This window comes from Pseudorasbora parva, chromosome 6 (genome assembly GCF_024679245.1).
Source record: "Pseudorasbora parva isolate DD20220531a chromosome 6, ASM2467924v1, whole genome shotgun sequence".
NCBI classification, from domain to species: domain Eukaryota; kingdom Metazoa; phylum Chordata; class Actinopteri; order Cypriniformes; family Gobionidae; genus Pseudorasbora; species Pseudorasbora parva.
Genome location: NC_090177.1, coordinates 37,901,620 through 38,189,977, shown reverse-complemented (window position 1 = coordinate 38,189,977; position 288,358 = coordinate 37,901,620). Strand labels below are relative to the sequence as shown.

The window sequence follows — 288,358 nt, the reverse complement described above, 5'->3', positions numbered from 1 at the left end:
GTCCATGAGACTGTAGGGTGTCCCATGTCATTTTAGGTCTCAGAAGTTACCCTTTGTGGTCAATATGCACCCTCAATGCACACTTTTGCTGAGCCCGCACTGGTGCAAGGTTGCAAGCTCTGCAGCAGACTTCTTCCCAACAGTCTAAGCGGCATTACATCATGAAAGTGTGGACTCATGGGAAGACGGCGAGTGTTTAGAGTGCCATTTGGGACAGGGCCATAGACTCTAGTCAGGGGTTGCAGCACCATATTTAATTTTTGACAGCTGGAATGAAGACAATGCTGTGAGGGATAGAAGCACGTTGAAAAATCAGTGCGGTTTAAAATAGATAGAATAACTGAGACATCTGAGCTTTAAAAAAGATAAATTGCAGTCGCTCTGTGATTAGATTAGGGGACAGCCCGGCTCATATGGTAATGAAGGTAAATTAACCAAGATACTTTGCAGACCCCTGGCTGCTTTGATCAAAAATAGCACGGACATGTGTATCGGAAGGGTCACATGCACACACTAATCTAATGAGAGATATAATCAAATTAATTCTGATGTATTCTCCATTCATCTGTAACTGAAACAGTAAACACAATTTTACCCACCTTCTCTGTCAAGGCAGAAAATAAAGATTCTGATATTAATTTAGTTGATTATAAGTGAGCCTGGTCCTGGTACCCTTTCGTTTATAAGCGGGATTCACAATAAGTTACTGGATCAAGGTTGTTGATGACTAATGCATTTATTTACCATTTCAAAGCATTTTTTTTTTTTTTTGCAGTTAAAAATAACTAAAACCAAAGCAATGCTGATAACAACAAACAGGTAGATTTCCAAAACACCTGTTGATGATAAATCATGAATTAATATCATGCTGTTTTGCATTTATTTTTAAGCAGGCCATGACCTCAGCCTTAAGTGTGCACACTTTCTAAGAACACTTACAATGTGTAGCGTTTTTAAAGGCGTCATGAACTGGCTTTTTTTTTTTTTTAATTATACTGTTGTCTGATCTTATGTCGTTCACATTGTTTTTACATTCAAAAACATCATTATGAATGAGTAATAGGCTTTTTCAACCCTGGTTTTGGTCTTGGCTTTCTCAAGAAACGCTTGTGTGCCGCACTGAAGACTTGGAAGTAAATGCCCACTGCTACGATTGGATAAGATTTGCATATTTAATGAGCTTCCGCTCCCCTGTCAGTACATGAGGGAATTGTTTTGAAAGCGTGTGGCAAGGATACCGGAATGATTTTATCACAGGGCTCGCAAAATGCCTTTATCAAACAAATGCAATGATTAATTTCTCATCCAACCCGCGATTGATTGGAATGTTTTTTTTATTACTTGACCCCCCCAATTGTTGAATATAACCGCAAACCGCATGCGCGCCCTTCAAATATCAAGTCAAGAGACTGAACAACGCACATAAAGAAAGAATTTCTATTTCACTATTTAAGATTACCTGTCAGCAGTTCGGTGATACGTTTTGATAGCCGTCTGAAAAACACACATCCCCGGGACGTTAGGCTTTGCGAGCCCTGGCCCATACATGTCAGAGGCTGATCACTGATCACGAATCGTAGCACAACACCACAAATGAAGGATTCTTCAGCCTGTGATAGCATGCTAAGGTATACGATCTGTAACAATGCAATACTATCACATATAAAAACATATTTTACTCACATAAGTATGCTCCACCCTTCCTGTCCGATTCAATATAGAAGCCACAGCATTGTGTTTTAATCTCAATATTTCTGCAAATCCAAGCTTCTCTTTTTTGGAAGAATGTGTTGTTTTGGTGGTGCTTTAGGCTCTGCATGGCTGTGCGTATGAATATGGTTTTCAGACTGCTCATAAAACATTCACTACTTGGCTTAAGAGATGAAAACCATATCATATAAATAATGAAAATTATAATTTCACACTTCACAATAGATCATTCTTTATAATGAACTACATAAGGCAATGTATCTGTTCAATAATATACTTGACTTACCTGTTGAGCAATAAAAACACAGTACAAAGTGTTTACAAAGCACAAACAAAGACATGGTCTGTGGTCGAGTTGTGCTTCTCTTCCTGTTTGAAAAACTCTTTTCAGATTCAAGCTTTAATGGCATGGTAAAAAGGTTTCTCATTGCCAAAGCATTTACAGTGCTCAAATTCATTTCATTATCAAATTTGCAGGCAACACTGGGCAGTGATTGACAACACTCTGATCATAGTCAGATTAAAAGTAGGCCATGTCCTAAATAGCACACTTCAAGTGCTTCTCAAATGGAAGACTGTATTCTAGTGAGGCTGTGCCCTTCCTAGTCCAGTCCTTTCAGATGATTGTAGGCTAGATTCCTCTTTAGCATTAAATGCTTTGAATGAGATGGTCTAAGTGCACATGGCTACAGAACACGCCCCTGCAGTCAGGGTATGAAAATACTATTAAAACTAAATTTTGGAAAAAATATTTTGTACTGACTTTCAATGAATGGGATAGAATGAAAAAAAAAAAAAACCTAATCACTCTGTGGCTTATATTATTTTAATTGATTAATTTACACCAAAACAAAAGATAACATGTTTGGCTTCATCTCAGAAAACATGATTTTTCTTACATTTCAAATTGAACTCAGACAAGCTCAATGCTGACTTTTTCTGTCAGATCTTTTTTGTGAATTGAAACGTATACAAAGGATTGTGGGTGATTAAAGGAAATGAAAGATAAACTTGATGCATCCTTCAAAACGAGCCGAATGAAGGATGCAAAATGAACACTGCCTTCCAAGGATCCTTCAAAATTGAGACAGCATCTAATTATTATTGGATATAATCAGGTACAGGGGAGTAACAATATATCATCACAATATATTGCGACACAAAAACGCACCAATAAGTAAAAATTATGTATTGTATCATGTTTTTAATCCAGACATATTTGGCGTTTTAGGAGCCTGAAACCAGTATTTTTTAAAACTAGGTCCCAGAGCGGATAGATCTGAAACCGACACCCTCGCGTTTTTTGTGTGTACATGTAACAGAGGCCAGCTAGTAGCAGTTGCTGTGTGAGCCTTTAGCCTCCTTATTAGAGTGTCCGACTCTCATGCTGGCGGACCGCGGTTCGAGTCCCTGTCCGAACAGAAGGGGTTGCATTGGTGCCGTGACCCGGATGGGAGTGAGGTTTAAGGGGGTGAGTGTAACAGAGGCCAGCTAGTAGTAGTTACTGTGTGAGTAAACCTCACTCCTCTAACCTCAAGAGACGCTTTAGCGACTGATGCTAGGGGTTGCAGCCCTTAGCCTCCTTGTTAGAGTGTCCGACTTTCATGCCAGCAGAACCAGGTTCGAGTCCCGGTCCGAATAGAAGGGGTTACATACAGTAGATCCATATATTTTTTTATGATGTCATCACACTACACCTCGCGTAGAAAAGACTATAAGGGTAGCAACTACAGCCACTGGACATGCACACATAAATAATATAATTACTGTATTTGCATTATTGTAAGGGTAGGTTTTTGGTTTGGGTAGGTGTTAATAAAACACAATCTGGTAAGTAGCAAATGTATTTATTGTTATTATATCGGAAGACTTTGCTTCACTTCCGACCATCGCTGTACTCCTAGGGCCACTCAAATCTTGCCCTGTAGGGCCAATGTGCTGCAGAGTTTAGCTCCAACCCTAATCAAACACACCTGAACATGCTAATCAATGTCTTCTGGATCATTAGAAAATCACGGATGGGTGTGTTTGATCAGGGTTGGAGTTAAACTCTGCAGCGCATTGGCCACAACTCTTCTTCTCTGTTTTTAGTGTATTTCTGTGGCAGAATTAAAGCGCCACACACTGGTCTGGCATGTATACTACATAGTTTTGAGTCAGTTTGGTAAGTAGCTATTTCTTGAGACGAGGAGGGAAAAATATTGGATAGAGAAAGCTCTGGCTTTGCGTTGAAGTGGCCTAAAACACAAAAGCTTGAATAGGCAAACTGAAACCAGTAAATGATCAACAGGTGGGTGAAATTAAACCATAAAGAGTCACAGGATTCTGGGGAATGTAGTTTATAATGGGAGAACAACAAAGTAGGAAGGAGTGCCCTCTAGAGGAGCTCATAGCTGGTGATCGTGACAGTAACAATCTGTATAGTTCACCCAAAATAAAAATTACTGAATGGGAAAAAATGAAAGTTTATGAGAAAAATGTTTTTGTTTACAAAGATTTAGTTTCAATAGGCTACTACATTAAACGATTTTATAATATTGAATCTAAAGTATAATAATGCAATGGGGGAATATATGCGAGTCGTGATAATCCCAAATGTCTTGTGTTACCAGTAATAAGTAGCCTACATTATTTTAAATATCTAGTCAGTGATAGTGCAAGCATATTCATCTGAGATAATTATGTGTTTTCAGCATGCAGAATCATGATTAATGTTATTCTATTGGGTTATACAGCACCAAGTCCAAGACTATTCATTTCCACCCCAAATGTAATACCAAATTTAGCATTTTAATCAACTCATTTTTTGTTAACCTTTTACCATATGTCTTGGAGTATCACAATAATATCGTATCGTGAGTTCAGTATCGTGATATGTATCGAATCTTGACTTAAGTGTATTGTTAGTATGTAATTATTAATTGACCTGATAAAATTTATATATATTTTTGACGTATCCTGTTTCTTAAAAATGTTTAACGGCTGGAATATTAGGTTTGTCATTTTATTAAACATTTTGGTCATTATTTATTTGAACATGTAGTACATGCTAGTAGATAACATTATGTTGTAGGTCAAATCCGGCCTTAGTTGTTTAAGGAAATTGTTGTTAAAAACTTAACTGATTTTGAATGTTAAAATAGGGGTCTTCTGGGAAAAAAACACTGCTCTATCCCATTGGTTTTGGTGTTATTAGGGGAGCCAATCACAACCCGTGCCTTTCCTCTAGATATGGCACTGAACCAGCCACTATGAGATCAACTAATATAGCAAACCCGAACCATCCAATCAATTCCCAATGGGCAAAATCAAATTCCGCCCCCTACATTTTTTTTCTTGTTCAAATATGCGTTTTCTCAAAATGTCCAAATAGGGAAGAAAAATATCTCATTTCCGTTTCATGCTGACTTTAATTAACATTTCAAACTGACAGCCATACCAATTACACTTTTAAAGCTGCAAATAGCCTACCAAATAATATTGTAATATCTTTTCTGATTTGGCACTCTAGTAATATGTAGCCTAAGTTAGTTAAATAAATATAATATTACTCTTTAACTTAAAGAAATATAGCAGGGTCAATATATTTGTTAATGGTAAATTCGTTTTAATTTTGAGATTATTTTAAGAGTGAAAACTAAATGTTTATTCACATGTGCTCTGTAGTTGTCCATTAAAAAAAGCATTTAAAAGTTTGTCTAGGACCGCATAGTCCTATGAAAGAAGCCACTGTGCAGTGCGTGGGTAGAAAAATCGGCCGTCCCAAACCCCCTTCGAGTCACCCCGACACATTATTCAGAGGGGCGGGACAGAGACGCTGAAGGAATCACCCGCTGCTACTCGTACAGATGTTGACAGGGCTCGTGCAGTGCAACAGCATCTTCGCATTTCACTGTTTTTGATAAAAGAGGCACTCACTTTGTATCTTTACCATGGGAAAAGTTGAAGGCGGGATGAAATGTGTGAAATATCTCCTCTTCGTGTTCAACTTTATATTCTGGGTAAGTAAGACAGCAGTGTTGTATTTACATGCTATCATGTGTGGGGTTTTAGTAGGCTATATTGCTGTCTGGATTCAGTTTTCTGTGTTATAGTGTCCACACACCTTATGTGGGGATTTAAAGCTTGATTCGGGGAGGCTGAGAGTCACTGCTCGTAAGACTCAAATCAGATTTTCCACTGAGGAAAATCCGCCCCTTTTTCCTTCGGCGTGTGTTTGTTTGGAGGGCAGTAGCCGGACACTGGCGCACTGAAGTAGTACTGGGGGTTTGATTCACCCCACTGACTTCAAATCTGTTCATTTGTTCAGATTCTTTCACAGATTAGTTTCAGGTTATATCTTTACGCCAATATTATTGAACCATGGAATCAAAATCAACAGTTCTTATTTTTCTTTTTTGTCAAATTATTAATTACATATTATTTATCCGTGCACATTTTTTTAACCCTACCCTCGGTCTTTAGTGAACTGTCCTGGGACATCATACTCTTCTTCTCATTCATTTTGTAAAGTTAGACATCAGCCTTCTTATTCCTCAATCAATTCATTATAAACAATACTAGCTATATAAAAAATGCAATTTTAAAAGAATGTGATGATGAGGAGGACAGTGATGATGATGGGATAAAACATCTGCTCAAACTGAACCCTCACAAGCTACAAAAGGTCACAAAATATGCTTTATTTTATTCTTTTATAATTTACTATTATACCAGGACAGTTTTATATTATTGTGACAGGTAGAGATCAATCTGTGTTAGATAAGAATCCGGGTTGTTAAAGACCCCAAAATGTAAGAATGATCCGCGAAACAGTCATGCATTTAAGGTTCATTTGTCTCTCCTTGTATCTTTGATCTTCAAAGAAAAGAAGAGAAAAGAAAAGAAAAGAAAAGACTTGCATTTCATGTCAGCTTTAATGCCCGGTCAGTTCTTCGATCCTAGTTTATGAATGAGAATCGATTAAAGGTGCAGTGTGTGAATTTTAGCAGCATCCAGCAGTAAGGTTGTGAATTGCAGCTGTCCACCACACACCCCTGCCTTTTGGTGCGCATAGAGAAGCTACGGTGGCCGACACAGGACAAATATGTCGTCGTCTGAGACAGCAGAGAGTGACTAGTGCTCTGTAGAGAAGTTTGTCCGTTTAGGGCTAAATATTTCGCTGCAAAATGGCGACTTCACTGTAAGGAGACCCGCGGTGGATAGAGATAGAAATGGCTCATTCTAAGGTAATAAAAACATAACGGTTCATTATGTAAGGTCTTTATACTCCACTGAAAACAAAGTGATGTGTATTAGTATTTCTGTCAATAGATCCTCCTAAATATTACACACTGCACCTTTAATTGGTTCATGCAGACTCAGACATTTATTTCGAGAAAGATGCCTAATTCATTAATTCATTCAGTAATTATTAATTTTATTTATTTATTTAATTAACATTTAAATTCGACTTTAAAGCTCACTGACAAGTCCCAGTTCATTCGTTCAGATGAAGTGACTCAGACAGTGAACAGTCAGTATATTTGTTCATTTTGCACAAACATTTTCCTTCACAGACTACACTTGAAATGCTTTTTCATGCAAATATTCTTCTGTATAAAAGGACTTTGGGACTTTGATGGATTGCTAAAAGACTTTAGTGAACTGAGTAAATGCATGGTTTCTACATTTAAAAGATTTGTTTAAACAGAATGGATAATTTATGAATAAAACACTGCTGGTTCTGCTTATATGGGCATTAACTATGGCACGGCACACACAGTTTAATGAAGGCTACTTTTCATTGAGTTGACACAATTATCTGCTTTATAAACGTTTCATACAACAGAAGCAGACTCTGATAGTTCATGTAAAATTTCTCTGGAGTTTTCTGGAGTGAATATGCAACCCTTTCATTTATACGTGAATGTTTCCTTACATTAAAATAAATTCCCAATTTGAGTGAATAGTATAATAAATACTCTTTGAATAAAATATTAGACAATCTTGGATGTAAATATATATATATATATATATATATATATATATATATATATATATATATATATATATATATATATATATATATATATATATATATATTTCCATAGTACTTTTTTATTAGTAATTTTGTTTAAGCTCCATGCAAATTAAAAAAAAAAAACATAGTAATCTCTTATAATCATGAACAACTGGCAATGTAAGGAAAGTTCATTGTTCAAGCTTTGAGAGCTCTGTTTTGGGGTGTATCATACTGTTTGGTTGAATTTTTGGACCTGTTGTTAACATTAAATGACATGAATGTGGTTAATGCACATCTAATAATTGCAGAGAAACGCCTAGATTCCCATTAAACAGGTCTGAACTCTAGGAACTTTTTCTGTTTCCACAATAAAAGAACTCTCGTAAAGCTTTAATAGTATTTTGTACAATTTCAGCCATTTTAGTGTCAGGTTTTGTCAATTAGATTTTCAAACAACTGACATTTTCCCTTCAGCAGCTGCTCTTTGCACTTCGGACCTTCAGTTTGACACACACACACACACACACACACACACACACACACACACACACACACACACACACACACACACACACACACACACACACACACACACACACACACACACACACACACACGGCAATAAAAAATCTAAATGTCTTCAAACTGAGGTTTTGTCTCTCATGTTCATTCTAATAACAAATATTGATAGATGATCTATTAGTACTACATTAGCCAAAATGTTAAAGGGGGGGTGAAATGCTGTTTCATGCATACTGAGATTTTTACACTGTTAAAGACTTGGATTCCCATCCTAAACATAGACAAAGTTTCAAAAACTAATGTTGGACGTTTGATGGAGTATTTCTGTGTCAAAAATACTCCTTCCGGTTTCTCACAAGTTTCGGAGAGTTTTTTTCGAGTATGGCTCGGCTTGACGTCGATAGATCGGAAGGTCCTTGTATGGGCCGTACGGGCTCTTCTCCCGGTAGGGTGCGCGCGCGCGTGACTAGAGCGAGAGAGGAAATGCACGCCCATAAACACTCTCAGCTGCAGATCCACTCGTCCGTGAACACTTATGACGCGCCGCGCTCCACTTTATTCCTATGGGTGACGTCGAGCGACTTCAACGCTTCAGCACAGCATTCCGGGAAGGCAGCGCTGCATTTGAACCGATTTGAACGCAGAAATGACGGGAAGCTTCACAACATCGCTTCAGTCGCGTCGCAAAGTGGATTTCCACGGTCTCTGCTGTCACAGGACTTCACCAAATCATACCAAAGAAGTGTGTTTTTGACGGAGCGGTCCCAGCGATAAAGGTTCGGTCCTGCTTTGGAAGCAGCCGGTGAGTAAAACTGCTTCAAATGTCTCTGCTGTTGGCTACCGTCGCATGAGTAAACATCAGTAAATGACACGATCACATGCTTCATCATTCAAATGCGCTTACGGACTCTATTGTTGTTCTATGTAAGTTATAACGTTACACTAGTCTGACGTGCAAAACCGTTTTGCTTGCTACTGCTAAGGTTTAGTCGCATACAATAGTCCATAAACCGAATCATGTCCTCATAAACTGAGAGTAAAGACACACAAATGTTGTCAGGCCACTAAATACAGTCCATACCACAGAGACGGACGTCCTGCTGTTGCTGTTTCTCCTGTTCAATTTATTTCAGCCTCCGAATGATTCTGGATCATTATCTGTATTAGCTGAGATAGCCATGAGTTTCTCCACGCTTGAGGACGTCACCGCTTAGTGCGCTCGTCATTCTTTAGCTCCGCCCACACGATACGCCTTCAGGCGCTCGTTTTTTTCCGGAAAGACTCGGTACAGCCCATATTTCTTTTATAAATATAATAAAACTAAAGACTTTTTGGAGATATGAAGGATGCAATTCTACCCTATAGGTACTCAAGATTGACATGAGATTGACTGAAACTGAGTGTTTCACCCCCCCCCCCTTTAAGTACACTGCAAAAACAGCAATTATTAGGAAAAGCAAAATTATATATAATATATATATATATATATATATTGAACTAATATTCTAGCTTGGGCTTAGTGAATATGAAGACATAATGATTATTTATGGAGCATATTTATTTATGGGCCATACAAAAACATTTTGTATACAAAACTGCATATAATAAATACAAAATAACTGCATGCAACTCGCTAAACTGAGCATGATGACATGAAAATAATGTAGAACAGTACAGTTTGAAAAGTTTGTTATTGCATAACACTGCAAAGTTTCGTAAAAATAGCAAGCAGCATACACTCTAAAAAATAAATTATTCGAAGTTTTAAATAAAACAAAGATTATTGGAGAATGTTTTTCAAGAAAAATGTAAAACAGATTAAAACATTTCTTTAAAAAATTTTTGGTATAATAAATATACATTTTTATTTGTAAAACCTAAAATATTGCTACCGTAAAGTTCTGGCAACCACAGTTGCCATTAATACCATCAATTTCAGTTTTTCCCCCAAATTTTTTACATTGTATTTTAATATTTCTACTTCAAATGTTCATGTTTAATTTAGTTACTTAGTATATTTAAACAAATAATAAAAAGTACATTTCATGAATAATAGCAAAGAAACGACAAGTAACACATTAAATAAAAATGTTAAAATATAATGTAAAAAAAATTAAATTTACAGTATCATTTATGATTTAAAAACATAGTGTATTTAAGCAATTCTATTTTTAGAAATTGCTTAAATTTTCTGTGGGAAATTGACAGCATGTCACAGATGTTGCCAATATATGTGATTGTGTATTTGTATAGGCTATTTGTATCCTGGATGCTTAAATACACACACACAAAAAAAACATTAAAATTGAATGTGTTTATTGTCATTTAATGTAATTATTTGTGAAATACAAGCAGTTTCTGAGAAAATCTTATGCAGATTTTTTTTTTTCAGCTCAGTAAGCAGAGCTCAAGTATTTCATTCTGAACATTCATTTATCTGAGCTTATCCGAGCAGTTATCCCAGAAATCCATTTAGTCAAAGGAAGCTCCTGTAGTACTCAGTGTGACTTTTTTCCCTGCTGCAACACCTGCAAAGTTCATCAATGTTGGGAGTGTTTTGAAAGAGGCCTTGTGATACAAATGGTCAAAGCACAACTTCCAATGTCTGCTGCTCCTGTAAGGCTTAGCACTGCAAGCCCGAGGCTTTCCTAGGCCATCCAAATGAGCACTTCTGGGCTTTCAGCCTTCATTCCGTATACTTTTGGGTAAATTGCCCAACCTGGGGCTATTGTGTGAATAGAAACATTGGTGAAAGGACCAGGCCTGTGGATCTTACACTCTTAAAAATGAAGGTTCTTGATTGGCATCATGGATGGTTTCTACTAGCATGTTACAGTATTTGTTTGGCAACAGTTTTTCTTATCGTAATTGATGGATTGTGTAGGTTTTCATTTCTTAAACAACCATGTTGGAAGACACATCATGAACATATTCCAGGATGTCAGTTTCAAAGTTTCATCAGCTTAAACTGTGAAAGAATGAAGAATCATTTTCACACATGAGTCCAGACCTTACATCAATTGAGAGTCTTTGGGATGTGCTGGAGGAGACTTTACAGAGTGCTGGACTCTTGCATCCTGATCTTGACCAAACATTGATGCACCATTGAGGTTTATACATTTTTGGGAGTTATTCTCTATATTTATTGTGCCAGGAGTGGTTATGGTAAGGGTGTGACATTTCCCAAACACACTCGTAGCGGTTGATCAGTCACAACACACTGATCCAGCCGATCAATCAGAGCACATTATGCTTTTCAGAAGAAGGAGCTTCAGACAGAAATTGCATACTCTCTTAATTATTTTGAATAAGTAATTCCTTCATGATCGCTAAAAAAGTATGTTCTATCTATGTGTATTAATGTTGTCCAGATGTTGTCATTATCATGTGACCTACCAGTATCAGTTGCGTCGCTTCACTGCCATTCATCAATTCCAAGTATATATCTCTGCAGGTTAGTAATAGGCGTTACCACATCAGTGGGCGTGGCCATAAACAGAGGGACGTTTTCAGCTGTGTTACCTGACAGTGTGGGTAGGGTTTAGGGGTTGGGATGGGTAAAGGGGATCATTTTCATTGCGTGATTTATAAATACCCATCAGTTTGAAAAAACCCCACATATTTAGAAACGCCCACTCTTGTTCCGCAGAGACCTCATATTCATAAATTCTCATGGGCCGTGACATTCCTGAGTACTGTGAATTCTGAGATTTTTTTTTGTCACAATGGGCCCTATTCTAACGATCTAAGCACTTGAACGCCTCTCTAGAGATTTTTAATATTTGTGTGCTACTGCTCGTCCCTGTGTGTGTAATAAGCAGAGTGTGAGCACGTTATGCACCAGTCTATAGACGCAAATTACTAACGCCCTTTAAATAACACAACAAATAGTCACAGTCATTTTCAGTTCTTCGAAATAGCAACACGCCAACAATGCGCCTGAACACACCTGGTTTTCAGACCAGCACACCCATGTGCGAACAGATGGACTCGAGTGCATTTGCTATTTAAACAACGTGGTGCTGGATGAGAAAATTATAACTGCGTCTGGCTGAAACTAGCAAAAAAAATTATTGCGTCGCGCCTGTCGTCACATTGCGCCGAGTGTATGACAGGGCCCAACCTGTTTTTCACCTATTATATAGTAGGGAAGTATGCGATGCCCAGAACAACTAAACAACGCGTTACTGACAGACTGGGAAGAGCGGTGCTGCAACAATGTCAAATATGTGAAAAAATGTTGTAGGGCCCTAAAATTTCCATGATCACGGAATCGCGGACGGAAACGTGGAATTGGCCTATTAAGACGGAATCTGCATATTAACACAGAATCTGCATATTAACACAGATTCTGCATATTAATGCGGAATCTGCATATTAACACAGAATCTGCTTATTAATGCGGAATCTGCATATTAACGCAGAATCTGCATATTAACACAGAATCTGCATATTAACACGAAATCTGCATATTAATGCGGAATCTGCATATTAAAACAGAATCTGCATATTAATGCGGAATCTGCATATTAACACGAAATCTGCATATTAATGCGGAATCTGCATATTAATGCGGTATTTGCATATTAACACAGAATCTGCATATTAACGCGGAATCTGCATATTAATGCAGAATCTGCATATTAACACAAAATCTGCATATTAACACAAAATCTGCATATTAAACACGGAATCTGCATATTAATGCAGAATCTGCATATTAACACGGAATCTGCATATTAATGCAGAATCTGCATATTATTGCGGAATCTGCATATTAAACACGGAATCTGCATATTAACACAGAATCTGCATATCAATGCGGAATCTGCATATTAACACGGAATCTGCATATTAATGCAGAATCTGCATATTAATGCAGAATCTGCATATTAAACACGGAATCTGCATATTAACACGGAATCTGCATATTAACGCAGAATCTGCATATTAACGCAGAATCTAGTGTCAATGCAGAATCTGCATATTAACGCAGAATCTGCATATGAACGCGGAATCTAGTGTTAACACGGAATCTGCATATTAACGCGGAATCTGCATATTAAAGGGGAATCTAGTGTTAACGCGGAATCTGCATATTAAAGGGGAATCTAGTGTTAACGCGGAATCTGCATATTAAAGGGGAATCTAGTGTTAATGCAGAATCTGCATATTAACGCGGAATCTAGTGTTAATGCGGAATCTAGTGTTAACGCGGAATCTGCATATAAACGCGGAATCTAGTGTTAACGCGGAATCTAGTGTTAACGCGGAATCTGCATATTAAAGGGGAATCTAGTGTTAACGTGGAATCTGCATATTAAAGGGGAATCTAGTGTTAACGCGGAATCTGCATATTAAAGGGGAATCTAGTGTTAATGCGGAATCTGCATATTAACGCGGAATCTAGTGTTAATGCGGAATCTAGTGTTAACGCGGAATCTGCATATAAACGCGGAATCTAGTGTTAACGCGGAATCTGCATATAAACGCGGAATCTAGTGTTAACGTGGAATCTGCATATTAACATGGAGTCTAGTGTTAACGCGGAATCTGCATATTAACATGGAATCTAGTGTTAACGCGGAATCTGCATATTAACGCGGAATCTAATGTTAACGCGGAATCTGCATATAAACGCGGAATCTAGTGTTAACGTGGAATCTGCATATTAACACGGAGTCTAGTGTTAACGCGGAATCTGCATATTAACACGGAATCTAGTGTTAACGCGGAATCTGCATATTAACGCGGAATCTAGTGTTAACGCGGAATCTGCATATTAACACGGAATCTAGTGTTAACGCGGAATCTGCATATTAACGCGGAATCTAGTGTTAACGCGGAATCTGCATATAAACGCGGAATCTAGTGTTAATGTGGAATCTGCATATTAACACGGAGTCTAGTGTTAACGCGGAATCTGCATATTAACACGGAATCTAGTGTTAACGCGGAATCTGCATATTAACGCAGAATCTAGTGTTAACGCGGAATCTGCATATTAACGCAGAATCTAGTGTTAACGCGGAATCTGCATATTAACGCGGAGTCTAGTGTTAACGCAGAATCTGCATATTAACGTGAAATCTAGTGTTAACGCGGAATCTAGTGTTACCGCAGAATCTGCATATTAACGCAGAGTCTAGTGTTAATGCGGAATCTGCATATTAACGCGGAGTCTAGTGTTAATGCGGAATCTGCATATTAACGCGGAGTCTAGTGTTAACGCAGAATCTGCATATTAACGTGAAATCTAGTGTTAACGCGGAATCTAGTGTTACCGCAGAATCTGCATATTAACGCGGAGTCTAGTGTTAATGCGGAATCTGCATATTAACACGGAGTCTAGTGTTAATGCGGAATCTGCATATTAATGCGGAATCTGCATATTAACACAGAATCTAGTGTTAACGCAGAGTCTGCATATTACCACAACCCCTCCCGTCATTTCAGCTCGCCCTTCAAAACAATAAAAGTATGGCGAAGTTGGTCTCCACGGCTCTGCTTTCGACAGCGAAAAAGTTAAGAAACTCAACGCTAATGGCGGTTTCATGTAGCACAGAAGCATTGCGCATGGAGAGCGTGAGCCGCTCGCCCGTTGTGCTTTTACACAGGCAGCATTGGTCGTGCACAGCTGAACCGCGGCTTTATTGCAATTACAGACAAATATTGTCCATTCTGTCAGATTTCCCGGTGGTCTGCTTGACCCCTGTCATTCTTGTGCTGTTTTATGATTGGCACATTAGGCAGCATATCTCTTGCAAATGCGACCGTGTTCCCCTCTGTTCCAAACACATATGCATATAACATGCTGTATATGGGTAGTTTACATGATAAAAGTAACCTTAAAGTTAAGATAAGCCTCTAGTTTTAATCATTTAAAGGGGCCTTTGAAGTTGGGGAAAAAAATTCTGGCAGTGTTGTGTTTTGAAGTATTTTATTTTTATTTTTCACAGCTCTGGATATCATAATGGTGATTAGTAAACACACAGAACAATTCACTACATGATTTCATAGCGAAATGGGATATTTTTTCATGTTAATTTTCAGCTTTAAATGTTTTACTTAATAGTACTGCACTGTAAAAAATTATTTAGAAAAAAAGTTACCTGGTCGCATTAAAATTTTGAGTTCATTGTAATTAAAATTTTGAGTTAATACAATGAACATTTTTTGAGATTCGACAACCTTTATTAAAATATTATTAAAAGATTTTGTAAGCATATTGGGTAATTGTGTGTGTTTTATTTCTGATGACGCAGTGAAACATGCCAAATTGTGCTATTTTCATGATTTATAAATTTTTTTATGTGGTTCAGATACAATAATATTTTGAGTTTCTATTTATTAAACAAATTTCCTTCATTGTATCAACTCAATTTTTTAATTTCAATAAACTCAAAATTTTAAAACAACCAGGTTACTTACTTTTTTTAAGTTAAACCAACAAAAAACAACCAAATTTTTTTACAGTGTGTATGTAAAAGATGATTCTTATGAATTTTATTTTAGTTCTTTTTTAATTTTTTTACTTGAAAGAAAAAGCTAGTGGAGCACTTTCGTTTTAGCTTATATAAACTAATATAATGTATTTTACCGGAAAGTTTAAAGCTCATAACCATTAATATTTGAAGTACTTAAAGTGCAGTGTTATGTTGCATCATGCAGTATTTGTCCTAAAAAGTAAATGAAATTGTTTGTTACCTCAATAAATTTAAGGTCATTCCTATTTTTTGTTTTATGTTCTATTATATTAACATTAAAGGCACACTGTTTTTGATTAAACAACAGTAAAGGGTAAAAAAAATGAATTCCCAAAAATTTAAAAAAAAAGAATCTGCAAAAATTAAAACGGAAAAAAATGGAATTTGGGAAAAATTAAAACAGATTTTATAGGGCCATAATGTTGTTGTTTATTTTTTTTTACATTCAAGCATGAAAACCTATTTGAGCCCAAATGCAAAACCTTCTTCAAGGACTGTTTAGTGAAAAGTTCTTTGGAAACCAAAATGTTTTTTATTTCTATGGCATCACTGCGAAAACCTCCTTTTTGAACCTTTATTTTAAAGAGGGTAGTTTAATTTAGTAAAATGTGGTTAAACAGAATTAAAGAATAGAAGATTGAGAATATCAAGCCTGATTAAGCGGCCGACGGGGGAAATAGGATAGAAAAGGGTTAGAGATTGTAGCGTGTGTGCGAGAACGAGCTAACGAGAAACAGTTGGTATGATCATGACCTAGTTAACCAGTGAACGCAAGAGTATTGTTGGTAAAATTGTGCAAACTCACAACTTCTTGTACAATAACTTCTTCTTTTTAGAGATGCAACAGATCAACATGCCTATTTTATCAGTCTGAAGTGCTGAAAAAATGTTCATGGCCAGCTTTAATCCCCTTCGTTCTGTTTTGAGAAGATCTTGGTTTAACAATCCTGGATTAACAATCTCTGCTTCCCTTCCAAATGTAGCTGGAATGTTCTTGCGATTAAATGAAAGGATGAATTCGACAAAACGGGAGATCTGCTTTGTTCAGTTTGACACAAATTATCCCCCCACCCCCCAGCTAAAACCTCTCGCTCACGACCTGGCAGCTCAGCCATGGAAAATGGGCACAGTTGGACTACACGGAATAGGACAAAGAGAGGAAATTATAGAGGATAATGATCTCTGGCCTGTTTAGAGCCACATTAATCTCTCAGATATTATCATTCATCTTTGTTTGTCTGACTGAACGCATTTCGCTTGCATTGGCTGTAGGTTTACACTTGTTCTCTGCTAATAAACTCATAAATTATCCAGTGATTATCATCCTCATTTAGGAGAGATCCGGATGTAATAAAAATTAAGATGCATTGACAATATCTGTGACATGCCTTTCAGTTTCCTGACAGAAAATCGTGTAGACTTGTCAATCATCTTATGCTGTCGTTAATCTACGTCCCATCATGGATGGTCTGTAGAGAGTGAATCATATTCCCCTGATGTGTGTTGATTCTGAGAGCCTCATTGGTTATTAATAACGCTGTCAGATTTTACAGCTGTACTATCGGGGCACAGCAAACGGGAAGACATAAATGAGTGAGGTCAGAGTTGCAAAAAGTCTCTCTAAAGACAAATGAAGTAACACAGTGGACAGCAAACTACTCTGTAAAAAAATATTATATTTCAAAAATAAGTTACCTGGTTGCCTTAAAATTTTGAGTTCATTGAAATTAAAAAATTTGAGTTAATACAATGAACATTTTTGAGAATCGACAACCTTTATTCAAATATTATTAAAAGATTTTGTAAGCATATTGGGTAATTGTGTGTGTTTTATTTGTGATGACGCAGTGAAACATGCCAAACTGTGCTATTTTCATGATTTATCACATTTTTATGTGGTTCAGATACAATAATATTTTGAGTTTCTTTTTATTAAACCAATTTCCTTCATTGTATCAACTCATTAAAGGGGGGGTGAAATGCTGTTTCATGCATACTGAGCTTTTTACACAGTTAAAGACTTGGATTCCCATCCTAAACATAGACAAAGTTTCAAAAACTAATGTTGACGTTTGATGGAGTATTTCTGTGTCAAAAATACTCCTTCCGGTTTCTCACAAGTTTCGGAGAGTTTTTTTCGAGTATGGGTCGGCTTGACGTCGACAGAGCGGAAGTTCCTTGTATGGGCCGTCGATCCAGGCGCCGCGCTCCACTTTATTCCTATGGGTGACGTCGAGCGACTTCAACGCTTCAGCACAGCATTCCGGGAAGGCAGCGCTGCATTTGACCCGATTTGAACGCAGAAATGACGGGAAGCTTCACAACATCGCTTCAGTCGGGTCTCAAAGTGGATTTACACGCCACTGCTGTCACAGGACTTCACCAAATCATACCAAAGAAGTGTGTTTTTGACGGAGCGGTCCCAGCGATAAAGGTTCGGTCCTGCTTTGGAAGCAGCCGGTGAGTAAAACTGCTTCAAATGTCTGTGCTGTTGGCTCGTCCCGTGAGTAAACATCAGTAAACGACACGATCGCATGCTTCGTTGTTGTTCTATATATAACGTTATTCTAGTCTGACGTGCAAAACTGTTTTGCTTGCTACTGCTAAGGTTTAGTCGCATACAATAGTCCATAAACCGAATCATGTCCTCATACACTGCGAGTAAACACACACAAATGTTGACAGGCCACTAAATACAGTACATACCACAGAGACGGACGTCCTGCTGTTGCTGTTTCTCCTGTTCAATTTATTTCAGCCTCCGAATGATTCTGGATCATAAATCTATTAGCTGAGATCGATAGCCATGGTTTATTTAGGGTAACGTTTTCATCGTCATCGCTTTGCGCGATCGTCATTCTTTAGCTCCGCCCACACGATACGCCTCCAGGCGGTCGGTTTTTTCCGGAAAGACTATATTATATATTATATATATATATATAAGACTATATATACAGCCTATATTTCTTTTATAAATATAATAAAACTAAAGACTTTTTCGGAGATATGAAGGATGCAATACTACCCTATAGGTACTCAAGATTGACATGAGATTGACTGAAACTGAGTGTTTCACCCCCCCCCCCCCCCCCCCTTTAAATGAACTTAAAATTTTAAGGCAACCAGGTTACTTATTTTTTTACAGTGTATGATTCCCCCATTACGTGACAGCAATAATGTGGTTATTGAGCCTACACATGTTGTATTTTTGGCTCTAATGCTTCCATGCCATTTTTGGTAACCAGCTAGATGCCTTATAATCATTCACACAAACACTACTGGAAAACACACACACACACACACACACACACACACACACACACACAAATACAAGTGTTGCTATACAGCATATGGTCAGCCTCTGCAGTTTTCATGTTTTATGAATAAAACCTGACTTGACTGGACATAGGTGCGTTTATCATTTCTTAATGGCCAGTTGTTCTGTTGACCATACGGACTTGATCTGAACAAGAACAGCACATTAGGAGAGGAAGAGGCGCGTACTGATAATGCGCCTGTAATTGATGCTAACAGGACAGGAGTGGCTTTGTGGTAAACACCATTAGGCGTTTGAAAGACTTCATGTCTGTAGGGATATTTGTGGCTGTGTGTGTAATGTGCACTTAGTATGTTGTATATGAGTGTTTCTATAAGTGCGGGCACTTTTATGTGCTCTTCTTTGTCTTTGATGAAGGCCCCATTACAACTGTCTTGGTGGCTTTTTAACGTCCATCTTTTTAAATGCTCTTCACGTAGGGTTATTTTATTGTTTCACCTTTTGACAGAGACCCACTTTGAAAAAGTTTCAGGCTTCGAAAAACTGTTCTTGCAGATAGCATAATATTAACAAAAGCTCACCTGAGTGTATTAAGAGTACACTTTCATGATTATGTTTCTTAACACACTTAAATACACATTTACATATTTCACTTACGGTAGTAGGTTAATTTTTAAAGTACGGTAGTTAAAATTTTTACTTTAAAGGGCATCTTAAATCCTTATGTTTTAATATTTTGTCATGCGTTCATCAAGTACACTTTTTTTAAAGTGCTGATCGGCACATGTAAAGTTCTTGATTATAATTTAAACTGTAGTGTGTTATTTGACATTACATTAATAAGTTATACAATTAATAAATGAAAATGTTTTGAAATGTATTCTATTATAAATTCGTAATATATTTAAATACATTGCATATTGCAAATTTTTTAAGTTTGAAAATAAATTACTTAAGGTTTTTTCCACCCAAAAATGAAAATTGTCCTATAATTTACTCGCCCTCAAGCCATCCATTAAAAAATATCTTGACTGTGTAAATGTTCGGATAATTTTTGGGTGGACTAACCCTTTAAGTTGGTCAGATGGTCCAGTCTGTTGTGATTGGTCTACTCTGCTCTGATTGGTCAGATGGTCCAGTCTGTTGTGATTGGTCTACTCTGCCCTTAATTTGCTACTCGCATCTGAATTTCAGCGCCTACATTACGAGGAAATGCCGATGTAATTCAAAATGCTAAATAAACATACAAAATATATTTTTTTAAATTAAAAATGTAAAAGTGCAGAAATGTTTCTGTGATGTGTAGGTTTAGGGGTAGGGGAAAGTGATAAACAGGGCTTTGAGATGTTTTGCTGAATCAGACTTCAGCTTGTGGAAATGTAAGGCCACTATTACACAAAGCAGCAGCAGCAGCAGGTGGTCGGGTACAGCGTTGCGCTGTGTGTGTGTGTGTGTGTGTGTGTGTGTGTGTGTATGTGTGTGTGTGTGTGTGTGTGTGTGTGTGTGTGTGTGTGTGTGTGTGTGTGTGTGTGTGTGTGTGTGTGTGGAGAGCATCCCCTGATGTCCTCGGACCACACCCCTCAGTGATACAATAGAGCACTCTCCCTTTCCGAGCTCAATAATACAACCCTTGTGTCATTATAGCCTATTTTGCCATAACTTTGAAAGAACCTAATTTCCCAAATTGGAAAATGTGCAGATATTTACTACCTGAAAAGACCTTTAAAACGCACTTTAGTTGGTATAACACATACTAGTCAGATTGATTATGGGTTCACACTTGTAGTTCAGTTTTCTTGGTTCATTTGGTCTGAACCAAAAAAGAAAATAATACATTTAGTCCTCTTTTCACTGTCAGAATCACTGTCATTTTTAACACCAAACCTAAAGATATAAAAAGAAATGGCTTTATAGCAACGTATGTTTTACGACAGAACTTACCGAACATCCGAAAAAACTTGTGTGATGATCTAAATGCACTCGTATGTGTGTACTGTATGATGGTGTTTTTACCAGCTGAGTGCTCGTGAAGACCGTATGAAATACTTATGAAGTATCTAAAGCAGTCAAACCAGCGGCAGGAATTCCTCTTTAGCACATAAACAAATTTTTGCTGCGAGGAGACGGTCTGTACTGAAGTGTAATTTTAGGTTCTATGTTCTTTTTAATGAATGTAATCCAGACGTATTACATTTGACATGTTGTCATTATCATGTGACCATTAGTAAAGTGACCATCAAATGCACACTTCAGAAGCTCATCCGGGTACGTTTTCCCTACTCTTTTATGAGTTCCGAGTATTCGGACATACTTCTTTTGTCACATATTGTATTTCGCCTACTCTTTAGTAGGGACGTATGTTGTTCTTGTGAAGCATCTTGTGACATCACGTCCTGTTTTTGGTTCGGTTAGATGTCTTCGGTCCGTGTTGCGTTCATATTTCAGTCAAACCCCAACAGAGTTCTCTTGGACGCAGACAGAGACCCATCTTTTCATGGGTTTCATTGCGTTCACACTTAGCTATTCAAATTAACTGCACTAAAGCCCCTTTCACACTGCGATTCCGGCAAATACACGGATAATGCGACCCGGCATTTGTTCCCGGGCCACTAGATTTGGTCCATTCACACTGCCAGCGAAATACCGTAATATGTGCGCTTTCACACACAACCCGTAACGGTCCCGGGTCGAGTTGACACGTGATATCCGGATGTGACGTATAACGGCGAGCGATCTCAGCTTCAGCGTGGATAGTAAGGAGATCCGTGGTCTCGACTTGTGTCCAGTTTGCGCACGTTTCTGCCTGTTTAATTTTAGTTTCTTTTGTATACGAAAACTCTGCGTTTAAAACACTGACTAGCTCTTCTGGCACTGCAGGGTTGTATTATTGAAAAAACAAGCTCTAGGAGTCGCACGATAACTACATAGGCCTACACGTTGCGGCATTAGTTTTGGCTTTTGTTCACACAGCACTCGTCCCGGGTCGAATCCCACGATGTTACTAGGTCCCCGACCTGGGTTCAGTTCGGTAATCAATCCCGGGACGTGGTTGCTTTCACACAGAAGGCGACCCGGCAATGTTCCGGGAATATTGCGGGTCCGACGTGCAGTGTGAAAGGGGCTTAACAGTCACACCAAAGTCTGTTTAATTCTAACCAAACCTGCCAAGTGTGAATACACCCCGTCATATTTAAGATTTTGGACTTGTTTTACCAAAATAAAGCACGTTGTTGGTTACCTGGCAACATTTTTACTGTGCACATTGTATAAAGTACATGGTTGGGTACTAAATAATTCTCATCTTCATTAATAGCTCAGAATATATCATAGTTTAGTGCCCTACATGAGCCCTGTTGAGATGGAAACTCCTCTGAGCTGACTGGATTCTGATCTAATCAGCTTTTCCTGGGTTTGGTTTGACCAATTCTTTCATTCTTTTTTCACGTCTTTCTGTTTTTCTTGTTTCATAGTGCTTTAGTTTGAAATGTTCCACTTTCTTTTTACAACATATAATTGGTGTTTTTGTGTTAACGTTCTACATTAGAGAATATAGAGACGTGATCTCAAGTTTACATTATGTTCATTGGAACATGAAACATCAAAGAAATGTCTGGTAGTTTAATCATGACCTGTTTTTCTTTGCTTGACATGAAAGCTCTATTTGTTGCAGAAATGAGGGAAATTACATAAAAATGTGCTTAGAAATTGTCTGTTTAAAGACACAATAAAACTCCCAATAAATTTGAAAAAGCCTAATCTTTTTTCCATACATGTAAAATAACCAATAGCAAAAAAAGTGACCCAATAAACAATTTTAAGAGTGGAAACTGCATGGCCTAAAGCTGACTCAGTATTCTGGCATAAAACACATTCACTTATGTAAAATGTTATTCTTGAATTACTATAGCATTTAGGCTACATTTAAAGCAAAGTCATAGAGTATTACTTGTAATTATTGTTTGTTGTTTTTTATTATATTATTTGTATAACACTATTATTTACTCTACTCCAAAAGTTTGGGTCTTTAAAAATATATATATATTTTTTTATTAAGCATTAGAGATGGATCAAAAGTGACAGTCAAGACCTTTATGATGTTACTAAATATTTAAATAAATGCTGTTCTTTTAAAATTTATATTCATCAAAATATCCTGGGGACAAAATGTATCACAAAACTATTAAGCAGCAAAAATTTTACTTTAATAACATGTTTAATATGATGTTATGTTTCTTGAGTATCAAATCAAGCTTTTTGCCATCAGAAAAAATTACATTATACAATCTAATTTAAAATTTTCATAATAGGTCACAATATTAACATTTTTACTGTTTTTTTTATCAAATCTTCTTTGAAAAATAATAATGAAAAGTCTTTAAAGTACCAACGGCAAACTTTTAAACAGTCGACTATATATACACTATATTGCCAAAAGTATTGGGACAACCCTCCTAGTCATTGAGTTCAGGTGTTCCAATCACTTCCATGGCCACAGGTGTATAAAATCAAGCACTTGGCATGCAGACGCTTCTACAAACACGTTAAAGAACGGGTCGCTCTCAGGAGCTCAGTGAACTCAAGCGTGGTACCGTGATAGGTTGCTACCTGTGCAATACGTCCATTTGTGAAATTTCCTCACTAAATATCCCACGTATGACTGTTAGTGGCATTATAACAAAGTGGAATCAATTGGGAAAAACAGCAACTCAGCCATGAAGCGGTAGGCCACGTAAAATCACAGAGCGGGGTCAGCGCATGCTGAGGTGCAAGGTGCGCAGAAGTCGCCAACTTTCTGCAGAGTCAATAGCTACAGACCTCAAAACTTCCTGTGGCCTTCTGATGAGCTCAAGATCAGTGTGTAGAGAGCTTCATGGAATGGGTTTCCATGGATGAGCAGCTCATCCAAGCCTTACATCACCAAGAACAATGTAAAGCTTGGGATGCAGTGGAGTAAAGCACACCACCACTGGACTCGAGAGCAGAGACGTGTTCTCTGGAGTGACCAATCACGCTTCTCTGTCTGGCAATCTGATGGCCTTGTCTAGATTGGCGGTTACCAGGAGAACGGTACTTGCCTGACTGCACTGTGCCAAATTTAATGTTTGGTGGAGGGGGGATTACGGTGTGAGGTTGTTTATCAGGGGTTGGCCTTGGCCTCTTAGTTTCAGTGAAAGGAACTCTTAATTCTTCAGCATACCAAGACATTTTGGAAAAGTTCATGCACCTATTTTTCGGGAACAGTTTGTGGATGGCTACTTCCTGTTCGAACATGAATGCGCACCAGAGCACAGAGCGTCGGTCCATAAAGACATGGATGAGGAGTTTGGTGTGGAGGAACTTGACTAGCCTGCACAGAGTCCTGACCTCAACCCGATTGATCACCTTTGGGATGAATTCGAGCGGAGACTGAGAGCCAGACCTTCTCGTCCAACACCAGTGCCTGACCTCACAATTTATATAGATATCACATACACACACACATATATATATGTATGTATAAACACATTAGTAAGTCATACATTTAGTGAGGTTTAGACTTGAAACAAGTGAAAGAATCTATCCGTCATTAGAACGAGAAAGATAACAAATAAAACATTTTTTTTCCATATTAGACATTTGTCTTTATTGTCCAGATTTCACAGTCACAAATTAATCAAATGCAAACGCTTCTATACATATAATCCAGTTGCAATATGTATTATTTTGTATTATAGATATGTTCAAATTTGTGTGTGTGTATGTGTGAATATATGTAAATATACACATTTTTGTCTGTGTTATGAATAGATTTTAGGGATTATTATTGAAGTGGACACGTGCAGACACACTCGCTCATTGTCTTGTATAGCGGAGTGTGTAACAGACAGACAGTTGGTCTTTTGTCCTCCAGATAAACCCTGATGCCCTGAGGAGATCTCTGTAGGGGGGAGGGGGACTCGGTGTGGGGTGGGGCACTGATGTCAGCCGGATGATGTTACACTGCAGTGGGGTTACTGAGTGTTTGAGGGCTTGCGTCTCCCGAAGGGGGCTGTGCCATATGACAGCTGTAGGACACAGGACAGGCTGAGGAAAGTGCTGCTCCTCTTGCATCATTCTCATGGATGTCTTTTTAAATAGATACGTAGTATGATTTTCACAGCCAGCCTTTGCCTTTAACACCCGAGACAACTCAGAGGTGTTGATTTTACATAAAAGCCCATTTTAACGCTTTACCCATTTATGAAGCCCAACAAATGGAGAAATTGCCTCCAGTGGTGGCAGGAGACCAAGAGCGTAAAACTGGGAGGGACGTTGTAAATGTAATCAAAATCTCCTCAAATGGATGGCCTTTTTAATGTGCTTTGACAGATGAGTGTCTGTTTTCTTTATCAGCAGTAATAAGAGTTCATTTAAGAGTGATAGCGGGTGAATTCTACGGTCTGCTTTTCCTTTCATGGCTTCATTCGTCATTTCTTGCTAGATTTAAGACCTTAAGGATCCTGTGCCAGAGTGGAAAAATATCTGTGCCACCTTTCCATAGCTAAGAAAAAACATAAGACAGAGAGTACAGACTTTTCAGGCCTTAGATAACGGTCTGACAATGTTTTATTTTAGTTTTTTTTTTGTCAAATTTATTAATTCATTCTTTAACTTTAGTTGGGCCGAAGTCATAAGACATGTTGACGTATAATTTGTTGCTCAGTAATTTTACTCTCTAAAGATCATTTGGTCTTGTTTTTGCAGCTGATGGGCTCGCTGGTTCTGGCTGTGGGACTCTGGCTGAGACTAGATCCAAACACTGTGTCACTTTTAGGAGAAGACGGGCCTGAAACCTTCTTTATCGGTAAGCAGTCAGTTGATCATATTTTATGACCACCTCTCTATTGCCATACAAATATCCAGAGTTTTTTTTTTTTGCAGTGTTACAAAAGGCAATGTCCAGTTCTCCAAACATATACCTGTGAAAATACTGATTTAGTTCTGTATGTGATTAATTCATTAATGACGACCTAATGTCGTTCCACACCCGTAAGACCTCCGTTCATCTTCAGAACAGTTTAAGATATTTCATATTTAGTCTGAGAGCTTTCTGTCTCTCCATTGAAAGTATGCACACTATACTGTCCCTTTCCAGAAGGACCAGAAAGGGAATAAAACATCATCAAAGTAGTCCATATAAGACATCAGTTAGTTCATTAGAATCTCTTGAAGCATCGAAAATACATTTTGGTCCCAAAATAACAAAAACTACGACTTTATTCAGCATCAGTCTTCTCTTCCAGGTTTTTTTTTTTTTTTGTCACGATGGCAAACAACGTCTAATTGGAAAATTCGACTGCAGTAGCCACGGTTCAACCTTAAGAGGGCAGCACTCAGACGTTTTTATACCGTATATTATAGAATTAAAACACTTTATACTCAAATGGCAAAACATTTACTCTACTCAATGAAGAGCACCAATCAAGCCCCAGTCTTGCAGATCATTAACTAATAGTGTTATACATATGACATTATCATTGACATAATCAACTTTACAGTTTTGCTTACCAACATTCTTCATAATATCTTAGGTTCCGCAAAAGAAAGAAAGTCATACAGGTTTGAAATGACAAGAGGATGAGAAAATGTAAATAAACAGATTTTTCATTTCTGTGCAAATTATCCCCAAAATGTACTGGTTACTACAATTACAATATAAACGGGCTGCTGTTTCTCCAACAAGACCACAAAATAAGCATGTTTCACCAACATCAAGATATTTACATATCTTAAAGATGTCATGAACTGGCTTTTTATTTTATTTTATTTTTTATACTGTTGTCTGAGGTCAACTAATGACATTCATCTGGTTTTTACATTCAATGCTGGGTTTAGATGGGCGTGACGCACTGGAGACTTGGAAGTAAACGCCCACGGCTAGTATTGGATAATATTTGCATATTTAATGAGCTCAGCTCTGATGTCATATCTATGCCTCAATCAGTTCAGTTCACATGAGGGAAGATTATTATTATTAAAGTGTCAACTGCAAAGATTCTCTCGTCCACAGGTCTCTTAAACGTCTTTATCAAACAAACCCAATGATTTATTTCTCATCCACCCGCAATTGATTGGAATATTATATCAGTATTACATGGCCCGCAGGATCAGTTGATATAAGCGCAAACACACACACACACACACACGTGCGTTTTTGTAGCCCATCTAGAAAACACACAGCCCCCGGACTACTATTTCTACATATAAAAAAGATGTTTTACTCACATAGGTTTGTTGCACTATTCCTGTCGGATCCAATATAGAAGGCACAACATTGTTTTTATCTCAATATGTCTGCAAATCCAGCACTTGAGGCTTGTTTACAAACGATTCAGCGGTGAAATAAAGCGAACACACGTACAGTCTTCCCCACAAGAGCTGGAACTTCATTAAAAATAAATGAAGTGTCACACATTCCTCATATTACGATCCGAAGGAAGCTTATGCAGCGGCTGTTCTTCCACAATATCTTTCTATCTTCTTCCACATGTTTATTGCTGCTGGCTAGCGATCCGATCAGCTCCATGAGTCGGTGGGCAGGGCTACTGAATTACACGCTCTGTAGAGGTGTGTGATTCGTCGCACGATGACATAAGGATGAATTACACCATCGTTTTCTGGGCCTGGTGTCTATAAAAGCTTATCTTTGACTAAAAAGAAAGTTTTCAGCTCTGAAACTTACATGATAATATTTTATTACCATGAACTTTTATATATCAAAAGCTCAAGGGAAAGTTGATTTCTCAATTCATCACCCCTTTAAACCTGTCCCTTATATCTTTTAAAAGAAGTGTATGTAAGATTGTGGCCAAAACTGGTACTTCGATAACTTTCAAATGACTGTAGAGCAGTGTATCCCCTGACTTGAGGTTGCCAGATAGGCTGCAGGATCAGCAGGAACATTTGTACATCTGCAGCTGTGGTAACTAGAGCAGATCTGGCAACCAGGATGCCGAAACACTACTGACTTCATGATTGGTCGATAGGTGGAGGGTGGAGCTTCAAGCCAAAACACAACATGACAACATCAACATCAGTTGAGCTGCAACAACAACTTTTAAATGACAATATCCTGGCTTTTACTGACAACTACTGTTGTCAGTGATATAAGTATTTGAAATTAACACGATTTCTTAAAGGGTCATGAAACCCCAAAACACTTTTTTTGAGATGTAAACAGATATGTATAGGCTGCACATCATTGAAAACACTAAGGGTACTCATTAATGGTATGCATATGTGAAAATAGTTATTTTTGCATTTTTCAGAGCGATTTCTGTCTTCCGGTTTGAAAAGCTTAGTCGGAGCAACGTCACAAATGCTGACGTCGGCACGGCCTTTTCGGCCCAAGTATGGGCTGCTGGGCACATGCTGACGTCGACCGCTCTGAGCAATTCTCGATATATATTCATGACATAAAGCTCATTCAGTCCAATCCCTGCGCTGTAGTATGCATACAAGATAATTTAGTTAATATGCATGAGACAGTCACTTCTGTCAGGCTCGTCTTACATCATTATTGTAGAGATATGGTGGGGAAGTTTTGGAAGCAGCGTGCGGAAAAGTCACGGAGGAAAGCTAGGCGTTGTGCTGATACGAAATAACGTAAAGGGCGCCGAGCGAGCTGTAACCGGCGCCGTCTGTGGAAGCCTTTGCTACAAAGGCTCGGTAAAGTAAAATTCACCCGAGGAATCGCACGCCGAACCTGCAAGCGTTGACTATCTATGTCAGGAGTGCAAAATAACCAATCTGTAATCTGTAGGCCAATGAACAAAATCCACGTCCTCTCCGTTTTATTTGTCGTCACAGCCATGCACTAAACCGCATGTGTTCGGGCTCTTAGTGAAACAGTGTGCTGCATATTTGGACAAATATAGATTTAGCTGCCGAGTGATAGACAGCGCGGATCGTCACGGCAATGCGCGGTCGAGACTAGCCTCAAACCTCTTCGCTTTTACCCCGATCTAGAATTACACATCTCTTATCACATCGCATGTTGGGTGGTTCACGTTCTCTTATCACGTCGGCGCGTTGTTCATCTTGCCAAACAGCGTGCATATTTGGACAAATATAGTTTTATCACGTTTGCAAAATATTTCGTCATGCAGAATAACATTTATTTTCTTTTCTCACTGAATTATGCTGGTTTGAACTTTGAAGAGCTGAATGATTTGCGATCTCTGCTGCACGCCACTCATAGCTCTCTCATTCGCTGTACTCATCCCTCATTTAATCTCTCTGTGGTAAACAATGCCAACGTGAACCAAGAACATGTCTCAGAACCGCTCAGCACCTACTGACAGACACTCCCCTATTTATGCAAACATTCACTCTTTCCACACAATACCATCCCACCTTTTCACAGTCGACCACTCCCCTTTTAACAAGCTTTTTCAAATCGAAGGTGTGAAAAAACACCGCTGCAGCAGGGGGGTTTAATGACCCTTTAATGTCAGGGCCATTTTATGATTATTTGAAATACATTTCTTACATACAGTTCCTTTAAGTGACATCGTAGGTCACATAATAAGGTCAACATGGTGCTATCAGGCTATATAGTACCTACTCTTTTAGCACTCGATAAGTAAGTGCTTACTGAAATTAAGTAGCTACTCAGTAAGTGTGCGGTTTCAGATGCAGCCGATGGCTGTCTTTATGAATGGGCCATTGACTCATTGGTTCACCCGATTGATTCACTCAAAAGATTCATTCAGAAACTAAACACTGGGTGTGATCGACTTGAAGCAGCTTGAATTATATATAATTAAAAATGAATAAGAAACAAATAGGAAAACAGGATGCTGTTTTATTTAAAAACAACATGTTATTTAGTGGTTTGAGAGTTTTGGACCCTAGAAATACTGTATTACTAGATTCTACTGTTCATCTATATTATCTATTATGATTTTTATTATACTTATTATCTATATCTGGTCAACTTCTAAATTATTTGTAATAGAAATATTTAAATAATTAATTAATATAAAACATTACAATTATAGTGTATGTCTACAGCTCTGCAAAATATGTATTCAATTAAATAACTAAATAAAAGTATGTTATTTAGGGGTTTGAGAGTTTTGGACCCTACTGTAGCTCATATTGTAAAACAGAAATAAATGTATGACCGACAGAGTTTATTGGGACTGGATGGAAACATCTGAGGCCATTAATGGTGGCAAAGTTTCCACAGCCTTCTTCCCAGCCCTCGTGAGACACAGTAAGTTCTTGCTAATTTCAGAGGTTGGGTGTTTCTGAAAACAGGAAGTGAAATTTCAAATTGTGCATGCATGGAGGAAACCACAAGACTTCAGGTTTGCTGTAGCAACAGTTCAACCTTCAAGGACAGCGAGAAAGAGAGAGGTCATGCAATGCTATATCTAGATGCGGAGGAGAGCACTACTTCCATGATGTCAGGAAATATACTTATCCTCCAACCACCTCCCCCAGCTTGGTTTAGTTAGTGACATCACCCTCATTTGTGGCTTTTAGTACTTAAAGCTGTGAAGAGAAGCCAGTGTGAAAGAGAGGACTCAAATTCTCAGTTATATCCCAGTGACTAAGTTGCCTTTTTTTTCTTTCTTTTTTTTATAGGGTAAAGCCATATTCGGACGGTAATTGTTTCTCACATGGAAGTCCGCAAAAAAAATGTGCATGCCACCTCAGTGATAATTCTTGCATTTGGATGGCGATTTATTCACGGTAGAGGAGCGAGTTTTGTGATCCTGCGCACCTGGGATGCTCACGTGGTCAATAACATGATTTTATTCTGTAAATATAAAATATATGCTTGGTATAATAAGAACAAATGCATATTTAATGTAATAATAGGACAATAATATCCTAATAGGAAGATATATAGATGCACATTACAGTTCAAATGGTTTCCTTTTTTGTATTTCATCTCAAAATAACGGATGTCATTTTATTCCAAATGGAAATGAGCGGAAATAAGTGAATACAGCCTCTCTTATTTACATGAGGTAAACATAACGCTGCTTGGTTATTTTAACATTTATAATTGCTGCCGTAATTATGGCCCATTTCAAATGTTTACTTGCTCTTTTTTTTAGCGGTGATGAGATCTATTGCTCTTGTAAATACTTGCAAATACCTGCATTTCATTAATAAAAGTCTAGATCTTTAAAATGCATCCAAATTAAACGTGCAGTATGCAACTTTTGGCCACTAGGGGTCACTCATTCAAAATAATAACAACTGACGTACTTTGGTGACGTCGGGAAAGTGCGTGGGCTCATGGGAGTTGTTGTCATTATTGCCACTGTCAACCAGCGAATCTGGCATCTCCAGCAGAAAACATGTTCACTGACAAGGTAATTGATTGTTATATTACATCTCTATTATTGTTAAGTTTAGTTACGGCTTTTCACTTTATGTAATGTCAATCTAATGAAATAGCAGCAAGCTACCGTTACTTAACAAACTTATCAGTAACGTTAGATAATGTGTGAGACAGAATGTTGAGCGGGCGGTCGCTGTGCCAACATACCTATAAGTTGGTAGGCTATGTTGACATATTAACCGCGCATCATAATTTGAGTTACTCAAATTATAGATATATTGACATGGCATCCGCGATTGTCGAACATTCTGTATATCAACTGTTCAATACGGAAATACATTTCAATTTAGTTTATCATTACCAACATAAAACAGTAAATGAGAGAACCAGCACCTGCAATACGTTGTTCATTGGAACACGCGCTGTGTCGCTCCCCACGTTCATCAATCATTCTAATAAACATTTATTTTGGAACTCGGAGATATATGAATAAGTAGATCATTATTAAATCAATATTATATGCAGCTAGTATTAACATATGATAAAAGTGACGGTCACCTTATATTAATTGACAAAGATAGTGGCATATTACCTTATGAAGCTAACGTTACTTTCTCCAGCTACATATAAAACCAATAATAGCTCGTCCATCTGCGTTTTACACATGACATCATCGTGTCACCAAATATACGGATAGAAATACTTTTGAATCAGTTTTTAAAAAAATAGCTCTTTCAGTCTCCAAAAACAGAGAATCCGCCTGTTTGAAAAGCCGATACAAAATGTATAACATTACGTATTCAGCTAAACGCGTCTCAATGTGGTCAAGATCGCTATGCAATATGCAAACATACAGCATGTTATGATTATATGATTATTATGTTAGCTGAATGGTTACTTAAATGACCTGTTTATTAAAACACAAGCGAGATCAGCATCTCTCTGCAGTCCGAGCTTGTCACGAAGATTTCGCCATCTTTCAAAGGCTTCTCCAAGGTTTACACGTCTCTTGCTTCTTCTACTGTCCCAAAATCTTCTCGGGTCATTTTTTTCACCCTTACGTTTGCGCTTTGTTGAGCTGACAAAACGTACAGGCAAAGAGTAGTCATGATCCATTATCATACAGACTTTTTTATACGGGGGTTCCCCTTATACTGTCTGTCAGTGTTCCTCTTTGAGTTTGGCGGTTCCGCCCATAGATATCTATGGTTCCGCCGAGTTCCGCAGGAAGCAAGACGCAAACGTGGATATGACGTGAAAGACTGGCGACATAACGGAAATAAAGACACGGTCCGTGTCTTCGAATTAAAATATTAATTTCTCTGGATTTAGAAGTTAATTAGAACTGTCGGGATAATGTAAACACACAACTTTAAAAAATATATAACATAGATATAGTGATCTTTTATATTTTTAATGCTGAAACATTACATATTGTGCCTTTAAAGCAAAGCACAACCGTACGTTGCTCTGCATTGGTCAAAAAGGATTATAAACAGTTCATTTTGAAGTGATATATTCCTGAAAACGTCTCGAGTTATGTTTATAACCCTTGTTCCCTGAGAGGGAACGAGACACTGCGTTGTCGAGTGACGACATTCTGGGGAACGCCCTCGGTGTGACGTCTCTGAAGCACAAATGAAATCTGCCACCAATCTGATTGGTGCTACATCATGACAGTACAGACAGCCTTTGCGATGAAGTGGGCGCTCTACGTGAAGGTGTGGCGACGAGATGCAGTGTCTCGTTCCCTCTCAGGGAACAAGGGTTATATACATAACCCGAGACGTTCCCTTTATCGAGGGAACTCGCACTGCGTCGTCGCGTGGCGACACTCTGGGGAACGAATACCCACTATGCCACACCGTATCACGCCCTTCCTAGTGTGAAGCTGGCACCCCCCAGGCACACTTAGGACGCGAGCACCCTAGCCCCCGGCGTAGCTGGGAGATCCAGCTTATAAAACCTAATGAAGGTGTGAGGGTTGCCCCAACCCGCTGCTTCGCAAATCTCAATAAGCAAAGCTCCCGAAAGGAGGGCCACCGAGGAGGCCAAGCCCCTCGTAGAGTGAGCCCTCACGGCCATGGGTGAAGGCAAATTGCGCACCCCATAAGCTGTGGCTATAGCCTGGACGATCCAGTTACTGGTCGTCTACTTTGCCGCAGGCAACCCTTTCTTGGGAGGGCCAAAACACACCAACAGCTGGTCCGATCTCCTCCACTGTGCTGACCTCTCAACATAGATTTTCAGAGCCCTGACCGGCACCGGCCAGAGCAGGTGCAGCCTAGCTTCCTCTGCCGTCGCGTGAGGCGGAGGATGAAAAGCCTGAAGAAACACTGACTTCATCCCCACAGATGGTACCTTGGGCACGTAGCCCGGCCTGGGGTGTAAGATAGCTTTCTAAGCAAGTTGGCATCACCGCCAAGGCCTGGAGGTCCCCCACTCTCCTCAGAGAAGTGATGGTGAGGAGAAAAGCCACCTTAAGGGTCAGGTTTCTCGCCCCGGCTGACTCCAGTGGCTCAAAGGGGGCCTCAGCCAACCCTTCGAGAACCACTGCCAGATCCCAGGCTGGGACTCTGGGATGAGCCGCAGGCTTCAACCTCCGAGCCCCATGGAGGAACCGTACAACCAAGTGATGTCTCCCCAATGGACCCGCATCTACAGGCGAGTGGAAAGCCCCTATGGCAGCCACATACACCTTCAGAGTGGATGGGGTCAGACCGGCGGAGAAACGGTCCTGGAGGAACTCCAGCACTTAGGCCACAGCGCAGTTGACTGGGCCCACCCTCGGTTCTCGACACCAGTTGGAAAAGACATTCCACTTAAGGCTATACAGTCTCCTCGTAGAGGGGGCTCTAGAGCTGAGAATGGTCTCCATAACATCGGCTAGCAGGCCATCCCCTAGGTACTGCGCCCCCTCAAGGGCTAGACCCGGAGGTCCCACAGCTCAGGCCTGGGGTGAAATATCATGCCCCCTGCCTGAGACAGCAGATCCCTCCTCAGAGGCACCTGCCAAGGAAGGCCGTCTAGGAGTGCCACGATGTCGAAGAAACCAAACCCGGATCGGCCACCGGGGTGCTACTAAGAGAAGGCTGATGCCCTCCCGGCGGACCCGCTCTAGAACTCCCGGGAGCAGAACGATCGGGGAAATGCATACAGACGTAGCCTCGGCCACATCTGTGTCATGGCATCCAGCCCCAGGGGGCCGTATGCCTGAGGGAGAACCACAGTGGACAGTGGGTCGTCTCTCGAGACGTAAACAGGTCCACTTCCACTGGGCCAAACCTCTCGCACATGTCCTCCACCACCTCAGGGTGGAACCGCCACTCCCCGGGCCTCAGCCCCTGCCTCGACAGGACGTCTGCTCCCTGGTTCTGGTCCCCCGGGACATACATCGCTCTGAGAGACGACAGTTTCCTCTGGGACCACAGAAGGATCTGGTACGCCAACCTGCATAGTGGGCGTGACCTCAGACCCCTCCCGATGATCAGGACATGGTGGCCTGTGGAGGTCCGGGAGAAAACTCCTCAGAGCTTTGTAAGCCGCCAACCTTTCCAGGCAATTGATGTGCCAGGAAGAGTGCTGGGGCCCTCACCGACCTCTCGCAAACCGGCCTTCCATGACCGCGCCCCAGCCCGTGAGGGAGGCGTCTGTTGAAAGGATCTTCCTGCAACATGACGCTCCTAACACTGGCCCTTGGGACAGGAACCCAGGATTTTTCCATATGACGAGGGAACGAAGGCATTTCCGAGTTATCCTGATCATACGGAAAGGTTTTCCTCTCGGGGAAAACCCCCTGGTCCCCAGCCACCACTGGAGGGGCCTCATGTATAACAGGCCGAACGGAATCATGTTGGACACTGCTGCCATGAGGCCCAGCAGTCTCTGGAACTGCTTCACAGTGCGGCTGTGGCCTAGCTTCATAGCTGAGACTTCCACCTGTATGGTCTCGACACGTCTCGTAGTCGAGTCCCATACGACTCCCAGTACCGCGAACAATGAAGTACCGGCTGTAAAACCCTGACTCCCTGTCTGGCGGAGGGATCTGTTCTATAGCCTCCTTGACCAGTAGGGAGCGTACTTCCTGTTCCATAACCTGCCTCTGGGCCGGGGGGACCACGGTCCAGACCACACCGTTGAATTTCGGTGGTGGAACCCTGAACTGCAGTCTGTACCCCCTTCCCACTGTATGGAAGGCCCAAGCAGAAATATTCGGGAGGCATGACCATGCGCCGATATATTCTACTAGGGGAACCCACCTCTCGGGGCTGGTATCTGGTACCCACCGAACCTCCTGCCCGGCCCCCTGAAGCGGCCGTCCAGCAGAGCTTGATCGGGGAGGATTTTCGGTGTGTGCACGCGTTCGCTGCCCCGCCGCAGGTCGATTTCGAGGCGGCTGGAGCGGCGTAAATACGCGGGAAACTGATGATGCCCGAAACATTGTCAACGGTGGGAGCACAGCATCGATTTCCCCAGAGCTGTGGGTTCGGAACCCTCGTCCGCTCGGTCGTCCGCCCCTGGGAGGGCCAGCTCTGAGCTGTCCCGCCACAGCTAGGACCGTTTGCCAGAAGTCTTCTTAGCCTGAAGGACGTCTCTCAAGTCGCCCTTCGGCTTAGAAGCCTTCTGGCAAGAACGCTGTCTCCTTCGCTAGGCTTCCTCGGGAGGGGCGCGGGAGGCGACACTCTCTTTTTGCGCCTGCCGGTAGGCGGTGCTGTTAGACGGTCGTGACTCGAGGCCTCCTTGCTGGTATCTGAAGGCCCCGAGCGGCAAAGGAAGGTATTGCCGAAAGGCCGCCGACTGCTTTCTCACCTCCTGGAATCTCTCGACGACGCTATTGACCGCTCCTCCGAAGAGACCCGCAGGGGCTATCGGGAAATTCAAGAGAAAGGATTTCACCTTGTCTTGAGCGGGGAAGATGCCACACCGCGGGCTTCCTCGCGAGGTGGAAGAGTGTCTGAATCATCGGACAAGGATTGGGAAGATGCCTCAGCATGCCCGCCTCCCGTCACAAGATCCAGTTGTGAGCCCCATGATCGCCGCCGCCGCGCTGCCTCAACAGACGCGGGACCCGATTCCTGGGGCTCGTGTGCCTCCTCACACTCGCTGCAGGCGGCACCCTTGAGAGCCGCCTGAGCGTGGTGCGCCCCGAGACACTGCACACACAGCTGGTGTGTGTCCGTGCCCGTAATGAAGCACGGGCACGGGTGCACACACCTTCTAAATTGCTCGCTTGCCATGCTTGTATTCGATATATAGTGGACAGACAACAGTAAATAGACAAACAATATGCAATAAGTGGCGGGGGAGGTATTGCTGAAAGTCATCACTCGACGACACAGTGCGAGTTCCCTCGATAAAGGGAACTCAAAGATATGGATTCGCAGAGCAATTAAATCACCACATGACCTTGGTGTTTGTCAAAAAACAGTAGGTACTTCGGCCGGGGATTTTTACTCGGGTGGTGGATGTCAGAAAAACACTGACATTCTGGATTCGGATGGCAATAAAATCACTGACTAGCCCATCAATTATAAAAATACCTTATGACCCCACGAGAAACAATTACCGTCCAAATAGGGCTTTAGATTAAGAGTTGCAACCTACAGTCATAAAACCGCATGGACATTTGGTTCTGAAAACAACTATGGCCATAAATACACAGGTAAACCAGGAACTAAACAAGACACAGGTGATGATGATGAGTAACCAAGGAACAGTGATGCCAGTAACACATTAGTTATTAACACATTGCTTTAATTTTAGAATAAAAATAGTAAAACGCGTTACTATTTACAAACTAGTAATCAGATTAAAGTAACTTATCCAAGTCACTGTGCATTACTATTGTTTTCATTTTCCTTAGTAAAAATATATATTTTTGCTTTCTTCTTGCGTCTCGGGGAGTGAAGTCACATATGCGACAAATCATGTTTTCAGGGACTGTTCAAAGGACTGTTCACGGGAAATACACACGCAGCAACACTGCAGACATAAACGTATTTTAAACAAAAATAGAGGGAGGAGTGAGAGGCTGTGCCAGCTAAAGATGACAAAATTATGGTTCATTGTACACTCTGTGCTGGCGCCGACAAAGTGGTTTCAAGCTACAAAAACACTACGTCAAATTTGAAGAAACACTTGGAGCCGCAGCACTGATCTGCGAAGCAGAAAGCAGGAGGTCCCCCACCACTCAAACAACAAAAGCTGGACTTTGATGCAAAACCAGTTAGTGGGGGAGAGTTGAAGAAGTTGGCCGGGCAGTAGAGGACATGCTGCCCTTAAACACCATTGACTCGCCCTCATTTCGTTGTGTTATACACTTGTTTTGCTTTGTAAAACCACTCCTTGCTGCTCTAATGCTGTGAACAACAGGTTCAATATTCCTAAAACATGTTAAAAAGATTTTAATAGTTACATTTATAAACAATGTAGATTATAAATGTTAAGTTTGGACATGTCAGATCAAGAGAGAATGTATATATTTATTTATATATTTATTTATTTATTTATTTATTTATTTATTTAATAAAAAACAAGTATTTATGTTAAGGGAAGTCAAAAAAAGACTGAATATATATTTAAAAAATATATATATTAAAGCATGTTTTTTTCAGGAAATAGTGTTTAAGTCAACTTATAATCAGTATATCAGGAGATACATTGTTGACGTTACTGTTAAAAATGCACTTCCAATAAAGCGAGTGTTGGCAAAAACAATTTTTTGTAATTGTAATTTTTATGTTGAGGCGATGGGGGTGTTGTCGGCAGCTGAATGTAACCTATAAAGTAACTTGGAATCCAAATGAGCTGCTTTTAAAATCAAGTAATCTATAAAGTAACTAAGTTATTTTTTAAAGGAGTAATCAGTAATCTGATTACTTTTTCAAAGTAACTGTGGCAACACTGGCAAGGAATCAGACTAGCAATGGGAACAAAGGAAACAGGAACCAAATAACAGAAAACAAAAATCAAGGAACTGAAACGAAACCCAAATGTGACAATTAGTGAATGATGACTTAATTCGCCCAAAAATTAAAATTACCCCATGATTTACTCACCCTCAAGCCATCCTAGGTGCATATGACATTCTTCTTTCAGACGAATACAATCAGAGTTATCCAAACTATCCAAGCTTTATAATGGCGGTGAAACATATTTGAAAAAATGTCAAAATTTGAAGCCCAATTAGTGTATCCATCCATTATAAATGTCATTGGCATGGTTAATAAAAGGAATTCATAAAAGGTTTTTCATAAAATTTTAAATTGTATTAAATTAAAGTGAATATTTGTATTCTACTGTTGCAGGATACATGTTGCTCTAATTATATTTTGTCAGAATAGTTTAGAATAGACTGTAATTACAATCATTTGTAATGGCCATAAATAAATAAAGATGCTCTTTGCTTTCATGGGGAATGGGGAAGAATGGGGAAGTAGCAGTATCTAACAGCAAGGGTTAACTGGACCACGCTAACCTGGCAAAACTTAATCGCTTGGAATAAACCATCTGACAGTGCTGACAGTGACCAGTTCGGCTTCATGGTCCTCTCTGTCTATACACACACACACACACACACACACACACACACACACACACACACACACACACACACACACACACACACACACACACTTACATGACTTAAGATTATAGCCTTTGCAATAACAAAGGATTGTCTTCTCTACTGCTACTGTGGCAACGATGTAAATATTACAATTTTCTTTTCACACTTTCTGTCATACTTTTAGTTTCATCTATAATTTTCTCACCTTTTTTTTCCTTGAGATACTGGTGTGAGATTTTTAAGCTTGAGTAAGTAACACATGGAAGAAGTATGTTCTGGGAAAATGTTTCTGTATGTGTGTGTGTGGCTCAATATTTAGTGGTGTTTGCAAAGACAAGTATCACCATTTATCATCGTATTCGTTGAGCCCTATTATACACTGGCGCAATGCGACACCAGGCATGACGCAAGTGTTTTTTGCTAGTTTCAGCCCGACATAGTTTTCACTTCCAAAGCCACATTGTTTGAATATCAAATGGACTCGTGCCCGTCAGTTCGCCCATGGGTGTGCTGGTCTGTAAACCAGGTATTTTTAGGCGCATTGCTATTTTGAGGAACTGAAAACGACAATTGACCAACAAAAACCTGTTCTAAAGTCAATAGTGCAGAATGTTTTTGGTCATTTAAAGGGCTTGTTAGTAATATGTGCCTATAGCTTGGTACACAACGCACGTACACTCTGCTTATTATGAGCAGCAGCACACACACATTTTTAAATATCCAAATCAAAAGTATTCCTCTTTGGAGAAGCGTTCAGTCTTTAAATAGCGAATCCACCATGGCACGAGCACAAATGGTTTTTAAAGGGAATGGGAGATGAGACAGAATGGTTTATTGCAGGTTACGGCCAAAACACACCCATGACTCATTAAGGGTGCGTTCACACTTGTAGTTCGGTTAGTTTGGTTCGTTTGGTCCGGACCAAAGAACAAAAACAAAACATAATAGTCCTGTCCGCTTAGCGTTCACACGGGCATTTTTAACAGCGAACCTAAAGTTACCGAACCAAAGGCACAGGGAGACGGTCACAACCTGATTGGTCGGCTTATATGACGTAGGAGCTCGCTTACCGAACATTCAAAACAATGCTGTGTGCGGATTACACGCGCGGGCATTTTATGCGTGTACATGACATTATTTTTTACCAGAGAACTCATGAAGAGCTCGTGAAATGTTCAAAACATTCAAAACAGCAGCAGGATTTCCTCCGTTGTGCAGAAAAGAGACGGCCGTTCTGTCGTCTGTACCTGCTAATAATGGGCAACACAGGAACTTTGATGGGAAGAGCCAGGTACTGTATGCTTTTTGTGTGTTTTTTCTAGCATTTTCGAAACATGCTCGTCTGACCAAATATTGATTAGGCACTTCCTCGTTGCTCCACGTTTGCCCTCTAACGTTAAAGTTACTCATTTTGGATACACCGATCTTTCCGCGTCGTCAAATCAGCTGCATTATGCGTCGCATCTTGTGACATTACGTCCGGTTTTTGGTCCGTTTACCTGTCTTTGGTCCGTGTTGCGTTCATATATCAATCGAACCGCACCAGAGTTCGTTTGGAAGCGGACCGAGACCCATCTTTTTAGCGGTCTCGGTCCGCTTGTTTGGTGCGCACCAGGGTTCGGATGGCAGCGTTCACATATGTTCAAATGAACCGCACTAACCGAGCAACCGCACCAGGGTTCGTTTTAATCGAACCAAACATGGCAAGTGTGAACGCACCCTAACACTAAGTACAACCCTTTTGGACCATGCGGTTAGAACTAGGTTAAACTAGGAAAAGTGGATTCAGGCTAAGTCCACCTCAGCCATGTGCTTCAGACCATGTGTTCAGATTGTTAAAACAGAGCCCTTTGTGTTAAAGAAACCTTAAATCATCATGCCGCTTGTTGAGGAGAAGGTCTTCTAACGTATGGTTGAAGAACTGACACTTTTCTCTGTTTGTATCACTCAGGGAACTGTTCTTTAAAATCAATATCACGCTTTTATATCAGCAAGGCTTTGCTGCACATACCTGCGTCCTACTTGCTTGCAGTTCTAGTTGACCCATAAACAAACAAAAGCTGATAGCACACATATGGCTTGAGTTATATACAAACCAAAGTGTATGCTATTGTTAGTTAGTATGCTACCTTTCACAGTTTTGGGGTCACAATATTACTGTTTCGCTTTATGTTTGATTTAAGTAAAGGCAGCCTTGGTGAGCATAAGAGACTTCTCTAAAACACTTTTTGAAACGTTTAACACCCTGACCATAATGTTTGAGGAATAGGCTATCATACACACTGCAACATGACTTTGAAAGCACTGCAATAATTACTCAACGTCTTCTGTATTTTTATCCTACATTATAATGCTAGATAAAGCAATATCCTCCTCTCCCTCAAGAGAGTTTAGTTCTCATTTCCAGTCTTCCCACCTGTCCCAGGTCTCTGGAGGCATAATTACAACAGCTCAGGTAGAACTCTTCATGAACTAAAGCTCTTATATGTCTCTAGATTACATTTTGAGGCTAAAGTCTGATGATGCTGATCTTAGATCAGTGAGTACCATCAACAGGAAGCCGACTCTCTTGGCCCTGATGTTGACTGAACCTGTCGGCTTTTATCTGTTGTTGATGCAGATGGGAATTCGTGCACCCTTCGCCCTCGTTCTGTTTTACTCTAATGAGGATAATAAGATGATCTCATTAACTTTCACTCCAGCCTCTTCTGGAGTGAACGTTAATGAGATCATCTTTAAGTGTTGTGTGCGCTCTCGCTGTTCTCAAAAGCATGCCGTCATCTCACAAAAAAACTTGCTTGATGCTTCTGCTTCCCTCTGCTGGTGATCAGGTTATATTACATCCTGCTATAATGTCAGGACAAAGAGTTTTAACCTGGAGAAATTCATTTTTTAGCGTTCACATTCACATCAGTGGCAGTTGCTCAGCTGGAGCAGGACTGTTTAGAAGTTCAAGATTGGGAATCTGCATTATTGCTAACGTTTCAATTGTGACAATATTGAAAGCCAACATTTTTATTGTTAGCTAATATTTAAAGGCTACTGTATATTATATAAAACTATCACTACTATAATATAAAACTGCGTGGTAAAATAAGAAAATAATATTTCATAATATGTACAATATTAATAATTTTACATTACACTACAGTAGTAAAATTACAAAACTTCAGTCAGGACCACTTAAGACAAAAACTCCATAGACAAACTTGTAGTCAACTCTTTATTGGCATATTTTGCTAACATTTCTGATCTGAATTCCCCATCCTTTTCATGAGCTCCGTGTAGGGTTGCCACCTTCAATACAGAAAAATAAGGGACGCCTGCCGCAGCGGTGGCCACACCCCTCGGGGCCACGATGACCACAGTCCCGATGGTGTGCCAGTGCAGTGGTCGTATATCATAACTTAAAACATGTTTTCATAATCTCTATATATATTAAGATTGATACCAATGGACATTATAATAGGATATCTGCTATTGAAATCAGTGTGAACAGATGCACTCAGCTATGACAATAAAAAACAAACTCAGCTGCTGTAACCTAGAGGGGAGTAGGATAAGAAATTGCTAATTAACTCGAGTAATTTTATAGTGTTGTGAACAAAGATTTTGACTAAAATATGTGTCATTGTTTGCAGTAACACCATCCAAACAGTGAAACCACACCTAAATAACTGTAAATTATATAATATCTACAATCATTTCTTATTTTAATAAAACACTTAACATTTTTATTTTTACTAAGTTAAGTAAATATATTTATGTATTATTCCGTTTTTATATAGTCTATTGTTAATTCTATAGTATTGGATGATGCAATTATTTAAATTTGTTAAGCATAACAAATAGTTGTTTATTTTATTCCTAAAAGGTCCTATTTTGATTAATATATATATATATATATATATATATATATATATATATATATATATATATATATATATATATATATATATATATATATATATATATATATATGTGCAGTGGTGATATATATATATAAATATATATCTTATCTCTTATTAAAGTAATGCTTGTGTCTGACAGTACAACTTAACCTTAATAAACAAATCATACCATAACATCATTAATGTAGGGGGTATTTGGACCTGCCTCCGCCATCATTTCAAATGGATTCTGCCCATATAGAAAAGAACCGGCGAGGCGGGGTCCCCTTCTCTTCTGACTCTGATTGGCCGTAATTCACGGCCTGTGTACCTGAAACAAACCAATCAAACAAACCAACGACAGCAGCGACCCAATTAGGGGAAAAAGGACGTGTCTTCACACAATGCAGGTGGACCTATGTAAAATACGGGACAAATCTACAGTCGAATGCCGCGTCCCGTATCAAAGCAATACAGGACGTGTCATTTTTCCTGAAAATACGGGACAATTCCGTATTTCACGGGACGGGTGGCCACCCTAGCTCCATGTAAAGCCAAGGCAGGGAACAGCAGCAGCTTCTGGGGACAGCCTCCCATTTTTAAACTGGGAGAGCAGCTTAATTAAATACCCCCAATGAGAACAGAGCATGCATCAATAACAACAGAAAGACACTGATTAAACACAAGTTTAAGGAGGAGCTGACCGGAAAAGCGAAAATGGCGCCGGCAGCTGTGTCCCATCATTATAAAAGTCCCGCTGCTCGCGAGCCGTGTGTTTGCGTAACAATCGCTCCAGCGGCCTTGCTCAGCTCCTCAACACTCGGTCCAGCTCTGCTTCACACTACAGTAACGCTAATAATCACATCCATCAACATGATTTTTTTGCCGGAGTCCTATCCTGATACTTTTCCTCCGGCTGTGAGATGAAGACCACATGTCCAAAGCTTTTGAGCTTAAACTTGGCGTCATCAAACTACGCCTTACATAGTGCAGTTTTAACACCAGGTGATGAAGCATAAAATGGCTTGGTGTGTCACATCACATGTGGGTCTGGTCATTGTATTAACTGTCATGTGATATGCTGACTGTTGCTTTATTCTTGTATTCTGCGCAGGGGTTTATATCCTCATTGCGGCCGGGGGTCTGGTGATGTTGGTGGGCTTCTTTGGCTGCTGTGGTGCTGTAAGAGAGTCTCAGTGTCTGCTGGGATTGGTGAGTGGTATAGTGCTTATTCTTCTGTTTTTTCTTTTAACTAAACAATATTGCTCAAAGCAAATGCCTGGTGAGAAACTGACAGTAAGCTTACATGAGGATCTCAACTTAAAATTAATTTTGACATTTTTAACCATTTGTAAAATCTTCATAACATCATAGTGTACTAAATTTGTATTTTTTTAACAAGTTGGAATGTTTTAGATTGAGACAAATCAACTTATACCACAAAACATTGCATAATTCATCAAATACATTATCTTACTAATGTGTCTGCTGTTTTAAACATTTACATTTGAGAAAAGAATAAAAAGAAGCAACCAGAATCTTTTTTTTTTTTTTTAATTGGAATTTAAAGTATAAGTAACCCAGGTTCTGTGTCTCTCTTGCGTGGCAGTTTTTTGCCTGTCTTCTGGTCATCTTTGGAGCAGAAGTTGCAGCTGGAGTGTTTGGGTTCCTCAACAAAGATAAGGTACTGCTAAATTGGAAGTTATGAAGAGTCATGTTGATTCAGAGTGAAATGATTTTAGTCTGACCTTTGCGACACATTGTTATTAATTTGTCCTTTAGATCATTGAGGAAATAAAACATTTCTATGAAGAATCAGCAGGAAACCACAACGATAATACAACCATCCAGTCCTACCACATAATTGTGAGTTTACACTTTTATAAAAAAAATGAATCAGGAAGAAATCAGTTGATTTAATCAGGAACAATAAATATGTTGTAAATTTAAGTGTAAATTGCCAGAGATAACATCTTGGGGTCACATATCTTACCCAGTTCCCTGAGAAGGGAACGAGACGTTGCATCAGTTTAATGGCAGGCGCTATGGGAATGTCTTTAGTGTTTGCACATGTAATAACACACCAATCATTTTCCCAGGCAGTCATATGATGTCACTGCAATAGACATCATCTTCTTCGATTTGTCGAAAGGAAGACATGAAGGCATGCCTCAAATATGTCAGTGACGCAGCGTCTCATAACCTTCTTAGGGATCCAGGTTGCATACCTAACCCCAAGACGTTTCCTTTCTAGGGAACTCGATGCTGTGTCAGTTGCTGTCACTATGGGAACTTTAATACCCACTGCGCCATACTGTAAAATGCCTGTGCTCAAGCTGTGATAGAAACCACAAGCAAGCAAGCATACGGCAACCCAGGGATCTAAGTCCAAGATTGAGTTTCCCAGTTGCCAAAGCACTTACTGAGTGACCATCCGTAAGAGCTTTAGTGTAGCTTGGTGTCAGGTGTATGTTATTTTCATTGTGTTTTAGTTGTGTTTTGTTTCTATTGTCCTGTTTCATCATTGTTAGTTTTATGGATGTTAATTGATGTTCACACCTGTTGTAAATAACTTCCTTTGTGTATTTAAGCCTTGAGTTTTCCTTATGTACTTGTCTTGCGTTACCGTTATGTTTAAGCCCATAGTGCTTTGTTTTCCCTGGCGATTATTAAAAGTTAGATTGATCATCTTCTGGATTATCTTCACTCTTGAATTATCTACTGCAGCTCACTGGAACAGAAGACTAGCCACAAGATTTGTAAGACAAAATAATATGGATTTCCATCCAGTACACCTGCTCTTGTTGGAACAAGAAGATTGCTCTCTCGAGGACCACACAAGGGACTTTTTTAGATCTGCCTCACCCACTCCGGACCCACTGCCTGCCCATGAACGGCCTTCTGGGGAATTTTGGCACTTTTGTAAAGTAGGTGTTGGCTAATAACGAATCCCTATTCACCACTGGCCTCACAGACAAAGTCAACGCCAGCCCCACTCCATATCCAGAGCCCACAGGAAACAAACAGCAAGAGCCCGCTCTGATGCCAGCGCCAGAGCCGATGCCTGAGCCAATCATTGCCCGAGAGCCCAAGCTGAACAGGTCCATGAGCCTGCAACATAATCTTTTTTCAGTCCACGTAGAGCACAAGGGGATGGGTTAGAGCCCCGCCTATACTCCAGCCACTTACAGTGAGCTGTGTCTGGCCTCTGTACTATGCAAGAAAGTGTAGAGGTTATTCCCAAATGCCTCCCACCTGTGACGAAGACGACTCTTACTTTAGTCTCATTTTTTTGTTTTGTTTTTCCTACTGGAGGAGTTTTCCTTACTCTTAAATTAGCAGTAAAAGGACAAGTGCATTGCTCACTTCTACCTTAGATTACGTAAACAGAAAGGAGCCACAGAGAGAGTGGGTCACATAAAATTGCTTCTTGCCGCTGATCTGTGAAATATCCCTGAGCTCTTATCCTTGGAAATGCTAGCTTGATCCCTTACAAGAGTGTCAAGAAGATGCTGGAGGGGAAACAGATGTAAAGTATGATACAATAGCGATTCAGTCCACTATGAGCTCTGTCTCCTACTTAGCAGACCTTTTTAGGGAAGTGTATTGGTGTACCTAAACCTCAAACAACAATGTACTGGAGGGGGTGACATATGAGAGAGTAGAATGCCAATTTTGATACACTCTATATTCTGCTCTACCAATACTTCCCACATTGCTTCTCTGCATCAGGGAAGAATGTTCCCAAAAAAGGATACCCAATGCATGATATCAGACCTGTGAGCCTAAATGTGCACTGCACAATCCCAACAGCAATCCCAACTCCTCAGCATGAATGGTAGTACCGAAGAGACTGACATCAGGTACCAAGGAGAAAAGTTTTCTCCTTCTCCTTTAGTTTAGCCACAGATTACACAATGTTAACAGCCATAGATTTGGTCGATTTGCCTGCTTTGTTGCAGAGAGGGCAAGGTCTGTGGCCCTGCGGAGTTCCAGGACTGCCTCAGTTTTCAGTTCCTCATCTTGTTGCAGATCCTTGAGAAAGAAGGTCTGGTACGCATGACCAACCTTCACATAGGCCTTTCCCACCAGCTCCGATACAGCTTGCATGGGAAGATAGGAACCTTCAGTAAAGACACCGCACTAGGAGAGAGGTATCTTCCAAGTGCCCTTCTACCTGGGGCATCCTAACATATCCCTGTTTGCATAGCCATTGCACTTGAATAATTTGAAGGTGAACTAGTGATTACATGAGATGAATACTGTTTCTCTCATGGAAGGTTTACATGGGGGAGAATGTTGATGACCTGGCAAGAATTGTTCATTTATCCTTTCCTAAACGACCTCCTGTTAGACAGATTCTAGCCGTAGCATGTGTCATAACTTCCAACAATCAATTATCTCAACCGGATCGTAAGAGACTAGAGTGCAGGCTTCTGGATCCAAATTGAGAACCTCAGAGCTAGCGGAGGAAATCAGAGAAAGTGAAGTACGTGTCTCAAATACATCCACAACCTCTTTACACTACCTTCGCAGACGTGGGACCTGAACCGCGAGGCACAGTCGTCTGGCTCCCATTCCTTGTAAAAAAAGCCCAAACATACTTCTAAACAAAACACACATAGATTGTGTGCATCATCACCCATAATAAAGTGAGGGCATTGTGATGCACACTTCCTTAATGAATGTTTGCTTGCTTCTATCTTATAGTTTGTAGAAACTTTGGAAAGACTTCCCATAACATCAGCATCGAGTTACCTCAAAAGAGAACACAAATTTACTGAATACAATGCTTCATTTTAAAATGTCATATGCTTGTTTAGATATAAATGAGATATAAATCACGACTATTTTGTATTATTTATACTGCATTTGTTAATATTTTTAATGTATATTTAATCTAATATTTATTTTTATGTAATTTTCTTTCAGCTTTATTTCAGTTCTCAGTTTTAAATAGTTTTAGTTTACACTAACAACACTGATATAATAAATATATTTTAATGGTTGTATTTTTGTATAACCTTGTCATGAACGTGTGAATTTGTAACACTTCACATCTGCAGTTGAACTGCTGTGGCTCACCTTCAATGAAGCCCATTTTGTGTCAAGACATCGTATCAAACCAGGTGAGGATTTCTGGTCCTAAATGAATTATTTATGCAATAAGTAGAAGTGTTTGCTTGCTAAATGCCAGTATGTTAAGAATTTAAAATTATAAACACTTCAGTTAGTGTACAAAGGGGTTGCACCGACTAGTCGACTAATCGACTAGTCGACCTTAATGCTCTGTCATGACGCTGTAAGCTTGACGTCGACTAGTCGCTGGCCTATAGAGGGCGCAACAGGATAAAAAATTTCCTGTTTTGAACAGTTAAAAATGACAAATAAATGCATACTTCAAGAGCTGTATATACTTCAATTAAAAATGACAAATAAATGCATACTTCAAGAGCTGTATATACTTCAATTAAAAATGACAAATAAATGCATACTACAAGACATGTTTGATTACCATCTAAATGCTCAAAATTGTTTGAGAGAATGCATTCTTATTGTACAGGTGAGTTAATCATCGCGCTAAACTGCGTGCTTCATTGCAACACACACACATAGCCTAATCACACGGAGATCGCGCGCGCTTCACACAAGTTCAGATTCAAAAACCATTCAGAAATGGTTTGAAATGTATTGTCGCAGAATATGTATTGTCAACACTGTTCTGTGATTTATCAATAAAATAGCTTAGAAACTGAAAAGTTCTAGCATATATTTCTTGATAACTAAAACTCACAGCTTCACTGTTAGTAGAGAGGTAGAATTAATTCACACACAATCACTTACTAATGCATTCATATACATGTATTCTTTATTGTGCTACTTTATCTGTATCTTATTCCGAACAAGCAGAAATCTATGAGAAATATATAACGACCATAAGACAAAAGAACTGATACAAAAGGTGTTATGTAGGACCAATAACCTTATGGGCAGCGCTGTGTCATATGCCATAGCTGTCCTGGGCACAAGAAAACCCATGTTCGCATCTCAGCTCAAGGTTCAGGCTTATTTGTTCATTAATGACGTCATCAACGACTAGTCGACGTCGACTTTCATCACAAAAATGTCGACTTTAAAAAAATGGAAGTCATTCAACCCCTAGTGTGACGCCTGTTGAACATACATTGAAACTGAATTATGTAGAGCAGTGGTTCCCAAACTAGGGGGCACAGAGTTATAAAAATGGGGGTGCAGCAAGGCTAAGTGTCAGGGAGGGGTTGACGCCCAGGACACTAGACCAAAGGGGCGGCCAAGACAAGCTCTCGAGTGGCGGGGGGGTGCTGATGAGGTTGGGGCGCCCCCTGTTGACAATGCCTCCCCACCGCCCCCACTAACACAAAATATTTATTTGGCATTTTGTTATTTCAAGAAGTTTTGCAGTACCCTCTTGAGCAATGTGTTATCAGTTGTATTGATGCCTGATGCCCTTTTCTATTTCTTATGTACTCTACCGCTTTTATACTTTTAAAATATTTTTCCTACAGAAAAGGGAACCACTGGTGTAGAAGGTTGTGGTATTCGGATACATATTATCAATCTGTTTCACTGTTTGCAGACATGTGATGTGGCCATTGAAGAGTTTTTCAACAGTAGGCTTTTCATCGTGGGTTATGTGGGAATTGGAATCGCAGGAGTCATGGTAAATTACAACATGTCAATAAATGTAGTCAATTTAGTCCATTTTTATTTTTCATATTTGTCTTCAGCCTATATATATATATAGTGTATATATATGTATAATATATTAGGGGTGTCAATTATATATTTTGGGGGGAATTTTAATTTCTTTCTTTTGTGGAACATAATTACAAATTATAGACCCACTTTATATTAGGAGCCCTTAACTGCTATGTACTGGCATTTAAATTAATCATTTGATAGAATGCACTTATTGTGTGCATACATTTTTTACATTGTACTTATGTTTTTAAAATTACCTGCATGTAATTACATCTGTATTTAATGTAGTTACATTTATAATGACACTGTTGACACATACCTTACACCAAAACCTACATTTAAACTGACCCACACCACCACACCTGTCCCTAACTTTACCCTTAAACTGACCCACACCACCACACCTGTCCCTAACTTTACCCTTAAACTGACCCATACCACCACACCTGTCCCTAACTTTACCCTTAAACTTACCCACACCACCACACCTGTCCCTAACTTTACCCTTAAACTGACCCACACCATCACACCTGTCCCTAACTTTACCCTTAAACTGACCCACACTGACCCACACCTGTCCCTAACTTTACCCTTAAACTGACCCACACCATCACACCTGTCCCTAACTTTACCCTTAAACTTACCCACACCACCACACCTGTCCCTAACTTTACCCTTAAACTGACCCACACCACCACACCTGTCCCTAACTTTACCCTTAAACTGACCCACACCACCACACCTGTCCCTAACTTTACCCTTAAACTTACCCACACCACCACACCTGTCCCTAGCTTTACCCTTAAACTGACCCACACCACCACACCTGTCCCTAACTTTACCCTTAAACTTACCCACACCACCACACCTGACCCTAACTTTACCCTTAAACTTACCCACACCACCACACCTGTCCCTAACTTTACCCTTAAACTGACCCACACCACCACACCTGTCCCTAACTTTACCCTTAAACTGACCCACACCACCACACCTGTCCCTAACTTTACCCTTAAACTTACCCACACCACCACACCTGACCCTAACTTTACCCTTAAACTGACCCACACCACCACACCTGTCCCTAACTTTACCCTTAAACTTACCCACACCACCACACCTGTCCCTAACTTTACCCTTAAACTTACCCACACCACCACACCTGACCCTAACTTTACCCTTAAACTTACCCACACCACCACACCTGTCTCTAACTTTACCCTTAAACTGACCCACACCACCACACCTGTCCCTAACTTTACCCTTAAACTGACCCACACACCACACCTGTCCCTAACTTTACCCTTAAACTGACCCACACCACCACACCTGTCCCTAACTTTACCCTTAAACTTACCCACACCACCACACCTGTCCCTAACTTTACCCTTAAACTGACCCACACCACCACACCTGTCCCTAACTTTACCCTTAAACTTACCCACACCACCACACCTGACCCTAACTTTACCCTTAAACTTACCCACACCACCACACCTGTCCCTAACTTTACCCTTAAACTGACCCACACCACCACACCTGTCCCTAACTTTACCCTTAAACTGACCCATACCACCACACCTGTCCCTAACTTTACCCTTAAACTTACCCACACCACCACACCTGTCCCTAACTTTACCCTTAAACTGACCCACACCATCACACCTGTCCCTAACTTTACCCTTAAACTGACCCACACTGACCCACACCTGTCCCTAACTTTACCCTTAAACTGACCCACACCATCACACCTGTCCCTAACTTTACCCTTAAACTTACCCACACCACCACACCTGTCCCTAACTTTACCCTTAAACTGACCCACACCACCACACCTGTCCCTAACTTTACCCTTAAACTGACCCACACCACCACACCTGTCCCTAACTTTACCCTTAAACTTACCCACACCACCACACCTGTCCCTAGCTTTACCCTTAAACTGACCCACACCACCACACCTGTCCCTAACTTTACCCTTAAACTTACCCACACCACCACACCTGACCCTAACTTTACCCTTAAACTTACCCACACCACCACACCTGTCCCTAACTTTACCCTTAAACTGACCCACACCACCACACCTGTCCCTAACTTTACCCTTAAACTGACCCACACCACCACACCTGTCCCTAACTTTACCCTTAAACTTACCCACACCACCACACCTGACCCTAACTTTACCCTTAAACTGACCCACACCACCACACCTGTCCCTAACTTTACCCTTAAACTTACCCACACCACCACACCTGTCCCTAACTTTACCCTTAAACTTACCCACACCACCACACCTGACCCTAACTTTACCCTTAAACTTACCCACACCACCACACCTGTCTCTAACTTTACCCTTAAACTGACCCACACCACCACACCTGTCCCTAACTTTACCCTTAAACTGACCCACACACCACACCTGTCCCTAACTTTACCCTTAAACTGACCCACACCACCACACCTGTCCCTAACTTTACCCTTAAACTTACCCACACCACCACACCTGTCCCTAACTTTACCCTTAAACTGACCCACACCACCACACCTGTCCCTAACTTTACCCTTAAACTTACCCACACCACCACACCTGACCCTAACTTTACCCTTAAACTTACCCACACCACCACACCTGTCCCTAACTTTACCCTTAAACTGACCCACACCACCACACCTGTCCCTAACTTTACCCTTAAACTGACCCACACCACCACACCTGTCCCTAACTTTACCCTTAAACTTACCCACACCACCACACCTGACCCTAACTTTACCCTTAAACTGACCCACACCACCACACCTGTCCCTAACTTTACCCTTAAACTGACCCACACCACCACACCTGTCCCTAACTTTACCCTTAAACTTACCCACACCACCACACCTGTCCCTAACTTTACCCTTAAACTGACCCACACCACCACACCTGTCCCTAACTTTACCCTTAAACTGACCCACACCACCACACCTGTCCCTAACTTTACCCTTAAACTTACCCACACCACCACACCTGACCCTAACTTTACCCTTAAACTTACCCACACCATCACACCTGTCCCTAACTTTACCCTTAAACTTACCCACACCACCACACCTGTCCCTAACTTTACCCTTAAACTGACCCACACCACCACACCTGTCCCTAACTTTACCCTTAAACTGACCCACACCACCACACCTGTCCCTAACTTTACCCTTAAACTTACCCACACCACCACACCTGAACCTAACTTTACCCTTAAACTGACCCACACCACCACACCTGTCCCTAACTTTACCCTTAAACTTACCCACACCACCACACCTGTCCCTAACTTTACCCTTAAACTTACCCACACCACCACACCTGACCCTAACTTTACCCTTAAACTTACCCACACCACCACACCTGTCTCTAACTTTACCCTTAAACTGACCCACACCACCACACCTGTCCCTAACTTTACCCTTAAACTGACCCACACCACCACACCTGTCCCTAACTTTACCCTTAAACTGACCCACACCACCACACCTGTCCCTAACTTTACCCTTAAACTTACCCACACCACCACACCTGTCCCTAACTTTACCCTTAAACTGACCCACACCACCACACCTGTCCCTAACTTTACCCTTAAACTTACCCACACCACCACACCTGACCCTAACTTTACCCTTAAACTTACCCACACCACCACACCTGTCCCTAACTTTACCCTTAAACTGACCCACACCACCACACCTGTCCCTAACTTTACCCTTAAACTGACCCACACCACCACACCTGTCCCTAACTTTACCCTTAAACTTACCCACACCACCACACCTGACCCTAACTTTACCCTTAAACTGACCCACACCACCACACCTGTCCCTAACTGTACCCTTAAACTGACCCACACCACCACACCTGTCCCTAACTTTACCCTTAAACTTACCCACACCACCACACCTGACCCTAACTTTACCCTTAAACTAACTCACACCACCACACCTGTCCCTAACTTTACCCTTAAACTGACCCACACCACCACACCTGTCCCTAACTTTACCCTTAAACTTACCCACACCACCACACCTGACCCTAACTTTACCCTTAAACTTACCCACACCACCACACCTGTCCCTAACTTTACCCTTAAACTTACCCACACAACCACACCTGTTCCTAACTTTACCCTTAAAGGAACACATACATCATTGAATCATATCAGTCCATTAGCATCACTCTCAAAAATGACCAAAGACTTTATTTTTTCAAAGATAATATTTTTCCTGTTGACTATCGTGTACTAAGACCAACGGACCATTAAAAGTTCACCTGCCACTAATTTTACCCGTATCTCACCTCAATAAGCAAGTGTTTTGTAATACAATATGAACACAATAAGTACACTGTACTTATTTTTTAAAGTAAGTGCATAGTAGATAGGGCACCTAATATAAAGTGGGACCGATACTATGAAAAATGTTGACACTCTTTTGGTCTCTAAATACCAATTCAGATGCAGCTTCTGAACAAAACAATCGTGGCCCTTCCCACATAAACCTTTATGTTTAGTAAATTCTATGTTAATGACTATCTTTTGTGGGTATTTTCTCTGCCAAATATGTTGTGCAAGTATTTTAGAATAATGTGCATCTACTGTATACAGTATGATTAGGGATAATTATTAAGAAAGCAAACAGTGTTGATTTAAATGTCATGTCATCTTTGTGTATGTGTAACATCTTCTCTTTTTACAGATTATCGGCATGATCTTCAGTATGGTCCTATGCTGTGCAATCAGGAACAGCAGAGAGGTGATCTAACAGTCTTCCTCGCCCCGGCATGACCTTTCACCTTTTAGGCCTAACCTTCACTGGACTTGCATATACAACAATAACATTCCAACCAAGTTCAAGGTGTTCTACTTCCTCTCTACAAACTCAGGAGCTGAAAGCAAACTCCATGTTCATAATCCTGTACACCTTCCGAAGATTATTCCAGCCTAGTCGTTTTAACCCTTTCATATTGCTGGGTTGTCATTATGCCTGCTGGTGAGGTGCCGAGCTGGATTTTCCAAATGCGACAAAAACAAGATTTGTATTATTTTTTATTATTTCTTAAAATTGCTCATTTAGATTTCAACTTCAGTTTTAGTGCACACTGATTTGTGTTTTCATGCTATTCTTGGCTGTTGCTGTGTGGCTTCACATGTCAGATAAAAATATTGTGTAATGTGATGCCAGGGGGTTCTGTGGCAATCCCACGGCCGGTAGGAACGGTGACCAGACCCACAGATGCCTTTCACTTTATGTTTGTACACAAAGAAAGTAGTCTTCTTTGTCATTGAGAGATTGCAAACGCAATTAAACATTTATGGAGGATCAAAACGACATCCACACAAAACTCTAAAGTCACATGCTGAGATCTTTAGAGGAGTCCTTGTGTCATTGAAGACCATTTTGTTCAGTAAGCCCCGAAACTTGTGTTGGAATTTCTCCATGTCCTTTCCACTTCGGGAAATGCACACCAACTCATATTTCCAGCTCCACTTTCTTGCGTTTGAACTCAGGCGATTGGGTTTCTGTTATGTAACAGCTGCAGCCCCCACTGATAACGGCACAGCCTGGTGTTCAGTGGAGCCAAATCTACTCGTTCTCACAGTGGATCTATGGTGTGGAGTTGCCTGGTTATTTTATGCATGTAGCTATAAGTAAATACTCAAGGCTGACACAATCTTGTGCCTTTTACCGTCTGTCTGTGGTTGCGTCCAACCGTCTGAAAATGAATCTGAATCACTTGTTTGATTCGGTCACCATTCGAGGACAGTGTCCTTAAGTGTGACATGCCACATCTACAACTTTATATAAAATGCATGAAATAATTGCATATGCATTTGGTGACCTCTTTTTAGAAAGGAATCCACATGGTCAATCTCAATATCATGCATTCATTTCTATATTTTAGTCTTTTCTTTCTGTCTTTTTTTTTTTTAGATATGTTTTTTGTGATTTTGCCAGTTATTTGATAGGACCGATGAGTTAAGAGAGGAAGTAATGAGAGAGGGAAATAGGATCGGGAAAGGACCCCGAGCCAGGGCACGAACTCAGGTCGCTCACGGTACATCTGCACCATATGTCGTATTTTGAGGTTTTAATTAGATTTTGTTTCTCTGATTTTCTTTTGAACCCTAACATTTTTAATCTAAATTATATATATATAGTTGCAAGAAAACGTTTGTGAATTCTTGCAGAATCTGTGAAAAGTGGATAATTTTAACAAAATTAGAACAAAATAAGTTTTACATATAGTCTACAAGACAAAGAACAGCTGAATTTATTAAAATGACCCCATTCAAAAGTTTATGAACCATTGATTCTCAATACTGTGTGTACTCAATACTTCCCTGATGATCCACAGTAGTGTGTGTGTGTGTGTATGTGTGTGTGTGTGTGTATGTGTGTGTGTGTGTGGTGTTGTTCTTGAGTCTCTTGTTTGGTCCTGCAAACTCTTCCGTTTTCCAGCATCTTTTCCACATTTTAACCCTCTCCAGCGGTGACCGTATGATTTTGAGATCCAGCTTTTTACTCTGAGGACTCAAACAACACAACTATTAAAAAAGGTTCAAAACCTTCACTAAAGCTCCAGAAGGAAACACGATGCATTAAGAGCCGGGGATGAAAACGTTTTGAATTTGAAGATAGAGGTAAACTGTACTTAATTTGTTTTTTGGGAAACATGTTAGTATCTTCTGTTGCTTCTGAAGGGCAGTACTAAATAAATAAAAAAATCCTAAAAACTTCCTGTTCAAAAGTGTTCACCCCCAGCCCTTAATGAGTTTCAGTGAATGTTTGCAGCTTTTTTAATAGTTGTGTTTGAGTCCCTCAATCGTCCTCAGAGTGAAAAGAGGGATCTCAAAATCTTACAGTCACCGCTGGAGAGGGTTCAAATGTGTAAAAGATGCTGGAAAACTGAAGAGTTTGCAGGACCTGGAGGATTTCTCTGAAGAACTCGAGTCAAGAGACTCAAGAACAACCATCACTAAACACACACACGCACACACAGCCGTGGATCATCAGTGAACAACACAGCATTGAGAATTAAGGGTATGTACACTTTTGAAAGGGTCATTTTGATAAATTCAACTATTTTTTGTCTTGTGGACTACATGCAAACATCTTTTACGTAAAATATCTTATTCAAGATTTTATAATTATTCACATTTTCAGAGTCTACATTTTCACATACCTTTTCTTGCAACGGTTTATCATACATTTTTTTTGGTCACATTTTTGGAATGAACACTGAATTATCTCCAAATTGTAATGTACCAAATTTTCCACATAACGGAACTTTACTTTTTTTTAAAAAACAGACTTCCTTTTCAGTGTGCATATCTGTGTGAGAGTTTCTGAAGTCCTGACTGTAGTATTGTAGTGATCATGCAGGTCTGTGTTGTGTATAGAGGCAGCTTTGGCCAGTGTACAGTAACTTTTGTTTCATGATTTTTAGGGGCCAAGCACCGAAGGTGCGGAGGCACCTATTGAAACCGTTAGCGTTCCTATTATTATTATTATTCTTCTTCCGCTCACAAGTCTATGGCAGCCCATAGAACCGCTTGCGGGAACATGATGAAATCTGGCACACATTTAAAGGACAGGCACAACTGTCAATATAGCAAATTTTGAGTCTCTAACTCAATCCCTCTAGCGCCACCAACAGTCCAAAGTTGCACTCATGTTTATGCTAATAACTCCTGAACTAAAAGGGCTAGAAACAAAATCCAAATTTTCTCTGACTCCTTGGCTCAAGCCGATTCGATTGCACCCTATGACGTCGTTTTGCGTCATAAAAATTACCCGTCATTTTTAATTTTCCAAAAAAAACTACTTTTTCGAACTCGTCCTAGACGGTTCATCTGATTTGCACGAACATTGAACCAGATCATCTTCAGACCATGGTGACAAAAAGTTATGGAATTCATGTTGATTCTTCAAATCGTTTACGATAAATGTGCGAACAAATTTTACGTAGAGGTTGCAAAAACAACTAAAGGCCATATCTCTGCAACGCTTTATCGTATTCAAACCAAACTTGGCACATGTCATCACAAGCATGACCTGAGGCAACATGCAGTGTTTCGGCGCAGTGCACCCTACTGGTCCGGAGATTAAAAAAAGGGCTATTTTGGCTTATAACTTCTAAACAGTTTATCCAAAAATCATAAAATGTATCTCCTTAGATATGGGGAGTCATGTCGAGTCAACTGATATCCAAGTTTACTAGGTCTGCCTTTTTGGCTGTCGGCCATTTTGAATTATGTGCTAAAATGCTGTATTTTATGAACGCATGAACGGATTGTTACGAAACTTGGTATGGGTCATCAACACCATGCCCTGAAGTAGCCTGAGAAGTTTCGAAACAGCGCCACCTAGTGGAGAATTTTTTTCCCCAAAAGCTTATATCTTTGGGTGTGGTTGACATATTTGGATGGGAGTAACTTTTTTTGTCTCCTGAATCCTTGCCGAGTCCAATGATACCAGACTTGCCAGGTTTCGGCGTATGGTTTGCGCAGCATTGTAATTTAGTGCTTAAAAAACATTAGCTTATATCTTCAAAACCGCTAGTCCGATCGAGACGAAACCAGCCTCAGAAGTTCGGAAACATAGGTCGATAGCTATACGCTAATGCCCAAATGTCAAAATATTCATAGTAAGGGGTAGTAAAATCCAATCAAAGTCAGGTGTCAGTCATTTTTTACGTGTTTTTTCATGTAAATGTTTATAACTCCAAAACAAAATGAGATATTTTCACCAAACTCGACACGTATATGTATGGGCTCATACTGAGGAAAAATTAAAAAAATGGTGGGATTGTGCCTCTTGGTGGCGCTATAATAGAACAAAACATGAAATACCCATTGACTTCAATGCAGTATTAGGGAATAAAATGCTAATGTTACACTTGACGAATGCATTTGTGTATCATTACAAATCTCAGTATGTGTCTTCTGCTCCATGCCCTGAAGGTACTCAAAAGATTTTCAGGCAGCGCCACCTTGTGGTCAAAAGTTGTAATAAGGTGTGCAAAATGCTAATAACTTTTGATTTAATTAGCCTATTGTAATGAGACTGGTGACATTCATTGGCTCCTGCCAAGAACATAGACGCCAATTTTGTCCATATTTGACAAACCTCTCTACCCTTTATCTTGTTATTGGTTAAAAACCTACTTTTTCAAACTCATCCTACACTGTTGTCCAATTTTCACCAAAATTGAATCGTATCGTCTTCAGACCATGAGAACAAATAGTTATGGATTTCGTGTTGATAGACAAACCATTTGTCATACACCACAGCAACGCAGTTGAGCTATGATGCAAAAAATTACTCTTGAGGCTGTATCTCTGCAATGCTTTGACATATTGACACCAAACTTTGCATGTGTCATTGCCACCTCATTCTGACTACACCACATCAGTTTCATAACAGTGCCACCTATTGGTCGAAAAAGATTAACCATTAAATCATTATTATTTACTGTATTAAAAATTGTACTGCTTTTTTGCCTAAAACCAACTTAATAGGTCTTCAATGGTTCATTGTTGCATTTGGTCTTATACTCCTAGCTAGCTATGCTGGCATGTCTTAGGGTCTTCATTTCGCTTGGCCCCGACAATTGCTGCTTGCAGCTATATTTTTATATATATTTTGTTTGCATTTGCATATTAAGGTGTCTTTTTTAATTTATCCAAAAAGACAACATAATATTTGGAGGAAATTTTTTTTCATGAAAAGATTGGAAAAGGGACAAAATCTCTCTTATTATTATTATTATTTATAATAGGACAGCCATTGTTTGGTCAGATATATTTCTGCTGGTGCATCACTGCTGAAGTTCCTCAAGTTGAAGAGGCATTAGTGTAGCGATTAGGATACGTCATAGTCGATGCTAATAGAGAGTAAAACATGAAACAAGTGGTCCATTCACATTCAATGTTGATGTAGATCTGTCCTCCCGCCCAAAAGCAACCCATTTGTGGTTGTTCAGACTGTAAAATAACTAGTATGGAGCATGTCGTTTTCGAGTAGAGGCTCTGTTGTAAACTATTTTTAGCGAGTCATTCTTACAAATTGTGTAAACGATGCAGAGATTTTTTTTGTACTGTAAACATAACACTGCCGGGGTGTTTTTTTTTTTTTTTGGTGCAGGGGTGTTAGTGTTCATAATTTGTGTGTTTAATTTATTTTCTGGAGAACAAGTTCAAAATAGCGTTGGAGTTTCTCAGGAATGCTGCAGCATGAGAACAAATAAACTTGTTTGAACTTTCTGAGTTTGTTGTTTTTTTTTAGATTTTCATATCCCATGTGACCGTCCCTCAAATTTAGATTTTTATGGAAATGCTTTTTGGATATACAGGATACACAGGACCTCAGTGGGCACCCTCATCACATGGTATCATTACATGATTGTCACTGATTGCAATGAAAGGCACTGGTTGTGTAATATTACTAGCACAATCTTGAATTCATGTTGTATCGTGACATGAGCTTGGGTCTTACATGTGTGTGCAGGTTTGAAAATACAGGGAGTGCAGAATTATTAGGCAAGTTGTATTTTTGAGGATTAATTTTATTATTGAACAACAACCATGTTCTCAATGAACACAAAAAACTCATTAATATCAAAGCTGAATATTTTTGGAAGTTTTAGTTTTAGCTATTTTAGGGGGATATCTGTGTGTGCAGGTGACTATTACTGTGCATAGTTATTAGGCAACTTAACAAAAAACAAATGTATACCCATTTCAATTATTTATTTTTACCAGTGAAACCAATATAACATCTCAACATTCACAAATATACATTTCTGACATTCAAAAACCAAACAAAAACAAATCAGTGACCAATATAGTCACCTTTCTTTGCAAGGACACTCAAAAGCCTGCCATCCATGGATTCTGTCAGTGTTTTGACCTGTTCACCATCAACATTGCGTGCAGCAGCAACCACAGCCTCCCAGACACTGTTCAGAGAGGTGTACTGTTTTCCCTCCTTGTAAATCGCACATTTGATGATGGACCACAGGTTCTCAATGGGGTTCAGATCAGGTGAACAAGGAGGCCATATCATTAGATTTTCTTCTTTTATACCCTTTCTTGCCAGCCACGCTGTGGAGTACTTGGACGCATGTGATGGAGTATTGTCCTGCATGAAAATCATGTTTTTCTTGAAGGATGCAGACTTCTTCCTGTACCACTGCTTGAAGAAGGTGTCTTCCAGAAACTGGCAGTAGGACTGGGAGTTGAGCTTGACTCCATCCTCAACCCTATATCTCACTATTTTTGACTTTTCTGAGCCTGTCAAGTCCTTCTTTTGACCCATTTTGCCAAAGGAAAGGAAGTTGCCTAATGATTATGCGTCTGAGTCGGACTGGAGCTCTCTGCCCTTTACCAATCCAGCCACGGGCCCATCCATCTGGCCCATCAAGACTCACTCTCATTTCATCAGTCCATAAAACCTTAGAAAAATCAGTCTTGAGATATTTCTTGGCCCAGTCTTGACGTTTCAGCTTGTGTGTCTTGTTCAGTGGTGGTCGACTTTCTGCCTTTCTTACCTTGGCCATGTCTCTGAGTATTGCACACCTTGTGCTTTTGGGCACTCCAGTGATGTTGCAGCTCTGAAATATGGCCAAACTGGTGGCAAGTGGCATCTTGGCAGCTGCACGCTTGACTTTTCTCAGTTCACGGGCAGTTATTTTGCCCCTTGGTTTTTCCACACGCTTCTTGCGACCCTGTTGACTATTTTGAATGAAACGCTTGATTGTTCGATGATCACGCTTCAGAAGCTTGGCTATTTTAAGACTGCTGCATCCCTCTGCAATATATCTCACTATTTTTGACTTTTCTGAGCCTGTCAAGTCCTTCTTTTGACCCATTTTGCCAAAGGAAAGGAAGTTGCCTAATAATTATGCACACCTGATATAGGGTGTTGATGTCATTAGACCACACCCCTTCTCATTACAGAGATGCACATCACCTAATATGCTTAACTGCTATACAGCTTGGAGTAAGACAACATGCATAACGAGGATGATGTGTTCAAAATACTCATCTGCCTAATAATTCCTGCACTCCCTGTACAAATACATTAAAGGGTTACTTCAGCGATTAGCATATGGCTTTGTATCAGTAGAAACCCTGGAGTATATTAGAATGATGATTCCACCCACGCACGGGGGAGTGGGAGATCGCTATGAAGGTATAATAATGCCTTAAAGAATCGCAAGCGCAGGGTAAGATTTGTGAAAGTGTACATAAGATTGCAAGCGTAAATTAAATTTGCCTGCGCAAGATACGTTTTGTTAAGGTGTAAATTGCCTTTCAAGTGTAAGAAAAAAATATTTGCAGTATTTTACTGTTATTCATGAGTATTAAAGGGGGGGGGTGAAATGCTGTTTCATGCATACTGAGCTTTTTACACTGTTAAAGACTTGGATTCCCATCCTAAACATAGACAAAGTTTCAAAAACTAATGTTGGACGGTTGATGGAGTATTTCTGTGTCAAAAATACTCCTTCCGGTTTCTCACAAGTTTCAGAGAGTTTTTTTCGAGTATGGCTCGACTTGACGTTAATAGAGCGGAAGGTCCTTGTATGGGCCGTACGGGCTCTTCTCCCGGTAGGGTGCGCGCGCGCGTGACTAGAGCGAGAGAGGAAATGCACGCCCATAAACACTCGCTCAGCTACAGATCCACTCGTCCGTGAACACTTATGTCGTTATGGTCTGCGCCTCGCTCCACTTTATTCCTTTGGGTGACGTCGAGCGACTTCAACGCTTCAGCACAGCATTCCGGGAAGGCAGCGCTGCATTTGAACCGATTTGAACGCAGAAATGATGAGAAGCTTCACAACATTGCTTCAGTCGCGTCGCAAAGTGGATCTCCACACTCCAAGAAGTGTGTTTTTGACGGAGCGGTCCCAGCGATAAAGGTTCGGTCCTGCTTTGGAAGCAGCCGGTGAGTAAAACTGCTTCAAATGTCTGTGCTGTTGCTTATCGTCGCGTGAGTAAACATCAGTAAACGACACGATCGCGTGCTTCGTCATTCAAATGCGCTAACGGACTCATACAAATGCGCTAACGGACTAACGGACTAGCAAGCAAAACAAAAACCGTTTTGCTTGCAACTGCTAAGGTTTAGTCGCATACAATAGTCCATAAACCGAATCATGTCCTCATAAACTGCGAGTAAAGACACACAAATGTTGACAGGCCACTAAATACAGTACATACCACAGAGACGGACGTCCTGCTGTTGCTGTTTCTCCTGTTCAATTTATTTCAGCCTCCGAATGATTCTGGATCATTATCTGTATTAACTGAGATAGCCATGGGTTTCTCCACGCTTGAGGACGTCACCGCTTAGTGCGCTCGTCATTCTTTAGCTCCGCCCACTCGATACGCCTCCAGCCGCTCGTTTTTTTCCCGGAAAGACTCGCTACAGCCCATATTTATTTTATAAATATAATAAAACTAAAGACTTTTCGGAGATATGAAGGATGCAATACTACTCTATAGGTACTCAAGATAGTGTCCCCCCCCCCAATCATGTATTGTGAAACTGCAGCTTCATGTTAATGCAAAACAAATTTGATCTGTATTCTTCTGACTTCCGTTTTTCTGCGCTTATACCCTTTTGACAGGTGTAAAACCAACCTTTGTATAAAAAAAATAAACTGTTGCAAATGTCTAAATGACTTGTTGTGTGCGTAGGGCAAAAAAGGATCCCGAAATAAACCGATTTGTACAATTCTGTCTTTCTTTTAGCTCCACTTACAGTTTTGGCTAGCCTGACAAGCCAGACCCACATCAAGATGTTTGGTCTGGAAACTCCCCATAGACAGCTCAATCCGAGGGGCGGATAAACGGTTGTCTTTCAAACTCGCTCTGCACGCGATAGGATAGCGCTACAACCAATCAGAGCAACGAAGGTGAAGCAGAGCTCGTTGATAGATTAAACTTTCGCCGTATCCGGTCGGCAAAACTCCGAACACATCTTCCCTCTTTAAGAATGACTTCAGTGCCGTTCTTTGTTCTTTTCTCAGAGAATTTCTTCTTTAATCAGAAGTCAAATATGTGACCACTGATTGTCAGCTTTGTTGATATTGTATTTATATTGTGTTGAATATTGAACATATATTTATATTGTATTATTTTGTTTAATTTTACTGTGTATTGTTTAATTTTGTAAAGGCTCACTAGGGACGGACATTGAGAATTAGCTTCGGCTAAAATGTTGTAGTATGTAACATGTGTTTATGTGACATACTTGTCCCTACTCAAATAAACAAATCAAAAAAAAAAAAAAAAAGAGAAAAGCTTAACTCCAAGTCTTCCAGAGTCGTGGTCAAAGCTGATTCGAAAGACCGCCATTTGCCAGTTTCTGTGTTTACTAGAAGCACGCGCAACTCGGCCGTCGTCATTATGGCCCCGCCCGCCGACTCCATACACGATGTGATTGGCCCGACAAAAGTTAGGGGAATACAGCTCAGAAGGGTATTGAGAGTTCCTAGACGACACTCGTGGGCAGATTAAATTTACTGCCGCTAGGGTGCGTCTAGATTTCAAGGCTAAGTTTTGGCACAATTCTGTCACTGAGTTTATCAAGCCGAGGAGGAAGGCGGGTTTACCTTCTTCTGGAGCCAATCAAATGAGCTGCTTGATTTACTCTGATCTGATTGGTTCATGAAAAACCTCAGATGCCAGAACACAAGTCAAAAGAATTCAGATCATAATTATTTTGCGTTAACATGAAGCTGCAGTTTCACAATACATGAATTACACTTATGAATAACAGTAAAATGCTGCAAATATTTTTTTCTCACACTTGAAAGGCAATTTACACCTCTACAAAACGTATCTTGCGCCTGCAAATTTAATTTTTGCTTGCAATCTTATTTACACTTTCACAAATCTTACCCTGCGCTTGCGATTCTTTAAGGCATTAATTTACCTTCTCGCATTTACAGCTCAGCTCGCAGCTGCAGGAATTCATGTAAACGGGGCGGCCAGCGGAGCAAAGTGAGTGTTTCAACTTCTCAAATTGATTTCTATGAACGTTAAGCTTCCAAAGGCATGAACTGAAAACACACCAGACTGAACACGCGCTGTGAATGTATGCCGTGGACGCGTTTACCTCAGCTCTCATCACGAGCTCATCCATGACAATGGATGTCAATGCAATCTGACTCCTGCAGTGTTTGTGCTGTGAGACTCCCTCAGCCGCTAGGGGAGTTATTATATTGAACAGACACGTTCAGTTTTTAATTGTAGTGTCTGTTCTGTGTTCTCTAACTGAACTGTTTTTATGAAAATGAACGCGGTCGCGGTGGGAAAGTGAAAGTGATTCAGTAATCTAGTAGCCGTGGCTTTGCGAGTGGCCTCATAGGGCAGCGAAGCATTTTGGGAATTGTTGTCTTTCATCCCCATGAGACAAAAACACATTTTCTGTCTTTTCTCCAAATTCAAACCAAATTCAAAAATAATTTCACATTACTACTACATTAATGACCCAGTTTAAATACAGATTCATCTTCCCAGCACTGAAGTGCCCCTTTAAGAGAGTGTGAAAACTGTTTGCAATGTTCTTATTTTGTTTAAAGATATTTTTTCCCCTGAAGACAAAATGAGTACAATTTACCCTGTTTGGGACATGATGGCATATTTAGGTGTGTTTCTGGGAGTGAATTATAGTGTAAAGCATGCCATTCCCTGTTGCCAGCAGGTGGCGCTATATCTTCAGGCCAGGACTCTTATCAAACATGAAGTTTGGGGCAGATCGGACATTTATGCCTGACTTACAACAGCTTCCTGTGTCATGGCGAAACATCTGACTTTGTCAGGCCGCCACAGTTCAGCGAAAACTCAAGATCTTCACAGTTTAACATCACCAAGGCCTTAAGATTAGACTGACCAAATATGATGTTGTTCTGTTAAAATCTCCAGGAGGAGTTTGTTGAAATACAATGCCTTCAAATGTCAAAAACTGCAACAATTTAACAGAGAAAAAATTACAAATATCTAATTTCCTGTTGGGTTTTTATATTATGCACCCATTTTTTTAGGTATTGGGCTGTTACATGGGTCTATTGAATTTCATACATGAAACGAAACTCGAATGGCACTTAATTGAAATTTTCATCACTTCTGCGATAGTAATAATAAGCTCAGCAATTACAATAGAGTCCTCACATTCATCAGTCATCAGTGCTCGGGCCCTAAGTATCTTATAATAATATTTATTATAAGTATTTTTTAAAGTATGCATTTTGTTATCTGTAGTGATATTTTAAAAGTAACATTTCCCAACCGTGTGTGTGTGTGTGTGTGTGTGTGTGTGTGTGTGTGTGTGTGTGTGTGTGTGTGTGTGTGTGTGTGTGTGTGTGTGTGTGTGTGTGTGTGTGTGTGTGTGTGTGAGAGAGAGAGAGAGAGAGAGAGAGAGAGAGAGAGAGAGAGAGAGAGAGAGAGAGAATGCGAATACCCCTGCAGTGTGAATTTGGCACAAGCTTGCGGTCATAAGGTGAAAAGTAATGCTTCTACTACCCCGTTCATTCTAACTATACTGTATATCATACAGATTTCCCCAAAAAATTATTTAGGCCCAACAAGTAGTTTGCAAATGTCTTATTAACTCTTAATTTCTGGCAAAATGATGACATTAAAAAATGTACATGCTTTTGAAATTAAAGTGTATGTATAAACATATACATAAAAAATGATATAGACAAATATATTTTACATTTTAAAATCATTAAAAAAAAGCTTAAACCTTCTAGGAAAGCTCAGAAATGTGTTCATTTTTTATTTTTTATTACTATATATATTTTTTGCCATATGAGCACCAAACAGAAATGTATCTTAAAGAGTTATTTTAAGTTAAAAAAAGTCAGAAGTTAGAAAGTGAAACCAATTTATAGTAAATTACACTGTTAACTACAGTTGATCACGTACATCACATACATAGTCGAGACTTTGTCTTGTCTTTCTGACATGAATTGCGTGTCAGCTGGAAGTGAATGCTACGCAGGAATCTCTTGGGCAGATACACACCACAGGCTAAAGTTTCAGCTACAGTGCTCAGTGTGCACTTTTCATCAACACAGATGTGTTCTTAGTTAACACTCACCAAGCACTTTAGACGTTTGTATACTTGTGTGTTTTCTTTGCACTGACACGTTATTTAAATCTTTAATTTGTCATTTTCACTAAACCACACAAACTTGTGTGCTGAAAATAAAAGCAAGTGTTATTATATTTTAATACTGCTAAAACTTAAGCAAAGAGTTTGTTTACAGGCGTAAGTACAAACTACTGCTACAAATAATTAATGAACTGCATTTGTATTTTATTTTTTTACAAATGATCACCTGTTCTGAGTTTTGTTAGTTTGATTTAGTTTTTTACTGACTTTCACATCTTTTAACTATGAAAGATTTTTTCCGCCACAGAATAAAACATTTTAAAAGATGATTGCGACTTTTTATCTCACAATTGTTAGTTATAAAGTCAAAATTATTAATCAGAATTGGGAGATAGAAAGTCCAAATTGTGAGTTATAATATCTGAATTGTGAGATATAAAGTCAGAATTGTGAGTAAATTATAAAGACAGGATTAATTTTAAAATCAGAAACTTTTCTCACAATTGCAAGTTTATATCTTATAATTATAAGTTATTTTCTCTGAATTGTGAGATATAAATATAATCTAGCAATTGCGTGTCAGAATTGCAAGATAAAAAGTCGCTATTACCTTTATTTTTTTATTCTGTGACGGAGCCAGGCTTCCATATTTAATACCATCTTGCTTATAAAGCAGATCATTCGCTCTGAATTTTTTTTTTTTTTTACTATTTCGAAATTTAGAAGTACCACATACTTCATATCACTACTGTTGATAGCAAATAGATTAGCCAAACAAACTTCACAATATTGTGACATTCCACATTTAAAAACAGCTGAAAGCATTCAAGAAACATTTTTTGAAATGTATTTGCACGCTAACCACAAAATTAGTAACATTGTAGAATTAACAAGAATAAAACACACCTTGATTTTAGTTTTCATGGTCTACTGTTTGGTACATTTCAACGTGCGAATCCCGCACAAATCCCAATTTCTGAAAAATTGTTTGGAATGGTTTAAGATGTGTACAGACCTGTTAAAAGCTATAAGTATGACAATTTAACCAGGTTAGGTTGAACAGAATGTCTTTTAATTCTGTTAATGTAAACCCCATTATCTCACTCTAGCAGGAATCAAACATCCCGTCTCTTTTTTTAGAGTCAAATATATTGTATAACAATGTCCTCATAGATATGTCTCCATGCTAATGTCCGCATTAATCAGCTGCGCCTCCGTAATATTGTGCACATTCAAAACATCACAAGAAATGTAGGACAGAACTGTTAATAGAGGACATTCAGTATAGAAAAAAGATATTACAAGATTTTCTGGCTCATGATCATGGCTGTACGCTTTCAAATCAACCCTCACTGAGGATAAATCTGACTGTCTCTGAGCAAACATTTCCAAAATAAAAAGAAACATAATCATGTCTAATGATATAGCTTCCCGAATAAGCCAGTTGAATATGCTAAATTTAGCATGTAAAGATATTAACTTAAACTCTAGGCCATTATGAGTATTCTCCAAAAACACACACTCATGGAAATGCATAATCATTTGAGCAAGTCCTATAACGTGGATCATATAGAAACATAACCTTCCAGATTACTAAAGTAGGTTTGAGTTGTATGTTTTGACCCAGTATTGAATGATTTTCTCATATGAATTACAGATTGTCATTCGACCAGGTTGGTTTGTTCTCAAATATTTAGTCGCATCATAGCCGCGTTGGTCTTTAAAGTTTAATTCAGGTGGTTTCATAGTATGTAGATGTTTATACAGAGTAAAGGTTGAATGGGGTTTGTCCTAAGAGGAACTCTCCAACACCTACGAAGTAAACCACTTGAGCAATTCCAAACAGGGGAGCAATGACTAGCGCCCTGCAGCCGGCTCCCTTCAGAAAAGCAGTTGGCCCTTCTTTACGCATTATCTTTCTGTGGGAAGAAAGAGCGGCATCACCGTTAATACAACAGAAGGGGAACCCTACACATTCTCTAACCCAGAATGTCCATTGTCCAGGTTACTGGATACTGTACCTGATGCAGTCTAACACGCCGTTGTAGGTGTCTTCGTTGGCACTTCTATTGAGTGACTGCAGCCGGGTTTTCACCACTGGATAGACATGGATCAACCTTAGTATTTGCACACTAACATCTACTCAAAGACATTTTGTTCAGCCAATCTTGAACACTCACCATCACAAGGACTGACTGCCACAGCCGCTGTACATCCAGCCACACAGCCCGAAATAAAGGACCAGTAAAAAGGCACATCGTCATCCTCAGATGTCTTGCCCAGCTGGTTGATGTGGGCAAACAGTGGAAAGTAAATCACAGAGAAGGGGATATCCCTGTAAGAAGACCCAAGGTCTGTTTTAGAAAGATAACTTGTTGGACGTTCCTCGATCAGTGTCCTTTGTCCAACATATCTACTAACCAATTACAGCCCTAACCCTAACCAACCCTTAAAATGGAGGAGAGGAAAGATAGTTAAACTTTTGGATCTGCCCTGAGACACTCTGGATCTGCCATAACCAATCACTAACGTTTGGTCGTGACGTATGTCATGCGCCCTTCGCCTGTTCCACACATGGAAATCCGACAACATAAATGTGCACTTGTGCAGGCCACCTCAGTCATATAATCATAGGATAAAACCTAAAACTTGTGCACTTGGATTGTGTTTTATTCACGCCACGTGGAGGGGAGAGTTTTGCAATCAGGAACACACTGCTCACGTGGTCCGTAACATGATTGTATGTTGTAAATAAAATGACATATGCTTGGTATTATAATAAATGCTGCCGTAAATAACAGACCAATTCAAATGTTTAAGTGCTTTTATTTTTATTTGTTTGAGCGGTGATGAAATATATTTCTCTTGTAAATACTTGCCAGCATTTTAAAGAAATAAAAGTCTAGAAATGCATCCTAATAACAGCAAAGCAACCGTACAGTGCTCTGCAGTGGTCAAAAATTATTATAAGCAGTGAATTTTGAAGTGATATATTCTTTAAAACTCAGAGATGTGGATTCAGACAGCTATTACATCACCACACGACCTTACGTTTGTCAAAAGCAGTCGGTAACTCGGCTGGGGATTTTTACATGAGTGGTCAGAGACGGACAGCAATAAAATTCCTGACTAGCCCCTCTAACTTAAATGATGGCAATACCTTCCGACCCCACGAGAAACAGTTACCGTCCGAATACAGGTCCTTCTAAAAAAATAGCATATTGTGATAAAGTTCATTATTTTCCATAATGTAATGATAAAAAATAAACTTTCATATATTTTAGATTCATTGCACACCAACTGAAATATTTCAGGTCTCGAAAAATTTGCATATTTCATCCGACCAAAAAAAGAAAAGTATTTCTAATACAAAAAAAGTCAACCTTCAAATAATTATGGTCAGTTATGCACTCAATACTTGGTCGGGAATCCTTTTGCAGAAATGACTGCTTCAGTGCGGCGTGGCATGGAGGCGATCAGCCTGTGGCACTGCTGAGGTGTTATGGAGGCCCAGGATGCTTCGATAGCAGCCTTAAGCTCATCCAGAGTGTTGGGTCTTGCGTCTCTCAACTTTCTCTTCACAATATCCCACAGATTCTCTATGGGGTTCAGGTCAGGAGAGTTGGCAGGCCAATTGAGCACAGTAATACCATGGTCAGTAAACCATTTACCAGTGGTTTTGGCACTGTGAGCAGGTACCAGGTCGTGCTGAAAAACCAAATCTTCATCTCCATAAAGCTTTTCAGCAGATGGAAGCATGAAGTGCTCCAAAATCTCCTGATAGCTAGCTGCATTGACCCTGCCCTTGATAAAACACAGTGGACCAATACCAGCAGCTGACATGGCACCCCAGACCATCACTGACTGTGGGTACTTGACACTGGACTTCAGGCATTTTGGCATTTCTTTCTCCCCGGTCTTCCTCCAGACTCTGGCACCTTGATTTCCGAATGACATGCCAAATTTGCTTTCATCTGAAAAAAGTACTTTGGACCACTGAGCAACAGTCCAGTGCTGCTTCTCTGTAGCCCAAAAGTGTCTTGACCTGGGGAATGCGGCACCTGTAGCCCATTTCCTGCACACGCCTCTGCACGGCGGCTCTGGATGTTTCTACTCCAGACTCAGTCCCCACTGCTTCCACAGGTCCCCCAAGGTCTGGAATTGGTCCTTCTCCACAATCTTCCTCAGGGTCCGGTCACCTCTTCTCGTTGTGCAGTGTTTTCCGCCACACTTTTTCCTTCCCACAGACTTCCCACTGAGGTGCTTTGATACAGCACTCTGGGAACAGCCTATTCGTTCAGAGATTTCTTTCTGTGTCTTACCCTCTCGCTTGAGGGTGTCAATGATGGCCTTCTGGACAGCAGTCAGGTCGGCAGTCTTACCCATGATTGCGGTTTTGAGTAATGAACCAGGCTGGGAGTTTTTAAAAGCCTCAGGAATCTTTTGCAGGTGTTTAGAGTTAATTAGTTGATTCAGATGATTAGGTTAAGAGCTCGTTTAGAGAACCTTTTCATGATATGCTAATTTTTTTGAGATTTTGGGTTTTCATGAGCTGCATGCAAAAATCATCAGTATTAAAACAATAAAAGACCTGAAATATTTCAGTTGGTGTGCAATGAATCTAAAATATATGAAAGAATAAAAATATTTTAAAAATATATTTTTTTATCATTACTTTATCACAATATGCTAATTTTTTTAGAAGGACCTGTAGCTTCAGCAACTCCTTCACCACTAACAGAGCGAGCTGGAAAATCAAACTTTTCCTGAATTCCCCCTGTTGGGGAGGAGGGCCACAACATCATGGCCACCAACAAACCCCAGCAAACATTGTTATTGCTCCAGCTTTAACTTCTGGATATTCGGCAGCGGTGCCACAACGGAATGAATAGTTTCGTTTGCATTTTTCTCCGCTGCCATTACTGAACTACATCTCAAACTAGCGCATGACATCAACGTCATCATTCTCAGACACTCCCTCTGTTCGCTGATCAGACCGGTAAAAAATTTGTTCGGATGAAAACCTACGAAAACACAGCAGTCCCAGACGTAGTACTGAAGTAAAGTTAGACATCAACCTTCTTAGTATTCCTCAATTAATTTATTATTAAAAAAATTTTTTTTAAATATTATTTAGGGTCACTAATGACCTGAGGTGTGTAACAGTGTAAGTGTATTTTTCCTGCACAACAATAATTGATTCTCTAACGACTTAATAAGTGCAGTTCACCTTTATACCTCAAGGTGGCGATCTCTGACACACAATGATGAAGTGACGTTTCCTCTCATAGTTACCGCAGGCAGAAAACAAAAGAATAGGAAGAATCATCAGCAAAAGTTGAAATGGCTCAGAGATTTACTGCAGAGCGAGAACTGAACGCAGTCAAATATTACTGTCACTGTCACTGCTGAAGAAGCTGTCAAGACTTTTAAAAACCCATCTGGATATGCAAAAAAGATTTTTCTGGCAGTCTGAACATTGCCTCCCTCTGCCATAACGTGAATTTATAATACAATTGTTTGATGACAATGTTGTTCCAGGACAAACAAGTATGTTGATCCAGGGGCAAGTCCAACTTGACTAGGGGTGTCCAGCTGCTTTTGGAGAGCCAGTTTAGCTCCAGCCCTGATTAAACACACTTGAACCAGCTAACCAAGGCCTTCAGGACCACTAGAAACTGTAAAAACGTGTTAAGCTCAAAGTATAATTTGGCCTTCAGTTTTCTGCGGCGGTCCATGTGGCATCATTTTCGTCATTGAGGAGTCTGTGGACGTCCACACACCCAATCCTTATGTAACCCCAATTTTCAGTTTGCATACAACAGCGCATGTACGAGTGATTCAAGAGCTTGAAAACAAAGTCCACTTATATAGCAACCGTGCGCTAGACGAAGTGGAACGGTAGTTGCCCTCTAGGAGCAGGATTGAATACCTCTGTGCTTCACCAATATTTTCATTTGGTTTTTAAACTAGTGGTCCTGTGGAACCTCTTATTTAGGCCTGTGGTACTTAAATTTATTAATATTCTTGCCCCAGCCACACTTTAGGGAAGTGGAATGGATTACATTAACATTTACATTACAGGAAGGAGTCTTACCTCATGAGGGTTGCACCTAGTCCTTTGTAAAGTCCCTGGATGCCCTTTGTGCGAAGCAGTTCCTGGGTAATTTGTATGGCCGACACTTTCCTGGTTGAAGCCATAGGACCCACACTGTACGAGCAGTTCAGGACTGGACTGGCCGTTCCCAGTTTCACAGTGTGGAGCATGGGTAACTTTCTCTGCTGAGCCACTGAATATGAATATTGGCACAGCCTGTCAAATATCTTTCTTCCAAAATAAAACCTTACAAGTCTTCTAAATCATACAAAGTTTGTTGGGGAAAGTGTGACATATTCTCTAATTTTCTATAAATACTATAAATCTAAAATTGTAGATTCATCATGATAGAAGGTGAACCTGGGTCAGTATTTTTGCCTCACCAAGTCGTCCTGCATCTTGAAGCTGGATCTTGAGCATTTCCATTGGGGTTGTTACAATAACCTGACACATCCCTGCCCCGCAACCAGCCAGCATTTCCTGAAACACGCTCAGCTTGAGTCTGAAACACAGGTGTGTATCATTCACTCTTTTTATGTAACTATTCTTGAGTATTGTACAATTTCTTGAAAGACGTGGAGGGAACATACTCTCCCCTACTGAGTCGCTGACGGAAGAAATCATTGGCGGCCAGTTTGATGGCCTTTTCAGGGGTCACCAGTGTTAGGTTGACTGCTGCACCTGTAAGAAGAAAACGTATCAGTCGGTCTGTGAAGAATATTTACCACTACAAATATGAAGGGGGGGGTGGCTGCTTTAGACAAATACTGAGTATGGGTTACCATCATACCATTGGGCTTGACTGGGCTGGCGCTCATGTGCCCCACCCAGTAGGACTGTAAAGCTTGCCTCCGAGCAACACAGCAGTATTTTGTTTCTCAAAAAATCAGTGTATTTGAACGTACCAGGTGAGTAAATAATTGAATTACGCTACCCATTCATAAATGCAGTTGATTGAATAAAAGAATTAATTGAGTAAAAGATTAAACTCACTCATTAGACACTTGCTGATTGATACCTACTGGCGGTTTTAGTGTCATAGTTAAAAAGTAGAATATCTTTCATTTATTTCAATCATTTAATATTGGATTCAATGTAAAATATGGATAATAGTAATAATAGCCACACAGTGTTGTTGTAACTTGTATTTTTATTGATTAAATATAAGAATCTAATCTATATCAAGGACACATACATGATCAGGCATAGCATTATGACCACCTTCCACCTACCCACTAGACCCCTGAAGGTGTGCCGTGGTGTAAGCAGTAAATATTAGCAGCGTCTTGTAAGTTGCAAGGTCAGGTCTGCAAGGATTGGACTTGTTTGTCCCATAGATGCTCGATTAGATATGCAACAATTGGATATCTGACACCTTTCTATCAGAACCAGCATTAACTTCTTGAGCAGTTTGAGCTCCAGTAGCTCGTCTGTTTGATCGGACCACACGGGCCAGCCTTCGCTCCCCACGTGCATCAATGAGCCTTGGCCGCCCATGACCCTGTGGCCGGTTCAGCACTGTTCCTTCCTTGGAGCACTTTTGATAGAGACTGACCACTGCAGACCGGGAACAGCCCACAAGAGCTGCAGTTTTGGAGATGCTCTGACCCAGTCGTCTAGCCATCACAATTTGGCCCTTGTCAAACTCGCTCAAATCCTTACGCTCTCCCATTTTTCCTGCTTCTAACACATCAACTTTGCAGACAAAATGTTCACTTGCTGCCTATTATATCCAACCCACTAACAGGTGGGATAATAAGTGTTATTCACTTTACCTGTCATAATGTTATGCCTGATCAGTGTATATGACAATATATTTAGAAAATACTCTTCATCTCTGGCTTTATTGCTCAGTGTTATTTTAGTGTTTTAATCTCACATCCTGCATTTTATTCTAATATTATAATGAATATATAGGACTGTATAACTGCTAAACTCTGACATGGCTAGGCATGGCATTTTAAAGCATTGCTAGCATATTAATTGTTCTAGGAACCTCAAAGCATATTTTTGTGTATTTTGTGCTACTCCAAAATGATTTTAGCCGAGGTCACATTTGCAAGTTTATAAATGCATTCTCAGACCAACACCCATCTCAGTCAAATCATTTGGAGCCAGTGCCTCAAGCAAGTTTACGTAAATGGTTAAAAGTGCTGACAAGCAAAATATGTTGCTTTATGATTAGAGCTCATGGGCTTCAGATTTTGGGGGGGGGGAAAGGTCAAGTGATTTGATCAATTATAAACCACTTACCTCTGTACATTCCAAAGTATCCCTCAGACCGAACAGTCTTTATCAGACAGTCCATCCTAATCACAATAATAAGAATATGTTATTGTTGTTCACTCAGCTTTATCGGCATTCTGAATCTATACAGTAAAGCCTGAATAAGCTGCACCCCTTTGACTTATTGTCTTCTGAGAAAGAAAAACGAGTTTTCAGACTTCCCTAACAGGTAATTACTTTCTCCTGGAAAATCTCTTTCAAGAAAACTACTTTCTTGTTTAAGGTTGAGTGAACTTGCAATGAGTGTTTTGTGTGGTTTTAAGTGGATTGGAAAAGACAAAGCAAATTCCTAAATTAAAATAAACTAAATGTTAACTAAATGTGTAATACAAACATACATATTTTTGTAGACCCGTTGGCTTCCTCTTTGGTTCTGGAGTCTTGTCTTGGCGAGATCTATGGGAAACACACAGGTAACACCCACCAGTCCTGCAACTCCACCATTGATGAGCTTGGCGGGGAGGCTTGCGTGCAACAGATAAGAGCAAATCATTTCATGTAATTTCAATCATTTCACCCCAAGAAATCATACTCATTATATTCCTAATGCTGACGGTGCTGACCCATTCTTCCATTTTACATACAAAAATCAAGGCACTGCTTTTAGGGTAAAGAAGAAATGACAAAAAAAGCAAGGCAATGTCAGGCTGACACTTTTGCCACTCTTCCCTGTTAAAATACTACAGCCCTCGTGTGTGAAAGAGTTCAAATCAGCAGGTTCAGACTAATTACAATAATAGTGCAGCACCAAAAGGGTGTATACAGTATACACAAACTATAGTTGTTCTATTTCCATACCTGATTGGTTGTTGAGCCATGGTGAGAGGTTTGTGGTTTGGTCTGAGGACTGAGGTAGACAGAGGAGCAGTCGGTATGCAAAGCAGCAGAGAGGGGTTATATACAGCAACCCCTCCCTGCTGCCTCAGGCAACACTGTGTGTCTCTACAGGACCGACTGCACGGCCAATCAGAGGAGCGGGATCTTCTTACAGTATAAGCATGCAAACAGATACTTGCACACACTCGCGCATGCACATTTAAGGATTTTAGGTGAGTGCATTAGTACATTTTAGAGGAAATCTTTGAACAAAGAGGAGTGTTGGAATTCTTCTAAAATGTGCTCTTACATGTCCAGAATTTGATACCTAAATGACTATAATATTCCCTTTCATAGTACTTTTATTGAAAACTTTGTGATAAGTGTAAGTTACATAAAGACAAATCGTGTTGATACAGTATATATTTTTCAATTCATTTTATATACAATTGATTTACATTAAATTAATCATATTATTTGGATTACAGATATGTACTATTCAAAATAAAGATTATTACTGTATGTTTTACTATAAAATAGGCTACTACTTCAGATTTTTTACTTCAAAATTTCACATTTGATTCAATGCGTCACCTGCCATTTATTTGTATTGTAAACTGCCTAATCGTCCCAATGGGGGCTTACGGTTGGTGGGTGAAGGTCGCTGCGCGTTCAGTATTTTCAACTGGGATTTAATTCTAATTTAGTTTTATCTGGCTGGTTATTTATATTTAATAGTTTACCACACCTTTAATTATTCTATTTAACTCTTTGTTTAAATTATACCCATTCATAATCTACTAGCGATAGTTAAAGAGTAAATCACAATAAATCAAAATGTAACAATTTATTAGCAGTCGGGTAAATGTATAACGCCAATTACATAATCAATTTAAAGATAATCCATACATAACATTAAATACTCTAGAGTACAAAATAAAATATGGATACCTGACTTCTGAAGATTACATAATGCTGAGTGGCTGGAGACACTCAACGTTATGACCCATATAAAGATTCGAGCCCTGATCCTTATGAAACATCTCCTTAAATACCCAGATAATTCAATAGACTCCCTAAATGGTGGTTACTGTAATTATAATTAGATTTTGGCCCCTTATTCAGGGGGTCACAAATGGGCACTCCGTGTCTGAATGGGTTCTCAACATCTGTGAAGAGGGCACTTATTTACACACAGGAGGCATCCTGAATTATAGATCTGTGGGAGGTCACCTTTTTAATGTCATACAATATTTTCTCAACTTATAGAACTTCTTGGAGATTTGTATTATGGTTGGGAGAATGAGACCATTTTACCGGACGCACCGAGACATTTCAGATGATACTAAACATGTATGGTTCTCATCGTACACACTTAATGTTATATAGGTTTTGTATGGATTTTCATTGAGAGACAAGAAAAGTACCGAGGGTGATGGGCAGAGGGTGAGGTGTGAGTGTATCAGTATGGTGTCTCGGAAGGTGCTGCAGGAATGTGTTCAAATGTTAATCCTTAAGAAAGTTATTTGTTTCTCAGGCCAGACTTCCTGGCATCTTGGCAATCTGTGAAAATTACTTGCAATTTCTGAGTGAAAATTGTTTCTGCACAAAGTATTTTTCATTATTGCCTCATCATTAAGCACTGAAGTGTGCAAAACAAGTGTGCTTTATTGTACTTTTAGTGTACTTTAAATCTAAAGTATATTTTTTTAAAGAGTATTTGCAGATAGTATAATATAATTCAAATGAAAGGCCACCATCTCTTAAAGGGTTACTTCAGCAATTAGCATATGGCCTTGTATCAGTAGAAACCCTGGAGTATATTCAAATGATTGTGCTTTCCCCCCTCATATCCCCCTGAGACAAGAGATTTATGCATTGTATTTCTGGAAAAATTCCTCCTATGATGCAAATTGACGATATTTGCATCATAGGAGGAATGTTTGGAATAAGGCTAAAGACTACAGCCAGCAGAGGGAGCCATTTCCGCATGTTTTGAACCCGCGCACGGGGGATGGGAGATAACACTCACAGCTCAGCTCGCGGCTACAGGCACTCGTTTAAACCGAGCTATTGTCACATGCCTGTCCTGTCTAGTGTGCACATGTGGGTTTTGTTTTGTATTTGTTTTATTTATTCTAAAATAAAACATAAATACAAAACAAAACCCACAAGGGGGCAAAAATACGTAATCAAAACATAAACTCAAAAACATACCAGAACAGAATCACGGGGAGGACGGGAGACGCAGACATTACAACGATACCACAAAGACTGACAAACACCAGGAGCTTATAACAGGGAACAAATGAGGCAGGGAACGAGGAAACACAGGTGAAAGAAATAAAACACTAATTAGATAACAAGGGGGGAGGGATCAGACAATGACAGAAGCACAAAGGCCATACTGACAAAACCCACATGTGCACACAAGACAGGACAGGCATGTGACATTACCCCCTCCTTAAGGAGCGGCTACCAGACGCTCCACTAGGGACGGGCGGGACAGACCAGGGAGGGACGGGCGGGACAGATCAGGGCGGGACGGGCGGGACAGACCAGGGCGGGATGGGAGGGACAGACCAGGGCGGGACGGGAGGGACAGACCAGGGCGGGACGGGAGGGACAGACCAGGGAAGGGTCAACAAGGAGGGAATGGGGAAAACAAAATTTTCAGGAGGCCATGGTGGCCTACAAAGTTCAGGCGCCCAGGGAGGCACGGTCAGAGCTGGACGCCTGGGAGGCGCGGTGAGAGCTGGACGCCTGGGAGGCGCGGTGAGAGCTGAACGCCTGGGAGGCGCGGTCAGAGCAGGGCGCCGGGGCGGCGCGGTCAGAGCAGGGCGCCGGGGCGGCGCGGTCAGAGCAGGGCGCCGGGGCGGCGCGGTCAGAGCAGGGCGCCGGGTCGGCGCGGGCAGAACAGGGTCCACTGAGACACGATCCACCGGTACAGGGACCACCGGCAAAGGGACCACCGGAACACGATCCACCGGCACAAGGACCACCGGAACACGATCCACCGGCACAGGGACCACCGGAACACGATCCACCGGCACTGGGATCACCGGAACACGATCCACCGGCACTGGGACCACCGGAACACGATCCACCGGCACTGGGATCACCGGAACAATCACCGAAGGAGCCCTCCTTCTCTTCCTCCTCCCTCTCCCCGAAGGGGTCATCGAAGGACTGGGGACCTGGCAGTCTGTGAGGATAAGTGGAGGAGGACCAAGCGGAGGAAGGCCACCCTTCCATAACTCTCCTCCACCACCACGATTGTACATAAATCCCACAAACTGCCAAAATGATAAAATCCCCAGCATTCCCATCTCCCAAGCGCTAACAGACTCATTTAGTCCGTTGTTGAAGATGTCCTTGAGCTCTGTCGCGCTGATGTTGAGCCCCTCTGCTGCAAATACGAACCGGTGCGCAAACTCCTTCACGCTGGTTCCCTCCTGCCGGAGGGAGAGGAGCTTGCGCCGTCGTCCTGCCATCGGTGAAGCAGAGGGGCAGGGAGATGGGAAAAGGAAGCCTTCCATCTTGCTGAGTCCTCTAATTGGTGGTATCGTTCTGTCACGTCACAAACACAAAGGAAAATGGTGCGAGGACTCATGTGCAAAGAAGTGGTAATTTATTCTAAAATAAAACATAAATACAAAACAAAACCCACAAGGGGGCAAAAATACATAATCAAAACATAAACTCAAAAACATACCAGAACAGAATCACGGGGAGGACGGGAGACGCAGACATTACAACGATACCACAAAGACTGACAAACACCAGGAGCTTATAACAGGGAACAAATGAGGCAGGGAACGAGGAAACACAGGTGAAAGAAATAAAACACTAATTAGATAACAAGGGGGGAGGGATCAGACAATGACAGAAGCACAAAGGCCATACTGACAAAACCCACATGTGCACACAAGACAGGACAGGCATGTGACAGCTATGGTGAGCAATGTAAGTCTTCTAACTTCTGAAATTAATTTCTATGAAAGTTAAGCTTGCAAAGGCATGAACTGAAACGCGCCAGACTGAACTCGCGTTGCGAATGTATGCCGCGAGTGTAGTCGCGATTACCTCAGCTCTCATCATGAGCATACCTGTCAACACTCTCGTTTTTGCCGGGAGTCTCCCGTATTTCACACCCATCTCCCGACCCCGTTTTGAAATTTCTCCCGGAAATCTCCCGTAATTTGTATGGCCCAAACCTCATTCTTTGAATAATCACAAATGTGTTATTCCAAGGTTGTTCAGTTGCTAGATCTTGTATGAAACGGCGACTCATACAATCGACACATTGCACAAATTTCAAACCCTTTGTGGCCTCGACCTGGCAACCTAGTTGCGCTGTTGATATCTGCGCAGGGCGCGGGAAGTTGAATCAAGCATCATTAGTAGAAACCATGGTAGAAACGAGAGAAGACTCCACTGGTACGCATCATGTGCGACAGCGGAAGATCTTTTAAAGTGACAGTAACCACTTATAATGACAATGTAAAGAAAAAAAGTAATTGCTCACTAAATATGCTCTGCTCTTGAGTAAATAACTTTAGTACCTTTAATAAGGATTAATCTATATATAATTCATAATGTATGTAGTGCAAACTGATAACATGTATTTTTCCTACTTGTTAACTTCGTGAGCACTGGTACAAATGAAATGTGAGGATTTTTTTTATTTATTCACTTAAATTAAAAGTAAATTTTTTTGAAGCTTAATAAATGTTAGTGTGTTATTTCATTTAAGTGTGAATTAAATATTATTTCATAGAGACATCAGAAGCTGTATTACTATCAGTGATACTGGGCTAAAAAGATAAAAAGGTTCCAATAAACAAATTTTTGTTGTTTCTACATTAATTTGGAGCTAATATACATATTATATATGTTTTAATGGCAATTAATTAAGATGAATCACAGAAACAAAATATCAATATAGTTAATATTGATTAACTATACCCTATACCCTATTAACTGTACCCTATTAACTATAGTGCTCAGTGCTGTGATACTCGCGCGGTGACTCACTCATTATATTGAACAGCCATGTTCAATTTTTAATTGTAGTGTCTTCTCTAACTCAGTCACAGTAATCCAGTAGTTGGTGGCTTTGGGAATGGCCTCAAAGGGCAGCGAAGCATTCTGGGAATTGTAGTCTATGAAATTAGACTGCATAGCATTAGCCTATAATAAAAGATAATGAATTTCAAACCTGAACCAAAATTTTTTATTAAAACATCAACCGTCTGTTAGTCTTTAGTCTGCCACAAAAAACACTACATTAAAATCATGAACTCAAATGTTACTGTGAAAAAAAAAAACCACAATGACAGTGCGTGAATCAGACCTTTCTGTATAGCCTAACGATAATAAGCTTAAACAAAAATAAAGAAATAATTGTGTAGTGAAGTATTGTTTTTTTTACACAGTGCCGCGAACAATCAATCACTCCTTTACACGTGCATCACATCACTGTCCTCCTCGCGGCTGCAGTGCTCTCTTCATCTAGGATTAAAACAAAATGGGGACAAAAAGGTTGTATTGTCTTTGTGCATATAGATTAATAAGATGTATAGAATCAATAAAACTTTAAATTCACACAGCTATAGCCTATAGGTTGTGGAGGCCCGACAACAGCACATTTCGTCTACAGTAGCTATTTTTTTAAGAACTTAGAAAAAAGATGCTGCAGCCAATGAGCAGCCGGCGGGGGGTGGTTGCAGGACGCCATAAACCTCCGCAGACAGTTTTTTTTAATGTTTATCAGACATTAATTACTCAAGATTTTGCTTTAGTAGAATTTGCGGGACAGATTCGGGATTCGGGACAACAGTGTAGATTTCGGAACGTCTGGTCACCCTAGGCACGGTTGCCTTCTACGGTGCCCGAGTGCAATTTTTGAAGCCGCTCCAGAGGCCGCTCCAGCTCATAAGTCTGCTATAGTGTCCGCTTCAGCCCATAAGTCTGATCCAGGGTCCACTCTAGAGTCAACTCCAGACTCCACTCTAGCCCATGAGCCTGCTCCAGTGTCCGCTCTAGCCCATAAGTCTGCTCCAGAGTCTGCTTCAGCCCATGAGGCCACTTCAGAGTCTGCTCCAGCCCATAAGTCTGCTCCAGAGTCTGCTGCAGGCCATAAGTCTGCTCTAGCGTCCGCTTCAGCCCATGAGGCCACTTCAGAGTCTGCTCCAGCCCATGCGTCTGCTCCAGCCCATAAGTCTGCTCTAGCGTCCGCTCCAGCCCATGCGTCTGCTCCAGAGACCGCTCCAGCCCATGAGGTCACTTCAGAGTCTGCTTCAGCCCATGCGTCTGCTCCAGAGTCCGCTCCAGCCCATGAGGCCACTTCAGAGTCTGCTCCAGCCCATAAGTCTGCTCTAGAGTCCGCTCCAGCCCATGAGGCCATTTCAGAGTCTGCTCCAGCCCATAAGTCTGCTCTAGAGTCCGCACTAGCCCATGAGGCCATTTCAGAGTCTGCTCCAGCCCATAAGTCTGCTCTAGAGTCCACTCCAGCCCATGAGGCCATTTCAGAGTCTGCTCCAGCCCATAAGTCTGCTCTAGAGTCCGCTCCAGCCCATGAGGCCACTTCAGAGTCTGCTCCAGCCCATAAGTCTGCTCTAGAGTCCACTCCAACCCCTGAGCCAGCTCCAGAGTTAACTCCAGCCCATAAGTGTGCTCCAGAGTCTGCTCCAGAGTCTTCTCCAGTGTCCGCTCCAGAGTCCTCTCCAGCCCATGAGCCAGCTCCAGAGTCCACTCTAGCCCATGAGCCTGCTCCAGAGTCAGCTCTAGCCCATAAGTCTGCTCCAGAGTCTGCTTCAGCCCATGAGGCCACTTCAGAGTCCGCTCCAGCCCATAAGTCTGCTCCAGAGTCCGCTCCAGACTCCACTCTAGCCCATGAGCCTGCTCCAGAGTCCGCTTTAGCCCATAAGTCTGCTCTAGCGTCCGCTTCAGCCCATGAGGCCACTTCAGAGTCTGCTCCAGCCCATAAGTCTGCTCTAGAGTCCGCTCCAGCCCATGAGGTCACTTCAGAGTCTGGTTCAGCCCATAAGTCTGCTCTAGAGTCCGCTCCAGCCCATGAGGCCACTTCAGAGTCTGCTCCAGCCCATGCGTCTGCTCCAGAGTCCGCTCCAGCCCATAAGTCTGCTCTAGAGTCCGCTCCAGCCCATGAGGCCACTTCAGAGTCTGCTCCAGCCCATAAATCTGCTCTAGAGTCCGCACTAGCCCATGAGGCCATTTCAGAGTCTGCTCCAGCCCATAAGTCTGCTCTAGAGTCCGCACTAGCCCATGAGGCCATTTCAGAGTCTGCTCCAGCCCATAAGTCTGCTCTAGAGTCCACTCCAGCCCATGAGGCCATTTCAGAGTCTGCTCCAGCCCATAAGTCTGCTCTAGAGTCCGCTCCAGCCCATGAGGCCACTTCAGAGTCAGCTCCAGCCCATAAGTCTGCTCTAGAGTCCACTCCAACCCCTGAGCCAGCTCCAGAGTTAGCTCCAGCCCATAAGTGTGCTCCAGAGTCTGCTCCAGAGTCTTCTCCAGTGTCCGCTCCATAGTCCACTCCAGCCCATGAGCCAGCTCCAGAGTCCACTCCAGCCCATAAGTGTGCTCCAGAGTCTGCTCCAGAATCCACTCCAGAGTCCGCTCCAGCCCATAAGTCTGCTCCAGAGTCCGCTCCAGAGTCCGCTCAAGCCCATAAGTCTGCTCCAGAGTCCGCTCCAGCGTCCACTCCAGCCCATGAGGCCACTCCAGCCCCAAGAACCCATTCCAGAGGCCGCTCCAGCCCATGAGCCAGCTCCAGAGTCTGCTCCAGAGTCCACTCCAGAGTCCGCTCCAGCCCATAAGTCTGCTCCAGAGTCCGCTCCAGCCCATAAGTCTGCTCCAGAGTCCACTCCAGCCCATGAGCCAGCTCCAGAGTCCACTCCAGCCCATAAGTGTGCTCCAGAGTCTGCTCCAGAGTCCACTCCAGCCCATGAGGCCACTCCAGCCCCAAGAACCCATTCCAGAGGCCGCTCCAGCCCATAAGTCTGCTTCAGAGTCCAGTCCAGCCCATGAAACTGCTCCAGAATTCTTCCTGGCTCCCTGACCTACTGGTTTCTCCTGCTCTCTTGTACTACAGGTGCCATCCTGGAGGCTTTCTAGCAGTCCTCATCATCCTGGTCACCTGCCTATCACCTGCCACGACTCCAGGATGTTGAATGTTGACTCGATGCTCAGCAACTGACAACCAATGAGCGTGTCTCATATTCACGTGCTTTGGTCAGTCATGAAAATACAGCGTGCTGTATAAACAGTAGCTTCAGTGTGCAAGGAGAAAAATGTCAAACAATGACAGAAAATGTGACAAATGGAGTGAAGTATGTCAGTCTTACCTTTATAGCTTGAAAGGTACATTCGGCAAATTCGCCACTATATAATACGATGATGCACAATGCTAGAACCCTTATGTAAGCATATCACATGCATCCAAATTTGAAACACTGTCACCACAAATATACAAAATAAGAATGTTAACCCAGGGTTTAGGAATGTACAGTGAAACAGCAGCACACGAATACCCATGATTAGTTGTTAACTGTTGCCTTTTTTTAAATTTACAATTAAATGACATTTTGATTATCTCCTTCATTGTGCACTTTAAATATCAGCCACCTACCGTGACACATAGATATATCAATAAATAGAATATATGAAAATTATTTATCTCAATAGAAGGCTACTAATATTGGCTGGCCATTTAAAGATTGTAGAATGAAATCTGTACAGGGCTTTCTAATAAATCATCGTGCCCCCATGAACCTCACTTAATTATAGGTGCACTTTTAATAAATATTCCATAAGTCGCTGAAGATTAAAACTGTCACAAACTAACAGGATGTTGAACATAAGTAGCTTTGAGCAGTTTTATTTACAGATTGTGGATAACAGTGCAAACAAGCAATCAGGTAAGTTGGTATGTTGAGCTCAGGTTGCAAACAGTCACACTTAACTAATGATGTTTTTCTCTTGCAGGAGTTGAAGAAGCTCGTAGACTGGTGGAGGGGACTTTGGTCCAAATGAGTGTGGCTCACTAGGCAGGTAAGTCAGAAGAGTGCGCTCTCTTGCTGAGACCGGACAACAGGTGAGTGTGGATGGTGAGTATATGTAGAGGAGGTAATTAGGCAGTGACAGGTGCAACTGGTTAGAACAGATGGGTGGAGCTGAAGAACCTGGTGCTGAGGACGTTTTGCCAAAATCCGTAACAAAAGTGTCAACACAATAATGAATGTAAAATATATTGTTGCCCTCTATGGTACAATGTATTTTAAGTCGAAGATTTGCATTTCTTTTTATTTTACCCAAAATGCTTGTGCTATGTTGTGAAAACATACAAACAATAAAATTTAGGCTAGCAAATTTAACTTTGGATTTTACTATATAAATGTTGACAGAAGTAACATATATTTATTTAACTTTAACCAAACTATAATATTATTTTAATTTTATTATATATTTTGGATTAAGTAAATTTATAAATCACAATGATTGAAATAAACGTTGGATAAATGAAGTACAATCAACTAAAATGATTTTGCACAAAATGACAAAATGTTGTTTGTTAGACCACGATTCATAAAATGGTTTTGGTCATCAGTTGTCTTTTCTGAGGATTTTTCTATGAATTTCAAACAAAAACTCTTTAATGTGGCACAAAAAAGAATAAAAAACAGAAAGAGGATGTTTAATAATTCTAGATAAAAATAAAATAAAGGTGTACAGAAGTGACAAAATATGGTCAGTATAATGTGTTCATAATTGTTTTTACTGCAAAAAAACACAACAAAATAACCTTCATTTGATACTATATTATGACCATACATTTAATTAGATTTTTAAAATGTTATTATTATTATTATTATTATTATATGTTCTGTTACAAATATAGCCAACTGAATGAAAGTCTGTCAGAAGTGATGGGGATAGTTACATTGATTCTAAAACCAAACATCACACAAATACTACATTTGCAATTTTCATAATATGATAATATCAGACAAAATGTTATCATTTGATTCTTTTTCGTTTTTTACAACATTATTTATATACTTTTCTGATTTCATAATAACCTGTAAAATGAATATGTACTATGCAAACCCCTCTCATATACATAACAGATCAAGGATATTGTGGAGATGTATTATTTTTGTTAAATATATATTTTGGTGCTCTGGAAAAAAAGGAAGCCTTTGCTTGTATAAAAAGAAAATGAAAAAGAAGTAGTGAATGATATTAGCCGCCAGTTTCACAGAAAAGGCTTAATGTAGTTCCAGACTAAATTGCATGTTTGAGCTGTGTTAACACATTTTAAAATACATCAGTGCCATTGTTTCCTCTCAAGATGCACACCAGTAATGTTTTTTTTTCTATGGCATGTTTATAAAAGCTACTTAAATGTCCTAATTGAACTGAGGCTAATCCTGGCTTAATCTAAGCCCTATCTGTGAAACCAGGCCTAGGAGTCACAGTAAATGAAACTTGAGTGATTAATGCAGAAATTTATAGTGAAAAAGATGCAGAACCAGAACAAAGACCTTCTGCTGCCTGCAACATTCACCAAGACATCATAGATGACATTTATATATTTATAGTTTATCCCTGAATTCAAAAACACTCTAATAAAACAAGGTTATCAGAAGAAAATCATATGGTGAGGAGGGAAGATCCTAATGCTTTATCCTCAGACTGCACGCAGGTGCTCGGGGCATTTGCTGGGAGTGTGACTTGGCTTGTAGACGCACTCGTTCTTGGCGGTGTTGCATTTGGTGCAGCGGCACCGGTGTGCCACCGGGTAAAAGAAGACTGGGTCGATGTGAACGGGACAGCCGGTCATCCTGGCAGAACGATAGACCACAGAACGATGCATACATCCTTTCTGAATCAGGAAACGCTTGCCCACAAATCCTCTCACGTTCGTGTCCTGTCACATACAGAATACGTGTGACATTATTATCTTGCTTCACGTGTTATTTGTGAGCCTGCAGAGAGTTTGATTCAGGCAGCGCACTGACACATTTGAGTCACAAGCAACATGTACAAATATAACAGGCTAATGAAAGACAATTGTTCCTCTTATTAAAATTTCACGTAATGAAGGCTGTGTGTGTTATGATGCCGAAACAAGTCACTTATGAATATTATTTAGTAACACTTTACTTTAGGGTCCCAATCTAACCGTGAAAAATAAACGTTGCAGCCTTAACTTTTTAAGTACAATCAACTTGGATGTTCAAGTCATTTCAACTTAAATTACATTAAACTGACTTAGAAAAATGAGTTGATACAAATGACAAAAAGTTGAAAACTGCTTAACTTATTTTGATGAGTTAAAGCAAAGTAAAAACATATGTTGTCATAACGTATAAAGTACTTATGAGTCAATTTAAGTTAAATTACATTAAACTGACTTTTAAAAATTAGTTGTGTAACGTAACTTATTTTGATGAGTTAAAGCAAAGTAAAAACATATGTTGACGTAACTTATTGATCATATAATTTTTTGCAGTTAGCATGCATATCACTAGGACATTGGCTGTTAATAAAGCACATATTAATGCCTTATTCTGCATGACCATATTTTACCTCCATAATCCTACCAATACCCAAACTTAACTACCTTACTAACTATTAATAAACAGTAATCATCTATCTTACACACACACTGCATACACTGTAAAAAAAAAAAAAATGTTTTTTTTGTTGGTTTAACTTAAAAAAGTAAGTAACCTGGTTGCCTTAAAATTTTGAGTTTATTGAAATTAAAACTTTGAGTTGATACAATGAAGGAAATTTGTTTAATAAATAGAAACTCTAAATATTTTTGTATCTGAACCACATAAAACAATTTGATAAATCATGAAAATAGCACTATTTGGCATGTTTAACTGCATCATCAGAAATAAAACACACACAATTACCCAATGTGCCTAAGAAATCTTTTAATAATATTTTAATAAAGGTTGTCGAATCTCAAAAAATGTTCATTGTGTTAACTCCAAATTTTAATTTCAATGAACTCAAAATTTTAAGGCAACCAGGTAACTTTTTTTAAAATAATTTTTTACAGTGTACAAAAAAGACAGAACTAAAATGATATTCTATAATATCATATATATTTGGTAACTTTACAAAATGGTTTCATTAGTTAACTTTAGTTGAATGAATAACACGTCTACAGCATTTATTAATCTAGTTTCAACTAATACATTATTCAAATCAAAAGTTGAATTTGTTAACATTAGTGAATGCACTGTGAACAACTGTTTTATCAACCAACATAAACAAAGATTAATACTGTAACAAATGTATTGCTCATTGTTAGTTCGTACATTAACAAATGAGACCTTATTGTAAAGTGTTACCAATACTTTATGTTATAAAATAATAATAATCTATTAATATTTTGACACCTAATTTGTCATGAAAGCAGCTTATCTCTGGTATTGAATTGGTCGGCTTCTCTCGCACATCTCCATGAGTGTGTGTGTTAAAGCGTAGAGCCCGTACCTGCGTGAAGCACATTCCGCTGCACATGGTGGTGTTGATGGCCATGCAGTGACCACACTCGTGCATCTCCACGTACAGCGTGTAGTTCTTCAGAGAGCAGGCCAGGAGAAAATCTCCCATCAGGAAAAGCAGACTGCAGAAAAACAACATCCTCATCTTCATCCAGCAACTCCAAAACCAGGCTAATGCTCTGATCAGAACTGTTTAAAATCCTGCAACTATTAAGACTTAAAGTCCTCCTTTCACACAAATGTCCTCGCTTGCTTTTAGACTCACACTAATCCCAAATGTTGTGTGTGCCTCTTATCTGGCTCTGCGGGGAGGGAGGGTCTTCAGGTTGATCCAGATCCAGGTTGAATCAACGTGACACGCACAGCCCCGCTCCAACATCTCCTGATGTAACAGTGTTCAAGTGTTCGGTGGAATTGCTAATTATGCTTCGCTTCAAGGTAAACATCTCGCATTGTATTTCAGGTGTCCCCATTTATGAAGCAACATGACTTGACTTCATTTATCAATAATAAATCTTAACAATTTGATAAGATATACTGGTGATCATTTCAGCAAATTTCACATAAAAATCTGTTTAAAAATCTCCCTTTATATATCATGATTCATGTGAATATCAAATTAGATATTTCTAAGCTATGAATGACAGAAAATATCCGATATAAACATATTTATGAAAATATCCCCATAGATATAAACATCAACATTGCATGTTGCATGGTATATATATATATATATATATATATATATATATATATATATATATATATATATATATATATATATATATATATATATATGTACCCATGGATGGATGTATGGGTGGGTGGGTGTGTAGATAGATAGATAGATAGATAGATAGATAGATAGATAGATAGATAGATAGATAGATAGATAGATAGATAGATAGATAGATAGATAGATAGATAGATAGATAGATAGATAGATAGATTGTAATAATTACTCTAATTAAATCATTTTCATGCAAATTATATATATGGAATAAGTAATATTTAGGCCTAGTAAAATGATAAAGAATATGGAAAATAAATATTTCTAAATACAATTATTAATTTTTTTAAACAGAAAAAATATATTTTGTCAGTTAACTTAAAAAAGTGTCATATGTGGTAAAATGTAATGGATAATCCACGGCTAGCTGTGCATTAAACCAATTTAATGCATGGTGTGGAGTCAAAGAACTACCTAGCGCAAAGAAGAATCAGAGATAAAGTAATGTGAGTAACTATCTTATGAAATACTTGTGTCTGTTCAGTGTCTTTCTCGAAGAAGCTGTGTTTACTTCAAAACCAGCGATGTAACCCCCTTTGTTGCTGAGAAATATAATGTAGCAATTCAGTATGAAGCTATGTTTACTAGGCTACTAACAGCTGCAGGGCCGCGTTGACAAGTTTCTGTGCTCCTGAATGTTTATGTTAGCCTATGTTTATGTGTATGTGTGCAACAAGAACAGCGCATTGATATAGAGCGGTGATAAACTGACTAGAACTACCTGTGCATTACAGTTTTCTGTCTGTATCGAACTGATGGTCTTTGCCGTCGTGTTGCATTTCCTGCCATGTCCCACTTCTGCTGGGTTAATGGGGCTGTGCCACTGATCTATATATTATCTATATAGATCAGTGGGCTGTGCAGAGACAGCGGCCATGTTTCACGTGTTCCGTCGCTCACCTGGACAGTGTTTTCCGCGTCTAATCCCCACTAAAGCTCCGCTGAGTCCGCTCTCCGCCGCGCCCGCTGTGTCTGCTTCAGCATGCGTCCAAACCATAGACAGTAAAAGAAATGGACGGAGGGTTCCCATTGACGCCAACGGCGAAAGAATGAAGTCAACCTAGGGGCACTCACTTCCTGATGGCTGAGCGAACTGCGCAGGCTCAGACTAAGCTTGACGACGTAGATGTGACGTGAGCCTCCTGTCTGACAGCTGTGAGTCTTCTAGTAGATGTGGAAAGCGAAATCTGAATCACGTTGTTTAAATATTTTCTCCCGCTGCTTTTGGCTCACTATGGGCTTCTCCCCATTCTTCCCCCTTGACTTTATCAGACTAGTCTCCAGGACATGTCTCCACGTCCCCCCGACTGTCTCATAGACAGTAAAAGATTGCCTGCGAGCGTCTCCTCAGGTCTATACGGTAATTTCTCAACTGTGCGACAGGGTCGCGTTGGTTATGACGCAATCATTAGCCTATTTTTACAAAAACAGCTTCTGCGGGGCGATAGTGTAAGATACAAGGTAATGGAGCCTTTTATACATTGTCGTGTTTCTTTAGAAATAAACAATGGACAAATGGAGTCTTTAAACGTCTCAGATGCAAAGTTATTCACTGTCAAAGTGACTCAAAAATGAATGGGAGTCAATGGGATGCTAACAGCAGGTGATGGTTTGGTTAGCAATGGCAGCCCCTAGGGGTGGAACGCTTTCCGAGCGCTAGATTACCCCCTTGGTCCAAACTGGGTGCAGCTATAGCAACAGCGCGCGCTGTACGTCTCAAAACTTAGTCTCAACAACAACAAGAACAAAAGGTTATTTTCACATTCAAACGGAGATGGTAAAACGTTAAATATCACAAAGACATGTTACATGATTAACAGATAAATATTTGAATAAACTGGGTTTATTAAAAATATATATATATATTTTATGACAGAATAAACCTGACTACATTAGCTTAGCCTACCATAAAAAAAACTAGTTTGCACGTCACTTTTTACAGTATTTCTGGATGTATAGAACTGTTAAACATTGTGTTAATTGACATTATTCTCAAATGTGAATTTAGGATGATTGAAACCACACGAATGCGCTTTTAGGCTAGTTTGAATTAGGTCAGAGAAAAACTATAAAATCAAGTAGCCTAATATTATAATTTTTCTGGTACATTATTTTTATACATATTGTGGTAAAATATTATTATAATTAATATTATTAATTGCTCAAAATAAATAAGAAACTGCAATTTATACCTGATTTGACCCTGTTTTGTGAGTGTGTCAGGATGATTTATTATATTTGATAGACAGATAGATAGATAGATAGATAGATAGATAGATAGATAGATAGATAGATAGATAGATAGATAGATAGATAGATAGATAGATAGATAGATAGACGCCCACATAATTCATCATGACACCTGAAAGGAAACATGTCAATCGGTCAAAGATCAGACTGATAAAACCCAAATTACACACACACACACACACACACACACACACACATATATATATATATATATATATATATATATATATATATATATATATATATATATATATATATATATATATATATATATATATATATATATATATATATGGGTCAGATACAGGTGAATAATAACGATGAATTCAAGATTCAAGATAGATACACATTTTTGAGCAGCTTACATGTTCTTTTTAATTACACAAATTCAAATATGTAATAGGTATAAAATACACATTGTGATGTAATTCTCAATTAGAATAAATACAATTCTCAAAAGCTTCAATTGCATACCATACATTTTAACAGCCTTAAAATGTCTTCTTTATGGGGAAAAAACAGCTAGATTGAATTAGGCCAGAGGAAAATATTTTAAAACCCAAGGTAAAATATTAGGTTTAAATATATTGATTGCTATAAAAATAGCAATTGTTAATATAAAGAACTGTTTTTACCTGATCTAGCCTTTTAAACAGTACACAGTGTACAAAACAGGCAGTAAATCAGAATAAGAAAATATGATAGCAAATGAAGGTTAAGGCATATACTACTATTATAACCCTTTTTTGTTTTGGAAATTATAATTACAAATCCCAAATGAAGTTTAGTCCCTTAAATCCACACAGCTCTGTTAAAAATGTCTTTTAATAAACATTGTTGACCTACCTGCAAAGAAACCTTCAAAAGTATATGGTAAAAAAGGGATACACTCAATTCACATGTTAAGGTAAAATGAGAAATGAAACATGACAGAACGCAGGAGTAAAAAGCATGAGCATGGGGTGAGGTGTGTGTTTGGCTTGACCACATCATTGACTCCAGGTGACTGTAACTCAATCAGTCTATGTTTAGTGCACTGCCAGCCTCAATAATCACACCGTCGGGGTTAGAAGAGTTTATATAATTAGGATGATATTTGAGCCCTTTATAATCAAAAGATTCTCTGTGGCGCACAGAGGATTCCAGGAAGACAATATATGGTTGTGCAATCTGTTACATTCAAAGTCTCTTGCCAGCTAGTCGACCTGGTCACGTTGAACGTGGGACATGGAAGTTAACGCTAGAGGGCAACGTGATACACATTGGTTGCTCCAGGACAAACTAGGTCACAAAGATAAATGACCCATCCCTATTTTTTGTGATGTATACTCAGCCATATCTTCTGAGGGATAGCTGAGAGCGGAGCGCGTTTCAGTCAAGTTCAGAGGTCGTGTGTGCAGATTTATTTACCTAGTATTTATAGTACACTTCAACTATATATATATATATATATATATATATATATATATATATATATATATATATATATATCCTACTTACATTTTTCACTCTTTGTTATATTGCAGCCATTTGCGAAAATCATTTAAGTTCATTTTTTCTCATTAATGTACACACAGCAACCCATATTGAGAGAAAAACACAGAATTGCTGACATTTTTGCAGATTTATTAAAAAAGAAAAACTTGAATTTTACATGGTCCTAATTATTCAGACCTTTTGCTCAGAATTTAGTAGAAGCAACCTTTTGATCTAATACAGCCATGAGTCTTTTTGGGAAAGATGTGACAAGTTTTTCACACCTGGATTTGGGGATCCTCTGCCATTCCTCCTGCAGATCCTCTCCAGTTCTGTCAGGTTGGCTGGTAAACGATGGTGGACAGCCTTTTTCAGGTCTCTCCAGAGATGCTCAATTGGGTTTAAGTCGGGGGCTATAGCTGGGCAATTTAAGAACAGTCACGGAGTTGTTTTGAAGCGACTTCTTCATTATTTTAGCTGTGTGCTTAGGGTCATTGTCTTGTTGGAAGGTGAACCTTTGGCCCAATCTGAGGTCTTGAGCATTTTGGAGAAGGTTTTCATCCAAGATATCCCTGTACTTGGCCCCAGGTATCTTTTCCTCGATTGCAACCAGTCGTCCTGAAAAACACCCCCAGAGCATGATGCTGCTGCCACCCCCATGCTTCACTGTTGGGACTGTATTGGACAGGAGATAAGCAGTGCCTGGTTTTCTCCACACATTACGCTTAGAATTAAGGCCAAAAAGTTATATCTTGGTTTCATCAGACCAGATAATCTTATTTCTCACCATCTTGGAGTCTTTCCTGTGTTTTTTTTAGCCAAAGTGTATGTGTCTTGCACCAGAGTCCTGCAACGTCTTTGCAATCTCCTGGAATGTATACGCCAAAATGAGTTTTGGCGTGCTTATGGTACGCGGTTTTTCGCGTGCATATGATACGCACTTTATGGCGTATTATACATACGAACCCCCCACCCCACCACCCTAAACCTACCCAAGAGCGTGTCATATGCACGCCATAAAGTGCGTATCATATGCACGCGAAAAACCGCGTACCATACGCACGCCACACGGGCGGGGATGCGGGCGGATAATTAACTCTGTGCGGGCGGGTAGTAGCGCGGATGGGCGGATGAAAAATATGTGCAATATTTCTGTGGCAAAGTGAACGAGAGAGAGAGAGAGAGAGAGAGAGAGAGAGAGAGAGAGAGAGAGAGAGAGAGAGAGAGTTACCATTACACATTTCCAAATTACCATTACACATACACGCAACAACGATTGACCCATTCGACCCATCACGTCACCACCACTGCGACATTGAAACTTTTGTTGATGCCTCTTGCAGGAGTAATGGATGGAGTAAAAGTAAAGTTGGTGAGTGGAGTAGCTATATGAAATTGTTGACAATGAGTCTTTAAAGGCACAGGCTGTTTCATTAGCCCATTCATGACGCTGTTGATGTTGAGAGAGGTGCAGGTTTAATTTGAATGTTTTAGCGTGTGATTTTTCGCGGGCACGGGTCGTGTAACAGGCCAAATATTAACGGGTCTGGGCGAGTGCGGATTTAATTTTGATATTTTCACGGGTCACGGGTCGGATCTGGTGCTAAACCTTGCGGGTACGGGCGGGGGCGGTTCTCCAAAAATGGACCCGTGCAGGACTCTGTCTTGCACTGAGGAGAGGGATCCGTCGGGCCACTCTGCCATAAAGCCCCGACTGGTGGAGGGCTGCAGTGATGTTTGACTTTCTACAACTTTCTCCCATCTCCCGTCTGCATCTCTGGAGCTCAGCCACAGTGATCTTTGGGTTCTTCTTTACCTCTCTCACCAAGGCTCTTCTCCCCCGATAGCTCAGTTTGGCCAGATGGCCAGCTCTAGGAAGGGTTCTGGTTATCCCAAATGTCTTCCATTTAAATGGATACCACTTTTTCATATTAAACTGTTATTCCCTTAACTAAAAAGAGTTGATACATTCCTCTATCGTCTCAGTGTGTGCACTTTAAGGATTATGGAGGCCACTGTGCTTTTAGGAACCTTAAGTGCAGCAGATTTCTTTTGTAACCTTGGCCAGATCTGTGCATTGCCACAGTTCTGTCTCTGAGCTCTTCAGGCAGTTCCTTTGACCTCATGATTCTCGTTTGCTCTGACATGCACTGTGAGCTGTAAGGTCTTATATAGACAGGTGTGTGGCTTTCCTAATCAAGTCCAATCAGTATAATCAAACACAGCTGGACTCAAATGAAGGTGTAGAACCATCTCAAGGATGATCAGAAGAAGTGGACAGCACATGAGTTAAATATATGAGTGTCACAGCAAAGGCTCTGAATACTTAGGACCATGTGATATATCAGTTTTTCTTTTTTAACAAATCAGCAAAAATGGCAACAATTCTGTGTTTCTCTGTCAATATGGGGTGCTGTGTGTACATTAATGAGAAAGAAATGTACTTAAATGATTTGAGCAAATGGCTGCAATATAACAAAGAGTGAAAAATGTGAGGGGGTCTGAACACTTTCCGTACCCACTGTATACACTGTAGCTACAGTGGGCTCTAAAAGTCAGAGAACACTGTCATAAAAAATAAAATTAAATTAAAATTAAAATTGAAAATAAACAGAAAGTTTTAGGATTTAAAAAAGGGGTGATCCTGCAGTTTCAAATACTGAAATAATAAAAATGTAAAATAGATGCGTCTTCACAATTGGCCGCAGATATTTTCACATATTTGATTCAGTATATAAAATATTCAATGAAAAACCACACTTAAACACCACACATACAGTTAGCAGATCATTTCTTCAAATTAGACCCATAATGCAATGTAGAGTACCAGAGTTATCCTGCCTCTGAAGCCACTTACTACAAATGAGCACTTAAATGGACATGAAATTTTGATTCGAGTTGAAACAGGAAACGTGTTTATTTGGCTTTCATATAGGCAAGATTCGAACAAAAAAAACAACAAAGAACACTCATATGCAAAACAGATATATGACAGGTTTAAGGCTAGGGCCAGGGTAAAGTGGACAAAATTTGTACAGTATAAAATTATGTCTATGGAAAGTACCTATAAAACATGGAAACACAACATGTGTGTGTATGTGTGTGTGTTGAATGTAAACTAGTATCTACACTTTTTCCTCACCAATGTTTAAAGCCATGAAACTAGTATTTCAAAATGTATTTTAAGGCCATTTCACCTAGGGGGCGGTATGATCCTTACAAAACATTCACCTTTTTAAATAAAGGTTTGTAAATGTAACCTCTTTTTCCTCACTCAACTATGCCCTCTCTCTGACGTGAAACTTCTTATTTTGATATTTATTAATATTAATTGAAGATAAGGCACTTATTTTCAAATTTTAACATTTTGTAACCTCTTACTTTTTAAGGGTCCAAGTCCATTATACTTAAGGCAGAATATTGACCACAGGCTAAATTCTTATTACGTTCGAATACTTTAGACAAAATAAAAAAAATAAAAAAAAGTGTAACTTTAACCAGTTACTTTAACCTTATTTCCATGAAAATAAATGTATTTAATCTTGGGAAACCTTGCAAAAAGTTATCAAAAAAATCTTTTTTTTTTTTTTTTTTTTTTTTTTTTAAGAAAAGTTAATTTCAAGTTTAAACTATTTACGTTAAAATAAATGGAACTTGGTCATTTCAAAGTTCAAATTAATTGAAAAGAAACAACAAAATAAGAAAAATAAACTTAATATAAAGTCAATGTTCTCAAATTTTGGTTTTCCCATTCCATTATTTTACTTGAAATACACCTATTTTGTGCTGTATAGAGACAATTATTATAGTTTTACTCATATCATTTTAAATTTTATTTTGTTTATATTTTTAAATTTCATTTTTTAATTTCAGTTAGTTTTAGTAATTTATTTTTGTTTTTGTTTGACTTTTTTTTTAGTAAATCAAGTTACTAAAAACAATGAGATATGTTGGCAACTAACTGAAATAAAATCTTATCCTTTTTCAGTTAACATTTGTTTTACTACAAAAAAAAAGAAGTTTTTATGGTTTTAGTTTCATTTATAATAACAATCCTGATCCTCAAAGGCAGTCAATCTATTTTAAAGATTCAAATCTTCGTCAACGATGACAGGGAATTTGTTTCTGCTGCAGCACAGCTTTAGAAATATTTCTCAAAGTATAACAGCTTTAACAGTCCAGACCTGGATCTTGTTTATGATAACCCAGTTAGGCTGCGACGCTGTGACTCGAATTCGTAAACATGCCACGGCTGCGGGCACACTCTTCTGGACATCTGGTTCATTAAACTGGCCGCTCTGAAGAGAGCCTAGTGTGTGAAATCCCGAGCAATCCATCGTCGACTCCGTTTTCTCCAGAGTTTTTCCAAGTTCCACATCAGCAGAGACCAGTTCATCTTTTTCATCTAATCCTGTTCGTATTTGGACACGGGAGATGAGAACCGGTTCATGAAAGACCACTAAAAAGTATTTTTCAGAGTCAATAGGGGCCACACCCCAGAAGTAGTCTAAATCCTGACTGTAAGCCTTTTCGGCTATATTGGTCTTAAAAGTTTCAATGTTTGTGCGAATGTCTGCTGGAGGGTTATCAGCGACTTCTTCAACAAAGTCCTCATCCTTTAGATGATTGTAATTCCCCCTAAATGACGAGTAAGTGCCCATGTGCTGAAACAGAGATGGGCGGAAACGTATGACTTTATCCTGCATCAACAATCTGTGGAAATGTGACAGCAGGAAGTCGCAGGGCATCTCTTGGTAGAAATTATAAAGGAAACGGGACAGAATGGGCAGATCTTTGGACTGGTAGAGTTTGCCAATGTAGCCCAACTTGGAGAATTCCAGTGTGACCCACTTCGAGTCGGGCATCGAACGGATGTGCTCATGCATACTGGAGAGAAAGTTCTTCGAACAGCTCACGTCATCCTCCAGCATGATATAGTATTGGGAAAGGTTACTGCTAAAATGGAGCAAATAGGAGTAGTCCACGTTTTGCTTCGAACGGAAGGACACGCGGTCGGGAGCGTCATTGAAGTTCCTCTTCAGTCCTGAAAGGGGGGGATAGTTTTCTTCGTTGACGTGGATAACCAGCAGTTGACCCTTCGACAGCTGCCGGGGGAATTCATCTGTAATTTTCTGTAAGCTCTCCCGGATCCAGCTCGCATCAAAGTCAGCGAGAAGGACGACGACCACCATTCGATCCAGCTCTTCCTCTGAGGACTTGGTGAAGATTGACTGAAGAGTGTCCTGCAGATAACTGCCCTTTTCCCTCTTCACAGACGAGAGGCCCACCGTAAGGTACTCTAGTAAAGGATTAAACCACAAGGATGCGACTACAAAGTTAGTTGCTGCAGGGATTCATTAAGTTCACAAATGTTTAAAACTTTCCCTACCATTGACAGAATTTTCCAGCAATCCATGTTTTCACTGTTATATGAGTACAAAACAGGGCTGTCAAAATCCCTCTAAAAAAACATGAATATTCAAACTATTCGAACATCTGGTTGCGCATTTTGTCAATAATGCATATTACGTCAATAACCGGACAAATTAACACAAAGAGACATAACTACTTGTATAGATAATCTATTTAAGTTTAAACATATTTGACAACGTATTACCTACACAAAAACAAGTAAACCACCTAATGGCCAAGACCACAGACCTCACTCTCTCTCGCCCTCACCCTCAAAACAGTCTCTCTTTGTAAACTTTGTTCAATCCATGCGAGTGCTGCCGTGTGTTCAAATATCTCGGTTCCTCATTTTGGTGCCATCAAACGTGCTTTAACACTTTGGCTGGTGCTGAGCCAGAGACAGACGCGCTCAGCGCTCGTCACATATCACAACTATTCAGTGTTTTCACCACATCATGTTTATTTTAGGTTTCAGACATTTAAATGCACATACGTAGCAGCAAAAACACGCTGATGTCTATGGAAGTGGCAATAACAATCCTTTCAAACAGTTATAATTTGACTGTGTTTTATTCATATCAGACACACATTATATAAGTTACTACTATATATGACATAGGTAACAAGTTTGTGAATATTTTGAATAAAAAAGAAAAAACCTGAAGTCGGTTCAAAATTGAGCTCGCGAGTTGCGCCTATATAATGTGCGCGTCCGGTGTAAGACCCCCTTTAAGCAAGACGTTTCGGACAAAATCTTAAATTGTTATGGCAACCATCAAAGGCACAAGTTGAACCTGAGCTCATGTTAACAACATTTAAGCAAAACTTATTCTAATCAACGTAATGTTGCCTTCTCTGTCGATATCATGGTCAGCGCTAGTATAGCCACTGAACAGGAAACACAATACCGGAAAGTGTAAGTAGTTCAGTACCCATTGGTTGCTGGAGAAACAGGCGGATAATGTGGCCGTCCGGTGTGCTTCACGCTCCCTACGCATAACGGTTTAAATGAACAAATGCATTTTGAGGGCTGATCAAGAGTTTAGTTCAAGCAATTTAAGGTCACGACTCAGTGATTGAAATAAATATATAATTTTATTGAATAATATTATTGAAATATTATTGTTTTACGTCATATTGAACGCTCCGAGCGAGCTCTGCTGTGGTAAACATGGAACTTTTCCTTAACTGTAGCTTGCATACAACTCTCGTGGCTCAACAATTTTACCTCGTACCTACCAAAATCCAAAGTACTTCCAGACATTGCTTTTTAGATTTTGGGGGGTTAAAATCACTTTCTCTGCTGCGGGCAATTTGGGCTCTGCACTTTCTGCCATCTTTCCTGCAAGAAGCAGTGCCTGACAGTGTGACTCATGTGACCTGTCCTTGAACCATCAGGCGCACTCGCAAAGCAGACAGCCACTCCTCTACTACCGCAAGCTTTTTTCCCCAATTTTTTTTATTTATTATTATTTGAATATTAATTTTCACCAAAATTCTTTTTTTTTACTATTCGAATATATTCGAATTTAGAATATTCGTTGACAGCCCTAGTACAGAATCTCCAGATCAAAACACAGGCGAAGAAGAAACAAGCGATAGAAGCATTGCGATAGACCCACATGTGAACGAACATGATCATCAATGGCTCTGTTTACACCTGGTGTTAAGATGCATTTTATTAGATCAGACACATTCGCGTTTACTCCTGGTGTTTTAATCCGTCTCTTTTGTCCACTTTCAACGATTACTCTCCTGATTTCTTTGAGGGGAGGGTCTATGGGCGGGTAAACGTATGGGCTTTTTCAGATCTTTCAATCTAATGGGCAAAATAAGCTCACGCAATTTATATTTAAATGCAACCACGTCAGCTTTCGTTTCTGCTCTGAAAGCCGCAAAACCAGCCAAACTTAGTGTGTGTTATAAATCAGAAATGCTGAGAGAACATTGTGCTTGGTAGATTTTTCCTCCTCAAACCAAACTTTGGTCTCCAGCCGACAAAGGTCAAATCCCGTCTGGCCAGCCACAACCCATAATGTTTATGCATTAAGTCAGTAGGCAGAGAGTAGGTATGGCTCTTCTTTTGAGGTTGTTTGAACACATTCAACCAAGCATCTTCACTGAGAAAGCAATCGCGTCAAATGTGTTTTCGACTACCCCTGGAACCGGTGTTAACTAAAATATGGACAAATGTGGTATTTTGTGGAGGTTGAAGCTTACAATATAAATAGTTATCTCTAATGTTCAAGAATCCCGACTAAATCCAGCGGTGCAGTCATCATTGACGACGCTTTGAAGTGATGTTAATGGGAGCGATAATTTCACTTGATTAAATTCCTCGGTCCTCGTGTCTTTTCCTGAAGGGGTGGAGCTAAGGCACGAGGAAAGGAAGCTAGGAAAGGAAACGAGGATGCACAAATAAAAATTGGGAAGCACCCTAGGACTAGCTATAGGACTGTGAAGCTTTTGGGGGTGTTGACAGACTAAATATACTCAATCCATGTCGTTCTCAATCAGATCCAGACAAAGTCTACAGCAAAAACATGACTTTCTTAGCTGTTTATTTAAAATTTTGCTTTTTAAATGAAACTTACCCACATTCAAGTGTTGATAAAAAAGCAGAGACTCTCATTCTTTTGATATATTGACTGTTCAGATATTCATACAACAAAAACGGTAGTGTATATAATGTTATTTCAAGATTCTCTTGGAAATTGCTTATTTTAAATACAGTACAACCTTTTTACTGGTGAACAAAACTTGGTTTCATTTTATTTGGATGGTCCCTTTAACACATTCTGACTATAAGTAATGTTGCACCTACATGTCTACTAACTCTCAGAGTGTTATTGGTAGTATTAGTCGGTAGTATTAGTTGACTAGTAGGGTTAGGGTTAGAATAAGTTGACATGTTCTTGCGTAGTTCCTTATAGTCAGTAGAATATCTGTTATAGAACATCACTATAAAAAAAGAGTCCGATATAGAGCAGACAGTCTATTAATACTAAGTTATCTGGCATGTAGTTGCAAAGTTACTTATAGTCAACAGAATGTTCAAAAAGAGAACATCAATATAAAGTGTTACCCAAGAAACATCCCCACAGGATGCAGTCAAAAACAATCCAGAAATTAGTGTCCGGAATGGAGCTTAAAGCGTTATTTTAAGAACTGGAGCAACAAAGGAAGACATCTGGGTTTGGTTCAAATGAAAAGGGAGCCAGGACTCAAGTGCAAAGAAATGAGTCTTTATTAAACACAAAAAAACAAACAAAATGTACCACAATAACAAAACTGAATATACAGGGAGATTAAATAGGAGACAAAAAAGGCATATAATGGGGAACAACAGGTGAGACAATTGAATCAATAATCAGATAACAAGAGGGGCAGGGTCAAAGACTGAAGACGGGAACGCACATGACAGAATTAAACCAAAACACCCCTGGCACCCCTGTTCAACGCTCAAACCGGTGCGCAGCGTTTTGCTACGGTTTCCGGTTGAACGTCATGTTTCCTGTCAACGGTGTGCAATGGGTTTGAGATGCGTTTTCTCTCGTTTGGTGGGTGTGTCAAATATGTCAGCCCAATCAGCAGCAACATGTATCTAAACCACGCAGTGTTAAAGAGAAGCTCGCACAAAGGGTCCAAGTAAAGTTGTTTATAAATGTGTCCGCCGCAGCTCGGTTTATGCAACAATTGAAGATATTAGAAGACATGATTGTCTTTAGAGTTTTATAGTTTAAATATCATTTAGTAATTGCAATGTCTTCTGGCCCATATCCTTTCCTTAGGAAGATGTGCTAACATAAATATACTATACATATTTATATATTATGATATAATTATTTATTATAATTATTACAAAGATATTTATATTTATATCTATTGTATTGTGATACTGTCCTAAATTTTTATATACTCCTCTGATTACATAATGGTAAATATTACAATATCAAAGTGATCAGTAAATAATAATACGCCTAATATTCACAATAAAAATAAGGCCATATGGATCATAACACAATCTCACAGGTAAGAAGTGGATTATCCTTCACCTGAAATGTTTGTTTTTTCATCCTGAAATGTGAGGCAAATGTTGGATCACAATAATTAGGAACTACAGTTTCCACAAATCCCTTCACTCCATTGGGATGTTTCTTTTTTATTCTGGACGGCAAGGGCAGTGACTGTAACATCAAGTGTATTTTGTGGAATTAAACATGCATTTATATCGATTTCATCAGGCTCTGAAAATTCTTCAAAAAGAGCACAAAGAATGGCCTTCTCAGCTGCCATAGTTGCAACTCCTGTGTCATCAGAATAGGGCGTTCAACTCAGCACCGTTTCCATTTAAAAAAACGTTTTGTCAGCACTGAACGCAGCCCACATGTGCTAAACCAGACAAGACAGACATATGACACCGCCTGGCTCATATGCACATTAATCTTCAGTTTAAACATTGCAGATGTTTTGTGTGAATGGCTGCATTTTCACTGTATAAAAATTAACATTCTACATAAATATAAGGATACTTTTAAGCGTATTCTAGTTAAATAATAACAACGAAAGAAATAATGGATAATAATAAAACTCACTCTTGGACTGCTGGAGGTATCCTGCCAGAACTTTAATGGAAACATTGAAATGCAGGTAATGGCTCTTGAGATCTTCAACCCAAGTCTCTTTATCCCACGTCCATGTTGGTGAATCCTGTAGCAAAAAAAAATATGAATGTTGGGAACCAGACAGATGACGGGTATGGGTTTCTTTCTTCTGTTGAACGCAAAATAAGATATTTTGAAGAACAGTTTTTGAAGAACAGACAGTTGATGAGTCCCATTGGCTTCAATTGTATTAAGTCAAAGGGGCTCGTCAACTGTCTGGTTCCCAAACTTTTTTTTTTTTCTTTTTTTTTTTCTTTTTTATTTAATAGGGGCAGATACAGTAAACATAGATTATCTTTAAACAATGCCATGCCAGCATCATAGTGTTTATAGCCAAAGGCTAATTCGAGTCTCTAGAAGGGCTTTTTGTATCAAGATATTACAATAAATGTAAATTTAAAAAAAAAGAAACAATACATTGAATACAAAAAAGGTCAAAAGAATGTAAAAAAAAAAAAAAATGATTTCACACATGGTCGTTGCTGACAGTGCCAGGATTTTGTCCGTTTTTTTAAAAGTAGACAGTTTAGTAAGAGTCTTTATCTCAGCAGGATATTGGATAGCTCCTTTCACAGAAAAAAACTGAGCAAACGATGTTCTACAAAACGGAACTTTACAGTCTCCACTTGTGGCTGCTCTCGTGGATCTAAAACGTATATATTTTTTTGGGGGGTCACAATATGCTTGATTCCAATGTGATACTCTGGGTTGTTAAACTGGCCTTCAGCATATCACAATGCTTTCAAATATATATACATAGGCAACCTTTTGTTTTGGGAGATGCCTCAAGAGAGGCTATGACTCAAATGTACAGGAAACAAGCCTGACCTGTAATGGAAGGAAATTGAACTGCAAGCTCGACTTGTGGTGTGCAATAGTGTGTCCCAATTCACGTACTTGTGCAATATTCTTTGTCGTTTTGTAGCATAAATTGTGTGTGTGTTCACACTAAAAATTCCAAAAAGTGCTCTTTAAGGGGATAGTTCACCCAAAAATGAAAATTAGTCCATGATTTGCTCACCCTCAAGCCATCTTTTTTCTTCCGTTTCATCCCTTATTCTTTCAGACAAATACAATCGGAGTTGTATTAAAAAATGTCCTAGCTCTTTCAAGCTTTTTAATGTCAGTGAATGGAGGATTTGCTCCGGATGGAGCCGTGTGAATTACTTTTATAATGGATGGATGCACTTTTTTGGGTTTCAAAAATCAAAGCCTCCTTTCACTGCTATTTTAATACTTGGAAGAGCTTTATTTAATACATTTCAGATAGTTTTTTTCTAAAAGAAGGGATGAAAGGGAAGAAAAAGGAAGGCTTGAGGGTGAGTAAATCATGGGCTAATTTTCAATTTTTTTTACAAAACAACAAAAAATAGCCAGATTATCAGGGTTCTCCTCTGAGAGTTTTGTCTGTTTTGCCATGGATCAATGTTTCTTTGTTTTGTGCTTGAGCACATGGCTCTGTCTTTTTTTTTTTTTTTTTTGTGGTGGCCATGTACTCTCGTCCTGCCTCCTTGTTTCCAATTACCACGCTCTCTTTTTTTTCCTTGTTAAAAGATTTTTCCTTGTTAAAAAATTTAAATTATGTCATTAATTACTCATCCTCACGTCATTCCAAACCTGTAAAACCTTTCTTTGGAACATAAATGAAGATCTTTTTGATGAAATCCAAGAGCAAAAACACTTTCAAGGACCAGAAAGGTAGTGAAGACATTGTTAAAATAGTCCAGGTGACTCCAGTGGTGCAACCTTAATATTTTGAAGCGACAAGAATACTTGTTGTGCACAAAAACAAACAAATATATTGACTTTATTCAACACTTTCTTCTAGCCTGTGTCAGACTCTTACGCTGTTGACGTAGTGTAAACAATTACATTGCTGTCTATGCAACAATGGGAAGATTTTTTTTTTTTTTACAAAGGAACAATGTAGAATAATACAAACAATCAACCAACACATAACAGTTAAAAGCTTTTCTGAACAGAAAACAGAGCTGATGGTGGAAGTCTCTGTAAGCTCCACAGTGGTCCACTCCATGTTTTACATTTCTCCCAGCGCTAGAGGCTCTGTAGCTACATATTTCCAATTCGGTGTCCTGATGACGTCGCCGAGGCACAACAAGCGCAGCTGAAGACCAGATGGAGGGGATCGCTGCAGCACCATGCAGGAGGCAAACAAAGTTTTCCGGACACTTCTGTGGACACACCGGGATCGGCGCAGAAGTCCAAGCCGTTCCACGGCCGCAATGCAAGAAGGAACAGCGACGCAGCCGAGAAGCGGAACATCTCAACATCATGCCGGACGCTGATGAGGCCGGCCCCGTGCTAACGCCGCCAATCAACCGGCAACCTCAGCCACCATGCAGCTCAAGCCCGAGGGAGACCACCAGTGAGCAGCCGACACCCAGAAGAGAGAGCAGCCGCAGCGAACAACATCAAACGTCCTTCAAACCAAAGCCAACTGCAACAATTCCAACAAAAACAGGAGAGAAGCGGTGGAAAACAGAACGGCGAACAACGTCCTCTCTGTGGCTGCCAGAAATCAGCTACAGTCCCATTTGTAGCTCGGACTGTTTGACTAGTCACAGTCATAATAAAATAAAATAAAATCTAAATCTAACAGTGCAGTTAACATGATTTGTGGGTGGAGAAGCGGCGAACAGACAACGCCAGCGTCCTCTTCATAGACTGTAAAAAAATATGGACGTAGTGTCCGGGACGTCACTCATAGGATTCCGATAAGCCGTTTTGAGCTGGGCGTCGCCATCTTGTGAGCGAGTCATCGTGTCACTCCCTGATAACAGAAAAAAAGCGGGATGTGGGCGGAGCTTAGGTGACGCAATGACTTTTGACGGCGGATAAATGGCTATCCACCTGTCACTCAAAGTGGCCACGTCCTTAAAGGGTTACTTCAGCCATTAGCATATGGTTTTGTATCAGTAGAAACCCTGGAGTATATTCAAATGATTGTGTCACAGTAATCAAGTAGGTGGCTTTGGGAATGGCCTCACAGGGCAGCGAAGCATTCTGGGAATTGTAGTCTTTCATCCATATGAGACAAAAATACATTCTGTCTTTTCTCAGTCTAGAAGGCACCAAATTCAAAAACAAATTTCTCATTTCTACCACATTGATGACCCAGTTTAAATACAGATTCATCTTCCCAGTGCTGAAGTACCCCTTTAATTATGCAGAACATTAAGGCTTTATAACACGTAAACGAATGAGTTATAAAAAAAAATTCACCCCCCACACAGTTGTCATGAAAGCCAATATTAGCCGTATAGGCCAAAACCACAATTTGTTCCAGGCTGTAACATGTTTTTTTCTGCTGTAAAGTTCAGCATTTTAACATGGGGCTCAATGAGATTCTGCTCCTACTGGAGCCTGTTGAGGAATTGCAGTTTAAGTCACTTCCGTATTGGCTTCAAGAGAGATCGTGGGAGGTTGCCGCTTGGTCCTCTCCCCCACGTTGCTCAGTTTGATGTGCTATTGTGTACTTCCTACTTCTTTGTTCCTAGTTGAAAATAGTGTCATAACCTGTCCTGAAATCTGAGTTTATCTGGCTTCTTCCTCTCTCTGCCAAGACCGGTGCAGTGTCTGTCCCACATGTGCTGTGTGATCCTACCTGCTTCACATCTACAGCAGCATTCCAGCCTGTTCACACCCTGTTCAATTGCATTTACCAAAAAAAAAACAAAGTTGGAACACTTCATGCACTCAACCGTCACTCTTTCCTAACGACGATAATCTAAAGACAAACAACAGAATCAATTGTTCAAGATTCAGTGGATGTCTTATAGAGACACTCCCTCCTTGTGTAATTTCAAACCTGTTTGAGTCTTACCCCGCATCCCAAAGTTCATAATAAATAGCATGTGAGATTAGAATTCAGTAGAAGTCTGTCCCAAAGCATAGTATGTTGAAAAGTGTATGTCAAAAGTTCCCCAATGGTCTGCTATTTCCACGGCTTATATTGCCCACAATTGCGCTTTTGGAGGAGCATTTGGTTCAGAACTACAATCTACAATCTACAAAATATGGCGGATATGTGTGCATGAACAACGGTAAGAGGTTTTGATAAAGGGAGGATGTGACAGAGAGCAAAACAACTGTATGAAGTGATAATCCCAAAGTTTGTCTACTTTCCTTCTACACTCATGAATGAAGAATACTTTTCAGTAGGTGAATTGAGACGCAGCATTAGTATTTGATTAATCATTCTATAAGCATAAACGTTTGACTCTGTTACCTTGAGGTGTCCTGACTCTGCTCTCTGCATATAGATGTAGACGCTGGTAAAAATGAAAAGACCAGCTCCGACCAGGACAGATTTTTTCAGATGGCATCTCATCACCCACCTTCGTCTGTAAACATATGACACATATGCACTTAAATACTGTACCACCAACAATAAACACACATTCCAAGTCTTACTTGTGTCACTTTTAGCTGCAAATGCTGTTTTTCCAATATGTTTGTTAGTCTTTATTCAGTAGCTGCATTGTTCAATTATTCACATGACCCAGTTTGAATAATTAATGGACGATTATTAACCATTCAGCTGTCACACAGTCATTTAGAAGAGCAAAATAGTGCAAACACAGGGCAGGGAACAGCTGCAAGCACCATGTAAAGATGGATTATCTGTGAACATGAAAATATATAGGCCTGTTACATCACCCAGAATCATATTTCCTGAATAAAGTAATTAAATAAACTAAATTTGGGGTGCTGATTCAAAAAATAACGCACATCACACTTTACAAAATATGATGAACATTTCATAGTGTGTTTGCTTTCGACAATCATTTGTAAGGTGAAAAATTCATCCCTTAACTCTTTCCCCACCAAACACGGCATTTTCAGTTATTTGTGAGAAAACGCTTCCCAGCCAAAAACGGAAATTTCCGGGTTTCCATGTTTTCACTGTTGGCCACTAGGGGGCGCTATTATGCATCTTCTGAATGAGTACTGAATCTCCTGATCAAAACACACGCGAGTAAGATGCAGTAAAACAAGATCAACATTAAACATCATATTTATCAAAACTATCTAATGTTACTGACTGAAATGCGGACCCAGGATGAGCTACAGCACTGTGACAGCATTAGGAGTAGGGGTGTCAACAATAATCGATTCGGCGATGCATCGCGATGCGGGGCATGAACGATTCAGCATCGATGCGGCAAAGGGCCATAATCGATTATGTCACTGTTTATTTTCTGGCGGACGATAAAGTTGTGAAGTTTCAAATACTTCCGGTTCCGGGAGAATAACAACAACAACAAGGAAGATGGCTGAGGCGGAGGGAGATGACCGCGATAGACGGGTTATTAAAAACGCGCTAACGACCCGAGGTGTGTAGGATTGTACGTATATATTTTTTTGCACAATAATCAATGAATCTATAATGACGAAAAACACCGCAATTCACCTTTATTCCACAAGGTGGCAATGTCTGATAAGCAATGATGAAGTGACGTTACACTCATAGTTACCTCTGACAGAAAACGAAACTATAATAATTATAATCTGCAAAACTTGAAATGTCTCAGTGATTTACTTCAGAGAGCAAGAACTAAACACAATCAGATATTAGTGTCACTGTCTCTTGATGATGGATGTGGTCAAGAAGCTGTCAGTGATCAAAATATTGATTTTGAAGACATTGAAAATGAGTTTGGAGAATATGCTGGAGATCGCGAATATGAGGCAGATGCTGGTAAACGAGCTCTGACGAGGACAGATGATGATGGTATTAAACATCTGCTCAAACTGAATCCTTCCAAGCTCCAAAAGGTAACGAAATAGGTGTTATTTTATTCTTCTGTAGCTGCTACTCTAAAATCAGGAGTTTTATATATTATCACGACAGGTAGAGGTCTATCCATGTTAAATATAGATCTGGGTCGCTAACGACCTGAATATGTAAGAATGTTTGGCGAAACAGTCATGCATTTAAGGGCTAATTGCATTTTATTTAATTACATTTTATTTTATTTAATAACTTTTATGTCAAAGATACAGGAGACAAATAGCTGCCAATACAATCTGTTAATATCTGCTTGTATTGCCTCATGACTGATGAAAAATTTGCTTTGTGTGCAGTAGAATTTTGATGCATCACAATGCATCGTAGAATCGAATCGAATCGAATCGTTACCTGGTGAATCGTAATCGAATCGAATCGTGAAGGAAGTGCCAATGCACACCCCTAATTAGGAGTGTTGATGGACTCGATCTCCTCCATCTGTGTTTGATCATTTCTGAATCTGATCTGGAGTCAGTCTTTCACAAAAACCAACCCTGATCAAACACACCTGAGCAAGCAAATCAAGGTATTCAGGATCACTAGAAAATCACAGGAAGGTTTGTTTGATTAAGGTTGGAGCTAAACTCTGCAGGACAGTGATCCTGAGTTTGAGGAAGCCTGAGCTAGTTTTTTTTTTTTTTTAAGAAGAGGGTCTGCTCTTTCTTTTGATATTTTGTATGCTCAGATAGTCATAAAATGAAATATTCTATGGGATATAAAATTTTTGTGAAAATGGCGGTGGCTGGCAACTTTTTTTTTTTTAAAGACTGGCGGGGAAAGAGTTACTGGGATTTTCGCGCACAGCCATTTTTACGGTTTACAAAGAATGGTGTGAAAAGGGAAAACCATCCAGTATGCGGCAGTCCTGTGGGTGAAAATGCCTTGTTGATGCTAGAGGCCAGAGGAGAAGGCCGGCTGATTCAAGAGCAGCTTTGACTGAAATAACCACTCGTTACAACCGAGGTATGCAGCAAAGCATTTGTGAAGCCACAACACACACAACCTTGAGGCGGATGGGCTACAACAGCAGAAGACCCCACCGAGTACCACTCATCTCCACTACAAAGAGGAAAAAGAGGCTACAATTTGCATGAGCTCGCCAAAATTGGACAATTGAAGACTGGAAAAATGTTGCCTGGTCTGATGAGTCTCGATTTCTGTTGAGACATTCAGATGGTAGAGTCAGAATTTGGCGTAAACAGAATGAGAACATGGATCCATCATGCCTTGTTACCACTGTGCAGGCTGGTGGTGGTGGTGTAATGGTGTGGGGGATGTCTTCTTGGCACATTCTTGGCCCCTTAGTGCCAATTGGTCATCGTTTAAATGCCACAACCTACCTGAGCATTGTTTCTGACCATGACCATCCCTTTATGACCACCATGTACCCATCCTCTGATGGCTACTTCCAGCAGGATAATGCACCATGTCACAAAGCTCGAATCATTTCAAATTGGTTTCTTGAACATGACAATGAGTTCACTGTACTAAAATGGACCCCACAGTCACCAGATCTCAACCCAATAGAGCATCTTTGGGATGTGGTGGAACGGGAGCTTCGTGCCCTGGATGTGCATCCCACAAATCTCCATCAACTGCAAGATGCTCTCCTATCAATATGGGCCAACATTTCTAAAGAATGCTTTCAGCACCTTGTTGAATCAATGCCACGGAGAATTAAGGCAGTTCTGAAGGCGAAAGGGGGTCAAACACAGTATTAGTATGGGGTTCCTAATAATCCTTTAGGTGAGTTTGTATATATTTTATAAAACAGCTCCAGTCTAACGATTCTGATTGGATTGTGTTGGTAATAGACACTTTCCTAGAGCTAAAATAAGTGTTGTGCCTGTGATAAGTGCTTTTGATATTTTTTTGCTTTAAATACTGGACGTTTGCCACAGAGTTGTCCCTGCACCTCCAACGCAACCGAATTCTTCAAGCGCCTCCATGCTCGTAAAACGCATTTTTTATAACTTTTAAACAGGAAATGAAAAAATTTTACCATACATTTTTACAGCGGGTCTATTCGAAAAGGAATTATTATTACCCGAGGTCATTTTTCTGGACCTTTTTACAGAAGGTAAAAGTCTCAGTAATCTTCACTGACATTGTATGAAGTTAAGCGCAAGTTCTGCCAGGAAGACTCAATCGTACGTCACTAATTACCTTCTCATCTATCCAATCACATCCTTTACCGGAGCATATAAAGGTTGTACTTACTCATGTTTGAGTTCGCAGATACTACCGCTTCAGCATGGTGCGCACATGCTGACGCCGACAGTTAGTTGACGGTCTCGTCTTGTCATGGGTGATCAATGGGTATTATATAAAGTAACTCGCAATGAATACAGTAGCGGTTAAGTCCTCGTCAGCAATCATTTCCTTGGGCTGTCTTGGCAATAGACGCTCGTTCCTTCTAAGGAGAGCAACTTGCGTTCTGATTCAGACAATCACATTCACGGAAGTCTATCTGTGCATGTTATCTAAAGATACGTCTGCGATCTTCTTCACCGTTCGGGCGTCCTACATCTGCATTCATCGCTGGGACATGGTTATGTATTTTCAAAGACGATCTGGTGTAGTATCGCTCTCTTTCTCATTGTTGCAAGCATGCATTTCATACGCACACGCATAGGATGCAGCACCTGCTCGCACAACGCGATCAGTCCTGTTGTGGATTGTTTGTGTGTAAACTGACCATTTAATGCCTCGAAAACACTACGCACAGTCTATCATTAATAATCGTTTAGCTGAACAGAACAGATGGCACTGTATAATATCCCCTATCAGTCTCCCCACGAATGCGTGGTAATCTCACGGGGTTTAAAGTAACATGCACCTATTTTATCCGGGCTTCAGGACGAACTAAAGCAAGCCGAATCACGGATCGGCTTAGCATTATGAGATTGCTGAGGTAAATTAACACGTAATGTGCTCTGAGTAGTTCTTAAAAGTACAGCACCGACATCACTACATGGATATTCCATCTAACGTTACTTCGGTTCTTGCAAGCACTCATACTGGCAGCTGGAGGGTGCTGGCAAGCTGTAATACTGAACATTTAGTCATATATGACATATGAAGAACAGACAAACATGCGACATTCCAGGTACTCCCTGGCATAAACAAACTTTGCAGAGATCGCTATGCAGTAGACACGTTCGAAGACAACAAACTCACAATCGCGACAATATATTGTTGGTCTGTTTTCTTTATGCCATGTTGGGCGTTTCAGTAATATATTATTTATAATGCAATGATATTCAAATAGCTTCATCAGCTGCATCAAACATTTCTGTCAGATGCACTAGGACACAGTGATTCAATTATAATAAAACGCATACGTGTATTCTCGCTTGCATTTACAGCGCAAAAGCCGGTTAAGGTTTACATCAAAACAAGGTTTAACTGGTTATTAGATAGCAGCACTAATTTTCTTCCGTGCACAAATTAACTGTCTTTACAATGATTACATCCCGTATAGCAATTAAACCACAGCGCAGAATTATAATTATCATATCTTTATGAATTTAGTAAGTGAGTGGAGGGTGCTCCCTTATAAATGCACGAACTGTCAATGCTTAATTGCAGCTAAAATCCTTCTCCAATGTAAAATGTCTGTCTAATCTGACCACACCGCGGTTTGAATCTATTGCACATCTACTCTACATCGGTTGAATGTGTTCCCTCGCAGGCAAAATTAGCAGTTAGTGAATTATCAGATAACTATTAAACACATGTCAGCAAGGAAAAACTTTTCAGGATCACGATATTTTGTCTCAATTGCACATTACGAACCCGGATTAGGGTTTCTATGGCCCTGTCCCAAACGGCACGCTTCACGTGTACCTTTAGTCTTGTGGCCCTACAATGGCCATTGCGTGCGCGTGTCCGTTGGGTCCGCGGTGCCGTAGAGTGTTCCATTCGTCATTAAGCTTAAAAGAGGGGTGCTCGTGAGCGCCCCCTTTGCGTCTGCTATGCAGCCTCGATGCGCCCTTCAGCCGAACCCGCAAGTTTGCGAGATATGCAGAGGATTTCTACCCGGCAGTCAAAGCGACATTACGTAGCGAAAGTGCGGACTCAGAGGAAGACCGTGAGGGTTTAGGGTGCCATTCGGGATAGGGCCAAAGATGATTATTATATTGATCGTTCTCATAGGTTTTACAGGGTCCAGTAGCTAGCTATGGCCATTAGCTAGTAAAGTGCCATCATATAATTATACACTTATTTTCTGCAAGGGCATATCTTGAGGTCCTCAATAGTTTGTATATTTTGATCTAATTCTTTCACTCATCGGTCATGCTGTTCAGGTTTCTCTCTTGTGGGTTCCCTCAACAGGTTCTGATGGCTACTTTTATCAAGCCGTAAGTGGAAGTGACACCAATGGTTGCAAATCCTCCAACTGCAGATACAAAGAATTATGGTTCTCCAACTCTTATATGAATAGGACATTCTCTTGGATCAGGTTTCTACAAATGCAGCTCAAACATGCAGAGTGCTTCCTCTATCATGGTGTTGTGTACATCGACGCCATCAGCATTATAGTACAAGCAAGTTCTGATGCAAATTGCTCAAAAACTCCAACGGCAAGTAATACTTATCATGCAATCACAGGTGGTGGTATGCTTCTTGAATTATTACTGCCCACTGATCCTGTTTTCATTAGTATCTATAAGCTTCACGATCTTGTCTGTGGTCTAACATGGTCTCTGTGCAGGTGGCCTATCATAGCCTTCATCTCTACTTTGCTTTTCACCACGAGATTATGGTTGTTTTAGTTGTATGGCTTTGTTCCTGTGAAGGTATTCTCCAAGCCCTTGGTGTTCCCTGCGCAAGAGGGCACTCTGACTTGCGGAGCAGCGCTGCTGCCGATCGCGGCTGTGCCACTCTGAGAAGCTGCGCAGGCAATTATCACAGCCTCTGTCAAATTGCGTGCAACATAGCGAATTATCGTGCAGCCCTACTCAAGATGGTTTTCTTCAGCACTTTAACCTGATAACCGTCACGAGGACGAGGACGCACTGAAGGTCTCTTTGTTTAAATTAGCTCAAAATTACTATCAGATGTAAGTAATTACCTTGACAAACTATACATCATTAAAAAGATCTAAGACTAAAGTTTAATTTTTTTACCTCTGTTTTATTCTCAAAGTCTTATAGTGACCGTAATGTGTTAATATGTTCCATGAGTTATGAATATGATCTTGGGCGTCGCTACCTTTTGATTGTAATATGCGCGTCATTTGCTCCCATTCATAAAAAAATCCTCCTTGGTCGTCATGAAGACACTCGACAAAACAACTTCCCTCAGGGCTTTTACTTCAAAAGTGTGCAGATGTGGAGAAATATTGATAGATTCTCACACGTTTGAGTCAAATTTCTATACAGAGAAGTATTATTTATTAAATATTTATCCAAAATCCGCGGATGAATGATTATGAGAGCAGTAGGCTGTGATATGCTGTGTTTTCAATTCATTCTGGCAGCCGGAGGGCGCTGGAAAGCTGTACTACTGAAAATTCACCCCATGGGGAACACATGAAGAACAGACACACCATGTGACATTCAGGAAGTATCTGACATATGGACATATCCACACAGCTCCCTGGGATCGTCAGATCGCTATTTTATGCAGATAAACACGTTTTAAGACAATAAACACACAATCGCGGCAATATATGGTTGGTCTGTGTTCTTTATGCCATGTTGGGTGGTTTCATAATAGATGATATTTATAATGCAATGCTATTCCACATAGCTTTTAGCATTGTATATTTTCTGTCAGATTTTTTGACCCGAAGCTATATGAGATCACATATTGTTATATAAAACACTCTACATATAAAATATAAAGTGATATGAAGCAAGTTTTGAATAAAACATGATTTTAATCGTATAAATTGTTGTTTTGCTGGTGTGCTAAGCTAACATGCTAGCTTGCCCTAGATGCACCTGCCACTGAGTAAATACTTTATTTTTATGAACATTTTCTAAATGTAAAACTACTGAAATGCTTATTTGGTCGAAATGCATTCAATAGAGTCTCAGTGAGGGTAAAGTGAGAGGTTTGATTTAGAAATGAGGTTTGAATAGAACAGTTTGAATAGAGAATCGTTAGTAATTATAATGCAGACAAAAGAATAATAATTGGAGCCATAACCAGTCCGCAGAAGTGTGAATGCCGGGAGACAAACTGAATGGGGCAGTTTGCACCTCTAAACAATAGAGGCAATACAGCGACTGAAAGCTGAGAAGATGTGGCAATAAACATCAGTTGATATTTCAGCGATATCTCAAAATAAAATCACATGAAACGATCTTGTAAAACGTTTAATAAAATGCAGAGTTTTAGACTGATCATCTTCAGATCTGAAATATAACATGGTCAGACTTGTGGCTTTAGCTGTAGTGCATTTCTAGATTTCTCCAAGGCCCACTTCAATTTTATTTTCATAAAGATATATCATACAAATAAATTTCTAATAACTTTACAAAACTTTGAAGCTTATTATAGCTTTTTTTTATTATATAAAAATATTATCATTTTGACTTTACAGTAAACTGCCAGGTGTCTGCTTTCAAATGAGACCATAATTATGCTTTTAGTGCAAAGGATTCACAAACTGTATTTGTTTTAGTCTGAGTATACATTTCTTAGGATTTTTTCAAAATTTAGAAATCAGCTTAACAGGTTAAACCTATAGTATGCTAAACCTTCAGGTAATTCTAAGACTAGCCATGCGTCGTAATAAGCATCAGATAAGGTACATTTTATTATCAAGTCCTTCCGAATAAATTTTATACGGTAAGTATTTTTCCCTTACATCCATGATCTTTTATCTAAATGTCCGGCTAAGGTTATATTTTCACAACGCCACTCCTCTCTCTCAGGCCGGGTTTTAGACCCACACCTCTCATCTGTCCTTATAAGTTGCAGTCTTTCCTCCATACCAGACATTCTTCAGGATCGGGGCAGTCACTCCAGCACCTGAGTGCGGCATCATCAAAATCCTGGGCAGATGGTCTTCTTTTGCTTTCAAGTCTGTATAAAACCGGATTCAATTAATCATCCTCGAAGCTCAGCAAGCTCTCCAAGGCTTCAGGTAAATTACTATTTAAATTCTGGTGGTGGTGTTCCGAGCCGAATTGGCAGGATGTTATGTTTCAGTGGTCTTACACTATATTAAAGATGGTCTGCGGTACATATGTCCTATCAAAAGATGGTTCGTGGCCATGCGTCCTATCAGAAGTTGGCCGTTGGACATGCGTCCTATCAAAAAATGGTTATGGCCATGCGTCCTTTCAGATGTTGGCCGTTGGACATGCGTCCTATCAAAAAAATGGCTGCAGCCATGTGTCCTATCAAAAGATGGCCTGTGGCCCATGTGTGCTATCAAAAGACGGCCTGTGGCCCATGTGTCCTATCAAAAGACGGCCTGTGGCCCATGTGTCCGATCAAAAGACGGCCTGTGGCCCATGTGTCCGATCAAAAGACGGCCTGTGGCCCATGTGTCCGATCAAAAGACGGCCTGTGGCCCATGTGTTCGATCAAAAGACGGCCTGTGGCCCATGTGTCCGATCAAAAGACGGCCTGTGGCCCATGTGTCCGATCAAAAGATGGCCCGTGGCCCATGTGTCTTATCAAAAGATGGCCTGTGGCCCACGTGTTCTATCAAAAGATGGCCTCCGGCCTATATTTCAGTACATCACCGTAGCTGTGAATCTGCCGCCAGGGAATACGATTGCCGGCGGTTTCGAATCTTAACTCAAAATAGTATATGGTCTAAAATCTAATTGTTTTTCTCTTCTTTCTCTCCATTAGGAACTTCAGGAATAAGGACCCGTGAGTATACTTCATAAACCGTTCTTTGGGGGTAGGCCCCGTTCACGGTGGATCTTCCTTCCACCTATCTTTGGGGGTGAGCTGCGCCCCTGCCTCTGTAATCAGGCAGGATACGCAGATTCCGTACCCTCGGAATGCGAATTACAAATGGGGCCTATGCCAAAGAACTTGATTGCTTGCTGAGCTCCTAAATAAATGTTATTGTTACAACATTAATTCTTCCGAGTCTTTCTGGCAGAAATGAAGTTAATCATTTGGCAGACTCAATCGTATGTCACTAATTATCTTCTCATCTATCCAATCACATCCTTTACCGGAGCATATAAAGGTTGTACTTACTCATGTTTGAGTTCGCAGATACTACCGCTTCAGCACCACCATCCTCCCCACCACCACCAAGATGGGACCTTTCCTCCATCCCCCCCCTACACAACCAGCCAGGCTTTCATATCATCCTCAACACCACCAGACGGGATCTCCCCTCTACCCTGAAGACTTTAGGATGTCTCTCCCTCCATCCACCCCACCACCACCAGATGGCCCCCTTTCGTACTTCGCGGGGGGTGAGCTGCGCCCCTGCCTCTGTAATCAGGCAGGATACGCAGATTCCGTACCCTCGGAATGCGAATTACAAATGGGGCCTACGCCAAAGAACTTGATTGCTTGCTGAGCTCCTAAATAAATGTTATTGTTACAACATTAATTCTTCCGAGTCTTTCTGGCAGAACTGTAATGATTACCGAGATGGCACATTTGGACGGGACTAAAATCACAGAGAACCTCTGGTAATAATTACTTTACCCCCATCTCCCCATGTTAAACTAATCCAGTCCGAATAGGGCTAAAGACACGATTCCAGTAATCTGATTACAGTTATGTAATCAGATTACTCTTTTCAAGTAACTAGCAAGGTAACACATTATTTTTTAATTTACAACAAAACATTACTACTTTTAGTAATGTATTTTTTAAAAAAAAGGAGTAACGCAAGTAACTTTTTTTCTCATTTAGTGACATTTTTCATTAAACAACAAACAAGCAAGCCCAGCCCAAGTAACAAAACGTATCGAAAGCTGTAATGAGATGGATTACGTTCTATAAAAGGAATGTCTTGGTTACGTATGCAACCCTCATTCCCTGAAGGAGGGAACTGAGACACCACATCGGAAAGGATTCCTATTCCAGACGTGGCATCAGCAGTGACCGACTGAATGGGAACTAAAGCCGCATTTCCACCGCAGGAACTTTCCCCAGGAACTAAGGACTTTGGGGTGGTATGCGGTGTGTTTCGACCCAGAGGCAACCTCCTCCAGTTTCTCTTGAACCCAATACGGAAGTGACTTACTTGTTCACACTTGTAGTTCGGTTTGTTTGGTTCGTTTGGTCCAGACCAAAAAACAAAAAATATAGTCCTGGTCCGCTTAGCGTTCACACTGGCATTTTTAACAGCGAACCTAAAGTTACCCAACCAAAGGCATAGGGAGACAGTCACAACCTGATTGGTCGGCTTATATGACGTATATTTTGCGACAGAGCTTACCGAACATTCAAAACAATGCTGTGTGCTGGATTAAACACAATCATTTTATGCGTGTACATATGGTTTTATTTTTACCAGCTGAGAACTCACCAAGAGCTCATAAAATGTTCAAAATATTCAAAACAGCACCAGGATTTCCTCTGTTGCAGAAACGAAGATCTGCTGCAAAGAGACGGCAGTTCTGTCGTCTGTACCGACTAATGGGCAACAAGTCCTTTGATGTGAAGAACCAGGTATGCTTACATTATGTACTTTCAAAGCAAAGAATAAAAGTACATCTTCTGACATTACGTTAGTGTGACATGGTCATGTTTGGAGTCAATAATGTCTAATTTCAACTTTATTCTAATGAATCCAGAAATCCTCGTTTCTTGGTAGGTTTCCACGGATCTGACATTTTTTTCCTGTTCAATAATAAATATAGTTTAAATAATAATATAGTCTTAAATCCAAACATTTGTATCATCCTTATCATCCATTTGTCATCCTTAAACTAAGAAACCTGCTAACCTCCCCATGACACAACAAGAACAATGTGGAATAAAAACCACACCCGTGGAAATTACTGTATTGTAGGCTGTAATCAGCTTCTGTAAAAAGCTTCTGTAATCAGAATCGGTTGGACGGGAAAGGATTGGTGTGTCAGACTGTGGTGAGTCAAACAAATAAGCATTAGCCTACATTTTAGTAGAGTAATATTTTGAATTAATAGTATTTAAATAGTATTAGTAAAAATAAAAAATAAATTAATTTGGGCACTCCATGGATGGACATTGCCCCCTAGCATTTGCCTATTCCGTTTATGCCACAGGCCGGCCCTGTCTGTAAAGCAAAAAGTCTGCTTAGATAAGTAATATAACCAAAATAACTACTTAGGAGAGTTGTATCTAAAATATAGGCCTGCAGATTCCCATCATATTGGAATGTCTTGCCCCATAGACTTTCACTCAAAGTCCTTTACTGTAAACATTTGTGTGTGTGTGTGTGTGTGTGTGTGTGTGTGTGTGTGTGTGTGTGTGTGTGTGTGTGTGTGTGTGTGTGTGTGTGTGTGTGTGTGTGTGTGTGTGTGTGTGTGTGTGTGTGTGTGTTTAACTGACAGTGACATTTGCTTTTTTATCGATCAAATTACCAGATTTAGATTTATGCATTTTATTTCTGAAAAAAAAATAGGGTTGAAAACATGTAGAAATGGCTCCCTCTGTTGGCTGTAGTCTTTAGCCTCTGGCAAAAAAAAACTGACAATGATGAAACAAACAAAATGACAATGACAATGATTGTGTCATCGGAGGATTTTTTTGCCAGAGGCTAAAGACTACAGCCAGCAGAGGGAGCCATTTCTACATGTTTTCAACCCGTCCAGGGGGATGGGATCTCACTCACAGATCAGCTCAGCTCAGCTCGCAGCTGCAGGCATTCATGTAAACGAAGCTGTGCGGAGCAAAGTGAGTTTTTCAACTTTTCAAATTAATTCCTATGAACGTTAACCTTCCAAAAGCATGAACTGAAAGCACGCCAGACTGAACACGCACTGTGAATGTATGCCGCGAGCGTGTTTACCTCAGCTCTCATGATGAATGTAATCTGACTCCTGCTGCATTTGTGTCGTGGCTCTCGTTTGGCTCACTCACACGTTATTGAACTAACACATTTAGTTTTTAATTGTAGTAATTGTAACTGATTTTATAAAAAAATGAACGTGGTGGGCAAATGACTCAGTGATTCAGTAGCGGTAGCTTTGGGAGTGGCCTCTTAGGGCAGCGAAGCATTCTGGGAGTTGTTTTCTTTCATCTCCGTGAGACAAAAATAAATTTTCTGTCTTTTCTCAGTCTAGAAGCCACCAAATTCAAAAATAATTTCACATTTCTACTACATTGATGAATCAGTTTAAAGGTTTTTTTTTTTTTTTTTTTTTTTTTTATACTGTTGTCTGAGGTCAACTAATGACATTCATCTGGTTTTTACATTCAAAAACATCATAACTAATAAGTTATACGCTATTTTCTACACTGGTTTTGAGGCTCTCTCCAAAACGCTGGGTTTTGGTGGGCGTGCCGCACTGGAGACTTGGAAGTAAACTAGGGGTGTGCACGAATATTCGAATCTGTAATTAATATTCAAAAGCTAAAAATACTAATCAATCTTTTTTGTGTTGATTTGCTGGCTGTAAATGCAGTGGATCTATGAGAAATCCCTCTAAATATCGCATAATGTCGTCGTCTGCCTCGCGATGTTTGCAAATGGATGACAATTGAACAAAATTATCTTACAAAATGGAGTTACTTTTGATAAAATCAGTTAATGAAACTGAGTTATCATAATATCACCAGAACAACGAGAATCACATGACATCCAAACACCAGTTGAATGAGGGAAGAGTCCATCACTGCATCACGAGTGCGGTTAAGCCCATCTGTACCCCGAGTGAGGGCGAGAGAACTTAAAGCTAAATGACCTTGAGACAAATGCTTCCTTTAAGTTTCGTCGAGGGTTTAAGAACAGAAAACACAAAGTGCTTCACTTAACCGTTATCTTTGTCTCCGCAACGTCTGTCAGTGGCATGTTTTCTCACCCGATCATCATCCAATAATATTATCGTTTCTCTCAACATAAAAATGAGAAACAATACAAACATGACAACCATATATTGATTTTTATGAGCCCAAATATTTGAATACAATATTTTGGGAAAATGCCCATCCCTAAACGCCCACGGCTAGGATTGGATAAGATTTGCATATTTAATGAGCTTCAGCTTCTCTTTCAGTTCAGAGGGAGAGGAGATTGAGGAAGAAGCGGCAACCGGAATGATTTTCTCGATCACAGGGCTCGTAAACATCTTTATCAAACAAACACATGATTTATTTCTAATCCACCCACGATTGATTGGACTATTATTGTTATATTACACATAGCCCGCAAGATCGGACAATATGAGCGCGAACCACGCACACACATACACACGTGTGCGCACCGCCCTTTAAATGTCAACGAGAGAGAGAGAGAGAGAGAGAGAGAGAGAGAGAGAGAGAGAGAGAGAGAGAGAGAGAGAGAGAGAGAGAGAGAGAGAGAGAGAGAATAGCAGATAAAGAACAGAATATTATGAGATTGATCGGCCTGCCGGGCTTTGCGAGCCCTTGCCCATACGTGAGTCCAGCCTGCTAAATGTATGCTCTGTTAGACACGTACACATAAGAAAAACGATCTATAACAATGCAGTACTATTACATATACAAACACGTTTTGCTCACATAAGTGTGTTGCACTATTCCTGTCGGATCCAAATCCAGCATCAACCGGAGATTTGTTTAGAAACGATCCCGCAGTGAACTGAAGTGAACACTTCTTCCCCACGTGAGCTGGAACTTCATTAAAAATAAAGTTCAACCGCTCATTCCTAATATTAGGATCCGAAGGAAGCTTATGCAGCGACTGTGTTCTTCCACAACCAGGAATAGCGCAATACCTTAATCTTCCTCTGCATGTTTATTGCTGTTGACCAGCTAGCATGAGTCCTTCATGAGTCGGTTACTGGATTAGACGCGCTGTAGAGGAGTGTGTTTCATCGCGCACTGACGTCAGTATGAAGCACAGGACCGTTTGCTGAGCCTGGTGTCTATAAAAGCTTTTCTTTGACTAACAAGGACGTTTTCAGCTCTGAAACTTACAGGATATTCTTATATTACCATGACCTTTTATATATCAAAAACTCAAGGGAAAGTTGATTTCTCAATTCATCACCCCTTTAAATACAAAGCTTAATATAAATCACTGAAGTAACCCTTTAAATGTTTACTAAAAAGGATTTGCCATTTATAACTGCATGTTTACTGATGCATTTTGAAACAGACCTTTTATTAAACCATGACTGAATGTTTCCTTATCAGCAAAGGTGAACTTTGCCTCTAGAGTTTTACTGTGTATTGTATTAGCACTGGTAACTGGGAGACGACACACCTGGCAACCAAAACATTGTTTGTTGCTTGTGCTGTGCAGCTCAAAGATAATAGAGCAAACAGGCAAGCAGGCTTTAGCTAATACACTGTAGCCCAGGGCTGGACTGGTAATCTGGCATATACCGGGCATTTTCGTTTTAAAATAAATGTATTATTATTTGACCGCATGCCGCATGGAACTGCAAAAGGTGAATATCCACACATGCAGCCGCTGACGAACTGCTGCGTTTCTGCTGCTCTATAAAGTGATGAACGGCACTTTGACTCTGAATTTTGTATCATACAGTCGTGTGAAAAGGGAACATTTCAGGTTCTGTGGTGAATCTAGCAGAAAACAACCACAAGTAGCCTATTTAAAATGCATGACGAGGTAAAGTGGCAAACAGCAATAGGCTACACTACAAACATGTCACTTTAGCAAAGCCACAGTGTACCTCGCAGCTAACAGTGAAGAAATATGGCGTTTTGGAAGAAACTTATTTATTAAAAATGTTACTATTATTACGTAAATTAATATTGAATGTATGAATATAAATCACTTTTATAGAGGCTGTTTTCAGTGTATTTACTATGCTCTTCCAGTTAAACCCAGTTAAAATGTCATTATAATTCAATAAAACAGCTTTAAAGCCTGGATCCCACAAATTAAGGACACAGCTTTTTTCTCTTTGAATGTTTTATGAACTTTTTAATATATCTAATGACATTTAACTAAATGTTATTTTAATGAGATCCTCTTGAAAGATGCATAATTGTCTTACATAAATTAGGTGTTAACTCTTGAAAAATATGACTGTTTATAAAGGGGTAGTTCAACCCAATATGACCATTTACTCATCCTGATGTCATTCCAAACCTGAAGGAATTTATTTCTGTGTAACATAAAACAATAAATTAGTCTGTTTTTTGTTTTGTTTTGTCCATATAATATTCAATGGTAGCTTAATCAAAATAGCTTGGCTTCCAACATTCTTCAAAATATCTTCTTTTGTGTTTCAGGGAAGAGAAAGTCATACAGGTTTGGAAGGACATGAGAGTGAGTAAATGATGACAGTATTTATTTAAAAGCAGTAAATTTACTAGCGTAGAAATCTAGACGCACCCTGGCGGCAGCAAATCTAATCTGCCCGCGAGTGTCGTCTAGCAACTCTCAATACACGTCTGAGCTGTAAAAGCCAAACTCTTGCTGGGCCAATCACATCGTGTATAGAGTCAGTGGGCGGGGCCATAATGACGACGGCCGAGTTGCGTTTGCGTGCTTCTAGTAAACACAGAAACTGGAGAACGGCGGTCTTTCGAATCAGCTTTGACCACGACTCTGGAAGACTTGGAGTTAAGCTTTTCTCTGAGAAAAGAACAAGCTCTGTTCCACCTTCATTGCTCTGGTTGGTTGTAGCGCTATCCTATCACGTGCAGAGGGAGTTTGAAAGACAACCGTTTATCCCGCCCCTCGGATTGAGCTGTCAATGGTGAGTTTCCAGACCAAACATCTTGATGTGGGTCTGGCTTGTCAGGCTATAAATTTACTGCATCCTAGCTCAAAATCAGTGCTTTACTGTCAAGTGCATTTCTGTCTGACAAAAGTGCAAAATTCAGTTTGTTATCTGCATTTGCAGTAAATTCGATAATATTCATAATTATTTGTCCCTGTCCTAGTTTTATTTATTTGCTCGAATTTAAGGCCCTAACCCCAGCAAAAACATTCACGGGAAACTCATGGGCAGGTTGGGCTGGGTTTGCCAGGGCCGAATTTTAGCCCCAGTCCAGCCCGGCTGCTGTAGCCTGTGTGTGTTGGCTCACTGACAAAACTAAATTTACAATTCAAATATAGGAAGATAATTGTTTAGTTTAAAAGCCGGTTTTACAGGGCATGTAGAAGGAGCACTCTAACATGCCCATCTTTAAGTAGCCTATAGGCTATTATTTTAGAACCCATATAGCCATGGTAATGAGGAGCATGGGGACAAATATATTGTGTCCCCATACACTAACTAACAATCACACAAAACCTTATGGAATTTAGTTTCAAAATGTAAATTTTCATTTAAAATTGTGTTTCCTCGTGGGGACCGGTATTGAGAAAACACACAGAGAGAGAGAGAGAGAGAGAGAGAGAGAGAGAGAGAGAGAGAGAGAGAGAGAGAGAGAGAGAGAGAGAGAGAGAGAGAGAGAGAGAGAGAGAGAGAATTCTAAATTGTTCCTAGAATTCTAAATGTTTACAGATTGTTCAACTTATTGCTATTATTATTATTTATTTTATTTTATATAATTCTTTTATTTTATGTATGTATGTATATGTATGTATCATATTTAGGCTATCAAACCCATAGCCGCTATAGTATAGCTGTACAACCAATTTCTCAACTTAGTCCACTTGACCGGTATTTTTCCCAAAACCCTGTCAGGTTCTAAAACTGCTAACCTGTGCCATAAAGAGGAGGCTACTATATTATTAATAATCAATGCTCTCCCTCTAAATGACGTTTTGGGTAAAAGCCATTTCCACCTTCCTTATCTTCCTTCTACATTTTCAAGAATATTTTCCCAGTTTCTTTGCATTATTATTTCATCACCCAAAAAAACTCAAGATATTCAACGCCTCTCTGTAACCACAGCATTTCACCTGGTAATACCAGTTCTCCTTTATTCCCTTTTCCAACACTATATGCTGAACTTTTAGCCCAGTTAACTTTTGAAGATGAATATTTGCATAACTACTAACAATATTAACCAGCTTGTCAATATCATCCTGTCCACTGGTTTAAAACTAAAACGTCATCGGCATATGCCTACAGTTTTTATAGGTGGAAAATAACTCCCATATGAGAGAGAGAGAGAGAGAGAGAGAGAGAGAGAGAGAGAGAGAGAGAGAGAGAGAGAGAGAGAGAGAGAGAGAGTTATTAGTATCATATTTAGGCTATCAAACCCAGCAGACCGAATCAAACCCAAGAAATGAGAAATTGGTTGTACTGCTATACTATAGCCGCTATAGTAGGCTATAGCTGTACAACCAATTTCTCATTTCATGGTTTTGACAGAGAAAATTAACGATTTTTTAGTAGCCCACGTTGTTATTAAAAAAAAAAATGATGCCCACATTTTCCATTCGAACGTTCTAGACGCACCCTCGATGGCACCCGTCTATTCGAAAGTATAAAAACGCCTGTATTTCTAAAATATTGTGTAGGCTTGTTAAGCAGTATAGTTTTGACACGAAGTTCAAACAAGTGTATTGAAGCCGTGCACTTACCTTTATATCACATATATCCTTGCGCAGAAGTAAAAGTGGGCTAAACATTCAAAGTGATATTTTTTATAACGAGAAAACGCGCTGTCCGCACAGTTAGATCACTTCCGAGTGTCCTTTGGTCGCGCTTTGTCTTTAATATGGTCTTTATTCCCTTCTAGGGGAAGTATGCTTTCATCCAAATGACAGACTGCTCAAGCGCTGCTGTTATGAGTTGTGATGGGCGTTCAAATGTTAACCGGGCAAAGGTTGGAGGAAATAATGTATCAGGTAGTACAGGTATTGTGTCAGAAGGCATTTCCCTGTTAAACATTGGTAGTGATGATTATCATGCGGGAAAAAAAAAAGAAAAAAAAGAAAAAAACCGGTGTCACGACTTACGAGTCAGTCAAACGAATTTCAAGCGGTTTTGATTGTTGTGCGGATTTCATTAATCATAATTACATCCCCGCTGGCTTTTAGAAAGTAAAATGAAAAAGAAATGGAAAGGATAGTTGACATGTTTTATTGTTTTATTTGTTACACTGAGTTGTTGTAAAGTTGTGTTGAAAGACAGTTTCAGTTTCTTTTCAGCTAGCCTACTGAAACCACAAAAAAGAGCAAACCATGCACATCCTACTTTACACGCAATGCACACACATTGTATTTTATACATCTGAAACCACAGTAAATAAATATTATATTTGTATCCATATAGGCTAATCGGTGCGGATGAGTGACAGGTGGACCTATCTTGCCCACCCAGTCATATCCAGGAAAATTGGCCTATATATATATATATATATATATATATATATATATATATATATATATATATATATATATATATATATATATATATATATATATATATATATATATATATATATATATTACGTTTAACAGTTCATCAATAATTATTTTAAATGTGATTTGTCACCCTTATGAAAGGAAAATATATTTACCAATATATTACTTCAAAATATATTATAATATATTCTAAATACATGGAATAATATATTGAAGGTATTATACAATATATTATATATTCCTGTAATATATTGCAAAATATACAAATGATTGCCGCCTTCATATATTGCAATATATTGGCGAATATAAATATTAAATCCCATATATGTGAATATATTTCCTAATGTATTACATGATATTTTACTGCAATATATTTTTGTTTCGTTAGGGCATGCATTAGAACTGTATTCTAATATGAATAATAATATGCTAATTTGTCTCTGTTCTTCACGCCAATATCCAGATTTCAAGCAGCGCCCTTTTTATGTTAGGCCTACAACTGCACTGTAAAAAAATATTGTTGGTTTAACTTAAAAAAGTAAGTAACCTGGTTGCCTTAAAATTTGGAGTTTATTGAAATTAAAAATTTGAGTTGATACAATGAAGGATATTGGTTTAATGAATAGAAACTCAAAATATTATTGTATCTGAACCACATAAAAATGTGCTAAATCATGAGAATAGCACTATTTGGCATGTTTCACTGCGTCATTAAAAATAAACACACACAATATGCCAATGAAATCTTTGAATAATATTTGAAGAAAGGCTGTTGATTCTCAAAACATTTTCAGTGTATTAACTCAAATTTTTCATTTCAATGAACTCAATTTTTTAAGGCAACCAGGTAACTTTTTTTATTTTTTATTTACAGTGTAATATTAGATTCACAAATGGCTAAACCGCTATCTATGAGGCATTAAGGAAAGACCCACATCTAGATAAATATTTTTTTTCTTCACTTTTGTCTTTTAAGAGAACTAACAGATAATTAGGTTTATCAACATCTTAAATTCAAAACTTACTTGTTTAGAACAGATATCATCCTGCAATAAGGTTTATACAATTAGGTTTGGGTTTTTAGACTGGCCTATCATAGCATGGTTATGTAATTTATTTTGCATGTGTTTGTTAACAAATGCTGCGTCCCAATTCGCCTACTTATACTATGTGCTAAAAGAATGTACTGTTTTTGTGAAGAAAAAGCACATACTTTTGAGTGGGTAGGAGAAGAGTATGCAAGCTTTGGAACATACTAGGCTTTAACGGACTCTGTCGCTTAGTTTACGTGCATCCCATCACCGTTTAACTGCCCTGTCAATCATTGTCACAGTTCAAATCCTCCACATTCAGTTTAATCTCCCACCGTATCGGAGAGAAATGTAGCCGCTCGTTGATCTGCCATCTGTAGGTCTTTAATGCAGAGACTCTCCTCATGTGTTTGCAGTTTAAATATAATGATGCATTTAAAAGTTAATGGCCAAACGTGTCATTCCAATAGTTCTCAATGCTGCTGCAGGTGAAATATAATGTGGACAACACTGAACACATATATTTTTGTCAGGTTAAATACTGATAGTTGGTCACTCAAACCCTTTTATCTAAACCTTTCTACTAACAGTCAGACTCGCACATCCGTAATGTTTGTAGTTTTTAACACTTTTTAATCCGCGTTTGTAATTCTAATCGAATCCTCGTCCAATTGGCAATGAGTTGTGGGCAATGTCAGCCGTTAAGAGTGTGCGTTGATACGATTGGGGACATACTAATTCTATACTTAAATAATATTTAGTAAATGCGAATTGGGACACAGGGAATGGGTTTTCTGAAATGTACATGCACCACATTCTCCCAGATGAGCGCATGTGCACATCAACCAGAGCGAGAGCAAGAGCACGGCCATCAACGAGCTTTGTTCAGTTACAGAAGCCGTCGGCAGCGCTGCCATTTGGTTTTTAAACCACAAAATCAACAATGTCTCTAAAGAAGTGTGTTTTTAGTTGTGAGGGAAAGACAACCTTTTTCAGCTTCCAAAATAACCCAGCGTTAAACATTGGATGCAGTTTGTTTTTCCGGAGCAGCAACCGACTTCTGCAAGTGTGTTTGTTCCCGGTCACGGGTGGAACCACCTGGGGTCAAATTAAAAATCATAAAATATGTTTTGTTGGTAATCGGCACATAAAATGTAAAAAAATAAATAATGTATAGTGAATCAAAAGTTATCTAGGGATAATGCCATGATGTATTTTCATAACTCCTGATCCACACAACATACAAGACAAATAAACCAACCTTTTCATATAATTCTGACACCAGGGGTCTATTGCACAAAACTAGGATAAGGGATTAAGCCAGGATATCTTAGTGATCTTGGCTCAATTTTTCCACTAATATGCAGTCTATTTCATTATTGTTATCGTTCTTGGTGTGAGTGTGCCTTCAGGGTATGTTTACACTAGCCTAGAAATCTAGACACCTTATAGCGACAGTAAATCTGATCTGCCGCAAGTCTAGCAACCCTCAATACACGTCTGAGCTGTAAAAGCCAAACTCTGGTCGGGCCAATCACATCGTGTGTAGAGTTGGTGGGCGGGGCTTAACATCATGATGGCCAAGTTGCGCTTGCGTGCTTCTAGTAAACAATAGAAGGCTGGCGAACGGCGGTCTTTTGAATCAGCTTTGACCACGACTCTGGAAGACTTGGAGTTGAGCTTTTCTCTGAGAAAAGAACAAAGAACAGCACTGAAGTTATCTTTAAAAAGGGAAGATGGGTTCTGAGTTTTGCCGACCGGACACAGCGAAAGTTTAATCTGTCTATTAGCTCTGCTTCACATTGCTGAACTTCACATTGCAAGTTCAAGTTCAAGTCTGCTTTATTGTCAATTTCCACATGTACAGTACATACATACAGAGAATCGAAATTGCATTACTCTCAGACCCCGGTGCATACAGATAACATTCACATTAAAGCTTACAAAATAACTAGATCAAATATAAAATATAGGTACAACTATACAATAAGGGAATGATAAAAAAGACATATAATAAAATTTAAAATAGAGCTGCCAATGGAGAGTTTTCAGACCAAACATCTTGATGTGGGTCTGGCTTGTCAGGCTATGTTTACACAACAGCAGTGTACAAAATGTTGCATACAGATGACAAGATCACCAAGATATCCTAGTTTTGTCCCGGGAATCAAATGGAAACATCACTGGCATGGTATAACCATTGTTTATTAGTGAAAAACAGGAAAATAACTATAACTATAACCATAACAATGTAACTTTTGCTATTTTGTTTAGCTAATAAATTTAGTCACATTAAGCTCATTTCTGTTATAACAATTTGAAGGTTATTAAATTGATCAATGATCATCATCAATTTCCATTTTTCCAAAGAGATGGGGGCAGATTTGGTCCACAAGACCAGACAGACTCCAAAAACTCTGTCTCTTCTCCCACCCCTGACCCTCGTCATAGGGTTTATGCCTCCAGAAGATCGGCTCAGCTACCCGCTTGTAACAGGTTACTCTATAGTTCACTACTGCTTACTTGAAGCACAGTTTGACGGCATGATGCAGGTAGAGCAGAACCCGGCTGTCTACTGTCTGTATCTTCCTGGTCTGACCGGAGGGCATAGATCTCAATGACTTCCACCGGAAATTGCAGAAAACACCCCAATGCATGGTAGCTTATATTCTTGGCAAACAATCTGCTAACACAAGACCTCATTGATGTTTACTAGGTATGGATCAATCAACTCCATCTGATGACATTAGCTGATGAGCTGTTCCCTCCACAATGAGAGCAGATGTCTCACACTTTGCCAGCCAAGATGCTGCCTTCTTACTGCTCCAGACCTTGAGCATCAACTGAGAGAGCTGCCGCTTGTTCTCCGCATTGCCCAGAAAGAGCCTGGGTTTCCTGGTGGCTGTACTCTGCAGTATAAACCTTTTAGAAAAGCCACGCCTCGGCCTCTCCTGCATCTTGTTGGAGTCAGGCTGGTAGGAGTCAGTGGAGAAGATGAAGCACTTCTTGGCCACCATTTGATCCCGGTCAAGCTCACATCCTCAGAGGGAAAGGTAAAGCAATGTATATGTAAGTGCGAGACAGCTGGCAGACTTTCAATCTGGTTTCCGACCACGACCTAGCGTTCATAAAGATAATAAATTATATTCGATTTTCATAAATACTGATACAGTTAAAATATCATTATCATATGTGCTGGTGCTACTCAAGGAAAACTGGGTCAGGTCTTTCTGGGATATGGTCCTTTAATGGTTCAGGTAGAGGTTAATATGTGACGATAGGTGAGTCTGAGTGGACATCCATGACATATGGGGTGCTTCTCAACATTCCTCCTCGTTTCTTCGTCCTCCGTCCTACATCCTATGACCCAGAAACCGATGGAGCTCAGCCATCTTGTAGGACATCTCGATTCTCTAATTGCACCGCAAGGAGGTGAGGATCGAGTATTGAGGAGGCTTCCTGAGAAGTCCTGAGCGAGGATACACTGGAGTATCCTTTGCGGAAGTTTTTTTATCAACTACACGTGACGTATGCATTAATTCTCCTCCCCCTTCACATCTGGCCACAGTTTATTCATTATTATTATGTTTACATGTACAAGACAAAAATATATGTCAAATAACAACTGACAATTGCAAAATTAAGCACAAGAAAGTAAAAGAGACTGTAAACTGTAATACTATACAACAAATAAAAAGCAGTTAATAACTGGGAATAATTTGTGGTTACTAATAACTGGTAATATTACATAAAATATGGACAAATGTGGTATTTTGTGAAAGTTGAAGCTTACAATAAAAACATTTATCTCCAATGTTCAAGAATCCCGACTAAATCCAGCAGTGCAGTCATCATTAATTGTCGACATTTTGAAGTGATGTGAAAGGGAACAAGGATATATAATTCACTTGATTCAATTCCTCCGTCCTCACGTCTTTCTCGCGTCCTTCCCTCACATCCTGAAGGGGTGGAGCTAAGGCGCGAGGAAAGGAAGCTAGGAAAGGAAACAAAGATACCCAAATAAGAATTGGGAAGCACCCACGGACAGAGCCGAACAGCCCTATACGCTCACTACGCAAGCTGCGTAGGGCCCCACAATTTACTCAAGGGCCCGCCTCCCCCTCGTGTCAAAGCGCATCAATCAATGTTGTAAACACTGATTGTAAAATGACCGTGAAGAGGCAGTTTCATCTCGTGAACACCACGTTTATTAACAACCAGCCGTCGACATAACTTTGACCAAACTCACTGTGCCCCGCGTCCCCCTTGGTCACGCCCCTCCGTTGCGTCTCGTCGCTCCGAATTAAAGCAACAGTGCAACAGTACACAATATCACATTACATGACATCTCCCCCTAGTTTTTAAAAAAAAAAAAAAGTATATTTACTTTGACAGTAACTATTACCATGCAAACAAAACAGCATGTAATAAGCTCATAACGTCTCAATATCCTGAATTTGAGCAATATAACTTTTACTGTTGTAATAAAACAATCACTGTACTAACCGCACCCCTTTTCTTGACTAGTTACTATGTGCATAGCTTCCTGGTTTTTTACAGGTCAAGCCTGACAACAGGTTTACTGACTCATCCAGACCTAGTAAGTATCATCCCACGCTTTGGGGTTGTAGGAAATGTGTCCCTGGATGTTTGGGTTGATAAAGTCTCTGTTGTATCTGTGTAGGCTGAATGTCTCTTTTGTTTTGTGGTGAATGTGTGTGTACAGTCTGTTTTGCTGTTAGTGTTGGTGTTGGCACTGCTTGAAGATGACGGCGGTTACGTCTCAGAACTGCTCCATGTTCCGTCCTGATGACATAGGAACAAGGTGTTACACTTTCTTGCCTGATCACTGCCGGTGAAGCCCAGACCTTCTCTGTGTTTAAAGTCCAGTTGCTTAGCTAGTTCCTGAAACTCTGCACTGGAGAACTGAGGACCGTTGTCACTCACCACCTCATTTGGAATCCCGAATCTGGCAAAGATAGCTTTCAACTTTTGTGTGACGTGAGATGTCGTTGTGGAGGGTAAGTGTCCAGCTCTGATCAGTTTGATTACAGCTTGCAATTCACCATCTTTTGAAGTGGCCTCTCTGATACAGTCCATTTTATGGGATGTCGCAGGTATACCTTGTATTACTGCATCCACATAGCGCTCCACATCAGCATGTGATTCTGTTTCTTTTTAGTGGCAGTTTGTGGGCTCCTTGACAATGTATCTGCCACAACAAGCGTCTTGCCTGGCGCGTACTCTGCTATGGGCTTAAACCGCATTAGACGCATCAAAAGTCTCTGGCACCGTACTGGAACGTTGTCAAGACTCCTGCTGTTGATGAGAGGAACCAGTGGCTTATGATCGGTCACTAGCTTAAACTCTTCCAAGCCTCACAGATATTTATCAAACCTCTCGCACGTCCACACACCAGCCAGACATTCCTTCTCGATTTGTGCATATCGGGTTTCTGCATCAGTGAGACATCTAGAGCAGTATGCTACCGGCTTCCACCCTTCCTTGTGTAGCTGTAAGAGCACCCCCCCAATCCCCCCCCCCCCAAGTCCATAACTGCTTGCATCAGCCAAGACAGCAGTCGTCTTATTGACATTGTAATATGCGAGAATTGGTGCCTTCATGAGCAGCTCTTTGACGTTTTCAAACGCTGTCTGCTGAGTGTGTGTCCACATCCACAAACTTTTCTGTCGGAGTAGTTCGTATAGCGGCTGGCTGACTGTCGAGAGGTTGGGAATAAACCTCCCCAAGTAATTCACCATGCCTAGCATCCTTTTCAGTTCTTGCCCATTTTGTGGTGGTGGCAGCTGTCTGATGGCATCCACCTTTTCTGGATCTGGGCGTACCCCTGTCTCATTAATAAGGTGACCCAGGAACCGAAGTTTGCTTTGTCTGTACGTGCATTTCTCAGGATTCAATTTTAATCTTGTAGACTCCACTCTCTGCAGCACTTGTTCCAGACGAGAGTCGTGTTGTTCCAGGGAAGACCCATAGACCAGTATATCGTCCATGAAGACCTCTACCCCCTCCAGCCCTTGAAGTGCCTCCTGGATTTTCCTCTGGAAGATCTCTGGAGCACTCGAGATCCCGAATGGAAGTCTCCTTAAACAATATCTCCCAAATGGCATGATAAAGGTGGTAAGTCTGCAGCTATCTGTGTGGAGAGGGATCTGCCAGAATCCACTGGCTGTGTCTAAGGAAGAGAAAACTTTTGCACCCCTCAGTTTAGCAATTATCTCATCTGCAGTAGGTAACACGAAATGTTCTCGTTTTACTGCTTCATTCAGTCTTTTGAGATCCACGCATATGCGTGCTTTGCCATTTTTCTTCAGAACGGGAACCATCGGCGCACACCATTCAGTTGGTTGTGTCACCCGCTCTATGACGCCGTTTTTCTCCATCCTCCATCCATAACTCCTCTTTCACCTTTTGCAGCATTGGTATTGGAACACGCCTCGCAGTGTGTACTGCACATGGCTGCACTGAGTCTTTTAACTGAATTTTGACAGGGTCAGCTTTTAGTGTGCCATGCTCACGAAACGCATCATAATTTTCAAGGGCCACTCTGTTGGTCTCCTCTACTCTCCTAACAAGGTTCATGTCAGCAGATAGGGTCCGGCTCAGCAGGTTGTTTACATTGTATCCATGGACCACATAGGCAGAAAATGGGTTTGACTGTCCTTTGTACACTGCAGTGGTTTGGAACTGACCAGGGCAGGCTAACTTCCCCCAAGGGCTATCCAGCGTAACATTAGTAGGTTCTAGTGCATTTGCTGGGACTAGTTTGCTGAAAATCTCTTCTGCCACAATGTTAACATCAGCCCCTGTATCTATTTTGAATTTTACAGGGGACACCCCAATGAGGAGCTGCACCATCCACTGCTCTTCATGTTTATTTACATTATAAACTGAACCCATAAAATATGATGGTTGGTCTAGGCCAGGGCTATTCAAATCTTACCCTGGAGGGCCAATGCAGTGCAGAGTTTAGCTCCAACCTTAATCAAGCACACCTGAACATGCTAATCAATGTCTCCAGGATCATTAGAAAATCACAGGTTGGTGTGTTTGATCAGGCTTGGAGCTAAACTCTGCAGTGCATTGGCCCTCCAGGGTAAGATTTGAATAGCCCTGGTCTAGGTATTCTGTGACTTCTCTCACTGACCTGTTACTGTGGCAAACTCTGGCCCAATGTCTGGTTTTGTGGCATTTGTGGCATTTACCTTTCTTCGCAGGGCAGCGTTCATCACTTGCGTGCACAGCATTTCCACAATAGCCACATTTTCCATGGCTGTCAGCTCGGATTTTGTATTTAGGCCTGTGCTGTCCTTTCGCAGGTTGCTTACTTGTGCTGACAAATGCTCTGACCATGCTCACCGTCTCGCCCTGCATGCTGACTTGTGTGGCCACATCCTCCGATTGACGAACAGTCTGGATTGTTTGTGCTAATATGAAATCCGTGATCAACTGCAGCCTCCGAGAGAAATCCTTATCCAAGATGCCGACCACGATGCGATCGCGAATCGTTTCGTCCCTCATGGCGCCAAACTCGCAGTGCTCGGACAGCTCGTACAGCGTTCTGATGAGCGTTTCTGCTCGTTCGCCTGGTTGTTGCACTCGCTGGTGAAAGAATGCACGCTCGTGAATGACGTTTCTCCTCGGGAAGAAGTAGTCGTTAAACTTTCCCAGGACGATTGCAAAGTCATTTTCCTCTCCCTCTTCTGCGAACGCTTTATAAATGTTCTCTGCCTCACTCCCCATGGCGTAAATGAGACTTCTCCATCCTCTTTGTCCAGCTTTGTAGCCCTTCGGAAGCGCTGAAATCTTTGTCTCCAATCCATCCACTCCGTTGGTTTATCGAAGGAAAAACTCGATGGTGGATTAAACTTTGCCATTATCCGTCACTTCTGACACCATGTAAAATGACCGTGAAGAGGCAGTTTCATCTCGTGAACACCACGTTTATTAACAACCAGCCGTCGAACATAACTTTGACCAAACTCACGTTCCCACGCGTCCCCCTTGGTCACGCCGAATTAAAGCAACAGTGCAACAGTACACAATATCACATTACATGACACTGATGATAAAATTAAGCGGAATTATCCTTCTGGCCATGAAAAGAGGGAAAAAACACCACGAGAGTGAATTACAGGAACAGCAATCAGGTCAACTTGTGTTCTCTCCAAGTTTGATGTCAGCAAATAACAGTAAAGTTAAGTTGATGTGCATATCTTCGGTTGTCTTGCTAAGCCCGACAGGCAGGCTATGCATCTCTTGGTCTGTCTAGCTAGCTAATGCCAGCCGCTTTCAGGGCTGTGTTCTGTGTCTTTGTGCTTCAGAAATAAAATGAATGTTTATTTTTTATTTTTTTATAAACGGCAACGGTGTTTGTTTACTGCAGCTCGGAAAAGATCCGCGTCGCGCATGAACATGCGTTCATATGCACGTGCACGAAACGAAACGTGTATTTTCCATCAGAAATATCTGTGTGGATACCAGACCGACAGAGCAATATATGGGCATGATGGTCCTCCTCCTCTTCATAAGTGCACATAGACTGCATAACAAGACAATGATTATGTAGTCTAAGTCAATGTTTAGTTACAACTCTGAACTACTGCACAAATTATGCAAGATGGAAAGCAATGTATTGACAATTTGACATTGATTGACTATTGATTTATAGGCTATATTGAATGTAAAATGTTGATATTAATATGGTCAATAGGGATGCACGTCCCTCAGTAAATAATAACCATAAATCAAATATTGCTTTAACATGCATAATATAAAACAGAGTAGCATGCTATGGCAAGCCATTTTAGCTTTTATTTAATCACAATTTATGCATTTTTAATGTCAATAAATAAATGTTCATGTTCAATGTTCAATAAATGAATTCTTGATATTAGGTATGGAATTTTTACTAGTAACAATGTCTTTTTGATATCAGGGATTACATGTTCACTTGTACATTCTTGATACTTGAATCTTGATACTTGAATCACTAGTTTGTTAAACATTGCAAGAACCAAGCCATAGCATAAATAGTATTTTATATTTGAAAATGTATAAAAGGAAATCTGGGGGAGCCAGTTTGAATGGGTCTGATGCTGCTTATAAATTGTTTTATCTATAATTTGCAGGTGCTATGCTTAAGTTTGTACGTAGAGTAGATGCTGGATCATCTGCCAGTACTAGCACAGACCCAGATGATCCACATCCAGCCTCAGCCAGTACAAGCACAGACCCAGTACAGCCAGATTCACCAACAGTAAAGACGTCTTCAGCAAGTACTAATTTAAGATTATATGGAAAATACAGTTTGAACCTCATTCTTTGACAGTTTTGTTCAAAGGAGGGAGGATTGTATTGGGAGCACTAAGGTGTCAGGTGTAACTGCATGGCAATGGCAAATGGTTTAAATAGCTTACGGGTCAGGTAGGAGTGCCCCTTAGCAGAATTTTGCTTAGGGCCCCAGGGAGGTCAGGATCGGCTCTGCCCACGGAGTCCCTCAAGGATCGATTATTGCACTGCTCTTGTTCAACCTGTGCATGCTCCCACTGAGCCAAATGATGAAAAAGAATTGCTTACCACAGCTATGCAGACGACACCCAGATCTACTTAACACTATCGCCTAACAACTTATGCTTTCATTATCAGCAGGGTGGACTATTATCAGCAGGGTGAAGTCCTCACTGACCTTGTGAAACAGACCGTAAAGACAGCTGCAGCTCATACAGAACGCTGAGCAGAACCAGAAGATATGACCATATCACACCAGTCCTCAGGTCTTTACACTGGCTCCCAGTAGGATTTTAAAATACTGTTACTCAATGGTCTATGACCATCCATTGCAGAAAGACTAATGGAATATAATAATAATAATGTTTTATTTATATTGCGCCTTTCCCAAGCTCAAGGTTGCTGTACAAGAAAAAGAAAATAACACAAATACAGCATCAGTATAGAACATATACATATACACAATATACATTGAGGAAAAAAAACACTAAACTAACACTAAACAGAGGAGGGTTGGAAATACTGTAAGAAATTTTAGTTGAGATTTGAATAAGGATATATAGTAGCAGTGTCAAGGGAGAGAATCCCAGGGTTTCGGAGCCTCAGCACTGAATGATCATCTACCACCCATAGTTGAAAGACGGAAGCAAGGTACAGCAAGCCGTATTAAGTCAGATGACCAGAGAGAACGAGGAGGAGAATAATAGTGCAGAAATTCAGATAAACAACTTAAAAGTTAACAATAGAAACAAGAAAAGAAACCAGTAGTCAAAATAGATTATCGAGCAAGAGGTGTACTGTGATCAGATTTATTGACTTGATTGATGACTCTGGCAGCAGAATTTTGTATAGTTTGTAGTCTAGTGATTGTACTAGTGGGAAGCCCAAAAAGCAATGAATTACAGTGGTCGAGACATGATAGCACTACCGTGATGCTGATAGCCGAGAGGTAAGTATATGATGATATAGTGTCAAGGGCAGCTCTAAGTTCAAGCATGATTAGAACCGTAAGACAACCTGAATCAGCAGACATTAGCAATTTTTTACCAATGCTGTTTCAGTGCTGTGGCCAGACCGAAAGCCAAATTGATAGGGATCAGGAAGTTTCTTAGCAGAAAGATGAGCTTGTAGCTGAGAGGCAACTACTTTTTCAAACAGCTTTGCAACGAAAGGAAGATTCGATATAGGTCTGAAATTATTCATTACTGAAGAATCTAGCCCATGATTCTTTAAAATAGTGACCGCAGTGTTTTTACTGATAGTGGGACAGACCCAAAATAAACAGAACAGTTGATCAGATGAGCAATAGGAGATGAGATTACAGATTTTAAGTTTTTAAAAATTGAGGTAGGCGCTAGTTTGAGTAATTAGGTCGTTAACATATCATGGACTGGTGGAGTAAAGCTAGAGGATGTATTTTATGGGCTGAGGTGATGACCAATTAGAGACTTCTGATGAGTTTAATGAAAATGTTTCATAGATGGATTTTATCTTATTTATATGATTTATGATTAATAAAAACTGCCCTTCTGCATCGATGAGCCTTTGGTGCCCAACACCCTGTGGTTTGTTAGTTGCCTCTCCTCACCACTTCTGACGTTGTGCATGTTGTGGCTTCACAAATGCTTTGCTGCATACCTCGGTTGTAACGAGGGGTTATATCAGGAACTCACAAGCCTTGTCGTTTGTTGCATCCCTACACATTTCTCCTGCATTGATCCAACGTGTTGATTACAAGAACTGATTGTTTGCTTACCATCTAACCTACTCAGACTTTGATATGTGGCCTTGATAGGATGTTAGGAGATTATCAACAATATTCACTTCACCTAATAATTACACACTCACCTAAAGGATTATTAGGAACACCATACTAATACTGTGTTTGACCCCCTTTCGCCTTCAGAACTGCCTTAATTTTACGTGGCATTGATTCAACAAGCTGCTGAAAGCATTCTTTAGAAAAGTTGGCCCATATTGATAGGATAGCATCTTGCAGTTAATGGAGATTTGTGGGATGCACATCCAGGGCAAGAAGCTCCCGTTCCACCACATCCCAAAGATGCACTATTGGGTTGAGATCTGGTGACTGTGGGGGCCATTTTAGTACAGTGAACTCATTGTCATGTTCAAGAAACCAATTTGAAATGATTCAAGCTTTGTGACATGGTGCATTATCCTGCTGGAAGTAGCCATCAGAGGATGGGTAGATGGTGGTCATAAAGGGACGGACATGGTCAGAAACAATGCTCAGGTAGGCCGTGGCATTTAAACAATGCCCAATTGGCACTAAGGGGCCTAAAGTGTGCCAAGAAGACATCCCCCACACCATTACAACCCCACCACCAGCCTGCACAGTGGTAACAAGGCATGATGGATCCATGTTCTCATTCTGTTTTTGCCGAATTCTGACTCTACCATCTGAATGTCTCAACAGAAATCAAGACTAATCAGACCAGGCAACATTTTTTCCCAGTCCTCAACTGTCCAATTTTGGTGAGCTTGTACAAATTGTAGCCTCTTTTTCCTTTTTGTAGTGGAGATGAGTGGTACCCGGTGGGGTCTTCAGCTGTTGTAGCCCCCTGCAAGGTTGTGTGTGTTGTGACTTCACAAATGCTTTGCTGCATACCTCGGTTGTAACGAGTGGTTATTTCAGTCAAAGTTGCTCTTCTATCAGCTTGAACCAGTCAGCCCATTCTCCTCTGACCTCAAGCATCAACAAGGCATTTTCACCCAAAGGACTGCCTCATACTGGATGTTTTTCCCTTTTCACACCATTCCTTGTAAGCCCTAGAAATTGTTGTGCATGAAAATCCCAGTAACTGAGCAGATTGTGAAATACTCAAACCGGCCCGTCTGGCACCAACAACCATGCCACGCTCAAAATTGCTTAAATCACCTTTCTTTCCCATTCTGACATTCAGTTTGGAGTTCAGGAGATTGTCTTGACCAGGACCACACCCCTAAATGCATTGAAGCAACTGCTATGTGATTGGTGGATTAGATAATCGCATTAATGAGAAATTGAACAGGTGTTCCTAATAATCCTTTAGGTGAGTGTAAGTGTACACACACACACACACACACACACACACACACACACACACACACACACACACGTTTTATACAATGACCCACAGATTTTTACATTTTTAAAAAATTGGTAGTGCAAAGATATATAAACTAAAAACATAAATGTTACAGAACACATTGCTTTGTCTGCAAGAAATAGTGGTAAAAGAAAATTATAACCCGAGTCTGTAATAACACAAAATATTATGTATACAGTTCCGCTGGGGAACCAACCGAGTTCCTCATATCGCCAAAGAGACATGTTTGGTTTTATTCACCAAATGTGTGCTGAATGAGCATGTGTGTAAGCCAATGTTATGTAGTGCAAAAATTATTGTCTGTAGATTCCAATAGCATATTACTATTTTATTGACCATTAGATTAATTGTGTAGAAGATACAGCTTAGGTACTGTACAGTGTCCTCAAAGTGGTAATAGTTCAATAGTTCTCATAAACGATCAACATAAAGAGTCTGCAACACGCTCTTGATTATTGAAACAAAACCTCTAATGGTATGTTGATTTCCGGGCTGCTGTTTAACAGATATCACCAAGCTTCCTTCGCTGCTGCCAGGGGCCTCTTGGTCTTCCTGCAATAGTTCAGCGAGGATCAGGGTCCCAGTGCCCCTGGTGTAAAGGTAGGCCTTCCAAGGCAAACTGTCGCCCTGAGTGAAGGCCAGAGTCTGGATCTTCACCAGCTGTAAGGCAGCCTGTAAAGTTTCTGGAGCGGTTTTGGGTCGAGGGAAACCCAGAGTTTGCCTGTGGAGAGTCTCCAAGTCCACCCACATTTTCTCAAAGGTCTCATGGGATAGCGGAGGACCCAGAGACAGACTAATTTCCCCTTCTGTGTCATTTGGACTGGAGAGGGTTACATCTTTACTTCCTGTTATTCAGAGAAACACAGGTACGGCGAGATAGTTATATGATGTATTATTAATCAAATCATTATACAATTTTTAATTAAACGTATAATGAGGTTAAAAAGGCAAATATATATATATATATTAGGGGTGTAACGGTTCACAAAATTCACGGTTCGGTTCGATACGATACACTGGTGTCACGGTTCGGTTCAGTACGGTTCGGTATGTTTTAGATACAGCAAAAAGAAAAAATTGGCAGATAAATTACCTTTTTTTATTATTTTTTTATTAAAACTAATAAAACTGATCCGCTGTTGCACACCACAAACACAGCATTTATTCATTATTTTTTATTTAAAATCCAAAAGTTTTTACTGAACAGGCCTCGTCAGAATTCCAATTCTCTTTGTTTACTCTTTAATAGAAGTCAGGTTACGTAGCCTACTACATTTAAACAACATTTTATTAAATTAATTTATTCATATTTATATACTTTAGATTTAGCTCACACAAGTGGCAAAACATTTAAACATAGTTTATAGCCTTAAATCACAAACATTTTAAATTAGAAACTTACAATAGTCTATTCTTTCGTTTTTACACCCTTTTAAAAGAAATCCTGCAGGTCAAAAAGAACTTTGCTTTTCACCTCCAAGAAAGTACGAGTGTTATCCATTATGGCACATTTTTTTTAACCTAAATGCCAGGTAAGGTGTCGTTTTGTTGCTTTACTTGAGAAAAAAAGCCATGTGTTGACTTTGAAACAAGAGTATATTTTAAATGATATGCATCTGTGGTGAAATTACTAGATTTTCGCGTCAGTACATGTTTATTTTAATGCGAACAATCTTCTGTCGCTTTAATGCAGTAATGCAGCGCAGCAAAAAATAGACTCGGTACGAAAACGATCCGTGCACTGCTGCAGATGCACCGCTCCTGGAACGGACTGACGGACCGCATCCGCGTGCAGTCTGAAAGCTGTCATCCGTTAACATGGGTACGGAAAAAAATACGCACCGCACACGCACTGCAGACGGAGTATGTGTGAAACGGGCGTTAGGTCTCATATCCGCGGCAATAAATGGACCACTCGCCGCAGTGATGTCTTTTGCCATTTGAATAAGTTGGAAATGTCTGTCTAAATGCTGCGGGGATAGTTTGTGGCTGTTTCTTCTTTTTATCGTCTTGTTGTCGGCGTAAATGAGTGATTGACATGACATGAATTATTCCCGCTGCTGTACCATCAGCAAATGCGACATACCGTTGTTTTTTAATCCATCAATCTTGCCAACACCATCATAGCTTACAAAGAATCCAAAGTTCACCCAAACATCAGACCTGTTGGTTATTGGAGGATCTTCTATTTCTGGTTTGTTAAACGCAATAGCCATTTTGCCACGAGCATTCAGCGCATAGCCTACTGAGTAAGCGAGCACCTGACTGAGCAGCCTAAAACATATTAGTTTTTTTTGTTTTTTCTTTCACTTCGGCGGTGTCAGGGGCATTGGCTGTTATGTCGTTTTGGTTATTGGGCTACCTTGTTGAACGCATATTATTATATTTCACACACTTTTTTATTTTCCAAATCTAATTAATTAGTCCAAGAACCGTTCGGTACATAATGCGTACCGCGTACCGAACCGAAAGCCTCGTACCGAACGGTTCAATAGGAATACGCGTATCGTTACACCCCTAATATATTATATATATATATATATATATATATATATATATATATATATATATATATATATATATATATATATATATATATATATATATATATATATATATATATATATAATAAGGCTTAAAGAGGCAATATTACGCCTATATACGTCTTCATTTTATTTTTGGGCTCTACTAGTATATGCTTTAATGTTCAAAAAACAAATGTCCCCATATTCTCCATTGTTGAAGCTCCTCTCTTCCCAGTCTGTAAGTAAAGCTCTGTTTAGTTTCTGCCTCTATGAAACCCCTCCTTCTGAAAAGCACAGTGTGCTCTGATTGGTCGGCTGGACCAGTGTGTTGTGATTGGTCCGTTACTTTATTTTTGGGAAATGTCCCACCCCTTGCTATAATGGCGTAGCCTGATAAGCCAGACCCACATCAAGATGTTTGGTCTGGAAACTCCCCATTGGCAGGACTCAATCCGAGGGGCGGGATAAACGGTTGTCTTTCAAACTCCCTCTGCACGCGATAGGATAGCGCTACAACCAACCAGAGCAACGTGAAGCGGAGCTCGTTGATAGATTAAACTTTCGCCGTATCCGGTCGGCAAAACTCCGAACACATCTTCCCTTCTTAAGAAGGACTTCAGTGCCATTCTTTGTTCTTTTCTCAGAGAAAAGCTTAACTCCAAGTCTTCCAGAGTCGCAGTCAAAGCTGATTCGAACCGCTGTTCGACAGTTTCTGTGTTTACTAGAAGCACGCAAACGCAACTCGGCCGTCATTATGTTAAGCTCCGCCCACCGACTCTAGACACAATGTGATTGGCCCGGCCAGAGTTAGGTTTTTACAGCTCAGACGTGTATTGAGAGTTGGTAGACGACACTCGCGGCAGATTAGATTTGCTGCCGCTAGGGTGCGTCTAGATTTCTAGGCTAGTAATTGCGAGTTTTAACCATAGACTGTAAAATAAGATGGACGACACCCCTTCACTAACTTCCATAGTAGAAAAGTGAAGCCGCCAATGTCCGAGTATGGCGCTGGCATCTTGCACTGATTTGGGACCTGAGTCTTCTGAGTAGAGAGCAGGAAGTAGAGCCATGATATCAAAACCCTGCCCACACTACCGCAGTATCTGTTAGTACATTTTACTGCAGGACAACTCATTATGTCGGCGGGAAATAGTTACGCAAATGTAGAAATTAAAGCTAAAGCTTCAATCTCCTTCCAAGAATTCAGAAAAAAAAAAGTCTTATTTTAGTGACAACATTCTTTAGAGAATCTGTCATTCATGACATCACACACCCGTTTTTATAGCATCAACTAACTAAAACCAAACTTATTTTAAAAAAACAAACACTTGAACTTACATCCGCATGATAAAAACTACCTAAAATGAAAAAAAAAAAATGATGCAAGGTTCGCAGCTCCATTTTTGAAGTAAACTTGCACAACGCTCTTGAATGAATAATTCACAGATGCACGCGGCCTCTATTGCAGGGACATCGACTTTACATTTTTCACGGCCCTAAACATGACGCGGAACAAAACTAACTGTGATTGGTTGCGTCACGTGTCAGTCAAACGTCCTCTTGGCGGTCCTTGACCATCGAAAGCTGTGATGGAGTCCAGACTCTCTGCTGTGAGTCTGAACACACTGCTAACTAACCCCATTGTTCTACGGATGCCTTGGGTGAAAATTTAAATGAGGAATATTGTGAAAAAATCAAAACTACAATAAAGGAGCTAAAGGGAGTTCAGAAACTAATAAAGAGATTAACTGCCTTTGAAGTGGACTTAGTGCTTTGAAACTTTGCACAGCTTTCTCATGCTCAAACAGCAACTTGTAAATGTTGTAAATGTAAAAAAGCATAATAGGTCCTCTATAAAATGTATATTTAATTTGATGATAACAGCAATTTCAAGAGAATCCTCCAACAAAAATTGTATTATTAATTAAGAAAGATAAATACAGAAATCACACAAAATTGTGTTTGCTTTACCTGGCAACAGCTCCTTTTCTACACGGCCAGACGGCTGCTCAGAGGCTGATATGACAGCAGTTTGAAGGCATAAATCCCGTGCAGACAGCGGACCGAGTGTGTTGAAGGAAAAGGCCCACAGACTAATGGGCTCCTCTTGCCGGCCAGTGAGAATGCTCATGGACGGATCGGATTTGGGTCCCGTTATGAATTTCCTTGTCTCTTTAACTCCACGCTGAAGAAGTCTGTAGTAGAGCAAAGCCCGGTCACGCACACACATGTCGCTCTCTTCATCTGGGAGAGGACAAAAATACTGTAAGTGAATCACAGAAGTAAGAAGCTCTTGATGTGCCAAAGGAAATAAAAGTACAGGATTAATCATACACACAGAAAACATAAACTAGAACAAGGAAGGGCTCTGGCATTTTTAAAATAAATTAATATGCATTCAACTGATACAAACATCTCTACATTAAATAAATGCTGTTCTTTTGAACATTAAAAAAAAAGCATCATGGTTTCCCTTTCCTTCTGTTTCTTGGGCATCAAATCATATTAGAGTGATTTCTGAAGGATCATGTGACACTGAAGTGACTGGAGTAATGTTGCTTTCAGCTTTGATCACTGGAATAAATTACATTTAGCCATATACAGTCTTGTTCAAAATAATAGCAGTACAATGTGACTAACCAGAATAATCAAGGTTTTTAGTATATTTTTTTATTGCTACGTGGCAAACAAGTTACCAGTAGGTTCAGTAGATTGTCAGAAAACAAACAAGACCCAGCATTCATGATATGCACGCTCTTGAGGCTGTGCAATTGGGCAATTAGTTGAATGGGGTGTGTTCAAAAAAATAGCATTCAATCATTCAAAATGTGGCATTCAATCACTGAGGTCATCAATTTTGTGAAGAAACAGGTGTGAATCAGGTGGCCCCTATTTAAGGATGAAGCCAACACTTGTTGAACATGCATTTGAAAGCTCAGGAAAATGGGTCGTTCCAAGACATTGTTCAGAAGAACAGCGTACTTTGATTAAAAAGTTGATTAGAGAGGGGAAAACCTATAAAGAGGTGCAAAAAATGATAGGCTGTTCAGCTAAAATGATCTCCAATGCCTTAAAATGGAGAGCAAAACCAGAGAGACGTGGAAGAAAACGGAAGACAACCATCAAAATGGATAGAAGAATAACCAGAATGGCAAAGGCTCAGCCAATGATCACCTCCAGGATGATCAAAGACAGTCTGGAGTTACCTGTAAGTACTGTGACAGTTAGAAGACGTCTGTGTGAAGCTAATCTATTTTCAAGAATCCCCCGCAAAGTCCCTCTGTTAAAAAAAAGGCATGTGCAGAAGAGGTTACAATTTGCCAAAGAACACATCAACTGGCCTAAAGAGAAATGGAGGAACATTTTGTGGACTGATGAGAGTAAAATTGTTCTTTTTGGGTCCAAGGGCCACAGGCAGTTTGTGAGACGACCCCCAAACTCTGAATTCAAGCCACAGTACACAGTGAAGACAGTGAAGCATGGAGGTGCAAGCATCATGATATGGGCATGTTTCTCCTACTATGGTGTTGGGCCTATTTATCGCATACCAGGGATCATGGATCAGTTTGCATATGTTAAAATACTTGAAGAGGTCATGTTGCCCTATGCTGAAGAGGACATGCCCTTGAAACGGTTGTTTCAACAAGACAATGACCCAAAACACACTAGTAAACGGGCAAAGTCTTGGTTCCAAACCAACAAAATTAATGTTATGGAGTGGCCAGCCCAATCTCCAGACCTTAATCCAATTGAGAACTTGTGGGGTGATATCAAAAATGCTGTTTCTGAAGCAAAACCAAGAAATGTGAATGAATTGTGGAATGTTGATAAAGAATCATGGAGTGGAATAACAGCTGAGAGGTGCCACAAGTTGGTTGACTCCATGCCACACAGATGTCAAGCAGTTTTAAAAAACTGTGGTCATACAACTAAATATTAGTTTAGTGATTCACAGGATTGCTAAATCCCAGAAAAAAAAAATGTTTGTACAAAATAGTTTTGAGTTTGTACAGTCAAAGGTAGACACTGCTATTTTTTTGAACACACCCCTTTCAACTAATTGCCCAATTGCACAGCCTAAGAGCGTGCATATCATGAATGCTGGGTCTTGTTTGTTTTCTGACAATCTACTGAACCTACTGGTAACTTGTTTGCCACGTAGCAATAAAAAATATACTAAAAACCTTGATTATTCTGGTTAGTCACATTGTACTGCTATTATTTTGAACAAGACTGTATTACAATAGAAAACATTTCGTGTTCAGCTGGAGGAACATAACTAATTTTGTCCAATGGTGCTTCTATTTGACTCCATTATCAGTAAACATGCTTTACACACCAATACAGTAATGTAAAAGACGGCCCAGCATGTCTTGCGTCTCAGCAGGACGGCACAGGAACATCTTGACTGAGGCGCTCAGCAGCTCCATCTTCACCGCCGAGGACAGCTCTGTCTTTAGCCCATCTATGTAGCCCTCCATAACATAAGGGGCGCTACTGATCTGCTCACCATGTTCTCCCAGAAGCCATAACAGAGCCTGTTTCCCCTGTGAAAAACCACAGAAGGATTTGATCTTTTCTGATAGGTCAGACATATATTTGTAATGAAAACTATGTCAGGATGTTTAGATCAGCTGTTAATGTCACCATGAAATCAAATGGACAATTCTTCATTTTTATGGAATATTGCAGAATGAATTATAAATGATTTATCTCTGCACATCATTTTTAAATTCATGTGCCCTAGTAATCTTTAATCCTCTTGCAGCGACATCTTCTCTCTGACGGCATGTTTACAGGCGCCTGTCATTCACATGAGATCCACCAATAGACTCGGGGTTAACACGGAAGTTAGCATCACTGGTTTCCTCGACAAAAATTATAGCAAAAAAATTAACTCTGATCAACAAAAGTTTATGAAACTTACATGCTTTGTTCATCAAGATAATTTTCATAAATTAATAACTTTTATGACACGTCACAGCTTCACGAGTGTGGTTATACTGAAGTAGCCTGGCTCTGCCCTCCTACGTACTTCCGCTCAATTTTCATTTTCCTTCAGTACTACGTCTGGGACTGCTGTGTAGTCTTAGGTTTTCTCCGAACAAATTTTTACCGGTCCAATCAGCGAACAGAGGGAGTGGCTGAGAACGATGACGTTGATGCCGAGCGCTAGTTTGAGATGTAGTTCAGTAATGGCGGCGGAGAAAGATGCAAACTAAACCATTCATTGCATTGTGGCACCGCTGCCGAATATCCAGAAGTTAAAGCCGGAGCTATAACAGTCTCTGCTGGGGTTTGTTGGTGGCCATGATGTTGTGGCCCTCCAACAGGGTAAATTCGGGAAAAGTTTGATTTTCCAGATCGCTTCGTTAGTGATGAAGGAGTTGGCTGAAGCTATTCGGACGGTAACTGTTTCTCGTGGGGTCGGAAGGTATTGCCATCATTTAAGTTACAAGGACTGGTCAGTTATTTTATTGCCGTCCGTCTCTCACCACCCGTGCAAAAATCCCCGGCCGAGTTAACGTTACCTACTGCTTTTGACAAGCGCAAGGTCATGTTGATGTAATAGCTGTCCGAATCCACATCTCTGAGTTTTCAACAATATATCACTTCAAAATTCACTGTTTATAATCATTTTTGACCACTGCAGAGCACCGTACGGTTGCTTTGCTGTTATTAGGATGCATTTCTAGACTTTTATTTCCTTAAAATGCTGGCAAGTATTTAGAAGAGCTACATATTTTATCACCGCTCAAACAAATAAAAATAAAAGCACTTAAACATTTTAATTGGTCCGTTATTTATAGCAGCATTTATCATAGCAAGCATATGACATTTTATTTACAGCATACAATGATGTTACGGACCACGTGAGCAGCGCGTTCCCGATCACAAAGCTCTCCTCTCCACCGTGGCGTGAATAAATCTCAATCCGAATGCACGAGTTTTAGGTTTTATCCTATAGTTTAATTACTGAGGTGGCATGCACATGTGCACTTTTATTTTGTCGGATTTCCATGAGTGAAACAGGCGAAGGGCGCATGACATACGTCACGACCAAACGTTAGCGATTGGTTATGGCAGATCTAGAGTAGCTCTGGGGAGATCCAATAGTTTTAAACCTCAACAGTTCCCGCCTTCACGGAAAGAAACCCTTGTCAATGGAGAGTGGCCAGACTCTATGTACAAATGAAATGTACGAGAGTCTGGTAAGACCAGGCTAATACTGATGTACTTTATGTCAAAGAATAAAATGTTTAAGTGTCTTAAGCTTGTGTACACCACACACCTTATTTCAGCCAGTTAACCAAAAATAAAAAATAAACCAATTGACTTTGGGACGAGGGAAGGGATGAGGGAAGCGACGAGAGAACAACTATCCAGTTCATTACCCATGGACAAACTCAAGTCCCACCCTACATTTGTTCTTGTTCAAGAATCTGTTTCACTCAGATATACACCATCCTGCTGAAAAAGCCACAGCCACCAGGGAATACCGTTTCCATGAAAGGCTGAACATGATCAGCAACAATGCTAAGGTAGGTGGTACGTGTCAAAGTTGCCTTCTTCCCATAGTGCATCCTGGTGCCATGTGTTCCCCAGGTAAGCGACGCACACACACCCGGCCATCCACGAGATGCAAAAGAAAACGTAATTCATCAGACCAGGCCTCCTTCTTCCATTGCTCCGTGGTCCGGATCTGATGCTCAGGTGCCACTGTTGGTGCTTTCGGCGGGGTCAGGGGTCAGCATGGGCACCTTGACTGGTCTGCAGCTCCATACGCAACAAACTGCGATGCTCAGTGTATTCTGACACCTTTCTATCTGAACCAGCATTAACTTCTTGAGCAGTTTGAGCTCCAGTAGCTCGTCTGTTTGATCAGACCACACGGGCCAGCCTTCACTCCTCACGTGCATCAATGAGCCTTAGCCGCCCATGACCCTGTGGCCGGTTCTCCGCTGTTCCTTCCTTGGAGCACTTTTGACAGAGACTGACCACTGCAGACCGGGAACAGCCCACAAGAGCTGCAGTTTTGGAGATGCTCTGACCCAGTCATCTAGCTGCCTAATATATCCCACCCAATAACAGGTGCCGTGATTAAGAGACAATTAGTGTTATTCTCTTCAAATGTCATAATGTTATGCCTGATTGGTGTTTGTCACAATAAAGAAAGAAAAAACTTTAGTTTCATGAGTTTAAAATTAATATTCACAAGACTTGGTCTTTAGCTTTGTGTGTTCTGTAAAACTAATTTGAGGCATCTGTTCTCCAGAGAAGTTCATTAAACAGACTTTGAATGGCTGACCCTTGTGCCAGATATACGCCTTGATGATGTACAGAGTCTAAGCGGATGTGATTTCATGGGTCATAAACTCGGCTTCCATAGTCCAGATGTGATCGAATCAGCGTTTAGCAGGACTGAGCTTTCTGCTCCCTACATAGTTTTAACTAAACCCTTTAAAATCTCTTAAGATAAAATCCCTTAAATCCTATGGTGACCCAAGATTCGTCAGTTTGAAAGCTCTGGACCCACTTGACTGAATTTGTGTTTCTCATGAGCTTATCCTGAAATGCTTGAAATTATATTAGCAGACAAATATAAATTGCCAATGTATGCATTCTATTTACAAAGCTATCATTGTTCCCATTTTGTTATGAATGAGTTGGATGGGACTGTAAAGGAAAAGCAGTAAAAAGTGCTCAGCTTGAGTTGTGTCTGACCAAAATAGAAAGCATGTGAATGATCTCACCTCGCTATCTTGAGGACTGTCAACACAGGCCTCAACGGTCTGACAAACAGCGGCTGTACTCTGAGGACAGAACCACACCAAATCCCTGAACGTCTGGATCACGGCTAAACAAAGACACGCAGGAAAGCAGATTAGATGTACGACAGGAAAACGGATGATTCTGTGTTAGCAAACAAAGCTTTCATCCAGGCTGGAGAAAGCGCCCGCTAAAAGGTTTGCGGAAAGCAAACAATGTAGATATCACAGTACTTCCTTTAGGGCGAAACATAGTTAAACCTTCTCCTTTACTCATTAACTACAAGATATAAAAGCCCAGAAGCGTGCACAGGTCTGGCTCAGCTTTCTCTCGTACCTGATGTGATGTGATCTTGTTTCAACGCCAGCAGCCCAGTCAGGATATCCAGACACTTTTCACTGTATGTTCGTGCAATACGACCTTGAAGAGGGCAACATTTTTACATAATATAATACATTTAGACGTAACAGTGATAGGCATTTTAGCAAAAAGGTGACATTTTGATAATTCAACAATGATTTATATTACAGGACACGAGATATGCGTCACATGTATGCTCTGTTTCTACTAACTAGTTCCCTAGTTAGTCTCCTAGTTGTTAATTAGTTCATCATGCCTGTTTCTGTTCTCCCTGATTTCTCCACATGGATATAAGCAATTTTGCACATGCATATGTTAAATATGTGTTGCCATTGTTTTGTTTTTATCCAAGGCATGTTTATAAAAGCTACTTAAGTGTCATAATTGAGCTAAGGCCTAATCCTGGCTTAATCTAAGCCCTGTTTGTGAAACCAGGGGCTAGTTTTTCAAAATGTCTGGATCAAAATGATCTGGATTTGCAAATCCTATGGTTTGGTATCCAGGATCAGGTAACTCATCTTACTTTTTGCCGGTTTATCAAAGCACCCTGATCCAGATCCAGACACTTTTTTAAATGAAAGAGAACAGAAAAAAAAAGTGGTACAATTTTAATCAGGTCTCCTCTGTTGGAGTGCAAGTTGGCTAGCTGGCGCTGTCACAAAAAACTAGGACCCTATAAATGTAGTCCTGAAACCGTGGCGGTGCTAAAAGTGCAGCCTCAGGTACTGCAGGCAGATATTGGCCCCGTCTCAAATGGCACCCTAAACCCTCACGGTCATCCTCTGAGTCCGCACGACGTGATGCGCTTTGACTGCCGGGTAGAACTTGCGGGTTCAGCTGAAGTGCGCATCGAGGGTGCATAACAAGCACCCTTCTTTATGCTTAAATGACGAATGGGACGCTCTACAGTCTTGTGGACTTAATGCAGACACGCACACAGTGGCCATTTAAGTCCACAAGGCCGAAAGTACACATGAAGTGTGCCATTTGGGACAGGGCCATTATTGGGTCTGATGAAGAGGGGGCGGGGCAAACAATATTTTGGAATTTGGACTGCAGGACCCGTTTCAACCACTAGCTGTCCTTCCTGCATCCAGCACCTTTAAGCACTCTGTGAACAGCAAACCCTGCCTACCTTAGCCATTTCTAATTATTAGGGGGACTTCTGTCTATGGTGGTTACGGCCCTGGCAAAAGAAACATAACATTACTTTCCATAAAAAGTAACTAACACAATTGTTTACTTTTTAAGGTAGTAATGCAATATTGTAACATTAGTTTTATAGGAACACTCCACTGTTTTTAGAAATAGGGCTTATTCAATTTTCCTAAATTTAGATGGGCAAATGCATTTTTGTCTCAGTGCATGCATTGTTTTAGTTTGGCAGGGTCGCCGCTAGCTTAGCTTAGCATAATGAATGGAATCCTATGTTGCCAGCTAGCATGTCCACAGTAAAAGTGATACAAAAACTCACCTAATTACTTCTTGTGGCCTGCGTTTTCACAATGAGTACAAATAGCGATGCAGATTACAGTTTCTTTGGATTGCTTACACACTAAAATTAAAAGAAGTACACTATTAGCAAAACCTTACACTCAAGAAGCAAAAGATCGGCCCATATTTGCACAACTATACGCACAGTCAACCTCACACTTGTTGCAAAACTCTACACACAGTGACTTGCAAAACACTAAACACACTTAACATACATTACACACAAAAATCTATCATTAAGTCACTTCCTTGCAATACCAAAGCACGGACTTAAATTACCACACCGTACAACCAATTGGTTCAACACAGTCATCAGGTGTGCAAACACTTGTTGGCTTAATTGTAGACACATCAATCAGGTGTATAAGCACAATAAAAAGCAGCAGGTGAGGTCATCGGTCTTCAAACACAATGGAAAGCGTCAGAGAAAGAGTAAGACGAGGACAAGGAGGAGGCCTGTGACCAGATGGAGGTCAAGACGTTTCTTTCCAAGGTGTTGTGCTAATGAAAACATTGCCTGTGATGTTGATGAAAATCTCTGGCCAGATCCAGCTAGGCGAAGAGACAATGTCTAGGTTTTTTGTTTGTTTTTTACAGTAAGCTGCTTACAGTACAATATGTAAAGTGACATTTTGTTACAGTATTATGAATGTCCATGTCAACATTTTGGGCATGTTGAAATGAAGTGTTGAATGAGTTTCTTCAGTCTGCAACATTGGTCTTGTGTAGCGTTTGGTGGATTTACATTATATTGGTAGCCTACTCTAATCATAGGGAAGTAGAGGTGCTAAAAGAGTTTTAGGTTTATCACAGCGGAGTTTAACTCATGCAAAGTATAGAGTATAGTATTGTTAAACGTGTGTGTTTCATATGGTAACAAGTAGTGGTTTTTAAACAGAAGTGTATAGGTTTTACAAGTGTGTTTAATTATGAAAAGGATCTGTATTGTTTTGCTAATTGGGTGTTTGGTTGTGCTAATTGTTAGCCTGGATGCCAACTGAACTTAGCCCCGCCCACAAAATGTTTAGGTCAGGCAGTTCGGTCTGGCCTCGATCCATAGAGGAGTAATTATCCCCGAACAGAAACAGTTCGGACCAATGAAATCATCAGGGCGGGCTTTAGACGATGATGGACAGATGATCAACAGTAACGTAATCATCTCGTCATCAAAGGGGCTTGGATTATATTTGTTTGAATCTCAAACAGAGAGCTTGTTTGTATCTGCATTCACCTTCACTATTTCTCTCAGAAATGATCATCATGTTGGGTAAGTACTCTGTGTCTCATTAAAATATTTAATTTTTTTACAACACCGGCAAAGATCGTTTATTCCAGTGCGCGTGCAGACAGGGTTGCCACGTTTTTTAAATCACATTAAGTAACAGCGGGAAAAAAATGGTGTTTGGGGGGTAAAATGTGTGTTATTTTGTCAAGACTGCCTGCTAAAATTCGCACTCATCTGTCTATATATCACATAATATTCGCTTCAACCCGCGGACATAGAAAACAACCCGCGGAAAAAAACGCGGACTTGGCAACACAGTGCAGTTGAGCTCTGTTGATGTCGCTTCGTTGCTCTGATTGGTTGTAGGTCTATCCAATTGAGGTCTTTCCTGGTTCGGTTGAAACGCCCCATAATCACAGCCCAATGGAGCAGTTTCAGACTCATATTCTGACTAGAATTGAGTATGACCACGTCAGGCTAGCTAATTGTTTGTAGTGTTTTGAAAACACGGGCCCTGTTTTGAAAACTGTGCTTAAGCAATCCAAAAAAACTGTAAGACTGGGCGATTTCCTAGGCAGTAACTTCATCATTTGTAAAAAAATAAAAAAATAAAAAATAAATAAAAAAAAAAAAAAATTCCTTTTTATATATATATATATATATATATATATATATATATATATAAAACTTGATCACGCAATTAAGTTTCTGTTTTTTAATCATTGTTTAATTAAAAAAAACTGCGAGAAACAGGCAGCATTTCACAAGATGCGTTACCTATAGCGGCAATGGCTGCCTGGGCAAGCTCAGGAGACACATCAGTGCAGTAACTTCTCAGCTCCTCCAAAACCAAAGCCACGTTTTCATCGTTCACCAGCTCCACCAGGATCTCCATCTTGCGTAACTTAATGTAACTCGGTTCAGAGTAACCACAAAAGAAGTGTTTGTAATGTGTGCCGAAAAGACCCGGCTGACTCCGCATGACCTGCTGAACGTGACAGAGTCCAGCGAAGCGAAGTTCCCGTGACGCAGCGCCGCACGTGGCCAGCAGGGGGGCGCTCGTGTGCAGGAGGGCGTCGGCCTGCACAGCAGGGTGGGCGGCGGCCAAATGCAGGAAGAGGCGGAGCGTGGAAACTGCCACATGTGCGTGAGCGCTTTGGAGGAAGGCGTCTAGGAGGCTGAGGATGTCGAACAACTCGTCATCGCTACGAGGGCGGTAGCGGAGCAGGAAGGTGAGGACTTCGCTCTGAGCCCAACTGTCCAGGTCCTTCATTCTGAAGGAGAAAACACAAACAGACACAGTCGGTCATTAGAAAATATGCTTAAATGGGTCAATGACATGTTTCATGATGGTGTTACCATTTGACTTGCTAACTTGAAGGAAAACAAACTTTAAAAAGAGGACCCTTTAGTTCAGGTTGTAAAACGTCATGTGGGTGAAATTAAAAACCATTTGTTGCATTACATGCCAACGGTGACCATACAAAAATGGGACAAAGCACTTCTTGTGTTTTTTTTTTACCCCACGTTTGCATGCCTGTCACTCAAGAAGAATAAAAGAGATCTTCATATCCTCTTGGGATATTTTTTTTCAGCACCTGAATAGATAACACCACACGGCCACTGTTCACGGACACACTCCCAGCTGAGCCCTTCCCACAGAGCTCACCACAGACAGACTGACGGATTACAACTGCTCCAAGATTCAGTGACAGATCGAGGCACTGAACCGCAACATCTCACCCCGGACTGCGGAGGCGCAGGAAAGAGTGGGCAGCATCGGGGGTCAGACTAGTGTACTGTTATGCTTTATGCTGGTCTGAATATTAAGCTGGATGAAAGGTCAATCCATGACCTGGACGACAACATATTTCAGCCTCCAAAAACACCAGGAAAACAGCCCCCATCACCAGACATGTTATTCCTCTCTACAGCATCCCTGTTTGTGAGTTTCTCAGAGAAAAGAACCAGATTATCACACTCAATTACTATGAGCCCCAGATATCAACCAAAAATTGCCCTGCCCCACAACCACCAAAGCCTGTGGGCCCAGCTCACCTGCCCCCGCCTCCTGTGAGATTTCTTCGATCACAATGCCAAGGCCCACACCCTCCTCCATCGGTTGTAGATGAACCAAAAACAACTGATTCCAGCTCTCAGTGATGTGTTTTAGGTCCCCGCCATGATAACAGTAACTCTATCAAGTGTTTAAAGAACAAGTGGGAACCCAGTGTACCTGTCTCATTCTCCATTTCTGTTCTGTTACGTGATAGAAAGTCTAAGGCATTGTAAGACCTTACACTACGATTGAATGCTGAAGTGTGCAATTATTTTCTGGGAAACGCACAGCGAGCGTAGTTCCAGGCAGCTCTCTTGACTGCATTACAGTCCCATATATATATATATATTTCAATTGGCAGCTCAGAGCTGTACAGCAGCATTTAAAGGGTTACTTCAGCGATTAGCATATGGCTTTGTATCAGTAGAAACCCTGGAGTATATTCAAATTATTGTGCTTTTCCCCCTCATATCTCCCTGAGACAAGAGATTTATGCATTTTTTTTCTGGAAAAATTCCTCCTATGGTGCAAATTGACGATTTTTGCATCATAGGAGGAACGTTTGCCCAAAGGCTAAAGACTACAGCCAGCAGAGGGAGCCATTTCCGCATGTTTTGAATCCGCGCATGGGGGATGGAGATCACACACAGCTCGCAGGGAGAGCTCAGCTCGCAGCTGCAGGCACTCATTTAAACGGAGCTATGGTGAGCATTGTAAGTCTTTTAACTTCTCAAATTAATTTCTATGAAAGTTAATCTTCCAAAGGCATGAACTGAAACGCGCCAGACTGAACTCCTGTGTGAATGTATGCCCCGAGTGTAGTCGCGATTACCTCAGCTCTCATCACTCCTGCAGTTAGTGCTCAGTGCTGTGATACTCGCGCGGTGACTCACTCATTATATTAAACAGACACGTTCAGTTTTTAATTGTAGTGTCTTCTCCAACTCAGTCATTGTAATCAAGTTGGTGGCGTTGGGAATGGCCTCACAGGGCAGCGAAGCATTCTGGGAATTGTAGTCTTTCATCCCCATGGGACAAAAATATATTTTCTGTCTTTTCTCAGTCTAGAAGACACCAAATTCAAAAATAATTTCACATTTCTACTACATTGATGACCCAGTTTAAATACAGATTCATCTTCCCAGCGCTGAAGTCCCCCTTTAAATATGAAATCGAATAAATAAATGTAGACTAAAATTAAAACTACATATTCTTCAATATACAATATACATTGATTAAAAGCTACTGTATTTTTTTATTCAAGAGCAGTGAGTGTTTTTCTCTGTCTTTTGTTGTTTTATTAACATCATTTTAAAGGTGAACTGTCCCTTTAAGGACAAGCGTTCACTATAGGCTGCGCTGCTGTCACTTAAAGACCTGCTCGCATCTCATATACAGACCCACGTGATTTTACTGACACTTTAGACATAACCGACTGTGTTTATACATGTTAACCTTGTGTGTATTTAACAGTATTAGCGCAGTAAGACTACTTAGTCCAGTAATCACGTGTTTGACAGACGCACGCGCTGAGCGCATGTAAAACACAAATGAAATGTCTAACCAGCAAGGCTTTAAAACGCGGCTAAACAGAACAACCCATAAATGTAGTGCATATGATTGGATATTTGCTAGGGCTGGGCGATAAATCGATTTTATGGATTAATTCGAGTTTTTAGTTTACGACGATTTTTGTGAATGAAAATCGGTTTTCTCTTTCAAATCCGCCGACGCTCCCCTCTGGGCTCCCGTAATGGCTCAGCCCTCCCCGCGCGCGTTTGCCACAGAGGTACACAAACAACAAGGATCGCGTCTAACAACATACAGTGTCATTCGTAATTGGTTCAGTTTTTCACAGAACAATTAACAATACCCCGCTGCAAAGTGTGTTTGAAGTCTGAACGGAACCGCGCTAGGCGCTATAGCCTACTCATTTAAAGCTGCGCTGACACGAACACAGCGCGAGCTCACACACGGGCCAATCTCGTGACAGACACGATACACAGCGCTGGTGATCCAGTGAGAGACCGTTTAAATTCACCACAGAATTAATACCATCGCTACTGTGATCTAGTGGAAGCGGTCGGGGCAGAATTCTGTTATAAACCACAGATATCAGCTCTAACAGAGCTGAGCGAAGGTCAGGGGTTTCAGTCACAAAACACCAACATTTACCACGATTGTACTGTAGTAAAACCACATGGATTTAATGTTGTTGTTGTTGTCATTAATCTCAGGATTCGTACAACCTTTTGAGATTGAAATTCAAGCACTTTCCAATGGTTTTCAAGAGCTTCACACTTATTTCCATTACTTCAAAGCTCTAGATATCCGACTGTAAAGTTATTTTTAATGTGATGGTTTGTAAAACTAAAGGTTTAAAGGGGGTCTTGTGAAAGAAATAGTGGAATGTTTTTTTTAGTTTATTTTTTTAAAATGTGTAATCCATTTTGTAGCATTTTTATTTAAAAAAAGATATGAAATGCCCACCACTATAACCAGCAGAAGAGCACTTATTGATTTATTAGCGATTTCCACTCCCTAATATATGGAGAAAAGTACGAAGTCACAGTCTCAGGAAAAACTAAACTTTTCTTCAAATTGTGACTAAATTACAGTAAAGTAAAGAGCTCCTTTAATAATCACTGAAGCTGTCGATCAGTTCAGTGTGAGACTATTAAAGAACAATGCTAATGTATATTTAATAAGAGCATTACATTTAAATTTTCCCTATACTTTTTTTGCACATTACTGTTGTTAATAACAGTTAATTTTATCTGCATATCAATTCATAAACCTTTGATATGTATACTGTATATTGCAAAAGATATGGTGCCCATTTATACTGTGGAATAGTCGGGGGTTATTCACATGCGGAAAGTTTTGCACCCCAGGTAGGCACTTCTACCAAGCTGCAAATATTTAATTTTACCTAAACAAAATAAAGTTAAAACTTGTTTTGAACAATTTCTTTGTCATCTGCAGATTGATTTTAAGTAGGAGGGGGAAAAAATCGTTTTAAATCGTAAATCGAATTTTTGGTGGAAAAAATCGGGGATTTTTTTTTTGGGCCATATCGCCCAGCCCTAATATTTGCTCATATCAGCATGTAGGCTCTCAGGCACACTAAAAAACAGAGCCGAAATAAACTGAGAGAAATATTTAAAACGGAGAGAAGTAGAAATAATTAATTGAATGCAAAACCGAACGGTTCAATATTATATTGAAAATTGTGGCTTCCCTATTAAAGGGGGGTGAAACACTCAGTTTCAGTCAATCTCATGTCAATCTTGAGTACCTAGAGTAGTATTGCATCCTTCATATCTCCGAAAAGTCTTTAGTTTTATTATATTTATAAAAGAAATATGGGCTGTACCCAGTCTTTCCGGAAAAAAACCAGCGTCTGGAGGCGTATCGTGTGGGCGGAGCTAAAGAATGACGAGCGTGCAGCTACAGCACGAGAGCTTCTGAAAGCTGACATCATCTCTCAGTTTATGAGGACATGATTTGGTTTATGGACTATTGTATGCGACTAAACCTTAGCAGTAGCAAGCAAAACGGTTTTGCACGTCAGACTAGAATAACGTTATACAGAGAACAACAATGGAGTAACCGTTAGTGCATTTGAATGACGAAGCACGCTTTGTGAGAACGCTAGGTTTATGTTTGGGTGGTTTCCAATTATCAAACTGACACCTATAGTGGTCAGCTAAACAAATGTATTTAATCACACACCATAGATCGCATGCTCCATTGATAAATTAACTGTAACGTTACACGATCATGTTGTTTACTGATGTTTACTTACTCACGTGACGATAGCCAACAACAGACATTTGAAGCAGTTTTACTCACCGCCTGTTTCCAAAGCAGGACCGAACCTTTATCATTGGGACCGCTCCGTCAAAAACACACTTCTTTGGTAAGTTAACTGTTGATTTCGTGAAGTCCAGACAGCAGAGACCGTGGAGATCCACTTTTGCGACCAAAGCGTATGTTGTGAAGCTTCCCGTCATTTCTGCGTTCAAATCGGTTCAAATGCAGCGCTGCCTTCCTGTAATGCTGTGCTGAAGCGTTGAAGTCGCTCGACGTCACCCATAGGAATAAAGTGGAGCGCGGCGCGACAGACGTGTTGCACGGACGAGTGGATCTGCTGCTTCTGAGAACAGTGTGGGCGGCGTGCATCTAGTCACGCGCGCGCGCACCTTTCCGGGAGAAGAGCCCGTACGGCCCAAACAAGGACCTTCCGTTCTGTCGACGTCAAGTAGACCCATACTCGGAAAAAAACTCTACGAAACTTGTGAGAAACCGGAAGGAGTATTTTTGACACAGAAATACTCCATCAAACGTCCAACATTAGTTTTTGAAACTTTGTCTATGTTTAGGATGGGAATCCAAGTGTACTTTAACTTTAACAGTGTAAAAAGCTCAGTATGCATGAAACAGCATTTCACCCCCCCTTTAACCACAGAGAACACAAAGAGCACATTTTTAAGCTTTTCACACGTTTTAAATTAGAATTTTGACATTCTTCGAAACAACGAGGATTTTACAACAGCGTATGGATGAACAATCTTTTGAATGTAAAGGTAAAAACCGCACACCTTTTGAGAAGGTGATGAGCAATGGGTTTGTTAATGACCACACCACCCTCATCTTTGAGAATTTCCTCCAAGGCGCGAAGACAGTTCACCACAACCACGGGGTCCGGGTCCCTCAGAAGAGCGTACAGCTCGTTCACTATACTGCCATCTAAAAGACACAAATGTATTCGTTAAGCAGATACTTGTATCCAAAGAGACTTTGAGTGCGTTTTTATGCACACCAGTGAGCTGATAACTCACAAATATCAGCTTATTGAAATAATCAGTTTTCCCTGTTTACATGCAAACCAGTAAACTGACAACCGCGTTTACATGACTTTATTAATAAACCGGGTTATTTCCTTGTAGTGATGTCAAAAATAATAATGTCAGTATATCTGACTCTGGGTTTTTCAAATGTTACGCCAGTTGTGATGTTAAATAAAGCGTGCGCCGTGTCAGCGGGAGATCTACGGCTCATATTATCCCTCATGAAGTTCCAGATGCAGCGTTTTGACTGAACCTCTTCTACTTCTGCTGCATGAGATGAGAACACACCTTTACAATTTTCTGGGTCTTAAAATAGTCTGCGTTTGTGATATATGTTCTTATTTCATGCAAAACGATAGCTCGCTCTGTCTGGATGCGTTTAAATCTGCTCTAAGTTTGCATTTTTGTCACCCATCACATGCACACTTCAATAAGCCGACAGAAAGCAGGTTAACAAGTTTACATGCAGCGCAAAATCGGGGTAAGAGGCAAAAAACTACCTGTCCCGACCGGTTTATGCTTACGCCGTTTATGACATTACTCCGATAAAAGAAAACGGGTTACCGCGTTTACATGGCCATGTTCATTGCTGGCTTATTAGGCATAATCGGCTTAAGAACGTGCATGTAAACGCGCACTTTATTCAAATGCTCTACTAAACATTCATCATGTAAAAAACAAACTGGACCCTTATAGAACGGCTATTCCTTGACACATAAACACACTGAATATTCAGGAAAGCCAGGAAAGACCATGTAGTATTACTTATTAAAGACCAGATAGTATTATATTTATGTTTGATATTTAAATATGGATTTCATGTGATTTAGCCCTGCTTTTGATGATCCAACAGGTTGTCTACGTGCATGTTATGTTGAAGGAATGTTCAGTTCAGTTAAGGATGTGCGACAGTCGCTGCACCTAAAAACATTCCTTTAGGGAACATTGTGAAGCAAAACATTCACCTGACATCATTTTATACACATGTATTATTAACCACAATGAAATAAGATAGCAACAATTATCACATTATGTTTAGCCTTTTGCTTATCAACTTTGCATCACTACCTATGTCTGTGTTGGGCTGTAGACGGTGCAGTTTGGCACATCCAAGAACCGCGACTCTCCTTACGTAACTGGCCTTGTCTCGCAGACCTGCAACAATGGGCTGCTCTATGTACTCCGGCATTCCCGGCATTCTGGAAAACAAGCCAATTACAGGAAGCATCTCATGTAGATACAGTCTCTTAGGATTTATTCAAGAAATATTCCGATGTTAGGCTGTGCATTACTGTGATTTTAACACACCTGCAGGATGCTGTTAGGCACAATGTGAAGTGATTTCCATTTTCTGAAGAAAGTGCATTCAAAACTTACCGCCATGATGCCAGTGTAATGGGTGGTTGTCAGAGAGTTTATATACAGCAATCCTTAAGTTAAATTTACTACTTTTTAATACCTTTTTTACTACCTTATTAGTAGTAAATATTTTTTTAAACCATCACGACACTGAATTGCAAGTGTTTTTTTGACATATATAACATACAAAAAAGAATAGATTTAGAATCGACAGCAGGAGGAAATCTGTTATAAGTTATCATTCAGACACAGTAAAATAGATCTCAACATTCACAAAGATTGGTTAAGGAGAAGCATTACTGCATACACATTTGATTTCAATTAATAATTAGCAATTCAGCAATTAAATTATTTAGTGTTTTTTTTCCAACAACAAAACCTGAGCCAAATATTACATTTCTATAACTGTGATAAGTTGTTGAATTTAACAAAATACTAAAAACTAGTGCTGTCAATCGATTAAAAACTTTAACTAGATTAATCACACATTTTTTTCTGTGATTAATCGCAATTAAAAAAATGTTTTTGTACGTTTTTAATAAATGTTTTAATATAATGATTTCACAGTTAATCAAATTAATGTAGAAACAACATAAAGGCAGTATATTTTAAATACTTGTTTAAATGGCATCTTTTTATGAATGAAGGCCAGTATTACTGATATTAATACAGCTACTGATTTTTTATTTTTTTACATTTATTATTAGGCTTCAAAAATATAACAGTTTTTAATTTAAGTAAACTTAAAACAATGCTAACATAAACCCATAATAAATGTCATGTTTACTCCTGCCCTTCCTGTCTTAACAGTTAGGAAATATACAGAAATGTAATAAAGTTATCAAAGTTATATGCAGTCTGCACTGCATAAACTATAAATTAAATAGTTAATCCTTATTAAAGCTACAAAGTTATTTAGTCAAGAGCAGCGAGTCATTTTCTCTGTTCCCTTTGTTCTTTAACTTTACTGACAGGAAGCTTTATTGGCTGCTGCCCCTTTAAGAGCAGACAGACACGCGGATCTCACTTTTTATATACTGTCTATGGATTGCGCCTCATTCTCTCACAACTCTTTTTGTTCATTTTAGGCTTTATATAAATCCTTTAAGATTGCTCTTATGATGATAGTCGTTGAAGATATGCCTTGAAGCAAGTCTAAAATAAAACGTAAGCCAGCCCCTTCTGTTGAGCGCGCAGTGTTCTGAGATGATGCCGAACGACCGCTGAATATGACGTCAGCATCAAACATACGCCGAGACGGAGACGAAAGATCTTTGATTATGTGCCCAGTTATGCTAAAGCCCATATTTAAACAAACTAACGCGAACGCAGAAAGAGTTTCAATCAGAATAGGCCACCTGATAGTCTGAAAAAATAATACCTAATTTGGAAAAAAATAATACCTATGAGACCACATTTAACACTTTTAATGGCCTTAAATTTGACAATTTTGATTTATCACTTTTTAATACTTTTTAAAACCCCACGGACACCCTGGTTCTGAGTGGTCGATAGTGTGTTGCTAAGTGATTGCTATGGTGTCCTAGGTGGTTGTTAAGGTGTTGCTAGGCTACTGCAGTGTTCTGGGTGGTCGATAGGGTGTTGCTAAGTGATTGCTAAAGTGTCCTGGATGGTTGCTAGGGTATCAATTGTTTAGGGTGTTGCTAAGATTTTGATCTTTGACATTTTGACTTTGTTCTTTCAAGGTGTCCTGGGAGCTTGCTAGGGCATTGCTTGTTTGAGTGTTGCAAGGCCGACTGTTTTGAGTAATAACTGGAGCATTTCGTGCTTGGGGCAAAGTTGTCATGGTGTCATAAATTTCTTGTTATGGTATTGCTAAGATGCTGTTGTGATGTTTGGGTGGTTGCTAAGGTGTTGTTAAGTGATTACTAAGGTGTCCTGGATGGTTGCTATAGTATTGCTAAGATGCGGTTGTGGTGGTTGCTAGAATGTTTCCAAGTGATTCCTAAAATGTCCTGTATGGTTGCTATTGTGTTGCTAAGATGATGTTGTGGTGTTGGCTAGGGTGTTGCTGAGTGATTGCTATGGTTTCCTGGACGATTGCTAGGTTGTTGCTTGTTAGGGTGTTGCTAAGATGTTGTTACAGAGTTTGAATGGTTGCTAGGGTGTTTCTTGAGGTTAGATGTTGCTAAGATGTTGTTGTGCTGTTTGGTTGTTTGCTAAGGTGATGTTAAGTGATTACTAAAGTGTCCTGGATCGTTGCTAGGGTGTTGCTTGTTAAGGTGTTTCTAAGATGTTGTTGCAGTGTTTGAGTGGTAGACAGGGTGTTGATAAGTGATTGCTAAGTGTCCTGGATAGTTGCTAGGGTTTTGCGAGGCTAATTTTTGCAGTGTTTGTTATGGGTCATAGCTGTGGCATTGCTTGGCTGTCGTGGTGTTATGGGAGGTTGTTACTAGGTGATAGCTTGATATGCTGAGTCTAGACAGACAGAAAGAAAGAAATGATGCCAGACATACAAACCTGAAGTTGCACATGTTCCTCAGGGCCAACCCTCGCACCATGGGATTGGGATCAGCACAGTCCTTACGGAGGGTGTTGATTGCCAGTAGTGCCAGGTCTGGCTTGTCACTGGCATAGGTGCACATGTACAGATAAACCAGCTTCTTTTGAACAATATCCACCGTGGCACTGGCTTTCACCATGTCCATAAATAAAGCAGAGACATCCAGACCCTGTGTCATGTACCTACAAACAACACAGCCCGAGAAATCTCTTTATAATTTTTATGTGTAAAAAATGCACAAGTGTTTAAGGGTATATTAATTGTGGTACATTTAAAAATTGTATTTACACACACACACATATATATATATATATATATATATATATATATATATATATATATATATATATATATATATATATATATATATATATATATATCAACCAGGCCAGTAGATAAAATCCTTAGCGTTGACCCCTGCTTCACAATACGATTACCAATAGGGACAATGTTTGACCAAATATTTTCCATGATTTTTCCAGTAATGTGCAATTAATGGTTAATAATTCATAATGCTAATGAAAACCAGTTCAACTGATTAATTCAGAACCGATTAAAAGGAAACATCCGCTCACATAGCTATGGTTTTGCAAACAATGTATATATTCTACATACTACACAAGCAGTTTAGCTGATAAATAATTTATGAGCTAAGCACAAATAGAAAAATGTATCAATTCCCATGTTTGTTTTTTTCCTAATATTTCCAGGGTTTCCATTGCTGGTGATTTTTTTGTCTCTTTAAAAAAATTACTCAGCAAAAAAGGCAGACGAACATTTTTAACAGACCTGATGACTTTGGTGATGTAGTTTTTGTACCGGAGGCGGTCGGCTTGGACATGAGGATTGGACAGAGCTCGCTTGAGCTCTTTCACCGTCTCCTCCGAGCCAAAATAAGGCATTGTGGATTCTTCAGGTGCCTGCCAAAGAAAAGCAGAAGAACACAATCTGAACAATCATAATATATGTTCTGATTCCCTATGAACATGCTTGTGTTGTCCAGTGATGTAATTAAACTCTAATGATGATCTATTCTGGTCGGTGCCTAATCTTAAATATCATAAATCATAATAAGTGACTCATAATAACTAACTTAACCCCATCAAAGCCATTAATAATCATAATCAACCACAACTGGAATCAGCCTGACAGTAACAGACAAACTTAAATCTAAAGACCAGAAAAATACCGATTTTATATATAACTTACTATATTTGTTTGGCTCTTTATGGAGCATATATATTGACGTTAAGTTAGTATCTAAAAGAACAAATGTGCTTTTCTCACAGAAAAGGGCAGGTAGGACGATGCAATGTAACATACCTCCTTCTATCGGTTTCGAAACAGCACATCAATAGACAATCATCTAAAAGAAACAACATTAAAAAACTGAATGTTATAAATATTAGCCTGTGTTTATGGCAAGTGGCAACCAGGAAGCGTGAAGCCAGAATTAAAACGCTTGCTCAAAACATATTCGTGATCTTCAAAATAAAAGCTCGCGTGGTTGGGTTTAGGGATTTTACACTAAATAAACACACACGCGCGCGCACGTGTTTATTAACTCTTATTTTGTGTAATTGTACATATATTTTTTGAACTTACATCGTATATAGACGTTTAGTTAAGTAAGATGGTTCTCAACACTTTTTACTTCAAGGGCCCAGAAAAAGTTTTTTTTTTTTTACTCAAAAATATTATAGTTAAAATATATATATATATATATATATATATATATATATATATATATATATATATATATATATATATATATATATATATATATATATATATATATATATATTATACATTAAAGGCACAATGTGTACGATTTTTAAATTAAAATATCCCAAAACCACAAGAACCATTGTGTTGACTTGTGTTCTTGTGTCTCACATGTTTAAATCCAGAGAAATAAGTGATTTTAACCAGGACATGGGCTGTGTTAATAATACAATTGCACTCTAAAATCTCTGTCACCGGTCTGCAGTGGTCACTATCTATCAAAAGTTGTCTAAGGAAGGAACAGTGGTGAACTGACGACAGGGTAATGGGCGGCCAAGGCTCATTGATGCACATGTGGAGTGAAGGCTGATGTGCGTGGTCCGATCAACCAGACGAGAAAGGTGTCAGAATACATCACAGTTTTTTGCGTATGGGGCTGCATTGCCACAGACCAGTCAGGGTGTCCATGCTGACCATCAGAACTGGACCATGGAGCAATGGAAGAAGGTGGCCTTGTCTGATGAATCACATTTTCTTTTACATCACGTGGATTTAGGTAATGTTCTGGTGGGAAAACTTTGTCCTTCCACCAAGGTGGATGTTACTCTGACATGGTTCACCTACCTAAGCATTGTTGCAGATCATGTTCACCCTTTCATGGAAACGGTATTCCCTGATGGCTGTGGCTCTTTCAGCAGATAATGCTCCTGACACAAAGCAAAAATGGTTCAGGAATGGTTTGAGGAGCACAACAATGAGTTTGAGGTGTTGACTTGGCCTCCAAATTCCACAGATCTCAATCCAATCGAGCATCTGTGGGATGTGCTGAACAAACAAGTCTGATCTATGGAGGCCCCACCTCGCAACTTACAGGACTTAAATGATCTGCTACTAACATCTTGGTGCCAGATACCACAGCACACCTTCAGGGGTCTAGTGGAGGCCATGTCGATGGGTCAGGGCTGTTTTGGCACCAGGATGTACTATGGGAAGCTGTGATGATTTGGGCAATGCCTTTCTTTTTGCAAGTGATATGTTCTTCTATATCTATTGTAATATGGAAGATACTATTGTACATGCTATTTGTTGATAATAAAGCATTCTGACAAAAACAAAGAATTAGTGAACACAAGATTTGTATTAGAAGAAAAGATGTTAGTTATCCTGTTGTTTCCTCCTTATGCTTTTGTGGAATTGAACATGTGAAAGTGACACTGAGAGGAGGTGGATGATCACCTATGGGCCTGAATGTATTAGCCTATTCAATGTGATAGAGTGATAAAATGATCTCTTGATGCTTTCAACTTTTTTGTCTCTATAGCCTTTATAATATGTAAATGTTCGATGAAACATGTTCGATGTTATTGATTGTGATTGGTAATTGAGGGATCTTCGCAGTGATTGGTCGAGTTGATTTTAAATGCGATTGAATAGATTGTTTGTAAATGCCTGATGAAGATCATGGGACGAAACGTTGCAAAGAAAGCTTTAAATTAAATAAAGCTATATATGGAATATATATACTTTCGCATATAGAATATGTTTTCATTTAGTAGTATCATAATTTCACACATCAGGTTTTTATGGCTCATATGCAATTCATTGATTATTGAGAGACCCTCCTAAAATCCTGTTGGGTCATATTTGACCTTTACTTTTTAATAAAAAATAAAGTTTTAATGCATAATCAAGAACTCAAGCTGCTTCACCCCATGCATGTTCATCTTGAAGTATTACTAACAATATAAACGTCATTCTTACATTTACATTATAAAAATCATGAAAGCTTTTACATAAATTTTGCTTTATAAAATAAACGCATGAACATGATTGTGTACAGCAGGTTAGTAAGCAAAGTTTTGATCATGTTTATCATTTATAGGCCCTAGAAATTTTCACATCAAATATGAAAAGGAAGGTTTACAGTAAGTGAAAATATAACTAAAACAAGCATTCTGTTTTTAATTAATTTACACCCGGGGAAACGTATCTAGGGGGATACAAACATTTAAATTAAAAATATAAAAGTATTTTTTTTTAAATAAATAGCAATTTTTTAGGCCTATGCGTCCAAATAAGATGAAAAATAGCAATACATTCATTTCCCCTCAGAAGTTTACCGAGTCCCTCTAGTGGTCGAGTCTCAGCTAAGCGAGGACTTTTATTTTGACACACAGTCGCTGCGGCGATTCTCATTGGCTGTCTGCGCCGGAGCCGCAGCAGTGGAAGTCGTGAGCGGGGTGTGAGTGTGTTTGTATGTATGTGTGCTTGTGTGTGTGAGAGAAAGTGTGTGTCAGCAGAAGATTTCTGAAGATGCTGGAGAGGTAGACATAGTCTGACGGGATGGCCGGAATCATTAAAAAGCAGATCCTGAAGCATCTGTCCAGGTAATATGCAGTTTGAGTGTCATGTTTTGATTCATCAGTGCCAGTGTTTTGACGGGACTCACAGCTAACAAACACAGACACACATACGCTCAGTGTGTAGCAGTACCTGTAACTGTTAGTCTATTTTTAACATCACATGATGAATATGCATCTGGGGGGTCAATTAAGTTAGCTGACAGGCTAATGGACTGCAGCATCAGTGCTGGTGTTGTGATGAAACAACACAACTGACCTACACATACAGACATACACTGGGCCTGAGACAGAGAGAGTAGTGGCATATTAAACATGTCAGGCTTGGGAAAACTGTGATATGCCAATAGTTCAAGCAGAAATAGTCAACAGAGATTTGTACGGTTCATGCCTTTGGTTATTGTTAATGTGCTCCTTGACTGTTAAATGGATGTTTGTAGATGTGGGTCCTGTAAGGCTGATCAGTGAAATCACCACCGTGACCTTGATTAAGGCACTTAACCTCAGGTGACTACAGAGTGACCGTCAGTTTGTAAAGATGTCGGTCGTCCTGAAAGATTATTCATATCAAACGTATCCTACCAAACCAATTCCAGACATTTCCTTTTGATTTTAGGGGTAGCTGGTGGTATATTTGTGTGAAGTTTCTACTAAAGGACATTGATAATACTTATTAAAGGGATACTTCACCCGAAAATGAAAATGACCCCATGATTTACTCGCCCTCAAGCCGGCCTAGATGTATATGGCATTCTGCTTTTGGACGAATACAGTCAGAGTTATATTAAAAAATGTCCTGGCTCCTTGAGCTTTATAATGACAGTGAATGGCAGCCCAAAAAAGTGCATCCATCTATTATAAAAGTGCTCCACATGGCTTCAAGGGTTAATAAAGGCCTTCTGAAGGGAATCAAAGGAGTTTGCATAAGAAAAATATCTGTATTTAAAACTTTATGAAGTAAAACATCTGTGAACAAATCCCTCACACTTAAAGCTACACTGTGTAACTTTTTTAGTTTATTCTTAGCTAAAAACACTTAGTTCTTTCAAAAATATATGTGCTCATTAATGTATATTTACTTCTTTCAAGTAATAAAGTATTCTCGTAAGTTTATAATATGCCATTTAAAAATACATACGGGTGAGGGGTTCGAATGCCGGTCGCCATGTTGCCCCGCCATCTTGAAAGTACATTAGCCAAAGAGGGACATTCCTGTAAATTGGCACCGTGTCAATGTGAAGAGGGAGATTGCCATATTAATCTTGGACTAAATCGGCCACCGTAGGAGTTAAAACGAAATCAGAATTGAGAGGAACGGAAACTATTATTCACTGGATGGTCATATACCTTTACACCGCTAGATGGGGGAAAATATCACACAGTGTAGCTTTAATTTTTCATAACTCGACTGTTTGTACTTAATAAACCAATAAAAACATTTGGCACTAGGTCACAGCGTTTGGGTTTGCGCGCTCACAAGGTTTGCAAAAATTAAACAGGCTAAAACACTCGAGGTTAGAGCCAGGGCAGACGACAGTATGAAGCGTCATTCCGCATAAGATGGGCTTACATTTGGAAATATAATACATCTGCATTTCAGTGGTAACACATAAGGTGATGATCATCATCTTTCTTTATTATTGTTAGCACTACCTCCAACTAAAGCAGCGTCTCTTCGGAGCTGTCATTTTCTTTATTGAGCCGCGGCAATGTTTCAAATGAGCTTCTAACGCTAGACAAATGCCTTTATTTTCAACGCGATCACCTTGTAGCCAAACCATTTCGAAACTAAGGAGCCATTTGTTTGTCGATTACGAACAAGCTCCTCAGCGCCGCGTTTACGGGACCCGTGTTTTGCGCTGTAGGGGATTTAAAAAAAGTGACGTGAATGGAAGGGAGGTGGCGGCGCCGGGACAGTGTGTGTGTGAGTGTGAGTGTGAGAGTGGCAGAGAGATCATAGAGAGATTCAACAGAGTTGCGAAATTGCAGGCGCGGCTGTTATTTCAAATAGCGCAGATATTTTAAACTAATCGGTTAACCGGTTTCAACCGGCTAATGAGGCTCGGTGGTCGGTCAAGAAAATGTTTAGTTTTCGCCATCCCTTTTCGGAAGGCGGTCCACCGGAAGCTAGATATTTTATTTGATTTACTAAGGTTTGCGCTTACCAATTTACTGGTGTTTGCACCATTATTTACTAGCCAAAAAGAGCGCGTCTTAAACCAGACGCTAATTTGCACTGCTGTTGGTAGATTGCGTTGGTCATTATGGAAATGATCCGGCTGCGTTCGTGTCTCCATATCACATACTGAACTTTCACATCGGTGCTTTAATGGGATTGTTAGTGACTTTAAATCAGCTATAATGACGATATCCCGGGATAGATATGACTCCCATTTCATGTCCACGGGAGAGGAACACCATTTCTCGTTCTTCAGAAGCCTCAAAGTCCTGCACTCCAGTGTTTTGGCTTTTATTTCCCAGCAGGCTCTCTGTGGGTGTCAAAGCACATGCTAGTTCCTGCTGTTCTTAGTCACGGCCGAAGCTGTGCCAGCTCTCGCTCATTCAGCTCAGCCTCTTTTTGGGTTCACTGTGTCAGCTCACAGCTAGGCATCATGTCGTTATGCTTGTTTGACATGCTCACACTCCCGGACCTCCTTCTTAGTAGTGTTTACTAAGGCAAGCTTTACTATTACTAACACTACTATTACTTACTAGTGCTCATACTGTGGGGTAGGGATTTTAGCAGACCTCTATCTGAGAAATATAGATAAAATCACTTTCAGAAGGATATTTTCCAGCTGATGAATGATAAAAACATTGTCAGCCAATCAGAATCTGTCCTGCTTTAAAAGCTTGAGCATTCAAAGTGGCAGACAACAAAACTGCAGAATTTGCGTATAATAGACAGAACAATATTTTTAATATAGTTATCGTTATTGTTCTTGATGTGAAGTAGCCTTTACTGATCAGACTTTTTTTCCCTGATTTATTTTCCTTAAAGAAAATAAAAGTCATAAAAATCTAATAGATGAACATTAAATGGGCTGTATCTAGCACTTTTATTGGGTTGTGAGTCACTTTGACCCATTAGATTTTTTTAAATAGTTGGAAATACTGGTTAACCTATGATGTGTTTCTTGAAGTTTTGTGAATTATTCTCATTTAGGGTCATGAACAGGGCCACTAGCAGGACAAAAATGGTGGTGATGATTTCCACTAAGGGGGACCCTATTATGTATTATTATATATTAGGATTATGATGCTTCTGGGTCAATTATTCCATGGTTAGAGGCATCTCATGCATGTTCTGTTCACTGGGAATCGAACCCATGATCTTGGTGTTACTAGCTCTTAGCTCTAAAAACACAGGAAAAACAGGAAAAACACAGGAGCTGTTTTCCATGCTGCTTTTGTTAAAAAAATAAAAATAATAATAATTGTATAATATGTGAGAAGTATTAAATCATTATTTTCCGGATTTTGTTTTCATTTTTCATAGTGTTTTTTTTGTTTTGTTAATTATATTTTAATTCAATTACCATAATGATCATCCTTGCACCTAGATTTTTTATCTTAAAGGAACATGCTGACTTATCGGGACTTGGCTTATTTACCGTATCCAAGTCCGTACATACCATTCTCATCTCTGCATGGCATAACTCTGTCTGACGCTCCCACCACACCTGCAGCGCCGCAATGATATTACACAGCGCCTGTAAATAGTCCCCAGCACGCGTTCTGTGCAAGAAGGTTGTCACGTTGGTTATGTTGAAGGAAGTTGGCTTATTTTCAGGGGCTGCATAATATCACTGCACACATGGTACGGCAACAAAGTTCCCTGATTATTATACAGGAATGAGAATATAGTTCTCTAATTCCTAGACATAGCGGTCTAGAAAAACACAACTTTTCATTTTCCGTCGGTCTTAGTACATACATTTTATGGCTGGGTATCGATTCAGATGTTGATTCTCGATTTAACTCAATGAATATAGATTTCATACGAATACTATAGCTATTTAAATAAAAGAGCATACGTTTACAAGTGGGTAATTAAAATTAAACAGCCACAAACCTGTATGTTAAACTCTTTTTATTTTTGCTTCGCTTGGGTACGTTAAAACAGAACCCATCTTTATATTTCAAATGCATACCATTATGTTAAATACAATACAATTTCTATACAACATTTCTATTTATTCTAAAACATAGGGATATTGGATGATTTTCAGTACACGACAAGCTTTTCTTGTGATTTTGCCGCCTGTCGTGAGTGCAGTTACTTTTCATACACGAGAAGCACTTTCATTCCTGGACACAAGTAGTTGCCGTGGTAACAAACAACAATACCGTAACGTGGTGACTAATGTGGATTAACTTTCATTTAAAGAAATTAGTTTATAAAACAAGCTATTAGGTAGAATTATTGGTCCTGTGCTGTCTGTTGACTCGAATATCGATTTGAATATGTCTATAATGGCAAACGTATGTGCTTCAGTGAACGCTCAAGTTTGATCCTAATGCAAGCCAAGTATTCATGATCTATTTGTAGCGGTTGTGTGCTCGGCTATGGGGATGTTGCAACGTCTGGGCGATGTCTCATCAAATTGTTCGGCAGATTTGTATTATTACTTCAGCATTTCATCTCAGCATTACAAAAGGCGACAACGCAGTCATTTGATAACTGAATGAATGAATGAATGAATAAATGAATGACGTGTGCCTCTCGCTCATTTGTAACATCGCACAAGGCAAATGGGTGACATCTAGCGGAGAAGACTAGTAATTAGATTTACGTCACTCTTATATTTAATGTTTGTGGAAAGAAATATGAAAAAATCGATTTTGTGGCCCTTTTAAATCCACCACAAATAAATAAATAAAAAAGATTAATCGAAAAATCTTTTTTTTTTTTGCCCAGCCCTAGTAGCTATACAGCAACTATACAAATCACAACATGTAAATAGGAAAATGTTGGTGTTATTTTGTCACTTATTGAGCTGTAGGCTAGATGGAGCCATTTACCTCCAGTCTTTGTGCTAAGCTAGGCTAACGGTCGGTTGGAGCGTCAGGCAGAGTTATGGCCGGGAGATGAGAATGGTATTTCTGGATTTATCTAACTCTTGGGATACGGCAAATAAGCTAAAGTCCCCAAAAGTCAGAGTGTTCCTTTATTGGGATGGACACCAGGATATCATGTAGGCTAACTGCCCAGAACACCTTTAGTATCGTGTTGCACAGGCATGCACCACAATTCCCCAGAACATTTAGAAATCACTTCTTTTCTTTTCTGTCCTGGCTCTTGATTTGCAGTTTAAATAGTGTGTGAGTGGGACTGTACAGCTATGTCTTCGTAAGTAGATTGAATCTGCTTCTTCATCTGCATCCTTCTTCATCCTGCTGTGGTTGTTGATGATGTTGATGATGTCTTGATTTTCCCGAAAAACATAACTAAATATTGATGATTCACTTCGCGTTTAGGGTTATATTCAAAATATTGTCCAATCAAATCTCTCTAGATTGAGACTGTCTCTCCCTCATACCACCTGCAACCAACTAGCGAATTGTTTTGAGATTGTGTAATAAAGTAAAGGCTATTATTGGCTATTTGAAAAAAGACGCCCAGTCTCGCCCATTTAGAAATTTCAACAAAGGAAGGACAATCGCCTTGTCAAACCATTTCCAGGGGTTTTTAACCATTACACCCCAAGGCTCTAATGCCACAGTCACACAGATACGGTCCTTTTACAGAAAGGGCTTTTTGTCATCAAGTTTCCATGATTATTTCCCCTCTGAGATGGAAGGATTTAGTGAAAGGAATATTTATAATGTAGGCTTGCGTGATGTGTAGCTGACTGTGGTCTCTTCACAGAACGCTGAACACACATTATTCGTCTGACAGTCATCTGCCTGATATGCTAGTTTTCACACTGTTTGTTAAGGTCTGTAGGAGAGGGATTGGGGAAACTACAGCAGCTTAAGAAAGAATGTATAATGAGGGTGCGAGAAGATATTAACAGATAGATGCGCTCCAGCCCTCGTATCCATTTAAGTGGGCTTTTATTGGGTGTATTATATTTCTGGGCTGTGCCTAAGTCTGAAATCGCATACTCTGTGTAGGTACTTATTTTGAATAAGTAATTACTTTGCGATCATAAAAAAAGTATGTTCTGTATAGTTTGAATATGGATCGTGTTATTTTAATCCAGACGTACATTTGCCATATTGTCATTATTAACTGACCTACTAGCGTCACTTCACTGCCATTCACAAATCCTCTCCCATGGCCTCATGGGATAGTAAAGTGCCCAAGTAGGTCATCCAGGAACTTTTTTTGCGTATTATCCTGGGCTGCATCTGAAATTGCATACTTCCCTACTGTTCAGTAAGCGAAAAACAGTATGGGCCATATCATATACCAGGCGCGACACAAGTGTTTTTTGCTAGCTTCAGCCTGACGCAGTTCTCATTTTTTTACATCCAGCGCCACATTGTTTAAATGGCAAATTCACTTGCGTCCATCTGTTCATCCTGTTCTGGAAACCAGGAGTGTTCAGCGCATTTTCGGCGTGTTGCTATTTTGAGGAACTGAAAGCGACTGGGCCATTGACCAACCAAAACCTGGTCTAAAGTCAATAGCGCAGTTTTTTTAGTGTTATTCATTAGTGTTATATCGAGTACCGTATTTCCTCAAATAAAAGACTGTAGTCAATTAAACGCCGGGCCTCTGATAGTGGCCGGGGGCGTGGTCAGCACGGACAAATAAAGGGCGGTCTCAAATAGACATGTGCCGATTTTATGTGTCGATAATGCGATTTATCACGATAATGAATATGCACGATATTGTTATCGTGGGCACTTTAAAATATGGTAAATAATAATTTATTAACAATTTATAATTTTTTTATAATGCACTCAAGAATACTTTGCCCATCAACCGTATAAATGCTCAACACCGCTGTATTCTCTGTCAAAGGGAAGCGCTCAGAGATAAACAAGCCCAACGTGCGTTTGCACATGACTGAACGAGTGAAGGAGACGCGCTGCTGAAGTGCCGCTCAGTGACAGCAGAGGGCGCTGATGAACTGCAGAATGCAGCGTTTACCCCGGAAACCCACAAACAAACAAAAAACCGTGTGTAGTTTTTAAAACAGCCATTCGTTTTTTGTAATCTCAATGCTGTTCATCACAGCACCAAATACTTAACACTTAAAGACTTAATAGCCTATTTATTTTCAAACTTAAACATTTTTATGTTTTAATCTGGACTACAACATGCCCTAATGATTAGAACTGTTCTTATTATTTGTTATTGTTCAGTAAAACTTTGAGACATACGATTTCATTATTACCAAATTGACAATGAAAAATACCTATAAAGAATTAATCATTCTAAGTAATGTTAATTTCTTAGTTACTGTTTAATAACATCAAAAAAAAATCAAAATAACTTTTTAATGGACCTAAGATAAAACTAACAATGATCAGTATTTCTTAACTAACATTACCAAAAACATTATACTTTCTGTACCAAATGTATCTGTTGCTCAATCTTAGTTAATGCATTAAATAATGAGACATTATTTGTAAGCCTACCTGTTGTTCTTTATAGCCTATTTCTTTTGCACTTTAATCTGTTTGAAAATTGTACTTTTACAGCTCTGAAAAAAATCAAGAGACCACTTAACATTGATTTCTCATTGTTTCTCAATGTTAAGTGGTCTCTTAATTTTTTTTCCAGAGCTGTATATATTTTTGGTGCATTATTGTATTAAACGTTCTGTTATTTTAGTTATTATAAAAATAGTTTTTAAAGCTGTTATGCTATGGCAACATTTTTTTTGCAACTTATTTCAATATCGTGATAATATCGTATATCGTGATAAAACTTCAGCAATTAATCGCAACATGAAAAATTGATATCGGCACATGCCTAGTCTCAAATAAAGGCCTGGGGAAAATGTGTGGATAATCTCCTAAATTCCTTTCATTTAATGTGCATTCAAGTTCATCGTCACGTACAGCAGGGCTGTCGGCTGTGCCGTGACGGCTGACAGACCGACATGCAACCATCCACACGCGCCCGTTCTTACGTGTGACACACTAATCCTATAGTAGTCTCTTCTATAGTTAAACTAAAAACTTTGTAGCGATGGCTCTGAAATTAAATTGAGAATATAACTGATGCATTTATGCCATTTTAAATAGGCTACTACTGTAGTTTATTAGAGATTTGACATCTGTGAAAATACTGTGTCAGGCAGACTACATAAATATCTCGTCTGTTTTATACGTCTTACTCTGCATTTAACAAATATTTTATTTTGTACAAGAAAACAGAATAGGCTTCAAAATAAACTATTTTGATGAAATATTGTAAAGTGGTCATATGAACTAGGCTACACAAAAGTCAGTTTAAAAAACAATATGCAAAATCAAAATATCTGAGAGAAAATTTTGTGCAACCGATTGGAAGCGCAGATGAGTAATTAGATGGGTCAGAAATATAACGAAATTATAGTTTTTAAGTTAAAAAAATTATGTAAAGTGACATAAAGTGCTTAAAGGGTTAGTTCACCCAAAAATGAAATTTCTTTCATTAACTCCTCACCCTAATGTCGTTTCACACCCGTAAGACCTCCGTTCATCTTCAGACACAGTTTAAGATATTTTAGATCTAGTCCGAGGGATTTTTGTCCTTTGAATGTAAGTGTCTGCCTACTTGCTGTCCACGTCCAGAAGGGAATAAAAACATCATCAAAGTAGTCCATATGTGACATCAGTGGGTTAATTACAATACATTTTGGTCTAAAAATAACAAAAACTACGACTTTATTCAGCATTGTCTTCTCTTCCGCGTTTGTTTTCAAACCTCAAATAAAGATTTAAATGGCCATGAATCAGCGGATTGAATCATCATTTGGATTGCGTGTCAAACTTGCAAATTGCTAAAATCACGCGACATTGGCAATCCGAATCATGAATCAATCTGCTGATTCATAACCGTTTGAATCTTTATTTGAGGGGGGATGTTTCATGGACTTTTTACTGCGCCGAGTCGAAGTGCTCTCAGATGTGCTATTCCGCTACACATTATAGTTCTCCTTTTTAATCCACTTAGAAAAGCGCCACGCTTTATTTTGTGTCACCATACTAGATCGTTCAACTATTCGTGTAACTGTATTTAAATAGGGGAACCGTGGAGGTGTTTGGTACTTCTAACTTGATCTATGTTTGGTACCATAGTGAATGAACTGGGCTTAGTGGGCTAAGCTAAACGCTATCAGATCATCACCGCACGTCAGAGAGATTAAGAGCACACACTCAGACGAGAGAGGGATGAGTCAACTCGTCTTAGTTGCGGGAATAACATAGTTTAATATGAAATAGCGGTGAAGTATCCATTTAAATAATTTCAAATATCAATATTCAAATGTTATGTGTTTAAAACATCAAAATGTTATTTATGCATTACTGCAGGTTATTTGTCACCTCTAAGCTCATTAGACAGTCTGTGCAAATGCCACTTCAAATGCAGCTTCTGCTTCCTCTCCATTGTGAAGATGAATTTTATTGATACTCATTTAATTTTATTGGTAACAGCCCTATTGTGTCTTGTTTGTACAATTGAATTGGATTAAATTCATGATATTAACACAAAAGATGATGCATCCATATAATTAGGTTAAAAAAAAAGCATAATATAAATATGTATGTGCGAATATATATATATGCTCATAAAAGAAAAAAATACATTTAAACTTTCTGTAAAAGATATGTCACCACACAGAATATGAAGAATATCAAAAACTTTAGGAGTCAGCTGATCACCAGCACCAAGGTAGTATTACAATAACACACTCAGTCTTATTATCTATTATCTGTCTAATTATCGTTATCGAGAAAATCCCAGAAAATATCGAGATATCATTTTTTGTCAATATCGCACACCAGGGATGGAAATTAACTTTTTTGTCCACCGGCCACTGTGGCTGGTGGATTTCAAAATCTACCAGCCACTCCATGTTTTTACCAGCCACTTTCTTGTTTTTAACCGACAATGTGTAACTGCATGTGAAAAATGAATACTACAAGCTCTACAATACTTAAGCAGTTTATTTAATCTCAAGTCTCATTATGACATTTTCTCTTTCTCTCTTATACACACACAAACCATTAACTGATATACATTTCATTAAATGAGTAGGGCTCTGTGCGCTTTTTTTTTTTACCTGGATGTGGCATTTGGATGATTCGTGATATTTTATGGCTTCCAGTTTTAGGTTTTTAGTCCCAACAATGAAACTATTCGTTTTGGCATCTTCTGAAGCGTGTTGACGACACACCGAGCAGAACATTGTCAGTAGGGATGCACAGAAATAAAAATTCTTGGCTGAAACCAAAACACCAAAAGAAATTATGCCAACTATTAGTACCATTGCATTTATGGCTAATGCTGTGACTTTGTAACTTTACTAAAAATCAAGGCATTGCGATTGCATAAATTAATATTAAAGTTTCAAATATTTATCAATTACAAATTATGCAAATATTTATTTAGCACATTGCAACAATCCACAGTATAAAATACAATTCAAACTAGAGCTGCAACTAACGATTATTTTTTCTGTCGACTAATCTAACGATTATTTTTTCGATTAGTCGACTAATCTAACGATTAATTTTTTTACCCTTTGAAATTTTTCAAAATTCTGTGGCACCCCCTCACATAAGTTACGCTAGAGGTGTAACAGTACAGATAGCTCACAGTTCGCTTTGTATCACGGTTTTAGGTTCACGTTTCAGTACAGTTCGGTATTTGCTATGTTCAGGGGAAAAAGGACTACTGTCAAATGAAAATAAAGAAAATAAGAACAGATAACTTAAATAGAAGCAGCAGCACAAATAAATACTATTGAGCAAAGATGAGAATAAAATAAACAATGCTTTTCAGGTAGGTCCAACATTAGTTTTTAGAGAAATGGAATGAAGTAATCAAAAGTAAAATAACCACACATTTAACTGTTTAATATTTAAAAAAAAAATCATTATTAAACTTACAAAAGCTATTCAGTCAGGAGCAGTGAGTCATGTCTTTATCTTTTGTTTGACATTAAACAGACAGCAGTGAAGGCTACTGCCCCTTTAAGACCCACGGGTAGTCGTCGTATTTTCTGTATAAAGTTCACTTAAGGCGAGTAGGCTATGACATTTTGACATACTTTTTGTGAGTTTGTCCGTTTAAGCACAGGATTTGAAAGATAACTCAATATTTGCGCGCTTTGGGACGAGTGCACAAAGACAGATCTTCTAATTCGCGTCTTCTGGCTACACGGGGGTGATGACGGTGAAAATGACTGCTCATATTCGGACGTACAGCAGCACTCGCATGCGTTTTATAAAGTTTACAAAGAGAGACCGTTTTGCCCACGTTTTTCTTTTATTATCGCGGTTGTTGTAGTGTATACCTGAGGAGTCAGCACGTATCCATCGACAGAAACATACATACAGCATTATTTTTAAGTTACAACCCATATTAAAGATGCGTCATCAGATGTGAGATGAACCGCGGTGTAAGTGCGTCCCGGCATCTTGTGCTCGGGATCCCGGTTGGGAAACACTGGTCTGTATTGATTGACACCGCGCTGGTTTGTTTAGAATTATAATGAGCGCCGTGACCGCGCGCTGCCGCGTGATGAAGGCGTGTCGCAACTCTGTTATTCAACTGCTCTGGTTTTAAAAGCTATGTCACACTAAATGCGCCAAAATGCAATTAAACTTGTTTTACGTTCGATGCAACCCACGTGTGTGTGTGTGTGTGTGTGTGTGTGTGTGTGTGAGAGTGAGTGAGTGAGTAAGAGACGCGCAAAAGGGCGGAGAGAGAACTTAAGGAAACGCAGCTAAACGAATATGCGTGCGTCTTTTAAATAGGGTAAAAATGAATGAATGACGAATGTGGCGGCCGTTATTGATTATGTGGCAGTCCGCCACAAATTAGTCTATGTGTGGGAAACAATGTTTGGCCTCTGTTTAAAGTATTCCCATACTTTTGATATTCGCTGTCTAGGTTTTTGTGATAGAACCAGGAGCAGAAGCCAACAGGCTTGTTTGAGATGAGCAAAATCTGCGCAGAACCGATCACCGGTGATATTTATTTTCATATAAAAGCAACAGAACATAAATTACATCCAGTTTATCAGCAACAGAGCGCACGAGTGTGAATCCCGCGATATCCGCAACTGATCTCGCAGGTGTCTGATCCACTACGAGAGGAGAGAACTGTCCGGCTGGCCTGAACTTTATTCACTCCTCCCCTCACTGCAGCCGCCTAGTCTCGCCTTTTTTTCAGGCGAGGCAAGGCGCATCTCAAACAAGACTAACATTACGCGAGATGAACGTCTGACACGACGCGTCGACGCATTTCACGAACGTCGACGTATTTCCGTAGTCGACGTCATCGATGACGTCGACGCGTCGTTGCAGCACTAATTCAAACTAAAATGTTTAACTTGACCTCACTCGTGTGCATTTAATAATAGCTAATGTACAGGCCTAACGGCCTGCAGAAAGGTACAGAAATTCAATAAAGTAATCAAATGTAAATAACTGCATATTTTAACTGTTTAAATTAAAGATTAATCCTTATTAAACTTACAAAAGCTATTCAAGAGCAGTGAGTGATGTCCTTTTGTTTGAAATTACACAGACAGCAGTAAAGGCTACTGCCCCTTTAAGACCTAGTGCAGGGATATGCTCTTCTTTCTCGACTGTATAACGTTCCCTTGAGGCATATTCAGACTATGTCTGCTTGGATACTAATCAAGATGGACATGTTGACATACTTTTTGTGTGAGTTTGTCCATTTAAGCGCAAGACTTGAAAGAGAACTCAATATTTGCGCGCTGTGAGACGAGTGCGCGTTCTCGGATGATGCGCAGTGACGGATCTTCTTTCAGCGCGAGCGAGTTCTTATTCGCGTCTTCTGGTACTACATCCGGGTAATGACGGCGAAAACGACTGGTCCTATTCGGACATACCACATACGGCCGCACTCTCATGCATTGAAAAAAGTTTACAAAGAGGGGAAACAGTATGTTATTTTTATTTACCCGCCACGGTGGCCGGTAGGTGAAGCGAGTTTACCCGCCACAACTCAAAATCACCCGCATTTGGCTGGTGGCGGGTGCTAATTTCCATCCCTGTCGCACACCCCTAGAGCTGATCGTTGTAGCCAATCACAGACATATCTGATGAGCGCCTGAGCACAATGGCCTGTCAGAGGTGTTTACGATTCACAAAGCCTCATATTTTTTCATTTCAGTACTGATTTGGTTTTGCAGTCGGTACTTTTGACAACACTAGCCCACATGCACACGCGAACACACACAGGGACATCCAGCAGCACACAAACGTTTGTAAATATTGATAATAAAAGGATTCAAATGTAAAAGATTATTATTGTGTGCATAAAGATAGAAAATGCCTACATGTCATCATTACTGCAAATAATTCTGGTACATGCAATGACTAATGGATAGATTGCATGTACTAGAATTATTTGCAGCAATGACAAATAAAATTGGCTACTATACACACATGTATTTAAACTGACTCGTCAGGCTGAGGGTGTAAATAGCAAATCCGTCATGGTGGCTTTTAAAGGCAATGGGAGATGAGACACTGATTGGTTTATTGCATGTTATGCCCAAAACACACCCATGACTCCCGAAAAGAAGGTACAACCCTGTTTTTTTCCTGTTGTTAAACTAGCAAAAGTGGATTAGGACCTAAGTGTACCTGTGCCATGCACTTCAGACCATGCGCTCAGATCATTAAAATAGGGCCCTATATGTGACAAAAGTGCATACGATTGATGCTTTACTGTACTATGAGGCTACTGGAGAGGATTCATGAATGATGCTGGTGGACCACATGATAATGACAACATGGCAAATGCAGAGCAAAGAGGAATATTTTATTTTTGGGTTAACTGTCCCTTTAAGAAATATAAATACAGTAATACAGAAATATAAGCAAATGTTCATATACATGAAGACTGAATACAAAAAGGGTGTTGGGTATTTAGGGTTCAATTCTCACTATTGAATAACCTAGCTGCTTATTAGCATGCAAATTACTAGGATATTGGCTGTTTATTAAAGCACATATTAATGGCTTATTCAGCATGATTATATTTTACATCGCTTAAACCTATTCTAAACCTAGCCTAAACAAAACAAAAAAGCAGTATATTGAGGCAAAAGTCAATAAGTTAATAGTTAATGTGTTCCCCATACTAAAGTGTTAGCAGGTGTTTGTGTTTTTTGCTGTCACCGAGCCCTTCTTTGACGTGACTAACCCTCTCAGAAGAAGAGGAAGGCGAAGAATGAGATGAACGCAGTCCTGTCACACCTGGCTGCTGCGCTCTCAGGAGACCGCAGAGAGACGCCGAGTTTCCAGGCGTCAGGCTGTTGTTTGTCCCATAGTCCTTTCTGTTCTCACTGCTTTGTCAGCTGCGTCATTCTGACTAGAAAATTATTTCAACATCTTCTACTGCATTTATACGGTCTTCCTCTCATCTTATTTCATTTAATATCAGTGTTATCTTAGGGGGCGTTTGCACAACACTGTTCTCAACTAAAACCTGAAAATGTTTTATGCGTTTTGTCGCTCATTTGCATGTCGTTTTTGGGGCCTGAAAATGCTAACTTTTAAAAACTGGTTTCAAAGTGCAAGTATCTGCCTAAACCACAAAAATATGAATTATTGAAAATGGTGACGTCATGCACATGTGTATTACGCATTATACTTGCTTAGTTTAGGGGTGGGTGGTGTAGGGATTACACTCTTTACACTTTGATCATGTTCTATTCTGTAACTAATGTTAATTGAAGACATACACCATCAGAATAAAAAGGTTGCATTTTATGGGTGAGATGTTCTGTCACTGGCAGTCCCTTGTCAAACTGAACCATGCTTTATTTTTTACTACAGTGACCGTAGTTCAGTATTTGTAGATTTCCATGGTTACCACAAGTAAACATTTTAACCTTTTTGAATGTTAGAATGCCTGTGAAATATAATGTTATGTGGGTATCTTTATTACCATTTTACTCTTAGTAATTTAAATAATTTAATACATATATAAATTAAAAAGTTCAGTGCAAAAGTATTGTATCGGTATCAGTGATACTGGCCTTGAAAGTATCGATATCATATCGAAAACAAAATAAGTGGTATATCGCCCATCCCTAGCGTAGTGTTTCTTTACAAAATCACCATCTGCGTGATAATACAGCGGTTTATTCATTTTTCGTGGATCCGTGTGAAATTTTGACAATGTGTGTTTTGTCTGTACGTGAAAAATGCAAAAGGGAAACCTTTCAGTTATTGTTGTATAAAAGTGGAAATCCAAGTATCATTGAAGAAGATACTGTTATAGTTTAAGATATGTTTTATGTTTATTTAAAAAAAATACTTTCATTTTATTTTTAGTAATTTTATTGTCGACTTAATTTTTTATATATATTTTTAAAGTCCCCCTTTAGTCAATAATTAAAACTCATCTTTCATCGGCAAAATTACATTTTTTTTTCTTCTGTGAGATACAGAGCTAAGAGATGGTTACAACTAGATAGTTTTCATATGGGAGATATTCGCATGCCTCGGAGTCGCTTTCAAACAGCGGTAGCTTGTTGAAATCACGTTTGAAAGAGCGCTCCCGTTTATGTTCACTTTCTGATCGTGTGTACTCTGTGAATAGAGAGTGGTGGTGCTGAACGCACATTTTAGAATAGGACTATTGTCTGACGCTTCTGCCACGGTCCAGTCAGTCCTCTGGTCACATGACCAGTGCTACGCACTATGTACGACTCGAACAGCTCGTATTGAGAATGAGGAAATACGTCATGGTCGCTCGCTGTCACGTGACCAATTGTGCGGCGTCTGCCATTTTGGGATCCTACGCTACCGATTGCCAGGGGCAACATAGTAAGAGTTATATACAGAGACGGAGCAGGAAAGACGAGAAATTACGCGCAAATTAAAAACAAATTAAGAAATGGAAAAGGCGGCAGCAAAAGAAAAGGGCCCTTATAGGGATAACATTATTACCAGTGCAAAGCAGAGGTATTTAGAGAAGCTGGCTGATATAAAAGACGTCGACCCATACGAGCTGAATGGAATAGAGACCTAGACTCTTGCCTGCAGCAGAATGGAATAGAGACCTAGACTCTTTACCACCTTGCACCTATAGACATTGTTAATTACTTAATTAGTTCAGTTATTACACTATGCAATAGTTATTACACTATGCGAGAATTCAAAAGCCTGAAATCACCGGAAAGCTACGAGACATTCTGCTGCGGCTGGGTGCATGACTTGGTCATCTACAAGCCCCCAAACTGTGAAAAAAAAAACATTTTACTGGCAAAGATAAGTTGCTTCACCTTTTGTCAAGTCAACTTTCTTATGGTTCCCATGCCAATCGTGTGAGGCACTAGAGCAATCTTTTACACAACAGTGTTTTCCAGGCATTCTAAAATAGCGCGACAACTTCCTCTGCTACAAACACAAACAATGAATGAACGGTTTTGGCGGCCGGCCTCCCAAAATGGCGGAAGGGGGAGGTGCCGTGATTTCTGGGGGCGGAGCTCTGTATCGTGACGACATGTACTCATTCTCATATGGATGAGCTGATGGAATTGAAGCGACTGTTATCCACATAAATTAATTTGGTTTTATTTCTATAAAAAGCAAAACTACAGTGGAGATGTAATGTTAATGTAGCGTTAGCATTTTCCATCCTAACTTCACATTCCATCATGACCACGTCATGACAATTTCTTGCCACGACGTCTGGTCACACCCCGGATATTTTGTAAACGCCCCTTTAGCGTACAACGTTGGGCCTCCATTCCTCAACTCAGACATCATAATCACAGCTCTTACGGGTGCTTGTGAAGGTATGTCTCAACAGGTAAGTAGTCTAATTTCATGTGTTTTGGAGACGCTCAGTAGGCAGGGTGGGATCTCATCATGCTTTCAAAGCTAACTCACTATTGCTAGCCTCTCTGAAAATGACCTACCCTACCTTTAATTGCACCATGTTGAAATTTGACTGAAGTGGTGTGGTAATATTGTATTTGGCAGTATTTCCCTCTCATTGGTCTTCTGAAGGCTGGGTAAATCTTTGAAGTCTTTGAACAGATGGAGATTTCCCATTCAAATGCATGAAACGCTTGAGTCTTTTGAAGCGGCCACACTGTGCTCTGCGTTTATAGTGACTGTGCTGGTTTCATCTTAGGACACACAGTGCTGTACAGTGAATATTAGATGTGTGCTTGTGTCTGTGATCTCAGCAGGTTTTGAGGGCAGGGGTTAGAAATGCTCCTGTGGGCTTAAAGCAGTCTTACTGCAGGCCTGTTGTAATCTTATTACCCACAGTCAATGACTGTCTTTGTGATGGCGCTTTCAGCTTAGACATCATTACACTGAAATATAACAGCGTCAAAAGAGACCAAAAGGGGAATGAGATGGAAATGACATGGAGACCAAGACTGTTAGACGAATATGACTTTTATATGTTCTCATGACCTAAAATCTTATTGCTCATTAAGTTTTGTCCTAATAATGACATACCTAACATAAATATAAACATCTATGAATCTATGAATTTACAATTTATTACATTTGGGTCAATGACATGACTTATTTAGTTTAACTTAATTTTCAGTACATTAAAATAAATATTATTTTTTTGCTTTGGAATCTTTAACCCCAAGAATGTCAGGTTACCACACAAATAAAAATAAAAATCAGTAAAATATCAAAAACCACCAGGCCAGTGTTATATATTTTGTTCAGTTGAGTACTTACAATATCCCAAATGTTTCCAACTATTTGTAAATCGTGAGAAAATTGCTTTTTTATGAGCTGGGACGTCTGAGGGATCACCGGTCAGTTGTGTCATATCTGCGCTACTCTCGGTTTCTGGTTTTATTCTGCAGACACGCTTTACTCTTAACATTGTGAACAAGTCTCACAGCAGCCGAACGCACAGAGTAACGTCATAACATCATTTTAAACACACTCAGATGTATCTAATATTATAAACGGTTACCTCATACTCATGACCACCAAACTTGTCGTCATCAAACTACACCTTTGTTTTGAACAGGCGAACTCTAGCGGATGGAAAAGTTACATAAGGCACCTTTAATAATTCAAAACTTGTTTAAATGCATTGTTCCTGATTTAAAAATATTGATTACATCAATTTTGAAAAGATTAATAAATAAAATAAAAAGTGAAGCTTTATTTGTCATTAACCCATTTGTAAAATAATACATGTTTATGTGAAATACATTTAAATACTTGTTTGGAATTGTGGTAGCTAGATGGAAACAAAGCATGTCCGACCGTACAGGGCTGATGTTCATTTACAATCACTCCTTGCTTATTTGTTGAAACCGAGGAGAAAACACAGTGCATAAGGCAAGAGAAGCTGTTATACTTTTTATTTTTACATTATATGTAAAATACCGTGTACGACTTCCATAAACACCGCATCCGTAGGGGCTGCCATTGTTGTTTTGCGGCTATGTGACGTCAGGGCTTGTATCGATCTAGTACGAGTTCACGGGTGGGAAGTCACAGGTTTGCCTGGAATGCGGCATAGCTAACTCAACCAGGCCTTTATTTTCAATAAGACTGGCCGGGAAATTTTTAAGGAATGTATTGAGGAATATTGTGACATGTTCGTCCCTGGAAGAGAACTCAAGACTACAATGGAGGCGTTTCAGGGAGTTTTGTTCTTCGCTTTGGGTAAATATGTTTGAAATATGTGAGCAGTGTTAATATCCAGACACCGCCCACACTGCTAAAGGCAGCTTTTAGACGAATATGTAATTTGTCTAAAATGTGTGTGCTGTGTGCTTTTCTCTCAATAAATAAACACACAACAAAAATGGCAGCAGTGAGAAAACGGCAGTTAAGAAAGCCTCTATCAATGTGAAAATATTTGCACCAGCTCTTTATTTTGGCTCTCCAGTTATGTTACATCACATTTATTTAATTACCACTTTATACAATATATTGCTTTAACGCAAGCAGCTTGACAGTATTAAACATGAAAAAAATCACCTAGAAATCTAGACGCACCCTAGCGGCAGCAAGTCTATGTTGCCGCGAGTGTCGCTTAACATGATGACGGCCGAGTTGCGTTTGCGTGCTTCTAGAAACACAGAAGCTGGTGAACGGCGGTCTTTCGAATCAGCTTTGACCGTGACTCTGGAAGACTTGGAGTTAAGCTTTTTTCTGAGAAAAGAACAAAGAACGGCACTGAAGTCATTCTTAAAAAGGGAAGATGTGTTCGGAGTTTAGCCGACCGGATACGGCGAAAGTTTAACCTGTCACCTAGGTCTGCTTCACCTTCGTTGCTCTGGTTGGTTGTAGCGCTATCCTATCGCGTGCAGAGGGAGTTTATATAAGACCCGTTTATCTGATCTGCCCCTCCGATTGAGCCCTGTCAATGGTGAGTTTCCAGACCAAACATCTTGATGTGGGTCTGGCTTGTCAGGCTATGAAAAAATAGAATCATTGTCACTTTTAGGTAAAATTACAACTTAGAATTACTACTATAAAGCAGCTCTCCAGTGTGTTTGTTTTTACTCTCTGTCTTCTAACCTCGACTGACTGAACTGAGGAAACGAAACAGAGAAGATCTCCATGTCAAAGAAGGCGGAGCCTCCGCACACACAACATCTATTACGTAACCGCCACGGACCAATAATAGTTTGACTGCGTTTCCCATTTGGAATAAATGTTTCGAACTCCAGAAGCAATCTTCGTTTTGGCCTGATTCTTTTTGAAATGACGTCACACCAGTTCATTCTTCAATTTCACTTTAAATATATCGTAAACATGTTAAAAAAAAAAAAAAAAACATAATCGGAGCCCTTGCAACTTGAAAATGGTTTAAAAGTCTTTCAAAACCTTGTGAAGCTGACAAGTTCTATAAACTTGGTGCGTGTTTTAAATAGAAAGATTTTTCCTTTTATTTATGATGGACACCTACTGACGCATGACTCTTAAACCGTCTAACCAGTCAGTGGTTGCTTTTGTCTTGTGTAGGTTCACTAAGAACCTCTCCCCAGATAAGATCAACCTGAGCACGCTGAAGGGAGAGGGTCAGCTCTCCAACCTGGAGCTGGATGAGGAGGTGCTCCAGAACATGCTGGATCTGCCCACCTGGCTGGCCGTCACCCGTGTCTACTGCAACAAGGCTGCTATACGGGTGGGATGGAGAAAAACTGGATCAATTATCATTAATCTCATGCTCTAGCGCACAAGAGGAAACCGTCATGAATAACGTTACAGCTCGGAGAACTGTAGTAAAATGTGTTTTTTTCTAATTTCAGATACAATGGACGAAGTTGAAGACCAGTCCCATATGTTTGGTAAGAATCTCCCCATCAGTGTGTTACCTCTCTTACTGCTCTCAGTCACATTCTGCCATCCCCATGTTTATCACATGAGCTCCTTTTCACTTCTGCAAAATAACCCTGATCTTTGTGTTTTACTCAATGTTACAGCGTCTGCTAATGTGGGTCCAGTAGAGCGAAACAGTGACTGCTCACTTTTTCATTGGCTTGCTCTATAGCTAATTTCTCCATAGACATTTTAGTAGTTTTATTGTTGAAACAAGCCAATCACATCTGAGATTAATCGTAAGACCATAGCAGTTGATTTGAAGCAAAAACATATGCAAAATAAGTGAGAATGAAAGAACTACTCTAGCAATGACAAGGTTGAATAAGTCTGGGACTTTTTGTCTTTTTTTAACACTCATTGTGCATTCAGATCCATTTTGACCTATGAAATGCATAGCAAATTTGGTTCCCCTACTAAAGACCTTGCAAATGAGCCAAGACTATCAGCCATACACATCATTTTTGTGTTGTTATAAGCATAAAAAGTTTGCATTTGAGGACATTTTGAATGGGGTATTAAACAAAGTTGTAAATGTGATCTTATGCAAACCTTTTTTTCAAATTGTCTCAAAATTCCTTCTGTAAAAATATATTTAGTCTCTTTCCCAAATTTCTTATTGGATCCAACAGGAATGGTGCAACACACTTAAGTGAGTAAAACTGTGTGTTTTCCAGACGTGCGTGCGTGCGTGTGTGCGTGTGTGTGTGTGTGTGCGATGGGTTCACGTTTATATCGACAGGCTATGTAATACAAAAATAATAGTCCAATCAATCGCGGGTGGATGAGAAAATAAATCATTGTGTTTGTTTGATAAAGACGTTTACGAGCACTGTGGTCGAGAGAATCATTCTGGTTGACGCTTTCAGAACAATCCCTCCCTCATGTGAACTGAACTGGAGATGAAGCTTGCAAATCTTGCAAATGTAAATATTATCCAATCCTAGCAGTGGGCGTTTACTTCCAAGTCTCCAGTGCGGCACGCCCATCAAAAGAGAGCCTCAAAACCACTGTAGGAAATAGCCTATTACTTTTTAGTTGTGATGTTTTTGAATGTAAAAAACCACACAAACATCATTAGTTGATCTCAGACAACAGGATATATTTTTTTAAAGCCAGTTCATGACACCTTTAAGTTTCTCATTTCTCACAAAAAGGGGTAAATGTAGTAATAACCTTCAAAATGTTGACATTTTTGCTTTTCAGCTCATTAATGAGAATTTATTAATCAGAGACAGTATGGTTTTATTTTATGTTCAGGTTATGACTGTTTTATAAGCTTATGTTTGGATGTATGCAGATTTTGAATCCATTTTGTGCATTAATACTCTACCTCTTCAACATTCCATACATTAGATTAACTTGTTAAAGTTAGCCAGTTTTACCAAGCTTCCTAAAACTTGATGGGAGATTTCCGTTTACATATTCTATTGATAATTTATGGCTTGAGAAGTTTAGACCATTATAAATCAAGTGACGGACAGCACATCAGAAGTTCTGACCCATTGAGTTCTGCCTGAATTCTGTTTCCTCTCCTTTTGCAGTTCCTGGATAAAGTAGAAGTTGAAATGAGAACCTGTGAGGAGCCGCGGCCCCCAAACGGCCCTTCTCCAATTGCCATTACTGCAGGTCAAAGGTCAGAAGGATCTGCCATCTTCCTTTTTTCAGTACAGAATGCACAAATCATACAAAAAGTGTTGAAACCTCCCTATGATGTCCTCTCCATCCATAATAATGAGCGTAAACAACTTAGAGAGCCTGACTGCTGCAGATTAATTTCGCCGTTGATAGCGAAAAGTGTATAGTTGTTAACTTAGAAAAGCACATTGACATTTAGATTCATTAGTGGCACTTGCTAAGTCAATCAATACTGTTTTTATTTTATTTTATTTTATTCAAACTCAATGCCAAGCTCTTAATGCCAAGTTTTGGCAGAGTAAAACATATTACACCATTTGTACAAGAAACAAATGATTCCTTAAAAGGTGAGCATAAAAGCTATGAAGCAGGGACACGAGCCAAATCTAGCAGTAGGAATATCATCAGAATATTCTTCATAATATCAGCAACAAGTCAGAATGTTTTTAAGACGGCTGTGTTTTAATAAACTCTCTAGGTCGTGAATCAATATACTGTTAACGTGATTTCGGGCACTGGTAAGGACATTAAGGACCCTGACTCACTACAGATTGGGACATGACATGACAACGTCCTCATTGTACAGCATCTCTACTGGTATTTATGTACAACAGCAGTACTGATATTACTTATGGTATTTAAAAGTATGCTATCATAAATACTTTGATTTTTACACTTCCCTACAACATATTCTTATTATAGATTTTAGCTAGATTATGTTGATTACCTGTCTAATGATGTATGTTTTCTGTAAAAAAAAAAATGCTTAAAGCTGCAGTTCATAACTCTTTCTGATTCAAAATGATTCAAAATCTATTTTAAGATTAATAAAAGTAATAAGTACATAACCAGCCAGTGTTCAAAACGATCTCCTTTCCTTGGCACGATTCACAATGGTAAGCTTGTAATAATGTGTTATTTCCGTGGTACTGGTAGCTTTCCACTGGAAATTTGAGCTTCCACCGTTGTCTTTTTGTCATTACGTCACGTCTGTATACATAAAGACGTCCGTGCTATTAGGCTATATCACGTGTCGGGATTCTGCAGATTGCGGATCGTTTGTGGCCTCTTCTTACAGCAGCCGATATGTAATTAAACTTGTCATTTTGATAGCGGCTTGTAATCCAGAAAGTTCAAAACAACAACTGACAACTGGGTCGTGTGTAGACAACCCACACATACACCTCAAAACGTCAGATTTATCCACGCTGAGGAGCCGTGCCAATGCACACCCTACATAAAGAAGTTAACTCCGCATTGTCTGAAAATAACTGCAATTGCAGAGATGGCGACAAAGAGTTAAACTCAGGGACAGCAGCTTTCAGTCATGTTGTGTGTTTTTTTTTTTTTTTTCATCTTTCGTGTGTCATTATGTGTGGTGAGTTGGCTCACGTGATTTATGTTTCATGCTTCATAAACGTCCGTTATAGCCAGGAACACACCAAGCCATTGATCGGCCATCGGGAAACATCGGGTCCTTTTTGAGGGTCGGTCAGCTAGTATCACCGTTGCCTCTGGTCGGACGCAGACTGTTGTTTATTGGCCGATTCATGTAGATCGGAGTCGGTGCATGGAAATCAAAGCAAAAGTGATGAAAAAAGCATGGAAGTCATGACGGCACAGACAGAAGGCTGTTATAATTTTACATCATCTTACCTGAGCAAAATGAATGTGTTCATAAAAACATGAGCGGAGTGGAATAAAGAAAGTGTTGAGCTTGATTGATGTTCAGAACGGTAAGCAAGCGCTGCTTTGTTTATGGGTTGTATACCTGCAGTGTTAGTTTGGCTTTCCCTTTTTTAATGACGAATATAAACAAATAAATCTGCTTAAATAGACAGTTATCTCCTTTACACGCAGGCGCAGAACACACGCGTGCTAGTTGACAGTCGCCTGGAGTCCTTTTGGGGTGTCCAAGCACAGTTTTTTCCGTGTTTTTTTTTTAGCTTTTAGTATGACTGTGTTAGCCTTAAACTTATGAATAAGCTGGTGTTTTCCAAAACAATGACAAAATTTGCATTTAGGAGCTATAAGCATTTAAAACTTACAGTCTCTCACTTCCGTTAAAACGAATCTCAGATTTTGATGACATCATCGCAGACTTCATCTTCTCATCAAATCTTCTGTCCAATCAAATGCTCTCTAGAATCTAAAGGGAGGAGCTGCTAAGAGCTGGAGCCGTTTAGGGGAATTTACGTCAACACATTGAATAATGCGGCACGTTTCAAGGCACTCCAGTGGGCCTTTAAGGGGACATTGTGAACATCCTGGGTTGCATAGTGCATTATGGGACTTTTTAGGGAGTGAATACATTTGTTTATTTCAATTTTGGTCATTTTTAGCACTTAAAGGTAGGGTAGGCAATTTTTTTTTTTAAACACTTGTTATAATTTCACTTGTTATAATTTTGTACTTGTTATAATTTCTTCACATCCTAATAGCAATCAATAATCAAAGTGGTCTAAATATTTAACATTTAAATATGTCTTCTGTCGAAGTCTCTGGACCACAAAAAGTTTTTTTTTTTTTTCAAACAATGTCCAACCTGCCTGTCAACATATGCTTTTCCATACGTCCACGCACCTGCTCATGCTAGGTTATAAGTTAGACAGATGGCAGTCACAGAGCACCGCAAACGAAACCGCAGCCGCCTTTTACTGAACCAAAACAATCAGCTTATGATACGTTCACACCATAATTACTGTAATCTGGAAAAGATGGAAACCCGTGATGTTATACTCGGAGGGGTTCGTGACTCGAATTTATGCATTTCAGTGCCAACACTATAAACACTGCTATGAATCTGCAGCAGTCAGGTGGTACAGTACAGGTCAGTGATCTTGTTGTTCACGCTCATTATTATTGTAATGTAAAGTGCTTTGTGACATGAGGTAGTTTAACTCCGTCTCTCGAGGCACCTTTGTTTGCTCCCTTTTGTGTGTGTTCATGTGTTTTGAAGGTGTCTTTGGAGACCCTCTGAAGGGAGGCTGGGAACTCATGCTTTCTAAGCTAGCTTACTTTTACTAGCCTCTCTGAAATTGCCTACCATAATTATTATTAGTTAGTTTCCAATGCGACTTTTTTAAGTGGTTAATCTAATTATTTCATTTTACTTGAGTTGTTAAAAAGTCTAAGAAACTGGATTGAAGGTCAGATCCGGTCGTTGTGTCTAACTGATGTTTGCGGTCTGTTTCTCGCCTCTGCAGTGAGTACGGCTTCGCCGAGAAGGTTGTGGAAGGGATGTCTGTGATCATCAACTCCATCACAATTAAAGTTCAGGCCCGAGCGTTTCACGCCTCCTTCGAGCTCTGGCAGCTCCAGGGCTGCAGCCTCAATCCCAAATGGCAGAAGACCGACCTTCGCCACACGCGCATTACACATCCCAAGAGAGGAGAGGTACAGTACAGACGGTGTTATCTGTTTTGGAAGTGCTATGTTACAGTAAAACCAGGTATATAATACCTTAGTGTACCTGTTGGGCTGTCCTGGAACAGTTAACCACCTCAATTTGATACGTCCGACACCTGCTGGAAGAAGCACCCTAGATTATGCTACACTTTTGCCTCATTTAGCTAGCCTGGATGCCAGCCGAATTTAGCCCCGCCCACAACATTTTTAGGTCGGGCGGTTCGGTCTGGCCTCGATCCATTGAGGAGTAATTATCCCCGAACAGAAGCTGTTCGGACCAATGAAATCATCAGGGCGGGCTTTAGACGATGATTTGTTTGAATCCTAAACAGAGAGCTTGTTTGTATCTGCATTCACGTTCACTATTTCTCTCAAAAATGATGATCATGTTGGGTAAGTCTTCTGTGTATCAATAAATTCTTTTATTTTTTACAACACCGGCAAAGATCGTTTATTCCAGCGTGTGTGCAGACAGGGTTGCCAAGTTTTTACAACAAAACACGCCAACTACTAGCCCTAAACAATAGCTTCTCGGGGGGGTGGGGAGTTCTCCGGGAAAAAAATAGTGTTTTGGGGGGTAAAATGTGTTATTTTGGCAAGGTTGCCTGCTAAATTTCGCACTCATGGGTCTATATATCACATAATAGTCGCTCAACCCGCGGACATAGAAAACAACCCGCGGAAAAACAAAAATTCGGACATGGCAACACAGTAGTTGAGCTCTGTTGATATTTGACAACTAACGTAATGCGTCGCTTCGTTGCTCTGATTGGTTGTAGGTTTATTCAATTGAGGTCTTTCCTGTTTCGGTAGGAAACTCGTCCCATAATCACAGCCCAATGGAGCAGTATCAGACTCATATTCTGACTAGAATTGAGTATGACCCCACGTCAGGCTATCATTTAGCTTGAAGAAGTGCAAAAATGTCCTCACTGGGTTTTTGTGACATTAAAAGGGATTACCCAGAGGTGAAACACCTTTCAGAATGAACTGGCGGTTTCTTCATTTTAAAGAACAAGTGAATCATTTGGAGAAAAATAGCAATGGTTACATAATCTAAAAGGGGACAAAAAGCAACGCCGTCATAGTGCACAGATCAACAGCTGTCAGATTAAAGTGTTTCTACACTTGACTTTTCCTCCACTTGTTCCTCTTTCACTTGCTTTTCTCCGCTCACAGAAGCACTTGCCCATGAGAAGTCCCCTCTTAATTACTTTTCCAGACCAGCATTAGGTAATGAAATCAGGCCAATCATTTTGATATATATGGACTGAGTATTCAGGTTGCCAGATCCTCTAAATGAACCCACTCCGAGCTGTAATGCAGTTAAGATGGATGTTGCACTCACAGATGGCCTCTCCTGCTTTCCTAATATAGAGCTGTGCTTTTGCTCGTGCATCAGCGCTGCACCACTCACTGAAGCACAGCGAAGTCAGTGGAGTAGAAAGCAGAATGCACCGATTGTAATGTGTGGGTTTCCAACATCGAATCAAAACGGACGCTACTAGGGGTGTCCATGGTTAACCGATTGACCGATTAACCGTTAAAAATTGCGTAACCGAGTGAAACATTTTGCTCGGTTAAGTGGCGTCAATGACGTGCCTTGAATTTAGTTGTAATATATGTTTGCACCCCTATAGACCGCCAGAGCGCTCCCAGACATTTGTAGTATCCATAGGGTTAGGGTAGTATCCACAAGAAGAAGTCATGGCCAGCTTTCTAAGCGGGCAAAGAAAGCGTGGGAGCACTTTAAAAATGAGAGTGACGGGGCAAAATGCAAGTATTGCAATGCAGTGCTTACCGCATTTTTCAGGCTATAAGTTGCTCCGGAGTATGAGTCGCATCAGTCAAAATATGCGTCATGAAGAGGAAAATACTGGACTATAAGTCGCATTAGGGCAGAAGCAGAGCGCGAGCCGCGCGCGCTGTGCATAACGGAGCAGAAGAAAGAAAGTTTGAAGTGAGAAACTTGTGAATGACTAGAGAAAAGCAGACGTTACTTTAACTGTAATGAAGAAAACAAAAAAGCTAATCGCGGACTGAAAGCAAGATGGCTAGAGCTGAAGGGACGAGTCCACAGATGCTTGAACTCTCTGCCGGGAGAGGCTCAGCCGCGCGAGTCAAACGCTGTGTGAATCATTCTCGGCTGCATATTTTACTAACGTTACATGCTCTAATCATGCAGGCGCCCTCGCGGCCACTCGCATTGCTCGTGAACTCGAGCGCATCTCATCCTAATTTAACGAAACTCAGCGTACGCCTCGCAGACATGAAATAGATCTTAAGAAACTTGAAATGTCTTTTAACAATTTAAAACGAAAAGAAATAGGCTACTCTCTGATTGTGTAATCCATGATGTGCATTTCTCTCTATAGGCGCGTTAACTACGGAGATGGCGGTCGTCAAATTAATAAGCTAAAAATAACCCTGACGCACACTATGGTTAACCGAGTATTAACCGCTAAGGGCCTCGGTTAACGGTTAATGAAAAACTTGAAAACGTGCAGCCCTAGACGCTACTTTTTAAATTTGTGTGTGGCATTTTTCTTACCTATGAATATACACAATATGTATGTATATATTTACATATTGTGTATATAAATGTATATACACAATATGTAAATAATGTTCATAAATCAGAATGTATAAGAGAGTACAGGATGCTAAACTGCAATTGGCTTCAATTATCAAACTGCAAAGTCTGCTATTTAAGTCTAAATAAATATATGCACAGTAGGTTTAAGAGGTAAACGCGCCACTTTGAGCAAACTTGGGTCACTTATATCATGCATTTGGAAACTAATATATTTATTTATATATATTATACTAATATTTTTTGTTAAATGCCCAAACATTTTTATTTTAGCGTTAAAAAAAATTACAATAATAATATATTTCTATTTTTATTTTCATGATAATCACAATAAAAATCATATTCATTATTATTTTATAGTCTTTTTGAATTGGGCAACAACAGTGGAATTATGGACTATTATAACAGGCATAACTCTCTTCATGAATACCCAAATGTAAAGTTTTTCCCAAATCGTTATTTCCTTAAAGGAATAGTTCATCCAGAAATTATAATTCTGTCATCATTTGCTCACCCTTAAGTTGTTCCAGTCCTGTATGAATTTATTTTTTCTGTTGAGCACAAAATATATTTTTGGAACCAGACAGTTGATGGACCCCATTGACTTCCATAGTATTGGGAAACAAAATACTATGGAAGTTAGGGGTTGTAACGCTACACAGAACTGACGGTTCGGTACGTACCACGGTTTTGAAGTCACGGTTTGGTACGGGTAATGTCTTTTAATGTATTTTTATTAAACTGTGCCCAAAAAAGCCCAAACTATTATCCTAAATTTAGCTGCTACTTTATTTTTTTATTTAATAATCAACACTCAAAAACATTGTATGCAAACATGTAAACTTCACATAAGGCAGTTTTTGCATTAAAGGACAACTCCGGTGAGAAATGAACCTAGGGGTAATTAATAGATGGTTACCGAGTAGATCGTTCTCTGGGATGCGTTTTCATGAAAAGTGAAGAGTTTTATCTCTAAAAACAGATTAACTTATAACGCTTGTCTAAAATTAAATCGCTAGTTAATTCCACTAACAAGGCTCAAAATAGCCTCACACTAACACTGCAGCATAATGAGGGTCCCTACATGCAAACCGAAGCATTGAGAACTTTGTAAGTGTACAAACAGTTTAATAAGAAGATACTTTATAAGCACAGCGCATTATGCGTTCACGGACAGGCGCCATCTTGGAAAACAGTCTCAACGAATCGATCAATCAATCAACGAATGCTGTGCTAAGTGAGCTGGTCGAGTGGAATTAAGTTTGTGAAATGTAATAACATGGACATTGTTATTTTTATTTATTTATTTTCTCTGTTGTGTTCAGTGCTTTCTTCTGGAAACATGGACCATATGAGATTCCAACTCACAGTTCATCGCTTAGCAGAGCGCTCGTCGCTCGATGAGTCGAGACTGTTTTCCAAGATGGCGCCTGTCTGTAAACACGTAATGTGCTGTGTTTATAAAGTACCTTCTTATTAAACGGTTTGTACACTTACAAAGTTCTCAATGCTTCGGTTTGCATGTAGGGACCCTCATTATGCTGCAGTGTTAGTGTGAGACTATTTTGAGCCTTGTTAGTGGTATTAACTAGCAATTTAATTTCACTTACCCGGTGCCCCATAGACAAGCATTATAAGCTAATCTGTTTTTAGAGATAAAACTCTTTACATTTGATTTTCATGAAAACGCATACCAGAGAACGATCTAGTCTATAACAATCTGTTAATTACCCCTAGGGTCATTTCTCACCAGAGTTGTCCTTTAACTTCTAAATCTAATTACAAAATTGAATGAACTGACGTTTCTGTCTGACCAATCAGTGATTGCATTGTTTACACATCACATTTAGTGTTTCTATGGCTCGCTCTGAACCTAATGGTGGCACTAAAGAAGACACCAGGTACTTGGTACAAAAGTAAGCCGTACCGAGCCGTCCCATGCAGTGGAAAAGTCCCTTTGCCTGTAGTTTACGCAGCAATTTAATGGCAGTTTACAATTAAGTGTAAGTTATGACAATAATTGAAAGTAAAGATGGATTTGAAATGGAAAATTATTTTATTTTGAAGAAAGTCCATTCGGTAATGCCCTTGGGTAGCTATTACCAGTCTTCGAACCATACTGTGTGGAAAGTCTAAATTCTCCAGGATTGCTCGCCAAGTTTGTATCTTCACGCCTGTGATGTGCCTTGCCTGTGCTGATGTCTTCCATTGAGCGGGATGTCATATACTCTGGTGTCCTGCAGGTCCTAACCTTCAAGGAGATCAACTGGCAGAGTCTGCGCATAGAGGCAGATGCGATTGAGAGTGACGAGCAGGATCTGGGCAGCACGCCACTGCGCCTCATCACCAACCAAGGACGTATACGCATCGCTCTCAAACGCAGGGTACACATGTGATATTTATTTTGAAAACCCTTCTGATCACATGAGAACATTTTTAAAGTAGTTTTTGGCTGATTATAAAATTTGTAGAATGGTTTGGAAGATATTGACCATTCCTGTGAAATATAGACATTCTGTAGTGTATTTTTATTCATTTGACAGAAATTTTGATATTTTGACATCTGAGATAGTGGTGTGTTGCTTATGGGATACTGGAAAGATTAGATCATAATCATCAGAATTTGGGCTGCATGATATTGGGGGAAAACAGTGACGATATTTTGTTTCTCTTCGATGTGTATACTGCACATGTAAAAAAAATTTTTTTTTACTTGAATAGCTCTATTTGTGAAGAATTTATCATTTTAGTAGAGTGCATCTGCATTCAAAAAATATGACTTTACTTTTAAAGATTATCCACTTTAGTTATCATTGGGCCACGCTCACAATATGTTTGACCCATCCAATATAACTATCAGATAATAATAATTATTGTATTAAGTATTTAATACAAGTAGTATTTTCATCAATTAGAATTTCAAAAAACATATTTTTAATTATACATTAATGTAATAATTTAAATAGATATTTATTTATTTTTTTAAATATATATTATGGTAGATCCAATACTACTATAAAATGATGATAATAATTATGATTTTTATTTGGATTATTTAATGTAATTATACTGTAATGTAAAACAAAGCAATCAAGTATTTAAATTTACAAATAACATTTTTAATATAATTATAATTTAACGTTTATTTACGTTTATTTAATTAAATAAACTTAAATTAATAATATATACGTTTATTTAATTAAAATAGATACATTTTAAAAATAACAATATGTTTGACCCATCCAATATGACTATAAAATAATAATAATTATGAATTTTATTTTGATTATTATATAAAATATTATATAAAAAGATACGCTAATAAAACAATTGTAATGTAAAATAAAGCAATTAAGTATTTAGTACAAATAATCATTTTACAATAAGTATAATTTGAAAAAAACATTTTTAAATAATAATAATAATGTATTTTATAATTCAACTTGAAACTTACAATACCATTATTTGTGTTTTTCTTTGTCTTCAAACGTTAAACCATTGAGCTTTTATTTTTGTGGATCACGAGCTGCACGTGTGTAAATGTAAATGTAGCACATAAATATTTACTGAATTAAATCTCAGCTGAGATATATCCGCTGGGTTTCACAGACAGGGTTTAGATTAAGCCAGGATTTGGCCCTATTCAAATAGTGCATTTACTTTTCTGTAAAACCGGCCAATCGTGATTTAGGTTTAATGTCAACATATCTTACAGCCCAAATCAGAATGGGATCGTGTGTAGTCTGCTGACGTTACTACGCTCCTCATCTCAGGTGAAGGACTGCAATGTCTTGGCCTCTAAGCTGCTCTTTATTCTGGACGATCTGCTGTGGGTGCTGACAGACTCTCAGCTCAAGGCCATCATCCACTACGCCAAGTCTTTGAGTGAGGCCATGGAGAAGTCGGCGCAGCAGAGGAAGAGCATGGCTGCTGAAACACTTCAGGTGCCACACCGGACCCTTGAAATCCCTCTCAAAAATGTTATGAAGCGACTTAGTGGTTCATAAGATACTCTCTCTTCTTATCGGCACTTCAGGATTTAAGACCCTTTGACCTACACAGCTGCCTTTGGTTTTAGGCAAAGGTTTTAGTGTGGCTTTTGAACACAATTGTCATTACAAAACAGCTCAACAAAGTAAATGCTGTGTGAAGCCGCCTATAAGATATTAAATCCCAAGTGTACCCAGGGGCAGCCGCTCCCTATGAATGACTCAGCCAGAGCCGGAGTGTGTATTTATGTCTCCTTGTATTTGTGCTCCAGACTGCGCCTCCCTCTCCTGGGATCCACTCTCTGTGGACTGAACCTCCCCCACCCGAAGCCGTCGGGACAGCCGGCACACTGGCCCAGTATTTTGACCTCCATGATGTTAAAGAATCATCCTACCACACTTTCATCTCCCGTCTCGACCTGCATATCTGCAACGACAGCTCTTCAGATTCTGGTGATGAATTCAGACCAACGGTTATATTACTACCAGAGGGTTTTGAAGGGAATAGTTCATTGAAAATTCACTTTATATAAGTGTCTTTAACTTATTATGAATTTACAATGCACTTAGTGTACATGCATGTTTTTACATTGTACTTCTATATATTAAAAATACCAGCCTGCTATAATGCATTACTGTAATCACATCCATAATTACATGATTGACCCTTCCCTTTTAACTAGGTACTGTATGTCAGATTACATAAAGTCCCATAGTAGATCAGTTTAAACTAACAATCAAACAAAGGGAGAGTTCACCCAAAAAAAATTAAAATGACCCCATGATTTACTCACTCTCTAGCCATACTAGATGTATATGACATTCTTATTTTAGACGAAAAAAGTCAGAGTTATATTAATAAATGTCCTGGCTAATTTAAGCTTTATAATGGCAGTGAATGGCAGCCCAAAATTTAAAGACCAAAAAAGTGCATCCATCCATTATAAAAGGACTCCAGGGGTTAATAAAGGCCTATAAATGTGGATATTTTTCTCTCACAAACCCATCGGTTCGCTTTATCCCTTTATTAACTCGCCTGCAGTCGTGTGGAGCACTTTCTTAAAGGATGGATGCACTTTTTTGGGCTGCCATTCACTGCTATTATAAAGCTTGGATTAGCCAGAACATGTTTTAAAAAACTCTGCTTGTATTCGTCTGAAAAAGGTGGTCATATACACCTAGTATGGCTAGAGGGTGAGTAAATCATGGGATCATTTTTGGGTGAACTGTCCAGTTAATCAATTAGTCGTTAACCTTAAATCTGAAGGTGGGACATTCACTTGCTTAACTTTACTTAACCAACACAATATATGTTTATATTGTGTTTATATGTTTTCACAATATAAGATGCAAATCTTATCCAATCCTAGCCGTGGGCGTTTACTTCCATGTCTCCAGTGTGTCACGCCCATCAAAACCCAGGGTTCAGGAGAGGGCCTTAAAACCAGTGTAGAAAATAGCCTATTACTTATTAGTTATGAAGTTTTTGAATGTAAAAAAAACAGACGAATGTCATTAGTTGACCTCAGACAACAGTATAAAAAAAATTAAAAAGCCAGTTCATGACAACTTTAAAGCATAGAAGCTTTGCTTTAAAGTTGAATACCACGACGGAGATTAAACATTGACAAAATTAGCATTTTTGGAATGAGCTAAACTTACCTCATCATAGCACTGACATACCCATGTGATTTATCCTGTACCCCTAGATGAAGCTCCGCCTCCAGGCACTCAGGGTGCAATGCAGCTGACCTTCCGAAAGCTGGGCTGGGATTACTACCCGCTCCACAGACCAGGTGAGAGACAGCCGGTCACACGGGATTCATTTCACACACACTCTGGCTCTTTAAGAGGTTTAACTTCTACTTTTCTGTCTATAAAGTCACTTGACTATGTACACTAACATTCACAAGTCTATTCTTCTATTCAAGGCTGCATTTCTGTTAATTATCAATGTTGAAAACAGTTGTGCGGCTTAACCCTTTAAACGCATAACTCGGGTCTTTAATGACCCGGGACATCATTTACTACCCTCCCCCTCGTATATTTTTTTTAACGTTAGATTAACTTAATGCATCCTTGCTTAATAAAAGTATTAATGGTAACACTTTAGAATAATGGTCATTAATTAACATTAGTTAACTACAATAGTTAACATGAACTAATGATGAACAAGCATTTATTTATCTTTGTTAATATTCATGTTAATTTCAGCATTTGCTAATACTTCATTAAAATCTTGTTAACATTAGTTAATGCACTGTGAACTAACATGAACAAACCATGAACACAGCTCTATTTTTATTAACTAATGTTAATAAAGATGAACAAACACAGTAGCACATGTACTTGCAGATGTGTATTAACTAATCTGAGGTTAGCTCAGGTTAGTTAATACATGAACTAATGTTAACAAATTACCATTATTCTAAAGTGTTAACATATTCATTTCTATAAATAAATAAAAACACCTTATCGGCCCCAAGTTTGTTGCTCTGAGCTTTTTGTGAAGGTTGTCGCTGTGCTTGATCTTTATTGTAATGATGCAGTTATCGATGTGTTGTGCGAATGCTTGACTGTAGTGTAGCAGCCGTATGTGTAGCGGAGCGATGTGACGTGTTGTGTGTGTGTGTGGTGCAGGGGATGGCTGTCGGCACTGGGAGCGCCACTGCGGGGCGATGGAGTCTCGGGCTCAGTGGGTGGCCAAACTGCTGCAGGAGTTTCAGACTAGGCTGGAGGATCTGGGCATCCCCGGACATCACACAGAACCAAATGTGTCTGCTAAAGACTCTCCAGCCAAAAAAGTCAAGGGTACACTTTCTTTGAATGTCTACCCATCTCAAATCCATCAATAAATGTTTGTGTTAAAGGAAGTGTATGTAAGGTTGTGGCCAAAACTGGTATTGCAACCACTTTCAAATGACTATAGAGCGGTGTATCCCCCTCCCTCTCCACCTGACTTGAGGTTGCCAGATAGGCTGCAGGATCAGCAGGAACGTTTGTAGATCTGCAGGTGTCGTAATTAGAGCAGATCTGGCAACCCGGATGCCCAAACACTACTGACTTCGTGATTGGTCGATAGGTGGAGGGTGGAGCTTCAGGCCAAAACACAACATGACAACATCAACATCAGTTGAGCTGCAACAACAACTTTTAAATGACAATATCCTGGCTGGACTACTGTTGTCAGAGATATAAGTATTTGTAATTAACATGATTTCTTAATGTCTAGTGACATATCAGGGCCATTTTATGATTCATTGAAAAACATTTCTTACATACAGTTCCTTTAATGTGCATGATTCATCAGTCTTATTATTTGGAGAGAAAAAAGTGTGTTTTTAATCTTTAAATTGTAACAACTCTTTCCTTTTTCTGCTAACGTCACCTCAAGAGGCGCATTCTCATAATTTCGTAGTCTAAACTCTTTTTTTGAAGTGATGCACCGGTTCCTCAAAAAAATGGATGCGTTTGTCATGAGCGTGTCTGGTTTTGTTTCCTCTTGAGGCTTTCTCTTGTTAATTTCGTAACGGGTTGGTCTTGTTTTGTTTTTTAGCAGACGGGGAACCACTGTCTAATTTCAGCCCTGAGCGCACTCCGACCTCACGCCGGACCTCATCGGCAGCCGTCCCGTCCTCAGGATCCCCACTGAAGAGACTTCGCTCCAGCTGTATGGTGATCCGTGTGGATGATCTGGACATCCATCAGGTTTGGGACATCGCTGCACAAACAAACAAAAGTTACTGAAGCACACACTTGACAGTGACAGCCTTTGAATGCTAATATACAGGGAGTGCAGAATTATTAGGCAAGTTGTATTTTTGAGGATTAATTTTATTATTGAACAACAACCATGTTCTCAATGAACACAAAAAACTCATTAATATCAAAGCTGAATATTTTTGGAAGTTTTAGTTTTTAGTTTGAGCTATTTTAGGGGGATATCTGTGTGTGCAGGTGACTATTACTGTGCATAATTATTAGGCAACTTAACAAAAAACAAATGTATACCCATTTCAATTATTTATTTTTACCAGTGAAACTAATATAACATCTCAACATTCACAAATATACATTTCTGACATTCAAAAACCAAACAAAAACAAATCAGTGACCAATATAGCCACCTTTCTTTGCAAGGACACTCAAAAGCCTGCCATCCATGGATTCTGTCACTGTTTTGATCTGTTCACCATCAACATTGCGTGCAGCAGCAACCACAGCCTCCCAGACACTGTTCAGAGAGGTGTACTGTTTTCCCTCCTTGTAAATCGCACATTTGATGATGGACCACAGGCTCTCAATGGGGTTCAGATCAGGTGAACAAGGAGGCCATATCATTAGATCTTCTTCTTTTATACCCTTTCTTGCCAGCCACGCTGTGGAGTACTTGGACGTGTGTGATGGAGCATTGTCCTGCATGAAAATCATGTTTTTCTTGAAGGATGCAGACTTCTTCCTGTACCACTGCTTGAAGAAGGTGTCTTCCAGAAACTGGCAGTAGGACTGGGAGTTGAGCTTGACTCCATCCTCAACCCGAAAAGGCCCCACAAGCTCATCTTTGATGATACCAGCCCAAACCAGTACTCCACCTCCACCTTGCTGGCGTCTGAGTCGGACTGGAGCTCTCTGCCCTTTACCAATCCAGCCACGGGCCCATCCATCTGGCCAATCAAGACTCACTCTCATTTCATCAGTCCATAAAACCTTAGAAAAATCAGTCTTGAGATATTTCTTGGCCCAGTCTTGACGTTTCAGCTTGTGTGTCTTGTTCAGTGGTGGTCGACTTTCTGCCTTTCTTACCTTGGCCATGTCTCTGAGTAATGCACACCTTGTGCTTTTGGGCACTCCAGTGATGTTGCAGCTCTGAAATATGGCCAAACTGGTGGCAAGTGGCATCTTGGCAGCTGCACGCTTGACTTTTCTCAGTTCACGGGCAGTTATTTTGCGCCTTGGTTTTTCCACACACTTCTTGCGACCCTGTTGACTATTTTGAATGAAACGCTTGATTGTTCGATGATCACGCTTCAGAAGCTCGGCTATTTTAAGACTGCTGCATCCCTCTGCAATATATCTCACTATTTTTGACTTTTCTGAGCCTGTCAAGTCCTTCTTTTGACCCATTTTGCCAAAGGAAAGGAAGTTGCCTAATAATTATGCACACCTGATATAGGGTGTTGATGTCATTAGACCACACCCCTTCTCATTACAGAGATGCACATCACCTAATATGCTTAACTGCTATACAGCTTGGAGTAAGACAACATGCATAACGAGGATGATGTGTTCAAAATACTCATTTGCCTAATAATTCTGCACTCTCTGTACAGTGCAGACCAGAATTCAATTTTCTCATAAGATACATCGCAGCATCGCCTCTTTTCTTACAGTTTCGGAAACAGTTTGATAAAGGATTCGGTCTCTAAACCCCCCCTTTCCTAAATCGCACTCTGCTCTGATTGGTCAGATGGCCCAGTCTGTTGTGATTGGTCTACTGTTTTTTTTTATTGACCAATATAAAATAACATTTCCTGGCTTAAATTAGATTTTAAACCCAGATGTGGATAATGTGAGACTTGGAACAACACTGGAGATATGCAAACCGTTTATCATAAAAGCTTGTAATTATGGGTTAGGTTACTTTTGTTATATTATGCGTCGGCTTACTCTGACATGGCTAAAAGAGGAAGTGTGCATTTTGTTATTGTATTTCCTTACCACAAGCTTTGTTACTCAAACTTCTTGTGTGATATAAGTCAGTTGCATCTACATTTATACTTGTCTTGCAAAAGAAACCTGCTTATGTCATCCCTTTTTCATCACAAGGATAAAGCAGCATGTGATATGTTGCTGATGTTATGCTGTGGTTGACTATGCTCATCAAACATTGAATTGGGAAGTTCACGTACAAAAAATTACTTGATTAAGTTTCATTGTGATAAATTTAACACAACACTTTTATCCAGAAAACAATTGTAAATTACAACGGAGACCATGTATTTGTTAAGTCTAACGTGGTATTTTGTTGAAAAAGAGTCAAGAACAAAAGCCTCAATAAGATAATGTGCGACTTTAATTTTTAATATGATGCATCCTTAGGGCTTTTATGTGTCATCAGTGCTGTCAGTTATGATGTAATGCCTTTCCACAAGTTTTCTTGTGTTCAATGTTGACTTTACAGTTATAGCGTTCACTGTTAAAGCTAAAATCAAAAGGTGAATAAACAGATAAAATGGGAGAATATAACAGAACTAGATAAATGTTTCACATAATTCTGACTTTATATCTCACAATTCTGACTTTTTAACACAATTCTGAGAAAAAAACTCAGAATTGTGACAAAAAGTTGCAATTAGCTTCTTTTTTTAATATTCTGTGGCAGATAATAGACATTGATTCAACATTGATAGTAATAATAATTGTTCCTTGAGCAGCAAATTATCATATCAGAATGATTTCTGAAGGATCGTGTGATACTGAAAACTAGTAATGATGCTGAAAATTCAGCTTTAATCACAGGAATAAGACATTTATATTTTTTTTTACACACACACACACACACACACACACACACACACACACACACACACACACACACACACACACACACACACACACACACACACACACACACACACACACACACACACACACACACACACACACACACAAGTTATTTTAATAATATTTCAAATTTTTATAAAATAAATGCAGCCTTGGTTAGTATAAGATAAGTCTTTAAAACTTTTAAATTATGGTGTATCAGGCTATGAATTCTGCTCTTTAAAATAATCTAAATGTGACTAAAGCCAAGAAAACTGCAAGACAGTCAGACAGTTTTTAACAACAAACACCCCAGAACAACATATGCGCATCAACAACACTCTTTTAGAGATCAGTAATGATCTCCAATTTTATTTTATTTTATTTTATTTTATTTTATTTTATTTTATTTTATTTTTTTATTTTATTTTATTTTATTTTATTTTATTTTATTTTATTTTATTTTATTTTATTTTATTTTATATTATTTTATTTTATTTTATTTTATTTTATTTTATTTATTTTATTTTATTTTATTTTATTTTATTTTAATACTTAAAACCCCATCTGTTTCTTTAGGTGTCCACCGGGGGCCGTCACAGCAAGAGAACGCAGTCTCTCCTCTCCTGCAACCGCAAATCTCTACATCTCCCAGAAAACACTCCTGCAATTCACCTTCAGTTCACTGAATACTACTTCCCTGAAAACCCTGGACATCCTGGTTTGTTAGGTAGGATTTTTCACATTCATTGATCACTATTGTTAATCCCTGTCATGGTAACACTTTATTTTATTTGGTCTCTTTTGAACATTCTGTTGACTATAAGTAACTTTTTAACTACATGTCAGCTAACTCTCATTAGAGTATTAATAGACTGTCTGCTCAATATCGGACACTTTATAGTGATGTTCCTCCGACAGATATTCTACTGACTATAAGGAACTATGCAAGAATATGTCAAATTATCCTAATCCTAACCCTACTAGTCAACTAATACTACCGATGCTCTACTAACACTCTGAGAGTTAGTAGACATGTAGGTGCCACGTTACCTATAGTCAGAATGTGTTAAAGAGGCCATCAAAATATAGTGAAACCCTTGAGATTTATATTTACAAACTCACATCCTAGTTGGTATGAAGTTTCACCTGTTCTGCTAGGAAAGAGTTTCTAATTTTCTAGTTTTTATTTTCCACCCATTGCCCTTTTCTCTCTTTAGTACCCTGCTCTAATCTTTATGCCCAGCTGAATGGACTACAGCTGTGTCTGGATGCGCCGAGCGTCTTGTGGATGACTCTGTTTTCACGGGGTCTACACAGGACACTAGATCAGGTCAAAGCCTTTTACCACCTCCAGGACAGCAGCAAGACAGACGAACACATCGATATCCGCCTGGATGCAACACAGCTGAAGGTAAACCAAGAGATCTGGGGGGGTTTACATTACATTCGCTAGTGAAGTAGCTTTACTAATTGTAATCATGGGCATTGTAATGTTTGAGGCGGATGTCAAATGTCAGTAGACTGGGAAGATTTCAAAACGAGTGTTTCATTCATAAATCAATAAGATCTTACCTTCATGCTGTGGAAATACAAATTTGTTGGCAGAACACAAAGTGTGCAGTGCTTGATTAGCATTAAACTTTGCTTAATTGAATCATTACTGGTTCAACTCTCTTCTTGCATTTGATATTATTTTTGGCTTAAACTTAAATCGTTTTCTTTAGCTGATCATTCCTCTGGAATCCTCCATTTTGGATCACCCAGACCGCCCTCAGTCATTGAGCGTCAGTCTTCCTCAAATCGTCCTCGGCAACACTCGTCACTCTCCTCACGGTTCCCGTTCGGACCTCAACAGCACCTACAGCAGCTTCTCCGCCTGTCCTTTCTTCCATCCCATGGCTTGCCAACCGTTCCCTCGAGATCAGAGCCTACTACATCCCCTGCCATCTGCATTCCTTCAACACCTCCTGCAAAACGAGTCCCTGTCATTAGAGCACAAACGTCCTTCTCGCTCTCAGGACGTCTGGTCTGTCAGTCTGTCCCGAGTGACTCTAGGCTTTGAGGGGGCTCGTCGTGGGCTCAGAGGGAAAGCCCTTCCCTTCGTGGAGCCCTTTGCCATGTCTTTGTGGTTGTGCCACCCTTCTGCATTCAAAAAAGATTCTCATTGTTCGAGTATAGGCAGCGATTTAAAATCCCCCACTGGTTTGATCAAACATCCCCTCCCTGACTCACCTCAGGGTGTAAATGATGTCAGATCTGATCAATTCGACCAGACAGAGGGTCTAGTCAACTCTCCCTTGGCCTCCATCCATATCTTGGCCCAATCGATCACCCCTGTCAAAATGTGGCTCAACCATTACCAATATTTAGCTCTTTTGCGGATGAAGGACTATCTTGCCCGGCTTGCTGGAGATTTGACCAAGGACTTCCAGGGTTTGGGACAATCCCAACATAAACCGTCAGATCCTCCTTCAGTTTGTGTTTCAGTCCTGATGGAGGCGATCGAGCTTGCCCTACTGCTTCCTCCTGCAACGTGCGAGCCAGAAGAAGCCCATTCTCCAGTGGAAACGGACACTCCCAGCTTGACAGACTCTGATCTCTCGCCATCGCACCACACTGGTGAGCCTGGCCTGCTAGAGGACAGCGGGACAGGGAATGGGGATCAAGAGGAAGATGCAGAGCAGGAAGGTCTGGTTGAAGAGGCTTGCGAAGCCATTGAACTGGGAATGGATGGACAAACGGCGCAGGATGATGAACCTCAGGCTGTCGTTCCTGCCATGTCTCCTCTTCTTTCTCAAGGGAGCCCTGCATTACTGTCCCGGCATAGCTCTACTTTCAGCTTGGAGGGGGAGCTATCCAGTGCCCTGAATGCCACCAAAGGGGCCACCAAAGACGCATTCAGTGCCTCAATGGATCTCACCAAAGGGGCGCTGTCCATAACAAAAGATGCCTTCAGCATCCTGAGCCGAGGATCTGGCATGACTAAACTCTTCACTCCTCAAAACAAGTAAGACCTTTGAGCCATTTGCAAGGTTGTGGTCTTTTGTTATAGCTAGCTGTGGCTGATGCGGATCATTTTCCTGTAGACAACTCACACTTTATCTCATTCAACTGCTAAAGAAATCTTTCCATATCTAATTTAAAAAGTTGTGAAGGCTATTCTATCACTTGGCCTTCGTTGATTCCATCTGAGAAATTATCTAATCTGAGCCATTTAACTTGTGGTTAAGCTTGAAACAATGTTTCTTTTGTTATCTGGCCATCTTTTAGATAAGCACACATGCAGTGCACAGAGTACATAATTGAAAAGAGCTGATACTGCTTGTGACTATTCTAGTGACTGCTTATATTTTAAGGAAAACACATTGGTCTGCATTTGAAACCGTTTTACAGTACATTTTCTCATTGTTAGTATGGGTTATTTGACCCAAAAAGGAAAGTTATGTTTTCTTTACTCACTCTCATATTTATACAGATCCATAACGGTGTGTTCACACGGGGCGTAGGAGTTAACGCTTGACGGAGGGCGTGGCTGAAGCTTGGTGCTGACGCGATCGTCATAGTGACAACAGCCAATCACATTAACTTACATGCCGCTTGGACCACAACACAAGACAAAAAAGCGCCTTTTTTGACAGCTTGTCTGTGAGACGAAATGGATGCCGATTTGGTTGTATGTGCGAATGCGATTGCCCCTGTAGTTGTTGTCAGTGCACTGCACAGGTGCTCGAAGCTGTTGGGTATATTCAATCCTAAAAAAAGGATGGTCCAGGAGCTGCGTCTGGATGGTTCAAGGAGCAGTAATGAACGCAATTGGCTAGCGCCTGCTCTAGGATATTTGCATACGGCGATCTGATTGGATGACGCCTGCGCTGGCGCTTGAAAAGTTGAGAAATCTTGAGAAAACCGCTTGCAACGCGAGTGAAGCGCCGCGACGGAACCCACAATTCATTTTGGCAACGGATGATGTCACCCATTCAAAGTAAATGGGAAGCGTTGACGCGTATGCCCCGTGTGAATGCGGCGTAAGACTTCCAGTCATCTTCGAAAAGTCGCCTAGTTTTTAACGAAACCTGTGAGATTTCTGAAAAGTTTGTCTTGACTCTCCCATCCCAATAAAGGTTTGGGAATGACAAGAGGGAGAGTAAATCATGACATGATTGTAAAATTTTTCCATGAACTAACCTTTTAACATTTTAAAATAGTTTTGGACGATCCTGTTATAGTATGTTATTCAGCTCATGGTGCATGTGCTGATATGGTTTCTGTAGGGAGCAAAGTTCACGGCCAGAGGATTCCAGTCCCTCCATCATGGGGAACCTGCGGCTTCAGTCCATGAAACAGTCTCCTTCCCAGAATTCCTGTGACAGTGCCATTTTAGAGGGTAGTCTGGCGGATGATGGCGCATCCATTGACAGTGACATCAGTGACAACTTTGTCATCATAATGGATTCTGGTACTGAAGCACTTATTGCACTTGTATTTTAAAAACTATAACAATTATATCTGTAACTGCCAGTGTCTTGAATGTATGTATATTTGTGTTGTTGTGATTCAGAGTCTGGTGTGGAGTCTTTGCGTCCTAATGGTACAGGTGTCCACTGCGTTAGTCCTGCTCCAGGAACAGAAGGCGGGTCATCGGCAGACCTCAGCAGCTCTCTGTCCCAGAGCACTGAAGACATTGCCCAAGAAATGGTGAGTTTTATCCAGTGTACTGACATATAGATGGCTTGTCCGCTGCATGAAAGATCTTCAGAAAATGCAGTGCTTGTGGTTTAGAAGTCTAAAAAACAGCAAGATACACATTTTTTATCTGTACTTTCATAAATCATTTAATATTTACTTTTATTATATTTGTCCTTACTCTAATCTTAGTTGGTTACGTGACTGAACGCTACCCTTTTATTTCAGGTGTCTGTGTTAGTTCTGTGTCTGAGTCGAGTGGGGTGTCTGACGGAGATGCGCGGTGAAGATATTGTGGTGGCGCTGGAAGCCCAGGAGCTTGTGCCAAAACAACATGGAAACCATAAAGTCACAGACGTGCTGGCGGGACCGACACTGACGCAGGGTTAGGATGCTAAATGTATCCATCATTGTAAATGCAGAAGGATTGTCAGTTAGGCTGTTTACACTTTAAGCCAATGCACACATCTGGTCTTTTGACAATATTTGACCTTTTTTGTCTCGTCTATAAATGTATATTTGCATTTATCTCCCATCCAAACTTTTCCAATGTTCCATTGGTAATTACTTTCACTACAAGTGCCACGATTGACCCTCGGTTTTTGAATGCCTTTGTGCTAATTTAGCTTTTCAGAAGTCGACAAAAGTACATGCGATTGCAGTTACAAAATACACTGATCAGGCATAACATAATGAGCACGGACAGGTGAAGGGAATAACACTGATTATCTCTTCATCACAGCACCTGTTAGTGGGTGGGATATATTAGGCAGCAAGTGAACATTTTGTCCTCAAAGTTGATGTGTTAGAAGCAGGAAAAATGGGCAAGCGTAAGGATTTGAGAGAGTTTGACGAGGGGCAAATTATGATGGCTAGATGACTGGGTCAGAGCATCTCCAAAACTGCAGCTCTTGTGGGCTGTTCCCGGTCTGCAGTGGTCAGTCTCTGTCAAAAGTGCTCCAGGGAAGGAACAGTGGAGAACCGGCCACAGGGTCATGGGCGGCCAAGGCTCATTGATGCACGTGTGGAGTGAAGGCTGGCCCGTGTGGTCCGATCAAACAGACGAGCTACTGGAGCTCAAACTGCTCAAGAAGTTAATGCTGGTTCTGATAGAAAGGTGTCAGAATACACAGAGCATCGCAGTTTGTTGCGTTTGGGTCTGCAGAGCTGCAGACCAGTCAGGGTGCCCATGCTGACCCCTGACCCCGCCGAAAGCGCCAACAGTGGCATGTGAGCATCAGAACTGGAGCACGGAGCAATGGAAGAAGGAGGCCTGGTCTGAGGAATCATGTTTTCTTTTGCATCACGTGGATGGCCAGGTGTGTGTGCGTCACTTACCTGGGGAACACATGGCACCAGGATGCACTATGGGAAGAAGGCGAGCCGGTGGAGGCAGTGTGATGCTTTGGGCAATGCTCTGCTGGGAAACCTTGGGTCCTGCCATCCATGTGGATGTTACTTTGACACGTTCCACCTACCTTAGCATTGTTGTAGACCATGTTCAGCCTTTGATGGAAACGGTATTCCCTGGTGGCTGTGGCTCTTTCAGCAGATAATGCTCCTGACACAAAGCTAAAATGGTTCAGAACTTTTTTGGGGAGCATAATGAGTTTGAGGTGTTAGCTTGGCCTCCAAATTCCCCAGATCTCAATCCAATCGAGCATCTGTGGGATGTACTGAACAAACAAGTCCGATCCATGGAGGCCTCACCTTACAACTTACAGGACTTAAAGGATCTGCTGCTAACATCTTGGTTCCAGATACCTCAGCACACCTTCAGCGGTCTAGTGGAGTCCATGCCTCGATGGGTCAGGGCTGTTTTGGCATGAAAAGGGGGCCAACACAATAATTGGAAGGTGGTCATAATGTTATAATGTTGCCTAAGTGAAATAGGCAACAAAAAAAAGTTTTCAGTTTTTGTGGGAGCGTTTGCAGGCCCATCCAACCTGATCTCATGAGAACTATTTTATGAGATGGCAATATTTTTTGAACAAAAGTAAGCTTGAAGGTCACAGATTTGGAGCTAAATGAAGGGGGAAATATTTCCGAATTGCCATTAGAGTATGTTGGACATGTCTGCTTTGTAAGCTCAACCTGTTGAAGAAATGCAAACCCTGTTCACAAATGTGTTGCTTACGCTATTGCACGTGTTTAGGCAGAGATCAGGTGATCCACCCATGCTACTCACTGTATGGCTCTTTTTACTCCCTGGTTATGAAGTCAGGATTCCAAAGCATTAATTATTCACGTCTCACAGGGTACAATCTGCTTCTCCAACCATATATTTATCTTGGCATCAACCCCTTATAATTTACTCTCTCGCACTTTATTTCTATGGGTAACTGATTCTCAGGGGCGGCAGTGGCTCAGTGGTTCATGTAGGTTGTCTACAAACCAGAAGGTTGGTGGTTCAATCCCCGGTTCCACCTGACCAAGTGTCGAAGTGTCCATGAGCAAGACACCTAACCCCAACTGCTCCCGACGAGCTGGATGGCGCCTTACATGGCTGACATCGCCGTCGGTGTATGAATGGGTGAATGTGAGGCAAAAATGTAAAGCGCTTTGGATAAAAGCGCTATATAAATATAAATGCAGTCCATTAAATGCAGTCCATTTCAGTCTGCTGTTATCATGTCTTTGCAGATATACATACAGTATGATACTCATTCCAGATTTACCAAAACATTCTCTCAGAACATCTTTACCTTCTCTCTCACCACAGCTGCTTCTTCAAGAGCTCATCTGCCTACGGGTCCCCGCTCTCCCCCCTGTCCCCCAGCAGCGACCCTCAGGCTGGAGATGGGGCCGCGTGCGGGCAGACACTCTCCTCTCTCCGAGAGCGTGGGGTTCATGGAGATGTGCTTGACAGGGTGCAGAGCAGAGCTCCTGGCTTCTACCTTAAACACACTGGGACCCTTCCTGGAGGATGAGCTCAGCGCAGACCCCCTACCAATGAGACTTTGCTTACGGGACACTGCTATTACACTAAAGGTGAGAATTTTATGTAATAAGACAAGACTGTTCTCTTTTTAGATCAGTGGCTTAACTTTGTTTCAAAAAGTGGGTGGGACAATCTCATTAAAATGCGTATAAATAGTACGAGTGTGCAATGTGATACGCACTTTATGGCGTAATATAAAGGGGGTAGCATTGTTAAAGGGGTCATATAATGGTACATGCACTTTTACAGGTTGATTATACAGCAATGTGTGTTAGCAGTGACTGTACACAACCATCCTATAATGATAAAAATCCATCAAGTGTTTTTTTTTAATCTCCTTATATGTTTTCACCTGTCTGAAATCAAGCTGTTCGATGTGTGACGTCACGTGATCGGCCACCCCTCCCACAGCTGTTGATTGAAAGCAGTGTTTCAGCTCAGACCCGCCCTGAGCGAGCTCATCATAGTCCACCATTGTGTATGCGCTGGATCAGAATGCTAAGCGATTGTGGTGTTCTTTTCTTGGGTGTAATAATGAACACAGCAGTCATTTTGATGTTGATATAGCTAATATATATGATACTAATATATCTGATATATCAAATTGATGCGGTTGAGCTTGCACAGATGTGTCCTGAGAGACTTGCATTGTCAATCTTTCTCCTGTTGTCTAAGCAACGCTTCACACTCAAAGCCCCCACAGAACAGAGGAGGCGGTGAGCAAAGCTCATTAGCATAAAAGGCACATGCACAGAAACGGCTTGCTGAAAACAGAGATGTTTTTCACCAGGCTAAATGAGTGATTTCTTAGAATACTAAATAGAATTTTGAATTAAAGTATATTGCAAATGTTTTATTTAGACACTAAATAATCATATTAACTTGTAAAAAAATGGAATTATATGAACCCTTTAATACAATGTTATTTCAGATATAAAATATATACAATAACATTTGCCGTATATGCCGTGAAGCAGTCGGATTTTGTAGTTCTTTTTGTTCTCGGGTTACGAAGTTTAAAAGTACGATTAAAAACGATACAGACCCCATCAGGCTATGGCAGACGTGTCATTCAACCTATTGTAAGTCGATGTATCATCACAAGAGTCTTGAAAATATATCATGAAGGTTGAAAAGTTACCTAGTGCTGCGTTAATTATTGCAAGTTAGTGCCAAGATTTTTAATGTGAATAAAGGCATAGATTTGCTTCACTTTCACTGTTCACTTTGCTTATGATCCCTGGAATAGTTTCCTAAGGGTCTCTTAAACTTGTCAGAAGTTTCTAATCTGCCCTCGTATTTTGTTTCTCATCAAAACCGAATACCATCAGTGGTTGTACATCAAGAGCAGAGTTTTTGTGCATTTTGTTTCGTGATTTCACCGGAACAAATAGAAAGTCTCCACAACGGCGATAGATTAAAGCGCTTGTCTGTGTGAAGATTGCACATGAAAGAGCCACAAGAGAAATCTGCACCACTGATAACAACGAGCGCCAGATCGCTTCTTATTTAACAAACCAACAAAATTATGCTCTTTTAGTTAACCAGAGATGTTGTGTTTGTATTAGTTAGGTTCATCTGTGCAGCAAGATGTTTCAGAAAGTGGTGGGGACATGTCCCACCCGTCCCACCCGCAAATTATGCCTATGTTTAGATTCCAGTATCTTTTAAACATATTCGACTAAATTGTGCCGGTTTAAAGTCGGCATGAAACAGTTGCAATATTCTTTTTCATCCCTATTGTGACGTATATCTGAGTGAAACGGCTTCTTAAACGAGAACAAACGTAGAGCGGGACTTGATTTTATTCGTGTGGAATTGATTGGATGGTCTTGGTTTGCTATCTCATTAGAGTGACAGGTTGTCCCGCATATGACCCAACCAACCCAATTGTACTCTGTTGTCTTTCTTTTTCTGTCAGGATGATGCTCCCCGTGTCTACCCGACCGCTCCTCAACCAGTTCCTGTGCTCTTCTCTCTGGACGGCATTGTGCTGGAGCGTTTGGATGATGGGATCCTCTGCTTGAGACGTGAGTACTTTGGGTTTGGGGAACAGCAGCTGCTTAGATGTTGATATTGTACCTGTTAAACTAATGTTTGCCTCTTTTGTTTCACTCTTACGCATCAGCTGCGCAGAGCCAATCAGGGATTGAGACAGAAGGGGGCCGAGAGAGAGCTGAACAATCCTGCTTAAAAGCTGAGGAGAAGAACAAGGTATATATTAGGAAATGTATATATGCACAGTGTAACATTGTATTATTTACTGTATTTGGCCTGTTTGAGTTCTTAAAAAGGACATATGCCCATTTGTTTTAGCTTTCAAAACTCGTTTTTGCTTACATTGATGTCAGGTTGGACATGAAAGAATGAAGGGCATCAAACCTAGTGTAATGCATTTTGGAAAAAAATGTTTTAGTAAATCATAATTGTGGAATTGTGTTTATAAAAATTATGTCAAAATTTAGATAAAACTTTGAGATTTCATAAGTCATAAATTTGAGATTTTGACACCAAGTCAAAATTTGTCATATATATATATATATATATATATACTGTTTGGTTTCTTGTACAAACCGATCTTTTTGTGTCTTAAAGGCCCACTGAAGTGCCTTGAAACGCGCCGCAATATTCAATGTGTTGACGTAAATTCCCCTAAACGTCTCCAGCTGTTAGCAGCTCCTCCCCTTTTTTGAAACAGCCAATAACGCTTTGTTAATATCATAGTGTGACTAGAGCCTTTCTGTTGGGTAAAGCCAGTTTCCTCTAACACTGTTTATCATCATAATCTCCTCCATAACGCTTCGAAATGCAGCATTCTGTGCAGAATTCAAATGGGTCGATATGTTTGTTGTCTGCGCGGACTCGCGCATATGAACCGCGCTGTGCTCTCGTGTCTGTTGTCTAAATTTAGACCAGAGCCATTGGGGTGTGTCCGCTGCTGTGGTGCGTGAAACTAACGTGAAAATAGACTTAATTCGCCTCAAATATAATTAGAAATTAGTAAATGTGTGTTAACAACTGACCGATTTCAGCCGCAGTGTAGGGGGCGGGGCTTTAGATTCTAGAGAGAATTTTGATTGGACAGAAGATTTGACGAGAAAGTGAAGTCTGCGATGTTGTCACCACAATCTGAGATTTGTTTTAACGGAAGTGAAAGACTGTAAGTTTTGAATGGTTATATCTCCTAAATGCACATTTTGTCAATGTTTTGGAACACACCAGCTAATTCATAACTTTAAGGCTAACACAGTCATACTAAAAGCTAATAAACTTTATTTTGATTTCAGTGGGCCTTTAACCTGCCAACGTCACCCCACGTTTTGAAAATATACATGAAAATTCACTATTCAAACTTAAATGGTTGCAATTTGAGAATGCTTTGAAATATAGACATGGGTCTCATTTTAAAGAGGACAGTCAGCAGATTATTGCTCAAGTGAAAACACTTCAAAAAATTAAAGTATAAAAAAGCTATGGAAGTTTAAATTTACTGTAAATCAAATATACTGTACTAGGTATTTAATATTTAATATAAAATAATATAAAATATGTATGTTACAAAATAATTTGTACTCTAAAATTGCTATCAAATCAAAGCCATATGTCTAATCAATTTTTGTTCCAAATTTGAAGTTAATATCACAAAAATTGAAGTTCCTATGAGATTTTGTTTAGGCGCTGTACCACACATAGCCACCGGGTGTCATTGAAATTCCATAGATTTTTTTAAATGCAATTTCCTGTGTCAAATTTATATATATTTGTCCAAAAATCACAAAACGGTTTGCAGATATAGAACCATGAGACTCGGACCTTTCCGACGATATGTGTTTTGTCAAGATTAGAAAAGGTTTTTATTGTAAAGTAGTTAAATAAATATGAAACATGGCGACGCCACTTGGGGAGGAGCCCGCTAGAATAATTTAGAGCAGCGTTTCCATAGTAACGCATGGTCCGATTTCAAAACGTTTTTACAGGATAAATCTCGAGTTCGTAAGCTTTCGAATGATATATAATTTGTCAACATTAGATCAGGATAAATATAGGATATATTTGGTTTAAACATGCAGTGGCAAATGGGGCCCACCGGTGGGCCAGTGGCAGTTAACAGGTTAAGACATCAATGTGTCGCCACAAGCCGCACGGTTTAATATGGATTCGTATGTATATGTGTTTTTTACTCTCATATGAGGGCAGTCCTAATTGACTCGCATCAACTTTGTCATCATTAACTTATCTAATAATTGTCAATTTCAACTTATCTTAATACTTTTTGTGAATTTCAACTGTGTAATCTTCACATTTTATGTTGTTGACGTTTTACCAAAACATGAGTTTTTTCTTCTAATGTGGCAGAAAATGGGGCAAATCTTTAAGGACAAATGAATGTTGTTGTTATTTTAGTCTTTTTTTTATTTATTTTTTATCAATACAAACAAGTTGATGCAGTTTCAGCTGTAAAGGATATATAGAGTGATTGTAATTTTCCAGTGCTTGGCTATGATTAAGAACAAGAGAAGACTCTCGAAAGTCAACAGAAGCATTCGATATCTTAATTACATGTGTGAAGTCTACGTCTTTTATTATTCATGGATGAACATGTATTGTTGCAACTGCTGTCTGTTTTTCAAAGGAATTTTGTGTGCTTCGATTGATCATAATTTATTTCATATATAGTTCAAACTATGTGTATGTTTCTCTGTTGGTACAGTCTCTGGAGTCCAAACTCAGTGACATCCAGTCATCTCTGGAGAAAGCTCTGTCTGACCGAGAGCGCCTGCTGCAGGAAGTCAGGAAACACAACCCCTCCTTCACCTTATGATGAACAAAGAGAACAAAGCCAGACTTATGTTCAAATGAGGCACAACATAACATGTTTTGTAGGTGAACCAGAAGAACAAGACCATTGCCTTTTTCTGACTCAAAGTTCTCATCCTTCCATTTCTTTAATCTCTTAACATCTGAGTGTAAGATCAGACGCCATCTCTCCTCCTCAGTGTCTGAGCGTCCTCCACCGAGTCTTCCAGTATGGTGACTTTTCTCTGTTTGTGACTGCACTTCATCAGCTCACCAAGTTTCCAATTGGAGGATGACTGAAGTCAACAGTGAAACGCACAACACATGCGCTCTTTCGCTGCCACGGACCCGCTTTACCGCACAATGGCGCGCATCTCTTCACTTGGTCTGCATGCTTCTTGCACATTAGTCATTTTTGATTTCATGACTTGGTACCAAGGCTGTGTAGTGCTGGTAGATACAAGCTCTGTTCCAAAACCTAGTGAGCAGCCTACAAAGACAGTAGGGCCGGGTTGACGTTATCGATTTTAATCAATCTTCGTTTTGATGAACATATATTGGCTATGTTTAATGTTCACACCTGGTATTAAGATGCATTGTGGTCGATTGGATCGCATGTAGACAAGGGAGAAACATTCCCGTTTACTCCTGGTTTTTTTTCCGTCTCTTTTGTCCACTTACAATCACTTCTGTCCTGATTTCTTCAAGGGGAGTGTCTATGGGCGGGTTCATGTAGGGGATTTTTCAGATCTTTTGATCTAATGGATTGAAATAAGCTTGCAAAATTTATATATGACCCAGTGATAACGGAAAACATCTTTTTCATTTCTGCTGTGACAGCCGCAAGACCAGCCGAGCCCTGTGAGTGTGCGTTAGAAATCAGGAATGGTGAGAGAACATTGTGCTTGGTTTTTCTTCTTCAAACCAAACTTGGGTTTCCAGCCAACAAAGTTTAAATCCTGTCTGTCTAGCACACTTCCCTTAATGTTCACGCATTAGGTCAGTAGGCGGAGAGTAGACGGGTTTTTGCGGCTTAAAGCAGCTTAATAGGTTTAGGAACAGAGCTGTGGATTTGACTAGTGTACTGTATAGTATGTTTTTATATTGGCTGCTATTCATCTGAATCAGTGCAGTGTGTAGAGTTGAGCTGATGTGTGTGTTATTCATGAAAGGAGCTGAAACAAAAGCACTGTAATGCACTGTATCACTGCTATATGTCACCATTTATCTGAGGTTTAATGGACAACAGATGGTACTTCTATTGACCAACATGTCCTCAGTCATTGAATCAGTCGCTGTACCGAGATGATGTCCATTTCCTCTAGTGTAAGATCTCATAGTGTACAGCTGAAATGCTCACAGAGCGAAAGTAGCATTAGTGCCAGTGCTGGTGTTCTTATGAGTTGCTGCAAGTGTGAAGTCACTTTAATTCAGTATTATGGTCACTTGTGTCAATGTAACACAGAACTTGTCTAGATTTGTTACATTGCAAAATGAGTTATTTAAGGTGCGTTCAGGTGCGATTCAGACTTGTAAGAAGCACTCGCATCCTCGTAGAATTCATTATACAATCGTATACATATACACGTGTGTGTATATATATATATACACACGTAGAAACATGTAGATGTAAATGCCTCATCAGTGACTCTTTCTATGGGCTGCAGTGCATTGGCCGGCTGCCATTTTCGAACGGTTAAAGCCGGTCATGAACGCTTTGTGAACATACATGTATCAATATCTGTATATGAAATAGACTGAAGCAGAGATGATTTTATAGGATTTAGTAATATTGAGTTAATACAAAGGCTATAAAAACACAAACCAACACATTCTCACCTGTGAAAGGTTATCACATTTCTTTGTGAATTTAAATCGCGCCAGATTTTACAACCAGAGGCTGCCCAGTGTTATGGCTTTTTGGAATCACTGTTTTTTTTTTCCTTTTCTTTTCTTGTCTTTTGTTTTTTTGACTGTGATTAATAACAGCATCTGAAGTGTTGAGGTGTGTATACTGTTTCAAAATGGCGGGTGCGTCGACATGCCTGGAGCGGTCGAATGAGGCATCTACGTATACATATCTATGTTTATAATTACGTCATGGCATGAACGCCGCATTAATGAAAAACGTTTGTTTTGTTTAGTTTTTATGTTCATAGTCTGTTACACTAAATAAGTCACTTTTTTGTGACATTTCACTAATCTGTAGAGTTCGACAAATAATAGTAACGTGTTTATGCATACTTGAACTTTTGTTTGAGGAGATGGTTTCTTGAGACTGGATGTCTATTACGAAGTACAGCAATGAAATAGGCGACTTTTTTGTTTTATATAAGAACGATGAAGATAATTGAATATTTTTTATTGTTGGGTTAAGTGTTTTTGTGGGTGGTACATTTAAAAAGATTTTTATTTTATTTCTAACCCCAAAATGAAAATGTTTAACTAGAGTTGTGATGAAATTGTTTCTGTTTGATGTCCTGTACAAAAAGTTATTTATTTTATAGCTACAGCTTTTTGACACACTGTAAAGTTGAGCTTATTTTCGTGGTAGATCAGTATTATGAGGCTGGTTTATAGGAAACAGCTGGATGAATGTGACTCCTCCAGGTCTGTACGTCCTATCAACGTCCCTCTGTCTTCACACGTGTGGACTGATTTATTGGTCGGTGTCAAATGTGACGAATCGTTTTTGACTTTTCTTTTTCTCAAAGGTTCCAGCGTCTCTGTGTTTCAGCTTTCAGTGAAATGTGTAGCATTTACACACACTTAACATTCACTAGTGTGTTAATATAGTTCTGTCTTCCAAAAACCTTTGGAAAACTAACGGTTACAATTATCGAAAAACTGTAAAGACATTTCCTGTAGACAGTAGTAATTCAAATATTATTCTTACAATCACAAAATAACTTCATTCAGTGCATGGAAGAAGAAAAAAAGTTGGTGTTTTATGCATGAATTTACTTGAAATCTTTCACAAGTGCAACATCTAGGTTTTAATTTAAGGGTTGTTATTTTACTGTTGTAGATGAGTGTTGCGTATGCGATCAGAATGAGCATATTTAAAATATTGACCTGATTTTACTAATTGTATCGATTGTTTTAGCTGTGTAGTTGGTACTAAATGTACTTCTATTCTGTTTGTTCAACTTTAAAGGTGCCGTGACATTGTGGTTGATCTCATCTCAAGAACAGAATGATTGGTCTGTTCTTCTGTCTTTGGTGAGCTGAGTGAAAGTCGTCCTATTAATAATTTGCGATATATTTGTAAGAAACAGAAATGCCCTTTAGATACACACTATTTTTACGTTTCTCCTCTAGAGTTTCAGAAAAGATCTCAACAGTGTCTCAAACTGTGCTCAGATTTGCCAAGATACCAAAGTCTGTGATCAGAAGTCAGAGATTTATATATGAATTCAAACATTTCTCACCAAATTCTCAAAATGATCTGAGCTGCCATGCATATATTGTCCCGATTTCTCAAATGCCGTTTTTAGAGAAACATCATTTTTTTGTTGTTGTTTGTTTGAAGGCGACATGATTTGTGGTTCTTCTCTAAGCTGAATGTCTTGGGCAGCAGTGTTAGATTGTAGGATTATAAGGTGTATGGAAAGTTTTAAATTGTTGAATTGAGTTGTTTTTTGTTGTATGGTGTCTAACTGATCGTCTTCTTTTTGGTTGATTGAATGGCACGTGTTCATGTCCCGCTGACCTGCGGTGGATAAAATGTTTAGTTTGACCTCTGATCTTTTCATTCACATTTTATATCACCACCATTAAAGTCCTGGAACAACACATTAAAACAAAACTGATATTTGGTTGGTTCTGTGAACCATAACTGTGTGAAAACCTCACCAATGATGGTCAATAAAATCTTTGTTAAAGTCGAACTTTGTGTGTCTTCTGCCTGTTACTCTCTCTAATGATACACTTGTTCAACTCAGAACTGCCTGAGAAATCTGATTTTTTCAGATACTGGTGCTTTTGTTCAGAACAAGATATTGCTTTTAACACTGTAAGCCCTAATGCACAAATTAATTAATTGTTTTGAGTAGAGCCAACTCAAATAAAACAAATGAGTTCAATCAAATGAACTTTTTTGAGTATTTAGAACTTACTGACACATTTTAAGTAATCTGAATTGTTTTCAGATTACTTAAGTAATCACACCACCACACCTGACCCTAACTTTACCCTTAAACTTACCCATACCACCACACCTGACCCTAACTTTACCCTTAAACTTACCCACACCACCACACCTGTCCCTAACTTTACCCTTAAACTAACCCACACCACCACACCTGACCCTAACTTTACCCTTAAACTTACCCACACCACCACACCTGAACCTAACTTTACCCTTAAACTTACCCACACCACCACACCTGAACCTAACTTTACCCTTAAACTTACCCACACCACCACACCTGACCCTAACTTTACCCTTAAACTTACCCACACCACCACACCTGTCCCTAACTTTACCCTTAAACTTACCCACACCACCACACCTGTCCCTAACTTTACCCTTAAACTGACCCACACCACCACACCTGTCCCTAACTTTACCCTTAAACTTACCCACACCACCACACCTGTCCCTAACTTTACCCTTAAACTGACCCACACCACCACACCTGTCCCTAACTTTACCCTTAAACTTACCCATACCACCACACCTGTCCCTAACTTTACCCTTAAACTAACCCACACCACCACACCTGACCCTAACTTTACCCTTAAACTGACCCACACCACCACACCTGTCCCTAACTTTACCCTTAAACTTACCCACACCACCACACCTTTCCCTAACTTTACCCTTAAACTTACCCACACCACCACACCTGTCCCTAACTTTACCCTTAAACTGACCCACACCACCACACCTGTCCCTAACTTTACCCTTAAACTTACCCATACCACCACACCTGTCCCTAACTTTACCCTTAAACTAACCCACACCACCACACCTGACCCTAACTTTACCCTTAAACTGACCCACACCACCACACCTGTCCCTAACTTTACCCTTAAACTTACCCACACCACCACACCTGTCCCTAACTTTACCCTTAAACTTACCCACACCACCACACCTGTCCCTAACTTTACCCTTAAACTTACCCATACCACCACACCTTTCCCTAACTTTACCCTTAAACTAACCCACACCACCACACCTGTCCCTAACTTTACCCTTAAACTGAACCACACCACCACACCTGTCCCTAACTTTACCCTTAAACTAACCCACACCACCACACCTGTCCCTAACTTTACCCTTAAACTAACCCACACCACCACACCTGACCCTAACTTTACCCTTAAACTGACTCACACCACCACACCTGTCCCTAACTTTACCCTTAAACTAACCCACACCACCACACCTGACCCTAACTTTACCCTTAAACTAACCCACACCACCACACCTGTCCCTAACTTTCCCCTTAAAGGGGGGGTGAAACACTCAGTTTCAGTCAATCTCATGTCAATCTTGAGTACCTATAGAGTAGTATTGCATCCTTCATATCTCCGAAAAGTCTTTAGTTTTATCATATTAATAAAAGAAATATGGGCTGTACCGAGTCTTTCCGGAAGAAAACGAGCGCCTGGAGGCGTATCGTGTGGGCGGAGCTAAAGAATGACGAATGTGCACAAAGCGGTGACGTCCTCAAGCGTGGAGAAACCCATCTATCTCAGCTAATACAGATAATGATCCACAATCAAATCTGAGGCTGAAATAAATTGAACAGGAGAAACGGCAACATCAGGATGTCCGTCTCTGTGGTATGTACTGTATTTAGGGGCCTTTGTGTGTCTTTACGCGCAGTTTATGAGGACATGATTCGGTTTATGGACTATTGTATGTGACTAGACCTTAGAGGTAGCAAGCAAAACGGTTTTGCACGTCAGAGTCAGACTAGTGTTATACAGAACAACAATGGAGTAACCGTTAGCGCATTTGAATGACGAAGCACGTGATCGTATCGTTTACTGATGTTTACTCACGCGACGGTAGCCAACAGCAGAGATATTTGAAGTTGATTTACTCACCGGCTGCTTCCAAAGCAGGACCGAACCTTTATCGCTGGGACCGCTCTGTCAAAAACACACTTCTTTGGTATGATTTGGTGAAGTCCTGTGACAGCAGTGACCGCGGAAATCCACTTTGCGACGCCACTGAAGCGATGCCTTGAAGCTTCCCGTCATTTCTGCGTTCAAATCGGTTCAAATGCAGCGCTGCCTTCCCGGAATGCTGTGCTGAAGCGTTGAAGTCGCTCGACGTCACCCATAGGAATAAAGTGGAGCGTGGCGCGTCATAAGTGTTCACGGACGACTGGATCTGCACCTGAGAGACTGTTTACGGCGTGCATTTCCTCTCTCTCCCTCTAGTTACGGGCGCGAGCGCACCCTTCCGGGAGAAGAGCCCGTACAGCCCATACAAGGACCTTCCGATCTATTTAACGTCAAGTAGACCCATTACTCGAAAAAAACTCCCCGAAACTTGTGAGAAACCGGAAGGAGTATTTTTAACACAGAAATACTCCATCAAACGTCCAACATTAGTTTTTGAAACTTTGTCTATGTTTAGGATGGGAATCCAAGTCTTTAAAGGTGTAAAAAGCTCAGTATGCATGAAACAGCATTTCACCCCCCCTTTAAACTTACCCACACCACCACACCTGACCCTAACTTTACCCTTTAACTGACCCACACCACCACACCTGTCCCTAACTTTACCCTTAAACTTACCCATACCACCACACCTGAGCCTAACTTTACCCTTAAACTTACCCACACCACCACGCCTGTCCCTAACTTTCCCCTTAAACTTACCCATACTACCACACCTGACCCTAACTTTACCCTTAAACTGACCCACACCACCACACCTGTCCCTAACTTTACCCTTAAACTGACCCACACCACCACACCTGTCCCTAACTTTACCCTTAAACTTACCCACACCACCACACCTGTCCCTAACTTTACCCTTAAACTTACCCACACCACCACGCCTGTCCCTAACTTTCCCCTTAAACTTACCCACACCACCACACCTGTCCCTAACTTTACCCTTAAACTTACCCACACCACCACACCTGTCCCTAACTTTACCCTTAAACTGACCCACACCACCACACCTGTCCCTAACTTTACCCTTAAACTTACCCACACCACCACACCTGTCCCTAACTTTACCCTTAAACTTACCCACACCACCACACCTGTCCCTAACTTTACCCTTAAACTGACCCACACCACCACACCTGTCCCTAACTTTACCCTTAAACTTACCCACACCACCACACCTGTCCCTAACTTTACCCTTAAACTTACCCACACCACCACGCCTGTCCCTAACTTTCCCCTTAAACTTACCCATACTACCACACCTGACCCTAACTTTACCCTTAAACTGACCCACACCACCACACCTGTCCCTAACTTTACCCTTAAACTGACCCACACCACCACACCTGTCCCTAACTTTACCCTTAAACTGACCCACACCACCACACCTGTCCCTAACTTTACCCTTAAACTTACCCACACCACCACACCTGTCCCTAACTTTACCCTTATACTTACCCATACTACCACACCTGACCCTAACTTTACCCTTAAACTTACCCACACCACCACACCTGTCCCTAACTTTACCCTTAAACTTACCCACACCACCACACCTGACCCTAACTTTACCCTTAAACTTACCCACACCACCACACCTGTCCCTAACTTTACCCTTAAACTTACCCATACTACCACACCTGTCCCTAACTTTACCCTTAAACTTACCCACACCACCACACCTGTCCCTAACTTTACCCTTAAACTTACCCATATCACCACACTTGTCCCTTACTTTACCCTTATACTTACCCATACTACCACACCTGACCTTAACTTTACCCTTATACTTACCCATACTACCACACCTGTCCCTAACTTTACTCTTAAACTTACCCACACCACCACACCTGTCCCTAACTTTACCCTTAAACTTACCCACACCACCACACCTGTCCCTAACTTTACCCTTAAACTTACCCATATCACCACACTTGTCCCTTACTTTACCCTTATACTTACCCATACTACCACACCTGACCTTAACTTTACCCTTATACTTACCCATACTACCACACCTGACCCTAACTTTACTCTTAAACTTACCCACACCACCACACCTGTCCCTAACTTTACCCTTAAACTTACCTACACCACCAAACCTGACCCTAACTTTACCCTTAAACTGACCCACACCACCACACCTGACCCTAACTTTACCCTTAAACTTACCCACACCACCACACCTGACCCTAAATTTACCCTTAAACTTAACCACACCACCACACCTGACCTTAACTTTACCCTTAAACTTACCCATATCACCACACTTGTCCCTTACTTTACCCTTATACTTACCCATACTACCACACCTGTCCCTAACTTTACCCTTAAACTGACCCACACCACCACACCTGACCCTAACTCTACCCTTAAACTGACTCACACCACCACACCTGACCCTAACTTTACCCTTAAACTGACCCACACCACCACACCTGTCCCTAACTTTACCCTTAAACTTACCCACACCGCCACACCTGACCCTAACTTTACCCTTAAACTTACCCACACCACCACACCTGACCCTAACTTTACCCTTAAACTGACCCACACCACCTCACCTGTCCCTAACTTTACCCTTAAACTTACCCACACCACCACACCTGTCCCTAACTTTACCCTTAAACTTACCCACACCACCACACCTGACCTTAACTTTACCCTTAAACATACCCACACCACCACACCTGTCCCTAACTTTACCCTTAAACTTACCCACACCACCACACCTGACCTTAACTTTACCCTTAAACTTACCCACACCGCCACACCTGACCCTAACTTTACCCTTAAACTTACCCACACCACCACACCTGACCCTAACTTTACCCTTAAACTGACCCACACCACCTCACCTGTCCCTAACTTTACCCTTAAACTTACCCACACCACCACACCTGACCTTAACTTTACCCTTAAACTCACCCACACCACCACACCTATCCCTTATTTTAGACTTATCCCACCTCAATATCAGCAAAAGTGTTTTGCAATAAAATATGAACACAATAAGTACAATGTATTGTATACAATGTAATGTTTTTTTTTTGATGTAAGTACACAGTAGTTAAGGTCATCTAATATAAAGTCAGACCAAATATTTAAGTTGATCATTTTAAGTTTCAAAATAAAGTATTTTATTTAATCTTGATAAGCAAGAAATCAAGAAATTATAGGCAAGAAATCATATGCATTTGAGCCTTTTTCAAAACTGAAACCAGGTAATGATCATCAGTAAAGCAGAACTGTACATGAATGGTTTGATCCTTACCCCATGGTATAACACTTAAGGTATGAGAAGTTTAATGCTTATTCCCATCCTGTTCCTGATATAAGCAAATACTCACCACAAGCTCTCAGGCTCCTTAATAGTAATACTCTATCGAGATATAGATATCTAGATTCAGTTGCACTTCTTTTAAGCTCTATCCGCTGATTTCAGTGCCGCTTTACTGTTTAAAAAATACAAAAACTTCAACTAAACTAAGTTTCTTTTATATAATTTTTTTAATCTACATTTAGAATTATTATTTTAGTTGTAAGCCTTATGTGTGATACATGTATCTTGTCTGATTAAACAGATGATTGTTTTTGATATTTTAATATTCATATTCAATTTGGATAAACAAATGAAATGTAAAAAATAAAATAAAAATTGAGGGGAGGGGATCTAATGGTGTATAATTTTATCCTTATCCTTGATGACTATTTCGACTGTTTACTTTTACCAAAAAAATACAGCTGTCCAAATGGAAATATATCATTATTTAAAAAAAAAAAAAAAAAAAGTATTGTCTTGGGCATCTGCTGGGAAGGAAATGAAAATGTTTTTTTGTTTTTTTGCTTAAGACTCCTCCTCTACCTGCAAGAGTATCAAGGAAGCACTTGCTAAGAAGAGGGGTATTACAAAAGGAGTGACAAAGCCTGAGCAGGCTATCACAGCTTGTGCTTCACACATTGAATACTAGAACAAAATCATAAAAAATTAAGGGTTGTTTGTAATGCTGGTTGTAATATTCATGTGATCAAAATTGAAAATTGCAGATCGCTTCAGATTGATCCGCACAGTGACTGCAGGTAAAACATTTAGCCACTATAACAAATACAGACTTATGATGTTTTGAGGTATCTCGATTGCCAATATGTGTGTGTTCAGTTTATTTGCAGATTTAAACTCTAAATTTTAAAAAGCGCCATGGCTTCCAGAAAGTCTCTCTCTGGAGAAACTGATGCAAAGACAAAGGAATGGTGAGTCAGTCCATTAATATTCCTTATCCATTATAGGTTAGGTTGAGATTCATATCTGTTATTTGATCAATTAATAAAAAACAGTGTTGAATTGCTGTTTTGTTTTAGTCAAAGTGAATCTCCTAAACTCCGCTGTGTATCCATGAAGAGCCAGCAGTCAATGGATAACCCAATAAACATCAGTTCAGGAAACACTTCTGCTCATGTGAGGTAAGGAGAGTCTCATGACAGTTGGTGGAACAGGTCTGACTGCCTTAAGAATGTCCCAGACTCCTGCTTAAAATGCATAAAAGTTCCTCAAGCATGACAAGCAAGAAAAACTTTTTGACTTCAAGACAAAATTTTGAATAGAGATATTTCTAAAATTGAAATCTTATTTTAGCTTGTTTATCTACAGTAGTGGCAAAATACTGTATTTACTTACTTAACAGAGCCATAAAGAGCTCAATTAATACAAATACAAACATTGGTTTATTCCAGAAGTTTCAATAACTCAATGTTCTTCTGGGTTCAACATTTCTGACCAATAAATGTGCATGCATTTTCAGTTGTTTGTGATTAAAATAAAGATAAGTCATTTCCATATCTACCCCCTAAAATAGTTTAGAGCCTAACAACAAGACAAAATAAAGATGCACTGTAGGAGACTCTCAGTGCAAAAGTTAACAAAATAAATTTAATTGGCTTTTTTTTCTTCTTCAATATGTTAGACCATCAGGCAAACAATATAAAGGTCAAAAGGGTTTTTTTTTGGTGTCAAGTTTTCAGTCACTGTGGGGCTATGGTTGACATGGGAAAAGATCATGGTCATAAACATGTCAAAGCAAACAGGGCATTGGGATGATGCAACGGGCACTTCAACACCATGTAACATGATCATGCACTTCTTCGGAAAGACCATTTTTATATGAGCATAACAGACTCTAACACTCTTGCCTGTTATTTTCAAGTAACTTTTGAAACATTGATTAAGATGGTTCAAGTTTGTTTGATTAGAGTTTAATCTAAACTCTGCAGGATGGTAGCCCTCAAGGAGCAAAAAGCATGAGAGATTAATTGTTGTTTTTTTTAGTTTGATTCAAAGTAAATCTTCTAAACCCCGCTGTGAGTCTATGAAGAGCGAGCAGTCAATGCATGAACCATTCGGCTTTAGTTTAGGAGACTCTGCTGCTGATGTGAGGTGAGGACAAACTCATGGTTTACAGCTGGAGGAGTCTGTAGTGCTGGACAGAGAACAGTGATGTGAAGATTTAAGATGACATATACTCATATTTAAGATTTAAGATGACAAATACACATTCATTCAGTTTATGAATTACATACCTGAATAAATATTTACAAGAAGTCTTCCCACCACGACAGTATGAATCAGGAGGAATCAAAGGCTTCCCCGGGAAGGCAGTTGGACTCCATTTTTAAGGTATGTGTTTTTCCATATATAAATCCAACTGAAAAAGACAAATGACATGGCTAGGTTTTGCATATCTTTGGTTTTCAAGGTTTCAAATATCTTCATTTTATGGACAGATGAATCAAAAGTGGGCTTTTTTTGGTAATGGCCAATTACTGGTGTTTAAGTTTGGTTCAGAATCCACTTAACACCTCTAAGTGTCCATTCAGCTCAAACTCCCTGAGTTCTGCATGCCTGCAAATGCTCTCATTATAACCAACAAAGTGTAGACACAATATAAAGAAGATATTCTTTGTGCCTTGTAGTGACCTTCTTTAACTATAATGGAAGCTTTCACAAGAGTTCATAACTCTGTCAGTGAGCTTGTGACACTCTAAAGTGAACCAATTCTTTATGGATCATGGAACAAGCATGGAAAACATGGTTTACCAGGGGTGTCCAATCCTGCTTCTGGAGGGGCACTAATACTGTCCTACAGAGTTCAACTCCAACTTCTACCTGAACCAGCTAATCAAGTTCTTACTAGGCATACAGTACAGTATGGGATATGTGAGTGTCCATGGCTCTACCGTTGGAGAAACTTGGCTAACTTGGATCACGTGTGCCTTGATACAACGTTATTGAATTTTGCTCAGAGTTGTGCAAATGTCAGTCACTGTTTGTGGATGCCATATAAATGAAGGAGAGGTGCCGTAAACTGAATTGTCCATGACTTTGCTTATAAAAAAAAAAATCCGGTTTAAACTAAAAAATGAGCAAACATGTCGATTCATTAAACGATAAGCCGTTTCCCCACAAAAGCAATTTATTCAGTGTAGTGAATCCTCTCCTTCATTGACAACCATTAAAAAAATCTCCTTCCCTGTGTACCAAAGCGTTAACTGGGGTTAGTTTTTTTTCTTTCCTAACCTTTTAGTGGCTTGGCTAGAAACTTCCAGGCAGGGGTGTTGAGGTAGCCTGGTCTTACCAGACTCTCATACATTTCATTTGTACATAGAGTCTGACCACACTCCATTGACAAGCGTTTACTTCCGTTAAGGCGGATACTCTGTTAAAGTTTAAAACTATTGGATCTGCCCAGAGCCACTCTGGATCTGCCATAACCCAATGACCTCATGACCCAATTTGGTCATGTCGTATGTCATGCGCTGTTCGCCTTTGTTTCTCACATGGAAACAAGTAAAAATAAATGTGCACGCCACCTCAGTGATAAAACCTAAAACTCGTACATTCGGATTGTGATTTATTCATGGTGGAGGGGAGAGTTTTGTAATCGGGAACGCGCTGCTCAAGTGTTCAATAATTGTATGCTGTAAATAAAAGTCCTGCTTGGTATGATAAGAAAAATGCTGCCGTAAATACAAGTATGGAAATGCATTGGAATGACAGAAACGCATAACCGTACGGTGCTTTGCAGTGGTCAAAAAGGATATAAAAAGTGAATTTTAAAGTGATATATTCTTGAAAACTCAGAGATGTGGATTCAGACAGTAGTTACATTACCACATGATCTTGGTGTATTTGGCTGGGTATTTTTACGTGGGTGGTGGGAGATGGATGGCAATAAAATCACTGACTAGCCCCTGTAAATGATAACAATACCTTGCGACCCCAATAGAAACAATTGCCGTCCGAACAGGACTTCAGCAAACTCTTTCAACTAACAGAGCGAGCTGAAAAATCTAACTTTTCCCGAACCCTGTGGGGAGGAGGGCCACAACATCATGGCCCCCAAAAAACCTCAGCAAAGATTGTTTTTGCTCCGGCTTTAACTTCTGGATATTCGGCAGCGGTGCCATAACGGAGTGAATGGTTTCGTTTGCATCTTTCTCTGCGACCATTACTGAACTACAACTCAGACTGGCGCATGACATCAATGTCATCCTTCTCAGCCACTCCCTCTGTTCGCTGATTGGACCGGTTAAAATTTGTTTGGAGTAAGGCTAAGAATATACCGCAGTCCCAGACGGAGCACTGAAGGAAACTGAAAATTGAGCGGAAGTACGTTGGAGGGCAGAGCCAGGCTAGTATTGAGGCAAGTTGCCGCTAAATTCCAGGACTGAATTGTGGACACCCCTGGTTAAAACACTTTCCAATAAAGATCTGTCCTTTGTGATTTTTACAAACTTACCTCTAAAATATAATTTCTTTGTCCTTGTTTTGTTTTTCTTTTTCTCTCCAAGAACATTTACCAAGTACTCAGTATAGTCATTTAAATGTAATTGTCGGTGAGGGAGGGTGTGGCTTCTGAAAAAAAACGTCTTGTATTCGGATAGGCTTAAGCATAATTATTAGGAAGATTTTTACTACAGGCAAAATGGCAAAATTAAATTTTACCAACTCTGCTATCTTAGGGGTGATCTATTTGGACAGGTTGTGGATGAACTATAAATAAACTACCAAAGCTACTGCCTGTATCTGGAAGATGCTTCCTTTAAACAGAGGTATAATAGGAAGTCAGCAGCATTCTACAAGACCATGATCTTTTTATGCAAACATACTAGTTTAGTACTATATTTTGAAGTGGTGAAAAATAATAGATGACCTAATTATGAACACAAATTATTGTACATTTATTGTAATTCACCTGCGGAAGACAAATGCCATTTTTTTCAGTCCAAGATAGTCAGAGAGGGGCTTCTGAAGACACTGCAGGTCCCGAGAAACAGGAACCATACAGACCTCACTAGCACACTACAGACCAGTAAGAGCTCTGGATCATGGGACTATCACTTTATATGAATATTAATACTTACGCTCATGGTGTTACAAATCTGGATAATTTTGTTACATAAAATTGTGTTCACTATTTTTGTATATTGCACCAGAAAAATATATTGTAATATTAGTTAATAGATGTGAATAGCAAAAAAGTTGATTGATTTTTTTCATCTTTCTCTGCTCACCAGAAGATACCCCTTTCTGTTTGGCACCACACAAATCCACAGTAAAGAAATATTTTCATAGAATTAATGATGAAACATCAAATCAAGTAAGCTCAATACCTCTGCATGCAATCTACACGGAGCTGTACATCACAGTGGGAGGGAGTGGAGAGGTCAATAATCAACATGAGGTGAAACAGATTGAGCCAACATCATGGACACCAGTGACACATGAAACATCAATAAAATGCAATGACATCTTTAAAGCCTTACCTGGACAAGACAAACCCATCAGAACTGTGCTGACTAAAGGAGTTGCTGGAATTGGAAAAACAGTCTCTGTGCAGAAGTTCATTCTGGATTGGGTGGAAGAAAAAGACAATCAGGATGTTCCCGTCATATTTCCCCTTCCTTTCAGAGAGCTCAATTTGATGAAGGAAAAGAATATCAGTCTGATGAAACTTCTTCAATATTTTTTTCGGGATACAGAAAAACTGCAAACAACAGACTTTGATGACCTCAAAGTCTTGTTCATATTTGATGGACTTGATGAGTGTCAACTTCCTCTAGATTTCCAGAACAATTACAATTTGTGTGATGCGACAGAACCAGCCTCAGTGGATGTGCTGCTCACCAATCTGATCAAAGGGAATCTGCTTCCTTCTGCTCTCATCTGGATCACCTCTCGACCAGCAGCAGCCAGTCAGATTCCTCCTGAGTATGTTGATCAGGTCACAGAAGTACGAGGGTTCAATGATGCTCAGAAAGATGAGTATTTCAGCAAGATAATAAATGATCAGAGTCTGGCCAATAGAATCATCACACACATCAAATCCTCAAGAAGCCTTCACATCATGTGTCACATCCCAGTGTTCTGCTGGATCTCAGCCTCTGTTCTAGAGAGAATGTTGAGTGAAGCAGAGAGTTCAGAGATCCCGAAGACTCTCACTCAAATGTTCACACACTTCCTGATCTACCAGATCAAACAAAGCAGCCAGAAGTACCAAGGAAATACTGAAGTAGATCTTCAGCATGCCATGAAGAGTATCTTCTCACTAGCAAAACTAGCTTTTGAACAGCTGGAAAAGGGTAACCTGATCTTTTACGAGGAGGATCTGAAACAGTTTGGCATTGATGTCAGAGAAGCATCAGTGTACTCAGGAGTTTGTACCCAGATCTTCAGAGAGGAGATTGGACTGTTCCTGGGGAAGGTGTACAGCATTGTTCATCTGAGTGTTCAGGAATTTCTTGCTGCTCTATTCAAGTTTCTTTTGTTTCTTTCATTTAAAGAAACAAAAAGTACCATGACAGATTTACTGAAGAGGGAAGTGGACAACGCTCTACAGAGTGAAAATGGACACTGGGACCTTTACCTCCGCTTCCTTCTGGGTCTCTCACTGGAGTCCAATCAGACTCTCTTACAAGGCATCCTAACACAGACAGGAAGCAGATCTGACAGCAAACAGGAAATAGTAGAGTACATTAAGTTGAAGATCAAGGACAATCTCTCTCCAGAGAAGTCCATCAATCTGTTCCACTGTTTGAATGAACTGAATGATCATTCACTAGTTCAGGAAGTTCAAAATTACCTGAACAGAACAGACATTCGTTTCTCCAGAATCAGTCTTTCTCCTGCGCAGTGGTCTGCTCTAGTGTTTGTGTTGCTGAACTCAGAAGAAGAACTGGATGAGTTTCAACTAAGTAAATATAAATCATCTGAAGAAGGTCTTCTGAGACTCCTGCCAGTCATCAAAGTTTCTAGAAAATCTGAGTGAGTATTTTTCTAATTAAATTAGAAAAATACTACTAAATTATTGTTTACATTCTTTATTTATTGCTTTAATGCTAAGCAAATATTGCATTGGGAAACATTTTCTAATTAAATATTTTTACAAACTATATCGCAATATATACGGTACTGTGCAAAAGTCTTAAGCACGTTGGTCTTTTCACCAAAATAATGGTTTTAAGTTATTATACGTTTTAATATAGTGTGTCAGTAATAAATATTCGTTTACATTCCCAAACATTCCCTTTGCAATTAATTGTAATAATCCAGTGAGATTTGTGTATGCACAAGGAGTCTGACAACAGCCGGTATGCTCCATCCTGAGATCTGATCTCACCATTGAGTCTGTCTGGGATTACATGAATAAACAGAAAAAAGCTGAGACAGACTAAATCCAGAATAACTGTGGCAACGTCTCCAATATGCTTAAAGAAATCTCCTGCAAAGCTACATGAAAAACTACGTGCAAGTGTAAATGGACAAAGGCTGTTTTAAATGCAAAAGGTGGTCATACCAAATATTGATTTGTTTTAGTTAATGTAAGTTATTTGATTAATACAATCTATTTATGACATTATTTTTGAAAGTGTCATCACTTTGCAGCAGTGCCTAAAACTTTTCACAGTACTGTAGCTTTGCAGGAAGGTTTCTTTATGAAAAAAGTTTTAACTTATGCAAAGTCAAAAAACATACAAATTGAGATATGTATTGAGTTTTCTTAAAAGACTGAAATTCAGATCTTTTGAACACAAGTAATTCAGTGTCTGTAGTTTTTATGGAAATTTTGATAATTTATCTTAAAGTCTACAGAGCTGTAATCTGACAGAGAAGAGCTGTTCAACATTAGCCTCAGTGCTCAGCTCATACTCTTTAAGTCTGAGAGATTTGAACCTGAATAACAACAACCTGCAAGACTCAGGAGTGAAGCTGCTCTCTGATGGACTGAAGAATCCTCAATGTAAACTGCAGGCACTCAAGTAAGATTTTACTCAACGATTTTTAAATATTATATGAAATATTTTTTTCTAAAAAGTTATGAGAATAGGAGAAACTTTTTGGCCAGTGGTTCTCAAACCTGGAGGGCCAACGTCTGGCTGGTTGTAGGTCCACCCTGCGTCAACACACCAGTCTGAAAACACTCTAACACTTCTAAAGTAATCCATTAGGTGTAGGACTGGCACCCCTGCTCTACACCATCTCTTTTTGAGTATATAGCTTATATATTTGTTAAAACCATAAATAGTTTCTTTCAGTTCAGCTAAATTGCTGTTACTATATTCTCTAAAGGCTGAATAACTGCAATATTGGAGAAGAAGGTTTTGCTGCACTGGCTTTAGCTCTGAGATCAAACCCCTCACACCTGAGAGAACTGGATCTGAGCTGGAATAAACCAAGGGACTCAGGGGGGAAGTTGCTCTCTGATCTACTGAAGGATCCAAACTGTAAATTGGAGACGTTACTGTGAGTACTGCTGTATTGGTAGATTTTTAAAAAGATAGTAAGCAATAGGGTCCAAAACTTTGTGTGTTTAATTAAAATATGTTATTCATATCTAACCATGTAGAGTGACAATATAAAAGATTCAATAGAAATATATGACTAAGATTGTGTGTGAGAGTATGGACCCATCATCAACAAGTGGTTGCAATGGCAATAATCTTTGATAAGAAGCATTCTGCACTGGGATAATTTGTAGGCAAAATTTCTACATGCTAATCATTTTTAGCTGCATAACATGGAATGACATCTTAGCGGTTGTGATGTTCTTAACATGATTATCAGGTTTTGTTTATGCAGCTGATGTGCAGCTGTCTTTACAGCAAAAATGGTTCAGTACTCCATGTCCGTTACTAGAGCAACCCAAAGTAAGAACGACTACAAAAGAACAATGAGAACAGCAGAACTTCTGTAAAGAGGACCTATTATGCAAAATGTACTTTTATAAGGTGTTTGAATACAGATGTGTTCACAGTGTGTGCAAACCACCAGCCTATAATTGTAAAAATCCACCCAATACTTTGTTTAAATCCCCATAAATCATTATCAATCTCTCTCAACACGCTGTTTCACATTTCCCCCAATTCCTACTTAAGAGTAGGGAAACCCCACCCATGACTTTTGATGATCTGCCCTTTTAGCATAGACACGCCCCTGAGTGAGAAGCACGGAGACCACCATTTCTTTTTACTCACTGGATCAGCTAATTAGAGTTTAACAATGTCTGCACCAAAAAACATTACAAATGTTCTGTTGTTGGATGTACCAACGAACATGCGAGTCGACATAGACTCCCAGCATCCAAGCTTTCTGAGGACACTGTGGTTAAATGTCATTTTTGAAGGAAATGTGTGGACGAATCTCTGTAAAATGCTATATATTTGCAAAAATTCAAAGCCATTTTACATATGACTTCACAAGGGTCTGTACAACGATGGATTTGTGAGAGAAAAAATTCTGAAGGATGGGTCAACACCAATACTTCATGCTCTACCTTCATATCCATGACAATAATGAAGGATGTTTATCTTTCTCTCTGCAGACTATCTAAATGCAGTATTGGAGAGGAAGTTTGTACTGCTCTGGCATCATCACTGAGATCAAACCCCTCACACCTGAGAGAACTGAATCTGAGCTATAATAAACCAGGAGACATAGCAGTGAAGCTGCTTTCTTATCTTCTGAAGGATCCACTCTGTAAACTGGAGAAATTACAGTGTGTCTTATTAGTTATTATAGTGGTGATTTGTAATTATCATGTTATCATTCGGCAGGTGTTATTATTGAGAACCAATGGGCTGGTTATTTAAAAAAATGTTAACCCTTTAAGATCTCTATGGACATACTTTCCAATATTTTATCTGGTTATACAAGACTATTGATGAAATAGTAGTAGAACAATACCATTAAACAATACATAAACACATCTTGCCATTGGAAGAGTATATTTATATTACACTACAGAAAGAGCATATTAAGTTTGATGATTTCTGTATATTCTCTACAGATTGTGTAACTGCAGTATTGGAGAAGAAGGTTGTGCAGCTCTGGCTTCAGCTCTGAGGTCAAACCCCTCACACCTGAGAGAACTGAATCTGAACTATAATAAACCAGGAGATTCAGGGATAAAGCTGCTCTCGGATCTACTGAAGAATCCACTCTGTAAACTGGAGAAACTACAGTGAGTTTCACTATTTTACTATATTGTAAAATGGTTAATATTATGTAGAATTTAGAATACCTTTTTGTAATGCAGACTTATAAGAAGAATTTCAGTGTTCTTTTATTTGTCCAGAATGTTCACCACAAAAGTCACATGCATCACTGCAGTACATGATTCAAAACTAAAAGTCAATGAAAATGGAAAACTGAAACAACAACAGAATGTTACTGTGTTATGTTTTCAAAGTTTGAAATATGCTTGATCTTTGTATAGCTCTCATACACCACCCTAAAATAACCTGAAACATAGATGTTCAAAACTTGAAATCCTTACTTTAAAATTAACAAGTAGCCACATTTAAAGATGTATTATAATTGTGGAAAGACAAGTGTTTAATATTAAATGTGAATAGCAATTCTGGTTAAAAAAAACAAAAAAACATAAATTGTATCCTCATTTATTTACTTTTAACAATTGTTTACCTTGTACATTTTTTATATATATCTGGGCATGTATACATTTAAAAAATAATTTAATTCAAGCATCATTGCATTAAATGACTTTATATTAAATAAGAACATTTGAGATTAAATAATATTGATAACTTTTGTTTCACTGTAGTTAATGTGCATACAGTTAATTTTACGATAATGTGTGAGATAATGTGCTAAAAAATGATGGTCTAAGTGCTGGGTTAATGAAATTATTAGTTTGAACTGTAACTTTAAATGTCGCTGTGAATAAAAATAATTTATCTGAAAATATGGTGGCAAAAACTACATATTCAATTGGCTGTGAGAGAGGTGTGGCTGAAATGTAGCACAATGCAGACATGTCAAAATTGATCAGCACATAGCTACACATACACTTTTTTGAGTTGAAAATCAGTTTAATGCATCTGTTCGGAGGGTTTAGTTTACCTGTATTTATTTTTTAAAGCCTTTTATCTAGGGGTGTCCTCGACTAAGGATTTACACATTCGAATCAGAATTTTCGAATCTCTCTATGGTCGACCGATAGTCAAATCATCTATGTGTGTGTAAACCATAGACTGGAAAAAATAAACAGTATAAACAGGTTGGGAAGGGCAGGACACTAGTCAGCAGGAGGCTAAGTCTATTTTTATTTTGCTTTACACACGGGACACAGCCAACACTTTTAATAAAGTGATCAAAACTAGGCTACACTACACATTCGTAAATTAACCGTTCTCTCATAACATTTAAAGCCGCGATTGAAACACAGAACATCACACAAATATACAAAAGAACATTTTGCTAAATAAACCTAAAAAAATACCTGCCTAGAGAAAGCTCAATTTTGAATCGACTTCTGACAGAAGAGCTGCACGATGAGTGTATCATGTAGCACAGGGTGAAATCAGTATGTACATTCACTATTTGAGGGAAATATACATTTAATTGCCGCGGACAGGCGTTGAATGCCAGGCGTCGGTGTAAATGTGTTCTCATTTCAAAGGTGCGGCACTTCCGGTGCGAAGCTCAGTGCCCTTAAAGGGTGCCCTTAAAGGGGCACAGTGCCCTTAAAGGGGCACTGAGGGGCAATACTAATATTGAGCACCCCCATATTTCCAAAATGGTATGATCCTCGTTTCATAACACCCGCGAAGATTCGACCATGAGATCAGTGGTCGAATAAGGTCCTGCATATCGATAAATCGAATCTTCGACTATTAGGGGTCACCCCTACTTTTATCCAAAGGAACTTACAAATGAGGAATACTACAATGAATTCATCTTAAAGAGGCAATAACATGAGAAATGCTGGCAATACAAAGTTTCAAACATTGTCCAGAATAATATAAGCTACAATAGGGAGGGATACAAGAAATCGTGAAAGCATAGAAGATGATTTTTTTTATCAACAGAATGCAATTAAGTGCTAATGTAAGTGAAGAATTTTCTACTGATTCTTGAATATTGTAAGGAATTCAGCTGTCGGGATATGGTTAAGACAGGGCCAACCCTAACCTGGTCCTACCAGACTATCGTACATTTCATTTGTTTCATTTGGCCACTCTCCATTGATAAGCTTTAACTTCCTTGAAGGTGGTTACTTTATTGAAGTTTAAAACTATTGGATCTGCCCAGAGCCACTCTGAAATCTGCCATAATCAATTGCTAATGTTTGGTCATGACATATGTCATGCGCTAGCCGGTCCTACCAGATTCTTATACTTTTCATTCACTAATGTTGCTAGCTGGAAAATCAAACTTTTACTTGAGAATTACAGGCAGGTGTGTTGGAGCAGGGTTGGAATGGGACTAAAATACTAAAGAATATTAAAAGTGGAATATGAAATAAAGTGTAAAGTGAAACTGTAAAATAACTAATTTGGATGCAGAAGTTGCAGAGAAACAAAATTATATATTTTTAAAATTATAATCAGCATGCGTCTTATGGTGATATCTAGTAAACTGTTAATGTGCAGATTTTGCTCATCTCAAATGAGCTACAGTGTGACATCACAATCAGGGTAGAAAAAAAGTATTTTTAACAAGTACTGTCTTTGCAATACATTTCAAAAGATAAAATATAATTGGATTTCTCATGTTATTATATACTTGGGACAAAACAATGGTACTGACATATTATATATATATATATATATATATTTAGACTACGACTAACTAAAGCCTTGTCTGTGCCTTGACTGATTATGTTTTTGCTGAATTCATGTGCATGCTGAACTGAAAATTGTGACTCTTTCTCTCAATAGGCTGTGTGACTGCTTTATTACTGAGGAGGGTTTTAAAACTCTAGTTTCTGGTTTGAGATCAAACCCTTCACATCTGAGAGATCTCAATCTCAATGGCAATAAAATAGGAGACCTGGGGGTAAAGCTGCTTTCTGATCTACTGCAGGATACTCAGTGTAAACTGGAGAAACTTCAGTGAGTGTCAATATTTTTTTAAAGGCAGCACCACAGAGAATTATATTCTTGATCATGTTTTTGTTTTCTAGAATTATTTTTTACTATTTAATGTACTGAATAATAATTTTTGGTTCTTAACTAGTTTTCAGAGCTAATTATATTGGTCAAGCTTAATTGCAACTTTTAGTTCCTGCCATAAACCCTGCTCATATAATGCCAAATTCAGGGACTCTGTCTCTAATCACATTTTTTAAAAATTCATTTGGAAGACACTTTTAACTACATACAATTATGTTGTATTCAAGTTATACAAGTTATCAATTCTGATCCCATGACTCTAACCTGGCATCACCAACAGTTTAAAATTTACAGGTTGTTTTGAAATGCATCCAAAATCATGTGATATTTATCTTGTCTCAGTTTTCAGTTTGCTCACAATTCTTGATCCACAGACTGTTTTTTCTCTAGAATGGTATCATATAAAGCACTCATTCAACTGACTCTAACACATACACATGAATTTATATGATATGAGCAATATTTTCCTTCCTTTCATCTGCAGGCTGAAATTGTGCAACTTTCAAGAAGGTTGTGCTGCTCTAGTTTCAGCTCTGGTATCAAACCCCTCACACCTGAGAGAACTGGATTTGAGCAATAATAAACTAGAAGACTCAAGAGTGAAGTTGCTTGCTGATCTATTAAAGGATCCAAATTGTAAACTGGAGAAACTACAGTGAGTTCTGCGCTGGCCATATATATATATATATATATGTACTGTACACACACACACACACACACACACACACACACACACACACACACACACACACACACACACACACACACACACACACACACATTGCTGTGGCAAAAAGTGCCATGTTTATGAAAATTTACTTTTTCACCCTTCATTCAAATATTATTCAATATGTATTAGCAGAAGCGAAGACAAATGAGATTCAAAAACAATTTTTTTATTGTCTTTATTAATTACCTTGAATGAACATGCAGGAGATAACTCAAGAGGGTAACGTAACCACACTTAAAGCAAACGAGAACTGACAAAGAACATCAGAAACACAGGGTGAAACTTACTATGTAGAACCAGGTGAACCAGGTGAAACTAGTATGTAACCATAGAAACAAACAATGACACAATCAGTAACCTAGGAAGACAAAACTAAAACAGGAACTGAACGGGAAACAGGAACTGGAGGAAATGGAAAAGAACTTTAAAATAAAAGACAACATGACAGAACAGAACCATAACAATGCATGGACATCATTTGTTGAATTAGAAATAATGAACACATACAAAAACAGAGAACCAACTAATGTTGTTTCCAGTGTATGCTTTTTCCTTTGAGCTTTTTGATTTTCTATGCATTTTGTTCTAAAAATGTATTTGAAAAAACTGGGCTGATAAATCATTGTAGGCAGATCACACACACACAAAATACATTGCTATTATACAACATTATACAACACTAAAGAAAACAATGAGGATTGTTTGTACTGTTTATTCTCTGTAGGCTGTATAACTGCAATATTGGAGAAGAAGGTTGTGCAGCTCTGAATTCAGCTCTGAGATCAAACCCCTCACACCTGAGAGAACTGATTCTTAACCATAATAAACTAGGGGATTCAGGAGTGAAGCTACTCAACGATCTACTGAAGGATCCACTCTGTAAACTGGAGAAACTACAGTGAGATTTACATGAATTTTAAATGTTTAATTTCATATTAATAGTAAAGTGTCTGTTATTCACAACAGTCAAATTTAAACAGAAGGATTTCAAAATAACCTATACAAATTTTCATCTTTGTAAATAATTCTCATGACAAGTGTATATTAATATCTGAGTTTTCTGTCTTATTTTTCACAGTATTGTTTCCTAAAAAAATCACCTACAAAAGCTACAAATGGCAATCCCAACAACAATTTCTGTCATAATCAACAGGACCTACTTACTTCTCCCTACTGGACATTTACATTCAGAGTCAAATGCTGTAGTGAATTACAAAGAGGAACATGACAAGAAATTCATACCTCTTAAAATATTTGCAGTTTACAATGCTAACAGAAACCATGTATACAGTTTAGAGCAGATGTGAAATGCTGAAGTAGAGAAGAGTGTTTATGATAGTGCCCAGTGAGGTTTCGTATATTAGGAAGCGGACGGGGACTAAGCAATAAACCAGTAGGTGTGACTTGGATACCCCACCTCTACAGGAAACCTTACAGTACAAAACTGGCACATATTAACTTTTGATCTTTATAGACTCCTAAAGTAAAACTTTTAAAGAAGGAAAAAACTTTTTTCTATTAGGAGACATGGGAATTACTTGAGAAGAAAAAAATATGTATAGTGAGTACCACAACTTGTGCTTAATCTTTATTTATAAATCTGGAAAATAAATGGTTGTTTATCATAGGTTTACAGTTATTATACAATGGCTTGTTTGTATGTAATATTCATTTGTCAACTGCTGCTAAAGTTAACAAAATCAATTTTCATGATTTTTTTTCATAAAATCTCATAAAAAGAGAACATTAACAGAAAGATCAGTTAAAGTGAGACATATAATACTGATTTGTACCAGTTAGCTCACTGTATATAAATACACACCGATTAGGCATGATATTATGACCACCTTCCTAATATTGTGTTGGTCCCCCTTTTGCTGCCAAAACAGCCCTGACCCATCGAGTCATGGACTCCACTAGACCCCTGAAGGTGTGCTGTGGTATCTGGCACCAAGATGTTAGCAGGAGATCATTTAAGTCCTGTAAGTTGTGAGATGGGTCCTCCATGGATTGGACTTGTTTGTTCAGCACATCCCACAGATGCTCGATTGAATTGAGATCTGGGGAATTTGGAGGCCAGGTTAGCACCTCAAACTCGTTGTTGTGCTCCTCAAACCATTCCTGAACTATTTTGTCTTTCGGCAGGGCGCCATAGGCGTAAATTGTTAGGGTCAGGACCCTGCCATCTGAGTGTTGTCCCCCCCTAAAAATATCATTAAAAAACACATTGTATATTGTAAATAATATATTGATATACTGTATACTTATAATTGTGTAAGTAGTAAAACAAAAACGCACAGGACAAAAAAAAATGTTTTAAGTTCAGAAACATTTTGAGTCCCCCCCTCTCTTGCCCCACAGTGGTTTGGTCTATCACGCACCTCACCTACATGTTTGATGGGGAATAACTAAGTTCTTCAGTAGTTGTGGAACTCCAGTAAGTAGCTGTTAAGGCTACTTTACTTTAAACATTCAATTAAGTTATTATTTTCTCCTTAATACAGATGATGCTGAGTACGTAAATTAGCCATGCCTAAAAAATTATGATAACCGATGTATTTTACCTTAAGTCCGATAATTTAGTGGTTATTTTTTGTTAGCTTGATGTAAGTCACCCACTACAACTAACACGGCAATAAGCCTATGTGTGTACTGACATTAGGCTAATATTGTAGATTTACAGCTGTGTTGGGTTTTGCAAAGTACTATGTGGAAGAAGCAAGATAATTTAATAACTATGTTATTGTGTGGACCTATGATAACTCATTTTTAAACAACTATTGCTTTGGCCAGATAAAATGACAGAATATAAAAAATGCTTTTTTTTTCATTGCACCAAAACGCAACACATATCCTTACAAATACAACTTTGGCTGTATTATTTCTGTCCCCTTCAAAAATTGCCTTCGAGATTTTTTTAGTTTACTGTCCCCCTCAATTGTTAGATAAGATTTATGCTCATGCATGGCACATTATCCTGCTGAAAGAGCCACAGCCACCAGGGAATACCGTTTCCATGAAAGCCTGAACATGGTCTGCAGTAATGCTTAGGTCGGTGGGACGTGTCAAAGTAACATCCACATGGATGGCAGGACCCAAGGTTTCCCAGCAGAACATTGCCCAAAGCATCCCACTGCCTCCGCCGGCTCGCCTTCTTCCCATAGTGCATCCTCAGGCCATGTGTTCCCCAGGTAAGTGACGCACACACACCCGGCCATCCACGTGATGTAAAAGAAAATGTGATTCATCAGACCAGGCCTCCTTCTTCCATTGCTCCGTGGGCACCCTGACGGGTCTGCGGTTATGCAGACCCATACGCAACAAACTACGATGCTCTGTGTATTCTGACGCCTTTCTATCAGAACCAGCATTAACTTCTTGAGCAGTTTGAGCTCCAGTAGCTCGTCTGTTTGATCGGACCACACGGGCCAGCCTTCACTCCCCACGTGCATCAATGAGCCTTGGCCGCCCATGACCCTGTGGCCGGTTCTCCACTGTTCCTTCCTTGGAGCACTTTTGACAGAGACTGACCACTGCAGACCGGGAACAGCCCACAAGAGCTGCAGTTTTGGAGATGCTCTGACCCAGTCGTCTAGCCATCACAATTTGGCCCTCATCAAGCTAGCTCTAATCCTTATGCTTGCCCATTTTTTCTGATTCTAACACATCAGCTTTAAGGACATAATATTAATTAAATCTAATATATCCAACCCACTAACAGGAGCCATGATGAAGAAATATATACATATTCTTAGTGGACTCACCTATGTTTCTCAACAGTTTTCAGCATCCCTCCATCACCCCACCTCCTCACTCTTGGCTGGTTTCCTATCCCAGCCAGGGATACGGTGTGAGTACTCTGGGTTCGGATGATAATAAAGCAATAAAGATGCAAGTGTTCATCATAAAACACTGCAATACTATGGTTCAGTTTCACATAGGCCTTAGTTCAATTAGTACATTTAAGTAGCTTTTATAAACATGCCTTAGAGGAAAAACAAAACAAAAACACCTTACTGATGTGCATCTTGAGACAATGGCTCTGACATATTTTAAGGTATGACAGTGCTAGTTGCTTTCAGTTAAAACAGCTCAAACATGCTTTTTAGTCTGGGACTATAGGCTTAAGCCTTGTCTGTGAAACCGAGGGTAAAACCCCAGATTTATTGAAAGATTTTTATTTTTTTTGGTAATGTTATAGCAAATAAATAAAGTGGTAACATGTCTGTTTTAGAAATAAAGGAAACATATGAAAATCATATTAATCCAGTCCACTGAACAGATTCCAGTGAATTATTGGTCAAATTAGAATGCCGTGAAGATCCCCTTCTATCATTGGCCACAGTGAACAAATGTTTTTTGTAAAGCTGTCCACAGCCTTCACAGCTGGTGAGCTTGTATACTCCAGGGCTGTGTGCAGACATTTTGAGGAGCAGTGGCACCAAACCAAGAAAATGGCCATCAAGCCCTCCCACCCCTCGCCAATTTTGAAATTTCTGTCATTTAAAGCCAGCTCATTACCTCAGATGTACACTGCATACAGACAGACGTAGTCCTTCGAAATTCTTGCTTAATGAGGGTGTCGAAACAAATAACTGGATGATAATCTTGTAACTTCCACAATTATAATAATAAAATAAGACTGTTGCATTCTTACACAGTCTACACCTTAAGGCTGGAACACACTACACAACTTTTAAAATCTGATCAGATTATTAAACACTAGGCACCACACACTACACCACACGACTTACCACTACCACTTTCAAGTCGTTCCAAAAAAACAAACTCGTTTTTAGGAGAACAAATGAAAACAATACGTTCTAAAATTAGCTCATAATCTAAAATATTCTTGATATGCTCCAACTGGATGGATTCCCAGATAGCATGGTGACATTGATTCAATGTTGAAATTCCATCAGAATCATCATTTTGGTTGAGGTTGAAACTTCAATGCTAAGTAATATTGGATCAATGTTGAAAATTCAATGCTAACACCATACTTGACCAATGTTGAAAATTCACTGCTAAATAATATTGGATCAATGTTGATAATTCCATGCTTTTCAGTGTTGAAAAGACAAACATTGAATCAATGCTGATGTTTGGTCAGCTTAATTCTCCACCGGTGAGGCTTACGGGCAATCTATCTGTCACATTATTCAACATGTTAAGGCAAGTCCAAATCAATTGGCTACATTTGTGTGAATGTGAGCACATTTATTATCCTCAAAGGATACGATGAGTACACCAACGAGTGTGTGGATTCACAAAGAATACATACATTTAAATTTTGTAATTGTAAGCCTTTCTTTAAATTTTTCTGGAAGAGAATTTTTTTTCTAAAATTGTATGCGTGTTTGATTTCTGACTCTTCCCATAAGAAAGCTGTAAAAACTATTAATCTTTTTAAAAGGTATATTATTTTCCTGCTTACTGGCATGTAATGTTGTCATTCTGTGTTTCATGTTATTATAATAAAAAATGTAAAAAAAACAAAACAAAAACAAAAACAAAGAACTTCTACCATAAATTTAGTCTATCAGTTTTAAATAAATAAAAATGAAGCCTATTATTATTATTTAAATCATGTAGAATGTACATGTATTTCATTATTTATCTAAAGAATACAGAGTTAATAAAGAATTTAGAATATGTGTCCCTATCGAATGCGCCACAATCCAATCCAGCAGGTGGCGGTAATGCACCTTCAAGACATCCACCAATCAACCAAAGCAAGCGCAGCTGAACAGACTTCAATCGCGAAAAAGAGACAGGACATCGACCGTGTTTTTTTAGAGGTAAGTGGCCTACAAAAATATAATTATAAAATTCATCTCTATTTTAATTTAGTGTTTTTATTCATCTTTATGTTTTACAACTTGTGTGCTTCTCCTCAGCGAGTTAGAGTGAACTGCAATGTTAATAATAGTCACATGGACGCCCTCGTAAGTTACACAACCAACGGCCAGGATAATCTTAATACATTGAGTTTCAGTTTGTTTTTCACCAAACCATATCATATTTGTATTCATTTTTTTTTTTCTTAAGATTGGCATATACACTGTAAATTGCGTCCGAATTCTGACTCGTGCAACTCATGCAGTCATTGACTTGTGAGTCGATCCTATTTGATTCATTTGGATTTTGAGGCCATATAGGATCGACTCACAAGTCAATGACTGCATGCGCGGCGCGGATCCACAAACGTATCTTACTCGTTGCACACACAGATGAATCATTTAGAATCATCCTATATTCGTCCAGAGTATAAACGAGAGGCGATCGGAAGGTTAGATGAATTTCTGGCTTGTCAGTAATTGTGTTCGCCACTCGTGAGAATATCTCACAGCTGAAGCAGAACTAGAACTGATTGACCTATTAGCGCGGTGAGGGGAAAAACAATCAGTTCAGCTTCAGCTGTGAGAAATCATCACGAGAGCAGATCACAATTACATCATTACAGTTTAATCTTTAATGCAGCAAGAAAAAAGAAAAGAGTGAGATCTTTAAGTTCTGTAGGCAGCTATATCAAACTACAGAAATTTAGTAAACAGTTGTGCCTCCAGTTCGTGTTGTAAATGGAAAAAAAATCTCTTCCAAACAACCATGTAGCTTATCCAGCTCCTCTTTTATTTTCTTAATTTAGCTATTTGGTCATTCATTTACTTGTTTCATTTTCACACTTTATTTATTTACTATTAAATACAATAATATTATTAGATAAAACACCGGAAATAGTCACTTTGCTTTTTCATTCATTGTGTGACTGCTGGTCCTTTAAAGTCTATACTAAAATGCATTAAATAGTCCTGAATTTAATGTTACCGTTTTAACTGGGATATCAAGATTTTGATAAAATTTCAAGTTTCACTTAATTTTGTAGTACGCTATATTTGTAATGTATAATTAAACACATTTCCAAATATTTACTAACTTCTTGTTGTTTTAGATGCCGTGAATGCTGTTAAAAGAGGCATCAGAGTTTATCTTTGCTGGGACGGTGCAGAACTGGCTCCATTACAACCTGAAAGGCTTCGGGGCATTGCTCATGGTGGAACCCCCTGAGTTTGGAGTATTATTCTTTCTTCTACCTTCTTTCTTTCAGTAGTACTGTGTCATTTCTGTATTTATTGGCAAGTTTACATTTGTATTTACTTCCATTTTGCAGATGCAGGTTGTCATGTTTTTCCAGGCTCTTCTCATTTGTGTTATAAATTCAGATGTAATTGTTTTAAGTCAATGTGAGATTTCCTGTTGTAACTGTGGGGGCATAAATACATTTGCATGTAAACTGAAGGATGTTATTTACTTTGAGTGACTTTTTGATGCAAAATCATATCGATTGCAGCCACATGGTCTGATTAAAATGAATAAAATTAAGAGACAAATTAACTGGCATAGAATCCTGCTGTACATAAAGCAAGATTGATCTATTTTTCATTGTTGAATTAACATTATTTCACGGTGCAAACCTGATGAAAAATCAATGTTATATTTCAATACTGGTTCAATGATATTTTGATTGATGCATTAACATTGATTCAACATTGATTCACTTAAATAAGTGGTTTAATTTTAGTTGTTAAACTATTGATTTTAAGCCCATCTTGATCTATTTTTCATCGTTTAAATAACATTATTTCAGGGTGCAAACCTGATGAAAAATCAACATTCTCAACATTGACATCTCAACATTGATATTTTAGCTGATGCATTAACATTGATTCAACGCTGATTCACTGTGTGTCTGCTATCTGGGATTCATAGTCTAAAGATAAAAAAAAAAGTCAGTCAGCGCCCATCATACATTACACCATTTTCTTTTACATCTGTCAACTCTGCCTGCTCAAAATCTGCAGATTTGCTTAGCCTTTCAGGCAACTCGCGTCAGCTCATCCAGACTGTAAATCTGAGCTAATATATTGGCAACATTTTCAGCCTTTCAACTATTATTAATAAAACAAAACAAAACAAAAAACATGACATTTAAATTACAAGTTTAGATACAAAATTATTCCATTCAATTTTATAGAAATGTGTAATGTAATTGTTTCTGAAATGTTGCATATAAACCTTATTGCAGATTCAACAATATTCTGTTTCAACTTGCATAACAGAATGCTTGTTCACTTTGTTCCCATAAATGTTGGATCGTAAAACATATACTGAAAATTGTATCTCACAGTAAACAAAATCATAAAGAAAACTGTGGGCTCCGTCAAATGTTTAATATTCTATTCTTGAAAGTGAAAAGATAACATTTTTAACATCACATCCACACATAAAATGACTGCACAATGTATATGCAATTTTCAAAACAAAACAAACATTACAAAATATGTCTTTTTTTAAATAAAAAATGAGTCCACAGACATTTCTATGATGTAGAGACTTTGGAGTCACACAGAGGAAGTGTGCAATATTTACTGTCCTAAAAATCTTCATGAACATGAATTTATAGTATTTTTTTGTAATTCAGCTGCTTGCTTCAGAGGACAGAAGGTGGATAAAGAAAGAGGTTTTGCATCCTCTACTATAGACCTCATAAACAAAACTGCAGAAAACAACAGCGCCTTCCAAACACATCAGAGATCCGGAAAAAGATGTATGGTCATGCCCCTATTCCCTCAGCTCATCTTTTTCTGTGAAGAGGGACTGGAGCTCAGTGGAAGAGGATGTGTTTGTGTTTGGTGTTGGGAATCTGCTCTCGGCTCTTCAATCTCCTGACGGCTTCTCTCATGTGTTTGGGCTGCAGAGGTGGCGTGTCTCCCCACTTCTCACACACATCAAGAGCTGAAGGGCAAGGGGGGAAACACATTACGGAGAGAATTAATGAGGCTTACGGTTACTAGTTGAATCATATTTCACAGTGTCGTACCAACCTTCTTCAACTATCTCTCCAGCAAACACCTTCGAAATTCCAGACATCGCGATGACCACATTTTGAGAGACGGATGATCCTGTGATGGACTGAATTAGCTGGAACACAGGAACAATCTTTTTCAAAAATGTAACCTTTTTTTGTATATCTTTTCATAAATCATCTACACATAATTTCGACACCGTGTTGGATAATTATATCATAAGCCCTATTCGGACGCGATTATAACATGGGGACGTGGGGGTAAAGTCATTTTACCTCAGGACGTCTGTAATATTAATGGCCAATTCGCACGGGATAAGACATCTCAGTAAAACTAGCAGAAGTGGGAGGAGTAACTCGCTTTATGCACCACGGTAACCTCCTTGTCGTCATGTGTGTATAGACGTTGCTGTTATCACGCGAGTAAACACACCATGAGCGCCAGTCTACAATTTAATGTGTTTTAATAAACAGTTAGATCCAGTCTAACAATTCTGATTGGATTGTGTTGGTAATAGACACTTTCCTTGAGCTAAAATAAGTGTTGTGCCTCTAATAAGTGCTTTTGATCTTCTTTTTGCTTTAAATGATATGCGGAAAATACTGGACATTTTCCACAGATTTGTCCCACCACCTACAACGCAACCGAATGCTTCAAGCGCCTCAAAGCTCGCAAAATGCGCTTTTTAAAAAATACTTTTAAACAAGAAATGACAGAATTTTCCCATACATTTATACAGCGCGTCTATTCGAACGGGATTATTATTACCCGAGGTCATTTTTCTGGACCTTTTTACAGAAGGTAAAAGTCTCAGTAATCTTCACTGACATTGTCTGTAATGATTACCAAGATGGCACATTTGGACGGGACTAAAATCACAGAGAACCTTTGGTAATAAATACTTTACCCCCACGTCCCCATGTTAATCTAATCCAGTCCGAATAGGGCTTTAAATAAATGTTTACCGGAATCTCATTGGAATGCATTATTATCATTTGGAACCAAACCTATTAACTTATTTATTATTATAAATGTTTAATTTTTATTCTAAATGTAAAATAATAAATTTCTTTAAATGGTCCATTAGGAAGACATTATTACAGTTCCAAAAAGATAACATTTAATAATAATAATAATAATAAGAAGAAGAAGATTTGACAAAAAAGGGACTCCAATTAGGTTGTTTTAAACAGGGTTTTGTGAAGGTATATGGAAGACCTTTTATACGTCTTAAACTCCAAGGACCATGACATCATCAAGTATCTACTTTACATTTTAAATGTCTGTGGAGGAGCTCTGACCTCATTTTTGGTACAATTTTAAAAAGCTTAGAACGTCCACTTTCTGGAGAAATGCATCCCTTTGGCATTTGTTTTACACAAACTTATTTACACTAAATTACATTAGGACCATTTCCCAAATTGAAAAGCTTCCCATACCCACATACAGAGGTCTACATACACAATTTGAGTGTCATTTTACAGGAGACATTTTATTGAAGTTATATAAAACACTGCTAAAAGTGATGAACATTTAAGTATACAGGGAGTGCAGAATTATTAGGCAGATGAGTATTTTGACCACATCATCCTCGTTATGCATGTTGTCTTACTCCAAGCTGTATAGGCTGGAAAGCCTACTACCAATTAAGCATATTAGGTGATGTGCATCTCTGTAATGAGAAGGGGTGTGGTCTAATGACATCAACACCCTATATCAGGTGTGCATAATTATTAGGCAACTTCCTTTCCTTTGGCAAAATGGGTCAAAAGAAGGACTTGACAGGCTCTGAAAAGTCAAAAATAGTGAGATATATTGCAGAGGGATGCAGCAGTCTTAAAATAGCCAAGCTTCTGAAGCGTGATCATCGAACAATCAAGCGTTTCATTCAAAATAGTCAACAGGGTCGCAAGAAGCGTGTGGAAAAACCAAGGCGCAAAATAACTGCCCATGAACTGAGAAAAGTCAAGCGTGCAGCTGCCAAGATGCCACTTGCCACCAGTTTGGCCATATTTCAGAGCTGCAACATCACTGGAGTGCCCAAAAGCACAAGGTGTGCAATACTCAGAGACATGGCCAAGGTAAGAAAGGCAGAAAGTCGACCACCACTGAACAAGACACACAAGCTGAAACGTCAAGACTGGGCCAAGAAATATCTCAAGACTGATTTTTCTAAGGTTTTATGGACTGATGAAATGAGAGTGAGTCTTGATGGGCCAGATGGATGGGCCCGTGGCTGGATTGGTAAAGGGCAGAGAGCTCCAGTCCGACTCAGACGCCAGCAAAGGTGGAGGTGGAGTACTGGTTTGGGCTGGTATCATCAACGATGAGCTTGTGGGGCCTTTTCGGTTGAGGATGGAGTCAAGCTCAACTCCCAGTCCTACTGCCAGTTTCTGGAAGACACCTTCTTCAAGCAGTGGTACAGGAAGAAGTCTGCATCCTTCAAGAAAAACATGATTTTCATGCAGGACAATGCTCCATCACACGCGTCCAAGTACTCCACAGCGTGGCTGGCAAGAAAGGGTATAAAAGAAGAAGATCTAATGATATGGCCTCCTTGTTCACCTGATCTGAACCCCATTGAGAACCTGTGGTCCATCATCAAATGTGCGATTTACAAGGAGGGAAAACAGTACACCTCTCTGAACAGTGTCTGGGAGGCTGTGGTTGCTGCTGCACGCAATGTTGATGGTGAACAGATCAAAACACTGACAGAATCCATGGATGGCAGGCTTTTGAGTGTCCTTGCAAAGAAAGGTGGCTATATTGGTCACTGATTTGTTTTTGTTTGGTTTTTGAATGTCAGAAATGTATATTTGTGAATGTTGAGATGTTATATTGGTTTCACTGGTAAAAATAAATAATTGAAATGGGTATAAATTTGTTTTTTGTTAAGTTGCCTAATAATTATGCACAGTAATAGTCATCTGCACACACAGATATCCCCCTAAAATAGCTAAAACTAAAACTTCCAAAAATATTCAGCTTTGATATTAATGAGTTTTTGGTGTTCATTGAGAACATGGTTGTTGTTCAATAATAAAATTAATCCTCAAAAATACAACTTGCCTAATAATTCTGCACTCCCTGTATATTGTTTGAGTCTAATGCACCCCAAAAATAGGGGCGCTTTATGGTTATAAATTCATGTTCCTCTTGTTGGATGCACTGGGGGTAAGCAGATAAACATCACATTTTCATTTTTGGGTGAACTAACCCTAATTTTGGAAGGACAAATTAAGACTTTAAGACCGACATAAACCATGTTTAAAGTTGGTCCCTATGATTAATTACAAATTAAATCTTGCATATTTCTTAAAGATTTCCGGACTGCAGCCAGGTCTGCTAAACAAAATTAGCTCATTGGCCAATCAAAAATAGCCCAACAAAATAGCCAAATGTGATTTTGTGGGGTGTTGGAGAGAAAGTGTACATATCACCTTCAATCTGCAGCAATTAAAAATAATTTAAAGTAGCCCAATTGCAGGGGAAAAACATGGAAAGACACTGACTCCTTCACTTACTCTTTTAATAGCGGCCTTTGGGAAAGCCGAGCGTCTGTACATCTCATAGCGGTTCAGCTGTTCTTCAGAGAATGAGGAAACTAAAACTCTGAGGAACAAAAATGAGTGACCATATCAGCCTCTATAATCTATCAGAGGAAGGTTCTTCAGTAAATTTTGCACCTTAATACATAAACCAGCACAATTTAAAACAAATACAACTCACTGCATCTTTTGTATTTCATCTTCATCAACTTTTTGCCGTTTCTCCTTTTTCTTGTCATGCTCCACTTTCAGTTTTTTAGCACAAGGGGGGTGAAGAGATGAAGATCCCTCTTCCTCTTCTTCACCGGCAGCAGCGTCTTCAGACCTCTGAAGAAGCAATCAGATAAACATGAATAAATGTGTTTCTATCAAATCATTTCTAGCCTTTCTGAATGACCAATGGACTCACGGCTTTGCCCTCTTCTTTGGGTCTGGTCAGTCCAGCAGCGGGTTCAGAGGCGGCAGCACCGCTCCCGGACCGCTCGTCCTGCTCGGGTCTCTCCTCACAGAGCCCCACTTCGGGTTTCACACGGGCCGGGTCTGCCATGGTTTGGCTGACAGAGAAAGCTCAGCTGAAGTTTTTAAAATAAAGAATAAAACAAAATAACGTGCTCAATTTATGCTCTGATGTTGCCATTACATGGTGTTTTGATGTACCAAGTTACTAAATTATTGTAATTATTATTATAACAGCCTACTTATGATATTTACACCATGGTACGTCTGTGCATTGATTTACTTTAAACTGGGGCTGAATCTGAAACAACATTTTACTCAATTGAATTGTGCTACACTCATGAGAAAGGATTTAAAGAATAATTTTTCAAACATGTTCATTGTTATAACATATACATGGTTGCACAAATGAACTGATATAATTTAATAAACGCACACACACATCAACAAACCTAATTAAAATAAATAAAAACCATCTTCTTATTTGTTGTTAAAAAATTGAGATATAATATTTCATAAAAACCTTTAATATTGACAAAGTACTAAAGTAACTTTTTCTTTAAAAAAATGCACAAAAATAATAACAATTAAACTGCATTGTCATTTATATGCATTCATAACGTCAAAAGGTAATTAATAATGTGGTCTACGTTTAAACGTTAGAAAATTAAATACATTTTAAGACATCCTGCCATACCAAAAGTGGACGTTTATGTAGAATGACCCAAAAAAGGGCCGTTTGTGTAAACAAACAATGCAAAATGGAAATAAACACAGACTTTCGTTATTAGCATACCTCTCAGACAGTCGCCTTGAAAAGAGTTTTATAATCACGGAATCAAAGAACTGGTTGTTGTTTATGCGCCTCAACGCTACAGACTGAACTCATACTCAACGGTCATGACAACTTCCGGTCAATTTCAAAATAAGAGTCCGTAATGAAACTATATTAGTTTCCATCACTGGGTGGCGCACTTTACTAAAGGAGTAGTAAGTGATATAGGAACAGCGCACAGAGAGAACTAATACATTTTAAAAGTCATTGAGTAGAATACACATTGAAGAGTAAAGGCACAATATGTAAGATTTTTAGATTCAAATATCCAAAAACCTCTTGAACAGTTATATATTTTATTGACTTGTGTACGTACATTATCCTAAATGTTTCCAAGGATGTTTAAAACCAGAGAAATTTTAACCAGGACACGGACCGTGTCTGTGTCGTCGCCTATGACATCATACCGTTACCCCCCATTTCCAAGTTTTTATTATGTAGAAACCATGGAAACACCAAAGACCCTTTAATATATATGATGTGTTTTATTAGACAGGTGAGCAACTGTTTGGATACATTCATCGAAAAAACTAAACTAACAGAAAACTAATCATTCCCCCACAAATTAGATTTATTTATTTACTTTTTATCTCCTCGCACATTTATTTTATCGATGTATTTATATAGAATATGTGGAATTATTGATATATATATATATATATATATATATATATATATATATATATATATATATATATATATATATATATATATATATATAATTTTTTTTTTTACTCTAGTGATTATCATACAAATAAATAGTTTAAAAAAAATCATACATTGTGGTTTCTGGATGTTTTTTTTAGATTATGTATCTCACAGTGGACATGCATAGCCTATGATGACAATTTCAGACCCCTCCATGATCTCCAAAATAGCAGGGTGTTCAAATACTATCTATCTATCTATCTATCTATCTATCTATCTATCTATCTATCTATCTATCTATCTATCTATCTATCTATCTATCTATCTATCTATCTATCTATCTATCTATCTATCTAGTATTTGAACACCCTGCTATTTAAAAAAAAAAAATATTTATTATATAATATATTTAATAGAAATGTGTTTTATTTTAATTTGTTTGCAGGTCTATACATTTAAAACAATGAGAACTTGTCTGTAAATCAATTTAGAAATATAAGGAAATCCCACACACCATCGATATTTGCAAAAACTATATATAAAAAAAAGGGCTGGCTATGCCTGATGAAGAGACCAAAACGTTGCTAATAAAAAGTTTTTCACATTTTTTAAAGTATCGATGGTGTGTGGGATTTCCTTTTATTTTTGAGATTTTTGGATTTGTTTATCCTCTTTCCTACGCACCTCTCCATTATCAACAGGTGTGCGACGGTAATTGTCAATTCATTGAAAATTATTTTAGAAAATCGATTTTTAGAAACAAAAACATAAATTATATTAGTTATTTTTTAAATGATAAAAAAAAATGTTTTATGTGATGCTCTATGCATGAAATGTCGAGTGAATCTGTTACACAGTTACAAAGTTCTTACTCCCTAAAAATAACTGATTTCATTACTTAGTAACTTTTTGTCAAAAGTAGGCCTAATCTGTTACGTTGCTTTTGTGTTACCTTTTCAGGCCTTTGCTGGGCTTGCTTGTTTATTTTATAATAGGCTAACAACAAAAATAAAGGTCCTATTTTGGCAAACGTAAAGTCCATTGCACACCAAAAGTGAAATGATCCTTCGATGATCCAGCACACAACGCCGCAATTTCTCTCAACATACACTATTGTGTTATTTCACTACACGAAAAAAGTAATCCGCTTAGGCTACATATAACGCACGTTACTTGTAATGCGGGACGTGAGTTATGTTTGGAAGAAAAGCCAGAGTCAGAATCAATCAATCAAAAGTTGGCTAATATCGTGTGATCTATAACCTCGATACACAACGAGCCTGATGAGGGTACTTTTTTATCATCAGATCAATAAATAGGCTAACACTAAAATCAAGATTAAAGGATTTATCAAGAAGAAACATAGATTTGGGGAAATAAATCATAATGGATCATGTACATATGTGCATCTTTCTGTCCTGTCTGTAATTATCCACTACCTAGACTGATAATTCGTCAATTTAAGTTATTTTCCATGAATCCCTACATTGTCAGGGTCTCTTCTTCCCCTAACGTAAGGATGAGTGATCAAACGAGGGTTTCACATAATGGGATCCATCGATTTCAGTTCCCTAAATGCCGTTCCACCATCATTAGTGTAATTAAATGATTGTGCATAATTTGGAGCAACCGCGACGTCACCAAGGAGCGCGCCCGTCTAGGAAGTGACGTGTCGAGCCGTGCCAAAGGAAGTTTGTGCGGGCGCTGGGAGAGAAAGTTTCCCCGGAGCAGCAGCGATTGGAGCGGGAATAAGCCTGACACAGCCGCCGCGGGTGGACCGAGCGGACCGGAGAGGGAAGAAAGCGCGTTGGGTCGCGCGTGGATGCGTGTTGCGGCGTTGGAGAGGCTGCAGTGGATCCGTGTGGCCGTGTGATCGTTTCTCCGCCGCGGCGAGATGGGGAAGGAGCAGGAACTGCTGGAGGCGGCGCGCACCGGGAATCTGGCCGCCGTTGAGAAGCTGCTCTCCGGGAAGAGACAATCGGCCGGATCGGCCGCTGCGAGTGGAGCTGGATCCTCCGGGAATATCGGGAGCGGCGGACACAGCTCTTCCCACACGCTCTCCAGTCTGCTCAGGTAAGGGCGAGAGGCTTTATCTCCCCAGAAAAGCGGGGCTAGTTGTCACCTTTTACTCCAGTGATTTATTAAAAAAAATTCACGGTTGAAAGTCGTTTTATGCGTAGACAAAACGCGTCTCAACAGAACAAATAACTGAATATTTCCCATGAAAAAAAGATTATTGAAGCCTCTGTAACACTGTGTTGACTACTGGGGCATGTTGTCACACTGGTGTCGTCACAGATGACTGATTATTGACTGATTTGAGTTTGAGAATAACTAACTTTATTTAAAATCTAAAACGCAATTTAAAGTAAAAAACACCATATTTCACAGCTTATTTACATTCAGAACATGACATTCATGGTGAGGAACTGTTTCACATGTCAGTAAATAAGTTATATACCTTCCTTATATAAAGCCTTTTGTGTGGTTTTATTGTGCTTGGTAACCAACAGCTGCAGCACAAATTATGATATTAATTTTAGTTTGGATGACAAATATTTCAACTAACACTACACAGAGAAAAAGGGTATACATTTTACCTTTAGGGGTAACTTATGTAAACAACAGCTTGTTTGGGGCAGCACCCTTAAAATGACATTTTTATACCTTGTTTACTCCTAAATGGTGCATATTTTAGTAACCTTAAGTTACTACTATGAACCTTGTTGTGGTACAAAGACATCCTTTTTAAGGGTACTGCACCAGCGACAAGCTGTGCTGCTCCTAAAGGTACACTTTTGACATCATTCCAAGAGGGTGAAAAAAACTTTTGTTTAACTTTTGACTCAACCTTATGGCCCTTATTTTCTTGGAAACTGCTGAATTGGTTTTCTGTTGGCTGTCATAAAGTAGCTTGGAATCATAATCTTTCAAAAGACCATTGTCAGTTCTTTCTCAATATAAACACGACGATGTTCCTCTTTTTGTCATGAAAGCATGAGTAACATGCGCCATCATCCCTGCTATTACAAGGCAAAATCTAGTGCTCCGTGTCGTAATAACTGCGTTACAGTACATTCCTGCTGGATATGATTTGCGCCTGTTTACAATGTAGAGGTGTGTGTGTGTGTGTGTGTGTGAGAGACAGAAATGTAAATTATTCTCAGTGTAGTCTGTGAATGGAGAGATCACATTTGCATGCACTTGAGCTGGCAATTTCACATGTGGAGAGAGAGAGAGAGAGAGAGAGATTGAGTCACTGCTTGGTTTGTTGGATTGTACGTGTTAATGGCTGTCGATCTTACTATATATCAAAATATTTTTCTATTCAGAGCTTCTCACCAGATTAAGCTTTGGCAACAAAAGGCTCCCAAAATATTTTTTAAAGGAATTTTATTCTTTAACTCTGCAAAGCAGCGTCAAATTGATCAAAAGTGATAGTAAAGACTATCTTTACTATAGTACTATAGAAAATGAAGTAATGTTACAAAGTATTTCTTTTTCAAATAAATGTCATCCTTTTGAACTTTCTATTCATCAAAGAATCCTGTAAAATGTATCATGGTTTCCACAAAAATCCTATTTTCAACATTGATAATCATAAATGTTTCTTGAGCATCAACTCATCATATTAGAATGATTTCTGAAGGTTCACTTGACCATGAAGACTGTAGTAATGCTGCTGAAGATTGAGCTTTGTTCACAGGAATACTTTACATTTTTACATGCGTTCAAAATAGAAAATATTTTGCAATATTACAGTTTTATTCTGTATTTTTTATCAAATAAATGCAGCCTTGGTGAACTTAATAGTCTTTAATAATCATTAAAACATAAATATAATCATAATAAACATAATACATATAACATAAACATAATATATATATTTTAAAGGCAATAGTTGGAAATAATACACTTGTCAATGCGATGCATTTTAATACATTTTTGCATACAAATTTTGCATGCTGAAATGCAATGTTGAGCAAAACCTTATCTATGTCAGCCAACTAGCATTATTTAATAGTGTCTTCACAACAATGTTGAGTTGTTTTCAAGGCTAAAACATTACATGTATGCTCAATAGATGTAAAATGGCGACAACACAGAGCTAATCTAGGTAAATGATGAATCGGTTAGTTATGCTCTCCTTATTTTTGAGCCTTGCTTTTGCTCTTAGTCTTCTAGTGGCATTTTGCCATTATTATCACTATTATTAACCATCCATCTTACCCCTTTCATACCATTTTTTGACCCACGTGCACCGGCTCTACCTGTTCCATGTGCAAATTTATCAACTGTAGGCTTCATTTAGAGGCCAGATATCATGCCATCCGCCCTGCCCATCCCTTCTCCCCGTCAGAAGTCTTTGTGTCCGCTGGCATCTGTGTGTCTCGCTGGCTCAGTGGATCAGTGTCTGGCAGTGCTCGGTGGTGAGAAAGACCGGCTCAGCGTGTGTCAGAGGTAAATAAACGGATGATCGGCTGGAACTGGTGCCAGCAGGAGAAGAATAAAAGGGTGCTCTCTGTCTGCCCTCCCTTTGCTCACACAGGCCAAAGATCTTTAGGAGCATCAATCTGTATTTACTTACCAGAGACTGAATTATTGGCAGGTGTTAAAGGGAGTGCTGTGTTTGCGTGCAGCTTGTCGTTTGGCGTGCGTAATGTACATGTCAATAGTCTTTTGTGGTGTGAGTGTGTCTTACTCCGCTTGTGTGTACTGTGGCATTCCTTGTTATCAGATTTATCGTCACAAATCTGCACTTATAAACAAGGCCGAGTCCGCTTTTATCTCTGGTTGTGTGTTCGTCCACCTACATCATAATAAAGTCAAGTCACCTTTATTTCTATAGCGCTTTTTACAGACTGTTTCACAAAGCAGCTTTACAGTGATAACAGGAAAACAAAGCAACAGATTATTTTGGCCGTACAGCAGCTGTAGACTTGACTCTTGCGAATGAACATTGTAGCCGGAGCTACTTCTCTCTGTTTATGTCGTCTATGATGAGGCAGGCAGGGACTGGGCTCCTCCGCAGCGGGGCTGACCCAAACCGGTCTAAAATAGTCTGAATATAAGCGCTTATTAAATACAGGTGTACTGTAGTGATTCAGGATAAGAGAAAAGCACGGTTTGGAAAATTGATTCATGATGTACTCACTCATTTTTTGTACATTTTGAACACAAAAAAAATGATGGACAGCAGATACAATAACCCTCTCACACTCATGCTTGTTCGCACATACTGTAAATGCTAAAATAGTGTGTGTTGTTTTTATTTTTATTCGCATATTTGACAAATGAAGTCAGAGAAAAGTCAGCAGGCTATAATCGATCATGGTCTATTAGTGTATCAGTCCAAATAAAACTTCTGTCATTAATAACTCAGCCTCATGTCATGTCAACATTCATTTTGGATGAAATACAATAGGTTTCTGAACCACACATAGGCAGCAATGTCATAACTAATTTCAAGGCCCAGAAAGGTTGTAAAAAACATTTAAAGGGGGGGTGAAACAGTTTCAGTCAATCTCATGTCAATCTTGAGGACCTATAGAGTAGTATTGCATCCTTCATATCTCCGAAAAGTCTTTAGTTTTATTATATTTATAAAAGAAATATGGGCTGTACCGAGTCTTTCCGGAAAAAAACGACCGCCTGGAGGCGTATTGTGTGGGCGGAGCTAAAGAATGACGAGTGCGCAAAGCGGTGACGTCCTCAAGCGTGGAGAAACCCATGCTATCGATCTCAGTTAATAGATATGATCCAGAATCATTCGGAGGCTGAAATAAATTAAACAGGATAAACGGCAACAGCTGGCCGTCCGTCTCTGTGGTATGTACTGTATTTAGTGGCCTGTCAACATTTGTGTGTGTTTACTCGCAGTTTATGAGGACATGATTCGGTTTATGGACTATTGTATGCGACTAAACCTTAGCAGTAGCAAGCAAAACGGTTTTGCACGTCAGACTAGTGTAACGTTATATAGAACAACAATGGAGTCCGTTAGCGCATTTGAATGACGAAGCACGCGATCGTGTCGTTTACTGATGTTTACTCACGCGACGATAAGCAACAGCACAGACATTTGAAGCAGTTTTACTCACCGGCTGCTTCCAGAGCAGGACCGAACCTTTATCGCTGGGACCGCTCCGTCAAAAACACACTTCTTTGGTATGATTTGGTGAAGTCCTGTGACAGTAGTGGCCGTGAAAATCCACTTAGCGACGCGACTGAAGCGATGTTGTGAAGCTTCCCGTCATTTCTGCGTTCAAATCGGTTCAAATGCAGCGCTGCCTTCCCGGAATGCTGTGCTGAAGCGTTGAAGTCGCTCGACGTCACCCATAGGAATAAAGTGGAGCGCGGCGCGGACTATAACCGACATTAGTGTTCACGGACGAGTGGATCTGCAGCTGAGAGTGTTTATGGGCGTGCATTTCCTCTCTCTCGCTCTAGTCACGCGCGCGCGCACCCTACCGGGAGAAGAGCCCTTACGGCCCATACAAGGACCTTCCGATCTATTAACGTCAAGTCGACCCATACTCGAAAAAAACTCTCCGAAACTTGTGAGAAACCGGAAGGAGTATTTTTGACACAGAAATACTCCATCAAACGTCAAACATTAGTTTTTGAAACTTTGTCTATGTTTAGGATGGGAATCCAAGTCTTTAACAGTGTAAAAAGCTCAGTATGCATGAAACAGCATTTCACCCCCCCCCCCCCCCCTTTAAAATTTAGAGCTGAAAAAAAAAGACTTTTCAAATAATCGTTTTTTTTAAATGTGGTCGATTCAAAATACATTCTCAAAGGACACGAATCGACCCCCCCCCTCCCCCATTTATTTCCGCAAACATTGAAAATAAGATTAACATACATCTAATTACTTCTCCACTAGATGTCAGGCTCTTATTTGCCTTGCGCAATGTTACAAAGGATCGAGAGGATCGTTGTATTAAACTTGAGCGTTCACTGAAGCACATACGTTAGCCATTATAGACATATTCAAATCAAATGAGTCAGGACCAATATTTCAAACCTAATCGCTTATACCATTAACTGATGGTATTGTTTGTTGCCAAGGCAACTACTTGTGTCCAGGTATAGACCCTTTTACTGTTTGTATACAATGATGACGTAGCAACGTATGCGCGCACATTTTGGCAACAAGCTGTGGTGAGAATCAGCAGCATGTCAAGCTACGTGAGCGGATTAAGCAACACAAACCGAGAAAGTTATTTTAAAAAGTTGATTTTATCAAATGTTATTCGGCTACCAGATCCGTGTACTATAGTGGAGTGGATAGAAGATGTTAGCAGATATACAGTGGTCGGATATATACGTTTATTTACGTTATGTATATGGATATATACGTATATTTACTGTTGCTGTTTGACTTACAATATGTTAGGCTATCGTAGATGGTCTATTTCCCTGTTATCTAATTAAAAAGGCTATGATGGTTTTCTGTTGCTCGGACGGGGTCGGATCAGATGGCACAGACGTGAGCTTCTGACGGTCAAAAGGATAGCGTGCTGTAGACTAGTGCTACTCCGCTAACGTTAGGCATTCACTCAAACTAATCTCGCGGTGATGAGGAAGCCCGTGTGGTACACGTATCAATCATCCCTCAGCCGACAACTATGTTTTGCTTTTCCTATTTGCTCCATTGACATTCGATCAGTAGCCTACATGACACTAGAAGTTCAGTCTCTTCCTACTTTTACCTCAGGCAGTGACTGGCAATGAGTTCGATCTTTAAGAGATCTAAACTTTACCAATATGAGTCTCGAATTTCCCCAGCTGAAGATAATTATGCTCTGCTATGATTTTGTAGATGGACCGTTTTGAGAATACTTCTCTGTAGCGCTACTTTTGACGAAGTCCACTCGCTTTAGCCTCCTCACCCACAGGTTTTGCTGAATATATCTACTTTTTTCTGAAGGAAATCGATACAATCTACACCTTTTGCTGTATATCTGACGGCGCAACCCCAAACACAACACGTTTTCGTCATAGTTTCAACTTTAATCAACAACGTTCTTAACTATGTAACTGTTTACAGTAGTCGGCTGGTTCTCTTCAGTCTGTCAGAAGCCGCTCGCGCCGGAAGTATAGTGGTGCCGATTGTTACAAACATTCTGAAACTTCGGATAAACGCGTTGTAAACACAGTGCGGTGCTTCCAAGTTCTGCATCAGAATACCAGCTCGCTATTGGCTAGTTTGATTTTATCTTAATATGTGTTCTGGATAGAGACGAAGGTCTTGCTGGATTGGAACGGCTTCATTGAATGAAGATTCATTGTTGGGTGAAGTAAACATTTAACCATGATAGAGACGATAGTCCAACATTTTTTACAGGTTAATTGTGTCTCTCTAGGTAGCAGTATATTTTTTTTCTTATCGGTATAGTAGCTGTGAAGCCCCGTTCACACCGCCAGCGATTTTGTCACTGCATGTCGCCAGCGCCAGAGATTCATGTCGCTAGTGGGCGTTCCCACTACGGGTTGCATATAAACGTCATTAAATATATTTGTACTATAGTACCGTTTTTATTACTAGTGTTTTGCAGAACAGAGCAAGTTATTAGAATACATACACACTGTACTGTAATAGGTAGACCATATTGCATGCAGTTTAGTCAAAACTTACTTTATATCCCAACAATCCCAGACACGTTTTTCCATGCATCATTTTTTTAAATGTGTCTCTGTATGTAGGCTACACAGAGACATATTATAAAGAACAGGGGGCTTGCTAAAAGCTAGTATCAACAACTCCTTCGGACACCGCAGTAGCAGCAGTAAAGCAGACGGATCACGTGCACTCCACTGACTTCACTCCTATTGGTTGTCGCTCGCGAAAATCGCTTCTCGTTTGCATAAAGTTGAAATTTCTGAACTTGTGTCGCGTGTCTCGTGTCGCTTGACACGCCCACATTCTGTCGCCAACGGTCACTGTCGCTCGTGTCGCCGGAAGTCGCCAGCTCCATTGAAATGAATGGGATCATGTCGCTTTGTCGCTGCGTGTCGCTGGCGGTGTGAACGGGGCTTAAGCGGGCTGCTTGTAGACCGATCTCCTCTAATGCTCAGATGCAGCTGCTTCTGTGTTCACTGGTTTTCTCTGAGGGGTTTCTTCTCTTCAGTAGTCTCACATATGTACTCATTTAAGAGCTCTGAGTGGCTTTGGTCTTACACGCCGACGGTCTGGGCCTCTGTGGACAGTATCCAGCACTTGTCAGGGTCCTGCAACCCAAATTCACTCACACCAGAGATTTCCTTTCAATCTCTTCACTCTGTTTGTACTGCCTCTCACTCAAGCTTTCATCTGTGGAAGACTAAAGGAGGTATTTTGAAGAATGTTCATGCTGCTCTTTTCCATACTAGGGAAATTGGATCGGACATGATCAAAGACTGTCAAGCCACACAGAAGGATTAAAACATTCTAAAATTAGTTGTTCAGGTCGCATGTTTTATTTCAAGTCATATGATTGTTTTGTATGAGGAACGGTGTGAAAAGTTATCAATCACATTTTTCCAGCTGTGGTTCTCTTTCTCGCTCGTTGTCTGGAAAAGAGCACGATGGATCTTCTTCAGTAAATATCTCCTTTCGAGTTTCATGGTCGAAAGACATGAGGGTGAGTAAATGATGAACTCATTTTTGGATGAAGAGTCCCTTTGAAATACCTGTGCTGTGATGGAAGGGCGTACCACCAGAGGTTTCCTCTAGGAAACTAAAGAAGCGGCGCTTGCACTGGTTTCTGTCTTTGTGCTGTATGGCACGAGGCATCATGTTGAGACTTGTTGTTTTGTTTTGACAGAGTTTGAGAGTTGTTCTCTCTCCCCTTCATGGAATGTCGTTTCAATATGGCGGCGTCTACGGTTTTGGACATGCATTATCTGTATTCATAACATCAGTGTGCTCATCTGCTTATACATATTTTATGCCCATGTGCAATTAATTTAACATCGCTTACTTCTTCTTCTTTATTCTTCTCTGTCTGTCTGTCTATTTATATCTGCCTGTCTATCTTTCTATCTGCTTATCTGTCTGTCTATATTCTTCTGTTTTCTATCTGTCCGTCCGTCCGTCTGTCTATCTGTCTATATATCCTTCTGTTTTCTGTCTGTCTGTTCGTCTGTCTGTCTATCTGTCTATATATCCTTCTGTTTTCTGTCTGTCTCTCCGTCCGTCTGTCTATCTGTCTATATATCCTTCTGTTTTCTGTCTGTCTCTCCGTCCGTCTGTCTGTCTGTCTATATATCCTTCTGTTTTCTGTCTGTCTGTTCGTCTGTCTGTCTGTCTATATATCCTTTGGTTGCCTGTCTGTCCTTCTGTTTGTCTGTCTATATATCCCTTTGTTTTCTATCTGTCCTTCTGTGTGTCTTTTTATCTGTCTATAATCCTTCTGTTTTCTATCTGTCTTTGTCTGTCTGTCTATCTGCCTGTTTTCTATCTGTCTGTTTGTCTGTCTATATATCCTTCCTTTTTCCGTCCGTCCGTCCGTCTGTCTATTTGTCTATATATCCTTCTGTTTTCTGTCTGTCTGTCTGCCTGTCTGTCTGTCTATATATCCTTCTGTTTTCTGTCTGTCTCTCCGTCCGTCTGTCTATCTGTCTATATATCCTTCTGTTTTCTGTCTGTCTCTCCGTCCGTCTGTCTATCTGTCTATATATCCTTCTGTTTTCTGTCTCTCTCTCCGTCCGTCTGTCTATATATCCTTCTGTTTTCTGTCTGTCTCTCCGTCCGTCTGTCTATCTGTCTATATATCCTTCTGTTTTCTATCTGTCTCTCCGTCCGTCTGTCTATCTGTCTATATATCCTTCTGTTTTCTGTCTCTCTCTCCGTCCGTCTGTCTATCTGTCTATATATCCTTCTGTTTTCTGTCTCTCTCTCCGTCCGTCTGTCTATCTGTCTATATATCCTTCTGTTTTCTGTCTCTCTCTCCGTCCGTCTGTCTATCTGTCTATATATCCTTCTGTTTTCTGTCTGTCTCTCCGTCCGTCTGTCTATCTGTCTATATATCCTTCTGTTTTCTGTCTCTCTCTCCGTCCGTCTGTCTATCTGTCTATATATCCTTCTGTTTTCTGTCTCTCTCTCCGTCCGTCTGTCTATCTGTCTATATATCCTTCTGTTTTCTATCTGTCTCTCCGTCCGTCTGTCTATCTGTCTATATATCCTTCTGTTTTCTGTCTGTCTCTCCGTCCGTCTGTCTATCTGTCTATATATCCTTCTGTTTTCTGTCTGTCTGTGTGCTTGACTTTTTAATTTGAATTTGTGTGCCAATGAACTGTCTGTTCTTCTGGCAATCTATATGCCTCTGTCTTTTTATCTCTGTGTCTATTTGTCAGTCTATCTCTGTCAATGTTAATACATCTGTCTGCCCTCTCCATAACCTGTCTGTTGGTCTATAAGAGATTTTCTTTCTGTCTGACTGTCTGTTTGTCTATCTGTCCTTCTTTCTCTTATCAGAAAATGTCACTATACTTCCTTAGCCCCAGACTAGTAACATTTTGAGAGCAGTGTCACCAGTGATAGATGGTACATTCAATGAATACTCCACAGCTTATTCATATTAAACTGTTATTCCCTTAACTAAGACGAGTTGACTCATCCCTCTCTCGTCTGAGTGTGTGCTCTTAATCTCTCTGACGCACGGTGACGATCTGATAGCATTTAGCTTAGCCCACTAAGCCCAGTTCATTCACTATGGTACCAAACAGAGATCAAGTTAGAAGCGACCAAACACCTCCACGTTTTCCCTATTTAAATACAGTTACACGAATAGTTGAACGACCTAGTATGGTGACACAAAATAAAACGTGGTGCTTTTCTAAGTGGATTAAAAAGCAGAACTATAATGTGTAGCGGAATAGCACATCTGAGAGCACTTCGACTCAGCGCAGTAAAAAGTAAAAAAGTCTCATTTCTGACAATAAGTAAAAAGTAAAAAGTCTCATTTCTGACAATAAGGGGGAGGGGGAGATATGAGGGAGCATGTAACTGTATGTAAATAGGAAACACGTGGAGGTGTTTGGTCGCCTTTAACTTGATCTCTGTTTGGTACCATAGTGAATGAACTGGGCTTAGTGGGCTAAGCTAAATGCTATCAGAGCGAGAGAGGGATGTGTCAACTCGTCTTAGTTAAGGGAATAACATAGTTTAATATCAAAAAGTGGTGGGGTATCCCTTTAAATCCATGGTGAATGATGTCAGTGGTTATGACAGAGAATTCTGCGCCGAACATTTCCCAGTCTCACAGTGGCGAATTCAAGCGCCTTCTCTTCTCACTGGATATCCCAGCGCTGTAGTAACGGTGTTGGGTGATCGAGATCTGCCCGTCAATGAGCTCACAGCTTAAAGGAGCACTATGTAGGATTTTTGCAGTAAAATATCCAAAAACCACTAGGACAGTGTTATATATTTTGTTCAGTTGAGTTCTTACAATATCCCAAATGTTTCCAACTAGTTGTGAATTGTGAGAAAATTGCTATTTTAACCAAGGACACGGGACGTGTCAGCATAGCGTTTGAGGGAGTCGCCTGTTAATTGCATCATATTTGGCATAAGCGCTTTTCTCTTAGCAGTGTGAACATGTCACACAAATTTTTTTTGTTGGTTTAACTTAAAGTAACCTGGTTGCCTTAATTTTGTTTATTGAAATTAAAAATTTGAGTTGATAAAATGAAGGACATTTGTTTAATAAATAGAAACTTAAAATATTATTGTATCTGAACCACATAAAACCTTTGATAAATTATGAAAATAGCACTATTTGGTATGTTTCACTGCGTCATCAGAAATAAAACACACAATTACCCAATATGCTTACAAAATCTTCTAATAATCTTTATATAAAGGTTGTCAAATCTCAAAAAAATTTCATTGTATTAACTCAATTTAAATTTTAATGAACTCAATTTTAAGGCAACCAGGTAACTTTTTTTCTATAAATAATTTTTAACAGTGCAGCAGCGCCGAGTGAACGCACAAAGTAATGTCATAACATAATTTTAAACAAACTTAATTGTATCTAATATGATAAAGAGAGCTGCGTTACCTCATAATCATGACTAGAAACGTGGAAGTGCGGGCGCCCGGAGACTGTGTCCCGTCATAATAAAAGTCCCGGGGTTCGCGAGGCGTGTGGTTGTTTAACAATCGCTCCAGCAGCCGTGCTCAGCTCCACAACACTCGGTCCTGCTCTGCTTTACACTACAGTAACGTTAATAACCGCATGCATGAACATGATTTCTGCCCGAGTCCTATTTTCCACCGGCTGAGGTGAATGTCCCAAGGTGCTGCGCTCAAAATTGGCGTCATCAAACTACGCCTTTGTTTAGAATAGGCACCCTCCAGGGGACGGAAAGTTGCATAGAGCACCTTTAAACGCTTCCGTTTTGTTTGCTGTTTCTCATATGTAACAGAAATTGCTGCTCTTATCAGGCACTGGTCCAACAAAATCTAGTCGCACCAGAAGGGAAAAAAGGTTGCAAAATGCAACCATTTGGTCGCAGTCTGGAGCTCTTGGTCCAGAAGAACCCATCTGTAGGATTGGGATGATGGTTTTAGCAGGACAGGTTAGTTAAGTTCACTGCTCTGGCTTTACTCAGATCATCTATAGCTCAGAGAATGTGTGACCGGACCACACAATGAGACAATCAAACTCTGACTGCTGTCAATACTTTGGGTCATGTGTTAACCAAGTGCCTTTTAGGCTATAGATAACAACTGGTTTGGCTTGTATGACTGGACTGAGTTCTCGGCATTGTGGCTAAAGGACTGCTGTGAAATATGTTGGATACTGGTCAAGGGCGCAAAGGCAAATCTTACGTCCATTACCAAATCAGACCGCAAGCTTCTGTCAAAGTGCTGAGTGTTATTTGTCTAGAGATTCTGTTCGACTCTGTTCACACAGGCTGTCACTTTTGATTCCCACAAAACCTGGCGAAGGGAAGTTTGTCTGAAGGGTGGCCAGTGTTAGTGGTGGATTCCTTTGGTGCAGATGAAAGGCCAGGTGCTTCCTGAAGAACTGCAGCGTTTGGGAACGGATCGCGGTTGTGCTGTGAACTCGACTGTCAAAATGGAAAGACTTGAAAAGGAGAGCAAGAATCTCAGCATGCAGACTTATGCTACCAAGACTAGTCTGGGTGTTTTATTGTTCAATGATTCAATGCTTTGAATATTTTATGCTATATCATATCACACAGCTTCAATCAGTCTGAGCTTAGATGCGAGTTGTAATGGTTAAATGGTTTAGATTTGAAAAACCTGTATATAACCCAGCCTGTGTTCGTTGGTTTTGGCCGAGGATAATTGATGCTTTATAGAGGTAAGGTTGTTTTCCGCTTTCGTGTTGTGTGAATAACACACAAGGCTCTGTTTGATGTGGCTGCCTCACACACTCAGATCTCAGTGGTTTGGTTGTTGAACTTTGTGACCAAGGACCAATCTGTATCACTTCCTGTTTTCATTTTAAAGACTAGTTAAGCATATTTAGTGTATATCCAGTATCCAATATATCCAGCCAGTATATCCAGCCAAGATGAGGCCTTCTTGAATGTACTTCTACAGGTCTCATTAAAAGTTTGGCTAGTATTACGCCCAACCTGTTGTTTCCACTGCAACACTTCTAGAGAAACTATTTTAACACCGTGTCCTAACTATTTTAACACTATTTTAACACTTTAAGGACATTATATGTCCTTACCAGATGCAATGCATTGACCTGTTACATGAAAAAAAACAGTGCCTTTTCCATGTTAATCAGAGTTTTTGCTAACCGGTCGCAACTATGGCCACATTCGGTGGTCGGTACACTAGGGATGGCTCGATACCACAATTTTGGCTTCGGTACGGTACCACAATCTAATACCGAAGTACCGATATTAAATCGATACCACGCGGTCTGATATTAGCGCGGGTATATTGCACGCGAATGAGTACAATTATGCAAGTTTTGAGTTTATAAAGTGGGAAATTACCACAAATGTTTATTAGTAAATTAATCAGCAAAGCTTATCACATCAAATCAGTCATTTGAAAACTTTCTTGTGAGAAATAATTTCAGCGAAAATCTCTCAAAATGAGCAAATTGATTCTGGTTTCAAAAGACATTGCACTACACTAAAGCAATCTGCATAATCCGATTCGACATTTCACGCTCGTCTCGGGATGGAGAATGGAAATCATTTGAACATGCAAGCGATTTTATAGCACTTCGAATAACAGTTACAGGAGATATGAGCTCATAACAATGACACACACACGCACCAGTAACTTAGAGTTCCCACATTACACATTAAGTTTCCTTAAACAGTCAAATACACAGAATTATTGAACAAATGTCCGTCTTTAGTGAGTATTCACATAAACACAGTCGGTTGTGTCTAACGCGGATGTAAATAGTGCAATAGTACGCGTGGAAATATTATGAGATCTGAATGACATTAGGTGAAACGAAAGCTGGAGATTTTGTGATATTCGATCTTATGTTAGGCTATGTGTGTGTGCGTTGATCAGTGTAAAAAAAAAATGTCTACATGAGATGGTTTGAATGACCACTGACCTGTCGATCTCTTAAGAAGTCTTAAAGTCAGGATAGTGACAGATGCTTCTTGGCTAGGTTTGATGGTTCTTTATCAGTTTTCTAAGCAAAGTCATTACAAATTTCACTTCTACTCTCTTTATTAATTCGTTTCGGGCATCTTGAGTGAAATTCAACTGCTTTATCCATTTTGAAGGGAAGTTCCACTGGCGTAGTTTATTGGACCGATGTCAACAACTGTCTTTGGCCTCTGAATGATCCTGCTTTGACTGCATTAGCTCAGTCATGTGGTGGACATTTATCCATTCCTGCTTCTCCTCTTTATAGATCTTCGTCAAGACAGAGTGGCTTTATATTTTTATTGATTTGTAACAGTTAAGGACCTGTTTAAATGTCCATTTGATCAATTAACAATGTTGTGTGCGTTATATGAAGTACTTTTGTTTTACATTTATTGTGAAGGTAGGTAGGGAAGAAACACTATGCTGTCCTTAAGTTCTTCTCTCGTCTTGTTTGGCTGACATTCAAAGGCATTTTCCTTCATGAAGAAGGCAATCCCCAAAAGCTTTGCTTCAAGCTCAGAGAAAAACTTGAGACAAAAAACGTGGGTGGTCTAATTTTTTCCCTAATATTAACTATTTTACCCAATATTTGTGTGTGCTGTATTAATAGCCCAGCAATATTTTTTTGTCAGAGAAATTCAACGCAGTCTCTCCATTTTCAAATGGCATTTTTTAACCATTCAAGAGGAATCAATTGAATCAATTCACTGTGCTGCGCCCACATTCGGCTACTTATTCACCTAATATCGGTTTCTTTCTGTCGTTGGTTGCCGTCTCCATTATCCGCAAAGACAATGCAAATGTGTTGTCCATTTCAGACACCTGTAGAACTGCCAGACCGCTGAATGGTGAAGTAAAATCTTGCATGTTTTGCATCATGATCTGGTCGGGCTTTATAGATGCCATGTAGCAATCATCCGATAATCGATTTAACATTCAGCACGTCCACACACATTAAGATGACTTGCCTAGACTAAGTGAGGATGATTTCTGATATTGCACATCTAACCGCTCTTGACTTGACACTCTTCACACCCTTGAGTCATTCTCAGTGGCTTTTTCCACACGCCCACATTTAAACATTTCCTGTTGTGTCGTTTTATTTCTTTGTGTGTGTTTAAATGTGCATTAAAGCATCAGGATAGGAAGTGCTCTGTCATCTCTACTGTTTGACTGCAAGTCAAGAGTGACGAGCCTGAAGTCCCCTGTTAAATCACTTGCCTTCTTGCGTCTCTCGCATATATTCGGCTAGCTGGAATGTGGTTTATCAGGAACTGCACATTTCAAATGTGAGCTTGTTGACTATTCCTGTATCTCTGAAGCTGAAATTGACTGTCAGATTACCTTATCTGTGATTTAAACTGAATCTTACACAGGTTGAGTTTGGAGTGCAGTATCTGATAACTAAAACTATGCTACTGTAAGCAGGAAAACAAATAGTTTGATACCTTATTGCTTCACTTTGAAATGCGTTTACTGCAGGAAAGTTGGTAGTTTTCGAGCCTACAGAGGTGCTTGAGAGTTTGTGAACCACTTGCTGAATCTGTGATAATGTGAATAATTGGAACAAAATAAGAGGGATCATGTTGTTGTTTTTCATTTAGTCCTGTCCTGAATATTACATTTTCCATAAAGTGTTTGCATGTAGTCCATAAGACAAAAAGAAATAAAAATGAAAAGTGTACCTTTTGATTCCTAATGCGTTTCGTTCCCTGATGATCCATGGCTGTGTGTGTGTGTGTGATGGTTGTTCTTGAGTCTCTCGTTTGTCCTGACCAACAAATGACCTTCAGAAAAATCCTCCAGGTCCTGCAAACTCTTTTTCCAGCATCTTTTGCATCAATCCATGAATGTTTGCACCTTTTTTAATAGTTGTGTTTGAGTCCCTCAATCGTCCTCAGAGTGAAAAGAGGGATCTCAAAATGATACAGTCACCGCTGGAGAGGGTTCAAATGTGCAAAAGATGCTGGAAAACTGAAGAGTTTGCAGGACCTGGAGGATTTCTCTGAAGAACATTGGTCAGTTTAACTGCTCAAGACAAACAAGAGACTCAAGAACAACCATCACACACACACACACACACACACACACACACACACACACACACACACACACACACACACACACACACACACACACACACACACACAGACAGCCGTGGATCATCAGGGAACAACACACAGTAGTTAGAATCAATGGTTCATAAACTTTTAATGGGTAATTTTGATGAATTCAGCTATTTTATTATTTTAGACTATATGTAAGCATCTTTTATGTAAAATATTGTATTCAAGACAGCACTAAATAAATATAAAATAATGCTTTTTGTACGATCCCTCTTACGGTGTTATAATGATTCCCATTTTCACAGATTCTGCAAGCGGTTCACACACTTTCAAGCAGTGCTGTATTACTCGAGTAGTGGAGGGAATATTACAGCGAAACACTGGAAAGTCCTTTCAGAGTTCAGCAGTTGCTTTCACAACTAATGGGCAGTTTCACCCAATGAGGAATCTGACACCTTCAGGATGGCATTCCAGGAACTCAACAAGAACTGCACAGGAAGTTTCCCTTTCTTTCTAGGAGTAGAAAAGCAGAATGACCATTTATCAGAAAAGAACACACACACTTACACACACAAACCTTTACTCTGAAGCGCTTACTGAAAAACAAATCTGAAACCAGCAGAATAAGCATGAGTAAAGTAGTAGTATTAGGCAACTCTTAGCCAGTACATGATTTGTGTTCTTTTTTTTGGTTTCAATATTAATATAGCAGTCTTTTGAACCGAGGGAAGAGCATTAGCTTCTCCATGTTTTGTTTAGTTTGATCTATTTCGCGTCAATTCACCTCTCACAAAAATGTCCTATGAAACATGACAACAGGCATGATACTTAATTGGTAACATTTCTACTTTGTGTGTTTTCTCTTTAGTAGACTGTGTTATGTTAGCTTAGCAACATGCTAATGACAAACTCCTCAAATGGTAGCCGGGTCACATTTCTAACAACACTACTGTTCTCAGTTATGATATTTGTTTATTGGGAACAACAAAACAAGAAAACTGTATAATATTGTGAAATATTATTACAATATAAGCTTTTCTAAATCAATAGTACAATGTAATGTATGCCTGTGATCAACGCTGAATTTTCAGCATCATTACCCCAGTCTTCTGTGTCACACTCTTCAGAAATCATTCTAATGTTGATTTGATGCCCAAGTTGTTTTATTATCAGTGTTAAAATCAGTTGTGCTGCTTGATATTTCCTTGGAATATATTTCTTGATATATAGATTTTCTCAGGATTCTTTTATAAAGTTTAAAAGAGCAGCATTTATAACATTTTTTTTTGTAACATTTATAAATGTCTTTACATTTGTTTCCAATTTTCTTTCAAAAAAGGAAATCTCACTGAACCCACACTTTTAAATGAAATGGACATGATGTTTCCTATGGAGGCAGCATACAGCAATGCAGCTCCACTTTTCTTTCCTTATTCTCTTTATTAAGCATACTTAGTCACTTAGTCAGTTTTCCCCTGTAATTTATTTTTATTTTCCCCCTCCGGTTATTTGGGGGATATCAGCATGATTCTGTGAAATGTATCTAAGCATGGGGAACTTCATAAATAAATGGCGTTTAAATTCTCTGAAAATCTGCAGACATAGTTTCTGTTTGAGCATGTGCAACAGTCTTAAAGTAACAGCTTGTGTTTTATTCTAAAGGCAGCCGTTCGTTCTTCATCGTTTATGATGTTTTTCCCTTCACCTCCTCCCGTTCCTGGCAGGCCGTAACCCACCTGCTGTGTGCACCACCTACTCCTTCTTTTGGACTTCAAACGCTGTTTTATTTGGACACAGAAGAGTTAGCCGCTCTAATGTCCTTTCTGGACACCAGTTATTCTTGTCTAGACATTTTGATTGCTTGTTCTAATTTAGTAGCAACTGAGTTGCTTTATTGTTCTTCAGTGTCAGCAGAATGCCACAGAAACAGCAGTTGAGAAAGACCTGATATTTGTAATCTTTTTTTTCCTTTTCTTTTTTAAAATCTTGCAATGTTTGCATGTACAACAAAGATAGGCTTGGTAATTTCGGAGAGGTTGGTAATAGCGAGCTATCTTTGAAAGCATGAGATCCCAGCCCGTCCTTCAAAACATGAACGAGCAGAGTCTGCAAAGCATCACGAGAGACGGTGTTAAACTACCCCGTGTCTCAAAGCACATAACATTACAATAATAATGAGTGTAAAAGAGCTCTGACCTGCACCACCTGACTGACTTGATGGTGTTGCCCTGTCTTGAGTGTTCACACCCAAGTGATTTCCACTGGCGAGGGGCCGAGTGCGTGTGCAAATTCAGTAGATGGTGCTCCCGGCACACAAAAGTGGCAATCTCATTGGTCAGCCAGTTTTTTTTTTTTAACGTGCCGCATAAAAACAAAAAACTAACCCGGAATGTGAAAAAAAAAACGGGTTGCCATCTCGTAATTACCAGGGCTTGCAAAATCGCTTGGCCGCTGTCCTGGGACTAATGTCTTTTCAAGTCAGGCTACCAAAATGCATCTTAAATAGTGAAAGAAAATACATTTCTTGATGTGCATCGTTCACACTCCTTGACTTGTTATTTGGAGGAAAAATATGATTGCGTATGTTTTGACCATGCTGATTTGACCACAGTGAAGTTTAGCTGATCGGCTTCACACCTATGGAGAGCGGGAGGAGCATGCGCACGTTGTGCTTCACATTGCCAGCGCTTGTCGCGCGGAGCTGAACCGCTGCGCTCGTGTACTGCAAATACAGACGAGTATCGTCCATTCTGTCACCTTTTCAGATGTTCTTCTCTCACCCCTGTCTGTGCTTTGGTTTACAGTATATGAATGCGAACCTCTTCCCCTATGTCCCAAACATGTATACATATAACATGCTGTATAAAGGTAGTTTACATGATAAAAGTAACATTAAAGTTAAGTTGTGCCTCTAGTTTTAATAATTTAAATGCCTCTGCATGCGGTGTAAATGCTCAATCTGTTAAAGGAACTGTAAGAGATGTTTTTCAATGAATCATAAAATGGCCCCGATATGTCACTAGATATTAAGAAATCATGTTCATTTCAAATACTTCTATCACTGACAACAGTAGTCCGGCCAGGATATTGTCATTTAAAAGTTGTTGTTGCAGCTCAACTGATGTTGATGTTGACATGTTGTGTTTTGGCCTGAAGCTCCGCCCTCCACCTATCGACCAATCACGAAGTCAGTAGTGTTTGGGCATCCGGGTTGCCAGATCTGCTCTAGTTACCACAGCTGCAGATCTACAAACGTTTCTGCTGATCCTGCAGCCAATCTGGCAACCTCGAGTCAGGGCGAGAGGGAGGGGGAGACACCGCTCTACAGTCATTTGGAGTTAATTGCAGTACCAGTTTTGGCCACAATCTTACATACACTTCTTTTAACATGAGCGGCAGAAAAATATGCGCTGCTTATGCTCTAATGCGTGCGGCCTTGCTTTGCTTTGCTTTGTGTGTGTGTGTGTGTGTGTGTGTGTGTGTGTGTGTTCTGCTTATCCAAGAAAAGACAGGTCAGGATGGAAATTCATAGAAATTTTGGTTCATTTGCGAGCCCTGATTACGGTTATGGTGTGAACGCAGCAGAAGCTCGCTGTTTTGGATCAGGAGGAACTGTAAAAGGTGGCTGTTTGCTGTTTGTTTTTAGCGCTCGGTGACCGTCTGTCTTCAGTCTGCATAGCCTTACGGGACGCGTTGATGCAGTGTGATGTCTGAGCAGGTGCCACAGAGGTATGAAAATACGGTAACACTGTTTCAATTCTCGCTAACTAGTTGCTTATCGTTAACATTACTAGGATATTAGCTGTTTATTAGTTCTTATAAAGCACATATTAATGCCTTATTCTGTATGGTCATATTCTACATCCCTTAAATCCTACCCAATACCTAAACACACTACAAAAACTACCTTACTAACTATTAATAGGCTGTAATTAGGAATTTGAGTCCAAAAGTTTTGGCCCTGAGACTTCCATAGAAGATGTATGTACACCATTTACAATTTATTTCCTTTTTGATTTGATATTTTAGACTCTGTCTCTGTTGACTGGCGTCTCTCAGATTTCGGTTTCATGTCTTGAGAGAGAAGATTATGCTTTATAAAAAGTTGTTACTATTTATTATATTAAAGACCATATTTGTTTCCTTATTTGTTGCCTTTGCTCACTAAAATTGTGTCAATGCTTGAATCGGGACCAAGAGGTCAGCCTCAGTATGCATGTAACGCTTTGTTTGAGTCTCTCGGCACTGCAACACAAAACTTGGTCTAGCTTCAGCCAAACTGGAACAGAATCATGCTATTTCAAGCGGAGAGAAGTGGGTCATTTCCTCTTCACAAAATGGTGTCCATCAGCCCATCACCTGGGGTCACTTTAAAATGAAGAAATGAAACGATGGGTGACTGCATCTGACCGGCCCTCTAAATGGTGTCTCCAGTCATCTGTTGCTCCTCAAACTCTGAGACTGTATGAGATTATTTAATCCTTTCAGACACTGTTTAACTGTGGAATATGATCTCCATTTTCAGATGCTCATATCATATCATTGTCAATAAAAACTATTGTGAAATGATGGGATTTCCATTAATCGATGTTATGCGACTAAAACATATTTCTTTCTCGCGATGTCATTCCAAAAGTCATGGCAACGGTTGTTGGTAGGTTTGCATATATCACCACCACACTAGACTTTATTTTTGATGGACGGAGTCGTAGGCGAGTTATCCAAGAATTAATGGCAGGGAAAGCCCTTTATACTTGGGAGCGGCCATGCTGGTTGAGAAGAGACCCCTGATATTAGTGTAAAGCGCTTTGGGTGTACTGTAGTACATATGAAAGCGCTATATAAATGCCTCCTTCGTTCGTTCGTTTGTTCATGTGTTAGGCGTTTCTGGGAGTTTCTCCCTCCTATCTGATTCGAGTTTTTGATTAATTGTGGCATTTCTTTGTTGTTTAGAATCCAGTATTCCCATAATTCTTTTGTCATTTAATAAAAAACTCTGTTTACCGTAGTCTTCTATCCTGAATGATCGACTGTAACGTACGCCAGCTGTGCATGCAGATCCCCCCCCCCCAAAAAAATGTTTCAAGTTGCCTGAAAAACCACCTCAAACTTTTTTCAAACTCACTTCAAAAAACCACCTCAAACTTTTTTCAAACTCACTTCAAAGATAAGCTTTTATAGACACCAGGCCCAGAAAACGATGGTGTGCTTCATCCTTACGTCATCGTGCGACGAATCACACACCTCTACAGAGCGTGTAATTCAGTAGCCCCGCCCACCGACTCATGGAGCTGATCGGATCGCTAGCCAGCAGCAATAAACATGTGGAAGAAGATAGAATGATATTGTGGAAGAACAGCCGCTGCATAAGCTTCCTTCGGATCGTAATATGAGGAATGTGTGACACTTCATTTATTTTTAATGAAGTTCCAGCTCATGTGGGGAAGACTGTACGTGTGTTCGCTTTATTTCACCGCTGAATCGTTTGTAAACAAGCCTCAAGTGCTGGATTTCCGGACAATGTTGTGCCTTCTATATTGGATCCGACAGGAATGGTGCAACAAACTTATGTGAGTAATATGTATTTTTTATATGTAGTAATAGTAGTCCGGGGGAATAACTACTAAAGTTATAGTAGGTCTTTCTTGATCTGGTTGCGTGCGTGAAATAATATTCCAATCAATCGCGGGTGGATGAGAAATAAATCATTGGGTTTGTTTGATAAAGACGTTTAAGAGACCTGTGGTCGAGAGAAGAGAGTTGCCGCTTTCAAAATAATCTCTCCCTCATGTGAACTGAACTGACTGAGGCATAGATATGACAGCAGAGCTGAAGCTCATTAAATATGCAAATCTTATCCAATCCTAGCCGTGGGCGTTTACTTCCGTGTCTCCAGTTCGTCACGCCCATCAAAACCCAGCGTTCAGGAGAGAGCCTCAAAACCAGTGTAGAAAACAGCCAATTACTTATTAGTTATGATGTTTTTGAATGTAAAAACCACACAAACATCATTAGTTGACCTCAGACAACAGTATAAAAAAAGAAAAAAAGCCAGTTCATGACACCTTTAACGTAAGCAGTGGTGCTATCATCTCACCCTGACCAATCTTACCATGTTCCAAGCTTGTTAAGCTAGCACTCTTCAGTATATGTCTAATCTGTGCAGCGCAGAGAGTGGATGAAGGGAACTCTGATGAGTGTGTGCCAATCTGGTTCTGGCACCGGGTTTAGTACACTTAATTAAACTCCAATGCCCTGGCAGCGTGCTCCGTGTATCAGGCTCCTCTTGGCAATGTGCCGTGGGATGCGGCTAATCCCCAGCAGTGTGTCCACCACCCCACTAATTGGCTCAAGAAGATATTGTGACTGCTAGTCATGTCTTCACCTGTTCCTTCTCTTTTTTCTGCTTCCTATGATCATGACGTATTGGTGGTATATTCATCACTTCATCATGCAAACAAGGCTGGGAAAAGTTATTTTCATCAAGCATCTATTGAGCAATGAGAGTTCTTAGAGAGGCGGGGTCCAATTATGCTTGTGGTATTCCCGCTGGCGTGTTCCACTCCCTCAAAACGGTTCATAGCCCGTGCTTTCTTTACCATGTTAGTGACACCAGACGTGGATTTCTCTTTCTTTTAGCTCGCACTTGAATTTTGGCTATTTTTTTTTCATTCTTCTGTATTACTTTTCCATCTCTTTGGGTAAACACCCATTTTTTTCAAATATTCAAGCAATATCCCCGCTGGAAATAAGGGATTAGTTTTTCCTTTTACTGTCAGAATCTTAAAGCTAGACCTATATTGGCCCTTCACTTCCGTTCCCTCATCGGGTGCTTTTATAAAAAGCTGTCTTCCCTTCTTCGTCTTTCTCACTTGTGTTGGGCTCGGCTCGGTCTGAATAAATGTAAGAGGATGAAGATGATCCTCTAGCGCTGGTGACTCATGCCCTTGAGTTCAGGCTTATTATGAGGGTTTATTAGTCTTCCAGACTCGGCAAGTGTTTTATGCCCTGTTATTTTAGAATTAGAAGTCATTTGAGTCCCATTCATTGTAATTCAGAGATATACAGATTCATTTAAGGTCAATGTTTCACTATACCCAATATAATACCTATTATTTTCTTTAATACACTTAAAAATGTTTTCATTTAAATGTTCATCTTAACCCATCCCATCTGTGCTCCAAGCCAATTCAAAGATTTACTGATTCATTTAAGGTAACTGTAGCATATATACAGTGGTGGTTATATATAAGTGATTAAAACACTTAGCATCTGAGAGTCATCTTTTTGGGGCTGGATTTTTTTTTCCAGAGGACAATGACCCGAAAGATTCTTCTAACTCTTGCCCTGCGACAGAAGGAATCTGCTGGAACATTGAACATAATGGATTGCCCCTACAAAGTCCAGAGTTGGAAATCAAGCTGGACAGATCTATTGGGCATTCAAAGGAAAGCCTTTGGCTTCATTTGCAGAAGGCATGGGATAACATTAGTGTTGAAGTTCTCAGAGGAAATATATTGACTCTATGTCAGAGAAATGCAAAAGGTGGACCGTTAAAAGTGGATAAAAACTCTCTTCATCTGATATTTGATGGTCAGAGCAACCATCTGCATGTTTCATGAACATTATGAAATGAAATTGTGTTTTGGAGGCAAAAAAGGTCAATATTTTATTCTTTTAGGCTGATTGGCTGAATGCATGTGAAATGCCAGCAACTCGGCGAACATGGAAAACGGTGATAGATGGACCACTCGATCTCTACGCTAAAGAGAAAATACATCGCAACTTTGATGGTACCAAGAGAAACGTGATTATGTATTTTCGCTCAGCTAGAGACTTTAGACATCAACCACACGACAGACGCTAAGTAAGGGATAAAGGACACCCAGCCGGTTGTTTTAGCAGATAAAACCCCGACAGAGTGTTCAGGTCTTGCGTCACTCTGAAGGGGTTTATTCTGCGATAACAACCGGCTGGGTGTATTTTATCCTGCTTATTACATGGCTAACAGTTACTTGACTCAAGAAAATTAGACCAAAAATATTGTCTTGGGTTTAAATATTTTATTAGCTCTTACGCAAAAGCTTCCGCGAAGAAAAACAGTTCTAAACTGCTTTAAGCCTATATCTATTGCTGAAAATATTTGATTTGTTGTTTTACCATATATGTTGAAATTAATGCTTAAAAGCATTAGCCCATGATTTACTCACCCTCAAGTCATCCTAGGTGTATATTCTTCCTTCAGATGAATAAAATCGGAGTTGTATTTAAAAAGTCCCGGCTAATCCAAGATTTGGCTGTAGTTGTAGATCTGTTTTTGAAGTCCATAAAAATGCATCTGTCCATCAAATAACCTGCTCCACACGGCTCTGGGGGTTAATAATAAAGACTTCTCAAGCTAATCGCTGCTTTATGCAAGAAAAATGTTTTAAAACTTAAAGCTCAGCCGATCGCCTTCCTTGGAAAAATAGTTAAAAGTGCCTTCTCGCAATTCAAGATACTTTGAACTGCAGAGGCACTTTCAACACTTTTCCCGTAAGTTGAATACGGAATGCGATCGGACGAAATGCCTTTATTAAATCCCCGGAGCTGTGTGGAGTAAGGACTTTTTAAAGACAACGCCAATCTTATTTGTCTGAAAGAAGAATGTCATATACACATTGGATGACTCGAGGGTGAGTAAATCATGAGTAAAACAACTTGAAGTCTTCTTCCATTGTAAGCCGTGGGGGTTAAGTGTTTCAGTCACACGATGGCACCACACAGTCGACGACAGCGCCGTCATACATGGTGTGATATGTTAAGCATATAAGTAGTACCGGTCAAGATAACTCGTAGTACCCGGATGAGTGGTGTTATTCAATTTTGGCGGTTGTTTTCTGGGAATTCTTTATCTTCCAATGCACGCATTGACCAATCAGAATCAAGTATTTCACAGAGCCGTGTAATAATGCTTTTTCATATACTGTCCAGTTTCTTTGTATAATAGTTCTATCTGATAACGTATTAGACAGGACTGATAAACAGATCATAAACTAATGAAGACGGTGACTGAGTGTGTGCTCAGTCTCTGGCCTTCTCAACGCTGTCAAAATAAAAGTCACAACAAGAAGTGTGGCTTTCGTCACTTCAGAGTTCCTACCGGCAGCGCGAATGCAACCAGGAAAATGGGGGAACCTTTAGTTCTCTGGGAATTATCCTGGTGTTTAGTTCCTATAACTAACTGGCACGAAAGCCCCTTATGATGGTGCTTTATAGAAGGTTGAAAAAGTGCACTTGATAATGTCTTCTATTGTTTCGGACACCACTACAGCGGGATGTCCTCTAAAATAATGCTCTTTATAATGGTAAAGGGCCAATTTCAGACACGGCTTATGTACAACAGTTAACTTTTTGTGGCTACATTAAGAACTTTTTTCGATGATGAGGCAAAAACCTGTAAGGTAACTGGCAATACTGTGTTAAAAGGGTAAGCTACTCAATATTAACGTCTTGTTAAAGCTGCACTATGTATTTTTTCCATCCGCTAGAGGGCTCCCATTCAAAACAAAGGTGTAGTTTGATGACTCCAAGTTTGAGCGCAGAATCTTGGGACATGTGGTCGTCACCTCACAGCCGGAGGGAAAGAATCGGGAAAGGACTATTAACCTTACTGTAGTGTGAAGCAGAGCAGGACCGAGTGTTGAGGAGCTGAGCAAGGCCGCTCGAGCGATTGTTACACAAACACAACTCGCGAGCAGCGGGACTTTTATTATGACGGGACACAGTAGCTGGTGCCATTTCCACTTTTCCAGTCATGAGTATGAGGTAACGCAGCTCCGTTCATCATATTAGATATATCTGATTGTGTTTAAATGATGTTATGACGTTACTCTGTGCGTTCGCTCAGCGGCTGCTGTGACACTTGTTCACACTGCTAAGAGTAAAGCGCTTCTGCAGAATAAAACCGTAAACCGAGAGTAACGCAGATAGGACGCAACTGACAGACGACTCCCTCAGACGTCCCGGCTCATTAAATAGCAATTTTCTCACAATTTACAAATAGTTGGAAACATTTGGGGCTATTGTAAGAACTCAACTGAGCAAAATATATAACACTGGCCTAGTGGTTTTTGGATATTTTACTGCAAAAATACTACATAGTGCACCTTTAAAGGGATAGTTCACCCCAAAATTAAGTTGTTCCAAACTGTTCCAAATGTCTTTTTTCTGCTGAACACAGAGGAAGATATTTGGAAGAATGTTTGTAACCGAACAGATCTCAGCAGCCTTTGACTACCATAGTGGGAAAAAAATACTATGGTAAGCATCAATATTGCTTGCGTCATATTGCCTAAATATATGTAAAACGATATCGGGAGGACATACTGTCTCTTAAAAAGTCCTTCATAAATAGGTTGTAGTTTCAAACAGTATCTTAACTGCAGTTTCTTTGAATTATGAGTAACTGTAGCTCGACAAACTGCGTTTTTAAAGTCCCTTCCATGCACTGAAACCACCATATGCGGTTTTCCCACATGCTGAGCTTTTTTTTCTGTAATGGCTTAAATGTTGACATTATGAAAGCTGTTATGTAAGGTGCCTCTCTCTGTTTGTTCATTATTTTAATCCGAGGCCTGAATGAATGTGCTTCCCTGCCGGCTTCCAGTCAGAGATGTGCTCAGTGGGGCTGAAGCTGGCTGCGGGCAGAGCTCTGGGCCTTAATGCCAACTCAAGCCTTCTTTCCTTCACAGCCGCTCAGCCTCTTAATATATTCTGATGGGCTGATCTTTTCACATAGGCAATATGCTGCAAGGACAGAAGGCCACAGATGTCTGTGTGTTGAACGAAGCAGTTTATTTAAATCGCAGCAATAGCAGGTGAATGGCAGGGAAAACATTGGCCATAAATAGTACTTACTTGCCAATATTTGTGAAATTGTACCAAATTGTATCAAATAATGCCAAACAAACCTGAATTGGTATTTTCCTGTAAAACATACCCCAATACTCTTTCATTTACAACTTGAAAAATATATATTTCTTTGTTCCACAATATGAATGTTCATTTTTTTTTTTCATTTGATGGCTTAATGCGAAACATTTTCAACATTTTTGTAGATGGAGTCTCTTCAACATTTCCCACCGTTTCCAAAGTGTACTAGAAGTACTCCAAGAATTCAATTTTCCTGCACAGCATGCTGGGTAGACATTTCTCCCTCCTCATTGTAGGGGTTGGAGAAGCATTGTTGTCAAAGCATCACATCAGAGCTGCCTATTTTTACTTGGCATTTGTGTTGTGAAAGCGATTTATGAGGTTTGTAGTTGTTGTGTAGAACTGCAGTGTCATGGTGGAGGCTTCACGGGGTCGATCCATTCGCCAGCCAGACCCTTTTCGGCACGTCAGTTGCCATGGCGCCGTCACAATAGAGCGCAGTGGGCCGGAGATGCCCATTTTGGTGGGACATGTCAGATTTAGTTGAAGGATATTTCTTTATCTTCCTGTATTATGATGTGCTGTATGGAGGGGGAAAATGTTGCATAATCAAACGAAAACTCTGTACTGTAAAATCAAAACGTTACTTTTTTTTAACCTAACATTGGCTCTGTAAGTGATCACTTCCGCATTTAGTCTTAGTGGTCACTGTAACTTCTGGTGCAGTTTGGTGTATGCAAATTATGCGAGAATTTATGCACACAATTATTAATTATAATTTTGTTTTCAAACCTCAAATAAAGATTCAAACGGTCATGAATCAGCGTATTGCTTCATGATTTGGATCGCGTGTCAAACTGCTGAAATCACGTGACATTGGTGATCCGAATCATGAATCAATCCGCTGATTCAACAAACTCGGGAGGATTTAAAACAAATCCGGAAGAGAAGACAGTGCTGAATAAAGTCGTAGTTTTTGTTATTTTTGGACCAAAATGTATTTTCGATGCTTCAAGAGATTCTGATTAACCCACTGATGTCTCATATGGACTACTGTGATGATGTTTTTATTCCCTTTCTGGACATGGACAGTATAGTGTGCATTGACTGCATATGCTCTGGGACTAAATATAAAATATCTTAAACTGTGTGTGAAGATGAACGGAGGTCTTACGGGGGAGGAACGACATTAGGGCGAGTCATTAAAGGGGGGGTGAAATGCTGTTTCATGCATACTGAGCTTTTTACACTGTTAAAGACTTGGATTCCCATCCTAAACATAGACAAAGTTTCAAAAACTAATGTTGGACGTTTGATGGAGTATTTCTGTGTCAAAAATACTCCTTCCGGTTTCTCACAAGTTTCGGAGAGTTTTTTTCGAGTATGGGTCTACTTGACGTTAAAAGATCGGAAGGTCCTTGTATGGGCCGTACGGGCTCTTCTCCCGGTAGGGTGCGCGCGTGCGTCACTAGCGCGAGAGAGGAAATGCACGCTGTAAACAGTAAACTGCTCTCAGCTGCAGATCCACTCGTCCGTGAACACTAATGTCGGTTATAGTCTGCGCCGCGCTCCACTTCATTCCTCCACTTTGACATTAAGGCGACTTCAACGCTTCAGCACAGCATTCCGGGAAGGCAGCGCTGCATTTGAACCGATTTGAACGCAGAAATGCTTCAGTCGCATCGCAAAGTGGATCTCCACACTCCAAGAAGTGTGTTTTTGACGGAGCGTTCCCAGCGATAAAGGTTCGGTCCTGCTTTGGAAGCAGCCGGTGAGTAAAACTGCTTCAAATGTCTGTGCTGTTGCTTATCGTCGCGTGAGTAGACATCAGTAAACGACATGATCGCATGCTTCGTCATTCAAATGCGCTAACAGACTTCATTGTTGTTCTATGTAACTTATAACGTTACACTAGTCTGACGTGCAAAACCGTTTTGCTTGCTACTAAGGTTTGGTCGCATACAATAGTCCATAAACCGAATCATGTCATGTTGACAGGCCTCTAAATACAGTACTTACCACAGAGACGGACGTCCTGCTGTTGCTGTTTCTATTTCAGCCTCCGAATTAGATTCTGGATCATATCTATTAGCTGAGATAGCCATGGGTTTCTCCACGCTTGAGGACGTCACCGCTTTGCGCATATGTCATTCTTTAGCTCCGCCCACACGATACGCCTCCAGGCGCTCGGTTTTTTCCGGAAAGACTCGGTACAGCCTATATTTCTTTTACAAATATAATAAAACTAAAGACTTTTTGGAGATATGAAGGATGCAATACTACTCTATAGGTACTCAAGATTGACATGAGATTGACTGAAACTGAGTGTTTCACCCCCCCTTTAATGACATCAATTTCATTTTTGGGTGAACTAACCCTTTAATATCCTTTAGATTTAGACAATATTTCAGCATTGCTGGAATTCATTTATTTCAGTCTGTTGAAGTTCAATAATGTGCGAAATGCTGAAAATGGGTCAAAGTGTTACCAAATTTTCAGTCATTTATAAAATTATTAAATATATGACTCAAAACAAAAATGAGCAATTTTGTTAGAGGTCATCACTGTATTCAGGTAAAATAATGTCGGTTTATTACATATCCTGCGAAGCAACTTTGCTGTGCTGCAGTTTCCCCCCCTCTTTGTATGATGTTTCCTGGCTTATGGAGTGACGGGAACGGCAGATTGGAGTGAGAGAAAAGGCTGAGAGAGGTGGAGCCTGCAGCACAGTTTGAGAGCCCCTCTGCCACCGGCTTCTCCTTTCCTCTTCCTCTTTTGTCTGTGTGCTTTGTGTCTTCATTTGTGCTTCTTTGTCTTGACAGCGAGCGAGGGAGCGAGTGCATGCTGCACAGCACGTGATCAC

The 288,358-nt window shown here is 39.6% G+C and overlaps 9 protein-coding genes across 14 annotated transcripts; 4 read left to right on the top strand and 5 right to left on the bottom strand.

Annotated features, from left to right (window-relative positions):
• The first annotated feature begins 5,548 nt into the window (after nt 1–5,548).
• On the top strand, nt 5,549–56,288 carry tspan2b (tetraspanin 2b). The gene is made up of 8 exons (XM_067446865.1): nt 5,549–5,711; nt 25,724–25,823; nt 43,894–43,991; nt 44,389–44,463; nt 44,562–44,645; nt 47,846–47,908; nt 49,396–49,479; nt 54,249–56,288. The coding sequence occupies exons 1-8, from the start codon at nt 5,643–5,645 to the stop codon at nt 54,312–54,314; spliced, it is 639 nt and encodes a 212-aa protein (XP_067302966.1). The 5' UTR covers nt 5,549–5,642; the 3' UTR covers nt 54,315–56,288.
• A 10,178-nt stretch (nt 56,289–66,466) lies between these two features.
• slc25a55b (solute carrier family 25 member 55b) lies at nt 66,467–75,968 on the bottom strand. Its single transcript, XM_067446860.1, has 9 exons — nt 75,868–75,968; nt 75,408–75,533; nt 75,037–75,092; nt 73,374–73,464; nt 73,167–73,285; nt 72,784–72,976; nt 68,867–69,021; nt 68,708–68,783; nt 66,467–68,605 (listed from the first exon to the last, which is right to left on the bottom strand). Exons 1-9 carry the CDS (start codon nt 75,885–75,887, stop codon nt 68,446–68,448), a joined length of 996 nt encoding a protein of 331 aa, XP_067302961.1. The 5' UTR covers nt 75,888–75,968; the 3' UTR covers nt 66,467–68,445.
• Nucleotides 75,969–85,648: 9,680 nt separating this feature from the next.
• On the bottom strand, nt 85,649–90,209 carry LOC137078985 (thyrotropin subunit beta). 3 transcript variants are annotated; one of them, XM_067446871.1, is made up of 4 exons: nt 90,124–90,163; nt 88,699–88,815; nt 88,423–88,555; nt 85,649–86,836 (listed from the first exon to the last, which is right to left on the bottom strand). In XM_067446871.1, the coding sequence occupies exons 3-4, from the start codon at nt 88,540–88,542 to the stop codon at nt 86,597–86,599; spliced, it is 360 nt and encodes a 119-aa protein (XP_067302972.1). In that variant the 5' UTR covers nt 88,543–88,555; nt 88,699–88,815; nt 90,124–90,163; the 3' UTR covers nt 85,649–86,596. The 3 variants fall into 3 exon arrangements, with proteins under 3 accessions (XP_067302972.1, XP_067302970.1, XP_067302969.1); XM_067446869.1 differs by lacking the exon at nt 88,699–88,815 and having other exon boundaries at nt 90,124–90,209; XM_067446868.1 differs by lacking the exon at nt 88,699–88,815 and having other exon boundaries at nt 89,945–90,199.
• A 5,638-nt stretch (nt 90,210–95,847) lies between these two features.
• On the bottom strand, nt 95,848–125,645 carry zgc:101663 (alpha-1,3-mannosyl-glycoprotein 4-beta-N-acetylglucosaminyltransferase C). Its single transcript, XM_067446858.1, has 4 exons — nt 125,423–125,645; nt 107,275–107,389; nt 102,957–103,071; nt 95,848–98,248 (listed from the first exon to the last, which is right to left on the bottom strand). The coding sequence occupies exons 2-4, from the start codon at nt 107,374–107,376 to the stop codon at nt 97,104–97,106; spliced, it is 1,362 nt and encodes a 453-aa protein (XP_067302959.1). The 5' UTR covers nt 107,377–107,389; nt 125,423–125,645; the 3' UTR covers nt 95,848–97,103.
• Nucleotides 125,646–140,036: 14,391 nt separating this feature from the next.
• On the bottom strand, nt 140,037–165,517 carry ap4b1 (adaptor related protein complex 4 subunit beta 1). Its single transcript, XM_067446855.1, has 11 exons — nt 165,370–165,517; nt 164,836–164,966; nt 164,004–164,228; nt 161,232–161,362; nt 159,915–160,062; nt 154,029–154,525; nt 150,509–150,592; nt 150,157–150,260; nt 146,742–146,949; nt 144,374–144,646; nt 140,037–140,722 (listed from the first exon to the last, which is right to left on the bottom strand). The coding sequence occupies exons 2-11, from the start codon at nt 164,946–164,948 to the stop codon at nt 140,289–140,291; spliced, it is 2,217 nt and encodes a 738-aa protein (XP_067302956.1). The 5' UTR covers nt 164,949–164,966; nt 165,370–165,517; the 3' UTR covers nt 140,037–140,288.
• A 2,466-nt stretch (nt 165,518–167,983) lies between these two features.
• Nucleotides 167,984–220,674, top strand: bltp3a (bridge-like lipid transfer protein family member 3A). Of its 2 annotated transcripts, none has more exons than XM_067446847.1 (21): nt 167,984–168,158; nt 188,265–188,427; nt 188,552–188,590; nt 190,166–190,257; nt 193,466–193,655; nt 198,504–198,644; nt 200,034–200,204; nt 200,522–200,702; nt 201,959–202,045; nt 202,890–203,060; nt 203,809–203,957; nt 207,372–207,522; nt 208,013–208,206; nt 208,520–209,802; nt 211,067–211,251; nt 211,354–211,490; nt 211,707–211,863; nt 214,201–214,469; nt 216,341–216,449; nt 216,548–216,633; nt 219,131–220,674. In XM_067446847.1, the coding sequence occupies exons 1-21, from the start codon at nt 168,115–168,117 to the stop codon at nt 219,239–219,241; spliced, it is 4,110 nt and encodes a 1,369-aa protein (XP_067302948.1). In that variant the 5' UTR covers nt 167,984–168,114; the 3' UTR covers nt 219,242–220,674. The 2 variants fall into 2 exon arrangements, with proteins under 2 accessions (XP_067302948.1, XP_067302947.1); XM_067446846.1 differs by having other exon boundaries at nt 203,806–203,957.
• Nucleotides 220,675–229,300: 8,626 nt separating this feature from the next.
• On the top strand, nt 229,301–244,183 carry LOC137078975 (NLR family CARD domain-containing protein 3-like). Of its 2 annotated transcripts, XM_067446848.1 has the most exons (15): nt 229,301–229,440; nt 229,520–229,611; nt 229,720–229,821; nt 230,684–230,791; nt 230,974–231,031; nt 233,639–233,726; nt 233,932–235,678; nt 236,500–236,673; nt 236,984–237,157; nt 238,236–238,409; nt 238,701–238,874; nt 241,597–241,770; nt 242,315–242,485; nt 243,285–243,458; nt 243,639–244,183. In XM_067446848.1, exons 2-15 carry the CDS (start codon nt 229,559–229,561, stop codon nt 243,649–243,651), a joined length of 3,384 nt encoding a protein of 1,127 aa, XP_067302949.1. In that variant the 5' UTR covers nt 229,301–229,440; nt 229,520–229,558; the 3' UTR covers nt 243,652–244,183. The 2 variants fall into 2 exon arrangements, with proteins under 2 accessions (XP_067302949.1, XP_067302950.1); XM_067446849.1 differs by lacking the exons at nt 229,301–229,440; nt 229,520–229,611; nt 229,720–229,821 and having other exon boundaries at nt 230,766–230,791; nt 230,957–231,031.
• A 6,593-nt stretch (nt 244,184–250,776) lies between these two features.
• Nucleotides 250,777–256,345, bottom strand: taf11 (TAF11 RNA polymerase II, TATA box binding protein (TBP)-associated factor). Of its 2 annotated transcripts, none has more exons than XM_067446866.1 (6): nt 256,228–256,345; nt 255,385–255,547; nt 255,157–255,302; nt 254,952–255,039; nt 251,446–251,542; nt 250,777–251,356 (listed from the first exon to the last, which is right to left on the bottom strand). In XM_067446866.1, the coding sequence occupies exons 2-6, from the start codon at nt 255,520–255,522 to the stop codon at nt 251,226–251,228; spliced, it is 600 nt and encodes a 199-aa protein (XP_067302967.1). In that variant the 5' UTR covers nt 255,523–255,547; nt 256,228–256,345; the 3' UTR covers nt 250,777–251,225. The 2 variants fall into 2 exon arrangements, with proteins under 2 accessions (XP_067302967.1, XP_067302968.1); XM_067446867.1 differs by having other exon boundaries at nt 255,385–255,529; nt 256,228–256,339.
• Nucleotides 256,346–258,553: 2,208 nt separating this feature from the next.
• Nucleotides 258,554–275,813, top strand: LOC137078986 (ankyrin repeat and SAM domain-containing protein 1A-like). The gene is made up of 2 exons (XM_067446872.1): nt 258,554–258,987; nt 274,887–275,813. Exons 1-2 carry the CDS (start codon nt 258,809–258,811, stop codon nt 275,002–275,004), a joined length of 297 nt encoding a protein of 98 aa, XP_067302973.1. The 5' UTR covers nt 258,554–258,808; the 3' UTR covers nt 275,005–275,813.
• The last annotated feature ends 12,545 nt before the right edge of the window (nt 275,814–288,358 follow it).

Coding starts and splice junctions, on each gene's coding strand:
- LOC137078985 (XM_067446868.1), bottom strand. CDS start 90,012: ATGGCAGGAAATGCAACACGACGGCAAAGACCATCAGTTCGATACAGA. Junction 88,556..89,944: donor CAGAAAACTGTAATGCACAG/GTAGTTCTAGTC, acceptor GTTTTTCTGCAG/TCTGCTTTTCCTGATGGGAG. Junction 86,837..88,422: donor GCGGAATGTGCTTCACGCAG/GTACGGGCTCTA, acceptor TGTATGTGACAG/GACACGAACGTGAGAGGATT.
- tspan2b (XM_067446865.1), top strand. CDS start 5,643: ATGGGAAAAGTTGAAGGCGGGATGAAATGTGTGAAATATCTCCTCTTC. Junction 25,824..43,893: donor GCCTGAAACCTTCTTTATCG/GTAAGCAGTCAG, acceptor TATTCTGCGCAG/GGGTTTATATCCTCATTGCG. Junction 47,909..49,395: donor AAGACATCGTATCAAACCAG/GTGAGGATTTCT, acceptor CACTGTTTGCAG/ACATGTGATGTGGCCATTGA.
- slc25a55b (XM_067446860.1), bottom strand. CDS start 75,887: ATGGCTCAACAACCAATCAG. Junction 72,977..73,166: donor TCAAGATGCAGGACGACTTG/GTGAGGCAAAAA, acceptor ATTCATATTCAG/TGGCTCAGCAGAGAAAGTTA. Junction 68,784..68,866: donor GGCAGTCAGTCCTTGTGATG/GTGAGTGTTCAA, acceptor ATGTCTATCCAG/TGGTGAAAACCCGGCTGCAG.
- taf11 (XM_067446866.1), bottom strand. CDS start 255,522: ATGGCAGACCCGGCCCGTGTGAAACCCGAAGTGGGGCTCTGTGAGGAG. Junction 255,303..255,384: donor CCAAAGAAGAGGGCAAAGCC/GTGAGTCCATTG, acceptor TTGCTTCTTCAG/AGGTCTGAAGACGCTGCTGC. Junction 251,543..254,951: donor CAAAGGCCGCTATTAAAAGA/GTAAGTGAAGGA, acceptor CCTGTGTTCCAG/CTAATTCAGTCCATCACAGG.
- LOC137078986 (XM_067446872.1), top strand. CDS start 258,809: ATGGGGAAGGAGCAGGAACTGCTGGAGGCGGCGCGCACCGGGAATCTG. Junction 258,988..274,886: donor ACGCTCTCCAGTCTGCTCAG/GTAAGGGCGAGA, acceptor CCATTTTCACAG/ATTCTGCAAGCGGTTCACAC.
- ap4b1 (XM_067446855.1), bottom strand. CDS start 164,948: ATGCCTTATTTTGGCTCGGAGGAGACGGTGAAAGAGCTCAAGCGAGCT. Junction 154,526..159,914: donor GCTCATCACCTTCTCAAAAG/GTGTGCGGTTTT, acceptor TTTCTCCTTCAG/AATGAAGGACCTGGACAGTT. Junction 150,261..150,508: donor ACAAGATCACATCACATCAG/GTACGAGAGAAA, acceptor GTCTTTGTTTAG/CCGTGATCCAGACGTTCAGG.
- LOC137078975 (XM_067446848.1), top strand. CDS start 229,559: ATGGCTTCCAGAAAGTCTCTCTCTGGAGAAACTGATGCAAAGACAAAG. Junction 235,679..236,499: donor AAAGTTTCTAGAAAATCTGA/GTGAGTATTTTT, acceptor TTTATCTTAAAG/TCTACAGAGCTGTAATCTGA. Junction 236,674..236,983: donor TGTAAACTGCAGGCACTCAA/GTAAGATTTTAC, acceptor TATTCTCTAAAG/GCTGAATAACTGCAATATTG.
- bltp3a (XM_067446846.1), top strand. CDS start 168,115: ATGGCCGGAATCATTAAAAAGCAGATCCTGAAGCATCTGTCCAG. Junction 188,591..190,165: donor AGACCAGTCCCATATGTTTG/GTAAGAATCTCC, acceptor CTCCTTTTGCAG/TTCCTGGATAAAGTAGAAGT. Junction 216,450..216,547: donor TGGGATCCTCTGCTTGAGAC/GTGAGTACTTTG, acceptor CTTACGCATCAG/CTGCGCAGAGCCAATCAGGG.
- zgc:101663 (XM_067446858.1), bottom strand. CDS start 107,376: ATGAGATGCCATCTGAAAAAATCTGTCCTGGTCGGAGCTGGTCTTTTC. Junction 103,072..107,274: donor CAGAGTCAGGACACCTCAAG/GTAACAGAGTCA, acceptor TTTTTGCTACAG/GATTCACCAACATGGACGTG. Junction 98,249..102,956: donor ATACCTCCAGCAGTCCAAGA/GTGAGTTTTATT, acceptor ATCCTTTACTAG/AGTACCTTACGGTGGGCCTC.